The sequence below is a fragment of the Pipra filicauda genome, unplaced genomic scaffold (genome assembly GCF_003945595.2).
Source record: "Pipra filicauda isolate LSUMZ 115617 unplaced genomic scaffold, ASM394559v2 scaffold407_size631318_pilon, whole genome shotgun sequence".
Classification (NCBI taxonomy): domain Eukaryota; kingdom Metazoa; phylum Chordata; class Aves; order Passeriformes; family Pipridae; genus Pipra; species Pipra filicauda.
The window spans coordinates 225,890-508,486 of NW_024104540.1; the positions used below are offsets into that span (position 1 = coordinate 225,890).

General features: G+C 48.4%; 11 protein-coding genes and 3 long non-coding RNA genes across 21 annotated transcripts; 3 read left to right on the plus strand and 11 right to left on the minus strand.

Annotated features, from left to right (window-relative positions):
• Window positions 1-12,179: 12,179 nt before the first annotated feature.
• LOC120324041 lies at window positions 12,180-18,271 on the plus strand. The gene is made up of 3 exons (XR_005565041.1): window positions 12,180-12,489; window positions 13,187-13,938; window positions 16,911-18,271. It is a non-coding gene; the product is annotated as an uncharacterized LOC120324041 (long non-coding RNA).
• Window positions 18,272-24,686: 6,415 nt separating this feature from the next.
• CUNH1orf109 (chromosome unknown C1orf109 homolog) lies at window positions 24,687-26,640 on the minus strand. 2 transcript variants are annotated; one of them, XM_027746900.1, is made up of 4 exons: window positions 26,369-26,640; window positions 26,117-26,296; window positions 25,926-26,044; window positions 24,687-25,548 (listed from the first exon to the last, which is right to left on the minus strand). In XM_027746900.1, the coding sequence occupies exons 1-4, from the start codon at window positions 26,638-26,640 to the stop codon at window positions 25,481-25,483; spliced, it is 639 nt and encodes a 212-aa protein (XP_027602701.1). In that variant the 3' UTR covers window positions 24,687-25,480. The 2 variants fall into 2 exon arrangements, with proteins under 2 accessions (XP_027602701.1, XP_039241302.1); XM_039385368.1 differs by having other exon boundaries at window positions 25,926-26,296; window positions 26,369-26,623.
• A 51-nt stretch (window positions 26,641-26,691) lies between these two features.
• Window positions 26,692-30,365, plus strand: CDCA8 (cell division cycle associated 8). The gene is made up of 10 exons (XM_027746899.2): window positions 26,692-27,067; window positions 27,142-27,270; window positions 27,450-27,490; window positions 27,635-27,710; window positions 28,048-28,187; window positions 28,466-28,539; window positions 28,856-28,954; window positions 29,164-29,290; window positions 29,719-29,805; window positions 30,136-30,365. The coding sequence occupies exons 1-10, from the start codon at window positions 26,986-26,988 to the stop codon at window positions 30,190-30,192; spliced, it is 912 nt and encodes a 303-aa protein (XP_027602700.2). The 5' UTR covers window positions 26,692-26,985; the 3' UTR covers window positions 30,193-30,365.
• A 2,903-nt stretch (window positions 30,366-33,268) lies between these two features.
• LOC114001628 lies at window positions 33,269-36,083 on the minus strand. Its single transcript, XR_003545622.2, has 3 exons — window positions 36,008-36,083; window positions 33,510-33,648; window positions 33,269-33,401 (listed from the first exon to the last, which is right to left on the minus strand). It is a non-coding gene; the product is annotated as an uncharacterized LOC114001628 (long non-coding RNA).
• Window positions 36,084-37,817: 1,734 nt separating this feature from the next.
• EPHA10 (EPH receptor A10) lies at window positions 37,818-62,494 on the minus strand. Of its 2 annotated transcripts, XM_039385356.1 has the most exons (17): window positions 62,374-62,494; window positions 61,264-61,328; window positions 59,388-60,057; window positions 54,243-54,398; window positions 53,147-53,488; window positions 48,531-48,655; window positions 46,988-47,150; window positions 45,779-45,887; window positions 45,633-45,688; window positions 44,760-44,885; window positions 43,433-43,618; window positions 42,689-42,750; window positions 42,398-42,601; window positions 41,511-41,660; window positions 41,117-41,310; window positions 40,868-41,032; window positions 37,818-40,516 (listed from the first exon to the last, which is right to left on the minus strand). In XM_039385356.1, exons 1-17 carry the CDS (start codon window positions 62,492-62,494, stop codon window positions 40,402-40,404), a joined length of 3,009 nt encoding a protein of 1,002 aa, XP_039241290.1. In that variant the 3' UTR covers window positions 37,818-40,401. The 2 variants fall into 2 exon arrangements, with proteins under 2 accessions (XP_039241290.1, XP_039241291.1); XM_039385357.1 differs by lacking the exon at window positions 62,374-62,494 and having other exon boundaries at window positions 40,868-40,972; window positions 61,264-61,322.
• Window positions 62,495-82,863: 20,369 nt separating this feature from the next.
• Window positions 82,864-85,394, minus strand: YRDC (yrdC N6-threonylcarbamoyltransferase domain containing). The gene is made up of 6 exons (XM_027746877.1): window positions 85,277-85,394; window positions 84,925-85,120; window positions 84,617-84,731; window positions 84,180-84,299; window positions 83,862-84,004; window positions 82,864-83,544 (listed from the first exon to the last, which is right to left on the minus strand). The coding sequence occupies exons 1-6, from the start codon at window positions 85,392-85,394 to the stop codon at window positions 83,481-83,483; spliced, it is 756 nt and encodes a 251-aa protein (XP_027602678.1). The 3' UTR covers window positions 82,864-83,480.
• A 950-nt stretch (window positions 85,395-86,344) lies between these two features.
• On the minus strand, window positions 86,345-102,653 carry MTF1 (metal regulatory transcription factor 1). The gene is made up of 11 exons (XM_027746875.2): window positions 102,576-102,653; window positions 101,871-102,335; window positions 97,590-97,828; window positions 96,907-97,038; window positions 96,324-96,397; window positions 95,675-95,808; window positions 95,047-95,124; window positions 94,285-94,387; window positions 93,187-93,737; window positions 92,301-92,367; window positions 86,345-92,204 (listed from the first exon to the last, which is right to left on the minus strand). Exons 2-11 carry the CDS (start codon window positions 102,282-102,284, stop codon window positions 91,810-91,812), a joined length of 2,187 nt encoding a protein of 728 aa, XP_027602676.1. The 5' UTR covers window positions 102,285-102,335; window positions 102,576-102,653; the 3' UTR covers window positions 86,345-91,809.
• A 103-nt stretch (window positions 102,654-102,756) lies between these two features.
• INPP5B (inositol polyphosphate-5-phosphatase B) lies at window positions 102,757-117,082 on the minus strand. Of its 3 annotated transcripts, XM_027746872.2 has the most exons (22): window positions 116,760-117,082; window positions 116,535-116,614; window positions 116,032-116,129; window positions 115,633-115,662; window positions 115,041-115,151; window positions 112,291-112,384; window positions 110,991-111,161; window positions 110,175-110,276; window positions 109,678-109,792; window positions 108,909-109,025; window positions 108,394-108,581; window positions 107,747-107,858; window positions 107,494-107,603; window positions 106,754-106,889; window positions 106,148-106,258; window positions 105,405-105,567; window positions 105,010-105,245; window positions 104,711-104,830; window positions 104,261-104,345; window positions 103,805-103,932; window positions 103,446-103,557; window positions 102,757-103,187 (listed from the first exon to the last, which is right to left on the minus strand). In XM_027746872.2, the coding sequence occupies exons 1-22, from the start codon at window positions 116,814-116,816 to the stop codon at window positions 103,063-103,065; spliced, it is 2,601 nt and encodes an 866-aa protein (XP_027602673.2). In that variant the 5' UTR covers window positions 116,817-117,082; the 3' UTR covers window positions 102,757-103,062. The 3 variants fall into 3 exon arrangements, with proteins under 3 accessions (XP_027602673.2, XP_039241305.1, XP_039241304.1); XM_039385371.1 differs by lacking the exons at window positions 116,032-116,129; window positions 116,535-116,614 and having other exon boundaries at window positions 115,633-115,912; window positions 116,760-117,080; XM_039385370.1 differs by lacking the exons at window positions 116,032-116,129; window positions 116,535-116,614 and having other exon boundaries at window positions 115,041-115,912; window positions 116,760-117,081.
• A 916-nt stretch (window positions 117,083-117,998) lies between these two features.
• On the minus strand, window positions 117,999-123,929 carry LOC114001619. Its single transcript, XM_039385362.1, has 9 exons — window positions 122,378-123,929; window positions 122,067-122,126; window positions 120,864-121,618; window positions 120,523-120,621; window positions 120,180-120,333; window positions 119,851-119,918; window positions 119,150-119,245; window positions 118,862-119,035; window positions 117,999-118,780 (listed from the first exon to the last, which is right to left on the minus strand). Exons 1-9 carry the CDS (start codon window positions 122,418-122,420, stop codon window positions 118,775-118,777), a joined length of 1,455 nt encoding a protein of 484 aa, XP_039241296.1. The 5' UTR covers window positions 122,421-123,929; the 3' UTR covers window positions 117,999-118,774.
• Window positions 123,930-124,027: 98 nt separating this feature from the next.
• Window positions 124,028-130,493, minus strand: SF3A3 (splicing factor 3a subunit 3). Its single transcript, XM_027746892.2, has 17 exons — window positions 130,367-130,493; window positions 130,219-130,266; window positions 130,063-130,115; window positions 129,581-129,686; window positions 129,099-129,171; window positions 128,647-128,738; window positions 128,414-128,496; window positions 127,933-128,071; window positions 127,532-127,600; window positions 127,128-127,195; window positions 126,670-126,777; window positions 126,404-126,473; window positions 125,778-125,942; window positions 125,539-125,649; window positions 125,008-125,098; window positions 124,647-124,702; window positions 124,028-124,316 (listed from the first exon to the last, which is right to left on the minus strand). Exons 1-17 carry the CDS (start codon window positions 130,460-130,462, stop codon window positions 124,239-124,241), a joined length of 1,506 nt encoding a protein of 501 aa, XP_027602693.1. The 5' UTR covers window positions 130,463-130,493; the 3' UTR covers window positions 124,028-124,238.
• Window positions 130,494-132,697: 2,204 nt separating this feature from the next.
• FHL3 (four and a half LIM domains 3) lies at window positions 132,698-156,284 on the minus strand. 4 transcript variants are annotated; one of them, XM_039385364.1, is made up of 7 exons: window positions 156,103-156,284; window positions 145,673-145,879; window positions 136,984-137,165; window positions 136,733-136,907; window positions 135,937-136,106; window positions 135,591-135,777; window positions 132,698-134,624 (listed from the first exon to the last, which is right to left on the minus strand). In XM_039385364.1, exons 2-7 carry the CDS (start codon window positions 145,677-145,679, stop codon window positions 134,473-134,475), a joined length of 873 nt encoding a protein of 290 aa, XP_039241298.1. In that variant the 5' UTR covers window positions 145,680-145,879; window positions 156,103-156,284; the 3' UTR covers window positions 132,698-134,472. The 4 variants fall into 4 exon arrangements, with proteins under 4 accessions (XP_039241298.1, XP_039241297.1, XP_027602688.1 ...); XM_039385363.1 differs by having other exon boundaries at window positions 136,984-137,168; XM_027746887.2 differs by lacking the exon at window positions 145,673-145,879.
• A 289-nt stretch (window positions 156,285-156,573) lies between these two features.
• Window positions 156,574-161,347, plus strand: UTP11 (UTP11 small subunit processome component). Its single transcript, XM_027746895.2, has 8 exons — window positions 156,574-156,825; window positions 156,928-156,989; window positions 157,137-157,239; window positions 157,482-157,595; window positions 158,672-158,765; window positions 159,028-159,158; window positions 160,362-160,472; window positions 161,077-161,347. Exons 1-8 carry the CDS (start codon window positions 156,763-156,765, stop codon window positions 161,158-161,160), a joined length of 762 nt encoding a protein of 253 aa, XP_027602696.1. The 5' UTR covers window positions 156,574-156,762; the 3' UTR covers window positions 161,161-161,347.
• An 11,883-nt stretch (window positions 161,348-173,230) lies between these two features.
• LOC120324044 lies at window positions 173,231-181,500 on the minus strand. Its single transcript, XR_005565043.1, has 3 exons — window positions 181,434-181,500; window positions 174,362-174,417; window positions 173,231-173,286 (listed from the first exon to the last, which is right to left on the minus strand). It is a non-coding gene; the product is annotated as an uncharacterized LOC120324044 (long non-coding RNA).
• Window positions 181,501-185,217: 3,717 nt separating this feature from the next.
• Window positions 185,218-186,745, minus strand: POU3F1 (POU class 3 homeobox 1). The gene has a single exon (XM_027746883.2). It carries the CDS (start codon window positions 186,743-186,745, stop codon window positions 185,630-185,632), a length of 1,116 nt encoding a protein of 371 aa, XP_027602684.1. The 3' UTR covers window positions 185,218-185,629.
• Window positions 186,746-282,597: the final 95,852 nt, after the last annotated feature.

Genomic DNA, 282,597 nt, shown 5'->3' on the forward strand with positions numbered 1-282,597 from the left:
GAGGGTGTGGTGTGGGTGCTCCTGTGCTGGGGGCAGGCAGCCCATCACTGCTGACAGCAGAGCACACGTGGGCAGCAGGACACATATGGGGAGGGACAGGAGTGAGTGCATGTCCCTCCCCTCCTTGAGCAGATTTCTGTCCCTCTGAGGCCAGTGCAGCTGATGCTGCTAAGCTCAGGGTGGGTGTGGGTTCTGTTCGTCATCCAGGCTACTCCATTCCCATGGGCTTGAAGCTTGGCCTCTGCCACAGGAGCTAAGTGGGTGCCCCAGAGAGATTTGTCCTGTTCTAGCTAATGGAAAGCTCAAGGATGTCAGCAGGATGAGCCCTGCAGCCTCAGGTGGCCTTGGGTCAGGTCTGTAAGAGCTGAGCCTGCTGCGATCCTCGCCCCGGCCTCGAGCCTTGAGCAGGAGTGCTGGGACACATGGAAACGTGTTCCCAAGGGCTTCACTGGAAAGATCCATGGGTCACACGGATTAGGGATCACATGGATCACATGGGTAGCAGTGATAGATGCAAATATCCTCCTCCGGAGACTGCTGGGGAGTCAGCTTGTGTTTATTGAAAATGAACTTTCAGAGGTGAAGAGAAGCCTATTGGTGAGGAAAATAGGTTTGTGAGCTCAGAATTTATAGCCTGCCTCCATAAAGCTGTCCAGAATCTGTGGGTCTTTCCTTCAGATATTCATGTTAAAATAATTTTCATTCTGTTAAATGAAAAGTGCTTTAAGTTTGGCAGGGCTGTGCTGCTCATGCTCTCACCACTTCATAAATTATACTTTATAATAACAGCTCAGAATAAAACAAAAAAAAATGGGGGGGGGCAAGGTCTGCACCGAGCTCTCCTTGTCGGCTGTAAATACCTCTTGCCATGATGTCAGTCCTCTGACAGAGGATCTGCCAAAATCACTACCATATGTGGAGCCCGGGGTTGGGCTTTACCTGGACTTTCCACATAGTGAGTAATGTGGCTCGCAGTCCTGGCAGCGCTCACACGGCTCATGGCTGCGCACTCCTCTCTGCTTTCCTGTGAACCAGTTACTAATATTGGACAGCACAATTTCATCAAATCAACTTATTTTTATTCCCCCCTAACTTTCTCATCCTTTAAATAAAAATCACTTCACACTTTCCTGAATGTCTCTGATATGATTTAATTCAAAGCAGGCAGTCACAGGAGCGGGAGGAGGATGAGCGCTTCTCGTTCAGACAGAAACCAGAACCCCATCAGGACGGAGCAAGACGGTCCCATTGCTGGAAGGGCAGTGAAATAAGTGTCAAGAAACAAACTTCTCACTGCAGAAGATACATCCAACTGTTTGAGGCTTTACTGCAGCATTGCAAAATGGGCTCTGTGGCCTGAGACGCCCCGCTCACGCCCTGCAGGCTGCCAGCAGGCCTCCAGAGCAGGCTGCGAGGGCTGGGAACCTCAGTCCTTCCCCCTTCATCTGGTGGCAGAGGCAGTGTCATGTTTGGAATGAGGAGGGGCTGGGCAGATGGTCAAGGATAAACCTGGGACACCACAGCCTTCACTGTTCCCCCATGGCCATCCCGCTCTGTGCCTGCCCCAGCTCCTGCTGGTCCTCCCAGGAACATGGGGAGTTGAGGACCAGTAATACTTTTAATGACCTCTGAAAATTGTTTACCAGCCCTTGAAGAGGCTGAATTAATGGAATCTGCCCAGACATGGCCTGGGTGTGACAGAGCCCAGGGAGGGATCTGCCCCTTGCCCCGCAGAGCAGACGGGGTACAGAGCACGACCCCCCCACTCTCTGCAGGGCTCAAAGAGCTTTCCCTCCCCGCGTGGCTCTGCACCCATGATTCTAATTAGCCTGCTCTGTGAAGTGGTTTGGGGATGCAGCTCATATGAAAGGCACAGTAAAACTGAGCACAGTCGAGTACTGAATAGCAGAAGGACATGTCCACATGTGGCAGCTGTTAGTCACATTGCGGGGCCCTTTGTCTGGGGGGACTCAGCCACACATGCCCGGCGCTGCCGTGAGGAGAGCACAGGGAGCTGAGCAGGCACAAGCAAACAGTGGCCAAAACCTTGAGAGCTGCGTGTGATAAGCCCTCACTAACGTCTCACTGCAGCAAAGTGCTTCCAGTGTGTGTTCAGCTGGAGGCCCCACGAGCTTTAACCTGCATCCCCACAGCCCACGGGAGCTGCTGCCCCTGTGCCCCACGAGCCTTCTGCGGGTGCTCAGGTCAATGACACTCGTGTGGGTGTTGCCCAAATCAGGGCGAGGAGACCCCGGGCTTCTGGAAGGGTGTCAGCTTGTCACCCAGCTGCAGGCTCCATTATCCAGCCCTGGCCCCAGCTTTTGTGTCAGTGGGAGGGAGATCTCTGAGGATTTGGCTCAGAGCAGACAATGATGCCATGAGCGCAGTTTTTCTCAGTGCCAATGAGTCTAACCTAATAAAAGGGGGAAATTTCCACTGACCACAGGGGAGCGGGATGGTTGAGATGGAAAAAAGAGGTGGAAAATTATTTATGACAGTGTAATTGCATTTGAGACAACTTGTATCCAGCCAAGATTCCACAAGAAATTTAGGAAAGAACAACTTTAGGTCAATTTGATTTGTTGTCCTGTGGGGGGGGGAGGAAATTTCCCTTGTGAAAATTGGACTCTGCAACCATATAAGAACCCATAATCAAAATTAATGTGGAAAATAAATTGCTGGCTGGCATCCCTGTCAGCGACGGACATTCACTGTAGCTCCACTGTCCTGAGACAGCAGCACGTCCCAGTGTGCCCAGCCCTGCCAAGCTGGCATCTTCCTCTGGTTCCCTTAAAATCGGGTTTTATTGTCCCCGAGGCTGGAGGGAGGAACAAAAGGATGCCAAAGCTGTGGGCAGGGTGGCAGTGGCTGCGTAACTCCGGCAGGGCGAGGAGGGGCCTGCTCACACCCCGGCCGAGGGCAGGACTCCCTGCTCTGCTCCCAGCCCTCCGGGGGCCGTGCCTCATCCTTGGAGCCCCCTGTACCTACCTGGAGGGCAGTTCTGGTGCAGTGGAGTATCATGCCTTGGCAGATCCTGCCTGGGTCACTCCAGCTCTCCCCGTGGCTTCCTGGAGCTCCCGGGGCTGGCGGCTGATCCCTGGCCAGCACAAGGGCTCAAACCTCGAGTAAATGGTGAGAGTGTGCTGCTCTCTGGCTCCAGCCGAGGTCCTGAGCACCACACCTCCAAGTTTTCCTCCTCCATCAACATAGCCAGAAACCTTCATTTTTTCAAATAAAGGTGAGAGTTTAATGAACTGCAAAAGCCTCTCTGGGCTCATTTACTGGAGTCCAGAAGTTCAAGCTTTCAGAAAACCCACCAATTCCTGCAAAAAGGAGCACCATTGGAATAGCCAGGGCTGTTTGCTCTCTGCAGCAGAAACTTGGTGCTGCAGAGGAGCCATGCATGCTGGCAGGGCAATGTGTGAGCACCAGAGGTGCCACTTCTGCACACAGAGGTTCCGAGGTTTTAACATGGCTCTGTCAGAGAACGTGTTGCTAATTCCAGTGGTTAATTTTATTATGTGTCATTTCCCTCCATTATTTGGTTCAAGAGATGAAGACTAAACGTAGATTTTAAAATTATCCAGATTTCAGATCTTGCCCCTGAGAAAGCTTCAACCTCATCTTTTGTTTTCATTTCTGGATTTTTGCAGGTCTGCAAATGTGTTTGTTTAATAATGCAGCTGCAGGACAGATTAAAAAAGCAAGTATCGCTGGCATTTAATATCTCTAATCCAGCAGTAAGACAAGCCTGCCGACCGTTTGCTTAATGTTCAACAGCCTTTTCTGATTAAGCAAAAGGTTTGAAGTGATTATAGTTTATTTACAACAAAAGTGGACTTAAATGAGAGTTAATTCCTCCCCCTCCTCCCTCATCGGGCTGGGTGCCAGTAACCATGTGTCTGCTCTGCTCCCTCTTTGAGAGCATCCACGGAAGCCACGGCAGATGTTCCCACCAGGCTCTTTGAGAAGGGGTTCTCCTCTGGGAGCCCTCAGGAATGGGAGTGCCCCCGGAGTCCTGGCTCAGCCCTGGCACTAGCTTAGGTGGGAGCCCTGTTCATTTCCCTGCAGAAGGTCCAGCATTTCTTCAGCTGATATTGCATGAGCAATTTTTAATTTCAAGCACCAATATGCTTTATTTTCCTCATTGTTCATCAAACAGGCTTGAAAAAGCAAGAGGCCACTATGGTGAGCAGCGGTGGCAGTCTATGGGGCTTGGCCCCATAATCCAGGGAGACAGCAAGGAGGAAAACAACAGAAAGAAGAGGTGAGAATGCTGGGAAAGAGGAGGCAAAATCCACTCCAAAGTGATGCAAAAGCTAAAGGGATTGAAAAAAAAAATGAAGTGGATTTTGTTTTGTTTTCTGGTCAAAATATTTCCGATGGAAAGTTGCAAATGGGTTTGTTGTTTTTTTCAGAACACATCAGCATTTGCCAGTGTATGAAAACAGAAACTGCAGGGGCAGCATCCAGCAGCTCTTCCCTATGACTAATCTGGGACTTCCTGACACTGTCTGGCTCTGCAGGCTCCCGGCTCCACCCGCTGCCACACCTGCAACAGGTGCGAGGCAGAGCTGGGGCTGTAACAAAGTCCTTGCTTAGAACTTAAAGGCACCTGCTGGGCACAGGGTGCTGGGCACCTGCCATTAATGGTGTCCCTGCTGTGGCACTGTCCCCTCTGGCTCGGGCACTGCGGGACTGGTGCTCAACAGACACAGACCACGCACGCAGCCAGGAACCCCTTCCAAAAGCCGTCTCCTCCCTGTTGGGCAGCTGCATTTTCATGTTGGGAACCTGGAGGGTCTCAGAGTGAGCAAGAGACTGGGGGACAAGAGGGAGAGATGGGGGACATGGGGCTCTCTGATGTCCTGGGGCCAAGAGGCTCTCGTTTTCCCTGATTTGCACAAACATGTCTGAAGACCTTTATGGTCCCCATTGGACACTCATCCTCCCTGCCCACAGACTGCCTATTTGCCACTTCCAGGGCATCGTTTCCCTGTTAATTGGAAGTAATTTTCCTATAAAAATGTAAAATTGCTTCTCCAAACAAGCCGTCAAGCACACGCTGCTCACCAGTGTGGTGAAATGCTGCGAGTGCGGCTCGGCGCTGGCACCGGGGTCATGGGCCGTGGGCAGGGCTCTGCCTCGGGGGGGTTTGGCAGTTCCCACCAGCAGCGGCGGCTCAATGGACACAATGAGGCTGGTGGGCCCCAGGGCCGGCACCAGGCACTGCCCCTGTCCCTACCTACGGGATCAATGCGGGCCCTGGCTCTCACCGGCAGGGAGTGCGAGGAAGAAAGACACAAAAGCTTCAGAGAGTGAATAAACTCAATTAGATCGCTGTAATTGCAACAAGAATTAGTGTGGGGGTCGGGCACATGTGCCGGCACAGAGCAGTAATTAAAAGTGCCATGTTTGCCATGCTGGGGAGGTGGCCTGCTGGGTCCCAGCAGTGCCCTTTGAAAAGCTCCATGATGGAGCTTCGAGCCTGGATAAATACAAATGTCAGTGCCTCGCAGCCTGTGGGGGGACTCTCAATCCACACTCAGTGGGAGAATCCCCTGCTTTACATTCCCATCAGCTGGGCTAATTTCAGAGTCAGGCTTTGATGTGCTTTGGGGAGCCCTGTGTGCTACACACTTTCCCAGCAAGGCGTCCTCTCCCTTTCTCAAATGCTTTATTAATTTTCTCCTGTGGTTTTTTTTATCCTTTCTCTTGGGCCTGCCTGCAACTTCTCTTTTGTGCTCACCCAGCAGGGCTCATAGCGGAGAATTTATATCATTCTGAAATATATATAAAGAAGGGATAAAAGAGGAGATGGAAGAACATGCAGAGACCAGAATGACAATCTGTCTTGGAGCCAGGGTACCCTTCCTCTGGCTACCAGCCCCGTGTGCCCCCAGTGCTGATAACACCAGTTTCCCAGCAGAACCCAGAGCTGCTCCTCCCCATGTCTGCCATCAGCTCAGGGATGAGGATAGCTGATGCCCCGAGGGACAGCAAAGGTGACAGTGGACTGTTAACAACCATGACACTCCACAGCAGTGGGCAGGATGAAGTGGATGCTCAGAGGTCCCTTGGGGCCCAGCCTTTGCCACCTGCCCGCAGCCAGCACAGAGGGCAGCAGTGCCAGCAGTGCCACCAGCATCTGCCCACTGGTCAGCAGTGCCAGCAGTGCCACCAGCATCTGCCCACTGGCAGGGCAGGCTGTGACAGGCAGGTGATGGCACTGCCGTGGCACAGGGTGCTCCTGGTGCTGCCAGACACAGGATCCTCACCACCCCACCCCCTTTCCAAGGCACAATGGCAGCGCTGGATGTGCCCAGCACAGGGTCCTGCCCACACTGCCGTGGTCCCCAGTGGTCCCCTTACCCCTGCTCCATCCCTGGTGCTCACCCGGAGCGATCAGCACCCACTGGGCACTGTGGCTGAGGCCTTGGGAGCATTGCTGCTGGGGTGTGTGGTCTCCCTTCCGTGCTCCTCCATGGAACTCCAGCCTCCTCTGCCCCATCACTCTCCCCTTGCCTGCCCCCACACCCCACCCCGGGCTGCTGCTGGGTGACTGTGACACTGCACACTGCAGTGAGCAGCCCCGGCTGCTCAGCTCCTCCGCAACTGGCATCCAGTTCCCTTCCTGTTTTTTATTATCAACTGAATTTGGCATGGAGGGGATTCTCTCCCCACATCCCATTGGCACAAAAAAGGCTCAAAAACCAGCAAAACCATTGTTTGTGCTCGAAGGGTGGGGACCAGGGTGAAGAGAACAGCATGTTTAGAGCCCAGAGCTAGGAACCATGAGAGCATCTGGAACAGTTAGTGGGACAGGGGTGTTACAATTAAATCAAAATGGGCGATTACAGAACCATTCCCTGGCTCTGACACACACAAGGGCAGTTGCGGCACATGCCTGAGCACAGTTAGAGGGGGTTCCTCTCCTACAGGCCCGGAATAAATGGAGTTTTCAACAGGAAAGGCTGAGGTTGGTGTCACTTCTGTGCATGGGACAGAGGAGCACAGCTGCCCTTTGCCAGGACGTGGTGCAGAGGCACGTGGCTCCAGTGAAAGGAGCCACATTCCTGGGGCCAGAGAGGCCTCGGAGGAGCCGGAACACGGCAGCAGTTCCCACTGGCTGCAGTTCCCACTGGCTGCAGTTCCCACTGGCTGCAGCCGCTGCCACAGCCGGGTCCCCTCACATGGCTGGGAGGCTCCTGCGCCTGCCAAGCTCCCCGGCCCCTCCGAGGGTGCAGGGTGTTCAGCCTTGGCTGTCAGTTTGCAGCTGGAATGGAGACTTCGAGCCAGCTTTCTCTTTTAACAAATCCCCGAAGAGCATTTGTGCCCCATCCCTCCAGTTCCTGCTGTTTGGAGGGAACTGGCAGGGTTGGACAGCGCAGCTTTTGCAGATATACAAGTCCTACAGAAAAAAATCCTACTGTTCAAGGACCTCACCCCCATCCCCCGAAATGTGCTGTTTTCATTAAAGCAGTGAAATCAGATTTCAAAAAACCCAGGCTTTGGACAGTGGCCCTTGATTTGGGCCTGATGAACAAGATCCAGAAGCAAAACAAAGGCTGTTTCCACAATGGTTGAAGGGAAAGGGAACCGGTCCAATTGCAAAACTTGGATCCTGGCACTGAGGGAGTCTTTGTGTGCGAGACCTGTGGCAATGGATGGCAGTGACTTTGGGAAATTCAATACTCGCCTAGCTCATAAACAGAAAACAAGGAAAATAAACTTGGGCAGATGGGAGGAAGCGCAGAGCCAAGCCGTTGATTTCTGCTGGGCTGGAAAGCAGCCTGGCTGTCCCCGGCCGCGGGTCCTGAGCTCCACAGCTACCGAGGCCGTGTCAGGGTGCTCGGGGTCACAGTGGCGGGCACTGGGCACCGAGCTCTGGGCACCGAGCTCTGGGCACCGAGCACTGGGAACTGAGCTCTGGGCTGTGCAGCTGCGGGAGGCAGCAGCCACCCCTCCACCGCGGGCACCGGCTGGGAGGAGAGGCCACGGGGAGCCGGGGCAGGAGGGGCACGGCGCAGAAGCGGCAGGGTGGGAACCCCTGCACCGCCAGACAGGAGCAGGGAGGTGCCGGTGCTGGTGCCCACCGCAGCTCGCCCCGGGGCGCGGTGGAGGCGATGGCGGCAGATTGCCTTGTGTCATTCCTTGTGGAAGCTGGAAACGCTTGGCCGCGGCGGTGACAGGGGTGGGATAACCACTTGAATAGAAAAGAAGATTCTCTGCCAGCCTCCTCCCGGAGCGCACTGGTGCGTGGTGGTGCCGCTGGATCCCTCATGCAAACCCTCTGGTTGTGCAACGTCCCGGGGCAGCTCCTCGTCTCGGCGGTTTCACCTCCTCCTGCCCGGTCCCGGCCCTTGGGCGGAGGAGGGCCGGGATCCGTGCTCAGTGCCCGGGGCTGGAAGTGGAGCCTTTTTGGCTCACACCACTCCCCGGGAACGCCGTGTGGAAGGGGAGCTGCCCCTCGGCGCACGCCAGGTGAGGACGTGATGGCTGAGGATGTGACGGGAGCAGGGAAGGGCTGCGGAGAGATGAGGGCAGCAGTTAAACGTTCAGTGAAAGAAATTACTTTTGAAAAATCTTTTGAGAAACAGAGACGATGACTCCATACAGCCTCAAATCTGCTGCCAGACGATGCCGCCTAGTTCAAAAACCCAAGAGCTAACTGTTCCCTCTTGGCCACAGACAAGAGGAATCGGTATTTAGACCGTTTATGGGCCACAGAAGGTCAGCGGAGATATGAAATCTGTGGATTCATTGAATTCCCTCAGTACCACAACCCCACATTTGCAACTACAGATTCATGGAGCTCAGCATCCCTCCTGCCACTGAGCACTGCCTGTAACCCTGCTGCGTGCACAGCCCTGGAGCTGAGCTGGCTGCCCCACGCCAGGCACTGGCCTTGGGTGCACCCCAGAGGGACAGCATGACACAAGAGCTTCCCCAAAATCTGGTACAGGGATGCTGGATTGTCCCAAGTCACCCAGCTGCCTCCACAGGAGCAGTGTGTGTGTGTAGGAAAACCTGCAGAATCTTTATGATAAATTGTCTTTCTTTTGGCTTGGGAAGAGAAGCATCTTCCTCCCCTCAATTTGTGCAATTATACTTGGTTATTTCATGTTTTAAACTCCTGGCTCATAACAGAAAACAACCAAGAGGGGAGCAACACAGCTGAGCTGTGCACACTGGGACGTGGTGCCAACGCCTGAGACACTGGCCCACCATCACCAAACCAAGGGAGCAGGGTCCAAGCAGTGCTGGCACCACTGTCCCGACCCCAGCCTTCTCCTGTTGGTGTTTGCAGCACTGGGGCCAAGGGGCAGGACCCAGCCAGCCCAGGGCTCTGACTGTCCCTGACATGATGAGAAGCTTTTGCCTGTTCAAACCAGCACAGCCGGCTTAAAGAAATCCAAGCCAGCCACCTACTGCTGCTCCTTGGAAATTCAGAGCAGCATCGTGTCTGACCTTCCTTTCTGACACAGAATCACAGGAGAAATACTAGGGATAAAATACAGTGGATACTTCGTTGGAGAAAAAACCATCATAAATCAGTATGGGAAGTACACTTGAATTTTAGAGGAATATGTCAGATACACTGGCCAGCCATTAAATTTCACAAGGTCAGTTTAAGAACTTCAGGAGATTGCTGGCTTTGCCTGAAACGGAGAAGAAAATTATAAACATATGCAGGGGGCTCCGAGTGAGACACAGGAATCTGGAGGATAATCCTTATCACTATCCAGGATATAACCAAATAGCCACAATAAAGAATTCCATTCACCTGCCTGGAGAATGACTGACCATAACATCTAATGCCAGCCTAATTAAAGACATTTCTTCAGAGCGAGTGGATCAGGAATTTGTCGACTGCCACAGGTTTGCTTCAGCCTTGCCCGGCCCTTCCCCACCCCAGCTGATCTCCTCCCGTGCCACTAGTCTGCAATGTTGCACAGCCCATCCCGCAGCCCAGCAGCCCAGCTCGCTGCCCATCGTGTGCCCGTGCTGAGAGCCCAGGGAGCCACGGTGCCAGGGCACGGGGACACGGGGGCAGCAGTGCCCATCCCTGTGCAGTCAGATCTGGCCTGTGGGGAGAGGGTGTGTGGGGAACAGGGAACATCACTGTGTGGGGCAGCTCTGGGAGGGCAGAGGAGGAGAAGCCATCTGCCAGAGTACGCAGAGGAAGTGAGGAGACAGTCACGGTGCTTTTGGGCATCTCTAGGCATAAAACTGGGCCTTTGGGAAAGCAGAGGGAGGTGAGAACTATGGAGCACAGGACCACACTGACTCCTGGGACACCCTTGTCCTTCAGACGTTCTTACAACACCCTCCTGCTCAGCCTTGGGCTCAGATGATGCTGAATGGCCACTTGGAGCACCAGGACATGGGATGCTCTACCCAGGGAGCACCAGGACGTGGGATGATGTACCAGGGGATCTCCAGGATGGGGGATGATGTACCAGGGGATCTCCAGGATGGGGGATGATGTACCAGGGGATCTCCAGGATGGGGGATGATGTACCAGGGGATCTCCAGGATGGGGGATGATGTACCAGGGGAGCACCAGGATGGGGGATGATGTATCAAGGTAGCTCCAGGACACATGATGATGTACCAGGGGAGCGCCAGGATGCAGCTCTGGAAATGTGCCCAAGAGCCCTGCAGGTCCAAACTCAGTCCTGGGAATAAGGATCTTGATGGAGCAGTGTCATATGGAAGTGAAGCACTGGGAGCTCAGAGAAGTCCCTGTAGACACAGTGGGAAAGCCAAGAGGCACCATCAGCAGGGACTGTGGAGCTGGAAGCCTCTGGATCCAAGGACATTGTTACTATACTTCAGATTATATAAATAACTCGCTGAATAAAACCACATGTGACCACATTCTGTTCTCCATCCCCCTGCTCTGCCGGCAGCGCACAGGCTCTTGCAACACTTGTTTACTGGGGAGACTGTATATAAAGTGAAAATAATTTGCTGGGTCTTATGTTTCCACTTTAATTCTCAGTGTATAAAAAAACCTGTGAATTTGCTAATGGGCTTTGAAAACGTATTTTTAAAGCAAGGGCAGCATGACTCGGTGAGTTGTTACAAAGGATTACAGAAGGAACAAGGTTTGCTAGGAAAATTATTCCCTTGAGAAAATCTGTGACAGTTGAAAGGCCAGAGCCTGCTTCTTTCCAAGAAAATAAACACATTTCTGCATGCAAAATCAAGCTTCATCTCAGGTATGGATTGTTTTCTGGTGTTTATGTGCTTCCCACAGGCTTTGGTGTTCAGTTTGACATGTTTGAAGGCCAAACATACACTCCAGTTCTCTCCCTGAAGGAAGATTCCCTTTGCATCTTTGAAGCACACTTTTGGACAGAGATAAATGGCAATGAGCTTCAGGAGTGTCAGAACCAGATGGTCAATTGACATTCCTTTCTACGTTTCTCTATTTCAACCCCAGAGATGATCTTGCATAAAAAATATTTTTTTTAGCATTAGTTCTGACTTCTCTGGAGCAGGAGAATTTGCAAATGATCTGCTCAGGGGCCACAAACCCTTGGCTCACTCTTTCCTGGTCATTATAACCCACGTGCTTTGGGAGTTTTGTACCCAGGGCCAGTTCAGAGCATTTGATTTGCTGGAGGTTTTTGTTAACAACGTCCTCATCCAGGGGAGCAGCTCCTCTTGTCATTGGAAGTGGGGGAATCAGTGTGAGTCTTGCACTTCTACAGGTAGTGAATTGTTACTCCTTACTCACCTTACCCAGGAGCCTAAACCTCCTGGGGAACAATCCCTGAAATTCTCCACAAACATTTGCCAGTTCTTCCTTCAACAGCCAGGAATACTCTGACAGGTGGGAACGCAATAAGTGGGGATCAGATTTATGATTTTACAATTTAATCTTACAAGGTCTGCTGGGGAAATACCCACATCCTCTTCCATCATTCCTGCAGTCCCTGATTGTCTGTGGGGGCTGAGGGGGCTCTGTCCTTCCCAGTGAGGGGACACGATGCCCACAGCTCTGTGCAGAATTGGGGTTTGGTCATAATAATCCAGCACATCTCCTGCCTCCAGGCAGTTTCACCGTTTCCCCCCTTTCCACAGCCATCTTGGTGTCTCCCCAGCAGTGCGGGGAACACGCTGGATTTTCTGCATCCTGTTAATCAGAACCAGGCACGACTGCTGCCCCTGGGCTGGCGGGAGAGCAGGAGTTAACCCATCCTGCGGGATGAGGCTGTAATTGCCACTAGGCTCCTAAGATGAATGAGCTTTTAAGGACTGCCAACTTCTGAATGGAGGCAGGAGGACCAGCAACAGCACCGACTTAATAACCAGCAGCCAGCGGCAGGAGCACATATGGAGGCAGCGTGGTTCAGCTGGAAATAAACCCCGGAGGTGTCAGGGCAGCGGATAAGGGCTGTGCTGGCAGCGTGGAGGTGGAAAAGATGAAATCTGACTGCTGGGGAAACAACCAAGGCTGCCAGGCTGGACATGCGTGTGAGCCTTGCTTCCCTGCTCCAGCCTGGGGACCGGAGCCCCTGCACGGGGGTGACTCAGAGGCTGCTGGGCTGGGGGGGCGATCCAGGGCTGGGGGGGCAATCCCGGTCTTGGGGGGGCGATCCAGGGCTGGGGGGGCGATCCCGGTCTTGGGGGGGCGATCCAGGGCTGGGGGGGGGGCGATCCTGGGACGGGGGGATGATCCTGGGCTGGGGGGGGCGATCCAGGGCTGGGGGGGCGATCCCGCCGGGGTGGCGATCCTGGGATGGGGGGCGAATCCGGGATGGGGGGGCGATCCTGGATGGGGAATGATCCCGGGGGGGGTGATCGGGCTGGGGAGCGTCCGGCTGGGGCGGCGAATCTCGGGCTGGGGGGCGATCCCGGCTGGGGGGGAGGATCCCGGGTGGGGATGATCCCAGCTGATATCCCGGGCTGGGGGGCGATCTGGCTGGGGGGATGATCCCGGGCTGGGGAGGCGATCCCGGGCTGGGGAGTCGATCTCGGGCTGGGGGGGCGATCCGGGCTGGGGGTGAGCCCGGGCGGGGGAGGCGATCCCGGGCTGGGGAGGCGATCTCGGGCTGGGGGGGCGGAGTCCCCGGGCTGGGGGGATGAGATCCCGGGCTGGGGGGATGATCCCGGGCTGGGGGGGCGATCCCGGGCTGTTGCAAAACAGCTGCCGGCTCTCGGCTCCTGCCAGGATACATCTCTGGCTGGGACTTGGATCCTTTGAACCCAGCTGAGAAGCAGCAGAGAAAACCATCAAATTAGGCACAGGGTTTGACCTCAGAAGACCATGGAGAGGCTGTGTGCCCTGGGACCCCACAGAGCAGCACCTGTGGGGGCTGGGGAGAGACCAAGGGCTGCTCCTGCATGTCATGGGTGGGGTCACCAAGGGGCACCCGCCCTTCCACTGCGCCAGTATCACCACCTCTACACCAGGCCCTGTGGCACAAAGGGGTCCAGGGGACCTGTTGTGGCATTGCCCTGACTCTGAGCAGCTCTTGGAGCTCTTGCACAGCAGCAAACACGTTTAGAACATTGTACCTCACCCTGCAAGCAGCTCCCTGAGCAGAGGCAGCGGGGCTCTTGTGGAGGAGTCACAGCTAAGCTTAAGCATCTGGCTCTGTGCATTCCTATATTGTAATAAAATAAGTCTTCCCACAGATTTCACGTCATCTTTGTCTGGGCATCACTGAACTGTGAAGAGAGGAACTTTTTTGTGGTTTTCCAAGGAACAAAGAGATGATCTGCATCTGGTGAGGTGTCCTGGCAGCCTCCTGCACTCCAAGCCTGTATCTCATGCTAGCCGTGCAGCCCGGTGTCCTGGGACAGCTGCCTGGCACACAGCACCCAAACTGCAGAGCCTGTGATCCCCCAGGCCTGGGGACTGTGAGAGAACCTCACTGCAACCCACAAAGACCAGGAACAGCAGCCCCCAAAGAGAAAGAGGTACCAGGAACACACCTGCAATCTGGATCCCACCTTTTTGGCCCCTGTTCAAATGAACAGGCAACAAAGAACATAAAGCAACTGCTTAAAAACTCACAGTCCCAGTGAAGTCCAGGGAGGACCATTCCCTGTGGCTGACCCAGGCACCCACAGACACAGCCTCAGCACCTCCTGGGGTGGGCACAGGGACAAAAATTGCATTTTCCCTGTAAAGTATGAACCTGCTTGCACAGGTGGCTCAGCAGAGGGAGTGGGCACAGATATCTGTGGGGAATTAACAGAGCAAAACTGAAGCTGGATCGGATCATGCTTTGCATGGAACATGGAGCTGTCTTTGTTCCCCAGGAGCAGCCACGGAACCCTTTGCTCCCACACTCATGTCCCACAGGGTCCTCCCAGCACTGCTGCTGCACCATGACTGCTCTGGTGCTGTTTACTTTTGATCATGGCCTGCTGACAGCTGCCCAAGTGGCCCAGTGGGCTTTCTGGCCACCCAGCATCCTGTGAGGACAAGTGACTCTCTAGCATCAACAAAATTGTGAAGAGAGTCCCCTTCTCCTAAATTGGTCAATGCAGCCTGTAACCCCTCAGCCTGCTGTGTTTATTTGGAGCAGGCATGTTTGAGAGACCCTGAGCTTATTGTGAGTCTCCCACTTAAGCAGAGAAGACACACCCACAGGGCTGTCCAAGGTCAGGGGAACGTTTGGCTGCAGCCACCCCTTGCGGATGATAAATGGCTGATGGGGGAATGCAGTGGGAAATGGGATGGACTTGGCTGTAAATGTGAGCAGAGAAAGTGCATCTGATGGAACCTGAGCATTCAAGGAGGGGAATGCAGCCTCCACTCCCAAGTCTTCTCCTCCCCAGGGGTCCTTGCCCCTGCTCCCTGGTACACTCTTGCCTGTGTCCCCACAGATCAGCACAGGGAGACCCCAGCCATAAATCTTCAGCAGCCATTTTTCAGTGGGACTAGATTACATTTAGGCCATAACTTACCAGTCTGTTTGGGAAAAGGGATTTCATTCCTTTGCTTCTTCTTGTCAGAATGGATTTACTGATCCCAAACATGTTCCTCGCACTTTATTTAGGGCTTATTATGCATTATTTACATTGCTGAGCTGTCACCAGCCTGTCTGCACAGTACAGGCAGGCAGGCAATGCACTTTCCTGCCCTCTTGCTCTCCCTCCAGATGTGGAGCTGGGAGGATAAGGCAGTTAAGAGATCCCTTGTCAGATGCCATTTGCTTTTTGGGGGTTATTCCACTCCATGCAGAGGTCAGGCAGGCTCAGCACAGATGGATATCTTCCCCCAGCTACATTCCCGGGAACAAGGCACCTGGAACAGGCAGTTTTGAGGGAGAGGGTTTGATTTTCTCGTTCAGGGGTGCCAAGGGATGGCTCTTGAGCCCAGAACCTTTGCCTCAGCCTGTACTGGGACAGGAGGTTCTCCAGTGTTGACAGTGCTCACAGGCCACATTTCCTCCCTGGCAGCCCCTGCTGTGCAGTGCTGTGGGATCTGCCTCCCTACCCAGCACCCAGCATGAGGAACAGGCAGAGACCCAGACCCCTCCTCCAGAGCCACTTTCTACCTGAAAGGATCCCATGGCTCCTCCCAGGACTCCAGGAACTGCCCTGCTGATCTCTGGGAGCTCTGAAAGCAAAAGGAACAGTGGGGTTAGATGTCAGATCAGTGATGATCACATGGGAGGGAAAACACAGTTAGGATTTACATTCTGTTCCTTACGAATGCTTTGGCTGATGTACTAAAAGCTGGATGAAGCATAAAAGTGGAATTTATTCAAATTAAATGATTGCAAATGTCATACTGCATTGAGCCAGAAAATTCTCCTACATGCAAAGAGTGGAATTTTCCTGCTTAAAGCATGTGGGTTTTTTACCTGCTACTGCCCGTAGCAGGCCTGTCCTGGACTTCTGATCTCAAAAATAAAGAACAAACAGCACCATCTTGTCGTGGTGCCAGGATGTATCCAGAAAGATTTCAGAAAGGCAATTTTCAATTAAATGGCTGAACACCACGTGAATACCAAAGTTACCTTCAGATGTAACTATAACAGCGGCTGTTACTGTTCTTAGGCTCAGAACCACTCACTCAGGAAAGGAAAGGGGCATCAGGCTGGTGATTAGGGGGTGCTGACCCCAGTGGGCCTCAAAAGGAACAGGTTAAAGAGGGGAGGATCTCCCTCCAAAAGGCAGACTCCTTTGAGGCTTTTTGAGTGAGGACCCCAGATAAGAGACCCCAGAGCCTCAGGACCCATGAGGAGGTGACATGTGTAGGATGTCCTCTGTCCCTGGGCAGAGGTGACAATCCTCATCCCTGCTCCTCCTTGGCCAAGGTCCTCTCCAGCCCCGGGGAACACTCTCAGGAACCAGCTCTTCTTTTGGGGAACTCGTGGAGCAGAGATCAGAGCTCAGCACCCAGAGCAGAGCTTCCCGCTGGGGCTGGGCCCCCCATCCTTACCTGCTTGTTTTAGCCCATGACTGCCTGACTCCAGACAACTGGATTATCTTTCTACCTGCTGTTAAACACACACCAAAGTCCGGCGTGTCCCGGGGCTGCGCGTGCTGGGGGGCCGGGCTGGGGCTCTCACGGACACGGGGGCACCCCCAGCTTTCATCACATGTGCCGGAACACGCAGGGCCTGCTGAAAACAACGGCTTGTAAATGCAAAGCCCCATCTCCAGTTACTGCTCCCCTGCATCAGCCCGTCCCCTGCTCTCCGTGAGATATGTTCCAAATGATAGCATTTGTCTTTAATAAATGGGCACGACATAAACTGGCTCCTATGGGAAACCTGGGGGTTGTAAGTAAAACCTGATGTTTCCATTTCATTATAATGCATTTGCTCAGAGATGAATTCCAATCCATTCCCTGTTTAATATCAGCCGAAGGTGTGCAGTGGGTTTGTATTGCTATTTATGAAACTCATATCGCTGGGTTTAATCTGTTTCAGATTCCCCAGCTGTCTCTGCGTCTGTATCAGCTTGACCTGAAACAAGGATGTTCTTCTGCTGGAGTCACTGATATCACCAACATTCAGGGAGGATAAGGGGCAAAGCTCCTTCCATGGCTACAGAATATCTGACTGTAGATACAAGGTTCTTATCCAAATGTTTCCTTACGATATCTCCTGGGATGCTTCCTTTTAAGGCCAAATTTGTCTGTATTGGTCCCTACTCTAGAAAGGAATTTGAGGTGCAGAACCAGTTCTGATGTCAGAGCAGCATTGCTGCCACACTCCTGCACATGCTGTACACCTGAGGAACACAGCAGGCTGCAGCACTCGGCGTCCTGGGCCTTCTTGTGTGCCCCTTGTACGCCCCTGGCCTTAAACACACTGATCTGTGTGCACAGCTTGGACCTTGACATGCTTCAGCAGAGAAACGCTTCACAGGTCAGTGATTATTTCTCAGCCACTCGACAGACACCCATCACATCACGGAGCACAGAACCCACCCAGAGGATAACAAAACAGCACAGGGAGGAGCATCTGTGCTTGGTTCAAACAGATGGAAACCATGCACTGAGCGATCCCTCGAGTCCAGGGCTTGTGTCTCACCCATCCATCATGTCCTGGTGCTGCATCGCTCAGGCATTTCTGACAAAAGTGATGAGATAATCTCTGCCCTGTGGGAGCTGCTCTGCTGGTATGTCCTGTGACAGGAGAGGGGAAGCAGAGCGCTGCCTCCTCCCCTGCTCATCTTTGCAGAGATCCCTGTTCTGACTCAGCCTCAGTAGGGAATGCAAGTCCCTCAAATAACCTCCAAAGATTTGGAAATCAGGCTCAGGGAGGCACCATCAGTTTGTGTCACTGCTGGAGAGGAAAGGTATTACCTGAAGTTGCACAGAGTCATGAACAACTGGATGAGAAGAAATACATATTGCAGCTGGATTTCTCTGCTCCCCCTTAAAAAACCACCACCACAGAGAGTAAATGACTGAAACCATAGAGCCATTAGCTAAACTCTCCAGCCTCAAAGCTGTCCCACTTGGGAAGGTCTGGACAGGACAGCTGCCTGTGGGGACCCTGCCACACGTTGACTCATGAGTTGGCTGCCTTCATGAACCCTACTGAGAACCTGAGTTTAGTTCGTAGCAAATGTCCTCTGGGGATGGAAAAAATAAAAATTAAAAAAAAAAAAAGAGAGAGACTGACCCATTTGAGTTCCATCTGTTGGGGTTTATAATGTTCTCCTTATAATTGCCAACAGACAATGTGAATTGCAATTAGCTAATTGCTTGCTAACTTTCCGTTCTAATAATAGTCATGTTCCAGTGTTATACAAGCTTGGAGGCTGCTGCTGTTCCCTTGCAACTGGCAATAATAAATAATATCGTATTCCCTCAGCTTTGCCATTTCTTCCAAGTTTCATCCCCATGCAAATTGCTCCAGCATGTCCTAATCCCTGACGAGATGGCAGAGGCATCGACAGCATTTATTTGCAGTTCCCTGCACTGGGAGGGTTCGACACTTGCACGAGGATGTGGCACCAGGAAGCTGTGACTCCCGTGTGCCATTTGTCCCCACTGCAGGGCCAGGAGGTGCCTCTCCTCATGGCAGGGCAGCAGGACCAGGATCTGCACCCCTGGAAATCCAATCCCTCCCATCAGAATGTGCATGGTTACAGCTCTTTGGAAGTTTTGGCTTTTGTTTGGCTTTTCACTTTCCCTCTGCAGAATCAGATGTGGCCCTGGCCCCTGTAGTGACATATTTCATTACCAGTAGCTTCAATAATGTCAGCACAGACCCAAACTGGAGCTTTCAGGAACACACTCTCCAGCAGTAGAACAAGCTGCACAGTGTCACTGCTGCAGTGATAAGGGGGAACTGGACCTTGACAGGGCTCCTGGGGGGCACAGGGGTCCAGTTGGGTGCTGAGGCCTGGCATCCCCAGGATGGGAGCATGGAGAGCTCCCTTCCACATGGGTGAACTTTTCGGCACCCCCTCTGCAGGCTGTCTGACCTCCAGCTCATTACTGCCGTGCAGATGCAGCTAATTGAGGAGCAGAGCAGCAGCCTGATCCAGTGAAGTCAGGGCCAATGAAATGAGCAACATCATTCCCTGGCGCATGAGGAACTACTGAACAAGGAGCTGCCAGCAGCTGACATCTCCAGAGCTTACAGACTAATCTCATTAAACTCAACCAAAAAGCCTTTCAGAGCTGGGGGAGCCACGTCCAGCAAAAGCTGGGCTGGATTATTCACCTCAGGGGTTTTTCCACACGCCTGGTTCCCTGTCACTCCACCCCACGGGCAGGGGAGTGTGGGCCCCAGCTGCAAAGCAGCCCAGGATGGGGGGTATCTGCCCAAACCCCACTGCTCCAGGGCTCAGCCTACAAGGGCTCCTGGCTCCCCATATGGGACTTGCACAGAGGGCAGCAGGGGCTCTTGCTCAGGTTCTTCATGAGCAGAACTTTCTGTCACTGCCTCAGGTGCTCTCCCAGCCCCTGCTCCCGTGGGCTCCTCAGCTCCAAAGCTGCTTCAGGCTGTTTGTCCTTTGGGCACTACAATCCCAACTTTTCTGCCCCTGACTTCTCCCCTCCCCTGCTCCTGTTTTCTGACTCACAGGTAGATATATGAAGTTTAAAAGCACTCTGAGCAAGCCACACTCCATAGCCCTGTCTTTCCACTCTCACAACCTGCTCTCACCCCTCCCCCAGGGCTTGGGCAGAGGTATCAGAACTGTACCATGAAAGGGAATTCTCCTTGGCAAAGCCACACCAAGACCTCTCCCTTGCTTTACTCAGCAACTGGAGATGGCTGTCCCCTCCCCACAGCTCAGGTGCACAGGGCAGGAGGAGGCTGCTCTTGCTCAAACCAAGGAGCAGGACATGAGGAGCTGGAGGAATCCAGCCAAAGGAACAGCTTTGCTCACTTCTGCTTTGGCTTCCTCTGTGAACGTGTTCTCTCAGCGCTGGTTGATGGGTTTCAGACTGAGGGAATGTTGGGAAATTAATGGGAGAATTCTGCGGCACACTGCATGAGGTGCCAAGGACCGGTGGTGATGCACAGCAGCTGGCAGAGCCCTGGTGTGCCCCTCACCTGGGCTGCCCCCACGGGACCTGCACACCCACGGCCACTGGTGCAGCTCCTCTGCTCACGCCAGCACCTGCTGCTCCACACCCACAGTGTGGCACTGGCTGGGCCGTGCCAACGGGACAGGTGGAGGGTTTGTGGCAGAAGCCACTCAGGGCAGGGGACGGGGTGGCAGAAAAGCTGCCAGGGCCTGGCAACTGCCAGCACAGTTTGTCCCCAGGGCTACTGGCACACAGCAGAGGATGGCCATGGCACGGGGAGGGTGAGGTGCCACTTGGACACGCTGTGTCCAGGGGAGTGGCCCTTCTGCTACCCCTGTACGAGTCACTGCCAGGTGCTCTTGGACATAAGGCTGTGAGGTTTGACCAGCTTGAATTCACCTCCCAACCTCAGGAGAGCAGAGCAAAGGTCTCGTTGGGCTCAGTGTGGGGCTCAGGCTGGTCCCCAGCTGACAAGTGGCCATGGACTACACACAAAAATGCTCTAAAGCTGACAGCACCAAATGTTTCTTCTCCACCTAAAACAGTTGTTTGGGATCCAGTTAGGAACAAAACTGCATCTTGTAGGTTTTAATAAAGCTTTTGGCAAACAGTTCAAACACTGTGGGGGGAAGAAGAAGAGAGAGGTTGAATTTATGGGAGCGGGAGGAGATCATTTGCTTTCTTAGGAATTGGAAAAGATTAATAGTGTGCAAAGGCTCTTGGATTCATTCCTCACATAGCAGAATGATTAGGAGACTTACTGGCTTGATGTTCTTCATTCTGCCTTCCCCAGGTGGCTTAGAGACTGTCTGGGCTGCAGAGAAAACGACCAGGGAGAACAGAGAGACATCCCACATCAGCCCCAGGGAGGAGGTGGCTGTGGCATGCTGGGGGATGGAGGAGCATTGAATCACACAGATGGCTTTGCTGGGAAATTAAATGGGTGCTTAATATTTCTTTAAATGCTGATCTGTGGGAAGGCACCAGCACCTGAGAGGTGGTAGGAGCACAGGTCAACAAGGCAGGTTTGTCCTTCCAGCATATACCCACTCTTGGACCCCGGGGTGCCGACAGCACAGAACTGTTCAGTAACAAGAATCTGAACCTGGAGAAGGTCCTGTCTCTCTCCCACCACCGGCATTTTGCAGTGACCTGGTACTGTGTGAGGTGAATCCTGAAGCAAGGAAAAAAGGAAGGAAAAAGACAGGAATTTCCCAAGTTCTACTGAACAGCCCAAAGGTTCTTTCCAACAGCCAAAACCTGATGCAAGCCTCACTGTGCACAGAGTGCAGGGGAAGGATGAAAAGCCACTGGACGCACATGGGGAACCACAGGACCTGACTTCCAGACAAGTCAGAGGCTGTGCTGGAAAGGCAGACTAGACTGGTTCAGGCACTGCTTCAGTCTTACAAATCTCATTTGGCTCTGGGATGACAGACAGCCCGTGTCCCCAGAGACCTGTGCCAACACAGCCTTTAGTGTGGCCCGAGAGGCTGCAGCAGATCCACCCAACAACCAGGACAGGACACACAGGTCACCTGGAGAGTGTGAGCAACAGGAGCCACTGACCGTGCCCCTGCCTGAAGACAGTCATCTCCCCAAGAACAAAGTAAGCTGGAAACTAGATGAGAGGATGGGCAGAGCCACTTGCTTTCCATTGGTGGTCCCAGTGAGAGTAACACTGGATAGATCTCCCAGTTTCTCCATGCTGCTGTATCGGGGACAGTCCAAGCCAACACCCGGACACTTGGCTGGTACAAGCAGAGCATGCAGTGTTTTCAAGACTCCATAGACATCCCTGGAGCTGTCAGCTATGGAAAATAGGCTTCTGTGCTATTTATGGCCATCTGTTGCGCTCCAGTTCAGGAGTGGAAGACTGCAGTGGTGCTTAAAACATTGCACTGGGAGGCGGCAGCAGCTCTCAGGCAGCCACAATCAGTCTGAGTTTTCAAATAATATTAGGAAATATAATGTTTGCTCTGTCAGAGAATGAATGAGGAACTCGAGCAAAACTGCTAAACATGAAAGTTCCTGGACATCTGGAAAAGATTAGTTAAGGAAGGTGCTCGGGACAGGGAGTTCAGGCGAGTTCAGGAGACACCTACTGCAGATCTGTGTCCACAGGAGGAGGGAGGAGGAGCAAAAGGCTGGGGGGAAAAGCAGGAAGGGAGGATTGAAATAAAATCTCTGCAGGATGGGCAGTGAGAACAGGCTCCATCCTGCAGTGACATGCAGCACAGGCAGTCCTAGAGGGTCTGCAGGGGGTGAAGAGGTCAAGGGCCAGACCACGGTGGCAAAGAGCTGGCCAGGTAACAGCTCCTGCCCAAACCTGCAAGGGCAGACACGGGCACTGTGCTGAGCATGTCCCACCTCGGGAAAGCACATCACTGCTTCCTTGCCACGTGTCCCCACCCACCACACATCCATCGATGAGCAGGTTTTGTCCCTCTTGGAGCTAATCGACAGCTCAATAGGGCAAAGGCTGTGACAAAGTCAAGAGCACCAGAGAAACACTCAAGAGAGCTGGGCATGGGGGACAGAGTGACACACCCAGTTAATGGGCCAGGAGAATGTTTGCTTTATTTCGAAGCAGACAAACACTCAGGCAGCCCCTTGGGCCCTGCAAAGTCACAAAGGAGTTCTGTTTCAGGCCAAGATGAAAGTCTCAAAAATGAAAGTCTCACAAAAACCACAGGGGCTTGTGAAACCCATGCTTGGTTTATTAAATGAATCACAAAGCTTTTTATCACATATTTCTGCCTCCGAGTCACTCTACACTTCAGTTCACGTGCCAAATTCTTTGTCTTTTCCCTAACTGTGGACCCTTGTAGTACACTCTGTTTTGGAATCTGTTTGAAATCCATGAGCTTATGCTGAAGCAGAGCTTTGGGGTTTCTTTTGGAAGCCTGGCATTACTCATAGCAGGTCTCCATTTCTGAGCAGAACTGTGCACAGGCCCTGCTGCAGCAGAAGTCAACGCTCACCCTGTGGGAGGAAACAAACCAACAAGATATAAGTCAGGCGCTCCCTATAAATGTTTGTGGGCCTTCGAATTTAGTAACTGAATATGGTTTGTGCTTCCCCTGTAAGCGAAGAATAACTATTTTCCAATGGAGTTAGCAGGAGGTAAAGCTGAAAATCAAAGTGTGAGCTTTGTGTTTCCTGACAATTTTCCTTTAACAAGGTAGTTCCAGCTGCTAACTGCATTTTATTGCATTCCTCAAAGACAGCTCTCTGTGCAAGAACACTTTGAGAGCTCTGCTCCAAAAATAAAGGTACTTGGAGCTATTTTTATGTTAGGTATATTTTACCAGTTGGTCTCAGAGTCCTTGGTGCTGCCCTTACCCAGAGCCTCACTCGGGTATGGCACGGGCTGGAGCCCCCGGCTCTGTGTTTGGTTCCCAGGCAGCTGGAGCAGCGGGTGCTGCTCTCACTCACCTCCTTCCTGTCCCAAACTCAGGAAGGTGCTGAAATCTGGCACCCAGTGACATCCCTGTGCCACAGGTGTCTCACTCAGCCATGCAGGCTTCCAGGCACGGGAGGAAGAAAAGTGGTCTTTCCACCTGCCTGCTGTCAAGTGCAATGCTGAAAGACTGAATGCCCACCCTGACTGTCTTCTTGGGGGAACCCTCCAACCCCCAGAGACTCCCAGGTGAATGCTGACTGAAGGAAGTCCCACACACATGAAAACCCATGCCCTTGTTAGCAATGGGGACCCTGGCAGCCATCCTGACTGAACATCCGGATTGGAACGGAACGAGCCCACAGCTGATCCCAATTAGAGCACTCTGATGAGGAGACTCACTCCCACCCTTCAGAACACTGCAGACAAATGCAGCTGATGACATGGCCCACCAGCCAGGAACAGCACAGAGCAATCAATCACCCCAAAACTTCAATGAGCACCTCTATCATCCCATTTCAGTCAGTCAGAGTCAGGGCACGGCCACTTTCAGTGCAGAAAGCTCCTTCAGCACTTTTAGCAGGGCTGTTGTTAGCCCAAAGACAGACATCGGGGGCCAAACATCTGGGGGAAGAAGAAGGGCCACCACCGAAGTGTGCTGAACACCTTCCAGAATTTAAATCCATCTGTTCTTTGTGCAGATGTCCTGGACAGAGGCTGACAGAAGAGGGGTGCTGAAGGGCTGTGTAGCGTGTGCACACGTAAAGAAAATTCTGCATCCACGCACACTGTGCTACTGGTTTGTGATGATGATACATCAAGGCCTGAGCAAGGATAACACCCCCAACTCACCTGCAGCCATCAGCCTGTGTAAGGAGCACAAGGCTCCACAGCCAAGCGAGCCCCCAACAGGACCTCCAGCCCCCGCCCTGCCAGGAGCAGAGCCCACCTCACACCCACCCTGGGTAAATGTTGGCTCCCTCAGCCACGACACTCAACTCCAGGAGGGGGACTGTGGTTTTCTTTGCAATTAGAACTGGTGCATGAAGCCCCATCCCATGAAGTCCCTGTCCCTGACAGGGGCACTGGCAGCCCGGCCCTGCAGCCAGCAGCCTCCCTACCTCCACACGCCGCTCCTCCCAGCACCCCGATCTCCTCCTGCACCCCTTGCACCCCGATCTGCCCACGAGCCCTGCAGGCCCCTCTCCCCCAGCACGCCCCTCTCCGCAGGTCGCACAGTGCCCTCAGGTGGCCGCAGGGACTCCCCAGGCTGGAGACAGAAACGGGAGCACAAACACGACCACAAGGTGTCCAACGCAATTCTTTATTGCCTTTGCAGGAGAAACTCCTGTTTCTTACCAAATACGTTATTTAGAGAGAAACATCCCACGGCTTCCCGGGAATGAGAGGATCAGTGCTACGGTCAACAAAAGATGTCCCTACAGTGTCAGCAGCTGCTGCCACCAGACAATGAAGTTTTAAGACTGATTTCAGTGGGCCCTGGCAGATGTATCAGAGTAGTGTACTCTGACACCCTTGAAAACTGCCCGTGTCAGAACTCAGGCATCCGTGCACCTCCACAATTACATTTTCAAGCCAGATTTGCTCCCTCCTCCTCCATGCCCAAGTGGGATGAACACAAACATACTGCTCAGAGGCACATGGTGCCCAGTGTTTGTAAGCCCTGATCTGAGAGCTTTTCTTTATTTGTAAGGACAGAACTCAAACATCTTTCTTACATGGCATCAGCCTGAGGGAATCTGTGTTACACTTGTGCATCTGCAGCACCTCATGTCAGTAAGTCTCAGCATTTTTTCCGTGATACAAAACATCTGCCGCAGGAGAACAAAAGGAAAGTTCCACAGCTGGAAGTAACTCCCTTCTATCCTCATGGTTTGTTCAGCTCAGCCTCTTCTTCGGACACCAAGTCCATTTCAACTTGAAAACAGGACAGTCCAAGCATTTCCTGCTGAGGCCAAGAATCAAGTCATTCTGCTTCCAGAAAGCACCAGTAGAGCTCCTTCAATTCCTCGTCCCCTTTGCAGCATTCCAGAACACACCAGGCTGGCAGAAGCTGGTCAGTGTCAGTCCCTGCTGCTCTGTCAGGAGATAGGTGAGCAGAGCAGCTCTTGATGGTTCTCCACAAACAGCGAGACCTTCAGGAGTGTATCTGAGTCAGAGAGAAAACAACAACCTCGTCAGCTTAAGGCATTTTACCTATAGTCTGTACACCCCTAAACCTATGCTGTTTCCAAAGGCAATAAAGAAAAGTGTAAGCAAAACTGACTGAGCAGTGAAATGGATCACTGAGCCCTTGTTACATTGTGAGGATGTTGCTTCCAGCTGTGCCCAGGTGTGATGGTGAGTACTTTCAACTGAAGCTGACCGAGACCTCACAGCAGATCACAAAGATCAACTGAGCAGGACGACCTGCTGCTGCCGAGCCCAGCACAGCCACCACGGCCAGGCCTGTATGCTGTCACCAGGGCAGGGACAAGACCACCGAGCCCCAGGAAAAGACCCTCAGGTCTGTGCACATGGAACTACCTTGAACAATGTCTTCCTTGTGGTGCTCCAAAATCCTCTCCCAGGACTGCAGGAGGGCTTCCATGTCTGCCAGGCTGTCACAGCTGAGGCGCTGCAGGAGCAGTTTGCTGTCCAGGTACCTTCGTGCCCGGTAAGGACAACAACGAGAGAGCACCCCCCCGGCGTTGCCCAGAGCCCCCTCAGCAGGATACAGGTGCCGGTAGTAGCGCTCCACGTCCTGCAGCCCCTCCAGCACGTCGGCCAGCGAGGGGCAGCGCGGCCCGCGCCGCAGGGCCCCCTCCGGCCCCAGCTCGGCCGCCCGCTCCTCGTACACCCGCAGCACGGCGCCCGCGGCGGCGCCCGCGGCGTCCCGCACCTCCCGGAGCTCCGCCCTGCGGGCACAGCGGGGTCAGCCGGGCCCGCGCCCCCCGCCCGCCCCGGCCCCGGCCCCGCCACCCCCTCACCGCCGCCCGCCGAGCTGCTCCAGCAGCGCCTCGGCCGCGCCGCGCTGCTTCCGCCACAGCCGCGCCCGCAGCTCCGGGAAGGCGCCGAGCGGCGCCGCGTCCCACGGCAGCCGCCGCGCCGCCCGCATCTGCGCTGCCAGCGCGCCCAGCGCGCCCAGCAGCGGGGCCCAGGCGGACAGGGCCGCTCGTCCCGCCGCGTCCGCCCGCGCCGCCGCCGCCGCCCAGCCCCGGAGCGCAGCCGCCACCGCCGCCATCGGGGCCACCGCCGCCATCACCCCGCCCGGCACCCGTACCCGTCATCGCTGCGCGCCGCGACACCATTGGCCGCTCGTGAGCCGCGGTTCGTTCGAACGCGCGGTCGCGCCCGCGCCCGAGACTGACGGAGGGAGCGACACCGAGCGAGTGATCGGCTCCGAGACACCGAACACCGAGCGGGGCCTCACCGAGACACCGACAGCGGCACCGGCATCCAGCGAGTGATCGGCACCGAGACACCGAGCGAGTGATCGGCTCTGAGACACCGAACACCGAGCGGGGCCTCACCGAGACACCCAGAGCGGCACCGGCATCGAACGAGCGACCGACCCCGAGGCACCGAGCGAGCGACCGGCCCCGCCATGGCTCCCGCGAGGAAGAAGGGCGACTCGAGCACCCGCAGCAGGAAGCTCGCGGCCTTCCTGAAGGATTTCGACTGCGAGGGTAGGAACGGGAACGGGAACGGGGCCGGGGGGAGGGAACGGTGTCGCCGGGGCTGACGCCGCGTGTCCCCGCAGTGAACCAGCGGCTGGAGCGGCTGCGGGCGGACGGGGAGCGGCTGGTGAAGGAGGTGGAGAAGCTGTACGACATGGAGATCCTGCGCCTGCCGCTGGAGCTGCGCCAGATGAACTGGCTCGAGTACTTCGGTAACTGGGCTGGCGCTCCCTCGGATGACAAACCCCGACGGGAATAAGGGACCAGCTGGGGTCTGCTGTGCGCGGAAATCCGGGAGCTGCTCCTGCTCTCTGAGGGTGAAAACTGGTTTGAGCTGGTTTTTGCACTCTCCTGAACTTGAACTGACTGGTCTGACATATTTTCTTTCTAGATAAAGAAGGAAGTGGAAAGGCACTGGAGGAGGTGGCCATGGTAGGTTTCCAGCAGAAACACACCAATGCAGGGGCTCCTTGGGCTGTAACGAGCTGTTCTGGCTGTAAAATAGTTAGAGGTTTGCTCTACAGAACTCTGTGTTGCCAACAATCCTAATAGTGTCACAACTGTTTTTAATTTTAGGCAGACTTGGAAATAGCAGAAATAGACAAGCGGACAGCAGAAGTTATCAATACTCAGTTTGAAATCGTCAAGAAAGGTCGGTTGGAGCACTGTGAGGCGACTGGGGAGGTGGAAGCATGTCATGGTTCCTTAATGTGAATAATAATTCAGTTCTTGCTCACATCCCTCAATACATTAAAAAAAAGAAAAATAATCCAGCTTTTATCCCTAGTGCCTGCAGTAGGTCTAATTTATTTTATAAAAACATTCAAGATAATTCAAAGTAGTGCTCTGTAACCATTGGGATTGCACTGGAATTTGGACTTTAGAAGCACATTTTTGCCAGAAGTGCTTGTAGTCGTTTGCTGTTTGGCTCTGCTGCTAACTAATAATTTAAAGTTATTATTTACTTAGATAACACTTTCTCTTTCTAGTGGAGAAATCCAAAAGGAGTGTTGAAGCCATCAAGGAGGAAGCAGAGCCTCTGTCACTTCCTCTGCCAAAGAAATCCAGAGTTGACAGCCAGTGTCCTTCAGAGGCAGAGGCTGAGAGTGTGAATCCAAGAACTGCAAAGGTAAATAGCTGTTCTGTGGGATGACTTTATCCCCAGGATATAAATTCCTGACTGAGCTGATGACTAGGGCTGTCCAGGATGCTCTGAGGGAGACTTCAAACAGCTTCCCTGAGAATTCTAACAATAGGGAAAGGTCACGAAGGCTTGAATGGTGTTTGTTCTGGGCTCCTGTGCCGTGAAAAGGAGACTGAGCATTTTGTGTGGAAGTATCTGTTTGTGTGGACTCAGCTGTCCCATGAGAGGGCAGTAGCTGATGTGGTGAGTGGTGTGTCCTTCAGGTGAAGGCGTCCACCAAAAAGCCGCCCGTGTCCAGAAGACCCCGGTCAGCGAGACTGAAGCGCATGAGCAAGAGGTAATGGGGATGTCTCTCTTTCATCTCCAGAAATGCAAACTGAGAGTGTAAATATATCTCTTTCATGGGATGGAGTTTGGTTCAGCAGGGGGTCGGGGAGTTGTGCCATGTTACAGTAAAAAATTGACAATCTGACAATGAATGAAAGATGGACAACTGCCTCTCCTGTGAGGACCAGCTGCCCCCAGCTTTTTAGGTCACTGATGAGTGAGAAACCCTGGGTTTTGTGGTGATTGCCTTGTTTAAGCCTTTGATAAGTGCTTCTACAATTTTTTAAAGGTCATCTTATGAGCAGATGTTTATTTCTATTTAACAGATCAAGCAAAAACAGCTTTATCACTCCAGCTACTGGGAGAATGGGTGATTTCTGTGCTCGGGGAGGTACCTCCATGATCACACCCAGATTTGATTCTAGGTTTGTATTCTGTCAGGTTTCTCTGTTGGTCTGTTAACAGAGAAAATAAATCTCTTTCCCTTCTATCTCTGTTATAATCTGTTATAAGCTGTTTGCTTTATGTCACCTGTTTCCCACACAATCTTTAGTGGCTCTTTGAACATGAAATGAAAGACTTTGACTAGAAGTGCTTTGAGCAAATACTGCTCACTAATAACTTGTTGTTTCAGGGTGTTCAAGACGCCGGGTTTGCGCACGCCCGCGCTCAACGAGCGCGTTTACACCATCTCTGCCAACGGCAGCCCCCTCGCCGACACCGGGGACGCCTTCCTGACCCTGCCCCTGGGTGGAGGGGAGGTAATTCCTGGCATTTCACCTGCAGGGGCTGGAGGGGTGTACAGGCGAGGCTGAAGCTTTGAACCTCTTGGTGCCTCACCAGCTTCAGTTCATCCGCTCGTCTCTTTAGCTGTGCCACTGCAGTTTATCAGAGGATTGATCAAGCTTAAAAAGAACCTTAGGAGACTCTTAGTCAGAAGTGGCAACTGCTTACACTGGTCAGAACAGAATAGAAGGATGTTTTGCTGTGCATTCAAGTAACACTTAAAGTAGCAGTAGTGGCAGTAATGCATTAATGCACTGCAAGGAGGATGTGAGTTGAGCTGTTGGTCAACCTCAATGTAGTTCTCTGCCTGTCTGTGGTCTCCTATTATGCTTAGATGTAATTCTATTTTTTATTTTTTTGCTGCTGCAGCTGACCAAAAGAAAACCTTTGTTTGTTTCCACAGAGCATACGTTTGACAGCAAAGGATTTGACCAAGAAGAATTTTCTTCAGCTGAACCCCAAGGCCCGGGGGCTCATGAAGAAGTTGTCAGTAAGTCTGGGTGTTTTTGGCAGCCATGACCTGAAGTTGTAAGGCAGTGCTGTCACTCTGTCATCAGTCAGGGGACTGCTGAGCTGCAGTAGAGACCTCTGATTCCCTGCCTGGCCTTGTCTTGTATTGTGGCTCATGTCAGAGGTGAAGAAGCAGCACAGAGCAGGGAAGGAGAGGGAGGGGCTTTACATCACGTCTGGCTGAATACACACTGGGGAAAAGAACTGTTGTCAGTGCTCTGGAAAACAGAGTGTTGTCTGTTGGGCCAGAGCTGTGGGTGTTTGGGCTGCACCACTGTCTGAGCACTGACTGATTGCTCTTCCCTTACAGGTTTGTCTCGCCCAGGCTTGCAGTGAGGCAAAGAAACCCGTGGATGGAAGTCACTGAGCGATGCCATCCCTCTGCAAATACGTGTTACATTTAGGACTGCTACCTTCGTTTAGTTCTTCTCATTTGTGTTCCTTTCATTAATTTACAGAATGAAAGCTAAGAGCTAGTTTTTCTATCTATAATATGTACTGTATGTAATGCAATCAAAATAAATTGCATTTTTTTTTTAATTTTTGAAGAAAAATCAGTCTTTATTTCCTTTAAGGCTGAGACCATGACACAGTTCTCTTGGGTTTGCAGACCAGCAAGTGGGCAGAAAGGTTGTTGATTGGCAAGTTAAGAGCAGTCAGAGCAAAGAACTTGGCTTCTCTAGCTCTGTTTAGTATTTTTTTTCTAAAAATTAGCCTGTTTCTTTGTTAGTTGGTGCACTGTCCTTTCCAAAGGTGCCTCTTTGTCCTTGATTTAAGCCTCTTTATAGGGCTATAAACAAGGATGTTGAGACTTTGGAACTTTTGCTGTGTTTGAAAAGTTCTGCTTTTGGCATGATTAAGAAGGGAGATGGGGACAAGCTGCAATCAGAGCTAGCTGAGGCCTTGGTGTGGCTCTTTGGTGCAGTGTGTGGTATAGGAGAAAGCTTGTAGAACAGCATTGATACATGCTTTGGAGATCCAAGATGTTACCGTAATGCAGACCTCAGCTATATACCATGGATTTGGAAATCTATTTAAGAAGTTTTGGCAGGTTCTAAGTCCTAACTGCAGGTGGCAATATAAACCACTCAGCTGCATGTACACCTGCCTTGCTGTCATGGAATTCTGTGAACATATTAATTAAAAGCACCAATTAGTTAAGCTAAATAAAAATTTTCCGCATTTACAGACGTGTAAGTCAAGATTCTGCTTTAAACACGTCTTTACCAGGGAAAAAAATTAAGCTAGATTGCTTAGCCTGCCCAGAGAATTTGCTCACCGAGTTGCAGTTACACTCCTGCATGTCTGGGGAAGAGGGTGCATGAGGGGACAGGGGGTGGGAGGTGTTCAGGCCATGACCGTGTGTGGGCTCTGCTCCCAGTGCCGCTGGAGCAGGGCTGTCCCTCCCAAGGGCTCCCCCAGGGAGCACCTGGAGCTGCAGCCACGGTTCCTGTTGGTAACAGAAACCACACTCCTGCGCTCCACGGCTGTGCCAGGGTCACACAGCCCTGCAGCCATCAGCCCAGAGCAGCTTTCCAGGGAAAACTCAATAGTTATGGGTCAATCTTCCCTATAAAGTACAAGCCCTGCTCATGGTGCACAGTTCAGGGCCACGCTGAGCAGGGCAGCACACGAGCTTCATACACAGTTTGAATTTAACTCCTTTGCTGGGGGGTAGTAACAGGGAATGGCAATAAGGTCTCAGGTGCTGTTGTGACCCCCTCCCTGAGTGGGGCTGGGGTCTGGCTACAGCCCCAGACTAAACACTGCCCTGGGGGAAAGCTCTGAGTCTGGTGCTGTTGGACGTTCCTGAAATAAAAAAAAAAAAAAATTAAAAAAATTGTGAATTTTCTTCCCACTTATCCCTGAAACGGTCTGAGAGCCCTGAGGCAGGATGGAGGGGTCGGTGAGCAATGGCAGCCTGCAGTTCAGGGTCTCTCCCCTCCCACCGTGTGACAGTCAGGGCTGCGGTGGGAGGGGGGCAGGAGCAGGGCTCTGCTTCAGCTGGAAAGCTTATCTCCCACGGAGGGTGACCTTGTGGTCCAGGAGCCTGGGAAGCTGGATCCTGATGGCACTTGATTGATGGGATCTGAGGAGTCGTTCTCCCTCAATGTCAGTCGGCTGCCTCTGCTGACTGCAAATGAAGGCTCGAGAAATGGGACAGTAATCGATGCCAGATGGGAGGTGCAGTTGGAAATGCCCCTGTCTGGAGCGTGCAGCCAGCGGGAGCCTCGGCCAGGACAGTGCTGAGGGCATGGCTCGAGCCCACTGAGATACTCCTGCTTTGTCTTTCTGTCCCCTTTGATTTCACCAGGGCTCAGGATGCAAAGATGTGCCAGCACAGCCCCAGCACTTTGGCTCAGCCTTGCTGTGCCCGGAGAGTGGACAAAGGGATCACAGACAGAAAAGGTCTTTTGGCTTCTGCTTTTCCACCTGTCACCTCCCAGAGCTTTTCAGAGTGGGGGACAGGGCAGCATCTTCCACCTGCCATGCTTGAACGGGCCCGTTCCATCCCGTCCCACGGCTTGAGGAGTGACTGTGGCTCCGCAGGGAGGGACCAGAGCTGCTCACAGGGCTCTGGGTGACAAATCACCGTGACATTGTTGAGGGGAGCACGTGCATGCAGTGATGGGGTTGTAATGAATTAAGTGCTGCTAGAATTGCTGCAGGACTGCTGTAAGGAATGTGCATGTGTTGTGAGGAGTAGGACACAGGTGTGATGGATATTGTCCATCAGCTGTGATAAAAAGCCTATCATCCCAATATATATTTTCAAAAACTAATTTAAGGCTGAAAGAGATTATTAAAAATGAGGAGAGGAAATTGTCTGGGATATATTTTAAGTCCCTTGCTAGGTAAGATGAATTCCAGAAGTCAAAATACTGCCTGTGGGGTGAAAGGAATCAATGCAGGTGTTGTGGTGGCTCATGATAAGAAGACAGGGCAATTCCACTGCCAGGGGAGAGCATCTGGGGAAGGACAGCCCTTGTCTGGAACTGGCGTGCTGGGGACCAGAAGGCTGAGCTGATCCCACGGCACAGGGACCATCCTGCAGCTGTCAGCCCTCCTCAAGAGAGTGGAGCACAGCACATCTCTGCCCTGAGCCCGGGGTCCACCTGGTCCCTTCCCACCTCGGTTCCCTTCCCGAGGCTGTGGCTGCTTTGCAGCTGGGCAGTGGAGACACGAGCTGGTGAAGGATCCTGGGGGTTCCCAGGGGAAGTAGCTTCTGCAAAATGACATTTACGAGCAGCCTTGCCTGGAGATGCTCGGGAGAGAAGCCCCCATACCTGGTGCTGGGTGGGCTCGGGCTCTGTTCCTCTGCATTTTATTCTCTGTCACTAAGAGGACACATGTCCCTGCACCCCAAGTGCTGTGCCAGCGTGGGTCTAAGGAGACAAACATGGCCAGCCTGCAACCTGCCATGCTCTGGACACCCGAAAATCTGAGTTTTGATCTTGGCTATTCCCTCACTCTTTCATTTATCTCTCTGTGCTGTTCTCGATGACAAGATCATTAGAAACCCGGTTGCTGTTGCTGAGCTCTTCCTCCTGAGCCGTGTGTAACCACGGACGATGTCTGCAAGACAAGAGGCTTAATTGTGTTCTGCCAGCATCGAGGGGCTGTCAGCCAGGCAAATTTAAAGCCAGGCTGGATGGGGGTGGGAGATGCACCTCCATTACTCACCAGCCTGGATGAGGTTTAGCTTTATTGTATCCGAAAATAACCAGAGCCTGGGAGGTGCTGATTGAAGCCATTTGAAAACACGACAACACCGGGACGAGAGGTGTCTAATCTGATGAAGCCAGAGTGCATTAGGTAAGAGCTGTGCAAAGCGAGGAAAACACAATTAAAGCATTCCTGAGGACAGCTGTCGACCTGCATCAGGGACAGTGGGGCTGAGACGTGGGCACGTGTCTGATGAAAACAAATAATCTGTTTGAAACACTCCTCAATAACAGAGCCCCAGCCACTGCTGGGCTCAGCCTCGGAGGGTCCCACCAGCCACAAGCTGGTGCAGGCCCATGCCTATGTGGGGTTCCTCAGGCAGGGCTGGTGGCACCTGCCTGTGCAGCACTGGGGGCATGGCAGGGTTTTGTCTTTGCAGGAAAACAGCCCAGGAGCAAGTCAGTGCCTCATTCCCCAGTGATGGAATAAGGAAGCTGCTGGGATGTGCCCGTGCATGGCACATCAGGGCTTTTCCCAGACAAACGCCCTTCCTGAGGCTGCCAGACTGACACCTTTCTCACAGTGTGTTGACCAGGCAGCATCCCTTCCCTCCATGCAGAATTTTGTAAGTTTTTGTCTCTAAATAACCCCTTAGAACCCTTCAGGCTGGTGAGGTGCCGGGGCCAGTGCTCTGGCCAGGGCAGGCAGCAGTCTCCCTGTGTCACCACTGTGGTGTCGGGGAAGTGGAAATGGAGGAAATGCTCCTTTTCCTTCAGTGCTCAGAGTGGCTTGTGCTTTGTGCTCTCTCTTCCCAAATCTGCTGTAGAGGAGCTGCATTAAGGGTCTGGGTTTCCTGTTGCACATTTGGACAGAGACACCTTCCGCTCTCCCTTTAGACTCCTGCTGTTATAAATAGTGATTAAACCCACACACTTCTGTAAATCGCTGGCAAAAGGAACTTGTATCAAATCATGCTTCTTTGGCAAGAGTTTAAATTGACAGTGACAAGCTTATTTCTAGAAGAAGGTTCTATTTTGGGGAGCTTGATTCATTGTGCCACTTGGCAGTTCTGATGCAGTGTGATGTGATACCTGACACATCCTGTTCTCTGCGAGGCAAAGCAGGGATTTATGCATTGCTGTGAGACAGAGCCACCCGGCTCTCATCAGGTGAGACAACACTGTTAGCAATGATTTTAACAGGCTCAGGGCAACTCTTATCCTTTTGGAGGTCCCTGAGCCTGTTTTTCCCTGGGGATGTACAGCATTCCTGATGTACATTCCATTACCCTGAGAACCTCTATTTACAGTCACAAACCACCATTTATCCAACACACAATTGCCATCACCCAGGAGCACCTAAATCTCACAAAAAGCCTTTTAATTGCCTTGTTAATCTCTTTGTCTCCTGGCATTTAATAGAATTCACTTAAAAATATTTCACAGCATAAACCCCCAGGGCTGAGTGCCATCCCTACAGCTGCCTGGAGGGACAGCCCCACCACCTCCATGCCTGGGACACTGGGAGCGTGTGGCTCCACTGTCCTCTCATCCTGGCTGCTGCCCCACTGCTGCCCCATCCCACCTGAGCACTCCGTTTAGCCCCCAGTGAACAGAGATGCCACATTCCCCTGGGAACTTGTCAATGGGGAACAAACTTCATTGTGAAGAAGGGACTTGCAAGAAAAACCTGAATTACCCAGTCCTACCAGAAGTGCCCATTTGCAGGGCACTCTGTAAACAGTTGTGCAACAGTCCTCCTGGCCTGACTGACTTGACAGCCTGGTCTGCCAACAGATCACAGCTCATTAAAATGGCCTTTTAATTACTGACATCCTCAAAGCCAGACACCATCCTGAAAAAAAGGGTTGTGGGGGCAGGTGCCTGGGGAGAACACCCTGTAAGTGCTCTTCATTGTAATAGAAACTCCAGAAACCTCGGAACAACTTCCCATCTCTCCTCTTTTCCCTTTGCCTCTGCTGTTGGGGCTCCAGAGGTGGTAGGAAAAGGGCAGCTCCTGCTTCCCCAGTGATGGCCAAGCCCATGCCACAGCAGTGGCTCTGGGACCAGTACAGACCTGCTGACAAAGCACAGCTCCTCTGCTTTTGTCTGTGCCCCTTCAGGGGTGGCAGCTGCCCAGGAGCGGCCGCTGTGCCGAGCGATAACGGCAGCTCTTTGTTTGATGCTGAAGGTGCTTGTCAGCCTCAGCGAGATAAAAAGGCCAAAGACATTTATAATTGTGCAATTAAATGTCTCCTGTGCCTTCCAGGTGGCTGTTGCTGCTGTGCAGATGTCCCTGCTGTCAGCAGGCAGCCACGAATGGAGAGGCAACTGCAGTCACCCATGGCAAGGCTGGTGGGTGCTGCTGGATTGCACCCAGCCCTGTGCCAGTGTCTCACAGCACCGTGCCAGGGTCACCCAGCCCTGCACCAAGGCTGCCTCAACTGGGATGTGCCACAAACCCCAGCACTTGTCTCACCCCTGGCATCCCTCAACAGCTGGCACAAGTGCACTCACCTTGTCCCTGGTCGAGGTGGGGCACGGCACCGAGGCAGCCTGGGGGGCACTGGGAGCCCATCCTTTGTGAGGCAGGAGGAGCTGAGGGGTCTGGCCTGGGGGGCAGTGGGAGCCCATCCTTTGTGAGGCAGGAGGAGCTGAGGGGTCTGGCCGTGTTGCAGCCTGGGCAGGGCTCTTCAGGCACACCGAGACTGTAGGAGGTGAATACGAGGAGGAAAGAAGGATCTGTCCTGGTAACACTTGAACTGAGAGATCCCTGATTACGATGATAGATGGCACCTGCTTTTCCTGATAATTAGCAGTCATTGGTATTCAAACCTTGCTCTTCCTCCAGAGCCAGGCTCTTTTAACATTCCCTGGGCAGGGGGACACATGCCAGGAAGGCCAGGCTTGTCTGACCCCAGCATGCTGCTGTCAGGGCTGCAGTGGCTCGTCCTGGCCTCACCAGCCATCACAGCAGAGACAGAGCTGTGCAGCCTCGCTGCTGGGAATGTCCAGAAGAGGAGCAGGGAAAATGATGGATTTTGTGTCTGAGGCTGGTGAGTGGGAGTGAGGGGTAAGAGGAGAAGCCCTGGCTCCTCCTTTGCCCTCCCCAAAACATGGAGCCACTGGTGGGGCTGACCAAACACTGTGGCAAATGCTCTCATCAGCACCATGCAATGAAAGTTTTATTTTAAAAAATCCTCCATATGAGCAGCATCTGCCAAGTGCTGAGGCCATCCCTGACTGAGCACTGCTGCACCTTGGGGTTCCCTGGCTGAGCCATAACAGTTCATTGATCCCCACTTGTCACCAGAGCTGCGTCCTCTGGTACAGCGTGGGGATGAGTGGGGTGCACGGGGTGCAAGGCTGGTGCAGGGCTGGCACAGGGGGGTGCCAGGAAGGTCACAGAAGAGACACAAACCCATTGCCACAGCCCACAGGAGGCACAGCTGCCAATAACTGGGTAAAATCTGCCTCTGCTTGGCTGTGACTGAGAATTTGCTGTTCGTCACCCTGCTCCAGAGCTCTAATTATTTCTTTATAGTGCCAGTACAGCCCTGGCCAGGCTCCGAGCTGAGGCTGCCTGAATTAATTGACCAACAGAAGGCAAATAGACTTTGCCCATTCTAAGCACCCATTCAGTCCTTTCCCAGCAGCTGTCACTGCTGTCACTGCACCAACCAGGGCTCCCGTGCCTGTTCCTTGGCATTGAGCAGCCTGGGAAAAAGAAAGAGATGTGAACGAGTGAGAGTCGCATCAAATAATTTCTAAATAACATTGTGCAGAGTTTGCATTTCAGGAGCTGGCCACACACAGTTCTCATTTACTCAATTGAACAATTAATTACATGGTTTGTGCACGGGAACTCTGCAGCATTTTCCCCTTGCTCAGCAGCATCCCCACACTCACACACCAGCTCCTGTATCAGACTGACCATTGCACTTGAACTGACAGCTCCACACTGCAAGCACTTCCATGGTTATCTGGTCCTTGGGATGATGGGAGGGATTCCCACCTGCCCAAACAGCATCTGGCCCCACAGGCCAGGCCATGCACCTTTCTGTCCACACAACACACACCAGCAAAGCAAAGTAGATGTTTTTGTCCCCACTATGAACTGTCAATAGCAAGAAATCACCCCCTCTAGCCACTCTACAGCTGGAGCACAGGCTCCCACCTTGGCATACACATTATTTAACAAAACAACATCACACCTAGCTGCTATTAAAACTGTCCCTTACCTGCCACCTGCCACCCTTGCTAAAGTGGCACTTCCCCCCAGAACACTGAAATGACCCACACAGACAAGCCAGGGCAGGATTAGTGGTTGGTTTTACTCAGGTATTTAGATATCTTTTTATTGCCATCTTCAGTCATGGTTCAATAAATACAAAATTAACAAAAATGTCAATAGATTTTTATTACATTTATTATTGTTGTTATTATTATTATTATTAAATATTCCAAACCAACTGAGATTCCCTGGAGATGTCTGACTATAGTTCAAACATGAGATGCACACAGTGTCTCTTGTGATATTATATTACATTTATCTCAAGCTTATAAAAATATATATTGACTTCTTGAGTGTGTATTTACAGTATTTAACAGGTGGCTAATGAATATAAAAGCATCTGGAATGAACCAACTTGATTCCTGTTTGGTTTCATGTGAGGGGGGTGTTGCAGGTGCTGCTCCCACAGTACTGGGACTCCCCCAGCCCAGGGAGGAGGCAGGAGCCTCGTGCTGTGCTAGAGGCTGGATGGGAAGAGACCAGAATCATTTTGAGGCATTTCCCTTGGTTGAGCAGCTCCAAAACAGCATTGCTAATTAATTTAATTATACCACTTCCCCAAGGAGAGGGTCTGAGAGGATGCAAGTTAATTTTAAAATCATAACAACAATCTATAGTCTAATCTACTCATTTTGTTATTCCACGTTGGTGAGGAGCTCAATTAAAAGTGTTTATTGTTGCAAGAAACTGGGCTAGGAGCATGTTTCCATTGTGGGCTTTCCTTTCCTTTCTTGAAGGAGAGGCTGGGAAAGCCAACGACTCACGTTCCTGCCGAGTTCCAGCCCATCCCAGAACTCCTCTCCTGTGGGACCCCTGCCCACACAGTCATGGCTGTTTCCCACAGGACCCACGGCCCCCAGCCAACCACCAGCCACTGCAGCCCAGGGAAAAGGCCATGACTATAGATAACTGTGCTGAGGTCTATCTCTTTTCAGCTGGGCAGCATCTGTAGGGACAGAGGAGCAGGTCCCAGCAGCTCTGAGCGCAGCCACGGGTGGCATCCACAGCTGGCCCCTCCTTGCATCCCTAACTCTGGAGACAGTGTCTGTCCTGGGGGGTTTGAGGGCACACATCACTGCCTGCTCATGGCCAGATCTGTTGCCCAGACTGAGGCACTATCACCTCATCACCAAGTCCTGCCTGTCCCCAAGCCTCCTGGACAGCAGCTGCACCAGCCTGGAGCCAGCTCCTCCAGCAGCCACTTCCCAGGGTAGCTCCTGCATCCCAACGGACAGGATGAGCAGGGAGAGGGGGAGAAGACCTGGAATCAAACTGGTTCAACCCCCTGCCTAGAGACCTGTAATATACTTTCTCTATAGATAAAATGTAAACATGAAGAACACATAAATTGCACTTGATCCTTAGGATTGGGCATTTCACCAAATGCAGGGCTCAGTTCACTGCTCTTCCTCTTCGGGGTGGAAAACAGTGGGATGGCAAGTGACCAACCTGACTGGACATGGGCCAGACTTAATTTATTTCTGCTAAAACCTCTAACCAAGAGACATTAGGGAGTGTTGTTTGAACTACAGAGGGGGTGGGAAGGAGAGAGCTTGTTTTGCTCACAGTGTGTGCGGGCAGAGCGATCACTGTGCTGGACCCAAGGGCTGCCTCAGGGCCCTTCACTCAATCCTCATTCAGATCCCCATCCTCTGGGAGCAGGCTAACAGGAAGGTCTGACTGGAGCAGATTTCCAGCCTCACTGTGAGCATCTCCCACAGCCTTCATCCCCTTTGTAAATCTTTGCCTTTCAGCATTAATAATTCACTTGCAATACTTACGGATGATAATAAATGCCCTACAAAACTCCGTACAGGGCTGCAAAGACACATCTAATGAACTAACTTCAAGGAAATTGTATTATTAAGGAGATGCTATTTATGTCTTCGTCAGGGATCAGGCTGCAGCCATGGGAGCTGCCAGCGTGCCAGGCAGGCAGCACTGTGCTCACAAAACAAAGTGTGGATGTGCCCTAGACTACCTGATGTGCCCTGGATTGCTTGGATGCAGCACCATTTGCTCTGCTCTTTACCAGAGACACCAACTGAGGTGTCAGACACTCAGTGAAGTAACTCTCAGAGAAGAAGGGACGTGGCTGGAAAAGACTTTCCTTCAGCACAGATGGGGAAAGTCACCTCCCAGGAGCTGGGTGAGAGCTGTGCTCTGCTCTCCAAAAATAAAAGCAGTAAAAGCTCCTTGTGGGGTTGCTGGGATCTGTCAGGTTGTATAAAAGTATCCATGGATTCACCAGCAGAATGCTAGATACAGAAACATCAGCTCTGGATTAAGACAGTGCACAAAAGTCCATCCCACCCTATGAACTCAATTACCACCTAAAACGGCATCACTACAGTTTGACTCATCTTACGAAACAGTGCCAGGGAAAGCCACACCCACCCAGGCACACCACATTATCCCAGGAATCCTGGGCTGCCCTGGCTCAGGGGATGGAAGCCCTGCTCTCTTGCTACATGGAATGACATATTTGGCAGCACCCCGATATTCCCACAGCCCACCTGAGACCACCAGGTTTCACAGACAGGGCTGGCTGGGGCCAGTGGGCATCTCCTCCCCAGGAGTGCCAGGCTGGTGCTCTGCACCTTTGCAGGGCACTGCTTCACACCTGCACCCCTCGGCCGTGCATCCGGATCACCTGGGCCCGGAGGGTCTGGATCCCACTCAGGATGGTCTTCTGGTGCTCCACCAGCGTGATCCCCAGGCTGAGGATGTCTCTGCAAAATGAGCCCCACGTCAGCCAGGACAAACCAGCCCTGACTGCCACGTGCCCCGACACCGACTGCTCCCAGGCAAGGGCAGCACAGATTCCAGACATGCAGGAGTAAGAAATCCCCAACCTTTCGTCCCAGCTGAAGCAATACTGACACTGAGCAGGAATCCCGGGCTCACAGGAGCCTGTAGCACGCCAAGCGTGGGACAGCTCCAACCCCGCCACCCTGTGCTGTGGCACAACAGCTTATCAGTAAATCACACTGGAGTGGGCTCTGCTCTCTGGCAGGGGAAGGAAACACTGATCTCGCTGCGCCCACAACACGAGGTTACAGCCAGGAAACAAGGTCACTTACTGGGCTGTCATCCTGGCCACTGACTCCAGGTAGCAGTAGCCCGCAGCAGTGAAGTTGTCTTTGTACCTGCCCATTTCTATCGTTTCCAGCCACTCGCCTACAGAGCTGAAAGATGGGAAGGCTGAGAAGGTTCGCTCGGAGAAGGGGATGGATGTGCCATGGGACCTGCCAACAGAGCAGGTGATGAGGAGGGAGTGGGGCACGGCACAGCAGTGGGGGGACGGGCAGGCACAGCAAGAGAGTGGTCACCTGGGGCACGTGGAGCTGGGGCACTTCAGGGGCTCCAGACTCTGCACCAACTTGCTGAGGACATTGTGGATGTGGGAGAACTTGGGCCTCTGGCTGCGGTCCTTCTGCCAGCATTGGAGCATCAGCTGGTGGAGGGGTGGCTGGCAGTTCGCTGGGGCGGGCAGGCGGAACCCGTCCTCCACAGCCTTCATCACCTGCAGTGAGGGGGACGTGAGGGGCTGGGGTCAGGTGCTGCAATGCAAATCAAAGGCAAACTCTGGGGCAAACTCTGGGGCAAACCTCCCTCCTCACACCCCGCCCAGGAGCAGCAGCAGCTCCTCTGTGTGCCGCAAAGCCACCACACACCATCAGCAATCACCACACCATCATCTACCGCGCGGCCGCGGGGACTCACGTCCTGGTGGGACATGTCCCAGTAGGGTCTCTCGCCATAGGACATGACTTCCCACATGACGATGCCGAAGCTCCACACGTCGCTGGCCGGGCTGAAGTGGTGATACTGGATGGCCTCGGGGGCTGACCACAGCACCAGGCTCTTCCCACGCTGGACGGGCAGAAGGGCAGGAATGATGCGCTCGCCCAGCGGGACGTGGCCAGTGCTGGCGATTCCCAGGTGGCCATTTATCGGTCAACATGCCCTGCCTGGCACCACAAACCCACGGGCCACGAGCACGTTTAGTACTAAGAGAAAACTTTTCTCTCAATTTGTTTAAAATGACAGTGCAACTGTACACTACACGGGAGTGCAAGTCCTGAAATATTAATGGGAGAGGAGAGTGTCCCCAGGAAGAGCTGATGGCATTTTATACATTAATGTTTAATGAAAACCACCTCAGAGCTGCACAAACACAAGTCCCTTTGCCCTGACTTGTTCTCCTGTAATGAACCATCCCCATGCTGGCATCTGCAGAGCCCTCTGCAGACACACTTGGGGAAGCAGGTGACAGAGACCACTGCTAATTGTAATTAACAGCGGGGAGACCTTGACCCCAAAGCCACACAGCCCTGCTGCAGCACAGTGGGAAAAGCCAGGGCTCCTGCTGGGCTTCCATCCTGTGGCTCTGCAGGAGGCTCCATCCCCACGGCACAGCAGGGCGTGGCTGTGCAGCGGGGCTGTGGCTGGAACAGGCGTGGTGCTGGGCTGCTGCTGTGCAGTTCCCCGCCCAAACACATTGGATTTCTGAGAAAGAAGCTGAAGGTGCAGAGGTCCTGTTCATACCTGAGGAAGGAAATGGGAACTTAGAAAAAGTGTTGACAACTGAATGTGGAAATGCAGCTCACCATGGTGGAGAAGATGGTTTCCATCTTATCTTCTTGTGGCCGTCTGAACCCAGTGATCTTGCACACCAGGCTGCTGCTCACAAGGACCTTGTGTGCAGCCAGGCTTTTGTGCACGTAGCCCATCTCTGCCAGGTACGCCATGCCAGAGGCAATGCCCTGCAGCATGCAGACGAGCTGCGAGCCCGTGAACTGCCCCTCGTGTTTCTTTGAAAGCAGAGGAGGAAAAGCCAAAGGTGAGCAATGGGGACACAGCCAGCAGAGCCTGAGCTGGGCAGACCCCCCAGAACTCACCCTGAGAAAGGAGTCCAGCAGGCCATTCCCCAGGTACTCCATCACTATCATCATGGTGCTCCCTGCACAGACAGACAAGGAGCACAGCGTGAGTGCCACCATCACTCAGGCAGTCTGGACACCACAGGGGTTAGAAATCCAGGTGCCAATCCCTCCATTGCCTTGGAGAAGACAAGGACTTTATCTTGGCCAGGCTGCAAGGAGCAGTGGGTCCGAGGCTTTCCTGTCATTCCCAGCTAGGATCCTACTGAATTCCAGTATCAGAAATTCCTTTCATCGAGACTCTGAACCACATCACAAAGGACAGCACAGCCTAGCGAAAGCAAAAGCACCCAGCTCAGCCAGAATACTTCCTTTCCTAATAAAAAGCCTAGTTAGCACACGTGGTCCAGTTCCTTTGGATTTACATGAATATCCATTTAACTGCTGCATCTGGAGCCTGGTTCAGCACACACACTCATGGGAGAGAGCCAGAGCAGTCAGTCTCATCTGTTTTACTGACAGAATCTCAGTTCAATTTGCTTTTATTAAAAGTCCACGGGTTTGGTTGCTAAGCCAGTCCCACTACTTGCATTTATTAATCTAGCTGGAAGCCTTCTATTAATCATCAAAATGCAAAACCAGCTGATACACGTGGGAACATCTGATCTCCCAGGAGCCAAGTGGACCTCCAGCATCAGGTCACTGCTCCAATGCAGCAGCAGGAGTTCATTCCTGCCCAGGAGCCTCCCGGGACCCCCATACCTCTGGTGATGACCCCCTCCAGGCGGATGACGTTGGAGTGGTCAAACTGGCCCATGGTGCAGGCCTCAGCCAGGAAGGAGTGCTGCTGCTTCTCCGAGCAGCCTGCCCGCAGCGTCTGGATGGCCACGGGCAGCTCCCGCTTGCTGGGCAGCTTCAGGCACCCCCGGCACATCTCCCCGAACTCTCCTGTGCAGCAGAGAGATGGGTTAAACAGGTCCATGGCTGCTCAGCACCTGCCCTTCCCGAGGACCTGCCCTGGATCACCCTCGGCCTTCTCCAGAGCCCCTCGGGTGTTCTCTCCACACTCTGCTCCAGTGCATACTGTGTTTTATCCCACAGGAAGAGGATTAACCCCTTGTCACTGAGCTCATGCTCCAGAGCCTGACTGCTCTGCCTCCCAGCTTGACATGTGCAGGGCCTTCTTTCCAAGGAGCCAAGCATGGCAGGGCCAGAGGGCTCCTGCAGTGCTTGAGGGGGAACATCCCAGTGCAGAGCCACACGCTGCACAACAGGAGCTGTGGAATTCCCAACATAAAAAGCCAATATTGGCTTTACAGCAAAAAGTGTATAGCTATGAATAGCTTTATTGATTTGAAAATCAGGTTCTTGTTGGATCAGCAGTGAGACAAACACACCTCCAAATTCCTTAGATTTAAACGTCTTCCTGACTAATTTATTTCCTGATTTTTCAAACACCAGTTTGATTCTGAAAGGTACAGGGGTTCATCTGAGCTGCTCCATGCCACAGCTCAGAGACAACCTTGTCCCCTCCTCAGTGTCCTCTCCCCTTCAACACTGTCCTTCAGCTGCAGGAAAAGCCCTTCCCTCCTCCCTTTCTCCACCTCTGCTGCTGCTGCAGTTGAATTTCTCTTTAGGAAAAGAAATGACAAAGAATGATCATGTTTCCCACATTCTGGCACACAGTAGCCATTAAGGCTCTAAGGCTTGGCCAGGGGATTTTAATTTGCTTTTAAATTTTAGGCAGTGAAGTTGATGAAAATCAATAAATCATTAGGTTCACATATTTATAAATAGTTTTCATGTTGCTGTCAAACTGCCCAGATGCAGGCAATTGCTGATGCTTTCTGGTCCACATGGCACTCGCTTGGCTGTGCTCAGTATCTCAGGAAAACACCAAAAATGTGGAACCAAGCTCCCAGACAAAATCCTTGCCACCTCCACTTGTAACCTCCACTGCAGGCAGGTGCTCCTGAGACAGGAGCAATGTCACAGCACACCATAGCCCAGAATGCCAGGGGCGAGAGGGGAGTGCTCTGGCTGGGCACAGGCACAGCCCCTGGCATGGCCACCACCCCACAGAACTTGCCTGTCCTGATGATTCTCTCAATTTTTATGCTGGCATTATCCAGCTCCTTGGCAAAGAGGTGCACAGCCTGCATGGGGTCTTCGCAGGTGTCGGGGTCAATGTACGTCCTCCTGGTCGGTATTTTAACTGCAGGAAAGGCAGAAACAGCAGATGAGAAGGGCTCAGCAGAGCTTCCCCCCACCCATCCTGGGAAACACTCCCAGCTTATCCATTTCCAGGGCTCTGGGCAGGACCAACGTGCCACCTTTCTATAAGCAAAGCAAAAGACTTGGCTCTAAGGTTTCTAGGAGGTTTTTTTTGAGATTAAGTGAACCCAACTGCTCTGCTCCACTGTCACAACCCCTGGGTAAAGGAGAGTGGCCCCTTTGCTCTGGTGCAGCTCCCACCCTCCAAAGCCAATTGAAACAGCCAAGGCAGGCTCTGCTACTCCTGAAGTGCTTTGGGGAGCAGAAGAGCATGTGTGCACAGGCATATGCCAGGAATCAAATAAACTCATCAATCCTGACATCTGAATTCCCTCTGACAACTGTTGTCTGTAAAATTATTGCTGCTCAATAATCCAGAGTAGCCCCAGAAAAAAAGGCTGTTTGCTCACGTTTGTAAGAAGCTAACAGAACAACTCCTACACCCCCTGGAAGGCTGCAAATATCCCCATTTCCTCTGGCATGCAGTGATCGCACACGGGAAGGACAGACACTGGCTCATGGAGCTGGCAAGCCCACAGTCCCCAGAGAGCCTTGCTGTGCTTGCCCCTGCTCTGGGATAATGCAGGACAACAACACTTCAAAAGTGAGGACTCAGGGTTGCTTTGGTGGGAGCTGAGTTATTAACAGCAATAAATTCGGGATCCCCACAGTCGCACCAGCCACTTACAGTGGAAGTACAGCTCCTCGTCCCCATCCTGGCTGGCTTTGCTGTACCCACACTGCCTGCAAAGAGAATGAAGATGCATTCCAGCACCTGGGCAGCACCCCTTGCCCCAGCTCAAACCCCTCTGGTCCGTACCCAGCCCCGCTCACCTCCTCCAGACCATCACGCCGATCACGGTGGACACCAGCACCGTCAGCCCTGCAATGGCCACCACCACAATGATGAGGACGGGGTTCTGCTCACTGGAGGCCACTGTCACTGTGGGAGGGAAGCAGAGCCGGTCAGCTACGTGCCCTGGGGCAGGTCTGAGGAGAGGGACCACCCTGGTCACTGCTCCCATGGCCTGCCCACGTCCTCCAGCCAGCAGGGCCGTGGGAGCAGCCACCCGCTTGCTTTTCAGCATCCTCACAACGATTCATGTTCTGGTTCAGCTTTATGAACTCAAGCTGGTGGGATCAGCCCAACATGCTGGGCAGTGCTGCAGGCACAGATGGAGCAATCCAGTGCTGCTGCACTAGCTCCTGGTTTTCTTAATCAGAGCTGAGGAAGATTCCTGTTTATCAGAGGGACATATCAAAATTTATGGCTTACAAATAGTTTTCCTTCATCACACTAGCTCTTCTCTTCCTGCTTTTGCAAACAGGGGTATTAAAAAGCTACATTCTCTATAAAATTTTTATTGGCTTCAATTCATTCTGAAACGTCTTCTGTGTGGCAAATGGAGGCAATTTAAAGCCCTGTTAAGCACAATCTGCACGAGTCGTACTGAGTCAGCCAGCTCAGGCTTGCACTTCCAGCCAAGGTGGGGGATTGTGCTGAAGCCCAACATTCCTCCTCCAGCCGTCTTTTAGTGAAATAAGATGCTTCTGAACCACAGTTATGAATGGGAACTGAAAAGGAAAAGCCCCAGCAGACAACATTGATGCTGACTGCCCTGAACCAGCCAAGCAGAGGACAAGCCAACTGCCTACTGAGCCAGGACAGCAGCAGGGTGGAAGGGAAGGGGGAGCAGTCACATGTTAAGCACATTTTTGGGTAATCTCAGCCAAAGAGCAGAGACTGTCCCAGTCTCCACACCAGAGAGCAGCTGCCCTCGCTGACACTGCACTGAGAAGAGCCAGGACAGGAACCCCCAGGACAGGCAGGGCACCAAACTCATTAAAATCCAGCAGGAAAATGCAAGGACAGCAGGTTCCTGGGCAGTACATGCCCTTAGACCTTAGGAGCAGCAGAACCAGAGGAACAGGTGCTGCTCCATAACACCAGGAGCAGCTGGGGCAGGAGCTCTGAGCGCAGCATCCCCATGGCCCAGCTCAGAGCCCTGACAGGGACAGGGACATGAGCCTTGCTGCACTTACATTCTGCCAGCGTCTCCACTTCAATGCCAGGGTTGTAGTTCCCATAGTCTGGAGAGGAAGATGTTCGGATTTGGAAGATATAGAGGGTACCAGGTTTCAGGTTATTGACCGTCACGGCCGTTGATGTGGTTTTCACAGTTGAGTAACTTTGATCTCTCTGATCCTGTGAAATAATGAGATACCTGAGATGGAGCTGGACTGACAGCTGTGCTGCGGAGCCAGCACAGCACAGCCACATCCTTGCCTCTGGGCCCTGTCAGGAAGCCTGTCTAAGCAGCCAAGCTCCAACAGAAACAATACCTTCACTGGATGTCTCATTAATAGAAATTACATGGGAAGGTCACAGGAAATGGCAGCTAGAGCTGGATGAGGTGCTATGAGAATGGGGGAGGATGGAGTAGTGGAGAGCAGCTGTGTAATCCTGCACAGCTCCTTCCCCCTGCACCAGAGCTCAGCTGTGGAACTGTCCGGCCCCGTCCTGCTCCCCTGCTGCAGTCATTTAGCCCTGGAGTAAATCCACATAGACTGGCAAACACTGAGGAATCACAGCTGGAAGGTGGAGCCCCGAGGAGCACCCCAGGCCAGTCTGGCACAAGCACAGGCAGTGTCCCACCCCCAGGTCCAGCACAGGCAGTGATCGCTCACTGCACCACTCACATCGCTACCAAATGTGTTTTCCATTTGATATACTTTTCCTCTAGAATCTCCACAGTTAAAGCAAAAGCTTTAAAAGCAAAGATTAGGAACTAAGTTGATTTTCATGTCAGCATCAAGAGCCTCATTTCAGTGAACAATTGCTAAACTATAGTTAAATTTCCTGCCCAAGCAGGACGGATCCTCATTTCATACCCCAAGTATTGTGTTGCTGCAGCCCATTTGCACAGGAATTACCGTCTCGGGCTCCAGCATTTGCCCTCCCCCACAGATCCCTCCTCTCAAATCTATCAGATGCTGAAAATCACATTAATATGAATCAGCTCCACGGTAGCTGGTTTCTAAATACAGAACACTGACACGTCACCTGCGCAGTGTGCCTGACGTGCCGTCAGCTCCATAACGAGCCTGAGCACACGCAGATAAGGTAATTTGCAGAACTGTGTCATAGACTGCATTTATTTTGATTTAGAGCCTTGCCCTTGCTCTGCCCACCGGTATTTCTTTTAAAATTCCCAACCCACTGTACCTGTCGAAAAGCAGCAATTTTTAAAATCAAGAGACTGTCACTCCTCCTGTGTGAAGGGCCACTCACAGCTCACTACAGTGGCAGGTTCATGGCCCTCGGTCCTAAACCAGTGCAGAGCACAAGATCCAACACTGTCCCAGAGAGCAGGCTGGGAACACAGAGGCCATCTCCTCAAGGAATTCACTGTGGTGTCACAGTCCTGTCTGGCTGGTGTCACACGGTGGGTGGGTGACTGGGACTGGGATGGGGGGCACACGCAGCACCCGGTACTGTGCTCCTGAAAGCAGACCTGGCTGGCAAGAGAAGGACCCAGAGTCGACCGGGGCACAAGCAGAGCCCGAACCGGTGCCCAGCACGTACCTTCTCGTAGTACTTGACCTCGTACTCGGTGCCGTTGGTGCTGGGGAAGCCTGGCTCCTGCCACGACAAGGAGACGCTCTTCTGCTCTACTTTATCCGTGCGGATGTCGGTGACAGGATTTGGTGCTGGAAAAGTGCAGAGCAAAGGGGCAGTGACTGCAGTGCTGCCTCAGTAAAACCCTCAACAATTTAAACAGCTGCAGAGTGTGCAGCTTCTGCAGTTCTTTCTCTCTGAATCAGGACTGGAATAACTTCAAGTTGGTGACCATCCAATGGGAGAAGATGGTGGTAAAACACAGTAGCTTTGTAATCTGTGAACAGTCAGGAACACTCCAATGGAAAACTGGCAAGAATCCTAACAGCACCCTCTGCTCTCAGTGCTGCAGAGGCATCCGAGCACTGGCTCACATCCTGAGCTCTGAACCCCTGCTAAGGATTTCTGGGAAAGACAAAATGCAATCTTTGATCAGGAGGGCTGATGGGACATACCAAGGCCTCCTCAGCCACTTGGTACTGGATCTGCCCCATGCCAACAAACACCTGAGAGTATGGGAGGGCCACCACCCGCCTGCCCTGCTCTGAGCACAGCCCATGCCCCAGGAGCTGGCTGTGTATTTCTGGTCAGCACGTGCTCCACGCTGCAGCTCCCTCCCTGACACATGTGAACCCATTTAGTTCATCCACTGCAGAATGCACTTGTCAACTACTCCCATTTTAACCAGGTTTGGCTCCAAAACTGTCTCCAGCCTGTGCAGCCTGGTCACAACCCTCAGGCACAGCAAAAGGTGCAGAGGGATGTTGACTGTTTCCAGCTTGTCCCACTTCCCATGAAATCAGGACATTTGCTGGACTGGTCTCTGTCCCACAGAGATGCCTGTGGAGAGGAACAAGTCCCTGGAAAGCAAACTTAAGTATCCGTGAAATTTTGTATTTATTACTTAGCTCATTAATCTTCACTGAAGAAAAAAGCCCTCCTTATGTTTTATTCATGGTGACTTGCTCCTTGATTCCAAGTCCCTTTGGCTTCCAATGAGAGTGTGAGCGAAGCCAAAGGGGCTCCCACGTAGCTCCCAGTGCCCACACATGGCTCCCTCCACTGTGACCCACCCCGTGGCCTGGGACATCATCAGACATAATCCCCCAGTGAATTCACTGGCCCCAGAGTTGGCCCTGAAGGAGACATTGAACTGTCCCTGCATAAGGAACAGGGAGGGAGCTCACCCCCAGCACGAAGCACGGCAGGAAGGTCAGTGATGCTCTGTCTGTGTGCTGGTAAAGGGCCAGCACTGGCAACACCCACCTGTGGTGAAGGTTCCCCCAACTCTTGCCTCAAGTCCAGCTCCTATAAACTAAGCTAAGTGCTCCTTGCTGTGTTACATGATTTTCATCAATAAAATATCACACAACTGCCCTCCTGTACCTCTGAATCCAGCAAATGGACTGGAGAGACCTGAACGTGTGGTCTTGACTGTTAACAAAGTCATCAGGAAAAATCCCACTCGCTCAGGAACAGGCTGTAGAGCAGAGCCCACGGTACATGCCAGAAAAGCAGGCACCAGCCTCAAACAGGTTTAAAAAGCATTAAAGAAAATCACACAGGCTATAAAGCATTTCACACTGTGAAAAAAATGTGTTTCCCATCAATATTTTAAGCTCCCCTAACATTGCCTCTATTCTGAAAAAGCAAACATTAAATTATTCACCACTCTGCCTGATTTTATAAACTCCATTCCCTTGTACGTGGGTTTTCTCCTCTTGATTAAGCAGAGCAGCAGCAGAACAGGCATAAAACTAGATGTAGGACCGTGTCCCTCCCTGGAATGATCCACTGTATCCAAAACCTGCCCTCAGCGAGGGCACCAAATGCCTCTGTGCCCTGCCCTGCTTGTGCCCAACAGAGCCACCTCTCCCCTCCCTCACCAGTTACTGACATCCCAACACAGAACACGCCCTGGGCACCATCCCAGGCAGCTCCCACCTCAGAGTTCTCCATTCCAAACCAGAGAAGCTGCCTCTCAAGTCAGCAGGCAGCTCTTTCAGGGCAAAAACCCCAGGAGTGCAGACCCTCACCCCGGAACCAGCTCATCCCACTGCCCCACTGCCCCCTGGGCACTGCACCAGCCCTGGGCACACGCAGGGAAATCTGCTTCAGAGGATCAAATTCCAGCCAAAATGCCTTCTCCACTCTCAGGAAGAAGGATGCATTCAAGCACTGGCTGCATTATTAATCTGCAGCAGATTTAAAAGCCCTTTAAGGCAGGAGTCGATCCCTGCCAGAAATACAAATGACACGGGCCCAGAGTGCACATTTACATGGCTAATGCAGCTCCACTCCTGCAGGTAAACAGCTCTGCTCACTCCTCAAACACTTTTATTTAGTCCCATGCTGGGGCTAGATTAGAAAAAACACAGTATTAATTTTGCCTCCTGCAGACTAAATTGCATCTCTTCTTTTCCCTGCAAATATGGGGAATGACGGCCAGTTCCCTCTGGTGACTGCTGGAGGGGAGGGGCAGTGCAGATCTGCACTCAGAGCTGGATTAGAGGGGCTAGATAGGGTCCTGTTTCTTGTTTAATTTTTCCTCTGAACCTGCATATCTGCAGCCAGAGCCCCCCTGCTGCTGCAAATGACTTCCAAGATCACGGCATGACAGCCCCCATGGGCTGTTCAGGCATCACTGCTGTTCAGGCATCCCTGGAGTCTCCTTTCTCTTGACCTCTGGCCCCATCGGGCATTTCTGTGGTGGCCTCTAATGCCGAGGGGCTGCAGGGCTGGGACCCCAGGAGATGGCACGCTCTGCAGAGCAGCTCCACACGCCATCCGTGCCAGCCATGGCTGCATGTCCTGCCTGCACAGGGTCCCCTCCTCACAGTGGGGTCTTACAGGCAAACTCAGCTGCACAGCTGCCTCTCCAGGAGTGGACCTTCTCCCACCTTCCCCCCCTCTTTGCCAGTGGGCACAGGTTAACCATCACCATCACTCCTTGCCCAGAGTGCCAAGGCAAGAGGAGCCAGGGCACCGGTGCCTGCAAGACAGGGCAGCCCCAGCCTGGCATTGCCTAGGAGGGGACACCTTCAGCAGCAAAAACTGTCCATGTTCCAAGAAACTTCCCAAGCCTCAGCTGCTCAGGTAATTCCAAGCCACCATCTGCCTCTGGAGACTTGACAGTTCAATGAGACATTGATTTTGAACAGATTACAGGATTAATTATCCACATTCTTTATGTGCATTTCAGTTCCCACAGGAGTACACAGTGTTGAGTAAGAGGCTGAGATTCCCCCTTCCCAAGGGGAAAAGCTGCTCTGAGCAGCCAAGGTACAGGCTGGCATCACCGACTTGCTGCTTTGCTCCCTAAGAGGGCAGGGCATTTGCTGCCCATACCTGACCTCTTGTGTCAATTCGGAGCCCCAGGCAAGGAGACAGCTCCGGAGCACTGGTCCCTCTGCCTGCACCAGACTGGAGGAACCGCTCATTATTAGACCTCCCCCTATTAAGCTCACCCTTCCCCAGCCTGTTCATTGGCTCACTGGCCTGAGCTTGAGAGGCAGAAGATCTTCCGAGAGCAAAATCCATCCTTGAACAGCCAAGATCCTAATGAGAAATGACACTTCTGCCGAGGAGCAGTCTGCAGCACAGCATCCCCCAATGGATCCACGGGGGTTATGGAACAAGGGGAGAGAAAGCAACAACGTGCACAAAAACATTTGATCAAGTGGTGGGAAAATTATTTATAGTAAGATCAAAGTTTAATCTCTTCAGATGAAATTGTTGGCCAATTCCTGCCAAGAGGTATGTGAGGATCGTCTGTCTCCATTAACTGTGGTTTGGCAAAGGGTTTTCATGCAAATTAATAATGTAACTGCAGGGGAATGGACAAGGACACAACAAGCCAGAGCTGACTGTCCTTTGGCACAGCCAACAGCCAAGGAAGCACTGACCCCTCTGGCCAGGGCCCCATCCACAGGCAGCCAGGATCCTGCTTCCCCTCACCTGAGGGAACAGAAATGCCAAATGGGAAACAGAAGGGAATAATTATGACAAGAAATTGTGTCCAGAGACCAGTGCAGGATAAAGAGAGAAAATAAATTTTTTTGTTTCCAAAGGATAGGCAACATTTGAATTATCTGGATTAAGAAGGATTTTTTGTGAATGGGCTGAAAATATTGCTCCATCAAAGGTATTTTTCTGTGATCTGTAAATTCATCTGCAGCTGGATCATGGAGCAGGTTCATCCCTCAGCAGCCCAGGCTGTCACCACACTCACTCCTTGCCTCCCCACAGCACCCGCCATAACCCCCTGAGAGTGCCACGCACCAGTCTTTGTCCACCCCTCTGCCACCACTGAGCACCACGCCTGTGCCACTGGGGAAAACCGAGTGGAATCAGGGCACTGCCACAGCACAGGCCTGTGGAGCCCGAGGACAGTCCCCACACCACCTCCAGACCCCGTGTGCTCCCAGCAGCAAAGCCACCGACCCGTCTTTGGAGCAGACCCACATGTCCCAGAGGTGACGTGCCAGAGCAGAACAGTGCCAGCCACGGCCCCTCGGCGCAGCAGGGGCGAAGCACCGACCCCAGTCCGTGTGTGCCACCCCACACCCTGCCCGTGGCCGTACCTGCGTGGCCGGTGGACACGTTGACCTCGGCGTACTGCGGCCCCGCCAGCGGGCTGACCCCAGAGACGCCGTTGACGGCTGCCACACGGATGGTGTAGTTGACGTGAGGCAGCAGGTTCACCAGGGTGACGGTGCGCTCCACCAGCCCTGTCTGCTGCGGCACGAAGCCCACGCTGCTGCCACACTGCTCACAGCGGCCCCGCAGCGCCGCCGGGCACCGACCACACCACAGGCTGTAGGTCAGGTCGCTGCGGCCACCGGCGTCGGCCGGGGCACTCCACTGCAGCACCAGGGACGACTGCCGCAGGCTGTACACCAGGTTCCTTGGGGCAGAGGGCGGGCCTGGAAACAGAAGAGTGTCTTTGCACAGGTGCCAGGACAAACCTATGGGTCCTCTGGGAGCAGCAGCACAGGCTGGCAGACCATGAGAGCGTGGTCCTGGACAGTCACATCACGGGATGGCACAAGGGGACACGGAGGCACTGGTGTGTGCAGCACAGTGGGACGTGGGACAGAGGATCCCTGCTGGAGTGACGTGTGTGCACCACAAGTCACAGTTCACACTGTGTGTGACAAGCACCCCACTGGACCCAGCACCTCCCCAGGGTTCGGCCCAGGGGCCCAGGAGCGCACCAGTGGTCAGACACTGCCCAGCCACGCCCGGCAGAGCTGGAGGGCTCCTCATTGCTGTGCCAGCAGCTGGACAGCATCCATCACTGAAGCAGCTGGAGTCCAATCCAATTAACTAGAGGCCATTTAATTAAAATCTGTGAACTATAGCGACTAAATGACTGTGCCCCAGTTTTACTGGGGAGTCTGAGAACCTGACCATGCATCTGTCTCATCAGACTGCAGCCTCAGCCTGCGAGCTCCATGGCACAGGGACAGCCCCTCCATCCCCTCCCCACTGCAGCAGCACCCCAGTGCAGACAGGATCCCCAGGGATGTGCTCCCACAGGTGAGGACATAGTGCAGGCGGGGGACAGCCTGGGACAGCCCTGGGCACCCCCCTGGCCCTGTGCTGCAGGACAGACACAGTGCCTGAGCCCAGTTCCCTCGCCACAAGGAGCGGCTGCCCCGGTGAGATGGGACGTACGTGTGCAGGACGCGGATGGTGGGTCTGACGGAGACCTGGAGTAGTTCTTCTGGCACGAACAGAATGTGGAGGCTTCCTCGTGCGTGAAGCTGTGCTCAGGGCATGGGGAGCAGAGAGGGAGATGGAGGGAGACCTTGTAAAATCCTGGAAGACAAGCTGAAAGAGAGAGAGAAGGAGTTATGGGAAGAGCACCACAAGCTGACTGGGAACACACCTGATGACTGCATTTCCCTGTTTCCTGGGACATCTTTTGCTGCTGCTGGCCAGCAGACACCACCCTCCAAGCTTTCCTTGAGCATCTACATGATTCTGGCACAAAGCAAGATGTGCACTGGTTTGACCCAGAAGAGACATTTGGGTAGCTCTGCACTGACTTCCATAGTAAATGTCATTCCCTGCCTAGGGCACTAGACAAACCAGGAAAAACTATCAACCATTAAAATTATTCCCAAAACTTCCAGCTCCCTCTTTAGATTTGAGAAACCAAACCAAAACTAAGATTACATTCATAGAATGGAGACAGAGCTTGCTTCTTCCTTTAGTTAGGCAGCACTGACCACAACACAGGGCAGAAATATCACTGCATCAGGCAGGACAGGAAAATCAATCCTGTTTACAAACATGACAGGATCCAAGCACTTAGCCCAGAGCCCCCATCCCTTGGACGTGCCTGTCACACAATTCTGACATTTCATCATCGGAATTTGAACATTTCCATTTAGAAGCATCTTTCAGACTGTTCCTCCCTGCTTTCTAACAGCCAGATTGTAACTTTACCAAAGTATCTGCCATTAATAATGTCACAAAATGCCCCAGTTTGCACATCCCAGGAACAGGCACCACAACCCTGTGCGAGCACATCCCACAAGGAGTTGTGGGCTTTACTTGCTAATTTTGTTCCTTGGCTGTCCAAAACTTGCCCTTGAGAAGAACAAAGGCACCCAGCACATGTGATGCATCATGTGTGTGTCTCTGTTTCTTTTTTCAGATAAACTCCCACCCTTTTCCACCTCGTCCTACGAGTATTTTTCTTGCTCTGTTTTAGGTGTCCTTGTCATTTTGCAGTGCTCATTTCTGCAGTGGGTACGTGTCAGCTCTCAAGAGATCAGGTCATCAATTTATAGAATGAAATTCTCTTTTCTGTACACTATTTTCTATCCTGTTCCTTGTCCTCTGGTACTACCACAACTAAATTGTTAAACAATAAAATTCAATAATTCATTCTCCCAGAGGCAAAGAGAAGCAGCCATATGGGTCAGACGGATCAATCATCTCTCTCCAGTTCCACCACTGCTGACCACAGAAGCTCCTCAAGGCGTGCCTGATCCACGTCACTGACAGAGAGAGCACGTTCCCCCTTGGATGTAACACTGCCTGCACACACAGTCAAACCAGCAGCAGAACAAGCCACACTGATTTGTGCTGCAGGTTGGCTGATTACCCAACACAAAGCAACCATGGGAAGGGCTCCTCTTACCACCTCATCTGACACGGCTCCTCGGACAGGACTGGATGTCTCTGTGAAGAAACAGCAATGATTCCCAGCCTGTGCCATAGGGACAGCAGGGCCAATTGAGGATGCAGAGCTGGAAAATGCATGATTTCCTACTCCTGTGGCACAGGACAGCTTTCATTTTCCCTTCCCAGCAAAGTCCTGCCAGCAGCAGAAGTGCTGCATGTGCCAGCGTGGATCAATAACGACCGTGGCCTCACTCAAAACACCTATACTGGCATCTATAATTAACACCACAACTTGGTTGTCTTCCAAAATCAATTCATTTCTAGTTTTTGTCATGGAATTGTATCTGACAAAGTTCATCTGCTTTAATGCGTGTTAATTTTCTCTGTTGAAGTAGACATTCATAAAAATGATCTTTAGGAAAGCCACACCTGGAAGAACACGCAGCCAGCACTGGGGGGTGTTGCAGTGAGAACTAGAACAGCACCTGGGGGGCTGAGGTGCCCCAGCAGCCTGACAAGAAGAAAATTAAATACACAGAAATATTTAGTAAGACAGTCTTGAAATATCTAACAGAGTGCATTTGCTGAATCCAGCCAAGACTGACAGAACCTTGTTGCTATTTATGCCGGAATGTTCCTCAAGGACACACTGAAGCAGGCACATCCACTGAGCCAAGTGCAATTTACTGTTGTCTCTCTCAGTTCCCTAATGGATCCACCAAACGGTTCCCAGGGAAGGACTGGCTGACCGGCCTCTCCAGGACACCCCGTACCTGCCGAGCACTTTGGCTCACACAAACCCCTCAGCAAGACACGTCCCCACAGTATTTCAACAGCACATCCAGCATGTCCATCCAGCAGCCAGGTATCCCTAACCTTAACCTGACAGGAATTCTGCAAACTACTTGTGATGCTTATAATTTTTGGAGTAGTTTGCTCTGAAATTGTCATGGAGCAATTTGTGTCTGGCTCTGCTGTGATTTCCACAGCCATAATTATTTCAGACATACTGTGAACCAGTGATGTAAAATACAATCCCAAAGCCTGATAATTACTCCCCAGAGACTGAAGAGAGAGCCCATTTTCCACAGGTGTTCCATGTGCATGGCTGATGGGAAGCAGCACCCACCATCCAGCATTACAGCTGCTGCAGGAGGTGTCACTGATGGGCAAGGCAGATGGGTATTCCAGATTCATTCAGCAGAAAGCTCTCCACCCCTTTGGACTGTCACTTTGCCCAGGTCACAAAGGGGCTCCAGCCATGTTCTGATAGAGCACAACACCCAAGAGGAGAAAGCCAAAATGTAGCTCATGCAGGAAACCAAAGTACAAATTTCCACGGTGATTATTCCTCCAGTGACAGGCACAGATTGGCTCCCACAGCCCCTGCTCGCTGCCCTGATCCCATCCCACGGCCCCTGTGGTGTCCCCAGCTCTGGCCCTGCCAAGGACCAGCTCGGTGCAGCCGTGCCAACCCCGCCAGCACAGGGCCTGGCTGTGGGATGCCCATGGCTGCATCTGCGATGAAAGTAAAACCTGGGGCTTTGTGCAACTTACGGAGCCCCAGGAGGAAAAATAAACTTATTATGCATAATCCTCCAGTATCAGTCAGCAGATAAAATACACTCCAGGAGCACATACAGGTTTGTAAGCTAATGTATAAAAGATGAAACAAATAAAAAGCCCCAAGTGCTGTACATTTGTCAGAGCCCCTTTGGAGCAGTGGTGCAGGACAGGAGAATGGACAGGAAAAAGCTTGGCTTTCCTGCAGCAGGAATTAGCAGGGTCTGAAGGCCTATTTGTTTTTTTTTCATCTCTCCTAATTTCACAGTGAGGGCACAAACATTATCTTGGCCCAGCCCTTTTGGCACTTAAATCAGGGTTACAGGGATGCCAGTTCTGACCGAGTTCAAACGCCTTCCCCAGCTCACCTCCTGCATCCCCAGCTGTGCCACAGCTGCCCTCAGTGCCACAGCCCTGCTGCCACCACAGCCCTGCTGCCACCACAGCCCTGCTGTCACCGCGGCCCTGCTGCCACCACGGCCCTGCTGCCACCACGGCCCTGCTGCCACCACGGCCCTACCATGCCACGGGCACCAGCGGCAGCAAAACCCCCACCACCTCCAGTCCACCACCCAGACCTCTCAGGCCCACAAGAGCTGTGACAGAGACTCTGGCCAAGAAGTTTCACCAGCAGACTTGTACCTGTTGAGCTCTCCAAAGCCACAGGTATGGGACCACAGTGGTGCAACCAGGTGTGCTGTGCCATTACCTTACCCCAAACTCCCACTGTGTCCACCTGCCTCCAGCTCACGGGCTTTTGTCCTCACTGAAGAATTTCCACAGCCCTGGCTGCTTTCATCAGAAAGCTTTTAAAGCTATTCACTTAGCACTATGCTAATGCGGGGCTGCAAAACACACAAAACTTTCAACCCTTAAAAACTATTTTCTGATATTTAACCAGACATCAGACGCTGCTTCACAGAGAGTGACTAATGACCTGCTTTCTGTGAGAGGGGAGAAAAACTTAATTATGTCCATTAAATTACTTCAAATATTTTTCCTCTGAGAATATGAATTATTTAAACTCAACACAGAGAAACCTGAAACATTAGCAAAAGCCTTCTGGGACTCGCTATGTAAATCCCCACTTGAAACAGATGGGGAAAGCATGGCAAGCTGCCACGCAGCCACGGAAGCAATCAACAGCACCGAGATTTCAATTCGATAGCTTTAATAAGGTCTTCTTAAGGAGAAGCCACTGTCCAGAGCTCTGGGAAGAGCATCCCACTGCCTGGAAGGAGGAGGCACCATCAGCACAGTGTAAAACCGAAAAGCCTCGAGTTGTTCCTGAGGGACAGATCCGATTCCGCTGGAAAAGCTCACTCTCCTATCGCACCACTCGCCTCAAATGCAGGAGACCTCTACCTGTCTGGGACTTATTCAGCTGTTTTCTCTCAATCCTTATTGGAGGTGAAAAAGGAGAGGTCCAAGGTATCACTTGGACACAAGGCATGGGCAGCAAAGGGTCTTTTCAGCCGTGTTTTACTGAAGAACTCATCCCCTCTGCCAGGTCCCAGCTGGCAGTAAGGTGCCCAGGGACAGCATTAGCCCTGGAACTCTCTTTCTTCAGAGACTCACACACTCCAAGGAGGAGCACAGCAGCCAGTATCCCACATTCAGGGTTGATCGCACACCTGGCTCTCACCTGCCTTCAAAAGTGAGATGGCAGTAATCACAGACCCTGGTTGGTTAGTGGGACACCCATTAAGGCACATCCATCTTTACAGCTGTCATTAAACGTAACCTTCTGAGCTGCAAAGTCACCACATCATTAAACAGTGTCCAAAGCATGACAACAGCAATCTTAATGTTCCAGACTAATTTTAACATTACGGATAAAGCTGTGGGAAATGCCTGATGGCATCCAGAGCTCTAGCACATCTGCACAGCCAGCACCGTGCTGCAGAGCAGCCCTGGGCAGCGTGTCCCATGTTCCCAACCACCACCCTCCAAATGAAGGTCTGGTGGTTTGCTGGGGAGCTGCCATTGCCTAAAGAAACATATTGCTGACAATAGGCAATTCCACTTGTCCAAGCTGTGCTCAGGCACCTAAGTGGTCTGGCAGCAGTACAGACTGACACAGATAAAAAACTGCCAGAGGACACCAACGGCCACCTTTACCTCTGCATCCCCCGTCCTTCTCCTCAAAGCCGGGGCCGCACGTGCATTTCCCTATGGGGACCAGCCACTCGCCCTCAGTGCTGCAGTGCATCCGGGGGGGATTATCCACGTCCACCTCAGCATGAGCGACACAAGTGCCCTTAACTTCCACCAACGTCGCAAAGGCCGTCTCTGCCACCGTGTCTGGGAACACGGCCAAGTTCTGCACGGTGGTGAGGCATTTCTTGTAATAGACTCGCACAGAGACCAGCGCCACACAGGCGCCCATGTCCTGGAAGCCCAGGTGGAAGCCTCTCTTGCTCAGGTGCCCTATCTCCCTCAGCTCGGTGTTCAGCTTCATCTTGCGCTCGCCCAGGTCCCCCTGTGTGAAACTCTCATCAGCAGCGATGGTGTCGATCTTGGTGTGTTTGCTCTCATGGACGCTCCGGCCCAGGTCGGAGTCAGACTCGACATAGTACAAATTGAAAGTCTCCTTGCAGGTGCTCATCACGCCAGGGATGCTGTTGCAGTCCCGCAGGGTGAACTTGAGCTCGATGAAGATCCTCTGACCGTCGCGCCTGGCGATCCAGCCCGTCTGCAGCCAGTTGTTCTGATTCGGCTCCATGACATTGCACACCTGGTACGTGCGGATCGGTTTGTAGTTCTCATCCACGCCGCTGATCTCTTCCCACTGGGGACAGAATACAAAGGGCTGTAACAGCTCAGGAGCAGAGACACACCAACCTGTATAAATGTCACCACCACAAGCCTCCCCACCACAGGCCATTATGTCGCAGACACCAGAAGTCCTCAGCCTGCCAAACCCACTGGCTGCAGTAACCCAGCTGCTGGACCACCTAACACCTGAGCTTTCTGCAGAGATGCAAACATAAAGACACAACCAGAAAGGCAGCACTGCCAGCAGACCTTGGAAAACAAAGCCTGATTCTGGACAGATCCTCCACTGAGGAGCCAGAGGCCTTCATCTCCCACACGCTCCTTAGATTTTCTGTCCGTGGAAGGGGACATCCAGACAGCATTACTGCACAATGTAATGCTGCATGGGCCACCCAGAGAAGTCCAAGATGTCCAAGAAGATGTGACACTAGTCACACCATCATATGAGGACATCAAACATCTTTGCAAACAGCAGCAGCAGCTTCTCTGCCAGGAGAAGTTTTAGCTGGAACAGGACAAATCCTCTGACCGCAAGTGAAATGGTGTTTCCCCAAAGTTACGAGCAGATTCTGATCAGTGAAATGATGATTCAACCCTCACAGCCTGAATGACGACCTGGCAATTTCCCAAAGCAATTCTTTCTGGGGGTAAATTTATGCAAAATAGCCAAAATGTACCCAAAACAGAGTTTCTTCTGCAGACAAACAGCTGGGCCACACAGATGACTCCAGGATCTATCACTATTCCCTCTGAATGCTTTATTTTCATTCCAGAAAAGCAGCTGTAGACCGACCCCAGCAGCAAAGCCAGGGCCTGATCAAACAAACCCTACATGACACAGAGCTCCTGACAACTCCCCCAGCCACAGCCCTCAGATTCCAAGGGCTGGACTGATCCCCAGACCTCATGCTGGTGTGCAAACCACAACACAAAGCCTTAACTGGCCGGTGTTTATCTGCTTGTTTTAGGAGTGTAAAATCCATTTCGAGGAGGGACTCCACACTAGTTGCACTCAGCCAACACCTCTCTGTTCCCTGGGGTGCCTGGTGACAATTTGCCCATCGCCCCTGGAACGAGGAGACCCTGCAGCTGCCAGTCCCCACCCCAGCTCCGTGTAAGCAAAGTGCTCATACTACAGAACTTCAAATGCTGCTGAGCACCAAGAGGCCAACAGACCCTCTCGGGTGGTGCAGGGGGGCAGTCCCACCATTGTGCTTACCCCGTTTGATGGGTGTGAGGTCCAGCCCAGCTCTGCCTGAGATTCCTTCGAGTCCAGCAGGACAACTGCAGGGAAGATAACATGTTAGCAAACCCACTGACACAGGAAACGCCGATAAAACCCACCCAGTCCAACCGCTGGGAAGCTCAGTGCCATGCTGTGCTGGGTCCCAGGGCACGGGAGCAGCTCCCGCCCCGACTCCACCAGCCGTGTCGTCACCGTGTGAGGACCGTGCGCTGCAGAGCTCCCACCTCGCAGGTAGCTCAGCAGTGCCTTAACGAGTGTTCCATCCCAGGGACGATCCCTCTGACACCGCAGCCAACCCCGCCGCTGTGCCGTGCCTGTAGCGTGCGGATACCGGCACTGAAAGGTACCGGCGGCTGCTTTGAAACAGGGATTTCCCTGGCAGACGACACCCTTTTTCCACAAAACAGCCAATTCTTTCTTTGACAGGAAGAGCTATGTTCCTCAATTCACAGCTTCACGATGCTTCCACGTTGCCAGCCGGCAAACAGCCACAGCCCCGGACCGGCAGGTTGAGCCTCGTCTCGGGCTCAGACACCGGTAACGCGGGGCGCGGCAGCGCATCCCCGGCGGCCGTTTCGCTCGGAGTGCTCCGGGATGCTCCGGGATGCTGTTCCCGGCGCCGGGGCCGGGCGGGTCCGTCCGTGGCGGGGCACCTCCGCGCAGACGGACAGCGGGGCTCGAACCGTGAGCCTGTCACGGCACCGGCAGCGCGGCGCGGGCAGCGGCGCCGCACGAGCCCATTCCTCCCAACGAGCTCGGTGATCGCGGGAACCGGACGCCCCGGGCTGACCCAGCCACTCCGCGGGGACCCGGCCGCCCTCTCCCGCTCCTCCCGCAGGTCCCCGCGCCCCGGACAGCGGCGGCACATCCGCCCCACGACCCGGCCGGCCGGCCCCGGAGCGTCCCCGCCACCGAGCCGAGCCAGCCTCTCCCGGTACCGCAACGCGCAGCCCGACCCGCCGCGGGCGAACAACGTCGGGTCCGAGGCGGCGGCACCGGGCGCGCCGCGCACGGGGGACACGGCGGTGCCGGAGCAGCGGGGACACGGGAGCGCGGGAGCCGCCCTCGGCCCGCCCGGCTCACCCTGCTCGGCGGCGGCGCGGGGCAGCGGCAGGAGCGGCGGGAGCAGGAGCGGCGGGAGCAGGAGCGGCGGGAGCAGGAGCGGCAGCAGCGGGAGCAGCGGCAGCGCCAGCCCCGTCTCCATGGCGCCCCAGCCCCGCGCCCCCCGCGCCGCCGCCGCGCGCGCTCCCCGCCCCGCCCCCGCCCACTGAGCCCGCCCCGGGGGCGGGGCCGCGCCCCCCGCGGCCAATCGGCGGGAAGGGGCGGGGCCGGCCACTCCGGACCGACTGACGGGGGTCCGGGTCCGGGTCCGGGTCCGGGTCCGGGTCCCGCCGGAGGAGCCCCCGGCACCGGCTCCGGGCTCGGTCCTGCCGGGACAGGCGGCACGCCGCGGGCCTGAGCTTTGGGCTGCCTGCAGCTGCTGCCCAGGGCAGGGGCTGCCCGCCCCATGGAAGCCAAAGGACTACTGAGGCAAGGGCAGCCCTCGCTGATGCTGAGACGCTGCGGCCACAATTAGCAGTGCTGTGCCGCCCCCATCGCCCAGATGATGTTTGCTCCCTGCTGGTGGTAGCTCTTTTCTGCAGCACAGGGCCCAGGAGAGCAGCGGAGTAAATCTCATTCCTGCCCTGGCCTGCAAAAGATGCCTGAGAATGTCAGTTTTACGTCGAGCCCTCTATCCTGCCTTTCTGGGTTGAAATTTGGTTCACAGCTTCATCCCGAGGTCCTTCAAGCTCAGCAGCTGCTGTAAAAGCAAAAGTGGCCAGAAACCCTGGGAAAAGGCAGGCCCAGGCAGAGTGGGTCCTGCCGGACCCGTGCCAAGGACAGTGCTGTGGCAGCAGGCGCGGCACCGGGAAGCTGTGGGAGAGCTGCCTGAGCTGGGGTGGTGATTCCTGGCTCACTGCAGCCTAGGTACATGCCACCAGGCCCACGGCCTCCTGCTCTGGAGGAGGAACTTGACAAGGTTTGATTACCACTAATTGTAGGTGTTGCAGGTCCCTGCAAAGTTTAGTCAGGCTGAACACCTGCCAGCTTCCCACCTGATGGTGGATACCGTGACACCAAAGCTTGCTTATGTAGCAACATTTGTTCCTGTGGGATGTTCCTTTGCTGTGATTATGTGCTGTCAAATGTAAAACATTGCAAGTCTAGAATAAAAATACTGAACCTCCATCTGACTCAGCCCAGCCGGGCTGTGGCACCCTGTGCATGGCCCCTGCTCACAGGGGTGGGTGCTCAGACCACAGGCCAAGCCCAGCTGGACACCTGGAGCCAGAGGGTGTTTCCAGCTTTCCCTTCATCTCTCAGCACCTCTGCAGACAGGCACTACCTTTTCTTTCTGTGTTAACCTGGTGACAAAGTCTCTATTCATTTGTCAATGCTTTTCCCATCCTTGAGACCTCAACATGGGCCGGTGCTTTGGGTGCTGCTGCACCAGCCCTTGGAGCCAGATCCGCTCCCGCTGTGCAACTGCAGCCCAGCAGCTCCTGGAAGAGCCCTGATGACTGGGGGCACAGGTTCATATGATCAAAACTCTCTCTCCATCACGTTACAGGGCAGGGAAGCAAAAGACAGGGTTTATTTATAATCTTCCTCAAGTGGAAACCAGAAGAAGTGACCCGTTATTACTGGAGATTTCTCAAGCCACCCAGGAAGAAAAGTGATATTTAGTTGTCGTTAAAGGCTCAGAACTGCATAACAATTTCATGCTATGTTAACTTCTAGGTTTTCTTTCGCATATAAATTTTTAAGGAGTAAAATAGAAAAACCGAAGCACTTGACCTTTAATCACAGTTATTTGTGTGATCAGTCAAGTGTGGGAAAAAGCTAGTTTGTGCTTGAAAGATGCCCTTTAAAGCCAGATTGCTCTAATATGACACACAGCTCTCACAGTGTAATACAAAGGATCTCGCTTGCCCGCCTGCAGGCACGGCAGCTCCTGTTTAGTATTCACACGCTGGGTCTTGCTGCTGGGACAGTGGAAGGTATCAATGTCATGAAGCAAATCGGTCCAAGCCCCTGGGACAGCTCCATTCACTGCCGAGCCCCACAGGCGTGAACACTTTCCTGTCAGTGAGGAGCCAAGCAGGGAAGAGGATTTTGGATGTATATGGACGATTTGATGTTAGATATGTTTCACTAGAAGAAGGGTCTGTCATGCAAATATAGTACATGGCTTTTCCACTTATCTGAAATATTATTCCAAGCGCTTATAAAATCTTTATATTAGAACAGCTTTTTAATCAAGATTAAAAATTAAATTAAATTAAATTTTTTAAAAAAAATTAAAAATTAAAAAAAAATCTTTTAATCAAGATTTTGAAGTATCATATTGTTTTGGGGAAATGATCTCATGAATTTTTCTTTGGCAACACCAGATGACTAAAAGCCATTGCTGGGGTGAAGGAAGCAGAGCAGCCTTTAATGGAGACTATTGGATTTCTTCACTGTCAGGCACAGTGTATGAGCCTCTGAGCCCAAAGATGAGCCAGGGAGCAGGACAGAGGGGTCAGGGAACACAGCACAGGGGTGCTGTCCTGGGATGGCACAGCAGACAGCTCCTCGAGCACCAGCAGCACAACAAGGGGCCAGTTTCTGCAGGCAAAGGAAGAGGAATACCCAGATTGCTTCTCACCTCTGCTGCTCACATCCAGCTCTGGGGCTGCTGCTCTGACCTGCTCCGAGGTGCTGCCAGAGCTACAGGTTGAGCCTGTGGAGACAAGCAGGAAAGCAAAGACACCAGGTCATCCAGGCTCCAGATCGCCAGGGGAACTTGTGCGACGAGCAGGGCCAGCCCAGAAAACGTGTAATTGGCCGAGCTGAGATATTACCTGCTGTAAGTGGAGACAGAAAAGTAGTTTTGTCACCACAGTGAAAATAACCCTCCTGGGGAAAAAAAATCAATACAAACACCAAGGAAAGAGAATCAGAATCCAAGACCATCAATTCCTGAGATAAAGAGTTGAAAGTCTCAGTGGGAGGACAGCCAGATCTGGACTGAAAAACAAAACTTTGCTTCTTTTGCTGACAAATTACTTTTTATGCGAAAGGACAAAGGAGCCGGGAGGATGCGGGTCTTAATGTATGGCTGGAAGAGCAATCCTTGACAAAAGACAGAGCAGGCAGAAACCTCATGGAAGCTTTTGCACTTCTCCTTTCTCTTCCACACATGAAAGGATTTTCCTACAATGGAAAACAAGGGATTTGTGCAATTTCGTACTGTTTTGGGCTTGTCACACAAACATGCTCCAGGACTTTTGTTGCTTCTGCTGTGACAAAGGCAGAGCCAGAGCAGAGGAGGCAACAGCAATACAGCACAAGTGTGTATGGCATTAGGGAATATCCCACTGAGGAAAGTGGCTCAGGTAATCTGGTCCCATTGGCACCTCCCCAGCCCCCACTCCCATCTGATCCCAAGGATCAAACTCCACTTCCCAGGGGCACAACACTCCATCAAAGCCAGTGCCGGCCGATCCCTCTCTTGCCCTCCTACTACCTGGCAGAAATCACAGTGAAAATGAAAGCTAATGTAAAGCTTCCCTATAAATCTCATGTCCAAAGCTGCACAGCTCAGCCTCATGGCTGCAAAGGAAAAACCCTTCTACCTTCTAGGCTGTTTATCTGCCAATACAAAGCAACCAGAGCTGTGCAGTTGTTTTTAATAGCTCAGTCTTTTTGTCAGATGTGTACTCTTTGCTTCAGGATCTCTGCACTATAAATGTTTTGCAGCAGCTCTTTAGCTTTTAAGGTAATCACATAAAAGACCCTTGACTGCATAAAGGCAGCTAATCTGGGTAAATGCCTTTAAGCATCTTTACGTTTCTTGCTAACGGATTTCCAGGCAGCCCACAGAGATCCACGTTCTAGAAAATAATGTAAAGTAGAGTAACTGTCTAATTTTTTTAAATGCCTCACATTCATCATATACTGAGAAAATTCAGAGCTCCAGGCAGCATAAAATCATTACACTTACATAAGTCATACCCATTCTGTCATCATCAGTATGAATCCAGCCTTTGGCTGGGGCACGGATCCACTCGACATTAAGTTCCAACTCGACCAGAGACAAATTACCACACATTGCTAATTAGAACCAGACAGGAGGGATCCAGGCACTGCAATCTGGTGACAGAGCCTGAAGGGCACACTGAGGCATGCACTGATCTGGGGAGTCATGTGTGGAAAAGCATGTGTGGGATCTCCCCCTTTGGATCACGCCCTGGGAGCAGTGGGAGGGCCCGGGGGGTGATGCCATGCTGTGCCTCCCACTACACTGAGCCAGAGGTTACCCAAGGGGAGAGAGAGGGAAGTGGGACCCCTCTGCAGGAGTGGGTCTCCCTGAGTGCCCTGGCCTGGTCACTGCTGACGGGCCGTGACCCGGTGCTGATGTTCACGTGGGCGGCACTGAGTGAGAGGAAACCCTTTGGTGCCAATAGAAAAGTAATTTAGAGCTCCAGAGGAATCCAACCATAATTCAGTGCTAATTAATGTCTAATTACTTTAAGTAAACATATTGAATTTGGGACTGTGTCCTACTTCCCCCATTCAGTCACTTCTGAGCAGCATGGCCAGAAACACTGACCTCCTATGCTCCCATGGCCAGTGAGCACAAGCACCTGGGCAAATTCCACCCCATCCCCAGCAGGACCCAGAGGCTCTGGAGCTGCTCTGCCCCTTCACTGCTGGCAGCCAGCACAGACCTTCATGATGGAGACTTGCACAGCAGAGTCACTGTGCTGGGGGGCCTGAGCAGAGGGAGCCCCAGCTCCCTGGGGAGACAGGTCCCGCCCTGCAAAGATGCTTTGCTGATGGCAGGATGGCAGCACCCTGATCTTTGCACAGACAGGCTTCTTGCCCCTTAGCCTACCCCTCTGCTGTGGCTTCACTTACGCTGCTTGAAAGGCAGAGGTGCAGAGTGAGAGCTCAGGTGTGTGAGCCTCTGAGAGCCGAGGGAGGAATGAGGATGTACCTCAAGTATAATGGTTCAAACAACCACTAAAGTAATTTTGACACCAATTTGAACAAAGGAGTTGTCTTACCTTTGATTTGCTCTCCTTTTTTTCCTGTCTGGTTTCATTAAAACCACTTACAGAGATTTGCAGCAGTTCTGTTTGAAGTGCTGTCATCAGGATTTTCATTTTCAGTGGCATTGGAAATGATCTTACAGCAGGCTGGTTACCTTTCATGAAGGGATCTGCAGTGTGTGGCCATCACTCATGGTTGGAGGCATTTCAGACAGGCCAGATCTGCTGGTCATGTGGCTGCTGAGGTGACCATCTGGCCTTGAGCACCAGGGAAGAAGTTCCAGAGTGGCCACAGCAGAGGCCAGTGGCTGCCCTGGTGCCAGGCTCCCACCACATCCTGAGCTCTTCCCAGGCCTCCTTTGGTGGCTTCAAGCAGTGCTGCACATCTGCAACCCAAACCTTGGTTAATTTGAAGGCTAAGTAAGTGCAAGACTGGTTCATGCTGCTTCTGAGGGGAACATGCCAAAGGGGAACCCCAAAGTGCCAGTGCACCTTGGGCCTGGACTTCCCAGTTTCATGGTGTTTCCCTATTTATTAAGAGCTTTTTTTATGTTTAAGTCTTTGTGCTGATCATCATTTAAAATTACCAAGGTTTCTAACTTTCTTGGCCCCTCAACAATGTAACAGTAAATACCCTTTAGCAACGAAGGCACTGAAGTTGCAGCACTGAGCTGCCGTGGATTTCCATGGAGTGATGCTGTTCTGGCTCCTACTCTGGCAATCAGAGATGCAACTTGCATGGCACACTGATGAGGAAAGACACTTCAGGACACGCTCTGTAACTCAATCACCTCAAGACATTTGCCAATTATCCCCCAGTCATGGGGTGAGGGTGACAGGGAGGTCACACAGAGTGAGTCTTTTCCATTTGTCCATGATAGAAGAGGGGAATACACTTTGCAAATGATAATTAGCAATTTGCTCCAGCTGGGGCTAATTCCTAGATGCATTTTGCGCTCCAGGACTTGGCACTCGGGCAGACTCTAAATAAGGCACCAGCACGGTGTGTCCAGCTCCATTAGAGCTCTCCAGTAATTACAGAGCGCTCGGTGCACAGCAGAGAGTTGGATAGCTTTCCATGCCTGCTGTGCCTCTGCTACCCCACCACCCTGCCAGGGTGGGATGCAGGCCCTGGAGAGGGACCACCTGCCTCTGGCCACACCTCTCATGGGGGTCCCACCAGCTCTGTCCTGATGATGGAGACAGGGACCCTTCTCAGTGGCACCTCTCAGCCCTGCTCCCATCCCGGCTCAGCATTGACCAGAGGTGGAAGGAGGTTGGGGAAAGGGCTGCAGCTCAGGGAAGCAATAAATTCTGCTCCACTCTAAGGTGCACTCGAAGCCCAGGGCAAGATTGCGGTTTAGGTTCACAAAAATCCTGCTTAAATAAACAGAAAAGGAAGAAATCCTGGAGAGAGCATCAAATCTGCATCATAATTAGGGAAAAGAACAACAAATGGCAGAAACAACCTGTTCCCATCTGCAGCTGCTGTTTGTTCCTGCTGCATCCAAACAGCCGTGCACCAAGCCTACCAGGAGCCTTGTCTGGAAATTGTTTCATGCAATAAGAGTGGGAAAAGAGCCTCCTTCTGTGTGTATCGCAGATTCTGCTGTAATGAAGCATCAGAGAGGATTTTATCAATCAGACACTTACTGCTGTCTCCAGCCTGGTACCAGAAGTGGAGTGCTCACCCCTGAAAAGGTCTCCATGAAGAGAGCCCACTCGGGGACAGCAGTTAGGCTCGGGACCTGGGGGTCACCCTGGTGTGGGGCTGGGTCTCTGCCCCTTGCAGTGGTTCAGGTCACCGTCACATCTGACCACCCAGAGCAGGAGGGTGCAGTTCTCAGTGCATGCATTTCAGACATTATTCAATCCCAGACTGACTAATTTATCCATAAGCCTTCCTAATGAGTCTGATAGTGTAGGAATGAGAGAAAGCAGCATTATTATCTGTAAACAGCAGCAGCTGACAGCATGTTTAATCACAGACTGCATAAAGGTGACATCGGTGGAGGACAGGATTAGACAGTTCTCCAATTAGTCACACAGCAAAGGCACGAACATGGAGCCTGAGGGTCACTGAACCCAAACACAAGAGCAGCAAAGATTGGAGCCAGAGGCTATCAGTGAGGGGGAGGCACTTGGAGCTGGGGGCAGGCTGAGCTGGAGCCCTCCCTGACATCCTGAGGGCAGCTGGCATGCGGGGAGAGCCCAGGCACCGCTGCAGAGCCAAAGCCACCACTGGTACCCCAGGTCCTGCACTGCCTCCAGCTCTGCAGGCTGCCTGTGCCTAACAGGATTTTGCAATCCGTGGTGAATGTGCTAATGGGATAGAGAGGTAAGGAGTTCATCCTAGTCACTTTTCTCTGCTTCTTTCCTTTTTATTCTGAGCATCTCTCCCTGTTTTCTCTGGCTCACCTCTTCCTAAGGTCTGCAGATTAAAAGCATTAATTAGAGTCAGAAATTATTACGTGAATCCTATTTATCACAAAGCAAATGGGATCCAGTGGGCTGCAGCCTCGGGAGCCATGGCCATTGGTTTACAAGGAATGCTGTCAAGACCGTGGGGGTTCTCCTCCCCAGCCCCCATTCTGGGGGATGCAGCTTTCAGGACTGGGGAGCGCACAGGAGAGAAGGGAGCACAGCTGCAGGAGCTGCTGCCGATGGGCCACAACTGAGAGGGAGCAATGATGGTGTGAGAAGCACTTTGGTGGGGGCTGGAGGCTCTGCACAAACTGCAGGGAGGTGCTGGGTGTGCGAGGCACCACCAGGCAGCAGGGAAGAGCCCTGGCCCCAAGGTAAGAGGGACTGCAGCATTACTGCTGCCATCTCTGCTTCCACAGCAAGCAAGGGTTAGCACATGCCCTCTCTTCTTCCTAATCCCAAATCTTGGGTTAAACCAGTAGATCCTCTGTGGTGAAATCCAGGTGTTTTGATTTATCTGTGAGAGATCTCATTATCAGCCGCAGCAGCAGACTCTGACCTTTCATGGCAGGGCCCCTTTGAATTTACCTTCTGCCCCGAGGTACAAGAGAAACCACGAGAAATCAATTTTTCTTCCTCCAAGACCCCCTAGTTTTCAAGACCTTTTAAAGGACAGAGAAACCATAACTGGGACATCTGCCTTTAAAAAGGTCCTTCATCATGTTAGATTTTGATTAATCAGCCTCCTATTCTCCCATCAGTTCCACAGTGGAGTGCTGGGGACCTCCTGGCAGCCCCTCTCTGCAGAGGGAGAGAGAGGAAGAGGAACAAGGAGAAGGAGGGGCAGAGGGAAAAGAAGGAGAGGGAGGCTTCCTTGACTGGGGGAGGCTCTAGCCCCTGTGCCAGCCTGCACTCCTGGTCCTTCTCCTGCTCCCGTTAGGGAAATGCAGCACCATGCTGGGTGCAGGAGGCTCTGTGGATGCTGCCAGTTACCAGTTCCTGCTCAGCTGATGCCTTTGGCTGCCCCACAGCTGCCCCTGAGCTTTGAGATGGTTCCTGGGCTTGCAAACCCTGACACTGCCCGACTTGCCCCAGCAGCCACCAGGCCCTTGGCATAAGCATCACCCTCACAGAGGAGCCTTGGGGGGGTAGGTGCTCATCCCAGCCCTGGTCAGCAGGCACAGGGCCCCAGGGAGCATTTCAGGCTCTGAGTGACAGGAGGCAGCCTCCTCTGCCTGCCAGATAACATATATAATTCAGGTGAAATATTCATTTAAGACCATCTGAGCCATGGCAATAATGCAGACATTATGACAATACAGATCAATAAGCCCAGAGAGGATCCTTCACTGAAACACACTGCAATTGTTCAAACCAAGTCTTAATTGTGACAGGAATTGATTTCCCTCTTCTAATATCCCTGACTTTTAATTAAAAAGTAGTTAAGTAGACAATACATTTCCAGGATCATTTAGAGGCAGGAGAACATCAAGGAGCACACACTTAAAATGCAGCAATGGTGCCTTGTTAATACAATGGGACCAACTACAGCCTGGGGAGTTGCTCTGTGCAAGTCAGAGATGCCCGTGGCTGAGCAGGGCACAGGAACACCAGGACCCCCAGGCCAGCACCCACAGCCTGTGCTCCATCCACTCCAGCCTCAGTGGGAACATGGGCACGTCCCCATTTGTTCTCTCCTGCTCCCCAGGGCCCTCCATCCATCTGCATTTCACACCCTCTTGCACACAGGAGTGCCTCTAATAGCTCTGATTATCCAGCAGACTCCAGCACTTTACTTTGCCCTTGGAGGGTGGCACGTGGCAGAGGCTGGCAGGGAGGACAGGCAGGGAGGGCAGGCGGGCAGGACAGGCAGGGAGGGCAGGGGCAGGCAGGGCAGGACTAGGCAGTACAGCTCCCACCACATGAGGGAAGGGCAGTCTCTGCAGCACCAGCTGCCCTGGAGCTCAGGGGGATGGGCACAGCCCCGAAACAGCCTTTCCCCCACCCTCCCTGTGCTCCTTGGGATGGTCCCAGGATGTGCCCGCAGCACAGAAGAGGCTGGGAGGAAGGATTGCTAAAGCCCCTGTGAAGGGAGGGGGTGAGCTTCTCCAGCTTTTTTCTTTTGATTTCCAGGCAGTAGAAGCAGCAGCACAGTGAGAACGTGAGGAGCCAGTTGTGAACCAGACGTTTCTCAACCATCCTCCATTAGAGTAAAATGCACCAAAGCACCTTAATCTTACTGGAGGATGGCCATTAACATCAGAGACTCCATTAAAAGAAGAAATGGGCCTTTTATCTACTAATCAAGAGTCATAAAGGAAAAAACTTGGAAGGCACCCATAAATGCTCATGAGGAGGGAGGGGCTGCACACCCCCTGCTCTGAATCCCCCATGTACAGATCCTCCTCTGTGTCGATGAACCCACCTGCAGTGTGTTGTTCAAAGCCAGTAGTGGTGGAATTTGGAGCAGCAGCTCAAAGAAGGAGAGGTCCAGGTTCTAGAGATTGTGTCTCTGCAAAAAGGGGCTGAAATAGCTTTTGACTGTTCTCACAAACATGTCTGGTATTTACTCTGTGGTGGGTATTTAAGTGGTCAGACACTGCAGCAAATCCTGTTTCCCCAGGACTGATTAGATTAGAGAGCAGAGGTGCTGGAGAGCTTGCTGATATTGCCAGGAAGGGAAAGCAAAGACTGAAGAAGATTCTCAGAAATATCCCCCCCTGCTATTCTCCCTCACAGCCCTTTTTTTGCCAGTCAGAGATGCAGAAGCATCACCCTTGCAAACACAGTGCAATTATTTATATCCCTTGGCTCATCAAGTATAAGCCAAAACTCAAACAGTGAGAAATGGTCTTCTGGCTACTTGAACCCCCCCAACAGCCCCACAACACTGCATCCCTGCCAAAAACCAGTGTCTGCCTGCCCCTAAAACTCCCTTCCTAGAAAGAGCAAATCCAGCAACCAAGCGCTGAACAGCCCCCGAGGGAAGGACAGCGCTGGCTGGCAGGGTCACCAGTCTCAGGAAGGAGTGGGATAGCCCAGACAAATTCCCTGAAGAACCTGTGGGGCTCTAGCACCTTTTCATGCTATTAAGCTTTTAATTCATCCAGCTTTGTTACCTTGGATATTTCGTTCTCTAAATCAAACAGCCCCCAGAATGATAAAACCCTTCATTAACACCACTGTGCTCTTGCCTAAAACAACAGCACATGCTCTCCTGCCTTTTAGTTTGATTTTGCTGTTGCTTGGGACAGGATTAGAGAGAAATAGATCTACTAATTCTTCCAATATCCTTCAGCAAGCATCATCTTGGACCAAAGAGGACACAGAATGCCAGTGCTAGTAATTCTGAAAAAGCTCTTCCCTTCCAGATGGTTGGCGTCCCTTGATGGCACCCCAGGCTTTGACATACCCACCACAGGCCTGGAGCAGCTGCCAGCCAATGCCATACTCAGGTATTTAACCAGCCTGTCTTCTTAACAGGGAATTTTCCTCCCTGTTCAAAGCCTTCACAGGAGTACTGCATGGAGGACACACATGAAGAGACTGACATACAGTTTGTGACTCTTCTTGCTCAGACAGAAATTAGCATTTTGCCTTTGAAGGGACAGAGGCAGTGCCATCTCCTGCTGCAGGGCTTGGGGCCAGCAGAACCCATCCCCACTGTGTCAGGAGCTGGCAGGTCTCTCCCTCCAACACTTCTCCCTGCCACGGCCATGTCCAGGGACAGGACAGAGCGCTCAACATGGAAAGCCCAAAGGCCTTCAAGCTGCCCACAGCTGCCGTCCTTACCCAGCCCTTCCTTGCCCTGTGGCCCTGCTCTCAGCTCGCTGTTTTGGCCAACAGCTTGTCTCACATCTGACTGCAGTGGGTTTGGATCCTGCCCTCCCACTCTCAGGGCAGTCACAGTGCTCTCCTCCGGCCTGCCCAGGTCACCTGCTGAGGAACCTGCGGGACATCTTATTCCACTTTCCATTTACTGATGGTTTTTTGGAGCTGTTCATAATCCAACTAGCTGAAGTGTTGCAGCATCACAGTGGCCTTTCCCAAACAAGCCAGAATTTTCCAGCTGGAAACCTCTGGCTTTGTGTCAAGTTCCAGTTCCCCAGCCAGCAAGTCCCAGTGCCAGTCAGTACGTTCACATCCAGTCATTAAGCTCACATCAGCTGTCAGCCCGTTGTTGCAGCGCCAGAATGGCTGTGGTCAGCAGTGTCACCTCTGCAGGGTTGTCCCATGCCTGCAGAAAGGCTTAGTCTCACCAGACATCCTTAGAAGCAAATGTGGCAGTTGGGTCTGTGACGGCTTCCCATCCATCCCAGGAGGAGCATTGCCTCTGTCTTCACTGGCCACAAGCATAACTAACACGGGCCCGGAGCAGCCAGAGCCCTGCAGCACTGAGAGCAGAGCCGAGGGGAAGCCTGGCCCCTGCACTCCACACAGGGCTGCGGTTTGTGGTTTGTTTTCTCCTGTAACTCTCTGTTCCCAACCCTGTAACTGTTCACTCTCAGAACCTGACCTCAAGCCTTGCTAAATGAATTTCTCCTCCGTGTTACCGTCAGGGCTGTGCGATGCCGGGAACGACGCTCGATCACGGCACTCCAGGGAAGCACAGGGTCTCACAGGGCATGGCCAGCTGCCAGGCTGCGTGGGGCTGGAGGCTCTGCCAGCGGCACAGACCCACAGCTCAAACACTCCTGCCTCCTTGCAGAACAGAACGATGGCAGAAACCTCAAGAAGTTCTGCAGGTTCGGGAAGCAGCACACAGGGATGTCCACGGCTGGAGCCCAGAGCTGTGCAGAGGCCTCAGTAAAGGAGCCAGGCAGAGCCAGGCCAGCAGCTCGTGCTACAGGACGGGTGGCTGCGCCAAGGTGGGCAGGTCAGCGCAGCACAGGCACAGACAAGAGCTGGCTGCCTCCTGCCACAGCACATTGGCCCCACAAAACGTGTCCTCCAGCCCTGGAACCTGCTCACCCACTGGCCACAGCCACAGGAAAATCAGTGTTGATGATGCCACAGGAGACGAGCATGAGCTGAGCATTCAGATCCCGTGCAGACTTCAGAGAACAGTGAAGTAATTGAGTATTGACTGAGATGTCCCAGGCGAGCCCCAGACAAACATTACGTTCTGCTTAACTCAATAATTACCATTTATATTATCCCTTCCCACACTCTATCTTTATTAAGCTGAAAGGTCTGTAATTAGCTACTTGCTTTAAGTGTAAAGTTTTAATTAATTCATATTATGAAGTATAATTGCTTATTAGAGATAACATTGCATGATCTATCACACCGGCATCACTCTGTAATGTTTTAACCAAAATACAAGTTTGTCCCAGTGGGTAAGCAGAAGCCCTACAAATCAGGCACTGGGATGCAAAACTTCCTCTGCAAAGCCAAAGGGAACCAACAAATGGGCAAATGATTCAGTACAACCCCTCCCAGAGCTGTGCCCCCTCTGAGCCTTCTGAGCTGCAGCTCCTGCCGCTGCATCAGCCCCATTGCCCACGGCAGCACCACGCCTGCAGCTGCATTTAACGGCTGAGCTAAGCTTTGATTCCAATTAATTTAGTTGTTAGAAGAGTTTTAGTTTAGTGCTTGAGGTGTTTTTTATGGAGGAGTGTCAGCACAGCACATCAGCTCAGGGCAATTTCAGGTGGGATGAGCTCTCTCACCATATCATGACAACTGCACAGCACTTGCACAACTGCAAAATCCCTACAACATCCCAAACGAACACCAGCCACACAGAGGCTTAGAGAAACACCTTACAAATGGCATGATAAATTACTGACTTTGTGGCATTGGGGCTGAATTAAAATAATAAAGCAAAGTTTTCATCTGCCAAAAGCTGTATCCATGGTGCTGAGGCAGCAGATGGTCTTTCCTGGAGATAAAGGATTTTGAAGCTTTGCCAGTGCAGAGGGAACTGGATGGAGGTTTAACATGTGTATTGTAAGATTTAAGAGGAGAGTACCTGGTGGTGCAGCCTGACTGGGCTGGCACAGCTGAGCCCCCACGTCCCACCCAGGGCCAGGACCCACCGTGACACACAGCCCAGCCCAGGGCCTGCTGGATGGATGGATGAGTGGATGGATGGATGGGTGGATGGACCCAATTAGTTATTTGTTGGGGTCCCTTCGTGCTTCCTCAGGAGGGAAACCCCAACAAATACAGCCTTCCCTTCACTCACACCAACAGCCTCTTCTGGCTCCGTTTTATGAGTCATTAATTCCTAATAAGTAGAAAACTGCCTGATGGGCTTTGGACAGGAATATTTACTGTATCAGAGGCAATCCACAATCTAAATTACCAGCTATAAATCAGGTTTTGAACGTCAATGTATCTTTAATAATGATAAATGAAGAATTTATGGATGCTGCTAAAGTTCATGTCAGGATTTTGATTTATGGGCACACTCAGCTCAGGTGGAGCCATCAGCCCCAGGCCCAGCACCTTGTCACAGATTTGGACACCATCACTTCTCTCGCCTGGACTTCAGTGACTGCCAGCCCTGCTCTCCCTCCTGTGCTGTGGGGCTTGCAGGCTGGCAAGGCAGGGGCTGATCCCCTTCCCTGCCAGCCCCTGGAAGCTGTGCCACAGGAAGCATCAAGCTCTGTGTCACGAGCCAAGGCTGTGACAGCTCCCCAACCAGCCAGAGAAAATGTTAATTGCAAAGCAAGTCATTAGTGGCTACAAAATATGACCAATGCAATTACACTGAGGGTTTTTTCCTCTGTCTGTCCAGAATCTTGGCATGGAACAGTCCTATAATTAGATGACAAAACTGACAGGCAGCTCCAGTGAAACCAGCAGTCCTCACCCTCTGCAGAGACTCCCCAAGTGTTCTGCACCACTAATTACTAATCAAGTTATTTCTCTCGGGATTAAAAAGGCATTCCACAGGTAATTTGCCCATTAGAGCACAGGCCTGGTGCTGGCAAAGAGCCCTGCATCTGTGGGTCTGGGATGGCTCCAGTGCCAGGCTCACAGACACTTCCTGAGGGACCCCATCCCAGCTTGGGACCCACCTGTGTCCCCCTGCGGCTGCTCCACTGCCCAAAACTGCCATAGAAGGGCACTCAGTGCAGCCCATCACCACCCAGCACGTGCTTCTCCAGCACAGCATGGCAAGAGTGTCACAAATGAGTCACTGAAAGAATCCCCAGCAAAGGTGACTCCAGCACAGCCAGGATGTGAATGAGGGCAAGGGACCGGGCAGAGCAGGGAAGCAACAGTGATCCTGAATTGCTCTGCTCCCCAGAGCTGCTTCATCCCAGGTGTGCTCAGCTGCTGCTGGTGCACCCTGGCTCAATGGCACTGTGATGATGTCATCTATCTGCATTTTCTAAGATTGTTTGGAAAAAAGACGGACAAGTCTGTAATTTGTCATTACCGTACCAGCCTGGAGAACAGCTGAACAAACCCCAAATATTAAACAAACAACCAAACAAAACCTGTAATGGCTCCTAACGAGCAGAGACCAATGCTGATGGATGACCTGTAGCAGCACAGAATTATTTGTGAATTGCCACTGATTTCCAAAATCAAAACATAAGTTTTTATTCACAATTGAAGCATTTGTCCCGCTGCTTCCAACAGACCATGAAGCAGGACTGACCCTGCTGACACCTGGCAATCTGCAAACGTAAGAAACCACCTCTGTGTCCCAGCACACAAGAGCCACCGGGGCCTCTGAGGGATCCTGCACGGCCCTGCACACTCAGCAGCCAGAACAGCTCTTCCCACAGCGCTGGTGGAACCTCCTGCTGGTGCTGGCTCTGCTCTGCTTCCAGCAGCTCCAGGTCCGTGTTCCCCTGCATCCCCAGCCTTTTGTCATTATCGAACCCACAACAAACCCATTAAGATGGTAAAGATCGGAATTCCTGTGATCCCAGGCAGACGCCCAGGACTGGCCCGGAGGAGCAGCAGCATTGTGCACAAGACAGCAACAAATTACTGAAGGTCACCTACGATTTATCACTGCTTTGCTTTCCAGACAGTGACACTGTTTCCCCCAGGGAAGCAGCCTCATGAGTGCCAGCACATCTGCTCTGATTGGGCCTCTAACAGGGATGATTTTGCTTATTTTATTGGATTGGAAGCATCCCCAATAAGCATGTTGTCTCCTTGTCTGAGTGATGCCTTTGCCATACGACACTGAATTTACATCCCATCCACTGCACACAACTGCTCTGACAACTGGAAAAGCACCGTATGGGGAGAGGACACAGTCCAGGAACTCAGTCCCAGCAGGGACAAGTCTGCTGTGCTTGTGAATATGCCACAAACAGCTGCAGGTGACAGGCTCTACCAGAGATAAGACTGTGCAGCACTGCACCGTGTTTTCATCTTCAAAGAGGTTTAAGATGTAAAGAAATCAACAGCAGCTTCTCCTGGGCACAGCTTTTGGCTGCGTGGAGGTCTGAGACACGAGGCTGGCACCACAGAGACACTGCTGGAGCCTGTCTGTGAGCAAGAGCTGCTCCGACAAGGAACAATCAGACAAGAGGGCAGAGACACCCCAGAGAGCTGCCCCGAACACGGGCTCTCAAGGGGCTCCTGCCTGAGTGGCAGCTGCCAGCAGGTGATGCTTGTGCCAGTGTAGTCACTGCTGCTGAGATGCCACCTCACAACACAAGAGTGAGGACAGACCCCTCTGAGCCAGTCCTCCCTCTATCAGCACCCCCAAAATGGGCTGGGGTACGTGTGCAGGGGCAGGGTTTCTTCAGGGTTTGAAACACACGGGTTTTCTCTGCAAACAGCCCTCCAGCCCCTGGAGCCAGGGCCCATCAGCCCCAGCAGCCACTCAGCCTGTGTCCCCAGCAGGATGGGGACAACGGCCTGGCCCTGCCACCTGCACCTGGCCAGTCCTCACCCCTGGCTGGCAGCAAGAGGCTGCAGATCCACAGATATCCCTTTCATCTCATCAGAGGCTGCTGGGTTTAATTCCCTGCACTTTGGTATAAAGTCAGGGTCCAATCCGGAAAGCAATTTATGTCTCCCGGAGCAGGCAGTCAGAACATTTCCCATTAAAATGTAAATTTGGCCAAGTTTTCTGGCACCTCTTTTCCTTCCTTAAGGTAAGGAGAATATAAACTTGTATTATTTTTTCCATCAACGATACCTTCCCCTTAGTTTTGTGCTAAGGAAAAAAGCTGCCCGAGATACACTTTCAACAAATTAAATTTGAATTGAGTCTGACAGCACAACAGGGATCAAGATTACAGGGAGATGTGCTGGCCTAATTGGAGTCATTGCCAAGAAGTTACTTGCAGAGTGTTAACCACGGAGGGCACAAGTAGAGCAAACAGTCTCTGCACCAAACCCTCACCTCAGCTGAGCTGCCCAGCACTGCCAGCATTCCCAGCTGGCTGCAGGACCAGCCTGTCCCAACACCAGCAGCACCTTGACAGTGCCCCTCAGGAACATGCTCGGTGCTGAGCTCAGTTTTACTGCAGACCCAGCTATCCACAGGCAGGCACTGCAGAGCTCCACCAGCTGCTCCTCCTGCAGCCCTGGGGCTCCCAGGTCAGCCAGGTATGGTGGGTCCTGCCCTGTCAGTGATCCCTGTCCCAGCTCTGTCACTGCTCCACCACTTGTCTCCCCATAACTGCAGCCACACAGCAGAGGGGAATGCTCAGCTGGTAACAGGCACAGGATTTTGGCCAAACATGCTCAGAATAATGAAGCCAACTGTCCTGCTCGCACTGTAGGTTTTAAAAGGTAATGTTTCATGATTAAAACCCCAAATCCCTGCGGACTTACCATTTCTTTTGCCTTCAGACACCTGGAGGCATGAAAGTGCTCTCTCCAAACTTCAGGAAGCCTGTCAGCTTGGTGTATATGACTATACATCAAGGAGAAAAGCCTGAAAATTCTCCTCTGCTCATGTCAGGCAGGCAGCTCCCACAGGCTTAGGAGCTCCTGGGTCCCCAGAAATCTCATCCAAACAAGCTGTGGCTGATGACAATTTGCATCATGGAATAATGAAGAACTTACACCTGACAAAGCTGCAGCCAGGACACTCCCAGCTGCTGTGGGCAGAGTTAATGGGGAGCATCAACCCAGACCCCAGGGAGAGCAGGCTTATCAATAAAAATTAATAGTTTTATTGCAAGCACTGATCCAGTGCTTTCCCTGTCCCAGGGCCAGGAGTGCTCCCCAGGGCCAGGAGTGCCTTTCCTGCAGGGCAGCTCCTGGAACCCAGCATGTAGCTCAGACTGCAACCAAATGCTCTGTCCTGCAGCAGCAGCAAGGGAATCAGCAGGCTCAGCCAGAAATAATTATGGAGAATCATTTGCTGGTGAAATTAAAAACAAAACAAAACAAGAAAAGAGCATCTAATTTGATTATAGTTATTTAACAATTCCACCGTGAAAATCCCTCGACCTCTGGAGCTCTCCTCCCTGCATGCAGGGGCTGTTCCCGGCTCCAGCAGTGGTGACACCCCTCACACCCCTGTCCCACCTCGGCCTGCACTGCCCAGAGTCCCCTCCCCAGGGACTCCCTGATGCCACCCCCAAGGTGTCAAGACCAGGGAGGGTAAAGCTCAGCCTTTCTGAAAAAGGGAATAAACAGAGAAGATGTGGGTGTACACAGACCACGTTGCCTTTAAACCCCTGAAATATCCCAGTCCAAATAAATATTTTTTTAAGGAACTGGAAAATGGGAAAAAGATAAAGAGCAGCCAGGCAGAATTTCCTCCAGAAAAGGGAGCTGTGAGCAAATCTGACAAATGTGCCTGGGGTGACATGGGAGAGGGGATGCTGTCTGGGGAAGCAGACTCTCCAGATGGCCTCAAGGTCCCTTCTGTCTCTATCATCTACACTTCTACAGACTAATTCCTTAAATCAGCATCCTGTGGAAATTTGCCAGGCATTCTGCCAACTCTGGAGCTGGAAGAAGGGCTGGAGGACAGTGTAAGTGGGTATGCATGCACAGCATGCAGAAGGAAACCGGGTTTTTGCAATAGGTCCCTATAATTTCCAGGGATAAACACAAAGGAGCATTTCCCAACAGCCTCCTTGTGTGACAGCAAAGCCCTGGTGGGGAGTTACAGCAGAGACAGAACCACCCCAGCCAAGAGCTGTCCGAGGATGTGCCTTCCTATGTGGTGTTTCACAGCCCTCTCCTGCCACAGATTCACTCCTGCAGCAAAACCAAGAACTGCAGCTCAGCATCCCTCTCTGGGTACAGACCTGGCCCAGACAGACAAGATCATCTCTCCTGCTGTAACCACAGTGAGTGAAAACCCTCACTCTGAGCTCCCAGCATCTGGCAGGGCAGGCTGGGCTCCATCTGGAAGCATCTCCCCATGCAGTGGACTATCTCCTAGTCAAGGCATTACAAGAAAATAATTCAGGAGGAGATTAACATAAACATTGTTTGAAAGATTTAATCAGCTGCAAATTGCAATGTTGTGCCCAAGTCTGGTTTTTGCTGTATTAGGAAGCAGAATGAGGGCAGTAGCAGTGGCATCACAGATCTCTGTTTGCAGTGATGGAGGAAAACCTGTCCCTGGCTGGGGCTCTTGGACTCCTCAGACAGCAGAATCCCCATGGCTTCAATGGGGTTGGAAAGGGTCTGACACTGAGCAGCTTCACCTCTGGTACCAACCCTGGCCCAGGCACTGGCCTGGTGTTGTTTGTTTGAACCATCAGTCCATGAATTTGAATGGGCTCTGCTAATCAGGTTCTAGAGATGCATTTTTATCTGGAGGGCAAGTGCTAATTAAAATGCAAGCCATGTATCTCCTGCTCTGAGTGCTCATGCCAATGTGATTTCCACAAGGGTAGCAAACACAAGGGTCACCCTGGTCTGTGAATTTGTTTATGAAGGTGTTTATAGTTCCACCTTCCAGATCTCCAAAGCCACCTCCCCACTCCAGCAGAAGCTGTGCCGGATCCCCATGTCCCAGCAGGGGTGTATTTTCACCTGTGTCCCTGCAATCAGCTCGCTGTGTCCTAGTGACTCAGCACCACCATGTGCCCTGTGGCTCCTGGCACCACATCCTCACAGTCACTGGGTGTAGCAGCAGGGTCCCAGGCTGGGAAGTACCAAGAACACCCGAATAAGCAACAAAGCCCAGGTTTGCTCCATGCTGGCACATTCCAGAGGTGCTGACATACCCTGACACTGACACACAAGCCGGTCACTTCAGCTGGTGCCAAGCTGACAGCACAGCATCCTGCAGACAGCAAGAAGCCAGAGGAAAGAGGAAATTTATAGTGCCTGCAGTTCCTGCAAGGGAATGGGGGCACCAGCCCATTCACCCATGCCTGATGTGTAGCTCATCCTCGATGCTGGTGGCACAAATAAAGCTGTCACTTGCAGGGACACTGAACATGAGCAGCAGGGAATGAGCCATGAGCACCAGCTGAGATGCTGACATGTTTGGCCAGTTTTCTGCCCACCAAGGCTGCTCACAAAGGTCACACCAAGTTGTGGCAGAGAGATGCTGCTTCAGGCACCCTGGAGCAGACCCCAGAGCCAGCCCTGTTCAGGCAAGGCTGCTCTGCCTCAGGGCTGTGCCTCATCTGGGGGACCATCACCCCCATCGTGCTGTCAACGCTGCAGGGACAGGCAGGCAGGGCAGAGGATCCTCTGTAGGCAAAAGGAAGTGACCCCTCTTATTCCCCTCAGACCCTACAGCCCACGGAATACCTGATTGGGAAAGGTAAGAGCAGAGATGCAGAGAAGTGGAAGGACCCAGAGACCCCTCAAGCACATGTTCTGCAGACAACGGCACCTCACCCAGCCTGGTGCTTCAGGGATTTTACAGTAGAAGCTCCAGACAGGGAATTAGTGTGAAGAGATGACTTTGGGGTCAGCTCTGTGTGCAGTAGCAGCTCTGTGTCCATCAGCAGCACCCGAGACAGCCGCTCATGAACAACAATGACACAAAACCCCTCCATGGGCCTCAGACACGGAAAAACCATCCCAGATGGGCAGCACTGGGGACCCAGGTGGAGCCATCCCATCCCAGTACAGGATCCCAGCTCCACACCCCACACTGCCTGCTCCTTGCTTCCCAATGACTTTTCAATGACTAATAAATACCAGCACGCACTTTCATCCATTCCCTGTTTACTTCAGCTTAGCACTGTTTCAGGGCAAACTCAAGAGAGGGAATTCCACATTTAAACAAAGGAAGATCATCGTGCCAAGAGTTCATTTCATTCTCTGCATTAGGAAGAACCAGGTTGTTCTGAGCAGCTCCAGGTTACCTGAATATTGTGAATTTTCAGAAGCACTGGAAGTATCATCTCAGTTGTAGCTTTTGATCACATTTAGAACAGAGAAAAGCAACCAGAGAACATCACAGCTGTAACACCCTGAAAGCTCCAAACCCCTCCATTCCACGTTTGCTTTCCTTACAGTGCAGATGCAACAACTACAAACATGGAATGAGTGCTCGGAGGGGGGGGCAGGCAGGGCCTTCCCCACCCCATCAGTCCAACATTCCAATCATTGTATTCACAAGGCCTAATTGGGATAACAGAACAGACATATGGGAATGGTACAGAAGCACAAAGAGCTCAAAAGGACTTTTTAATTATTTTTTTTAAATCTTTTGTTTATTTACCTTGACATAACCCATCGACCTTATTAAACAAGGCCACAAACACCCACTTCTGAGTGCACAGGCACATGGTGCCCAGCTCCATCAGCTCCCAGTCCCAAGGGTTAGGAAGATTCCGGTACCAAGCCATACTTCTGCCTCAGGATTTCAACTGTGGGTGTCAGTGCACTGTGGGGAGAACCAGAACTGTCAAAACAAAAGGTCTGGAGGATTAAACTGCATTTCTGGGGAAGATCAGTGAGACATGGGACTGCACTTAGAATCAAACAGAACATGAACTGCAGAAACTACTAGAGTTTCACACAGAAGCTGTGAGAAAGGGAAATTTGGAGAGCTCTTTAGGATTTCTGAGTGTGCTGGTAATTAAGTTAAACAACATTAACAGGAATGTAGAACTGCTGTGGGAAACAAAGTAAAGCATGACCCACCCTCACTCAAAAGCTTCATTTCATTTGAAGCACAGAAAAAGGCCCAGCAGTGCTCACCAGCCAGGACGGATGATGGAGAACTTCCCTGACACAGATAAGTCAACCACAGTCGACCCCAAGCGACACTCTGAGCTCCAGATGTCTCCTATGGGGCCTCCATCGATGATCAAGGACAACTGAGGCCACAGGTCCTGGAATTCCTGCAAGAGAGCTGTGGGTAACAGTCCTGACAGTGCTTTGTGAGTATCATTTAAAAAAAAAAAATAGCAACAGATCATCCCTTGGTTTATTGCTAAAGCTGAGTTCAACTGTGAGAGAGCCTGGGGCTCTGCCAAAGTGCCCCAGTGACGTCCCTGAGGGGCAGAGGAGCCTCACCGACACGGTCAGGGTGCTGCCCTGGGAGCTGATGTTGGCGCTTGTCAAAGCCAGTGGTCCCGAGCAGGCACGTGCCAGGTCCCTCATGAAGGAGTGGTCTGGAATACGAACACCAACCAGCTGCAGGGAAGGAGACAAGGGTTTTACACACACAGAAACTGGTTTTAATTTCGCACTGCCTAAAGCCCTCTTGGCTTAAAGCTGATGCTCTAGAGAATTGATACTTTTACACCTGCTGAACCAGCAATAGCACAAGACCTAAGTCAGGCCCTAACGCTGAGTTATGCCGTGTCTACATCAGTCCTGGGGAGCGGGACCAGCACAGGGGCCAGCTTCGGGGATGGGTAAGGACAAACAGAACAGGAGTACAAGCAGGTAGAACAAAACCAGCCCACTGCCCCCCAAGCCTCGAGATCCATCCTGTAGCCAAGACCTACTGATGTGAAAGGATTCAAGTCTTTATTCAGTTCTTCTGAACGCTGCAGGACCAGCGTCACCGGCCCTGGGAGCAGGTCCCGCAGCAGCTCGTCCGGCACGTTCACGTGGCAGTACCTGCAGGGCCGGAGGCAGCGGGGTCAGGGCGCGCACGGCAGGGCTGGGGCAGCTCCGGCACGGCCCTTCCCTCCCTTCCACGGCGCTCCGCGGGCAGAGGCGGCCGCTCCCCGCCGGGCTCTCGGGGCAGCCCTACCCTGCGGACGGGGCTCGGCACCGACCGGGGGCTCCGGACCCCGCGGGCCCCGCGCACCTGTAGAGCCGCTCCACGTCCCCGAGGCAGATGGCGAGCGGCTTCGCGCCGTTCCGCCCCTTCAGGCTGTAGATGCTGCGCACGGCGGCCGAGTCCTGGGCCAGGCAGGCCACGCCGTACACCGTGTCCGTGGGCACCGCCACCAGCCCGCCCGCCTGCAGCGCGCCGGCCGCGGCCGCCACCGCCTCCCTCCAGCCTGCGCGACACCGGGGGGTCAGCGGAGCGACCCGGCACCCGCCGCGCGGGGCCTCCGCTCCCCCGGCCCGGCCCGGCCCAGCTCGGCCCGGCCTCCCCCGCCTCCCCCGCTCCCCGCCGGCCCAGCCGCCTCCCTCGGCCGATTCCCCGCGCGCACCGTGCGGGTCGGGCCCGGCCGCGCCGCCGGGCGGCAGCGGCACCAGGCGAGCCCGGCCCAGTCCCGGCCCCGCCGCTCCCTCCGCCGCCCGCGCCAGAGCCCGCGCCGCCCGCGCCATGCGGGCACTTCCGAGCGCGGCGCCGGGAGACAACGCAAGAGCCGGGGCGGGGCGGGCCCGGCGCTCCCATGGCCGCCGGCGGGCAGCGGGAGCCGCGCGCGGGCGGGACAGAGGCGGCGGGAGAGCGGCGGGTGCGGAGGGGACCGGGGTGACGGGGGAGCGCCGGGGGCACCGGGGCAGAGCGGGGGGCCGGGGGTGCCGTGACCGCCGTCCCCCGCCGTGTTCCCCCCGCAGGTTCCGGAGGAGCCGCGGAGGCTGCGGGAGCTGCTGGAGCTGCGGCAGCGGCAGCTGCGGTCCCGCATCGCCGCCTGCGAGGAGCTGACGGCGGCGATGACCGCGCTGCGGGCGGCGCTGGGCCCGGGCCCGGGGGCCGCAGGGCCCTGAAGAGCCCCGGGAGATCGAGGCCTCGCCGAGGGACCGAGGGCTCTGCTCGGCCTGGGGCTCCGGGAGTGCCCGGGCGGTGCCGGGGGAGCCCAGGGACCGGTAAAGGCGGCACCGCCGCAGCCTTGGAGCTCGGTCGGTGTCGCTTTGCTGGTGCCTCATCGCATTAAATGTACGCTTTGAAATAAGGCGGGACGGGCCTGGTCTGTATCGCGCTCGGGACCGGCCGGAGCCCAGCTCGAGAGGCTGCAGAGACACAAACCCTGTGCTGGTCTGTGGCAGCTGTTCGGTCCCTGCCGACAGCGACGTCCTGGAGCCAGAGAAGCACGACCTGAGGCGGAACCGGCTCCGGGGACCAGGCTGGAGGGTGGGGTGGGACCCAACTGCCACCCGCACCCCAGGGCACCGGAGAGGGGGAAGCTGGTGAAGGCCAGTGCTGGGAGAGGGAGGAGGCTGTAAAGGCAAATGATGCCTTTTAGGGTTGGAATTCCACATCTCCCGTGTCTTCCAAAGGGGGCAGGGCAGGATGCTCACACTCATCTCCCACAGAATACTCTCAGGAAAAACTATTATAACACAGTATTTAAATAAGCATTTAATTAGGATTCCATTAGTATTAATATTGCTTTCAATTCCAAAAAGGTTAATTTCCACTTCTTTGCAGATATTTCAAAGTACAATATTAACTTCATACAAAATGAGCAATTAAGCAAACACCATTATTTCACATTCTTCAAAAAATACAAATTCATATTTACTCTTTTTTGGGTTTTGGAGATGCTCTTCCTTTGGAAGTACTGTACCTGTAACTAACATCTTCACATTGCTCAATGTAAGCACGTTTGTTCCCATGTTTCAGAGTTAAATAAATTCCTTTATTACATTACACACATTCTTGAGAAACTGGGGTTTAGTTCAGCCACCTCCAAGGCCCCGGGGTGGAACCAGGCTGGGTTTTGCCAGCACTGGGTCAGGGGAGGCAGAACAAAGCAGGGTCAGCCTGAGCAGTGGGAGGACAAGAGTCACAAACCAGGAACACCAGCAACTGCAACTACAGCACTGCAAACACACCCTCAAGTCTGCTGAAAAAAGTTATGTGAAAAAAAAAAAATCTCAAAATTTTCAGAAAAAGTAGAAACTGCATTTATTTGAGAAAGTGTACACTGCATAATGAACCAAATTTTGGCCAGCTTGCACACCACCACAGCACAGGGTGGGGTTTTCAACTAGTTCCAAGAACACACACACTCAGACTATGTACACTACTACATAAATATCCAGTTTAATTTGCATTTCTCAGTGCAGACACAGAATCCAACTTCTAGAACATGTGATAGAACCCAAGACAAGACACAAAAAAGTTAAAAGTTCAGCCCTGTCCATGAGTATCGACTACAGATAACATTTATAAAAACTTGACATTGCTTCCAAAATATGTTACGGAAAAAGTAGTGTACAATTAAAAACTCTGCAGTCAGAAATTTATAGGGTTTATTAAAGACATGCTCTTCTTTGTCTTACAGTCCAAACTGACTCCAGCAGTTCTGCCCAGCTAGCTTAGATCACTCATGCCAAGAAGTTTTCACCCACAGATCTCAAATCATTTCACAGAGACAACTCCCCTGTCCTCATTTCACAGGCAGGTTCCGTGCCTTGCCCGGTGTCTCCCGGCCAGAAGCAGAGGCGAGAATGTGACACCAGGTCCCGTCTGCTCTGCCCCACTGCCCTGGCTGCCTCAACTCAGGAACCGAGCCAGGGACAGCTGCTCATCCCCAATCACCTGAGGACAACCACCCTCAGCTCAGCCTCCCCCACGCTCCGCACCGACGGGCTGGTCGCTGGCTCTGGCTCCCAGCCCCGGTTATCCTGGAGCAGGAGTGCTGTGAACAGCTCACAGCATTGCTGCAGGTCAAGGACAATGTTGTGGATGGCTGTGGCCATGCCACCCCCAGGAATAAGGCAGTAACAGGACATCAGAAACCATCTTGAAGACAAATTTCAAAGGTGCAACATGCCTGTTTGAGAGCAGCTTGTCACTTGTGTTCCCACGTGGGTGGCAAACCGAGGAGAGGGGAGGGAGGACACACAGTGAGGGACACAGCGTGTCCAACAGGAGTGACAAGCAGCCCCCAGAAAGCGTGAGAGAAAAGGCTGATGAAGCACAGTGCTCTCAGTGGGGTATTTGCATAGATTGGACGTTTACTAACGATGCATAATTTGTCTGGGGCATGGGGGAAGGGCAGCAGGCACCAACCACACCTGTTCTGTCAGACAGACACACACAGACCACATGGGACAAGAATCTTTAGCTACAGGTATTGCACCAAGTTAAGTGCTCATCTTTGCACACCCCTGTTAACTTTTACTCAGAGCAAAAAATAAACTTTGTGAAAGTATATACAAAAGAAATTGCAGCAATTGGGTTAAAGATAAAATAACCTAAAGTGCATTTTAGATACCAGTATGAGGTTCTGCGAACTAGTCTTCCTGGGCACACTCAGCCTTACACAAGTGCCCAACTCGTACTTTGTTCAATGTAATTCAGTACCAGCATTCAATCAGTGCTGATTTTCCATCTCTCCACCACCTACAAGCATGAAAAGCAACTTCTCCAGCTTTCAGATGCACACCAAGTCTGCTCACCCAAGTTCCTGCTTGGCTATCAGAGCTACCAACGCTGGTAACTTGACCCCCTCTACATGTTTAAGCTTCTGCACCCACCTAGAAATTGTGTGTGACCAAGTCAATCCCCACTAGCACAAACCAGCAAAAACCTTTAACACAGGTGACCCAGAGCAGTGCAGTTTTGCTCTCTGACTGACAATTGAAGGGGTTCATGCAGATTTTGCAGAGGTGGGCACGCTGTTCCGGGAGGCCCTGGCTTATTAATGGGACGCGCCCCTTTCTTGGAATCCAACATCTCACCAAATCTGCAAGGGCAGAAACTTTCCCCTTTATTAACCATGTTATTGTGAATATGCTACATGCTGGGGCAGAAAGGGGAAGACATGAAATTTTCTGGCCTTGTGGAATCTCAGGGCTTTGCTGCAGCTGCCCTTGGATCTCCTCCCATCCCAGCACAACACCAACGCCCCGGAGCACAACGTCTGATCACACAGCACTGGGGATAATGCAAATGTGAAAACACCTCAGACACACGCCACACCAACACTCTGGAAAGCAGACCAATGAGAAACAACAAAAGCACACACCTGTACAACACAGCTGGGTGGGTGCACAACCCGTGCACTCACAGAATCACACGCTCCTGCCTCAGTACAATCTCTAACCAGTTCCACCTGAATTACAGCCTGCCTGGTGCACCTAAAAGAGGGCAGTGGCAAACCCAATGCACCAAAGACTCAGCAGGACACAGTGCTTTTCCTGGAACATACCAAAAGAAAACAGTAGCTGTGAAGACAAACAGCAGACACTGACCCCAGACACTGCTGCCCATCTCTGCAGCTCCACATTGAGTTTCCCAGTTCAGAGACTTTGGTAGTTTCTTCTACTCATTTCTGTCACAAAAGAGTTCCTGAAGATGCTCTCTGGTCCAACCAAGAGTGTTTTAGGTGGACTAAGTCACAAAGTAGCAAAAGTAAAAACGCCACCCTGAAGGCTGCAAAGGCTCAGAAGAGGTTGCTAAATCCGCCAGCTGTCACAGTGCAGGCCACATCTGGGACACTTGTCCCCATCAGAGAAAACCCCACAACTCCAGGGGAATCTCCACACTCCCGCATCAGCAGTCTCCCACAGGCACGCTCATCCCATACCCACTCATCCTCGAACACCACTGCTGCACTATGCCAAAGGAGAGGCACGAGGCCACAGTGAGGGGCACCAGAAGGACCCCTACACAGCTTCAGGCGCTCCTCACCCCCCTTCCAAGTGGAGCTCTGTGCACGAGAGCTGGCAGGAGACTCACCCCTGCGAGGAAAGTCCCAGCCATGCAGGCTTGGGACTATTTTTTTTTGTGTTCAAAGCAGTTCTTGGTACCTGCAACCCAACTGCAGCACAAAACGAAGGAGAAAAGCAAAGGGGCCTATGCCTTGCTGCCCTCCAGAGAATGCCATTACAGGAACAAAACACAAAATGCTTTGTTAACCTGTGTTTCACGGATAAAACCCTTGTTGCTGCAGGACCCAGAGTGAGAACCCTGCAGAGCACTGCCACACCTCCAGAGGAAACACCACCAGTGCATCTGGTGCCCCCGAGTTTGTCCCTGCGATTGCCAACACCGAGCTCTGCCCTAGCACAGCCACACGGCGTGTCCTGGCCACGAAGCACTCCTGGCACAGCTGCTCACCCTCACGGGACACGGCTTTACCCTTCTGCACTGGACTGGAAGCAAGTTGTCCAAGAGGGGAAAGTTCCCTTCAGCCCCTTTCCACCCGTGCTGGGGCAGCACATTCCCAAGGGATGTGCTGAAGCCACTGTCCCACCTCAGCGGTGACAGTGGTGTCCTCAGGCTACACAGAGGAGTTAAACACCTGCTGATCACCCGGCAGCACTCACAGGGTTCTCCCACACAGGTACAGAGAGCAGCTCTGATCAAACACAAAGAGTGAAACATCTCTATCCACTACAGTTTGCATTCCTAAGTTGAGTGCAGGGACACTCCCCACTAATTGGCTTACAGTCATTATCTTTGTATCTCACTAACAACAACACTGTAAACTGAATAAAACCTATTTAATATTCTTTCCTTTAACACAAGAAGACTGACAGCCAAAGCCAGAAAGATGGATGAAACACTATAAAATTACATCTTTTAAAATAATGCAGCATAAATAAACCATTTAGAATGAGACTGCATTTATTGCAACATTACAGGCTTTTTGGTGGAAGGGGGGGTTTGGATTTGATTTACCCTGAGTAGGTTAGAATATAGACTCTCAGTTTGATATGAAAAACTACTCTGTTGCGTAACATCTTTTAGTCAAGAAATAGCCCCGTTGCAGAAAAAGCTGGCATTGCAGTAGGCTGGAGACAGTCAGGCAGAAATTATATAGCTCACCAGAAAAAAAGGAAGCATTTATGGACAGCTGGAGGACAGACTCACTGAATTAAAACTTAATTTATGTTGAATCTTTCTGAAAATTTTCCTAGAGTTGTTCTTCACAAAATATGAGAGTAACCAGCAAAGGCACCGTGCTTCTGATTCAACAGTCCTGGGGTTGGGATGATGACTTGTTGCTGAACAGAGCCAAAGAAATCAAAAGAGCAGCAGGCACCAACCTGACCACACCTGGGACTCACTGCACCCTTCGAAGACAGGCACAGAAAACAGACTCTGGAGCCGGAGGCAGCAGCAGCTCTGACTGCACTGCCGTGTGTGACAACAACACACTTGAGTCCTAATGGATTAAATGAACAGATCTAACAGGGGAACAAGGTACTTGTGCCCTGCCAAAATAAACTCCCCTGAAGTTCCTGCAGGCTTTAGTAACAGCATTAGTACAGCAAACCCAGGCACCAGCTCCCCATCAGGGATGTGACAATTGCATTCCAATCACATTGCAGATAAATCCTCTCCCACAGCAATGCCATTTCCTCCCCCAGCAGTCTCCTTCCTGGGCTCCCCTTTAGTGCATGGTTAGTACAGACATGAGAGACAGGAGAAAATTATAGACCCAAGAGGTTGTAACAAAGACCCACTTGCTGCCAGTACCTTAATCCCAAACATAAGTGATGTGCAATTGGAGACAAACTAACCCCCCTTTTCCTTTTTAAAATGTTTTTGCACACGAGTAATCTTCTGTGTTCACATATGACAAGCAAAAGTGACAGACAGTGCAGCCAAAATAGTTCATATATAACTTAGATTTTTCTTTCTTTTTCTTTTTTTTACCTTTTTTTTCTTAGATAGAATCTCGAAGGTGGATGTACCTGGGATGTGACTAAGATGCCACCTGTGAAGCAGAAATAAGCCACAAAACTTCCATCGAGGAAGGAATAAGAATCAATCCTTCAGTTTCTGCTTCTAAGGAGAAGGGTTTTATCCTCCAGGTGCAAAGGAAAATCTGGAACATCTTCACTTAGAGAAGCTGCTATTCAAACCAATTTCTTCCTCACCCTGTAGTAGTGCTTCAATTGGAATTATATTAGATGGGGTTTCAGGGCTTTGGAGGGACAGGAAGTCCGATACATCCATGGCACTTAATGTTTCAGTCTGGGAATCTGAAGGGTTAACTATCTGACTGCTCTGCCCACAGGAAGGAGGAGCGGAGGAGGAAGGAAAGGTCTGAGGCTGCAGCTGGGGTGCTGGCTGCTCCAAAGCTTTTGAATCAGGTGAGGAACATTCCTTCTTAACAGTGGCAGTGGCTTTGTCCTTGGCAGAGTCTCGGCAGGCACACTGGCACTGGCAGGCCTCCTCCTGCTTTATAATAATGACAGGAACGCTGAGACCAATCTGCTGAACAGGGTTTCCTGAAGGTGAAACAAAGACAAAACACAATGGAACTACAGACTTTCACAGCAGGGAGACAAAGCAGCTTTGTTAAATTACCTCAGTGTCATGCTTACCTGTGTTGCCAGCTACTGGTAATGCAGTGGTAAAAAACACCTTTTCTACTACTTTTGGAACTTGTGGCTTTAAGGGGAAAAAAAGAAAAACAAGAAAAATCTGTGAATCGACTCCAATCAAATTTCTATTGATCAAATTCTAAACAGCTATACACATATTCCAAAGAGAACACACAGGAGAACTGGACTAGGTTCTGGCTATCCCAAAGTACTGTTTCAGTGATCCTAAAGTTGGGGAGTAACATCCCCTGCGCTATGTGCTTGCTAACGCAGCTTGTGAGTTTTGACAACTGACTGACTGAATTCTTAAACGCTGCTGTACTTGCAGCCACTTGAGTCCACCTGCACCTGAGAGCCTGAAGTGACACCAGTATTGTCAAAGACAAAACCCTTGAAGTCTCAGCTATCCAGAGTTACTGGAGAACCAGAAACATTCTCTTTTCAAAAAAAAAAAAAATTCATTATCTTTATCAGGGTAAATTAGGCAAAGACAGAGATTACAAAATGCCTAAAGACAACCTTTACAGTCTTTTGCGTTTTTATGTGTCAAAAGTAACTGATCAAGTCTCCCATACATCCTCAGGTTGGGTGTTGCCCTGTCCTGGATAAACCAAGCTGATACCTGCCAGCAGAAGCCCAATACCGGGGGAAAGAAGCAAGAAAGATTTTTCTGCACCCTGGGTTTCTCTGTGCTCTATTTGTTTCTCTGTCTGTTCCAGGGGCTGCACTGGTGACATGTTTCTACACGTTAACATGACAAGCATTATACAACACTGCATCCTGGGGTTTATCTTAGAGTTACAGGTTTGACCTCCTCCCTTTTCAAAAGCAAGGGCTCTAGGAGGGATGGTTCCAGCTGTTCCAAAGCTGTGCTGGATGTACTGACCATTTGTTCTTGGCTTTGTGGGGAACCAGTGGCACCGTTCAGGATCCATTGTAAGTTCTGCTCTCCCATGACAATGCTAGACTGCAGAATGGCGGTGCTCGGAGAAGGAGTAATGGTTATAGTGGGGTTACTGGTCAGAACGGGGTTGGCACCCACAGGCACAGTCTGAACCACAGCTGGCAGGGGCTCAGCGGCACTCGGGGCTGTCGGGGCAGGAGCCCCAGCAACCACTGACAGTCCCTGTACGATGGGCTGCGGCGGCGGCTGGGTGTGCTGCAGGAAGTCTTGGTGACTGGCTGCAAACTGTGTGCTGTGAGGAACAGGCACTTCTGGGGATTGTAAAACAGTTGCAGGATTCCCAAATGCAGGCTGTGAGCTGGGTGCTATGGAGGAGGGAGCAGCAGGTGCTGCTGAGGCTTGCAGTGACTGCGCGGGCTCGGAGAGGCCGAGCTGCAGGACCAGGGGGAGGGACAACGACGCCGCGTCTCCTGCCGGGGGCGGGACCGCAGCAACCGAGTCCGTGTCGCCGTTAAACCCTTCAATCAAGGCAGCTGCCAAGAAAGAAAGAAAAAATACAAATACATCAGTTCTCATAAGGTCTGAATAAACAGCTTTTTCAATGAACTTATCAGCTAATTGATGGATTTTTGCCAAATAATGCATTACCATGTTCCCATCTTCAGACTAGTGCTCAAAAGCAACCCTAGACAGTGAAAGTTGTCAGTATGTGTCAGTTCAAGTGGTACCAGTGAGCCCTACACACGGCCTGACAGCCTCATCAGCTCTCTCTGAGAAGCTTTGTATCAGCCTGGTTGTGAAGCGACGTCAAGAGAGAACCTTGAAAACAGGCTGGTGTGGCAGTTTGAGAGCTCCAATGCCAGCACTGCAGGACAACATGGTGGTCACCTCCCCTGTCACTGAGTGCCACGTAGTCTGTGCACACTGTGCACCCAACACTAACAAATTTCAATACTGAAGTTAAAGTTCTTTTTGCTTCTTAGAGTTACACTAAGCTTCAGTCTGAAATGCTGAATTCAGTACATGCACGCAGAGCTGTCAAAAACTTTTCTCTTACAGCAGTGCAGATACAACTGGTACCTGTCTGCTGAGAGTCATCCTGATTTGCAGTGTGGTCTGGGCTCTGAAACATAGACTCAAAGATGCTTGCTGGTGAGATTGTGCTGAGGTCCTGTCCATGTGTCTGCCAAATAGAACACAAAAGAGGAAGACATCAGACCATGTTATATCTCAGGCCTCCCATAAACTCTGCAAAAACCCCAGTCAAGCAGTGTGTACATGTCAGAAACACTTCTCCAATGAACCAGCCACCTTCAGGTAAGCCAACATATTTTACTTACCTGCTGTAAAACGACATCTAGTTTTTATTACCCATAATCAAATTTACCAACCTAATGAATAAATCTTTACAAAAATAAATTAACTCCTTCAAAAGTAAAATATATTCCTCTGCATCCACACTTAGTTTAACCCTTATTTCTTGTAATACTCGGTCAAAAACAGACATTAATTTGTTCTTGGCTGCTTGCAGAACCTTTTCTGGAGCAGGAAAAGAGTAGCTCAACTTAGATTGCATCCTGGACTATGCGGTTCTAGTCACCCACACTGCTCAAGGAACAGTACATATACAAGAGCTGCACCCTGCTCCCGCAAAATGACGTGCATTTAATTTTCCCCTATGTAAAACTTAAGCCCAGTGAACAGTTATCAAGAAGCAAGAGCATTATTATGGTAAAATCAGATGCAGAGCCTTCAACAACAGGTTGAACTAAGCACTGCACATTCTGGAGGAAAAAAGCAAAACTCAAATGAGGATGAGGCAACTCCAGGACAGTAACTCACTGGATTAGAGTTCTCCCGCAATTCTGAATCTGTTGATATGAGGCTTAAATCACTCAGACAAAGTGAGTGGCTTGTATCCTGTGAAAAAGAAAAAACCAATTTGAATTACATATTAAAAGAATAATGTCAGAAACGTTTTAAATTACTTCTTAGAGTCTATACAACTCCGCCTACATAGAATTCTTTTACCTATATGGGAAACCAGGACTCAGTTCTAAAACCAAAGGAGCAAGATTTCTAAACAAAGGATATTTAGTAGCTCTCAAGAATTCTTAAAATCTCTGTCACATTACTTCCAAAAAGTCATATAACCTAGAATTTTAAATTAACACAGGAACTAATCAGCCTATAGAAAATAAAAAAATTAAACCTTCACAGTTAGTATCTGTTCTGCTTCACACGCTTATCCCACAGTACTGATTCCAACCAAAGCACACACAAGGAGAGCAGGCTGATGGATACAGCTGCCCACGGGCACACATGGCAAAGTGAGTACTTACAATTCCCTTTGAAAACCCCAGTCTTAAATGTTGTAACGTTGGAACAAGCTGCAGATCAAATGATGTCTTCCCCAAGATATGGTTTATATCTACCTAACAGAAAAGCACTAGGCAGAAGTGCTACTGACCTCAGACACGTTGTTATTGGGAAGTGCATTATAGGTATGTCCCTTCTCATGACCTTTCATGTGACTCTTGAGACTGTACTGGGTACTGAAAGTCTTCTCACAACCATTGCTGGGACAGAAGAAGGGTTTCTCCCCTACAGGCAGCATAAAAAACATGTAACAGACTTACAGACATCCTATCAGACACACATTTTTATAGCACCCAGGAGAGCAATCATATTTCACACAAACATGATGTTTAATGCACCTTCATGCATTCAGCATTTCTGGAGGTGAAGGCTTCCATTTCATGATGAGAACTGACACACAACACGTTTGTTATGCATCATTACTGACACATTTGTGAAACACCTTCATTAAACTCAAGACCTGCCAAGCATAAATATAACTGCATAAACTGAATATTTGGATTGGCCTGACGCAGGTGCAGGAGTTTGCACTTGGCCTTCTTAAACTCGTGAGGTTCACATGGGCACACTCCTCCAGCCTGCAAAGGTCCCCCTGGATGCCATCCCCTCCCCTATCCATGTCACCTGAGTCACTCACTTGGTGTCATCCCCATATTATATGTAACTACAAATTCATATTAGTGTTAGTATAAACTGAATGAGCTCAATTAAAGAAAATAAATAAAACCCTTAGGACTTACCAGTATGTGTTCTAACATGTGTTTTGAGGTGGTGGCTTGCAGCAAAAGCCTTCCCACAGCCATCATGCTCACACCTGAATGAGGCATCACAGGAGAGTCAGCATCAGCCTGCTTTGATGCATTAGCTACAACTTTAGATCATGTTTTGCATAGTCCCAGGACTCTGAAAAGCAGGCCCAAAGCTAAGTTGTGTTAGCAACCAAGTACCTCCCAGCAGCTGCTGTGCATGCCACACAGACCAGAGCAGGGTTCTGAGCAGGACTTTAAAATCCAAGTATGAAGTCAGCATTTGGGAGGCCTCCTCAAGGAATACACACACATTGCATCACAGCAGAGAGCAGCAATGTGTTTCAAAAGATGCTCATTGTGGCACACAATATTTTACATTTAAAAAAACACCTTGACTATTCTCATCTTTTAGGACAGTCTCTGCATCCACAGGCAGTTGTGGGAGCTCAAGAACAAACATGCTCCAGTGCCAGCCAGCCACCCTCACTCATGTCTCATGAGAACACCTTTCCATTCAGAGCAGTAACAGCTGCTTTCGGCCCAAAGAAGCCAGAATTGCTACCCAGCAACTCACCGAAATGGCTTTTCTCCTGTGTGTGTTCGAATGTGCTTCCTCAGGTCACTGTGCGTTGTGAAGTATTTGCTGCAGCCTTCTGATTCACAGTTAAATGTTTTCCCTGTGTGAAGCCTTTGATGTGCTTTCAACCTAAAAAACATGCCAAAAAAATCCCTCTTAGGACTGCTAGGATGAGACAGCCCTGGCCTGAGGCAAGCAAGCCATTCCTTCAAATGTACAGGACAGGATCAAAGGCTTAACATATCCTGAGCAGAAGGTAACAAGCTCATGAAAGTGACTGCTATCAGTTCCAAAGTCCTCCAGCAAGTCTGAGAATCCCTTGTGTCCATGCACCATCCTCAGTGCTATTGGAATATAAAGAAGCTAAGCATGCCACCACAGTTCTGCCATCCTACTCTTGGGACAACATTGCCATATTTGAAGCATTTATATTCATACCTGTACCTGGAAGAAGCAAAACAATTGTATTTAGACACAAACACAAAGTAGATGCAACTTGCGGAACAGCAACAGTCACACCGACGAGAGAACTCACCAGAGCCTTCCCACCATACCGTGTGTTGAACACCCTCTCACCTGCACCACTTTGAACACCCTCTCCTCTGTACAGTGTTGAACACCCTCTCACCTGCGCCACGTTGAACACCCTCTCCTCTGTACAGTGTTGAACACCCTCTCACCTGTACAGTGTGTTGAACGCCTTCTCACAGCCCTGCACGTCACACTCGAATGGCTTCTCCTTGGTGTGCACTCGAACGTGGATCTTGAGGCTGTAGGAGGTGAGGAAGGCCTTGCCACAGCCCTCCTGGTTGCACACGAAGGTGTACTCCCCGCGGTGGGTTTTCTGGTGCGTGCGCAGGTTGCCGGCGGTGCTGTAGGTGCGGGGACAGCCCTCAAAGGTGCACTGGTAGCGCTTCACCTGAGGACAAAACGCTGCATTGCTTAATAATTTTTAATCATTTCTCGAACCCAGACAGGGTAGAACTGCAGTCAGACATCAAAGACAACACAACAGATTTTGACCCCAAAGCCCAGGAAAAAAATTTATTGCTGTTTAATTCTCAGATAACAACATTTCTGCTGCACTCTGTGAGGAAGGAGTGGCACACAGGAAAGCAGCTGGCCCTGCAGAACAGGAATCTAACAGAAGGGGAAAAAAGAAAAACAGAATTCAAAAGGTTTCTAGCTCAAAATCTGATAAAATAGTTGGAAAGGACATTCAGGGGCTATCAAACCTGCCCACTACCCCCTGTAGCCCCTGCAATTTCACTCAGGTGTTCCTAGCAGAGCTACTTATTTGTGGAGAATGGAGACAAGGGAAAATGCACTGTCACAACCCTCAAAACCACTGCCTTGTGTGCTGGATTCCCATCAGCACCTTGAATGAGAAACACAGTTTTCACCATCTCTCATGGTCTAACCACCAGTCCATTTATTACTTCAATTTATTCCAAAACCAGACCTCATTGAGTTATGCTCTTCCTTTCTGGGGTCACTGAAACAGTGAGTGCCTGAAGTGTACCAGATCAAACCAGGTGCTTTTCACCCAAAGACTGGTGTCATAGATTTCCCAGCCAGCCATCGAGATTCCCAGGACAGATTTGGTACCTCTCCCCCTTCTGCAACAGGCACAAGGGACCATGTAGAAGCTTCCAGCGTGCAAGTGGTAACACCTAATGAAAGTTCATCCTCTCTTGTGAAGCAGAAGGAATATGTCACCTGATCTGCCTGAATAAATTTATCCTCACCATTGACTATCAGACCAATTTGACTGTTGCAATTCAGAAACCTCAACATCTAAAAGTGATTGAGGAGCCCAAGAAAGGACTTAGCAAGTCGCACTAGGCATAATTTGGGTTCTAGACAACTCTCCAAAAATAAAGAGGAATAGTTTCCCACTTATTTCCAAGTGGTTTTGTAGGGGACAAAACTGCTAGCAGGACCCCTTTAAGAAAACTCTATAAAAGCTGAGCAATCTTTCATGTATCTCAATCTGTGGTCTCTTGTTGCTCCTACAACAGGCTGGTATCCACCTTAACCTTCCCTCAATAAAACCTTCATATTTGGAGAACGTTAAAGCAGGTGGGACATACAAAGGACCATTACACAAGGCACAGAAATACTGTAATGTGCTGCGTTTGGCTGGGGTGGAGTTAATTTTCTTCACAGTATGGGGCATGTTCTGGATTTGTGCTGAACACAGGGCTGATAACACAGAGATGGATTTTTTCTTTTTAGTGCTTCTCATTCTGCCCTGCCAGCAAGGGGCTAGGGGTGCACAGGGAGTGAGGAGGGGACACAGCCGGGACAGCTGACCCCAACTGTTCCAGGAATATCCCAGACCACGTGATGTCATGCTCAGTACATGGAGCTGGGGAAGGAGAGGGAAGGGGGGACATTTTGTGCTCCTGAGTCTCCGTTAGGCATGACAGAGCCCTGCTGTCCTGGGCATGGCTGAGCTCCTGCCTGCCAGGGGAAGTGGGGAATTTATCCCTTTGCGTTTTTATCTGGTCACTCAGCACCTTTAGATGCACCATACAGAGAAGGAAACAACAATTTCATTGTAAAGCAACTGGCCCTTAATTTATAGTTTAAATCAGAAAGAAGTTACCCATAAATGCCCAAGCACTACAGCACAGTTACAAGACAATTAGGAAGTTTGGCTTTGCTGAGTCAGCCACAACACGGGAGCCCAGACCAGTAACACGACAAGGTCAGAAAGCACGTGGTACTGGATGAGGAGGGGTACATTATCCTCCCCAGGGATCACCAGATCCAGTACAATTGCTGTATCAGTACTGATGGAAATGTTCCCTGTTAAAACTTTAAGGCAGCTGGAAATTAACACTTTACAGGACATCGTCCACAGTACTTGCCATGGTACAAAAGGGATCTGACAAAGGCAGGAACTGAAAATCAAGAGAGAGGTCTGTTCAGCTTCCTAGGTGTTTACAGTTAGGTCTAGAAGGAAATGAGGAATATTAGTCACAGATTAAGGGTTTGGTTCCCAGCTGTCAATGCCCATATGTACAGGAAGACAGTTTCATGGCCTGAACTCTGACAAAGGCCTTGCAGTGCTCTGCCTCCCTCAAGGGCCAAACCTTCATTTCACAACCCCCCCCCGAGCACACCACAGGCAGCAGCAACAGCACCACCACATTCTGAGCAAAACAAACCTTTCTGTGAAGCACGTGAAGCATTTAATTCTCTTCTCACAGTAGCACATCAAATAAGCACTTATTATACATCCAAAATCATCAGAGACTGGTTTGAAAGCCTTTCAGGTGCAGCAGCAAGAGCTCCAGGCTGTCTCAGCACCCAGGCACAACAGCAAACAAACAAGGCAGCACAGGTCAAGCCCCGGACAGCAAGACAGGGACCAGGTGCTTCAAGGCCAAAGGCTGCGGCTTTTGGCCAGGGACAGTGAGCTGCTGCCTCTGCCAGGGGCACAGGGGACGCTGAAGAGCCATAATCCAGCATTTACCTCAGAAACAGGAACTTGTGCAATACCCAAAAGTACTAGGGGAACCTGACACCCTTGACCAAAGTCTACATTAACTGCTTAGTTTGCCTTTAACTCCTCCCAAGCTTACAACATTCCCCCTAAATGGCTGATTTTTCTGTGCCGTCATTGAAAAAGAGTTAATGAATTTGAAATACAAAACTGTAATCACATCTGTTCTTAGCAACAGAATTACAGTGAGAGATGTACAATGAAACAAAAATAAGTCAATTTAATTGCACATGCAGCCATTGACCCTGTTTAGCTGCCACCCCCTGCTCTGGGTTCCACAGAGAGGAGAGAAAGTACCGACATGACAGACAGAGAAAGTGAAACACTTGAGCAGCTGCAGCAGCTGCTGCCATGGATAACTGACAAAAGGAGACTCAAATAGGCTTGCTGAATATGCCTCAGTCCACAAGTTCCCCAGCTGCAGAACTGACCCCGGCCAGCCCCATTTCCTCACCACAGTAACAGTGGCTCCAGGCTGATGGGAATCACTCAGTGGGCACAGCCAGGGCTCAGGGGCACAGCCAGGGCTCAGGGGCACAGCCAGGGCTCAGGGGCACAGCCAGGGCTCAGGGGCACAGCCAGGGCTCGGTGCTGCAGCTCTCTCACTCTCAGTGTTGGTTACACAATGCTGCTATCACTGACAGTGGCACAAATATTTGGACACATTGGCCCTTGCCTAACTCAGAAGGGCCAAAAAAGGAGCACAAAGCTGTCCCTATGCTGGTGTCACAGTCAACTCTGCTATGCAAGAACCCCAGGAGAAGCCCTCACCACTGTGTGTGCAGGGAAAACTCATCAGAAAAACAGAATTAAGAGTAAACTCCATTTTAACTGTGTAAGCTGACCCGAACTTTCAAAATACCACAGATGGCAGCTTAAAGCTTCCCTTATTCTCCTCTCTCAGTTTCCCAGTGAGTGACAAAATAAAACTACAAGCAATTTAAAGTTTGGCATCTCAAGTTTGGTACTCCAGCTCCCACCAACGGCCTGGTCCTTAACTGTGACCTGGATGTGCTTCTCTGGAGAACGTGGCCAACCCCAGAGTAACAGAGCTCAGAGTATTTCAGTTACCTCTGAACCCACAAAACAATGACCCAACCAGAAGAAAACCAGAAGATCACTAAAATCACACCACTGACTTGTGTCAGTGCCACACCCTCCTGCCATCCAGTGTCACACGGTGGTGCCTCCTGGCAGGTTCCCAGGTGGAGTCAGAGGGAAAAGGGACAGTCTTGGCAGCTCTGCTGGGACACGGTTCTGCCCAGCACATAGAGCAGATTCAGTGGAGGGCAATTCACTCCACTACACAAAAACCTTGGAGAACAAGCAGAACTCTGCCTGTCCCCAGGCAAACAGCTCTGGAAAAACACCTTTTCAAACCCTTTAGGTCACCAGGTGAAAACCACTGACAAGAAGCACAAATCCCAGATCACACTTAGCTACTCACTTCCTTGAGCTTGGTTTCTGGGCATTCAGATTGCAGAGTGAGGGTTGCTCCTTCGATGTTCCTGGGCATGGGAGTTGACCCAGGATTTATTGTTAGATGAATCTGATCTGGAGAAATAATGTGTTGCACATAACCCTGGGACATTCCTTCATGATCTGCTATTAAGTGAAATCCTTCTTCGTGACCCTCTGGTAAAAAAGGCAAGTGATCACCACACTGTCCTTCATCCTCCTCCTCCTCCAGCACGCTGTGGTCCTGCTCGATGAGCACAGTTGTCCTGTCATAGACCGTCCCGGAGGAGGAGGACACCAGCCCGTTTTTGTCAGCAAACCTCATCATATTGTCATCCTGGGCCAGGTCGTCCTCCTCCACCTCATAGTAGATGACGTTGCCCTCGGGGCTGTTCTCGCCCATGGCTCCGCGCCTCTCTCCGCGCTACCGGGAGCTCCGGCCACAACGGCTCATCTGCAACGCAAGGACGGGCGGGGGGTCAGGCGGCTCCGCCAGCGAGGGCCCGGCTCCGCTCGCGGGCGCAGCCCCGGGGCGGGCAGTGGCGGCGGGGCCGGGTCGGCCTGAGCGCCGCGGGCCCGCCCCAAGCGCGACGCTGCCCCCGCCAGGCCCGGCCGCGCGCAGAGCCGCTCCCGTGCCCCGCCTGAGCCCCTGCGCCCCGGTCGATTCGGTTCCCCTCGGTTCCCCCCCGCTCACCGGGCGCCGGCGGCCGCTCCCTCCCCGCCCCAGCGGCACCATGATCGCGCCGCTCACTTCCGCTTCCGGCCGCGCGCCGCCCACCGGGAGCGCCGCGCCCGCCGCAGGGGCTCATGGGAAGGTGGCGGGCACGGCGCGGCGCCACCTGGGAGCGGGGCGCGAGTCACGGCCCACAACGCGAAACGGCTCCAGAGCGTTTTATTTAAATAGCGAGGGCTTAAAAATCCCAAGGTTTCAAACAAGTTAAATAAAATACAGTGTAAATATCAGCTTTTATATTTTTTGCTTGTCTACATACAGCTTATTTAAAAATTTTATATACTTTACAGCATAATCAGGTGTCAAACAGCCTGACCTGTGCCTTCAAAAGCAACAGATTGTATAAAATACTGTGATATCCAAAAAACAAAAAAAGCAGGTATAATGTACAAAAAATATTTTTACAGTAATTCGATATCTAAAAATCCAGATTGGCTGCATCTGGAATTCACGGTGAATTGTCTTCTCTCTCGAGGAACTGGCGGATGAACTGCTGGGCTTTCCTCTTCTCGGCTATGTCAGGGGTGGGATGTCCGGGGGGAGGGCGCAGTAACAGGCCCCCAAACACACTGGCTGCAGGGCAAAGCCACACAGAGGCACAGTGAGAGCAGCAGGACATCAGTGGCCATCCCACCAACCTCAGGGTACAGCGCCTGGGCTGGGACAAAGCTCACGGCCCCCCACACCTCTGGGTCACTTCCCCGCTTTTCTAGGTTCCTGTTTTTTTCTATGGACTATTCGAAGCTTCAAAGCAGTGTAGACCACAACTGCACTCAGGTGGGAAATGTTCTATCACCTTTCTGAACAGAGAGGTTATTGTGATTGCCTTACCAAGAATATTTACATCCAGGTGGTTTTTCCCCGAATTTTTCAGTAGTTCTCGTAGAAATGCCATCAGATATTCAAATACATTTTTATGGCACACTGGCAGGCTAGAGATAATCTGAGGAGGGAAAAACCCAACATTTATATTGCAGACACAGCAATGGCTTCCAGTTTTACCTACTCCAAACACCCCCCTCTGCAAGTGCCAACAGCTCTTCATAACCCAGAAGCACCAGTTCCAGATCCTTTCTATGACCAGATGACTGAGTTACTGAGAGCAAAACCCTGTGAGTGGTGTGACAGAGGCCAGTTTGCCTCCCCTCCTTCCGGAATCTGAGCCAGTCCCACAGGGAAGCTGGCCATACCTGGCTGCTCAGCCAGTAGCTGCTGGCACTCTCCAGGCAGGTGCTGTAGAACCTGGAGCAGATGACTGGCTCAGGCAGGCTCTCCAGGAACAGCAGCAGGGCTTCTGCCACTGAGTGGTTGCTGCCCACTGATCCAAACATGGTTAAGGAAGAGGCAAGCACAGCAGGATCTAGGCTGGTCCTATTTCTGCTGAAACATGAACCTTTGCTTAGGTCTCCCCAAACTCCTCCTACTGCTCCCAGCTTTGGGTTAATGCCCTGGACTCCACATGGGGAGCTGCTGCTGTTGGACCCTTGTGAAATTCATCAGCATCACAAGGACCCAGAGGAGGCTTTTGGAGCCATAGGAACTGCAGAGCTCAGCTACCCCAGGGGAGAGGCAGCAATTTAAAAACCTCTCTCAGCTTTGACCACTGCAGCACAGTGAGCCTGCCTGGGCATCACCCAAAAGGATACAGAAGGTATCGTGCATTCCCTTGTCCAAACAGTCTCGGATCTGCTCAAACTCGGATCTGAGGCCTGGCTGCTGAAACAGGTCCTCCTGCAAAGACAACCCTTGGTCAGTCCAAGGAAAATAGAAGGGTTTTGGGTAAATAGAGCATCCTTATAATCTGCCTGAAAAACCTCTCCAAACTGGTGGTTATCACACAAGTCTCACCAAGAGCAGCTCTAGTAAGGCTGTGGCACTGCAGTGAGGGCAGTGCAGGAGGACTCTGCTGATGCCTGCACACATAGAGCACAGGCACCAGCACCAAAGAGTGCAACCCAGGGCACCAGGATCACTTATCTCCAAAGGCCTTTGGCCAAACACTCCCAACTCACAGTGATTGCTATTATCAATATCTTCTTCAAAACTCAAAAAACCCAAGCAGCTCATTTTGTGTTTCCAGTACAAACACTGCCAACCTGTTGGGAAGCATTGCGATACAAATGATCCACCATCATCCACAGCTCTTTTGGGATGTCCATAGGCTTTTCAGCTTGAGCGGGATCAGGATCATCACTCTTCTCTAGTGGCATCAGGGTCTGAGGGAAGGCATTGTGGGGAGGGGAGACAAACACACAGCTAGGCAAGTTCTTATTCAGCTCAGTAAAAAGACTTCACAAAGCTTATACCTGAGAATTGAAACTTGTTAATAACAACAAACAGGCCTCAGTTTTAATGGCTCTTGTGGGTTTGGAAAGGAATCTTGTCTTTAACTCACAAGTCTCCGAATGGATTCTGCTGACATGTCCTGGATCGGTTCCCTCATGTAACACAGAGTATGGATGGGAGACCCAAAGCAACTTGGCAAATAATTGCCTGTTACAGACAGAAAATAATCCTTCCCCCTGTTAAGATGTAAGACCAAGATATCTTCAAGTTTTTCCTCTCCAGAGTTTAAGCAAGTAGCCGTTGATTTATTAACAAACACTTCCAGCTCAACTGTGATCTCAGCATCTGATGATAAAAAGATGATAAAAAACCCAGACTCAGTTACAACCGGTATTAAACCAACAGCCTGTCAACAGGCACAGCACTCTCAGAAGAGCAGAGAGAACTAAGCCAGAAGTGGACAATATCAACTCATTAACATGAGGGGAACAAAGAGGAGCTCACCTGAAAGCAGGAAGCCCTTACTGGGATTAGCAATCAGCCACTCCTTGCAGTAGGTTTCCTCATCTGGTTTGCTGATGAATTCGAACTGGCAGGGCACTTGGCCATTGTGGATTGTAAACCTCTCTACCTGCAGCTGCATGTATTTCACATCCTCAAAATGGATCTAGAAACAAACGTCAGTCAACATCATCAGCCATTTCACCTTGCCAAGCCCCAGCAGCAATTCTTGTCCCATGGTTTAATCATTAAGCAGCAAGACACCCAGATTAACCCTTTGCTCCCACATCCCATCTCTTCCAGGACTCCAGAGGATCACCAAATGCTCCCCTCAAATATGAAATCGAGAGTGAGATAGCTGTAGCCTCAAATGTATCCTGGGCTCATCTTTATAGTCCCCAACACACAAAGCAAATGCTGGTCTTTGACCTTCTCCACATCCTTCAGATTCTACATTTTATGTTTCAAAGAACAAGTCAGAGCAAGGGTCACAAACTACCCTTTTACTTTTTCTCTCTCCACCTCAGGAGTAACACACCCTGCCTTTCAGCCTTGGGCTGTGATCAGAATTTACCAGCATCTAAACAGGAACAAAGATTCCTAGGGCTTGTAAACAGAGAGAAGCTGGAAGTCAAAATATTCTAGGTTTTGGAACCAGACCCCAGGCTCTAGAATCCATCTTCTGCTGCTGGGGTCTGGGGTTGCTCAGTTCCTTCAGGGAGTGCTGGCACGTGGCCATGCCCCACCTCTCTGCGGGACAGCGTCACCGAGGGAATGTTGGCGTTCTCCAGCTTATCCAGGGAGCGGACTATTTCCTCAAAGGCTTTTCGATAGAGCTCCTCATTCACAACCTTCACCTGAAAAGGACATACACCGCACCAGCTGGCATCTGCTGTGCCTCTGCAGGACAGCTGGGACACAGCTGGAAACATGGGAAGTGGTTTGATTCTAGCAGCACACTAGAGTATAAAACCCACGTAACCGGCAGAGCCACTTGGAGCAGTAATGCCCCAAGATCTTCTCAGGATCCAACAGTAAAGGACCTTGCCATAACTAACAAGAGCCACTCAGTATCAGATCAGCCTTTTTCTAAGTCTCAGAAAAGAAAAGGTTTGACAACACACTACTGTGTTCTCAAAGAACACTGACAGATATTCAGGCATTGTCCTGCTTAACTTGAGTATCAGTTACACAGCCCTTGCTCACTATGACCAACAATCCCACCTCTGTATCTGATCCAGCCCACCTTTCAAGCCATTGTTCTCTGGGAGTTCCATAAAAGCAGGAGAGGGAAATCAGCAGGAGAACCTCCCTCCCCACACAGAGGACAAGGTCAGCAGTTATTTCCTTACCCCAATATCGAACACGGAGCTGACTGGCTTGTGGTCACTGAGCTTCAGGGCCATGTGGCTGCGATAGCTCAGCTGGGCAACGTTCTGCCCTTTCCAGAGGATGCGATCACACCACGCTGGAACACGACACTTCTCACTGAAACAGAGGGGAAGATCACAGTTTCCAGGCACAGTTCAGGTGCAGTAACACTGCTCTCCTAGAGACTCAGGGTTTCCTGCCATGGCCTGGAGCTCATTCTCTATCAAAGTGGTATTTTTAACAGTTTCTTTGAGTAGATATAAAAACTGATTGTCTACTATGAGGTATCTCTAGCTCATGCTTTACTTCCTCCTTCTTCAAAAGTGCAAAATACAGTTAACATACAAAGCAATACTCAGATATTTTTGACCATAAGAGCCATGAAAAATAAGAATTCAGGCTCTATGTTTAAAGTTTGCATTTATTTTTTTCACTGACTGCTGCACAGATTTCATTTCTGCACTTGCAGCTGAAGTTCCTGGTTTGGTAGCAGCAGGTGAGCTGCTCTGTGAACTGTGGTTCACATTATGGGAACTGTGGTTCTCACATGCGTTTAGAGAACAGCACAAACACTCCAAGTCAACCCTGGCTGGTCTCACCTGAGCAGGTACAGCAGAGATAAGCAAATAAGAGATCCTGCAATTTTTTTTAGCCTTGTTTTTAATTCCTTCAGAGGTAACACCAGCCATTGGTGGCATCACATCTGAGGCGATCACTGTACCTTGTGTCCCAGTCATCACAGCCAGCATCATACTTGTATGTTGGCTGGAAAGAGATCTCTCCCTCTGTGAAGCCTTCAAAGGCTGCATTTGCCTTCATTTGCCTCTTCAGCTATGAAAGAAGAAAAGACAAAAAGTTTCATTTTAGGAAAGCTTAAGCACAATTCCCACATGTGCTAAAAGGGAGGCCAAGGAGTCGTGCAGTTTGTACTGAGCACCCTCAGCACCGTGTGCAGGCAGGTGAGACATCAGTACCTGGTCATACTGGCAAAGCTCTGGAAATGCTTTCTCCTCTATGAGCTGCTTCACTTGTGCCACATCCAGTTCCTCCAGCCGATAGTTGAGGTCCCCCAGCCACAGGATCACACTGAGAGAGAACATATCCCAGAATGTGCAGAGAGACCTGAGGCTCCCCTGGAGCCCGGCCATGGGTGGCAGCTCCATGGGCTCTCCCCACCACAACCCCCTGGGTGCTGCAGCTGCTCTCACCAGAGACAACAAGAGTGAGCAACAAGAGAAACTACAGCTGCTCTCACCAGAGACAACAAGAGTGAGCAACAAGAGAAACTACATTTTCTACCTTTGCCATTTTTAATTACTGTTCTGCGTGTTTGTCACTACCCCTTAATAACTGGTGCTGTTACCATTCCACAGTTGGGGAAATCAATGCTGATTACTGCCCCATTCCCACTCCATGCTTGAGAATAAAACAAGGCCTGGGAGAGCATAAGGCAACAAGCAGCCTGTCAGAACCATGAGGGTGAGCACTCTCCAAACCAGGTAAAGCATTTCTGGCCCTTCCAGCTGACATTCAGGTCACTGGGGACCCCTCCTCAACCCCAGCACGTTAACGTGCTCCCTTGCCACGTGCCACGATTCCCAAAGCCAGATGGGAAGCATACTCGTGTTTGCCAATAGTGAGAGGGGGCAGATTTGGGTCTGACTGGCAAAACTGCATTCGAGAGCAGATGTCTTTGAAGTCCTGGTTCCTCCGCTCATATTCCTCCGTGTGAGCTGCGAGGTGAGAATTCACAATGCACACGCTGGTGTTATGGAACTTAAACCTGATGGCAACACCACCTTTGTTACCCTGAAAGACAAAGACACTGGTCAGAAGCTTCTACACCGCAGATGAATCCACAAATGAGTTACGGGCAGTGCACAAGCCAGAAGACTTTGAGACAGGCTGTTTAATTCCAGAGGAAGGAAAAGGCTGAAAATGCCAATCAGTGATTACTGCTTTGAGCACTGGCAAGCACATGGCAATTCCCTCTCACAGTGCCCTGAGCTGGCACAGGGATAGGGTTATCTGCTTCTAAAGGCAGCCACAGCCTTTAGCTGGAGGTACAACCATGGCATCCAAGGAGAGGGGCTCTTCCAAATCTCACCCCCTCTTGTGCACAGTTGCCTTTCTTACCATCCTCCCCATGATTCCAGTTCCCACAGTCTCAATTTCCACCTCAGAGATGTTCAAAGCAAGGTCTGCCTTCACGTACAAGAGGAGCATAATTCCCACCAGCCGCACAAGCTTCACCTGAAAAACAGACCCTAGTCCATTAAATGCTGGAATGGAAGAGGTTTGCTGAGAGAAGGCACATTGCTCCCCATCCGTAACATGGGTCACCAAGAAGAGAGTTCCAGGTTCATTCAATGCACCAGCTGGGCTCACAGGACACAGCCCCCCAGCAGCACAGCCCAGGAAGGGGTCAGGGAGCAATATCCCAGTACAGGAAGTTAAAGCCCAAAGCAGGAGTCTCAGCACAAGGATAAGCACATGAAAGGAGCTTCCCTTCAACAACAGAGATAAGAGAGGAAGCAGATCTAAGGAGCAGGAGCCAAAACAAGCAGTATTCCTCCCAAAATACCTTCACAACTCATTCCACCATGCATTGTGGAGACAGACATGGAAGAAACTACGGAATTCCCTGTTCTCCTCCCCCAAGACAGCAGGAGCTGCCTTTCTGTGGGGAAGCCTGGCTCTGGTCTGTGTCCTGCCCCTGCCTCAGCACCTGCACAGCAACACTACCTATGGCACCTGCACAGCAACACTACCTATGGCACCTGCAGAGCCTGCAGACCATGAGCCCCTGGAAGACACAGCCATTGAGAATGAGAGAAAGCAAAGGGAAAAGAGGCCTAAGTGGAAAATGAGTCCACACTCAAACCTCCCCAAAAGCCACATTTACCTTTGCATATTTGGCATCTGGGTGAAGACTATCAGTTACAGCTTTAAACCATTCTTCTTCCTTCGGTGTGTCATTGAAAAAGAAGGCTTCTTTAGTCAGATCAAGCTCCTGGAAACTGTGTTAGAGGAAGGAACTCATGGATGCATGCACTTGTTTATAACTCTCCAGCTCTTTCCTCTGGGAAAGAACTAAATCAATTTACACTCAATTTATAACTGAAAACTCCAATTCAGTTATGCTGATTGTAGAGGTATGTTAAATGTAAAGCTTAATTACTGTCATATTACATCAAATAGCACTAAGGACTTTGTAACACTGAGAGGCCAAACCCTACCAGACCAACGGCCCTTTCTGGCTGTGCACACACCCGCCCTGGAGCTGTGCAATGCACCACAGCAGTGCCAACATCCCTGTGGTGTCCTGGCAGAACTCCTCTCTGTGACAGATCCACCAGCACAGCCCAGGTTTGGGACAATGGGCCAGGGAGAGACACTCACCCCACGCAGTAAATGTCTGGAGGCTCAGCATCACAGCTCAGCCAGGGCTGGAGGCTCTCCGTGGGCGACTGACCATTCACGTTGTATGTCCCGACAAAAACCCTGCAAAGACAGTGACTGAATCCCAGAGCCACAAACTGCAGAGCACAGGAAATACCACTGCTATCAGCCAAGTACTTATGGGTACCTAGAACTAACACATTTCCAGGGGAAATTAAGAAAATGTGACAAAGTTTAAATCCCTAAAATGATTTAACAACAGCAGCATCTTTACAGACATGTTTTATAGAAGGACACACATTGTATACACAGATACACAGTATTAAAGAAAAAAACAAAAATAAGACTGGAGCTGTGCAGTAGCAGTTTGAAATGATAAATTCACAGAATGAGATGCATAAAACAATTTCAAACACAGTAATGTTTTGGTCCTATTTATATATTTTATGCAAGATCTTTCTTATGAGCTTATTGGAACAATTACATGGATAAGTAGTGGACAGAAGTGGAGAGGGAGAAGGCTGAAGTGCACAGAGCTGATGCATTTCCAGACACTGTCTGAAATAAGCACAGAAAAAAGTGATTTCAAGAAGGCCATTTTCTCCACAAGAACCATGAGGCAAGCCTTGACAAAGACATGAATGAAATTCTGCTCTGCTAATGCATAAATGAGGAAAGAAAACTATTCTGGAAGGTATGGATCATACTTTTGTACAGTTTCCTGTTTGCGGGGACACAGGATGAAATAACGGACATGAGTTATTCTGACAGACTTACAACCCACAAAAATAAATTCTTCTCAGGAATGATCATCACCTGTAGTTCTGGATGTGCGTGTAGGAATCCTCCATTTGTGCAAGCTGAGATTTAACAATAGTATCTCTTAGTCCAAACTTTGGTTCTGATATGATCGAGGCCTTGTTCGAAGCCATGAGGTGGGAAGGCCGGACTTGTTCAGTTCTCACTTCAGGCTTGAGTTTATTTTGCCTGTAAATGAAAGCAAAACTGCAGATGAAGCCCAGGCTATCCACACACCTTAACTAACTTATTTCTGCCACCGAAACCTTGATTCACATTTTTCTGTCTGTTCACTAAAGACAGATAATATTTGAGATAAGCCGAGAAGACTGAAATGAGCATTTCTTAGCAAGGTTCAGATCTCGAGAGGAAACCAGTTAGTTTAACTAACTGAAATAACAAATGGTTTTCACTATTCTGGTTCAGCCTGTCAATGCAGAGCAGGCCTTACTCACACTTGGATATTGATACAAAAACTGTACACTTTCCCTGCTTATTGTAGCAGGGAGATGGAAATCTCATTTCCTGGTGCCTCTGCTCAGCCCTTCTGACCTCAGCTGGAGAATGAAGAACTGTGTTTGTTTAAAAAGCCTTCTGTGGAAAACTTCCAGCTCTGCCCAGAGTGGGTGGGGGTAGAGGTGGTTTGACTTTGTGTCTCCTGGCTCTGAAACTCCTTTTGCAACAATAATGCCACAGCTTGGGAGTTCCCACCAGCAAGTGGCCAGCATAAATTTAAGGTCAGAACCTGCACACCAGTGCCAAGGACAGCACACAGACAGACTCTGAAGGATATGCAGCAGGGTCCACAAAGTCCTGGGAACTGGAAAATGAAACTGTAACTAAGAGTGTATCTATGAGACACAGTGGCCCTAAGCCAAAGTTCTCTGAATTCAAAACAAGCAATGCTAGCAGGTCCTGTCCCACTCAACAGCCAAAGTATGCCCAAGTAGGGGACTAGCAGGGCTCTCTCTGGGGGACTGGGATGAAATTTCCACTAACGTTTTGACAGCATGCTTATGCTGAACTTTTTTCTCTCTTAAATCTGCAGATTCTCATCTCAAAAAGTTGCCAACTTCCACTCTAGACCCCCCTCTGTGCACTGACCCACCACAGCTGATGGAACTGGTAATGCAGCTACACAATTGCAATGTGGGGGTGCAGAGCTCACCCGCTGGCCCTACACAGAGACCCTCGGAGGAGGAAGGCACGGCTAAACTGGCACAGAAATGTGGCCTCCACCATCACTCCTCACTCGACCTTGCACAAAGAGCTGATGTGCACAGCTCCCTTCAGCTGCACACCACGCAAGACCTCCTACCTGGGAGAGCTTCTGTCAGTGGTGGTGTGGCTGCAGCTCTCACTGAATGCAGCCTTTTTTCCATTCTGTTTGATACCTTCAGAGCCAACCACTTCTGGAAAAAAAAACCCACAAAGTTTCACTTTAAACACAAAGTGTTCTTCAGTTTATCAACACGATTATACAAACACTGGCAAAAATCTGTGGGCAGAACATAATTTAGATTTGTGTGGAAAAACAAAGAACCCTGCAGTTTCTCCTTCAGTTATCTGAGAGTTTTAGCTTACTTTGACCCAACTGTTCTGTGATGATGCAGTTTCCCTTGCAGAGGAAGAACTCACAGAAGCCACAGAGAGCAGCAGAACTGCTGCCTGCTATGGGAGTGCTTGCTGCTGGCTCTCCCTTACACAGCTAAGCCAAAGCAGAACTTAGCAGCACAAAATCCAGGGCTTTACCCTGGGAATCTGAAAAATGTATGTTAATAACAGATTTTTCCTTTCTGAAGCAAGACAGAAAGTACAAAGCAAGGAATAAAAAGGGGAAACAAACAAACAAACAAACAAACATCACAGTACCCTTTAAAGGGTTTCTACCTGTCTGCAAATACCCAGCAAGGCACAGGCATCCCCCCCTTGAGGCTGGGCAGTACAGTCACCCCACGGACCCACTGAACCTCAGCAGAAACATCTGCCTTAATGCAAACTGCACTCTCCTAAAACAGTAACAGGGCTGCTACCACACAAATCTAACTCACCACAGGTGTGACATGAACCACATCACACTACCTTAGCAAAATCTGACCAGTCTTTCAGCTTTTTGTTTCAGTTACAACATTCTGCTCCTACAAGTGACAAAATAACAAAGATGATTCTAGGGGTGAGTCTCTGCATTTAAGATGCACAAACAGCAATCTTAAGATCATGCTCCTTAGCACACAAATCTAATGGTGATGTAGAAATCGTTAAGATTGTCAGATTCTAGGCATTCAGCTGAGCTTCTCCTTCAAAGCACAACCCAGAAAAATTTAAGATGTTATTGCTGTCATAGAACATTCTGCAGGACAAAAGCGCAAACCAGAAATAGAACTTGCAGTACTTCACCCAGGCTCTCAGGACATAAACCAGCTAGCAAGAGGTGGCCAAGTTCTCAGCCTGAAAAACCTCTCCTGCCCAAGAACCCTCTGAGAATAGACTGTGTAAGAGGATTTATCAGAGCTTGATGCAGAAGAGCACATGACTCAAGCCTCGCTGCAGATCACACAGCCCAAGTCACGCAGCATTGACCAGGAGCACACGGAGATGCCCTGGGGAGTGTGGGCCTGGGGAGCTGGGACACAGCGTTTTCTCCATGAGCCTTGAGCTCTCAGTCAGTGCTCCTTGAACCTCTGCAAGCTCTCCCCATAACGACCATGCAACATCCCTTGAGAGTGACAGGAACCAACCTGAACTTTCAACTCAGTGGACAATGGTTACTTTTGTGCCAGGAACAGAGCAGAATCCCAGGCCTTATTACCCACATGGGATGATGCCACAGCAGCATGCAGAAGGCATTAGTGCAGAATGGAAAGACGTGTGAGCCTGCTGCTGACACAGCTGCTACGTGATCCAAAGATCACAGTCACATATGACACCTTCCATTGTAACCTCATGGGTGGAAATCAGCTTTAGGTAGGATTCTCCTAAGAAAGAGATTAGCCTTGGAAAAGGGCTATTTCCTTTAAATAAATGTGTATCTAGCCACAGATCGCTGTAGCCAGAGGTATCTTCAGAGGGTAGCACTCTGAAGTGGAATAATGACCTTGTTCAATAACTGAACTGAGCACAGAAATGCAGAGCTATGTGCAGAGGTTACAGCAGGTCTCGGACAGGATTTGCAGTTAAATGAGATTTAAGCAGTAATAAAGGCGTTCCTGTTAAGAATGTGCAGTGACATTATAGTATACTGCTTTACAGCAAGAAAACGTATCATATCTCCTGGATAAGGCAGGATCCATGCTTAGTGTCCAAAGGGGAGAATTAAATTAGTCTTCATGCAGCGAGAGGTGCCCAGCCTAAACGAAGCAGCATGCAGCAGACACGGCAACACTCAGGTTTTGAATCCCACACTGACTTCCAGGAATTGCTTTAGCTCGGAATCTTCTCACACGTGCACTCTGCAAAGCGGGAAAGGGCCCCGGGCGCGGCGGGGCCGGCGCGGCCCGTCCCCACCGGCGGAGCCGAGCCGGGCACAGGGACCGGGTCGCGAATCCGCCGGAGCCTCGGCGGCGGCTCCGCGCCCGCGGCGGAACTGACCCGCCCCGGGGGCAGCGGGAGCCGAGCCTGGCGCTGCCCCTCCGCCTCCCGCCCCCGGCCCCGTCCCGCCGCCCCGGACAGACGCCGGCGGGGCAGCGCGGCCCCCCCGCCCGCCCCGGCGGGTCCCCGCGCTCACCTCGGCGGGGCCGCCCGCCCGCGGACATCGCCGCAGCTCGGCGCCACCGGCCCTTAGCTCGGCCCCGGCCCGGCCCCAGCGCCCGCCCCGGCCCGCCCCGGCCCGCCCCCGGGAGCCCGTTCGGCTCGGCACAGAGCACCCGCCTCTGCCCGCAAAAAAACACCGACCGTCGCTGCCGAGCCGTCCGACGGCGGGGAATCGTCACGGGGAAGGGGTGAGCGCTGAGCGAGGTTCAGCACAGAGAGGCCAACGCTGCTCTCGCACACGCAGAAGAGACGAGCAAACGCAACATTCCTGCCCCGCCGGACCCTCCCCCGTCCCAGCCGCACCCGCAGAGCTCGTACCTGGGCTGCACCTGCTGAGCTCCTGCAGGAACGTGCGCGTGTGGGAGCCGAAGGGCAGCCGCACGGTCAGCCGGTCCTCTGCTGAGCTCATCTGGACAGTCACGTCAGAGCCTGAGGACATCAGGAGAAAGAGCTCCTGTGGGTCGTGCTGCCAAGCCTTCAGAAACCGAGCGTTTCTCCACTCTACACTGGTGGATGCACACGTGCATGCAGCCTTCGGCAACATCTCCCCATGATGCCTTAACATGTTCCTTTCCAACATTTTACATGAGAATGCCATTTAAAAATATAAAGACGACCATTTATAATAATTTTTATTCTGCTCGTTCAGTGACAATAATTAATCTTCCAGCAGCAGTTTAAAAGCGTTTGGAAAAATCATTCCCTTGGTTGAATGGGGCTGACAATGCTTGTTAGCACTAAGTAACCGTGGCCAACAGCACGGCAAGTGCCCCAAGAGGAGCAGGACATGAATCCCCACCCTGGCAAGCCCCCCCAGGACAAGAGCCCCCAGTCCTGCCTCACTGTTTGCAGCTGGCACAGGGCCCAGAGTGCCTGTAACACAGGCACTAAAAACAAGCACAGAACTCACCAATGATGTGACGGTCACTGTCAAGTACAACTGCAAAAGTAAAACAAAGTTCAGTTGAAAGCTAAGTAACAGATTTGCAGATTGTGCTGATACTTTGAGGTCAGGGAGCTCAGCAAGTTCCTCCAGCCCCAAACACTCCTGGCAGGAACAGAGCCAGCAGAGCAAACCTGCCAGGCAGGGGCCGTGGCTGGGGCCCGGTGGGACACGGGTGCTCTGAACCTTGAACAGCCCTGCCAGCAATGCCACGTGACACAGGGCAAGTGTCACCAGGGATTACAAACTAAAGAAGAAATGTGAAGGCAGAATAGATTCCAAACTTAAGGAAGTAGAACAACAAAGTATGGACTCCAAACCCCTCCATCCTCTTCTTTGGAGGTGGCCACCACAGTGTGTCAGTACCTTCTTCCACTGCAAACCCATCTGTGATGGGGATTACTCTCTCCAGCCAGACATCCTCAGCTGTGATGGCCATCCGACGGTGAGTGTACACGTAGATCCTGCAAGCACGGAGCCAACATGGAGGCAAAGACTCCTCAGTTCTGGCGTGTCTGCAGGCACTCACAGACCCCATCCCACCAGCAGCACCTGCTAGCGTAGCCTCATGCAAACCCCAAAGTAACTTCTCAACCATGTACCACCCGCCTGCTCACCCCATCACTTAAATAACGTGTTCACATTACTGGCAGAGCAGAGCAGAGCAGCTCGTCGGCCTGGGGTTTCTTACTGACCACCCGTAACATCAAGGCCTCATGCCTTCAAACCGCTGCCCTACGGGACCGCCCCCGGGTGGAAAGCCCTTGGGATGGGAGGGGGTTCTCAGGCGGCTCCCGAGGCTCGTGAGGGACCGCAGAGCTCCCGCGTCTCTCGGATGTTCTCCCCGCCCGCCCCGCTCCGGTACCCACGCGTGCTGCCCGCGGTGCTCCACCAGGCCCAGCAGCCGGCTCTCCGCGCTCTCCCCCGCAGACAGGAGGCCCTGCACCGCCTGCGACCGCGGGTCAAGGAACGGCAGGACAGCGGCAGGGAGCGGGGACAGCGCCAGAGGGCGGCGGCGACAAACCGGAGGGAGCAGGGAGAGGGGCCCCCCCGCCCCGCACGGCTCCGCGCCACCGGGGCCCGTCAAAGGATACGATCCGGCATGTCTCGCCCCCCGCCAGGCTCTCCTGGATGGCGACCGACTGGTCCATCTCCGTCCCGGCAGCGGACGGCGCTCCCCGGGGCCGGGACTCGGCGGCTCCCGCGGCGGCGGCTGCGCGCTCAGTGCAGCTGTCGCGACACGGTGCGACACGACACGGTGCGACACGACGCGACACGGCGCCCCCGGACGCCCCCCCAGCCGAGCCGGGGCCGCTCCGTTATCGCTCCGCGCTGGGACCGGCCGCGGGCGGGGCTCGGAGCCGCCGGAAATAACGGGGCGGGGGGGTCGCGGCCGGGCCGGACGGCGGCCGAGCGGACGGGCGCGGGGGATGCGAACGGCGGGAGAGGCACGGCCTGCGGCTGCCCCTCCCGGCAGGACGGGGAGAGGGAGAGGAGGAAGCTCTGGGATTGGCAGACGTGGAAAAAGTTAATTTCCAAGGAAAATCCCGAGATGCCCTTTTTTAAGTAGCAGCTTGAATTATTTTTTGTTGAATTTCAAGACAACCCAGCACAGGAGCCAACTTCTAAGCTGCCGGGTTATTATGCAAATAAATTAGTACAGAGTGTGGGAGCAGATGCTGTAAAATGTCGCCAGTCTTTTGTACTGTAAAGACAGAGCTTGGCCGAAATCAGCCCCTTGCACAGATATAGGGGATGTAGGTCCAGAGACAGAAAATCCGAGTGGTCTTTATCAGTGACAGCTCTGCAGCTGTCCATAATGGACAAGAGAACAGTCTCACATAGCTGCTGTAAACACCAAACCTTCCAAGAAACAGGGTGCTGGGGGATGTTTTTGAGATAGAAGAACCCTAGTTTTCAGACTGTTTTCACTTGCCATGGGTACACTGACACTGTGGCCTGAAGCAAACTAAAACCACGCCCTGTGGTTTTGCCACACCAGAAGAGGAGCTGTAACGTAGGAAGGGCCAGCTGTGGTACCGTGAGGCGTTTTCCATCCAGCCCCACATCCGCTTCGGCCGCTGCTCGGGCGGCAGCACCGCGTCAGGGCTGGCAGTGACCGTCAGGGCTGGCAGTGACTGTCGGGGCTGGCAGTGACCGTCAGGGCTGGCAGTGACTGTCGGGGCTGGCAGTGACCGTCAGGGCTGGCAGTGCAGAGCCTTCCTGCTGGGAGAGCACACAAGGCTCCCGAGGGCCCAAACTGCCCAGCCCAGCCCTCCTGCCCTCCCACAGGTCACACCATGCTCAGCCACACTCAAAACACCAGCACAGACCAGAGGGCTGATACACAGACTTTAATATTTTGCAATCTTTTCTCTAAGGACCCAGCAGCAGCAGAGGAGAGCGGTTGCAGGGGACAGCGCCATGCACGTGTGCACAACTGGCAGCACCTTGACTCCAGGGAATTCTGCCCAACCAGCTCTGCATCAGCTCTGTGTGCTGGAAGAACAGGCTGGGGAAGCACTGGGGGTGTTCATGTCACAGGCTCACATCTGGGCTCTGCCTTTAGCAACAGAGAACCACAGATGTGAAACAGGATCATCTAAAACATGAGACACTTTTAGAGTAATCCCATTTTCCTGCCTAGGACTTGGAGACAAAACATGGAGTTACCATTTTACCCACCCATGCAAGAGGCATTTCATTGCCAGAGCAGTTCAGAATTAAACTGCTCAGAACTAAACAGGTCACAGGGGGTCCAGGGAGGCTGCACCACAAGCAGGTCAATGACTAGAGGAGCCCCTGTGCCTTCAGTCAAGGCAGAATTTTCTGATTTTTAAGGAGGCCTAACACCTCGTTCCTGGTCCCTCATTCCAGCAGCACGGAGGCACACACTGCACAGCTCTCAAAATCCACAATTAGTTTGCAGGTCTCTCAGGCCTACAGGATTTGGGTGGGGCAGGGCAGAATCCCTCCTGTAGCTTTCTGAGGGATGTGACAGAGAGTGTTTGATAGTGGCCTTGGCTGAAGTCAGAGAGCAACAGGATCCTACCGAGCACTGTGGAGCTCTGCTGCAGGAGGGCAGGCTGTGGAGCATCCCGACGGCTGCCTACCCCTGGAGGGAAGTGAAAGCCCTGTAATTCAGAAGAAGGACCACACCACATGCCATGACCTTCAAGAGTGGGGCCAGTGTCACCTGCCCAGCGCTATTGACATGAATTTTGCCATCCAGTTTCAGACAGCTGGCTTTCGGGGTGGCTGGGCAGCATTCCTGGTAACAGGTAGCCTTCATCCCACTGGCACAGACTGGTCTGGCAGCCTTGCACGCTTTGCTACATCCTGCCATGTAATTCAAGCCCGTCCTCTTCATCTGGAAGGAAGAAAGACACATTAGCCTAGGGGTCATGTCAAGCCTTTGGTACTCGCATTACAGGAACACAATGGCAGATTTGGGGCTGTCCTGCTCTGCAGCCCCAGGCCTTACCTCACAGAAGTCCTGCCCCAAGATGCATCTAGCAACGGTCTTCCAGCCTTTGAAACACCCATCCCCGTGACAGGAGAATGCTGTGCACACTTTCCCCTACAACAAAGGACCAGGGGAGACACCATATATCCATCAGACTCTCACTGCATTTCAGTCAGCCCTTTGCTCCTGAGGGCTCCTCTCCCACCCCCCTCTGTTCTTCATTATTTGTGCTGTATCAGGCATTTTAGATCCAGAGAAAAAAGACTATCAGTGGCCCATCTGAAACCAAAGGAAACTACTGAAACACTAGCAGAGCAAACATGTTTCAAGCCTCCTTTTCCTTCCTCTTAACAGGGCTCTGCAAAGATAAGCACTTTCCCCTCCACTAGACTCAGGAAAGGGCTGCAGAGTTCGGTGGGTCCTGTGCTCTCCCTGCAGCTACAGGAAGGCTCAGCCATGCAATCAAGTCAAACTGCCTGAGCTGATGCAAGTGCTGGGCTGGGGATAAGGCCCGATGGACAGGGCTCCTTAACGACTCTTTACTTCCAATGCCCATTTACGATTTGTTCCCCTTCCAGAGGCAGATTTTGACCTCATAAAGCAGATGTAGGAGGGACCTTTCCCTGTTTCCTGCTCAGGTGGGAGCTCAGCTGTCCCAGCAGCCACAGCCCCCAGAGAGCCCCAGGAGCTGCAGCAGCCTCTGCCCAGGTAGTACCTACGTTTTGGGGGGGAGGTCGGTGGGTGGTGTTGGTGGTCCTGGGTGGAGCAGTGGTGGGTGGCAGGTCACCTGCAGACACACAAAGAGCCCTGTGAGGCTGCACCCAGCACACAGCCCACACAGGGCCCTCCACAGCAACACAGGGACAGATTCCCCAGTGCAGCTCATGCTGCGGCCAGAGCTGGTGGGACCACCCTGTCCCTCACCCAGCTCCAAGGACAGAGCGAGCCCCAGGGCAGAAGAGACACAGCGATGTAGCCACAGCCCCTCTGCAATGGGCTCTGCCCACCCTTGCCCCTCCTGTGCCGCAGAGCAAAGCTCGGCTGTTACCGTAGGTGCTGGCGTTGAGCTGCAGGCACAGTGGGGTGGCACAGCACTCCAGGGCACATTGCTGCCTGCTCTCGCTGCCGTTGGTCCTGCACAGCCCCACACCACACCTGCTGCTGCACCCGGCTGTGTAGTTTGTGCTGGAGAAACGATAAAGCTGCAACAGCAGAGTCAAAGGATGAAATGAGTGTGAAGAGGTGCCATTACAAAGGAGCAGAAATAACTGACAGACTGCCAGAGAAAGAAGGGAAACAGGAGATGGACACAGACTTAAAAGAGCACTGTAGATTGCTGAGATAAAGAAAGGGAGAGGTTTCCCTATTGCAGCCCCCCTGCATCGCCATACCTCACAGTAAGTCTCATTATGGCAGGTGACTGTTCTGTTGGAATGGGCTTCATCCTGGTAACACCTCTCCCCGGAGCACTGAAAGCTCTGGCAGGTGAGCTGGAGGGAGAACATGCCAGGGTGTCACCATGTAGCAAAGCCTCCTTGCACAGCACCACGGGGCTGTCCCCAGCCACAGCCTCACTGTCCGGAGGGGCCACCCCCATCTGCCCATAGTGCTCCCCTTCCTCCCCAGGAGATGCTCCCGTGGCACTCTGGCTGTCACGACAGACCAGCTGGGCAAGAGACACTGTAAGGCTGCAATGGCCCAGAAATGCCCCTCTTTCCAGTACTTTCCTTACCACTGTCTCTTGTGCACCATTCACAGAGGTGTTGGTGGCCACTGAGGCATTGCCAGTGGAAGCCACCGAGGTGTTGCTGACAGTGGCCACCACTGAGGCATTCTTGGTGGCCAGCTCTGAGGCATTCTTGGTGGCAGCCACCACTGCTCTGGCATTCTTGGTCGCAGCCACCACTGCAGCATTCTTGGTGGCCACTGCTCTGGCATTCTTGGTGGTGGCCACCACTGTGGCATCCTTGGTGGCAGCCACCACTGCAGCATTCTTGGTGGCCACTGCTCTGGCATCCTTGGTGGCGGCCACCACTGCGGCACCCTTGGTGGTGGCCACCACTGCGGCATCCTTGGTGGTAGCCACCACTGCGGCACCCTTGGTGGTAGCCACCACTGCAGCACCCTTGGTGGTGGCCACCACTGTGGCATCCTTGGTGGTGGCCACCACTGCAGCACCCTTGGTGGTGTTCTTGACAGCTGTGGTCACCACTGAGGCGTTCTTGGTGGCCACCTCTGAGGCATTCTTGGTGGTAGCCACCACTACAGCATTCTTGGTGACCATTGCTCTGGCATTTTTGGTGGCCACCAATACGGCACCCTTGGTGGTGGCCACCACTGTGGCATCCTTGGTGGTGGCCACCAGTACGGCATCCTTGGTGGTGTTCTTTACAGCTGTAGTCACCACTGAGGCGTTCTTGGTGGCCGCAGCAACCCACAAGGCATTCTTGGCAGCCACCACGGTGCTGTTGGCAACTGTGTCGTGCTCTGAAAGACACAAAGTTCCCCTTTGGTGAAGGAAACAGGGAAAAACACCCTCAGCAAGCCCAGTGTCCTGTCCTGAGCCACAGCATGGACCTGTGGGAAGCATCTGTCCAGCTGTGGTTGGGAGGTGGATGGCAGTCAGTGACAGGATGTCCCAAACAGAGGCTGTTTGCAGCTACCGACCAGGCAGCTCAAGAACCAGGTCAGAGCCAGCAGCCCCCTGCAACAGCACTATGGACAGATGTTACAATAGCCTCTCTCCCCCTTCCAGCCATGCTGCCTGGGAAGAACAGGCTTTTCCAGGGGCAAAACCTCAAGGAAAGGTTCCTCAGTGCAGCTCTGTCCTACAGAACACAGCTTGGAGGTGAGAGGCACAAAGTCCCCATTGCACCACACTGCCTTTGCCCCACTTCCCACAGGCCCACAGATTTCCCTTGAGTACAGAGCTCACCTGCTGGGGCAAGAGAGTCCTGGAGACGGATGTGCAGAGCCAAGATGCAGAGCAGCAGGCCTGGAATGGAGTGGGGATGGCTGAGACTACCACATCTGCTGCCCGCTCTACAGCCCAAAGAGCCTCCCCAGCAGCAAGGCAGCCTTGAAACAGGTGAGCAGGGATACTCCCCACTCTCCCAGAGCCCCAGGGGGCCAGTGGCCACCCCTTGTCCCAGGGAGGCCTCTGGCACAGCCCCAACAGCTGGGGCAAGGACAGACCCAGGATGGGGGATGGACACACTCTCGGTGCTGCACCAGAGCCCCTGTTACCTTGAACGGGCGAGACGAGCCATCGGCGACCGGCCATCGTCATCCACCGCGGCTGCACCCAGACCTGGCAGGAGGACACGGTCAGAGCTGCCCCCCGGGGTGCGGGGCAGACACCCCAGCACAGCTCTGGGCTCCACCTCTAGGGCTCAGCCCCAGTCGCTCCCTCCTGAGAGACTCCCCAAACTCACTGAGGCCGCTGCCGGGGAACGGGAGCCCCGGGGAGCTGCGTGTGCTGTTGGTGTGGCAACAACCCTCCCTGGGCCTCGCAGGCAGCACAGACCTGCAGGCAGCTGCGGGAGCAGGGTGCAGGCTGACACAGTGACACCTGCTACCACACAACAGTTTGCTGATGCTGCTTCAAGTGAAGATGTGGCCTGGCTCTCCATTCTACTTTCTCTACTTTCATTCCAAATCTTTACCTGTTTCTCTAAGGAAACAGCAGATTTGAATCCAAACAGGCTCCAAAGCCAAGTTCTCCGAGAACTGTAACACTTCCCTCCTGTTTTATGATCTAGGCTGAGTCACCATTCCCCCAGGACCTGGAGTGGCCAAAGCTTGTGCAGAGACCTCCAAGGCCATTCCCTCAAAGTGACGAGGAAGACAATGCCAGCTGGTGCCTCTCACCTTCCAAACGAGGGCAGCCACCACTCAGACCAGCTGTGGACACCCCTACTGAGCCCAGCGCCACTCCAGCCTAGCACCAGGGCAGGCAAGGAACCAACAAGGAACCCACCTGACACGGCCTCATCCCAGAACAACCTTCCCCCGGGGAAGGAGAAGAGCCCACGGCACTGACTCACCTGTCTGCCTGTTCCTGCACCTGCAGCTGCTGCCAGCACTGGAGAACCTCTGAGCAGGTGCTGTGGCACTGGCCCCGCAGCCCAGCCCCACCCCTGCCAGCCACCACCCGGGGGAAGTGTCCCCTGTGGCTCCACAGCAGCAGAGACGCAAATGGCCCTGCACAGCAACAGAGAAAGGGCTTATAAGGCTGGAGATGTCACATGAGCCACCACTGCACCAGAGGGGCTGGGCAGCACAAGGACTGCCACTGTCACATGTGACACGTGTGGCCTCTGCACGATGGACCTGCAATTCCCGAGGCAGCACGAATCTGTGGGGTATGTACAGGCATCTCCAAGCATGGCACTGGGAGCCAAGGGTGCTGAAGTCACAGCAGTCACCTCTAAATGCATCATCTGTTCCCATCTCCATCCTCCTGCACCACAGAAGGATCTGCACAAGAACCTACCTGGCCCTTCAAGCCAGCAGCAGCGTCAGAGAAACCACCATGCACTGTCCCCATAGCCCAAGCTGACCCAGCTCACTTGGTGATTCCCTGAAAAAACACAGTGGCTAAAGCTCCCCAGGGAGACAGACCCAAGGTAAAAGCAGCCCTTAAGCCAGGTGAGTTTGTTTTGCAAAGGAGCCCAAAGAAAACCACACGCTCACAGCCAGATCTAGAACACCTGTTGGCACACAGTGTCCAAGTCCACGTGCTTCACAGAGTCAACCCTCACCATAAACATTTCCATCAGAGTGAGAGTGAAAGAAAGAATTGTTTCTGACAGCTCTAACTGTGTAAAAAGCATTTTAAACACGTAATAAAACCTCTTCCTTCCACCATACGAAAGGAGACAAGTCTCTCGGCACTTCCTAAATTAAAATGAGTTTATTTTCAAGGTATTTTTGAATATAAAACAATCTCACAAGTCTGCTTTTCACAAGGGGCTTACTAGAAAGTGATTCTATAAAGTATCATTTTAATCTATATTCATGCACATACAAAATCCAGAAACAGGAAGTCAGAGCTGCTGCCACATCCACTCACTGCACAGGTGTGGGATCCTTCACCTGGGCACAGCTACAGCAGCCCCTGGCGCTTCAGGTCTTCATAGGTCTTTTTATTCACGACGTTCCCGCTGGAATCTTCATATTCCTCCTGGAACGGAACCAACAGTTTAGAGACACTGGGTACAGCCTTTGAATTGTAGCTCCAGCAGAAGCCACTACACATGAGCACCCTGCCAGAACCTCCGTGCAGAAAGACAGGCAACAGATCTGCCAGCAGGTCCTGGCAGAAAGAGCTCATCCAGAGCTGGAGTCATTACAGGCTGTATTTCCCACTGTTGCCCTGCACACTGTTGAAAAATGGCTTGGGACAGAAGCTTAGGAAAAGGCACCAGTGTAAGCAAGGACAGTGCTCCCACACGGGAATGGGAGGGTCCCACAGACACGGGACTGGAGGCACTGAACAGCTCTCACTGCTCACCTCTGTATCGGGCTGCCACCTCTCTGAAGCCTTCTGCTGTTTCAGCTTTGCCCACACTGCAAACGCAAAGTCAAACAGGATCTGATGCCATTTCCCTCGAGGTACTTGTTTTTAATCCAGTAAAATACACACATGAGCTTTTTTCCCCCCCTTCTTCTGAAACACTTCAGCAGTCCAGGAATGTACCTAACATCCATTACAAAGTTATAACTCTTGTGTGGTTACAGAAAGGCACAGAACTGCAGCAAACAAGGCTTTAAAGTGATAGTTCAGGATAGGACACGAGACCAATGTCCAAACCCACCCCTTCAGAAAAGGTGGTGTTCTCTCACATGTTCCCTGTTCTGCCATCACTACTTACATGAGACTGCATCCTCAATCTGTGTGACGTTGGCAAAGTGTGCCGTGTTGGGAATGCCCAGGCACCGCATCCCATGGGCATGTCGCCACTCCTGGGGGGGGGGGGAAGAGATGAGAGGTCAGCATGAGAGGGAATGACACGTCCTTCACAACACCAAAGATCACAAAGACATTAACATCTGAACAGGGTGTAACAAATACTACCAAAGTACAAATCTACCAGTCCTAAAAGCTTCTATAGAAGTATTTTTTTCCTGTACTGTAGACAGTGACACGACAGCAGCCATCAACAGGCACCCTGCACCCATCAGACCTGGGCACTCGAAACGGTGTTCAAATGAGCAGGGACTGTTCAGCATCAGCACAAGAGATCTCGGTGTGCCCTACACAACCTATGGATCCCACTGCACGGCCCTGACCCCCTGTCAGAAGGGGCAGAATTGCTAGCTGGGGACCCCAGGGACTCCCAAGTGACTCATTACAAGGACTGCATGAACCCAGCAGGGCTGTTCCTGCAGCGAACGTCACTTACTGCAAAGTGCCGCTGGAACGCCTTGGGCCCTCGGTAGGTGTAGTTACCACAGATCTCACAGTTGTAGTTGATGTTTAAACCATGGAGTTTATACAACCAGTATGGGATGGGCTGCAAGCGAGGAGACAAGAGGATGAGGATACACAAGGATCAGGACACGTGGCAAAGCAGCTCAAACAAGGGAGCAGCGTGGAGTCAGTGACCCCTCCCACTTCTCCAGGCCTGACGGTCTCGGTTACCTTGCCATCCCAACCAAGAGGCAGATTTTTAGGGTTATAAATGATTTCATTTTCTTCATCTTCACTCTCACTCTCACTGATCTGCTCTTCCTCCTCCTCCTCCCTCTCCTCCCCGGTCCGCGCCTGCTTACGCTGCACGTTCTCATGGGTGAGGTGTCTCTGTTCCTGGAGAAGAGAAGGCATTGTCCACACACTGTGACAGCAACAAAGTCGGGGCAAACTCCTGCAGTGAGAAACTTTCTCAATGTACAGAGGGAGGGAATGGAAGACCAGTATGAAACACAGAACTCCCACCTTACTCAGCCAAACAACTTCTGTTTTTAGTACCCTGACATTTCCTACTTGCCAAAAACAAAAACCTTGTACCACTGTTTGCACTTCTGAGGTGACAGGTAGCAGCAGCAGCAGCCACTCTGCTGAAAACAATCCCCTCACACCAAAGGCAGGCAGCAAGGCAGAACAAGTAAAGGTTTGCAATACCGTGTGACTTAGGCACAAAATAGATGTGATGCACCACACTGATGTGGTGCTGTCTTTGAAAGCACTGGGTAAAGATGTGGATGACCTTCCAGTCACTATTTGACAGCTCTGAAATAAAAAGCTCAAAGAAAAAATAAAATCCTTACCCCAAGAACTTCTACATACTCATAAATCTGAGCTTCCAGGAACGCCAGATCTTTATTTCTTTCAGTGTCTCTAGAAATAAATAGAGTAACTTTATGCAATTCACAAGTTCAGCTCTGATATCTTCCATTTGGTTCAGCACTATTTGGTTCGACATGAAAAGCTTCTAATCTCTCTGTAACAACTACACAAGAGTGGCCACTATAGAAGACCCCTCATCCAAGAGGAGAGGACACCACCAGCCTCAGAATGATCTCTAAGAACTCACCTTTTGCTTCCTTTTGTCTTTGGATTCTTAGCAAACAAGGAAGGATCAAGTGCTTCCAAGGATTTGCCTTTAGTGCTAAAAAGCCTCTGAGCACGCTCCTCCAGAGTCCTAGAGAGAAGCAGGGAGGAGATCAGTCCAGACAACAGTTTTACATTTCCCAAGAACTATTTGAATTCATGCAACAAAATTCTAAACGTAGCTTTTATGAAATCACAAGATTCCTATTATCTTTGCCTTCCTTCCTCAAGCCAAAGTCTTCTGTATCAGAGACTCCAGTATAGGACCTGGTCAGAGCAGCAGATCCCAGAACCCGCTGCTTGGTTCTTAATGTTTTACCTTTCAAACATCACTAAGGTAATTCTAGTACACCAGAGATGACCAAACAAGTATCCCAGAAAGGAATGTGAGACAGGAAGACCTCAAAAACTTAAAGGAACTCTACAAAGACTGCACCTTACCCGCCACACTTCAGCCCCAGGGCCAGCAAAGCTGATTTTAACCTGTCCAGTCCCAAGGAGGCCAATTCCTGTTCAATTAAATAAACCACTGTAAGAGATGATCTGTTCAACACATAAAATATGGATATAGCCCATTTTAGCTCATTAAAGAAGAAAAAAGCCTGATGAAAAGGACTGTCAAGGGTGCACCCCTCCTCACTGGAAAATGAGGAATGTGACAAATCTAACCAGGTCTTTCAAGCTACATCCCCCAACTGGAGAAGTTAAATCATCAGTATCATTGGAGTTTTACCCAGAAAGCACAGAGCCAGGGAGGAAAGCACTACAATTATGCAAAGAAACCAAATGACTGAGCTTCCACCTGCTCCAAATGTGGTAGTAAGTGCAGAACACTGGAAACGCACCTCCCAGGAGGAGAAGGCTGAGAGGTCCAGGTGGGCGCCGGCGTGGGTGAGGGCACTGCTGGTCTCTTTCTACCAAGAAAACCACATGCAAGAGCTGCATGACATCCCACAAGGCTTCAGGCCACAGAACATTTTAACCTCAAGAAAAACAGTTCATTTCACAGAGAAAAATCCCCTCACTAAACTGAAAATGGAACAGTAGTAAAGATGCAACATACGCCAACCTGAAAGGTTCATTTCAAACCAGTTGTGCTGGGTTTCAAATTCAGGTCAGTACCACCCTGCAGCCTGGTGACACAGAGCTGCAACTGGGTCAGGGTCACCCCACCAATGACTTTACACAAATGACTCACAGGAACCCCTGAAAACCACAGAACATCTCCCAGGCTCAGGCTGCTCACCGGCCAGCCCGGGAACGTGCCATTCTCCCACTTTTTCTCAAACTCCGTCTGAATTTTCCCAAAAAGTTCATTCTGGTCCAGTAACGGTTTCACTCGATCTGTGTAATCCTGCAGGTACTCCAGGAGCATTTCAAGGTACCTGGCAGGGGAAGCACAAGCACAGGTAATTCACTGTCACCCTCTACCCACATCTTTGGACTAGTCACTACCCTCTAGCGCTGCAGAGGGAGGTGACCGAGGTCAGGACAGTTTTCCACACAGGATTTCTGGGCACAGCAGTTAGGAGGGTACAGGCAGGCCCTTCCTCAGAGCAGAATGAGGCTCTCCACATCTCTGCTGCACTGTGTCTTTGCCTGGGGCTCAGACACACAGTTGAGCTCAGGGACCCGATTTACGGGAGTTAATCATAATCTCAGCAGCTGAACACTTCAGAAGCAAATTCTCACCAACTGCCATGAAGGAAGCAGGCAAACAGGCTCACCTTTTATATTCAGCATTTTTTCTCTCCTTAGGAATATCAAAGAGTTGGTCGAATGTGGATAAGTAAGTGATATAATCCAATTTCTAAGAAAAAAAACCCGAGTCAGAGTTCATACACACCCAAATTAACATCCAGGTCCCAGAACAGAGCATCCCCAGTCTGTGCAGGGCCTGGGGATCCCTAGACCCTGCCACACCAAGCACTGGAGGTGCCCAGACAAAGCAGGCACTCACCTCTGACGATTTCAGGTTAATGTACTTGAGATAACAATCATGCAGATCCAAGTATCGTCCGTACCCTTCCTCATCCGTGAACTCCACCAGATCTGTAGGAAAGATCATTAAGAACTTTATTATGAGCTTAATATTTCCTACTTATTATGCAACTGCTTTAGAACTGGAAAAGGATTAGCTGTGAACTCGTTTATGCTTAAGGAAGGCATTACAATGCCCTGGACATTCATTGATCAGCCCCAATTGCTGCTCTGTGCAAGCACCAGAATGTTCCTCAGGAGCAACAGCACCACTGGGGAACACTCCAGGGACTGCAGTTCAGAAGAACTGCAATGAGAGAAGAACAATTTTCAGGAGTCGTTTCATAAAAGGGAGGTGGGGCCCCGAAATGTGCAAAACAGATCAAACAACCCATTAGATAATATCAGAGCTCGAGCAAACTACACACTTACTCTGAGCTTCTTCACTCGGGTTGTCTCTGGCCTTCAGCAGCTCCTCAAATTCCACTGACATGGGAACACAGATCTGCAGGGGCAGACACAAGTCACACAGTGATTTACTTCAGCTCCTGTCCCAGAACAACTAGTATAAAACCACAGGAGGTGGCAAACAATGAAACTGCGAACACAAAGGGAACCCAAAGCACTTCTTCAGCTGTCCTGCACAAAGGTGTGTCTTTATCTAGCATGAGAAAAGTGAGCCCCAACCCCAGGCCAGCTGCAGGATGCTCCCAAGCAGGGAACACTGTGAGTGACCAGCACTGCTCCCCCTCACACGCTACCTGGTCCTGAGCAGCTTTGCTCAGGTGACAGCTGGGTGTTCCCAGGACCTGTGTGTTAAGGCGATTAAACTGGAGAAAACGAAAGGTCTGTTTCCTGCAGAGATGAGGCCCAACAGACCCCAGTTCACCCGTTGCTATGGAGGAGGTAATTACCTCATTTGGGTGCTTCCGGTGAAATTCCTTAATTTGCTTCAGTCTGTTGTAAAACTCCGCAAATTCATTTGGCCCAGAAATGGCACTGAGCTCTTCCTTCCGCAGGCTACGAGTTCAGAGACAGGGGCAGGGAAAACGAGGTGACACTGACACAGCCTTGCTCCAGGGCTGTGCTGCAGTGTCTGACTGCAAATCTCCGACTCCCGTGGGACTTCCCAGCCCACCCAGCTCAGAGGCTTAGGGCCATGTTCCCCTGCCCTGTTGCAGCCCCTGACAGACCCCCGGGGCAGCCACAGCCTCCCCACGACACAAAACGCGGGAGTAACAAACCGTCCCGTGGGCACTCGGAGTCTGCCCTGCGTTGAGTCCCCGGATCCCGATTCCTGCGTTACTCCTTAGGTGTTTACACGGACTTAAAGGACGCCCAATTTCCTCACCGGCAGGACACGCTCAGGCACACGAGGGCCCCCGGGCACACTCACCCGTCCTTGTCGTCGTACAGGTCCCGCAGGTTGCCGCTCACCTCCATGTACCTCTGCGGGACAAAGGGAAAGCCCCGAGCGCCGCAGGGCCCGTTACCTGGGCGGACTCCGCAAGGCGCCGGGGGCCCGGCCCGCCCCCGCTCCCGTTGCACTCACGTCCTGCATGGCCCGGGTCCGGTGGTCCGAGTTGATCTGGTCGCGGAGCTGCGGGCAGAGAGGGGCGGTGAGCGGGGGAGAAGCGGGCGGTGAGCGCGGCCCCGGGCGGCCACCGCCCCCCTCCCCGCGGGGCCTCCCCCGGGCGCACCGTGGACTTCTTAGTGAGCATCTCCTTCACCATGACGTCCATGAGCCGCTCCCGCTCCTCGTGGTAGCGCCGCTGCTGCTCCAGGATCGTCTCCATCGCGCCGCCGCCCCGCGCCGCCGCCGCCGGAAGGCCCTCGCGCGGCCCGTGTGTGCCCGCCGGAAGGCTCCGGCCCCGCGCGCGCCCCGCGCGAAGGTTCCGGCCGCGGCGCCCCGCGCGAAGGTTCCGGCCGCGGCGCCCCCCGGTGCCCCGTCAGGCCGCAGGCTCGCCGCGGGACCGCACGCTTTGCCCACGCTTTGCCCACACTTTGCCAAATGCAAAGCTGTAATTAAATTTTAACTCGCCAATAAATTATTAATATTTTTCTGCCATGGGCGACAAATTACTTTAAGCCAAAATAACAACAACAAAATTTGTCTTAATTAATGGCAGACAAAGATGATCCTTCACTGAGAAGATGATGTTGCAGTAAGAATACCGTCTTTAATTACCCCCTTTCACTACAAGCTGCCCCAAAGTAGATCACTGCTTCCTCATGAATGCCTGTCTAAAAATAAAAAACAGAGATAAGATTCTGAAAGTAGTGTTCTTCCATTTCCCTTTGCATGAAACTTCATCCCTGGAAAGGGAAGGAGTTGAAATCCAGTAATGTCCCATCCAGCCACATGACCTCCTTATTTTGGGCTGCTGGCATCGGGAGGGTCAAGGTGGGACAACCCCCGTGTGGCCTTCCTCCTCCTCCTCCTCCCCCTACTAATGGCAGCACATCTGGGAGGAAGTGGGAGAGGGTTGGTCCAGGAGGTGCCATTCCATCCTGGGACAACCGCAGGGGCTGGGAGCTGGAATACATGGAATCACAGAATATCCCAAGCTGGAAGGGACCCACAAGGATCATCAAAGTCCAACTCTTGGCCCTGCACAGGACCCCCAGGTGGTGGCTTGGACCTGGTTCTGCCCACAGGGGCTGACCCGCAATGGTGGTGCAGGAGAGCACAGCTCGGGCACATTTGGTGAATGCCGGGGCCTCTTTCTGCACCCCCAGTGCCGCCCTGCACCCTCAGTACTGCCCTGTGCCCCAAGTGCTGCCCCCGCACCCCCAGCAGCTCCTGCACTCCTCCCTCCCCAGCACAGCAGCCCCAGCCCAACCCCCCTCGCACTGCTCCTTGTGTTTCATAAAATTTCCACGACTGTTTCAGACCTGCACTCGGGAGTCTCGGGGGATGTTTGTGCATGACATCACCCTCCCCCTCCTGTAAATCAGGCACTGGGCTGTGCACAGCCATGACCCATTCATGACAGGGATAAAATCCAGATGTTCCAGCGCTGTGCGCAGCTGGGTCATTTCCTTTTTTGGCTAAAAACGTGAGGCTCTGGAGGCTGACTGAAAGAGGAGCCCGGGGGCCCTTTGTACAGAAACCTTTTGTGGTTAATCCCTGGAAAGGGCGCTGCAGGAACCCCGGGCTGTGCTGCTGCCGCTGGAGGGCTCAGCCGGGAACCTCGGGCTGGGGCTGCTCAGTCACCCTCCGAGGCCCCGCAGCAGCACCAGAGCCCAGCGTGGGTCACAGGGCAGGAACAGCAACAAAAACCCTGCTTGAAAAACTCCATCAGCTGCCAGAGCAGGAGCCTCTAAGGCAGCCAGGAATGTGCCAGTGCCACAGGCCCACGCGGAGCCCCGCGGGCCGTGCCCGTCCTGTCCCCGCGCAGGGGGCCCGAGCGGGGCGCTGGGGAACAGGGCAGGCGAGCTCAGGGGAAGCCGTGGCAGCTGTTAGTAAATGTACAGGAATCTGTGGAAAATAGTTTCACATGTTAGGGAATAAATGGCTCCTGGGCTGATAAATGCAAGTAACAAGCACACAGTGTTTCAGGGAGGGCTGCCAGGAAGGACCACGGACACCCTGCTGAAGGCTCCAGCGACGTTCCCGGGCTGTGCCCACCACAGGGCAGGGAGGCTCCTCTGCACGACGTGACACGGGCGGTATTGAAGGGATCCAGCCCGGGGGCACTGAGGCATCAAGCAGTGCCCAAGTCCTGCTAGGGCCTGTCCTGCAGAACTGCCTGCCTGAACAGACAGCAGGCACAGACAGACAGGCAGCCCCAGCCCCAGGAACCCACTGCAGCCCCACGGCGGGAGGAGGGAGCTGCTGTTCTCCGCCATAACCACAGGACTCCTACAGCTGATGCTGGGCTGAGGTTTGGGAAGAGAGGCACGAGCACTGCAGAGGTTCGCTGTCCCCAGGATGGGACTTGGGGCAAGACAAGGCTGAGCAGAGCCCAGCACCAACTCAGACAGTGCTCTGCCCTGTGCCTGCTGTTTGAGAGACAGAGGAGAGCAAGTGTCACTAAAACAGTTTATTGTATAAAGCTGTAGGAAATACAAAGGAGGTTGAGATTTAAGGCAATTCCTTCTGGAGACAGCTCCAAGCTCCTCAGAATAGCAAACACACAAACTCCAATTTACTGGCATTAAAGCTTCCAAGGGTTCAACAAGGATCTGAATACAAAGTTAATAACACTTCAACATGCATAACATTTTCTGTTGCTAAGTGAAGCCTGGGTGGGGGGCTAGCCCCTTCATCCTGTAGTTGGGTACAAAATGACAGATATTCATGACAAATGAGTACAAAAGGGAAAAACCCCACAAGAACAGGCTTTCAGAAAAGCACATGGCTGATAAGCAGGAAAGCAGGGTCAGTGTAAGTGCCCCAGCAAGACAGAAGCAGAAGGATGTAGAGACAAGGCAGGCATGGGCATCCTACTGCAGAAGGGCCTGAGCGGGGCCCAGGGCCAGCTCAGTCATTGGGCAAGGATGGCTCAAGACATCCTATTTTGCACAGTTAGGGCCAGCACAGGGACCTGGGCTATGCAAAGCCCCCCCTCAGGTGCTACCTTTGCTTTGCTTCTCATTTGGGACACAGTGAGTGTGGCCGGGGGCAGCCTCCACTCCCTGCCCCCCCCTGCAGGGGGACACAGGCAGCCCTGGCAGGAGCAGGTTGTGGGCACTCCACTGCCCCCTCGGCTGCCCTCCATGCTGCAGCCCTGTGCTCCCACAGACCCTCCCTCCTAGCACTCCCAGCAGCTCCCAAGAACAGCCACAGCCTGTGGGCAACACTCCTCTCCCTGAATTAACAAAGGTCTCTGGTGTTCCCAGTGCCACAGGCAGCTGGGCTCCGTACACCAGTGCCCATGCCATGAATCCCCATGAGAAGGACAGAGCGGGAATAAAGCCCTCAGTGCTCTCAGCCTTCAGCACACCCTTCTCAGGGGCTCAGTCAAGCGTGTCTCAGGGGAGCAGCATCAGGCCAACAGCCCCAGCTCCAGCTCAGCCACTGCAGCCATGGGAGGTCATGGCACAGGTGGATGGGAAAGGGGCAGGGAGGTGAGGGTGGGCCGAACACCCTGTACCTATGAGCAACTCGAGCTCCTCATTCACGGCTGAGAGAGCACCTCTACAGAGACGCTGAGCAAAGGGTCTTGCCTGCAAACGGTGAGGTGCTATAGAATTCCACAGGTGGATCCCATCTGGCAGGACAAACATGCTCTTCTCCTGGCAACACTCCAGCCTGGCATGCCCAGTCCTCCCAAACGGAGCAGAGGACCATTCATGCCCAGGTCAGCCATGCATATGGTGGTGGTGGTTACAGCCCTAAACCAGCACAGCTGAGCTGCACGGCCCTGCAGCCACTGCCTCATGTCACACAGAGTGAGAGAACCACGTGGGGAAAAGAGGGAAGTCAGCACCGTGCTGGGGGGCAAAGACATGCTGCCAGCGTGCAGATCCAGCAGCCCAGTGCGGAAGCTGCCCTTTGCTCAGCTGGGGCCCTGGGCTCAGCTCGTGCCTGGTCAGACTGGAAGCAAAAAGAAAGAGTAAATAATGGGGGGTCTTGAAGCTCCTTTTTCAATTTTATTTAGCTTTGACTCTGCACAGAGCCATAGCACAGCGTACTCTAGCCTTCAGGGAGGGGGCACAGGAGCCCCGTGAACACACCGCGGTTCGGGGCCAAGCCCCAATCTCCTGTGCCTTGTGCCTGGCCCCTGAAATGCTGCTGGGGGATCTGGCACAGAGGCCCTGAAGAACAGAGGAAGCCCTGCCCCGCGGTGTCCTTGGAGACTCATAGGTCACTGCTGCAGTCGCGGCACAGGATCTCATCTTTGTCAGGGATGAAGCCCTTCCCCACCAGCGAGGTGCTGCAGCGGGCACAGTTGAAGCAGTTGTGGTGCCAGTGACGGTCCTCAAAGGAGACATATTTGCCGCCACCAAAGCCTGCAGGAGGGACAAAGAGAGCAGTGTCAGAGCCCCTGGGGAAACTGGGCCAAGCTTTTCCCACAGACCGAGCCCTGGCCTGTTCATCTCTGGGTCAGGTCTTCACACACAGTGCTGGTGATGGCACCCAAACAACCCCCAGGACCAAATACATTTGAAATGCAAATCTCCACTCGTGGTGTGGGGAAGAACACCAAAACCATTTCATAGCAGACTTTACAGGGTTGAGACATTTGGACCAGAATCACCCGGGAGGAGCAGGGAGTGGATCTGCACCACCGCAGTGGACACAGGACAATGCTATTGGAAAGCTGGGAGGAGTCCTCCTGCCACCAGCCCAGGCCCAGGCTCCTGCAGAGGCTCCGCAGGAGCTTCCCTCCTCTGCTGGCAGTGGCTGGACTGGTGGGCTGTGACCCTCTTCTGCCCAGGACTGCAACAAACTGATAAGGACCAGAGGGGAAGTGGATGCTTGGGACCTGCCTGCAGCCAGAATCATCCTCTGAGTCACCAGCTGATTCATGGCTTCTCCTGCCTTCCCAGCAGCAACAGACTGGGAGTTACAAGGGGGAAGGTCAAGTGGGGAAGGGCAGGAATGAGGCCAGACTCTCTTAAGGGGTTCTGCAGGAGAGGATCCTCTACTTCCCCTGCCTTAGGCAGGTATAGCAGGTCTAGACTCCCCTGCACCAGGTGCTGCTCCAGCTATGGCTGGAAGTCCCTGGCTTTCCTGATCTGTGAGCAATCTTTCCACAGGACATGGCAACCAATATCAAACAAGGCAAGCTAGAGACGAGACAGTGCTTTGAGGGGTCACTTTGGGAGCCTTTACCTGTGGGCAGAGGGAATTGCTCCAATGGGACACAGCTCACCACTTTGAAAGATGCAGACGAAGGGAAACAAGTGGCCCCAGGAGCACTGCAACAAAGAGCTCCCCCCTCATGGGGTTCCTCAGAGAGCTGCTCTGCTCACCTGTGATGGGCTTTGCGCAGGCACTGCACTTCTTGGCATAGAGGTTCCCAAAGCACTTGATGCAGTACGGGTTGTCGTCCTGGGAGGTGAATTGCTGCCCAGCCAAGGGGGTCTTGCAGCCTGTGCAGACAAAGCACTCCTTGTGCCAGGGCTCGTCCCGGTAGGTCACTCCTCCCTTGGTCAGGGTCTGCAGGAAAGAGTGCATGCTGGTGACACACAGGCACAGAGAAACAGCCCAACTAGGGTGCTGGCACCTGAACCCTCCTCTGGTGGGGCTCAGGCAGGAGTGGGGAGTTCCCTGTCCCTGGATCAGAACTGGGGCTCCGGGCTGTCAGGCTATACGTACCTTTTTGCAACGAGTGCAACGAGGAGCGAACTTGCTCTCGTAACAGGGCACACAGTAATAATCCTTCTTGTCTGGGATGAAGGACCGTGACCCAATGGGCTGCTGGCAGCTGCTGCATATGAAGCAATGCTCGTGCCAGGTCTGTCCGTTGTACTCCAGCTTACGCGACCCTGCAGAGAGAGCCCTGCAGTGACAGAAGGAGCAGCACGCACACACGCGGGGGACACGGAGGGCTGGGCAGGATGAAAGGTGGTCCAGGACACCTGGCTCTGTGCCTGCCCTCACCATGGCAGTTCAGAACCACGGGCAGCTGGAGAGGGGGGCCCTGGGCCCACACCCCAGCCACAAGGGAGGGCTGTGGGAACACCCGCACCTGCACACAGGCCATGGCAGAAATGCCTGATGTAACCCACATTTGAAGATGGTGCCAGAATGGCCAAGCAAAGACACGTGCCTTTGCTTCAGGCCATCTCCAGAGATGCTCATGCACTTTCAGTCATTCCTTCTTGTCAGCACACAGCAGAAAATGCCCAGGAAACCCTTAGTTATCTCCTCCCCCGTTCACTTTCCCATGAAAAAGGGTAGCAGAGAGATGGGACTGCTGTGGCGATTGCAGCTTTGAATCCTGCTGTCTTGCTGGACAATCAAAGGGCCCAGCCCTCTGTGTGCAGTAACAGGAAGGCAGGAGAGCAGAGATTTAGCTCTCTTCCTTGCTGCTCTTGTGCTGGACCTGCAGCCCCAGCCAACACCAAGGGACCAGGAAGGGACTGCAGCGCTCGAGTTTGCCCACTCCTACCTGGCATGACAGTCTTCTCGCAGGCAATGCATTTGGAGGAGAACTCGCTGCAGTAGCAGTCGTTGCACAGCAGCTCCTCGCCCTGGCAGGTGAAGGGCTCGTCAGCCAGGGAGCGGTCGCAGCGGAAGCATCGGAAGCAGTGCTCGTGGTAATGGCGATCCTCGTAGTACAGCTCCTGGGAGCACAGCGGGGTCAGGAGGGGACCAATAGCCCTGGGAACCGATCTGCTTGGCTGGGGGCCCTGTACTCACCCTGCAGTCGTGGCCAATCAGCTCTTTGCACTCATCGCAGGTGTTGGCAAAGTGGGCGTCATAGCATGGGATGCAGTACGGGCCATTGTCCATCTGGATGTACTTGCGTCCATACAAGGACTCCTTGCAGTTGTCACAATCAAAGCACTCTGTCATGGTGCCGGTCTGAGGGCCTCCTTCACCTGCTGAGATCAGGGCAGGTGTGGGTCAGTATCAGCTTACACTGCCTGAGATGTCCCTGTGCCACCCTGCCACCTCCAGAGGGCAAGGACCGCGAGTCCCTGCACTGAGCCAACAGCCACCGTCAGGAAAGGGCACAGACTTGCACTGTGCTCCGGCTCTGGGGCTGCATAAACTTCCCAAAGAGCTGCAGACATCAGGGCCTGCAATGAGCCTTGTCTCAGGTTTATACTTCACAGCTGAAGTACTTCAGCACCGCTCAGAAAACCTGGACGTGTCAGCACACAGCTGAGCTCCTCACTGTTATCCTGGGAAGCAAAGTGTAAATAAGGACCAAAAGGGAGAAATTTTTTGCATTAAAAGTTTTGAAAGGCATCAAAACCAAGATCATGCACATGCCATGTGGGTGCATGTCTACTGCCACGTCAGAGAGCCAGGCACTCTGAGGGAGATCTGTCTGCCCAGCTGCCCTTCAGAAAGCCACGCTCAGTCCCCAGCAATGGCTCATGCCAGGATTCCTCCCAGTGGCTGCAAGCTCTCCCTGAGGAGCTGCCAGCGGCTCAAATCCTGGAACTTCTCCAGAGCTTTAAAGCAGCTGCTCCGCAGGGAAGCAGGAATCAGGCACCCCACACTGTGCCTGGCTATAGAGCCTCATCCCAGCAAACCAACTCCAGCTACAAACACTCCCCAGGCAGAAGCTGTCAGGGCAGGTGCATGTTCCACAAGCAATAGAGCTGTTGGGGCTTTGCATGCAAGAGACCAGACATCTCTCCCTGCCCCTTGTCTCCCTCACAGACAACAGGTTTGTGGAACTGTTTTGCTTTCTTTGGAACACTAACTCCAGAACAACAGTACCTTCCTCCTGTTTAACCTGGTTATTCCTAAATATGGAGTTTTCCACTTGCAAAATCACAGCCTTCTTTAACCCAGGTTGCTGTCAAGTGTAGACAAGCCTATGGAATTACATCTGAGCCATCAGCTGCAGAGCACCCCACACTGCAGTGTTCTTCATGAACCCACCCACTTCAGAAAGAGCAATTATGGCTCCATCTGCAGATCAGCATTTAAGGGGCAGGGAGCTCCCTGTCAGCCCCCGTTCCCCCTCCCCACAGCCTCCCTGGCCATAGGCTGGGAGGCAGCCTCCAGGGCAGGAGCCGATCCAGACAACTCTGACTCACAGCCCTGAGCTCCCTAGGGCTATTCTTGGTCAAGCCACACAGCTCCCAGCTGTTGTCAATCCTGGTATGTGCCGATAGGATTGCCGGAGAATAAATCCAGTGTTCCCACATGGCTACGTGACCAACTGAGGGGGAACAAAGTCCCTTTTCAGACACTGGTTCCCAGCTGCCGCCCGGACACTGCCCACTCAGTGCCCTCCAGCGTGGCCGGCACACGTGGCTGTGGGGCCAGCTCTGCAGAGGGTCCCTGTGAGCAGCATGGGCTGAGGCCACCAAGCCTCCCCAGAGCCCCGACTGGCAGCCCCACGTGCTGCCTGCAGAACAAGGCAATGGCCAGTCTATTACTGGAGGCGAGGCAGGCACATGGTGGTTTGCACAGCAAAGCCAGACGGGTGGTAGGGTGCTGAACTGGACCTGCTGCCCCAGCTCTGCTCCCAGCCTGGGCTGGCTCCCCTACTGTCCCTTCCCTCTGGGGCACCCCAGGAGGTGCTCCCCTAACCAGGCAGCAGCTCCCGTGCCCCCCCCACAGCTCCTGGCCGCTTCTCACCCACTGCTGCCTCCTCTCCCATTCCACTTGCCTTCGCTCCCTGAAGCAACCTGGGACCTTTCTCTCTGGCAAAGAACGAAATGAAATTCCCAACCCTCCTCCTCCTCCTCCCAGTCCTGGTGAAGGAAACTTTCCAAGGTGTGTCTTTAATAAAAGGGCCACTCCTGCCCCAGGAGCTGTGGCACCGCCAGTGCAGGCGGCTTCCATGTTTGCTCAATGGGCTGTGCTTTAGCTCTGTGGTCCTGTCATACGGGCTCAGAGGACATCAGAAAACACAATGGAAGGAAAAGCAACCTGAATGGAGAAGGCTGGGGTTTTCCCAGTGACAGGGACTCAGCTTTCTGAGCATTGCTGCCCTGACCCTGACACTGTCAGAAGAGGAAGAAAACATAAACCCTCTGAGAACGAAGAGGACCCTAAAGCAGTAGATTGGGCTTGCCTCCACTCTGAGTAGTTTCTCCACAAAGTCTCCGTATGCCTGCTGCATGCTAGGAACTGAGTGCTGCTCCCCAGGCTGCCCCAGGAGAGGGCTGGGCTGGCAGATGCCCAGGCTGCAGCAAAGCCAGGCCTAGCAGCCTCATGTGGCCAAGGCTGTGGTGAGCACATATGGGAGCAGACTTTGCACTGCCTTTTCCACAGAACAAGAACAGGCCCAGGAAGTTTGCTCAGGGTTATTTGTATTAGATAAGCTGTTTGCTCCCTTTGTTCTGGCCTCACATGCGGTGCTGGGCAGGGGTGTCAAAGCCCTGGGCAGAGCCAAAGCAAATGCAACATCTTTGCCCCTGTGGATGCAGCACTGCGAGACTCAGCGCACTGGGAAGAGGGCACAAAAGAAATGAAGGAAAAGAAATAGTACAAAAGCCCGCAATTCTTACTGTGATTGTAACAAGGAACCTGGAAGTTGCTTCCAGGAAAGACGTGGAGTTTTAAAATGCATTAAAAACCCCTTTAACAGAGGCTCAGATGTGGAAGGTACAATACAGCTTGTCTCTGTAGTGCTAATGAACATGTGCTCATCCTGCACCACCCTGTAAACATCAGCTGTACGCTGGGCTGATGTCAGGAACGCCTTTGAATGCTAACCAAGGTGCTGCCCTAAAATGATGAGCTTGCAGTTGCAAATAGTGTTTGGCCATTGCCAGATGGCTGTGGTCCTGGGGGATGAGGTCTGCTGAAGCAGGTCCCTTGTACACAGGGATGGTGGAACTGCATGTGGGGTATTCCTCAGCTGTCTTGCTGGCTGTTGGAGGGCAAAAATAAACACAGATATATGCCAGCCAGCTGCCTACTCTTACTCTCTGACAGATATAGTTGTGCTCATGGAGCAAAGAAAGTTCAGTTCCTCTCCTGTGCCCATGAACAAAAACAGCTTTGGGAACAAGAGCTCCACTCACAAACAACATTCAAAGTGCTCCAGGATGCAAATCTGATCAGTCTGAAGCAGAGCTCAGAATAGCCTCATGTATGGGAAAGGTCAGCGATTTGTCAAGGACGCACATCAAAGTCCACTTTCTAATTAGAGAGTGACATGCACCCAAATGACACCCCAGTCCATAGCCCATGGCTGAGGCTTAGCAAGAGCCCCAGGAGATCATTACATTAATTTTAGTGCTGGTAAACCGGGGATTTGTTTTGCAAAGGAGGCAGTACAGACAGTCCAGGGCCCAGCCTTCTGCTCCACGCAATCACTGAAGAGTTTACCTGGCCTTTTCAGATGGTTCCTGATACAACCAACTCCTTCAGTGCAGAGTCATGAGTGTGTGGTGAATCTCTACCCTCGTGTAACTTCACACCAGTTTGTTGTTTGTTGTCAGGTCGCAACCAGCTGCTCCACAGAGTCACCCTAGAGCAACCCATTAGGCTATTCCTAGGGAAACACTTAATCTTTCCAAGACACAGGAATAAACCTGCTTTTGACTGTCTGTCAAGTCCCTGCCTATTCTCACCTCCCTGGGGCTGCCTGAGCACAGCTACAAGCAGTTGCAGTTCACACCTAAACAGACAAGCTGAGGAAAAAGCACAGCCTTGCTGGGGCAGGCGAGTGTTCCCCATGTAAGGATGAAACCGTTCAGGGACACGGCTTTGGAAGACAGTCCTCAAAGCGCTCCAAGGTCAGCAGAGGAGAAGAACACTTTTTATTCCTGTTGCCTTTCCAGAACCTTTATGGGTCCTGGAATCTGCATGAAATTGTTTCTGCCTGCTGCCGACCCTAAAAGGGAAACCAGCTGCTTGTTCTGAGGAACAGCTCCAGCCCCTCCATTACACTGGGAGCGTTTTCATTCTGTGTTTCCTGACACCTCTTCTGCGCAGGGTCACTGCATGTTCTGGCACTCTTGGGGGCTGGGGGGCCAGCTCTCTAGGGTGCTGTGGGTGTTTCGCTGTACCTCCTCATGCTGCTGCCTGTCTGTACCCTGTTGCTCTGCTCCCAAACCCACCAGCACTGCTCCATACCTGGTGCAGGTGGGTGCTGTTAGAGGAGAGCTGGAGGCAGCTGGGCAGAGCTGCCCAGTGTTCCTTCAGGGTGACCCAGCCTGCACAGGGCACCCTCGGGAGCTGTGTTGCATCAAGTCTTCACCCGCCTGCTCCAAGCACCACTGAGTCACTTCCTGCCCTCAGCTCTCGCCTCCGAGCTGCCTTCCAGCCTCAGCCTCCCCCGGGACAGCTCTGAAATCTCAAGTATGAAGGGGGGCTCTGGCGTGGTGAGGAGCAGAGTCCTTGCAGGGACCATAAGCACAGCCACAGGCCTCACATGGCAGCTTCCCCATCAGCAGAACAACCAGAGGATGCTGCAGGTCATTTCTCAAACACACAGGGAAAATTTGGTTCTTAAAGTCAGCCTCGAAGGCAGGAGATAAATGAACCAGATGAGTTCTGGTCACAGCCTCCTCCTGCACCACTGGGGTGTTGAGTTTACAGATGTGCATACACCAAGCTCTGCTGAGCAAGCTGCACCACAGGCACTTCCCCAAGCACGGGCAGGACACCCTCCTGCCCAGAGCAGTCACAGGCTGTTCTGGGCTCTGCAATGGATTGAGCAAAACAGCTGGCACTGCTGTAAGGAAACACCATGCATTTGAAATGAAATAAGTGCTGTCAGAGGCACCCTTGCTCAGCTAAGTAGGCAGCTTCCTGAAAATGCCCACAATTTTGGAAGAAGTAGCAGAATCTGTTAAAGCAGCTGATAAACCACAAGACCTGAATTGTTGCATGATTTTAATATAGTCTTAGAATGACAAAACAAGAGTTTCCCATTGTTCAGATCTCTGAGGTGCCCCATCCAAAGAGCAAAACCACATCACACAGATTCCTCCTGACAGCTCTGCATACAGATAAAGGGTAAGTGCCAAAAGCACACCTGTCCCACAAATGTCTGATTTTACCCTCAAACCAAGGAAGTCTCCCCTGCTGCCAGCCCCCAGCCAGCCTGGAGGTGCCTGCAGGAAGCCCTGCCCTGTTTGCATAGCTGTGACACAGACACCACACCTGGGCCAAGGTGAGCAATGGCAAACGGCCGTGGTGGCCTGGCCACTGCCAGGCTGGACTCCTGAGGTCCTGGCAGCACAGGCAGAGGCCCAAGAGACAATTCAGCCCTGGCTCTGGACTTACTTTCTTTAGAGAAAGTTAATTCTGCCAGGGTCAGAAAAAGAAGCTGAAGAGTCCCTACTACAAAACCATAAAATTAAAAACCCTGCCCAGGAAGAAAGGAGGGAATGATTTAAGAGTTAAAAATTTACTACTAAACATCTGCAAGGGTTAATAAACTATTTCAGGTTCTGAACAAAATCCTGGCCCTTCAGAGGTGCAGCTAACAGCAGCAGAGCTATCTGGGGACACTCAGAGCAGGCAGCCTGTGTCATTCTGCTGACATTAAACTGGAATGTTTGCTCAAGAAATCAGCTGTTAATCTTATTCAAAATGAGTACAAAGTAAGCAAATTCTGTGCACTCAACAGGAAGTCAGGAACTGAAACCATTTGGGCAGTTTGGACCCATCACATTCAAACACACCATTAACTGATGGAGAAAGCCCAAGAGCAGAGGAGCAAGACAGGAACACATCAGAAACTTCTCCCCAGCCCAGTGTGACTGATCACACGAGCTTCAGCGTGATCAGAGGAGCAAGAGCTGCAGTCCAGGGAGAGGGCTGCTCTTGTTAGTTCTTAAAAAGGAGCAAGGAACAGGTGTGCAACTGTGCTCAATAAGCATGTTGTGAGCATTTATAATCTAGCACTGAAAGTTTAATTTTGGACTGAATTGGTTTATGTCCATATAACCCACAGCCATATAATGCCTCACTGCTTATCCAAGTGCGCAAACCCAGTGCTCTGGCAATAGTAATTCAAAATCTCTTTGCCCCATGAAATAAAGGTCATACTCAGTACACCAGAATTCAAACATGAAAGCGTGACAGGAAATGACTAACTGCACACTGAGGCCAATGTACCTTCATCTTGGATCTGCTCAGCACACAAGAATTTTGCAATTCAAACAGACATCACAGCCTATATGCAGAAAAAATAATCTGACTGCTCTAGTTGCCAGTTCTTGGGGCCTGTGCATCTCAGTGCAGATATCACTGCAAAATAATGTAATTCCACTCTATTTCTCTCACAACTCAAGCCTTACGCTGCAGTTTGCACTTTTCCTTCCCCTAGAGGCAGCTGCTTTTTAAACTGAGGATGAAGCCATTCTTATTTCTGAGGTGATAGATACATAATTTAAGTTTGCGTTTACAAAGCTTTTGTAGTTCTGAATAAAAGGTACTTATGAGATTATACCTCTGTTTTGCCCACAAAAGCAATCAAGGGGCTGCCTCAAGCAGTGGATGCAGTCCCAGTGAGCATGTTTTGTGCTCACATGCTGAAAACCAACCTGCATGGTCTGAGCCCAGTCCCTTATTCCCTGTCTCCCCAGCAAGCCTGAAAGCTCTTTTGCTTATTAAGGCTCTGCTCAGCTTCAGCTTTTTTTTTCAATAAACAAAGCAACTTTGACTTCCAGTAGCAGGAAAAGACACATAACCCAGACATGCTTTATTTAATGCATGCCTATTACTTAAAGGGCAAAGTGGATGTTTTCACCAAATTTGGTCAAAATATTCCCTTTTCCGATTTGATTCTTTTTCTCCCAAACACGAGCATTTGCAGTTGGGTTTCCTGCATATAAGCAGATCTACTGATGGAGAGAGGTAACGTGCATTGAAGCCCTGGCAGTTTTGTGCCTTTCGAGGCTCTCAGAAATCAGCAGAGGGAAGAGAAAGCCAGGAAGGTGACAGGAGACTCTGCAGTGACACTCGTGCACACACTCTCTCCCACAGTCCGATCACTAACTGTGGGCCTCTCCACCTGCGCTGGCTCTTTGCCCAAGGAATAAGGACAATCTCCCTATAAAGTGCTTTTTACAGCTGCCCGTGTCCCTTGCAAGCAGAAGCAATGCCAGCCCCACAGCCCGCAGCCTGTGAGCAGCTTCTAAATTTGGGGAAGGGCTGAATCCTGGCAAAGACAAACTGTCTCATGTTACCACCCCGGGAACGGCTTGAAGGTGCTCTGAAACAAAAACTAGGATCATTTGTTGCCCGGGAGATGCTGTGTGTGCCAGCTGCAATCCTCACGAAACAAGACAGCCCTCTCTCAAGGGCAGCACAGCCGAGCCCTCGCCAGGACAGGAAATTGCAGAACGGGGACAGATGGGACGGTTGAGAAGGGAACCTCTTCTTCTAACCACTGCCTTGCCAGCACTGAAGGGAACAAGTTTCCTTCTGTGGCTGAAGACTTCTCTGCCAGGTGATCAGGTCAGCAAGGTGTCATTTACTTTCACAATACAGGGCTGGTTATCTTCAAACCAGTCACACTGGCACCTTTCAAAATTACTCTTAAGTACTGCACAATTTAAATAATAGATGCCATCAACTGCAATTGTCACATATTTCACATAAAATCTCTAAGAAATAACTCCTTGCAAGTACTAAAAAGAAATCTGCAAGACGCAACACGTGCTGCTGTTTGTGTTGTGCAGAGACAGTCTTTGGTGGCACCCATGAAAGGGAAAACTGTGCCACATCCAAAAGATCACGTGGAAACAGCTATTTTAAGAGGCACAAATGCTCACAAAATGTATGAATGCCTTTATATCACGCAGCTACACATGGAGTTTCCAACATTCATGCCCCTGCCCCCTGGACATGTCTGTCTTGGAACTAGAGCTGCTGCTGACACACATGGAAAACACACGGACTGTGCTTAAAAACTCAGAGAGGAAAAACTGTTCCTTTACAGAAAAAAAAGCCCCACCTGAACAGAAGTAACAATATCAGAGAGCCCCGATCCAGGTCTGTGGCTCCTTTACAGAGCATCATTCTCTCATTCCAATCTGAGATTTCCAAGGAAACCTACATGAAACACATCTCTCACAGGTTGAAAAGGAACCGAATGGCCAGAATTTTCACTAATGGAGGCTCCTTTCTTGGCGACTTTCAGGTAAAGACCACGAAGAGCTTCTGTCTCAGCCCCTAAAGCAGCAGATATGAAGCAATGCAGGGAAGTTGCTCCACTCGGTTCAGTGACAGGAGCAGCAGCAACCTGCACTCTGACTCGAGGGAAAGACTGCCCAAAGCTGTGTGCTCAGGCAGCCGGAGGATCAGGGGCTTCACTGCAAGGAAACATCACCAATGCCCCCCAGACTCTCCCTCTGTTCTCTAACTGATCATAACAAACCCTCTCCATTTATACAGTGTCTTTGTCCCAAACTGGCAAATCCCCTGAGACAAAAGATCAGAGCAGTTGTGTTACCTTGCATTGCTGAAGGCAATGGAGCAGCCTTCTGCCAGGGGGGCTCCCCCAGTCCTCCACCCCACCGTCAGATACAGCAGGTGCCACCAGCCAGAGACTCTCACGAGTAAATCAACATTTCACTAGCAGAAGACTCAAGTGCTTGTCCAGGAACAAAAGCAGTCACGTCATAGACTGAGGGTGACATCAGCACAGGGATTGCATTTCCTACAGGGGTTTAAATGTCATTACTTGTGACTGGAAATCGGACACTTGCAATACAAATTACTTTAAATTTTCATAAGAGACATAAGAATTCCAATTCCAATTTTGTGTAGACACATTTCACTTCCAAATCCTTTCTATTGCTCAATGTCATGATGACAGAAATCAAAAGAAGAGAACATTCCTAACAGAAAGTGAAAAGCTTATGAACTTACTAAATCAGGTGCTAACGAGGTGAGCAGCAGAACTCTGGATTTCCAGGGGAAAGGGTCAGCGTGACTCAAACAGGGTGATCTACTTGGGGCCCAGTTATTCAAGATCTCTGCATTGCCCTCTTCCATTCTTACTCAAAGTTGTGCTCTGTGTCTTCTAAAATTAAAACTCAAAGCTGTCACGGACCTGAAAGCTTATTTTATCAATGCAAGAGTGTTTAGTTTCCACAGAGCTGACATCCTGCCCCTCTCATCAGATTGTGGCTTCCTCAGTTCCCTAACAGCTGTCACCAGCAAAAACATTATTTACCCTCATAATACCTGCAGAGCAGGGAGTAATGTTATCTCTCTCCTGGGATTTGCACCTCAGAGGGTTCTGGCACAAGGCAAGGCCTGCAGAACTAAAAATGGAACCAAGATCCAAGTCCCATCTTTCTTCTCCTTCCAAGATGCAGCATATATCCTTGTCAGTGGAACCTGTGACCCCAACTAACGCGTGTTACAGACGTGTGTCTGGAGACTGCATAACCCAAACTCTGGGAGAAGCAGGGAAGAAGGGAGGAAGAGAAGGAAGCTGGGGACATGGTCTTTAAGGTCCCTCCCAACTCTCTAACAGACAGATACAGTGCTGTGCTGTTACAAAGTACAGCTAATCCAGACTCCGGATCTCTTGACCCACACCATGCCTTTGGTAGCTGCTCCTGCTATTTAAACTTGGGGCTTTAGCAGTGAGCAGGCTGAGCTGGCAGGTGGAATTGGAGTAGGGCAGCATCAGAGTTACATACCAGTTCAAAATGGGTTAGTTTTTAAGAAAGGAAAAAGCCACGTTTTCCTTAAATGAGGGTAGTGAGGTGATGTCAAAAGCCTGGCAGAGGTCAGCAGTTTAGGCTGGCACCTGGGCTCACAATGCTGACAAAAGCAGTCCTTGCACTCAGGGACAGCTCAGGACCCACATTTTTTGCTGCTGTTCTTTTTTTGTCATCTTCTCATCTTGAGCAATATCCAGGAATGGTGCCATCAGGTGTGGATCTCAGAGAGGAATCTTTGTTTTGAACCATGCTGAAGGTTAGGCCTTTCAGATACACATCTTACATGATTCAATTTCTTTTGTTTCATTAGAAGAACCTTAAAAAGATATTTTTCACAAGCAGCACCAAATAAACACGGTGGTTGTGTACAACCTACAGCTGCACAGACCACAACAGAAATTATGTCTGACATATGTGAGGGAAATCTTGTGGGCTTGGACCATTCAAGAAATAAGGCTGCTTTACAGCTACAGGAACAACACATGACCAGAATGGGCTCTAACCTGGTAATATACAGTCTGAAAATCAAATGTTAATTGTTTTTACAATTTGCATTTTATATTAAAAAATCTCCCAAAGACCTCAGGATGCAGAGCTCAGCCTGGAAAGGATTTTTATGGTTACACTGTAAATCCACTGAAAGCAGGGACCTAGAACGGAACCAGTCCATTACAGCTCAAACCCCAGTTCTGGGTTCTGCCTCAAGCAGCTGGGATTATTTCTCCAGTTCAGCAAATTCCTGTTACTGAAACCCACTCTGATATTTAAATAAACTTGGAGAAGATGCTGAGTAGTCACTCTGCTTTACAGATAACAAGATCGGAATTGTGTTATTTGATGGATTTCTAAGAGAACACTTGAAATTTGGGCAAACAAATTCAAAATATCAAGGTCATATTTACATTCCAGGGTAATAATTAAATACTTAATATCTTGTGGTTCCAGTATTCTAGGTTTTTCTATGCACTAAAATATTTAGTCATGTGAAAACCATCTGTAGCAGCTGGAAGACATTTATTTGGCCCACCAAGACTAATTAGTTTAAAAATACATCAATAAAGTGTTCCTTTTATTTCCAAAAAGCTAGCACTGCTGCTCTCAGGTCTGTTAGGGTGCTGGTGAATAATGCTTATGCAATGTTCTCAACAGGAGGTATCAGATGCCAGTTTCACAAATGCACACAAATATCTGTTAATTAAAACAAGGCTTGTACTTCGGTTAATGCTCTTCTGGACTAACCCAGGTCATTATTCACAGCATTATGAACACTTCAATCTGTCTTTAGTCTTTCTCCTAGACTCCCAAATCCACAACTCTGAAAACTGCAAACTGCTTTTAAAAATCACTGATGAAAAGAAATTTCTGTTCAGAACTGGGGTTCAGGTACTTGTGTTTAAGAATTACAGGGCATAAGTCTCCAAGCATGCCTTTTCTCTCCAAGAAGTTCCTGCATAATCTTCATACAGCTTTTTAAAGCCAAGTAAACAAGAGGCAGAGATGAGACTGTAAAAAGGGTTGAATTTGGCTTAGTATCCACAGGAATCACTTCTCTGGCCAACAGTTTGCAAAGGGTTATTTCTTGGCTCATCATTTTTCTTTTGCTGGAAGATGCTGAGGTTTTAGCAGTTTCTGCAGAGTATGCAACAGCATTCAGCATTTGCTCAGCTAATGAGTTAAGTCATTGCAGCTCTCCGATGGCTTGAAGATTATGGGTGTAGGAAAAGGGAATGCTCAGAGAGGAACTCTGAGCAGTCACCACCAAACTGCGGTTAAAACAGACACCAATGACTCTATTCGGCTCCCAAACCTCAGACAGTTTCCATTTTCTCAATAACAAAGCATTTTTGTGGAATGAGGTAACAGCCTCCATCTGCCAGGTCTAAGTCTCCACTAAGATTTCTCAAGAGCATGGCTGACAAGCGCTGGCCAGCAGAGACGGGACGGCACGAGAGGCAGGAGAGTCCCTTCTGCCTGGGCAACACAGGGACAAACTGCAACAGGACAGATGTGGAGAGGAGCCTCTGTGGCACCAGTGCACAAACTCTCCTGGGAGTTTTCAAGCAGCCTTCAGTGAGCTCCAGCCAGTGCACAGCTGTAGAGTGCAAAAGGCCAAGAAAAGAGTTGAGACTTTTCATTAGGGCTGGCCAGGGACAGGCAGAAGGGAGCAGAAGACAAATGGGTGTCACAGGTTCAGCAGCTCATGTGAGTGCGTCAAGAGCACAGAGCGTGTGATTGAGAAGCGAAAACAGGTCTGTAAGCACACGCTGCAAGATGCACAGTACAAAGGGGCATGCAGATGTCCTGCTCCTCAAGGACAGCACAGCCCATGGGACTGGCCACTCAAGCTGGGATACACCCTTCCACACCTGAAATGCTCAACATCTGAGGCAGAGCAGTTACAGCCCCAGAATGGAGCCTGGGAGGGGGTTTTGTTTCGTTCTTGCCTTGTTTCTGAATTTGGCAGCCTGTATCTTGGCCTCTCAGTTCCAGGGATGCTGAGCACCAAGCCATTCTTTTGATTTCTGGCAAAGCCAGCTCAATTCCTCCGAAAGCAGACCTTCATTTAGATACAGATGAAGATTCCAGCTCCTGTCAGGACCCCCTCACCCGACTCTCGCCTTCCTCTACAAGCAGCTGCTCGTCACTCGGCTCCAGGTTCAAACCCCCCCTACATCCGGTTCTTCCATCTAAAGCAAAGGCAATTTTCCAGTTGTTTTTCTGATGGCCTTTGCATTCCTGTAGCACTTCCTCATGACGTTCAGAAAACACTAATACTGACCTCCTTGGGTAATACCCAGCTGGGTGCCCAGCTGGACACCTGGTGAGTGGCACCTTCCTTCCCACCCAAGACAAAGCACTTCCCAAGCCCATTTTCTTCCTATGAGGAATACTGCTGTCAAATCTCAAAAATCCACGCTGCTAATACTAGCCTCCTGCAAGGTCAGCCAAAGAGGACTTCCATCAGGGATGAGCTTTGCTGGAGAAGGCTCCCTGGGGATTATCAGAATAGTACAGTCAAGCCCAGATGGCCACAATGTGCCAAGCACATTTCCTGCAAACATGGTGGCGAGGCAAAGGCCTCTGCAAATCAAAGTCCACGCTGATTTCTGCCATCTGCTAAACACTGAGGACCAGGCTGAGGCCTTTGGGAAAGGTCAGGATAGTCTTACAGGTTCTGAAGATATTGCTTTTGTTCTCACTGCTTGCTTCTCAATTCCTTCGTTAGAAGATACTAATCTCTTTGTAAGGCAGTTACTTGGAGCCAAGAGTTTAGATATTATTGCAAAACATATGCTTAAGAGAGACTGGAAATTATGTTGGCAGTGTTACAGAGGGGAGCAAAGCACAGCTTTGGGTCAAAACAAACCAAAAAAAAATCTAAACTAGTAAGCAATTCCCATGCGATAGTTTAGAAGAGCCAGCAAAAGCTTCTTCTAGAAAGAAAACAATACTGTGAGAACGAAGCTAACGAGAGCTGGCGCTTGGAAAAATAAAATGGCTAGTAATGAGCTAGAGTATTGCCAACAGCACATATCCAAGGGAATCTTTCTGGGAAATGGACCCAAGCCATCACGCTGGAAAGCCCTGAGGGACTAGGGACCTTGAGGCTAAAAGCTGGCAAATTGCTTCATCAGTTAAGGTTGTTCCCAATGTTTTCTACTGTGTAAAAATAATTTGTTTTAGCCTACAGGTCTCTACAGAGCAACGGGTAAATTCAGGCTGCTTCCTCTGCGTTCATTCTCAGTCCAGCTCCTCAGTCCCAGGAGTGTCCTGAGAGCACAAGACAATGAATATGTGCTCTAACTTGGCAAAGAAAACCCCCGCATTGGCAGGGGATGTCAAGGTGCTGTCTAATGACTTTCCTTCTCTTCCAACTCCTTCTCTGATTCACATTGCCATCTTCTTTGCAACTGACCTAAATAACATGTTCGGGCAGCACTGGAAGTGTTTCTGTCTCATACTTCAATAGCAGCAAGATCTCTGCATCTGGAAAGGGATTTCTCAGGGAAGTCACACCACAGGTGGATTAGCAGTGTTCTTGAGAAAGGAACAGAAGCACCCCGTCTTGTCTCATCTCATCAGTGAGACTTCCTGGCTGCAGGAGAACAAAGGTTGCCCAGGAGCAGGGAAAACACATGCTGTGTCTGTGCCCAAGTCCCAGCAGATCTGAACAATGTGGGCAGAGTATGCGGTTACCTCATTTCCAGGTGTGCTGTCAGCATGAGCCATGACTGGCTTGGGATGAAAGAGGAAAAGCTGTTCCTAGATCTGGACTTGTCTGCATCGTTTATTGCCCAGCAGCCATTAATCCTTTAATGCCATGTCACACTCTCAGCCCTCAGTTCCTCTCTAACCTTTTGGTCACCACTGGCCATTCCACTGCAGAAGGGGCTGAAGGACAGGGTGCAGGACTGCACTGTCCCTCCAGAGCCAAAGGCCCCAGGAAAGGGAAAGCAAAGAAAGCCACTGCAGAAGGACTACAGTGGGTCAGCCCTCTCCAGACACACAGTAGTTATGTGTGCTGGCAACATACAGGCACTTAAAGCAGTTTTATTCCCAAATAATTAAGAGACTTCTCCAGCTATTCACTGCAGCACCTTTTGTAACACAAGTGTCCAACAGCACTGCATCACAGGAATACAGCGGCAATCCAACCCCTGTCACTCCACAGTGGCCGCACACACAGAAAGATTTTTGATCCTCTCCCAATCCCTTTACCATAAACTGAGGCACTCCCAAGAGCCATGCAGATATCTCAGCTCCTTCCACCCCCCCAGCAGACTGTTGATCTCAGTGTTACCTTACAGCAATAGCCCTCACAGGTGATGTACTGAATAAGTGAAAAAGTCAATTGGAAACACATTTATTGCCAACAAGGAAATGGACTGTAGGGAAACAGAGGAGAGTATTCTGAAGCTGCATGGACTGCCACAGCACTTTCAGCTTTCGGGTGAGGAAGTACCTTGCAAGGCAGGCACTAGATCTTCAGCAGCCTAACAGATGCCTTTCTTATTCCAAGGATACACATAAATACAGTTCCCCTACTGCAATAGAAAGGAAGTGATACCTGATCCATACCACCTCTTTTTCAGGTAATTGAGCTTCAAAACTGAAGCAGAAAAGCTGCCAGCAAAACTTGCACATCTTTGTGCTACAGTTAGTCCATAACTAGTCTGCATCTGTTATCTCTACAGTTTTTATTAGCTCATGTTTACTTTGGCTGCACATCCAAGCAGGGTGAGAGAGAAAAATCTTGGACTCTCAACAATGGCCAAGCAGTTTAATCTGCCACTGGGGACAATGACTTGACTCCTATTGGCGTGTAGCGCTGGCAGGGTCAAGTGTAACATGTGCTGAAGGAAGCACTAGGGAAGTAGATCTGTGACTGTTCCAACAACACTGAGCATTTCCTTGAGCTATTCAGAGGTTCCTTTTCCCCTTTTGTATAGAGAAAACAGCTCCAGCTGTCCAGTCACCTGCGCTGGCTTCTCCACTCACTGGATTAATGACACTGGTGGCTGCCAAGAGCTCCAGGTTAGATACAGCACATTCCTCACAGCTCAGACATTCAAAGCTAAGTTAGGAAGCAGTCAAGATCATGTTCTTGGCATCAGCACCAGGTTGGTGCTGGAAGATAATTTATATTCCTGAACAGAACTGGCACTGGGCAGGTTGGGCATAAACATCAACAAACCCTTGTTCGGGCAATTACACCAATCAGAGGGGTCCAGAGTTAACAGTTATCCATGCTGCTGATTTAATAATATTTTTTTTGTATTTGAGAAGTTCAAAATACTTCACATTAAAGAACTCTGCAGCTTGCAAGCCTGGGACAATCTACAGTAATATATTCAGAGGCAAGTAAAAAATGAAATGAGTTAATGTTAACAGTCAGATGACCACAGGCCAAATCAAGCCAGACTGCACTTAGAAGAACATAAATTTCAGCATTTCTATTCCATTGCTATTTTGATTCTGTGTCAAGACATTTCTAAATAACTCCTGATTTTAGCCCCGATACGATATGTCTTCTGATTCCTCCCAGAGTAATATTATCCTCTTCATGGGCCCCTGGGAGTAAGGGCAGAATCATTTTTTGTAACTGTTCTCCATTTAGCAACTACCAACAGACACAACGTGGTCACTCAGCAGAGGCAGTTCTGGGGTGAAATACAGGAAGGTAAAGCCATATGGCATTCTTCAATTTCCCCTTTCCTTTCACAATCAGACCCTTGATATTTTCTTCAACAGGAAAACTGACACTCCCCCCTCCCTGTAAATTGCTGACAATTGTATTTTACACCTGGCCAAAACCAGAACAAAATGGAAGGAAGAGATGAAACAAAGACCAAGGACTTTTCTCAGCAACTACATCTCCACAGAATGGAGCATTTTCCTTACCACCACTTCTGAGTGGACAGAGTTCAGTAACCACAGCCCAGCCTTCGTGGGAAGTGCCCCCTCCTCGCTGGCAAGTGACTGCCGGACAGTGCCTGTGGCAGCTGCTTCCAGAGAGCAGCCAGAGCCATGGGACCCACAAAACCAGCACGGCCTGTGCAGCTGGGCCCCTCTGCCTGCAACTGCCCAGCCTGCACACTCACTTCAAAAGTGACCCTAAACTCTTGGTAGTAATCTGAAGATTAAATACTACTGGTAAAGCTTCTCTGCCCCCTAACAACTAGTCTCCCTTTCCTATAAACAGCTGATATCTGGGGTTAGAGCTGTCCACCCCTTGTTTGTTTTTTGTTTTTATGGAGTAAAACATTTAAATTGATTTTGATGACATCACAGAAGCAAAACACTGTCGAGTTCTGAATTTTTCTAGTTTGGCCACAGAAATGACACCTATTTCAGCAGAAGTTGCCCAAGTCCCCTGAGGAATGAGGTGTAGCCGCTTGCACTCTGAGCAAAACTGCAAACAAGCACCTTCCTGCCAGAGCACCCGGGCACTCTGAGAACAGCCCATGCCAACCAGGGCTACTGAATACTGAACACTGGAGGAGAAACAGTTTCTTACTTGAGCAATTACAAAGAATGATGAAGCTGTTTGTCCAGTTAAGAGGTTTGGTTTTTATCGAGACCAGCCAGCCCACAGTTTTCTGTAAACCCTTCTTTATCACACAAAAGGTGAAGTAGAGCAACAAGGTTTAACTCCTGTCTCTGTCCTGAGGCTACTACTGCAACTGGGGCTCTTCAAACACGGTCTCATGCAACCTGCGGGCAGCAAAAATCCCACAGATATCAACCAGGATCCCGGTGAGCCACTAACAAAGTCTTGTGCATCAGTGCGGCAGTTATCATAGAAGTCCTTTCTCAGGGAAGGTGGGGGGGAATCACTTTGAGCACTGAGAGTAATCAATTTGTTCCATCTTCCTGCTGGCATTTCAAACACTAGCCGGCCATGTAACAGCACCAGCTCAGCCACAATTAGTAACACAGGAGAAAGCATCCGACCTCACCCGGCAAGCAACAGAGCAAGTCCTGGCTGTGAACGGAATCCAGTGCTTCCAAAGTCAGTGCACTGGGAATTTTGGTCACCTGCCTGCAGAGAAGTTTTTTCTGGCTCCATCAGTGAAGGGTTCACCTCAGTCTTAAAGCTGCTAGGTCCAAAACCAGAAAAGAAGACCACTGAGCTCATAACACTGGGAAAATGATTGACCAGCAAAGGCTGCACCGTGGCACAGTTCACAGGGCTTCCTGCTAGGGAATTCTGGCTATTTCCGAACTCCGCCCTGCCTCCGCTGTGTCCCACCACTCCCTACGAACAGGTTTAAGGAGTCCTTATTCCAAAATATACCTTTTGCTGTACAGCATCCGCTATAATTAGTGACCACAACTAACCATATTGCCTATATTTTTGTCTCCTGTGCTATACCACCATTCTTAAAAGTGTACAAAATTACAGACCCACCTGGGTAAGAATGAAACTACAGCTGACAACTCTGTGCCTCTAAAGAAGTGGACAGCAAGAAAAGCAAGAGAACCATATGGTCTGCATACTAGGAAAAGGAAAAAGGATGGCACAAAAATAAGACAGAAGTATTGGACTTCCCCTTTCCTGCTTTCCTGCCTATCAAGAAGTTAAACCACAAACTGGCAAAAGACATTAGGGAAATGTGGCAGCTTCAACACCTGGGCAGCTAGGAGAGCCACAGATTTCTAATGCTTGGTAGAGGAGTCAGAAAAGCAAAAGGATTTTCCCTGCACTCTTCCCTAGAGGCCTGTGCTGCCAGCAGGATGCTGCATCCACCAGAGCTTTGCCCTTCCCTCTGCTCCTAGAATAGGTTTTCCACTTTGGAAAGATTTCTTTATGGTTTTCAAAACTGAGAAACAGTGAACGTAGCAAATTCAGATTTAAGTACAGAGACCTCAGTATCAAATCCTGCCCTGTGAAGATAAGTATGTGCCATCCAACCCAGCACGTGCCATCCATTTGTGAGTCTGTGGAGAGAAATTCCTACCACCACGCTTCACCCAGGCTAACTGGAACATGTATCCAACATCTCCAAGAGTTCTCATGAAGGAGTCAAAGTGATTAATGTAACTACAGGTTTAGAACTGGAAATGGATAAAGAGAACGTTAAAAACGTTACCTGTAAGAAAACACAATCTGAAACACAACTGTGTTGAGCAAAAAAAAAAATAAATTTCCAAAGATCCTAAGCTATTTTTTAATGCGAGACCCAAACTGTGACTTCCGAGTCTTTGTCTAACACACACACACAGACACACACACACACACACAAAGCAGTCTTTTCCCATAGCTACCCTGGGATTCTCTGGAAAAACAGCAACCACTAGGGATATGTTGAAAATTTTCCTGTGCTACGTTTGAGCATTTGGTTATAATTTACTCCCGGGTCTGTTGGTTGGGTAAAGTCTCAGCGCTCTCTTCACAGAACACACCTCAAGCTCTCAACTTCAATCTGGGAAAGGGGCATGGCCCGAAGACTTTGGGTTTTCCCTTTTGGAAGTCGGTGTGAGCGGGGCAGCCCGGAGCGGAGCTCTCCGTGCCGGTACCACCACCATTCCCGGGGGATGCCGCGACCCCAGGGCGGCACGGGGGACACGGCGATTTTCCTTCAGCCCCCCGGAGCAGCCCCGCCCGACCCCCCCGGGCCTGTGGGGCCACAGCGGGCGGCGGATCCCACTCCCGGCCCCAGCCCTGGCCCCAGCCCTGGCCCCGGCCCTGGCCCCGGCCCACCTGGTGGCTGTCCCGCGGTCCCGCTCCGTGCGCCCCGGCGATGGGCAGGCTAAGCTGGGCTCGGCTGGCCTCGACTCAGCGCTGCCGCCCAGCCCCGAGGGCGGAGCCCGGCCCGGGGCGGGGCCGGGAGCGGCCCAACCGGTGCCCGCTCCGCACAGCGCTGGGGCGGCGGGAGGCGACGCCTTGCTACGACCGGGGGCGAGCGGAGCGGTCCCGCCCGCCCGGCAGCGGGATGAGCCCCGTCCTGAGGCGCCTCCCGTGGGCAGGACCGGGAGCTCCGAGGGAGGGCAGCGCCCGCTCCCGCCGCTGCCGACGGGACGGGCCGGGCCCTGGGGAGCTCTGAGGAGCCCTGGGGGGCTCTGGGGAGCTCTGGGGAGCTCTGGGGGGCTCTGGGGAGCTCTGGGGGGCTCTTGGGGTCTCTGGGGAGCTCTGGGGAGCGGCGGGACCCTCCCGCGCGGGGTCCCCGCGGGGCCGCGCTCTGGGCCGCGCGCGCGCTCCCGCCGTCGCCACGGCGACAGCGCCGCCTGGCGGGGCTGCGCGCGCCGCCTCCGGCCCCTGAGCCCAGGCCCCGCCCGTTCCGGCGCGCGCGGCCCGCGTGTCCCCGCGCGGCCCTGAGAGCGGGAGCGACCCCCGCGCCGGGCCCTCGGAGCCGCCGAAGCCATGTCGGCCGCCTTCAGGAAAGCCGCCAAGGCGCGGCAGCGTCCGCACCGCGAGCGGGCCCAGGTCAGTGCGCCGGGCCGGGCTGGGCCGGGTCCCGTGCGCGCCGCCCGCGCTCTCGGCCCCCTCACGCTCCCCGGCCCCCCTCACGCTCCCCTCTTTCCGTAGCCCGCCGCTCGGACGAAGCTGGGCTTGCTGGAGAAGAAAAAGGACTACCGGCTCCGCGCGCAGTGAGTGCGGCCGCTCCGGGCCCCCAGCCGTTCCCTGCGCTGTCTCCGAGCTCGGACCATCGCTGGGAAGGACTCAGCCCCTCACCGGGGCTGTGAACACCGAGAAACTGCTGAACAACTCCTGATTGCTGTTTTTTTTCTCCCTAGTGACTACCACAAGAAGCAGAATGCTCTCAGAGCGCTGCAGAAGAAAGCTCTGGACAAGAACCCTGATGAGTTCTACTTCAAAATGATACGTGCAGAGCTCAAAGTGAGAAGCTCCACTGCCTTCAATGCTCTGTTGCTCTAAGTAACATTTTCCCCTCTATCTTGTTTTGATTTTAATTTATGAATTAGGAGGTAAATTAGCAAAATTGGTTTGGTGCCTGTGGAAGGCTTTGAAGAAAATGAGGGGCAAAGGACAAAGAAGTTCTTCTGCTGTTGTTATCAGGCCTCAGTAGTGCACTCCGGGTGGATGGGCTGTCGGTAAGTGCTGTATGTATCTGGTTGTAGGATGGAGTCCATGTAATAAAGCAGCCAAAGGATGAAGTGACCCCGGAGCAGGTGAAGTTGATGAGGACGCAGGATATTAAATACATAGAAATGAAAAGAGTGGCAGAAGCCAAGGTAATACCTCACTTTTTGGTGTTTTCTAGTTTCCTCAGAATTGTTTTTTACAGCATTGTTCTTGTCGTTGTTGCTGGTTATTGCATTTGTTTAGTGAAATCTGATTTGTACAATACTGGAAAGGACAATGGAAATGTCAGTGAAGTGCTAGATACAGAATCTAAAGGTGTGATGAATATCAAAAATGACACCTGCATTATTATAAAATATGATCATTTTTATGTAAATTTCAGACATTAAACATGTACCCCTGCTTTACATGTTCGTAAGGAAATCATAGAATTGCTGAGGTTGAAAAAGCCCTTTCAGATCATCAGGTCCAACTGTTCACCCAGCACTGCCGTGGTCACCACTAGCCTGTGTCCCCAGGTGCCACAGCCACATGATTTTTGAACCCTTCCAGGGATGGTGATTCCACCATTTTCCTGGACAGCCTGTTACACTGCTTGACCACCGTTTCTGAGTAGAAATTTTCCCTGAAAATACCCAACCTGAACCTCCCTGGCACAGCTTGAGGCCGTTTACTCTTGTCCTGTCACTTGTTACCTGAGAGAAGTGACTGACCTCCACCTGGCCCCACCCTTCTGCCAGGAAATTATAGAGAGTGAGAGGCTCTCCCAGTTAAGGAGAATAATCTCAGGTGGGTTGTTGGAATATGGTAGGCGGGCAATCCACGGAAATACGGTCCTCTTCTGAAAGCCTTGTGTACTCTGATGTTGATGTACAAATCAGAATCAACTTGTCACTGCAGATAAAAAATCAAAGCAAGCCAGCTTTTGACTTGCCTTCATGCTTTTTCTGGTGGTTACATGGCAATCGTTCCCTTTTGCCATATAGAATGCTCCATTTTGCAGTTGGATGTGTGAATTTTGGCTGGGTAACAGCAGGAATCGCTGTGACCCTCTGCCTGCAAAGGTCGTGAAGACATGTCATAAATATAGATCAGATGTGTTTTTAAAGATGAAAAAGGAAGGAGAAGTTCAGGTGTGTGTAGCCTCGAGGAACAGACAGAAATGTCCTCGGGGGAGACGTGATTTTACTCGCTCCGAATTTGGCCAAACTTGGGCTTTCCGCAGAAAATCGAGCGGCTGAAGGCAGAGCTCCACCTGCTGGACGCGGCGGGAAGCGCCCCGGCCCGGCACCTCTTCTTCGTGGACACTGAGCGCGAAGGTGAGGCTTGAACGGGGCTGACAGAGAACTAGTTCTGTCACGTGTTATTGTGTGCTGTCATAAAAAGAGACTTTCTTTTCCCCCAGGAGTAAGAATTCAGGTGCTCTAGAAATCCCTTTTGGTTAGTAGCTGAGATGTCAGTTCTGCAGGAGTCATTTTGCTGGGGCTCCTGTAGCTGACTGTAGCGATATGTATGGAAGTTTTGCTGAGCAAAGGAGTCCATGGGAGTATATTCTTAATTTTTTTTTCCTTTTATTTATAGTTCAGGAGTTTGATATTGCCACTCAGCTGGACACCGTTCCTGAACTCGTAGACAGAGTGTACAACCGACCGACCATTGCAACGCTGCAGAGAGAGACACTAAAGGGAGCTACTGATCCTGCCCACCTAAAGGTACTGCCACTTACAGAGCTCTTCTTGTTTTACATCTCATATAAAAAGTACTACAGAGGATTCATTGCACTGTTGTGGAGGAGAACAAAATTGTTCTGTTGTCTTAAACTTTTATTGGTGATACAAGGCAGTAGTGGATGTCACTTAATCACCAAGTGCCTGGAGGCTGCAGTCAGATCTGGACTGACGAGGAGAACTCTTTCAGCGCATTCTAGTCCACGGTGGGTTATATATCACAGGTTGTGATGTACAGGCCGGAACAGAATGGTGTGGGTCTGATGAGGCAGTTTTAAGTGTCATTTTTTTTCAGCATCCACTGTTGAGTCTTCCATCATACCATCACAAAACCCTTGTACACCTGAATAGGTATTTGAAGAAGCTTATTCCAACACAGATATTTCTGTTGCTGGGTTTCTGATCTTACGGTATTTTTCAGTTTGGTTCGGAGCCCAAAGTGACTTGAGATTAGTCTGCCCCCTCTCCTTCTTAAAGCCATTTAAGCTATAGTCTCACTTCCTCCTTTTCCTAATTTGAATTGTTTCATGACTTTTTCAGCATTAATTGCTTATGCAATCAGCTTTGCTACTGTATCACAGTATCAGAGCAGTTTTGTCCTGGAAGTAGCTACACAGCTTTAAGGCTGTAGATACTGTTCAGTTAGTTCAGATCTATTGGACAGTCTCTGAGCATAAGTTGGTGTAAGGTAAAAATAGTTGTCTTAAAATTGCCAACTGGTAAATTTGTAACCTGTTTTTTCTGACTCAGATGTCAGATAACAAACACCCTGTGGTCCCTTTCCTCCTGCCAGCTGTTTCAGTTTGGCTTGTAACTAAAGCAGTTGGACAAGTCATAGACTGACAAGTTTTCTCTTCTAAATGTCTGAGTCATATTTTAAGCATGTTGGGATCTGTTCTCCTGAATTTAATTACTTAAATCACACCTGCAGTAATATGATTTCTGTGCTGGGAAAGCCATCCACTCTCGTTAGGCAAACGTGACCCAACAAGTTGCATTTTGAGGGGCCTCAGCAGTCTCTAAGCACTTCAGGAATTGGTCTCTGGTCTGACCTTATTTTTTTCCCCCTCCTGTGGATAAAGTGGTTTTAATTAGGAAGTTTAATGTTCTCATGTGCTCAACATTGAAATTCAGAAGATTTAGACCATCTCTGTCTTAAAACAGTTTTGTTTTTTTTTTTTCCTGCAGAAATTAGCCCAGCAGAGGAAGAACCAGTATGACCTCCTGAGGCAGCGCATCGAGAGAGAGAAGGCCATGTTTGTCATCACACAGAAAATCCAGACACGGAAAGATCTCCTGGTGAGGGATTTGGTTCTGATTCTGCAAATCTGTTCTGTTAAGGTCATTGGGGCTGGTATTGTATACGTTGTTGTGTATATATATATATATGTGCGTTGTATATGTTTCTTCATTCTGGTTTTATAGTGACACTTCCAGAGAACTCCTAAAGATAAGTAATCCTCTTTTAGTATGGAAAAAGCAAGGAGATGAACCATTCCAGTAAATTATATCTGCTACTCCAAGTCTCACCTTGTGAGCAAGGACAAAAACTCAACTGTGAAATTGTGCTCACAAGTAATTTCTCAAGCACTAAATGAATACTTTCAGGAGTCAGAGGCAAGGAACCATTTCCGTAGGTTACAAGAAACTCTTAAAAATCCAAATGACCACAGAAATTACTTGTCTCAGTCAGAAACTCCTTTTCACTGGTGCTTTTGAGCAAACCAGACTGTGCCTGACAGCCTAAAGGGGAAAAGAGCAGATGAAATTATAATTCCCTCCTAAACAGTTCAAAGTGACCATTTTTCACTAATGGTCAGACCCAGACAGGGACTGATTTATATGAGATTGGGTGGGGTGTTTTTCTTCTTGCATGCCAGCAAATATTTGTTCTTTTTTCCAGGACAAAACTCATAAAGTAAAGGTGAAAAAAGAAACAACAACTGGTCCAGCTATTTACAAATTCAAGTTTCAGCGGAAGCGTTAGCCATTCCATTGAATAATTGTTACAGTCTTTGCTCAGAAAGGAGGAGGCTTCTCCCTTGCAGGAGGGCTGGTGCCAGCCTGCTTTTCCCTGCAGCCCAGCAGTTTGTTCAAACATTACTGTGGGCCTGTGGTAGCCATAATGTGTTATATCTAACTGATTAATAAATCAGTTCTCTTGGTATTTATGATGGTGATCCACGAGAGGTGTCTGAGTGTCCTGGCAAGATGCGCCATAAACAATCTGTGACCAGTCAAGGTTGGAGTGGAGCACAGGGGAGGTGGGTTGGGATTGGGAAGGCGCTTTGTGATTGTCAGCATCAGCTCTGGGGGTGACCAGGACCTGTCCAAAACCATGAGAGCTCAGATCAGCTTTTTCAGCTGTCTTTTCATGCGAGTTAAAGGTGAATCACCCTCTAGTCACTCCCCCAATGTTCCCCAATCCCCCTCGTTCTCCCATTACTCCATTGTGTGCAGAAGTCAGGCAGTTCCTGTGCTGTGCATCCAGAGTTGCCTCAGTTCAAAAAAATGCCAAAATTCTGTGTGGGGAGAGACAGTGCAGCAGCCAAGTGTGGGACAAGGGTTTGCCCCCTGCGTTTTCTTTGTGCCAGCTGGCTGGAGTGCCAGGGATGGGGGGGGATGTGCAGACACATCCTGAGTGTCCTGGAGTGGCCCAGGCATGGCCAGAGAGCCTCGGCATGAGCATTCCTTTTTCTGCCTCTCTCCGCTGTCATTGCCAGCAAGAAGCACGTGGTCTGGAAGGGGGTAAGAAGAAAAAGATGCACTTCTTAGGTCCTTCCCACATCGGAGCTTTCCCAGCTTCTCAGCGATGAAATGTGATGTTTTTACGTGCTTGAATGCAGCTTCAGACAGTCCTGCTATTGCAAAGATTTCCAAGTTGGCAACAACCGTGGGGTGAATTTTCCCAGGGAAGCATCCTGGGGCTCTGCAGAACCTAGAGCATGCAGGTTCTGTAACGGCTGTAAACCGCCGGCTGATCGGGGAGGGAAAACAAATACCCGCAGGGGAGAACGGTTCACCTCCTTCCTCTCGGGAACACACGAAGGGCCGAACGCCGCGGAGCTTTTCCCGGGAAAAGCGAAAAGCGCCGGGAACGGCGGGAGGCGCTGGTCGGGCTCGGCCAGCAGGGGGCGCCAACGCCCCGCGGCGGGACCCGCGGGCTCGGTCTGAGGGGAGCGGGGCCGGGCCCGCCGGGCCCCCCGACCCTCCGCGGGGCTTCGGCACCTTTTAGTCCTTCTAAAGCGCACCTCAGGGTCCCCGCCGCACCGGCTGCTGTCTGTGAAGGGAAATGTCTTTGAGACTGAGATTTAAACGGATAAATACTTGATCATTGTCCTTGAGTAATTTTACCTGCATCCAGAGCGTTACTGGAAAGGATGGGAGAGAAAAAAGCAATTCCTCTGGGAGACTCTGAAGGAATCACTGTGGCAGGGATCGAAAAGCAACAGCCTGGCCAGGCCCAGGGTTTGCCTGATGCGAAAAGTGCTTTATGAGCCTCTGCCCCACTCAGAGCGAGTGCTGGGATGGGTGCAAGTTGCCCAGTCCCTGGAAGAGAGGCGTCTCTCCCCATAAGGAGTGAGGTTCTGTGGGATGCAGTGGGCAGCTGTGAGGCTTTGAGCAGTCACTGGTTAAGGGCCACACTGCTCATCCTGGGGGTAGTGGTGTCCACTGAGCTCACAACAGGACACGCAGCCTTGTGTTCACTGTATGGGCCCTTGGGAGCAAAAATGGTGCCTGCTCCAAGTTACTTTTCCCTGGGAAGCCACGAATGTCTTAACACAGGGAAACCAGAGCACTGTTATGTCTGTGGTGTCACACTGAGCAGGCTTCTTGCTGGACCCTGACTGCCAAAGCATGGGTACAAATCCCATGGGCTGTGGAGCAGTTTATCACCTTGTGGCCACAACAGACTGAAAGGAGGTGCCTGCTCTCATGCACAAACATGTTTTACCTACTCCTGCCTGCAATGGTGAAAGATTTGGTGGGTGCTGATCTCTGAACTTCTGCCTTAGCAGACAGGGCTGATTCACACCTGTTGCCTTGCAGAGCTCCCAATGGCATCCAGGAAAAAAATACACCTTCTCAAAGACCTTGCTCTTGGTTTGACTCCCAAAGCCTTTAGCTTGGTTTCCTCATCCTAAACCACTGAAATGTTTCTGCAAGGGTCTGGAAAGAGCCAATACCTTATAACTGAACCAAACACCCAGCCCACTTGGCCACAGTGCAGGATTTGAAGCGAGACATCAATGGGATCTGCCATCCTCTAGCTGGGCCCTCATGGGGATGGCCCGAGAAACTGCCTACAGCTATTTTTTGTTTGTGTTGATTATAGCATCAAAGGCTGAACCAACAGGTTCTCTAGCAAGGAGATTCCTTGCAGCTTGAAAGATACAGATATCATACAGATATCAAAATACCCCACAGATTCACAGCTCAGGTTTCAGGTGACTCAGAATGATATTGTGCTGTATAATAATGTCATGTAATTCCTTGTTCAAACTGAAGAACTCAATTGATAATGACTGTCTATAAAAGTTAATAGCAGACTATATTAAAACGCTTGCAGGATTATCTCTAGGCAGCTGCAACGATATATTTTACTAGCAGGAGAACCATCACCAGCCCTTAGGCTTCTCAGGTGGTTTCCTGTAGGCCTCATGTTCTGAGCCTGAACCAGGCTAGAGAGCACAGTGGGATCCCTGGGGCACAGCAACAGAAGCTGACGTGCCTAGGGAGGCTCAGAAGCCCCCCTGGACAGCCACTGCAGGGTCTGCATCAATGGCCATGCGCTGTGGCAGCCAGAAGGACTCCCGGAGTCTCTGGAGGCCCCCACGCCCTGTTCTTTCAGCAGAGGAGGCTCTGATCCCACCCATCCCACCACTCACAGGTGCTGCATTGCGTGTTATCTTCCACTCACCACGAGCCCAGCGGCTCCCACTCGCCCTCCGGATGCTGCTGTTCTGGGGTCACCAGGGGGGTGGTGGTGTCCAGCTGCAGGACTGGCTGCCTGGGCCCTGCTGTCACTAGGACCCTACAGTCAGGTTCAGCTGAGGTGTCTTGCCCAAGGGCACCAAGGAGAAAAGGGTGGTGGAGTTCCTCCACTTAAGCCTTAGCAGCTTCACAGCAGGGAGTTGAAAGAGCAGGATGTAAATCAGGAATGACTAATTGCTGCTCAGCATGGCTGCCCTAAACCTCTCTGTTCCATGGGCTCCTTGGCCACCTGGACTTTTCCCCACCCAGTGAGGAGCAGCGTGGGAGCTGTAAACGTCTGAAGCCTGGGCAGAGGGTACTGTCCCCATTCCTGCTGCCAGATGCTTGGACACAGCCATTCAGTTCCCTTCAAACAGAATGTTCCTGCCCAAATTCCGTTACAGAAGGTTTCAAATAAATAAATATCTGCTGCTGCCTCTGTTGGCAGATGCCAGGCATCAAGAGTGGACTCAATGCTGGGCAAGGTGAAAGAAACAAATATTTGTTTTGTTGTCTCACAGTTCTATACCTGAAGCCGTTAGCGCCTTGAGAGAACCCAGGTGAGCAGCAGTGCTTCGAGCAGGCAGGAGCCCATTACTTAGAGAAACATATTCCCAGGATGTCCCTGGCTTGGCAGACCTAGAGACTGCAATAGTGAGATAGTGCATATAGATCATCATTTACCAAAGCACAAGCCCTGATGCACCTTTCTAGGGAAGCACTAATTTATTATGCATTGTCATTAGCTGCAGCAGGGCCTTCATTAGAGCTAGAGTTAAGGTCTGTTTTGGCTGCCTCATCAGCATCAGTGAACTGCGTCCCTGCGAGGTTTGATACAATTTAATTAACCTAATTAAAAGCTCTGATTGCAGAGATGATTGGGGTAGAGCCAGCAGCAACTGCATATTTATAACGAGCTGGAAGGTGTGGGACTGGAGCCAAATGATATGCATCTCTAATGAGCTGGTGCTATTGAAGTGTGGATTTGGAACACTAACATTTATTTTTGGCAACAATGGCCAGTTTATCTTCATGATAGAAACGATCATGGATTGATTGGATGTAGCAGGGAGCTCAGCACTGTGCTCCCTGGGCTTCTCCAGACCAGTGGCAGCCTCACACAAGAACCCGCAGCCCACCTACTCCCCACCAATGCCCCCCTGCAGGCAGACACAGCCCTCCCCAGCTCAGGCCATTGCACCTCTCACACAGAGCCCTGCAAGGGGCACAGCACACACAGTGTGCACGAGCCACACACACACCCTGGCAGTCCTGGATAAGCCCTGGAAGATGCCAGCAGGTTTCCCTTCCCCAGCCACCACCTCCTCCAGCTCTCTCATTCCACTTCCACCCTTGCCCAGCCCTCCTGCCTCACAGCCAGGCTGGGCTCCTGGTACAGAGAACCCACCTCCATTACTCCTCCAGGCATCAAACACTCCATGCCCTGATCTCCTGCTGAGCACCAGGCACCAGTGCCCAGATAACGTGAAGCAGCCCAGAGCAGAGATCTGTCTGTGCCCCAGCACTGGGGCTTTGGGGCTGCTGCTGCCTGGGCTTGTGAGCAGCAGCACCTGCCCACAGCCTACCCACTGCAGTCAGAACCTCCTCCTCTCCTGTTTAGGAACAGAGAGGTCGTCAGCCCCTCACAGCCCTGCGCTCTGCAGGGGTGCTGTGGCAAAACAGGAGGGTTCCTGGCAGTCCAGGTCAGGGAATCCCCATTTCTGTGCTGCAGCAGCTGCCATCTCAGTAGTGCCCCTTCTCCCTCCATATTTAAAGGCTACAGGGTGCTGTGGGTAGCTGGGGCAGTGGGATGTCCCAGGCATCCTCAGCAGCCAAGGAACAGCAGCAAGTCTGCCACGTCACTTGGAAAATTTGATCCATGTTAATTATGCTGAAAAAAGCTCTTCTGATAACGAGTATGAAATGGAACCGTAGATAATACTCATCTCTGAGTGCCATTAATCTTTAAAACTGGAACAATAAGTGAAAACACTGCAGGGCATATGAAGCAAGGTGTGATTCACATCTGCTCCTCCATGGCTGCTGCCTGATTTATTGGCACAAGGCAACTTTCCTGCACTGTTTCAACAGAGCTGCATTACATAACACCATGGGCTGCTTTGCTTTGCTTGCCTTTCCAATCCAAGTATCTCCTCAGAGTTTTTAATGATCTTCTATCCTTTCCTGGGACAGCTTGGGAGCAGAGGAGTTGAGTCCCCTAAAGCCATGGCTCTCTCCCATGTCTTGGTCTCTCCAGAGATGACTCTTTCTGCTTGGCCGTGATACCTGCCGTGGCAGCAGGGACGCAGTTCCCCAGCCTGGGTGCACTGGTGGAGCAAGGCAGGAGGGGCTCCCAGGGCCCAGGCTGCTCTGTGCCCCATGGACAGGGGAATGGGGCTCCCTTTTCATCCCTGCTGGGGCAGGTGCTTGGTGGTGCCCCGCTCAGAAGAACCTGGGGTACGTGTCCTCTCCCTGCACTGCACAGATACTCTCTCTCTAAGCTGGAGCTCTCCAGGCCCTCTGCCACTCAGACATGCACCTCTATCTCACCTTTGATGCCTTTCATTTTCAAATAGCTCTCTCTGGGATTTACTTTCTTTTATTTAAATTGTGGATTTGCTAAAATGACCTTTTAGCTGACTCTGAGGAGAGGTGGGCAGGTGCTTCCCACTGCAGTCCCAGGAAGACTGCTGACCCTGTGGCTTTGAACAAGTTCAAAGCATCGCTTGCCTTTTGACCGTATCCCTCAATAGTGCCTTTGCATGGATTTTTCTCCCACACTCCTGAAAAGACATCATCAGAGACATTTCCCCTCATGGGCTCTTTAATATTTACAATGACTTTGTGAATAGATAATATATTCCACCTTTATTTTAGACTTTTAAAAGCACATGCTCCTTGTGCAGTCGGAGGAAGCAGTGGCCGGCTGTCTTGGAGGGCTGGGAGGACAAACAGATCTGAGGGGGATGCAGATTGCTCTGAACTGTGTCTGTGCCTGCAGCTCCTGGCAGCATCCTGGGGCAGCCGCAGACCTGGGGTGGCCCAGCCGAGTCCCTTGTCTCCTGCTGCAAAAGTCCTTAAAACCCTCCTCCCGGTACTGACTCACCCCGAAGCTGATCATCTTGTTAGCTGGAAGACAATCCAAATGCAAAACAAAATGCTTCTAAAAACTGCCCCACAGATTGCCAAGTGTCTTATAAAGCCTGGCCATGGGCTTAACTATATCAAAATCATATGGATGCTTTTTGTCAAAATTGTTCTAAACCAGGAAGGCAGCAAGCAGCTTACAACCCAGAAGTGTCATAGATGTACTCATGAATGCTTGTCCATGATTTTGTTTATTCCAGGCTGTAAGTCCAGGAGGGACTGTCAGATCCTGTGTTCTGATCGCCTGCATGCTGCCATCCACTGCACTTCACTCAGAGAGCCAAGGCCAAGTTCAGCAGCTCTAGCTGGGTTTTGGCATGTCAGTCCTGGGGAGGCTGAGCCACAGCAGCCTCAGCAAGGAGGCTCCCCCCCGCCCAGGGCCTCCTGATGGCAGAGAAGTGCTGAGGGGAAAGATTTCTGGGTATTCCCGAGAGACAAACTGTGACCCCTGGGGCAGAGGAAGTCAAGACCTCTGTGGTCATTGGCATTTTCACTTGGACATAAACTTCTTCCTTGCCTCAAACCTGGAGAACATATAAACTACAGACACGTGTGAATAAAGCAGAGCCAGAAATGTCAATGGAGGTTTCAGGGCACCTGTGCCTCACTCTGTGTTGGGTGAGAGGCCCCTGGGCAAGGTGCAACCTCCTGCCACAACAAAACATATCAGGCCAAATGTTCTTTAGGGCAACAATCCTTCTTCACCTTCAGACATGACAGGACTGGTGCTGATGCTGAGGCTCAGGGACTGTCCTCAGGGTGAGGCCAGGCGGGGGGTTGGCTGGCCTGAGGTAGCTGCTGAGGTGGGCCAGCCATGGTAAGGCTGATGAGGCACACAGCTGTGCAGATGGGCACATTTTTTCAGTCCGTATTGCCCTAACAAACAAATGTCCAGGATGCAGACAATAATGTTTTTATGAGACTCTAAATTCTAAACTCAAACGCTCTTTGTAGTGGACTAATAGCCAACACGTGGCCCTCCGTCTCATGTTGAACTTTTGTGGTCCTACAGGGGTAGAAAAGGCCCTGGTAAGCATTTACACTGGGCACTTTGTTCTCACAGATTTGTAGAGCAAAGAGAATAATGTATTGAGACTCTCATCCCGTGCCAGTTTGGCTTCATTTGTCCTTCTGAACTTGCCCTGAGAGATAATGTTTCCTTCTAATCTGCTGCCGTCCACCTACAGCAGGGACCTAGTGAATAATTCTCCCAAACAAGCCTTTATTCTTAAAACTCTGCCTGGCCCTAACCCTTTCTCCCCCTTACAGAGTAATTGTTGTGTTCATTACATGCTAATAGCCTGCACTGTGTTCCAGCCCACACTGGCTGTGGCCACACAAATGGGGCTCAGGCTGTGCTGCTTTCAGATAATGCTGCTCTTTTGGTGTTATTTGAAGGAATGTGCCAGGCCTCTGAGCACCAGGCATGCTCGCTCCCAGCCCGCCCGCCTCAGAGCAGAGCCGGCTTCGCAAAAACCAGCACATCCTCCGAGGAGTGAGGCTTTTCTTTCCACACATGATAATAAATGACTGTTATCCTCCTATGGGAAGAAGACACACGGAAGAGGAAACAAGACTCTGCTTAATGAGACAAATATTTTCTATTCTTTTCTGTTCAGGTGCTTATGTCACCCTTTCACAATGATATTTTCATAAGCCTTTGTAAGCTCTACAAATTGCCCTTTATATCTGCAGGAGAAGGGAAGCTCCAGGGGATGAGCAATGTACACACTGAATGCACAAGAAACCCATTATCTAGCATGCTCCTGAAAATCACTCTAGGGATATCTGGAATGGGTGTCCCTCTGAAAATACCCAAGGGAGAGATATTAGTAATATTAGCACTGCCTTCATGGTGTCTTTCAATGGGACAAAGCTAAACTGAGGTCAGACCCTGTGGTCAGGCACTGACAGGCAGCTTTGTTCCTTTGTTCCTAACCCTGCTCCTGAGCTTAGGAAATGGCCAAGGGTCACGCTCTGATACCTCCCAGAAGGCTGCAGAGAGGAAAACCTTCAGTTTGTGCTGGCCTAAACCTTGGAGTTGGCTGACACAGTGTTCTTGTGCAAAGGAAAGGCTGTAGCAACTGTTACTTACTGCCAAGTGATGGGTTCATTCCAACTGACACCTGCATTGCATGTGGGTGTCACAGGGTCTGTGCCAGTACTCAGGTGTGGGACACGGAGCAGGGTGAGCACCTGCAGGTGTGTGTGAGCACATACGTGTGCATGCAAGTGTGTTTAGGAGCATGCATGCGCGGGTATGTGTGCTGAATGCAATCTGTGTGGGCTGGTCCCAAACTAGTCCATGCATGGCAAGGGGGTTTCTCTCCAGGAAATGTAAGAAAAAACCCCTCATATGCAGATTCACACATGAGCGTGTATATGCAAAACCAGGCAAGTATGTGCTGTACATATTCACCCCTAGTGGGGGGACAAACCCCTTACAGCTCAAAACAGTAGAAAGCCCAAAAAGGCACTGAGAGAGGCTCAGCTTCCCTGGCTTGTGCTCAGGGCTATGTGCCACAGCCCCTGCACAGCCAGTCTCTGCCCCCAGCTTTTCCTCCCCCATCCCCACAGCTCAGACCCTGCCCTGTTCCCAGGACTCCTGAGCTCACAGCTGCCCAGCCAGAGTGCAGTACTCTCGCGTAGGACAGCGTGTTCTGAGAGAGCAGGAGCTCAGAAAACCTGAGCAGGAACGGCAGTGTATCATGAGCCTGGGCTCCTGCCAAATTCCTCTGCACCCACTGCCTCTATTAAATGCATCAATCATTTCTTGGCAATCCAACCCCCGGAGAAGAGTTGAGAGGCAACTTCAGACAGTTCAGCTGCTTTCATTAAAAGGTGAAAAATACATGCTGAGCAGGATCTGGGAGTGGGGCTGAGCTCTGCGCAGAGAGCAGGGCTGCCGAACCCTCTCTGCTGGGGAACGAAAAGCGGCAGCAAACCACAGACCTTCCCATGGCAACAGGCTTTGTCAGCCTGTGAAATGCCCCCAGTGGCTACTGTTCAAGGACAGTCATAGACCCTCATGTGTGGGTCTCGATCTTGTTGGGTGCCTGGGAAAGGAAAGGGAGAGCGCCAAGGGGCAGGGGATGTGGCAGTGCCCCTGCACGGCCATCCTGGTGCAGGTGGGTAGGGACTGGGGTGATCATCTGGCACAGCTGGGACAGCAGCCACTTGGCAGAAGGTGCTGCCTGCAGCCCAGCCACCAGCTACTGCCAGTCAGCACAGGGGTGGAGGGGAACCGGCACCTTTCTCTGGAGCTGAATGCTGGGGACAGGCCACGGTGTTTGGCTCCCCAGCCTGGACCAGCTGCAGTGGCTGTGGTGCTGGGCAGGAGGTGCCCTCAGTGTGGGCTGCCACGGCAGGGCCAGCAGTGCTGCCACTGGGGAGCAGCGGGGCTCTTGGGAACAGAACAGGAAAGTCCAGGTGACTCAAATATTCCTGGCACAGGGCACAGCTGGTGCCAGCTGAGCACAGTGAGAGAGGGAGACAAATGGGCAGAGGACCCGCTGGAGGAGATTAGGCAGAGAACCGTGGAACTCAAGAGTGGGGACGAGGGGCCTGGGAATGCTGTCAAAAGTGGTCAGGGGGGGTCACTGGAGGAAGACCAGGAGGGGGCCAGGCCACCAGGTGATGGTGGATCCAGGGATGTGAGATCAGGAGCCACACTGTGCACGGACACCGGTGTCCTGAAAAGCTTACCCTTTGCCAGGAACTGCTCTGCTTGGGCCACTGTGTCTGGTTGGCCATGTCCCTGGGGCTCCTGAGAGCCACTGCCTGTCCGCACCGCTCCCACACAGGCAGCTCTGGTCTCCTTGCCTGCTGCTCCACTCCTTCCCTTTGCTTTTGCCTTTGTCTCCTCACATAATTGCTTTGACCTTCATTCCAGGGGCTCACTGATGGATGCTGGTGCCCATGGCCTGAAATATGGCTTTTCTTCCCCAGGTAGTGGCTTGCACCAGCTCCTGAAGGACTGTTCTGCTCCAAGTTAAACAGATGGGCCAAAACCTCTTGGGCTCCTCATGCCTCAGTTCAGGGCAGGATGCGACCTGCTCCTACCCCTTGGAGCTGTGCTTAGGGGAAAAGCTGTGACCACATTATGGTGCCCAGGCCATCCTGGCAGGCTTTGCCAGTCCCTGGAGCAGCCCTGCCCTCCTGCCCAGGCTCCACCAGCCATGCCTGCTCCAGCAGGGCCCACCTCCGCTGCCTCCTCTGCATTGGAGAGAAGGGGGCTGTGGATTGGTCTGGGGGATCATTCCCCCATGATTAGCAGAAGGGCCGGTGGCAGGTGGAGCGTGCCGTGCCCTCCATGCCCTCCATGCCCTCTCAATGGGGCTTTCTCCCTGGGTTTCTCTACATCCAGGTGTCAGCAGCCAGGGGAGACCACTAGTTCTCTGAGCTGGTGACAGAGAGGTGTGAACAGCAGTGATTCCCCCAGGAGTCCCAGCACCCTTGTCTCCCCTCACAGAAGGCCTTGCCTCGTGGTGCCAGGGCCCAGCAGGGGCCCTCTCCCATCTCTCTGGCCCTTCTCTGCTCGGTGCTCTGCCTCAGCCAAGTGCTGAGCCGAAGGCAGCCTGGGGCGAGCACAGCCTGGGAACGGTCCTCTCTCCTGTCCTGCTGGGTGTTTTGGGAGGGAAGGGATGCAGTGCCCGGGGCAGCAGGGTGGGTGCAGCAGGAAGTCGGGCTTGCCGAGCTGGGTGTGTAGCATGTGGGGATGCTTGTCTGGGCTCCCAAAGCATTTTCCAAACGCTTTAATTATAGTGATTTATATGGCAAAAGTGTGGGGGCGAGAGCTTGGGAAAGGCATTAGCAGGTTTGTTCTGAGGGCTCTAATCAGAGGTAGGCAATGGGAGAGGGAGGGTAGAGCACTGGGGCTGTACCTTGAACTGTAGCGTCAGGACAGGTTTGAAGGATGCAAAACCTCCCAGCTGTGCCAGGGATGTGCTGAGGGCATCCCTGAGGCCTTAGTGGGTTATGTGCTCCTCCAGGAACAACCCCGGCATCAGGAGTACCACCAGACATCCTGTGCCTGTCCCCTGTGCCGCTCCCGAGCCCAGGTCTGTGGCACCAGGGCATCCTGCCCCCCCGCCTGCCGGGCTCAGCCCAGCTGAGAGCAGCGAGGCTGCAGCCAGTCCCACACACAGCCCCAAGACTGCCTGTGCATCACCCATGGCAGCAGAGCACGAGGCCACAGGTGAACACGGCGCATGAACATCTTTACTACAGTCACCAGAGAATGATCAACAATTCAACAGCTACTCAGTGTTCTTGCTGGTGTTATCTTGAAAATTAATAACCTCAGCTGTTCTTGTTTTGTAAAACACTGTTCTCAAATCCCCCCCATGTCACACACATGCACGCTCACACACACGCAGAGTTTCCTGCAGTCCCAGCAGACAAAGAGCTCCTGGTCTCTGCACAGAGACAGCAGCTCCCTGAGCCTGGGAGCCCAGCGATCGGGGGAACACTACAGGGCAGCTGCGCTCGCTCTGCAACCTCAGCTCCCTCCAAGACTGGCTTGCTCCGAGGAGACTGTCACTCCTACAGAGTCCTAATTGCACTGGGGAAAGCGAGAGAAACATCGGGCCGCTGCCATGGCTGGTGGCACCAGCCTGGCCCCAGGCACAGCGTGGGGCTGCCAAGATGAGCCATGGTGATCAGTGGTGTGGGGATGCAGCGCTGGCTCTGACCCCTCTGAGCCACCACATGCTGCCCTGGCAGCATGGCCGCAGCACATGTCACCCCTGCTGCAATCCTACTTTTTGGTCTGTTTTCTGATAAATAACCTTTTCCTGTCCTTTTTGACAGTGATGTTTATTGATGTCTGAAATCCCTCACAGCCAGGTCTGGCCTCAGAGAGCCGAGGTGCCCCGTGCATCCTGTGGCCATGGAGCAGGGGGAGAGCGGCAGAGACAGCTCTGCTTCTCTAAGATGCCCACAGCCTCCCTGAAACGCTTGCTCCCAGATGTGTCAGGGTGGGAACATGGCACTGAGGACAGAGTGAAAACAGTGCTTTAAATAACAGTCCCTCGGCCTCCCAGGGTGGCTGCTCCTGCCAGAGCCAGCAGTGCTGGGCAGCCCCACCTTGGCTCTTGGGAGCCCCAGTGGCAGAGGGTTCACCAGGGGCTTGCACCCCAACTTCCATCCAGGGGACACAAACCCTTCTGCCCTACCTGGGGAGAATTTGCTGATTAAGGGATAAGCAATCACTGCTCTACCTATAGGCTCACGTTATTACTTAATTGAATCCAATTGATTGAGAAGCTAAAAGCGGCCCTGGCTTAGAGCACTGCAGATGGTGCCTGGGAGCGGGGCAGCACGTTGAACCTTAAAAGCGTTGGCATCAAGGGCAGACACAGGCTTGCTTTCCTAAACTGTCTCACAGATTGTTATGATGACTGGGAACCAGCAGCAGGGCAGTTCCAGGGGATGTTATTTATCATACTTCAAGTCTGCACAACCAACCTCTTATTCTTGCCCCTCTGCCCTCAGTGGGCAGACTCTGCTCCCACAGAGATTTCAGGGGAAGGAAGTGTGTATCTGCAGGGTGATGTGGGGGCAGCCTGGCTCTTAAGTGGTCTAACCACGAGCCCACACTGCTGGGAACGGAGCCAGAAGACCTGCTACCCAAACACAAGCTTCTGTGTATGAGCAGCTGCATCCAAGGCTGCTTGTGAACCTGCATCCCCTAAGCAGTGCTGGAGATGGGAAGATCCAGGAGCAAGCCTGTCACAGCTGTCCCCTATGAAGGAAAGGGTGCAGGCACTGAGAGCCCTTAAGGCACAAGAAAAGGACAGGGAGGGAAGCAATGGGCACCTGCACCTTTCCCAGTGCTCCAGCTCAGAGCAGGCAGGGGAGCCAGTGCTTCCTCAGCAGCCAGCTGAAAAGCCCCTGGATGCAGATGGCACACAACACTGACTGAGGTTGCTGGGGCATCTCCACACCAAATAACAGCATGAGCCCACAAACTGCTTTTCTGCTGTGGTGCTGACCATGGGACATCACAGGAGTTGGAGTACTCTGTTTACAATGCCACCACCCAGACACAGTCAGCCTTAGCTCACCTTGTGCTGGTCTTTCGGATTTAGTCGCATTTTCCAGGCGTTCAGCACTGGCATCCCTGCAAAAGGCAGTGCATACTTTATTAACTATGCTACTTTCTTGTCCACTAATTAAAATCAAATTATATCTGATGCACACTGCATACTTTGCAGTGAAAGCAACCTGCTTTCCCAAACTGCTCTCTGAAGCAATTTATTTAGCTGAGCTGAAAAGAGTGCAGCCCTGCAAAGACCTCAGGGGTGCTAAGGACCCAGCTGGCTGGAACCTCTCCTGGGCTCAATTTTTTGGTGTTATTCCAGGCTGGGGCTAGGGTCCCTCAGGGCTGAGGGGAAGAGCATGGGAAAAGTGTTCCAAGGGAATTGAGCCCAGCTGACAGCACACAATGCGGCTCATGGGAAGGTGAGCAGCAGCAGTCACCCTTGCCCTGGGCTCCATTTTGGGTCCATCTGTCTCCTCTGCCATGAGCCTGGGCACCAGCACATGACACCGGCATGTTTGGCTGCCTGGGTACCAGGAAAGGACGAGTTTCCTTGGCGTGTGGTTCAGCCCCATGCAGATCCAGCCCCTGTGTGAGAGCACAGTGTGATGGGCATGCACAGCACAGACCCAGAGCAGCCCCCTCGCTGGAGGGTCTTGCCCTCTATGCAGGAGACACCCATGAATGCCTCAGCCCCTGTAGCTCGGCAGGGCTGGGACAATCCTGTCCCTCTGCCTGGCAGGCACTGGCAGGTCCTTTTGCCCACATGCACTAAAATGCAGGTACAGGTCCCCAGAAAACAGCACGAGGCTCAGCATGGAGCAAGTCACAGTAAAGGGCCTCAGGAGAGAGGGGCCAGCCCCTGCCCAGTGTCCTCTCAATGAAGCCATTATGCTGGGATTTTTTTCCTTAGAGAAAGGGTAGAATTTCTGCAAAAAGACAAGACTTCCCCTGTGGCCCTTGTGCTGGTGTTGGCAGAAGCCATGTTTGGAGTAATACATCATCAATGGAAGGTATCTAATGATGTATTGCCCTAATATATCACCATAGCAACGGTGCTCTAATGATGTATTATTCTAATGTGTTACCCAAGTGCCCATTCCTCTGGATGATGTATGGTTGGGATGGCTGTGCTCTGCCAAGCCCAAATGCAGCAAAGCTCTCCTGACTGCCAAGCACCTCTTGAAGCAGTGCCTGCCACTGCATGGGACTCCCCAGCCGCTTGCACCCGCCTTTGGGGGCATTCTCAGGCAGAGGTGTTACCTTGGCGCCCAAGAGTGGGGGAGCTCCTGAACTTGGTGAACATCATGGTTCTCTGGCAACACACACCTGGGCAACTATCACCACTGTCCCTTTCCTTCCCTCCCCACAGCCGAGGTACAGTGTCTCACTTGTGGAGCTCTGAAACACAGTTTGAAAAGCATTCCTTCCCTGGCATTTGGAAAGTCCAGAAGGGGAAGTGACAGGCTTGTTTGTGCATTTCTCCAGCCCCTTCCAAGGTATTGAGGCCACACAGCACCCTGTGCTTGCTCATTAACAATGAAAATACCAGCTGGAATTCTCCTGCCGCCTGTGACAGGGACAGCATTGTTTCCAATTCACACTATCTTTTTGACCATTCAAATGCCATTAATTCAGTCGCCCCAATGCGTAGGACAGTTATCTGAAATGTTTTCCCAAACAGCTTAGTGTCTATAGAGCAACAATTCATGGAATTGCTTGGGGACATCTGTGCAAAGCAACGCTCAGTAAAGAGCTGTGGTCGGCTGAATGCTCCCTGTGTGGACCCCAGATTCCAGAGAGGAGCAGGGAAGCTGGCAGACAGAAAGACTGAATGAATGGCAGGAGAAATCATTTCATCTATGCAAATCCATGCCAAGCTCTCAGTGCAGCTGCTGTCAGTGGGGAGCTCTGCCCCTCTGGACTGACATGAAAGAAGATTTTATTGTACACTGAGATGCTCCCTCTGCCAGACCAGCAGCCGCTGATGTCCCCTGTGGCCACCACCAGCGTCCGGGTGAATCTTTCGTAGCAAGAGCAGGGCCCAGTGAGGGTTCTGAGGGACAGCACTCACCGTCCCTCTGCTCTGAGATTCCCAGGTCTTAGGCCCCCTAGAGAGTGGAAGCAAACTACCAGCCTAAAGCTAATGGCTTATTCCATTGATGAAGGAGCAGCAGCACTGCCTGTATCAATACGAGCCTTGGCACAGGCTGCCCAGGGCAGAGATGGAGTCCTCATCCCTGGAGACCATGGGGGCAATGACAGCTGGAGTTCTGCTGGCTCATGCTTCTCCCACAGCAGCCCAGTTGCCAGGGTCAGCAGATTTGCCTGGGGAACCACCTATTTCCAGGCCTCCATGAAGTACCCAGAGCTGAGGGGACAAGGTGCTTCAGAGACCCAAAATAGTGACGCTCCAGAGTGGGGGCCCCCTGGAACAGACCAGAGCCCCAGTCTTGACCAGAACTTAAGGAGACATCGAGCCTGCCCAGTCTCCCCAGGGCTGTGTCAGACTGTCCCTCAGCTGTGGCCATATGCTGCAGCTGCAGGTGTGGGTGGTGAGGGATGCAGAGGACTCCCCTCTCTGGGCTGCCTTTGCAATGCTCCCGTGCTGCACCTGGAGAGATTCCAATCATCTCTAAACATTTCAGGGGAGCAGCAGTGACAAATTACAGGATGGGCAGCAGAAAAAAAAAGTGAAACAGAGTGACCAGAGGAGGAATGATTGTATTATCAATAATGTTTCCAATAGCTGATGGATGAGGACACCCAAATGATTTTTAAGGTTTCGGTAGAAACCCTCCAAATGGCAGCACAAAAGCAAAGTGTGTATTAATCCAGGATCTCCTGAGAAAATCCTCCGGGGATGTGCACAGCCATACCGGGCGTAGGCCGAGTATGTGCTCAGCATCACTCAGCCCAGTCACCAGCAGACGAGACGGGACCTTTCCCTTGTTCCCGCAGACACAGCAGTGATCCTGAGAGCACTCCAAGAGGGGTAAACAGACAGACACACTGCTCAATGGGACTCCTCCAAAATGCTGAGGTTTTCCCCATACTTCCCTCCCCAGGGCTCAGTGAGAATATTTCCTTAACAGCTCTGGAAACAAACAGCTTTTTGAAAGCTTCCCCAAAAGCCCTCTGCTTTCACCAAAATGAGGAGTAGGGAACATCAAGAAAAAGATTACCTCCCAATTCTTTGGGGAACTGCATTTGCAGAAGAAGCATCCTAAAGATAAATAAAGATTCCCCTGAAAAGGCAGGCACAGCCCTTGCCCTGCGCACAGTAGGATGTACAACTGATGGCTCTGTGATGCCATATGTCCAGCACAGCCTTGGAAATGCCGCCGTGCTGGAAACACACCAGACAACATCGTCGTGTGTCGAAAACTGGCAAATCTCCAGACTGGGGTTTCAAGGGATAATTTGTAGATTGAATGTTAATGAATATTATTGCTGTTGTCTCAAAAGGCTGTGCTGACTTCACTCTGTTGCCCATTGTACATCTTGATTTTTATGGGTTTTTTACCCCTATAACAACCAGAATGGGTAATTCCAGCACAGCTGATGAGTCAGGAAGCCAGTTGAAGGCATATTGGAAAAGGTGATCATTTCTGTGCCTGTGTCACTCCTTCCCCAATCCCTGCTGCTTCAAACACTGGCTGAGACAGGTTCGTTGTTTCACCTCAGTCCTGTCTGTCCTTCTGCAAACTCATCCAGTGTCAGTGGCACTGCCCCAGCCAGGGTACTCAGAGCTCAGGAGCAGGCATCAATTTAATAGCATAAATCCTCTCTTATCTCCATGAGGAAAGAGACATGGAGGGGAAATACTGTCATTTGTACCGCCCCGCGCTGCCCTCAGAGCTGTGATGCAGCTTTGCCCTTGGGAATCCTTTTGTGTGAAACACCAGTTCTGGGAGCAGCAGCTCACCTGAGCACACCTTCAGAGGGTGCCCCAGCAGCCCAGCCCAGCCCAGCCCTGGTGGTGCCCCCCCCCAGCCCCAGGGAGACCCTGCCCTCCCCATAGGCAGGCTGTCCCCAGGGGCCATTCGCGATGCGCCGCAGCCCACCATGATTTATGTGGCACTTGTACAATTGATGCACTTTGTGCCTGGGGACAGTTAAATGGTAGCTCTGTCATTAGTTTAAGCAGAGGTTAAAGGTGATCAATAACAAGGGTTTCATGCCCAATTGATCACCCCTTGCTATTTATTTCTGCCTTTTGCTTTCCATTCCATAGTGCTTTTAGAAATACTAATTAAAGACATAACAAGTGTTCCACTAGGCAGAATATCAAACACTCCAGGTATCGATTCAATCCTCTCCCTCTTAATGACACTGACCTGCTCCTGTCCCCAACACCTGCAAGGCTGGGCTAGCCTGTGAGGTTGCTCCTCAAGCCAGAGTTGGGGAAGGAGAGAGCCCTCCTGGCAGCAGAGCCAGCCCCCACCCCAGGCAGAAGGTGGAGAACTGCACGGTGTTCTGGGACAGGCAGCTTTTAGCTGTCAGATCAAAGTCACTCCCTGAGCCCAACTGCTTGTCTCATCCTGTGACCCTACAGCACGGGCCTGGACTCATCAAGGGGAGCACCGTGGGGGGATGGCAAGGGACGCAAGAGTGAGGTTAGGTTTGGCAGCAGTTTTCATCCCTTTGCTCCCAAATGCTCTGACACCTGAGCCCATACCAAGGGATATCACGTGGAAAAGACGTGATGAAAACTGTCCCGAACCCTGAGTGTTCATGAGCTCCTGGCACTCCCAGCTCTGCAGAGGACACAAAGGTATAAGGGACATGGACCTTGGACCCGAAGAGGAGAAATTCAGAGTTGCACCCTGACCCCCACATGGCGGGGATGAAGGCAGGGGACAATATCCAGCCATCTCAGCACATCAGTGCTCCTCCAGACAGCTCTGCCAGATCTGCACCACAGGCCATGTCGGTAAAAATAACCCCGTGCTGCTGCGAGGCTGCCGGGAGCCGCAGGGACGGCTCGGCTGCGCTCGGCGAGATCCACGGCTCCCAGAGAGAGCTCCGGCAGTGGGTGATGCCTTCCACAGCACTTATCCTCAACACACAGAGCAGCCTGTGCTGCTCTTCACATCCCTGGGCAGCAGAGTCAGGAGCACTTTTCCCAGACCAGGAACATACCCATACACAGAGCAGTGAGAGGGGGGAGCAGGGGAGCAGCTCTCAGTTCCTGCAGCACAGCTCTGCCTGCACCACACCACCGAGCCCAGCACAAGGGAATGCTCCTTCCACCAGAGACATTGAGAAATCCCTCTGCATTCCTCACTGTGTGCACAAGCTGAGGTCCCTCAGCAATCCATATAAATTAACCCTTGCAACTTAAGGAAAGATTTATGACATCACTTCAAGAGAAGTAAAAACACTGGGGGAAAAAATCCAAAACATTTCTCATAGACTTCAAGAAAATGAACAGGGGACCTGGGAGTAAAATCCAGAAGCTCCAACAGCATTTTAGAGGAATGTCTCCATTGTAGCACATCTGATAATTGCCCTCATGTACTGTACCTCCCTCACTGCCCACTCTTCTGTTGATTTATTTTGTCTGTCACCAAGTTAGCTTCAAACGCGACTGAAAAAAACTTCTCCAATTTAAAAAGAACCCTGAAACATAAAGATGTGATGTAAATATCTGATGTAATGGCCTGACTCTTTAGAACCAGTCCTGCAAATGTGTAAATTAGTTTCCCAGCATTTTGTCTGGCTACAAATTTATGATTCAGTATAATCTCAAAGTTGCACAGCCTTTAGTGTGAGTGAGAGGTACTACTACACAGTGAGCTCCTGGTAATGAAAAACACAAGACAAATTTCCACAGAATTGAAAATCCCAAACAAACCCAACAAACGACAGTGAAATGAAAAGATGCCTATTTGTCCATTGGCTCTCTAATACCTTCTACTGATCCCCCAGTGCAGAGCAGGCATTTCCATGGAGGACCTGGCAACTCCTGTACATATATGTGACATTTGCAAGAAGATTTTTGTGCACTTGTTCATTCATTTACTTTGAAGGACGCAGCTGTTTGGAGTGCAGCTCCTCAGAGAGAGCCGAGCGGCTTCAGTGAGCCATCCCCCTTCCTTAAACACGCTGACAGAAGAGCCAGCTTGGACACATTCTGGAGGAAATACTGTTCTGTGGCTGCAGTGACTGCTGAGCATTTTGGCCCTAGAGAATCTGGCAGAGCGATAAAAAGCAGATTGCCCCTGCGGAGAGAAGCCAATGTCCAGGAGGAAACAGGGCCTGGGTGCTGGTGGTGCTGCACAGACACCTTGATCAGGTAGAATGCTCCAGAAGAAAGGTGGGAAAGAGGAAAATAAAGAAATGTTTTTAAAGTTTGGCATGAACAGCATTCTTCTTTGCAGCAAGTACTCTCAGCAGTGTATGAGCCAGGGTACCCATGTAACCAGAACACCTTTGCAAGGCTTACAAGAAATAACACTTGATCTGCCCAACACCAAAAATAATGTGATATCAAGGAACGTGAAATATTCACGAGGTCGGATTTAACATGCACATTAGATCTTGTGTATAGCATCATAGGCTTTAACACTGCTGCCTCTGCAACCTTGTAATCCCCATGCACGGCATGGACACTGGGTCTTGTTAGTTCAAACTGAAAACAGGGGAACTTCCAGGGGCAGAGCTTCCTTGAAGAACACGGGAGAACACTAAGGCAGTGCAGTTGGCCATATCTCTAGTGCTGTGCCCATGCAAGAGCTGTGTGTGCACACATGCACACCTACACTCACAACAAATCACAAATGGGAGCGAAGCTGAACACCCATAAATCAGCTCAGCAATGCACAGTGGGGGTTCACATCAGAGACTTTAACAGGTTACTTCTCTGTGCGTTTCCTCTGTAGGCACATGCACGTAAAACAGGGATGATGCTGCTCAGAGCTGACATCTTGCCGGTGTACACCTGAAGAAAATCTGTTCTTTGGAGCTTCCCACTTCAGGAAAGTATGTTGGGCCAGGTCTCCCAGAGCAGCAATATCAATCTTAGTGAGACCAGAGACTGTCATCTATGGGTATTTAATAGCATTTTAAAACCAGAACACCTCCCACCTCACCTCAGCTTGCTCCTGCCCCTGCCTGGGGCTGGTCTGCTCCCAGCGGACACGGGGCAGGAGCCCACGGGAGCCACGCGCCCGTCCTCAGCACACACAAGCACCAGCTCCGAGTCACCAGCCAGGACGTGCTCATTTCAAACAACTCAACTGTAAGAAAAATACAAGGCAGCTAAGGAGGAGCACTTCCAGAGTTGTGGACTTCTGCCCTGGGGCAGGATCCAAACCTGCTTCCAGTACCTGTGAAATGGCAGCTCTGAGCTGTCTTGTGGCTGATCCAGCTCCAAGGGACCAATGGTAGAATCGGCATAAAAGTAAAATATATGAAACAACATTAGCACAGAATTAAAAGATTTGCTTAACCAGACAGCGCTGAAATCTCTCCTTCTGGGAGACAGAGCATGCAGGGGTGGGAAGAATTGGGAACAAGAGTCCATGGTGTTAATACCGATGCTCCGAATTTTCACGTAAAGAGATCACAGCATTTCAGCTGCTGCTTTAGCTCATTAGGGGACAGTCACATCATGGCACTGTGATGGGATCAGGCTCCGGCTGGGAAGCAGGCAGAAGAGACCAAATTCAGTGGAAAGTGTAAGATGAACACGGCATCACTAATTACGAGTGACTGTGCCTCATCAGGCAAACTGCTGTGCTGTAGTCACTTCAGCAGTTATACAGCAAGCACTCCTCGCTCTTGCAAGTGGCAGCAATAATAGTCTAAGAGAAGAAATCTGGAAAGAAGTTGGATACTGGAACACCACAATCTTTTCCTAAGCACGTAAGAAAGCTGAGCAGCAACCGTCCACATTTTTAAAAATAAAAGGGAAAAAGTGGTACCCTGCTGAATATTGTCTGCTATACAGAAAACAGCAGTGTCTTAAAATTGTTGATAACCAATTTATAAGATGACAGTATTTGGGAAGCACAGCTGCCCTCCCGCACACCTGGAGCACACGGGCAGGCTCTCTGCCCAGGCAAGGGTAGCACAACACGGCTTATGCCCTTCTGTGAGCCCAGAAGGGCTAAGCCCACATCAGGGATGCGTTTGCCTGGTACCAACTGCCCCACCTGGCCAGAGACCTTTTGCTCATCACCTCAGCTCTCTTCACCAGCCTGAGATGTGGACTCCGGGTCAGCAGCCAGGCACCAGCTCCTCTGGACTGTGGGCAAGGCAAGCAGGTCACCCCAGCCCCTGCTGACGGAGCACCTGCCCCGAGCGCGATGGGTAAAGCTCAGTGCCACCAAGGGACTAAGCACAACCTGAATGCAAGAGCAAGAGCTGCTCTGAAGAGCATCTGCTGGGGCCAGGCACTGCTCAGCAGCAGAGTGCTCCTGGATTAGTGCAAGGATTTCCCATCAGCACAGACCTAAACCCCTCTCACAATGGCAATGTGCTTAACTCCTGTTCCTTATCTACACTTCCTATTTTCTATATTTACTATTCACTTTGTTTGAGCATTGTTAAGTAAGCATTTGTACATCTGCTTTTCTTTAATGTACCAACACCACGGTCCTACCTTCCCTGTGCTTTAGTACTGAAATAGTAGTATAAGCTCACGCTTTCACCTTAGTGAGAAACAACCAGCGGGGGAAAAAAAAGTCTCCCTCCAGTAATTGCTATTTAATCCCTGACCAGGAAAACTAACAAGTTATTCTAAGAGAGGCAAACCTTTGGGGCATTTGATTTTTAGAACAGCTGAGCACTGCGGCACTGCAAAAATGAGATATACAGAGTATTTTATTTTTGCTGCTCAACAGCACGAAAGAGCTAATGCAGTGGGGCTGCCAGTGCCTTATACAATCTGACACACCGAACAACCCAAGGGTGCTCGTCCTCCCCAGCACTCACAGCACATCTCATCCATTAGGAGAACACAATGTGAAAACTGACCCTTCCCTTCTGAGTATCGATATAAATCCTGTTTGCCATTCAGGTTAGTTCAGAATGAAGAGGCTACTGAAATGACTCCTAGTATAGAAAAGCAGCACAATTCACCATTCAATGCAAACAAGAGTTTGTTTTCTTTAAGAAACAAGCAAACAAAAAAACCCTCTGTTGTTAATTTATGATTTTGTTTCTTCCCTTAAAGCCTGGCTGTCACACAGAAATTCTTAAGCAAAGGCTGCAGTTACAGCATGACCAAACACTAGACACAATAGTACATGTGTGGGGAACACACAAGAGAACAACTAAAGACAGATTTTCAGAGTTGGAAATTAATTTAAATGTCATCATGATACATTGTCTCAAACCCTTGAATCATCCTCCTCCTTTACCTTTTTACTGGAATGTATCATCTAAGCTACTACATCTGCTCAGCTATTTGGAAATTAGTAAATATTCAGTAAAAACAGCAAAACTTTTTGAATTCAGGATCTCTACAACAGCCCCAAAATTCTGTGCTCCTCTATAAAAACCAGTCTCATTACAAAAAAGGAAGCTAAGTCTGTAACAAAAGCTAACAAAACACACACTACACACTGAATCCTCTAAGAGATTTCTTATTATGCTCTGCATGCCACGAGAAGTTATTAATATCCTAACCTGCAGCATTTGCTAGCTTGTTTGTACCATAAAGTGAAACATTTCTTTACAGAGTACTTGATGACATAACTGCTCAAAGTGACTTTATTTTAAAATCTCAAAAATCAGTTTACTGTAATTTTGAATGAGAATTTGATAGTCCTATATTAGCTGATGTAGAATACCTACATTTTAAGAGACATTGAGAATGCAGTAAGTTATAACATTATCAGTGGCAAATGCATCATTGCTTAGACAAGTAGTATTCACCTCTCACCCAAGGCACAAAATGCAACAAAATCAAACCACACTGAAGACAAGAATTTTTAAGTATAAATTTTTAAGTGTAAGTTACATTTGAGATGTTATAAATTTTTATATCTATTAAAAAAGTATACACGAATTGCTATTCAGGATGCACTGCTTTTGCTAGAAAATCCCTTTTAAAGCTACTGTTTTCACAGCACATATTTTGTACTGATTTAAGTGGGGGAACTATCAAGTGCCAGGTGTCTGAGAACACTGGAAAATCCTCTGCCAACTAAAAGAAAGAATTAGGTCCTTTACTACCAGATTTCGATGAAGTATTTCATCAGTGCAAGAGCTCTGTATGGGCCCATATTTCAAAAGTTCTCCCAACAGACAAAACGCCGCAGGAATCCAGGAACCTGCAAAGGCAAACACAATCCCCACATGCGACTTTTCTTGATGCTGCAAGAGAAGGTTTAAAGTAGAGATGCAGGATCATTCTTCCAGGAACTCAGAACGTAAAAACTAAATTTTCAGCCTTTCTTGGCATAACGGCAAAATATTCGGGCATGAAACCACGAAAGGGAAAGTTGGTGACATCAGACAACCGGAGAGTGTGGTTTGAGTGGAATCTACCTTAGCAACACCGGTGTGCATGTATTACCTCTGCGACACGCAGGAGGAAAGTTACGTGCGGGCTCTTTTCTGCTCAAACTGCGGAGAGTTCCCTTCGGATCACTAAAACACCGCGGAAGGTGCGCGGACAGTGCAGGGCACGAGCGCATCCCCGCAGGGCAGCGGCTCCGCAAAGCGCGTTACCGGGCGGGCAAACCCCGCCGAGCGCCGCTGGTGCGAACCGGGGCACCGGGGACACCGGGGGCCTCGGGAACGGGGCTCCGCGGGCGGCACGGGGGGCTCGGCGGGGCCCCGCGAAGGCAACGCCACCGGCCCCGGCCCCGACGGCCGCCCCGCTCCCGGCCGGGCGCGCAGCCTGCAAAGACGACACGAGACCGGTTCCTGGGTAAATGGTTTATGTAAGTAATAAAATATTTACTATAACATAAATAGAAACGTACCCTCGCAGTCTACATTGGTTTTGCAATAGAGATACAAACAAAAACCGAAACCCAAGGGGATGGGACCGGACCGAACCCACCAACGGGAGGGTGCGAGCTCCGCGCACGGTTAGAAATAAATAGAGACGGGCCGGGAAATGGTGTCGAAGCGTCCCCCCGGCCGCGCGAGGAGGGGAATAAATTAGAGATCGCAAACCTTTGGCTACTGCTGCGGCGGCCGCGGCGGCTCCGGCGGGAGAATAAATAGAGCGCGGGGCGCGGACCGGGCGGCCGGGCCAGTCTGAGAATAAATTAAAGCGCGTCCTCCGCCGCCCGCCGAGCCGCCGTCGGGGCCGCGGGGGCCCGGGCAGTCACTGCACGGCGCCGGGCAGCGCGTGGTGTAGCGGCGACGTGTCCGCCTGTGCGTAAACGTCCTCCATCGGGGGGTGCGGGACCCCGGCCGGCGTCATCCGCTTCTCCTTCTGCCGCCGGTTGCAGAACCAGACCCGCACCACCTCTTTCTCCAGCTGGAGGGAGTCCGCCAGGGAGGTGATCTCGTGCGCCGAGGGCTTGGGGCACTTGAGGAAGTGGTTCTCCAGGGCGCCCTTGACGCCCACCTCGATGGACGTCCGCTTCTTGCGCTTCCGACCCTGCGCCGCGATCTTGTCCAGGTTGGTGGGGCTGCCCGTGCTGGAGTCCGTCTCCTCCAGCCACTTGTTGAGCAGCGGCTTCAGCTTGCACATGTTCTTGAAGCTCAACTGCAGCGCCTCGAACCGGCAGATCGTGGTCTGCGAGAAGACGTTCCCGTACAGGGTGCCCAGCGCCAGCCCCACGTCGGCCTGCGTGAAGCCCAGCTTGATCCGCCGCTGCTTGAACTGCTTGGCGAACTGCTCCAGGTCGTCGGAGCTGGGCGCGTCCTCGTCCGACGGCTCGGGCGGACCCAGCGGCGGCGGCGATGCCGCCAGTTCGTGCCCGCCCGCCTCCTCGGCGCCCAGCGGGTCGCGCAGCCCGTGGTGCAGCGCGGGAGCCGGCGGGCCCAGCATCCCGTTGAGGCCCGCGTAGGGCTGCGCGTAGAGCAGCGGCTGCCCCGACGGCGGGGACATGGGCGGCAGGTGGTGCGCGCCGCCCTGCGCCCACCCGCCCGCCGCGCCGCCCGCCGCCGGCTGCGGCACCAGATGCGGGCGGTGGTGGAAGGCGGCGGCGGACAGCTCTTCGCGGGGCCCTGGCGGGCCGCCCTTGGCGTGCTCGGCGGGCGGGAGGTGCGCGCCCCCGCCGCCCCCGCCGCTGCCCCAGTCCGTGCCGGCGCTGGGCAGCCACTGGTGGTGCGCCAGCCCGACGGCGTGCCCGGCGGCGGGGGCCAGCCCCTGCAGGTACTCGTGGTGCATCATCTTCTGCACCTCGCGGTACGTGGTGCCCTGGTGCAGGCGGTCGCTGTCGGGGTGCATGAGCGCGGCGGAGCGCGGCAGGTACTGCGCGGCGGCGGCCATAGCGAGTGCGCCCGCCGGCTTTACCGCCGCGCTTTAGAGCCGCGCGCCGGGGCGCGGGGCCGCCGCGCGCCGGCCCCGCCCCCGCCGCCCCATTGGCCCACCTGCCGCCGCGGGTGGCCCGCGCCGCGTCGCCATTGGGCGCCGCCCCGCGCTCCGCGCCGCCATTGGCCGGCGGCATCGGCCGGCGGGGGCGCTCGGCGGGGCAGCCCCGCGGCGCAGCGGCCGCCGATTGGCTGAGGGCGGTTCATTCATGCCGAGCGGCCGCGTGGGCCGCGCGCGAACGCCTCGCCCGGGGGGGGATCGCGGGACCCTCGGCCCGGGGGGCTCCGGGTGGTGCGGGGAGGGGGGGACGTGGCCCTTCCGCAGCCGATGTGCGGGGCGGCCGCTGGCGCTTAGCCACTCGGCGCAGTAGTAATCAAGAACAACTTGGGACATTAAAAGCCCTGATTGAGCCTTCTGGTAAACTTAGACCCTGGGAATGTGGGAGCTCCTTCAAACGCTTCTTAGGATAGAGCACTAAGGGCCAAGAAATGAGGGTTTGAGACTGTTTGGGCATCACGGGAATGTGGGTCTTGGATGCTGCCTCAGAGGCAAGTCTCTGAGCCGGTTTGGGAGTTGGCATAGGATAAAGGGTGGAGGAATTAATGGGAAAAGACAATGACAACAAGCAACAGACGTGTCTGGCAGTGCTGGGAGAGAGGCAAGGGATGCCTTAATTAAGCCAGCTCCAGACTTCGTCTGGGTCTTGAAGCCCAAAGTGAATCAGGGTGGGCACCAGGAACATTAATCACTTCTAAAAATTAATCTTCCTCTCTGTGCTCCATTTGTAAAATGGGAGCAGAGACAGTGACCTTTGCCAAGGGCTTGGGTGAACAATGAACCATCAGATCAATATGTGTACGAGTCTAACATGTCAATGTTAGATGCCCTCCGCTCTCACCGCCTGGGCAGGGTGGCTCAGCAGCGTTAAGGACAGTAACAGGAGCCTCCTGAAAGGTTTTTTGTGAGAAGGTGTGCCACATCCCTTCCCTCCATGTTGGAGGCACTTTGTCCTTTCGGTGCGCCAAAGGACTAGTTTGGACTTGGGACACTCCAGCCCTACACTCTGGGACCATGGGGAGAGCAGACAGAAGAGCCAGTGTTGGCTTCTGGGCTTGGGGGGACCAAGCTGGATGCTGCAACACCCCACACTAGCTTGTGTGCAGCACAGGGCCTACCTCTGCCTGCACTACCCTCCTGGTGCTGGTGCAGCCACGGCCCTATGGGCTGTGGTGCCCCTGGTGCTGTGGGGCGAAGGCACTGCCTACACCCACCCTGTGATCACTGATTTGGTGCACACCGACCCCTCTCCTGGTTCACCCAGCTCCTGGAGCGGCTGGTCGGGTGGGATCACGCAGGGCTGGAAAACTCTGTCTCCTCCTCCAGGCTTGCGGTGGGTGGGTGGCAACACCCAGCCCAGCAGGAACCACTCCTGCCCTTCAGCAGCCAAGGACCAAACCGGATCAGCTGCAGGAGCAGTGCCGGTCCACGGCGAAGGCTTGGCATCCCATCAGGGGCCTGGGGAGCTGCTGGGCCTTGTGTGGCTGAATCACGGAAAGACCAGCCACAAGAGCCATATACCTTGCTGCTGGCAGGCTGGACTTTGTGCTGGACTTTGCACTGTCCTTGGGGACAAGTTTAGGATTGAACATGTGCATTTTTGGCTGTGGAATGATGTGTAATTGGTTCCTTTCACTGAACCCAGTGTCTCTTTTCAGGTATACAGCCCTAGAAAGAGGGTGGACTTTGCAGGAGAGGTGGGTTCCATAGATCATGGAGCATGTTTCATTAGGAGAATAATGTTATCTTTATTTTTTTCCTGAGCAATCCTTAGCACACACTGCATGTGTTTGTAATGAATATAACCCTTTCAGATGATTCAGTGACATGCTGTAAAATATCATACTTGGTTAAGCATTTTCTGTATATTTTTTCCGACCTAGAGTCATTCATGTCAACTCTCCATGATGCAGTGCTATAATATTCAAATATTTGGTAGCCAATTGCTTTTGATATTTATATCCATTTTAAGGGAGACACAATGAATAAATGTGTCCAGCTCGAACTTTATGCAAAATACGCTATGTGTAAATCAGTAAATCATTAATAGAATGAATAATTTGCAAAGACTGAAGACTGGATTGTGTTTCAAGCTTTCATCTGTTTTATGTATTTTAGAAGTCGCCAATGGAGAAAACACATTGTGTGTGATAACTGAAGTCCCCATCACAGACCATGTACACAGTAGTGTGGTTTATACTTGATCAAATGATCTTTGTAAACCAAGGCATTTTGTATAGATTGTGCTCTGGGCTTGTTCTGCTTAATAAAAGTAGAATTTAAAGACTGGGAACAGCAAACAGCAGAGGAAGATAGACATTCCTATTTAACACCTTCCTCAGCAACTCCCAACTCCAGAAGTGAGAGCTGGGTGGCAAAGTTCTCTCTTTTATTAAACAACGTGAAGGAGGTAAAAGCAAAGGAGGGGGCTGACACTAAGTGAAGAGGACAGGAAGGATTAAGATGCCCGTATAAGCACTAACTTCACAAGCTGGACATGCATATTTGTGTTCCTGGTGTCCCTGTCTCCACTGAGGTCTGGAACTGAAGAGTTGTGCAGCTTGAAACACCCTGCCAGGATTACAGTATATTGAAAGTGTCTTTCCTTTTTTTTATTATATGTATTCTTATTTTTACATAGCTTTTTCAGAGCTGTGTCATCCAGCAAATCCCTGTGGGAGGGCATCCCGGTTTCCTAGCAAAAGCTGGTTCCTTCATTATGCCTTACCGGGGATATTGGCATGCAGTCCATTCCCTCTTCAAGGAATAAACAACCCCATGGGCAATGTTCAATATGATTCATTCTCTTTGTGACTGTGACAGCATCAAAACCTGCCTAATGCAGCTGGATCTGAGGCTGGCAGGAGGACTGGAATAAGGAGGAGGCTTGGCATGGGGGGAGTGGAGCCTGAGCCGCTGTGAGGGGGCTGCTGGCAATGCAGTGCTGTGCTGCTGCTGTTCCCTGAGCAGGGAACAGGGAACAGGAGTTGCTGTTCCTTGGGGATGGTCTGTGACTCTGGACTGTGCCATGTCAGGACATCCAGTCACGGAGAAACTGCATCACATCTGGGTCTCCTCCACTGAGTGAACCGGCTCCTGCTCGTGTCCAGGCCTGTCCCAGACACCAGCTGAAACAACTGGGTCAAACATTGGATCAGGAGGTCTGCACCGTTTCTGCAGCAAGGAAAGACACCAGCATTACCTGTCAGCTGAAAGGAGGCCAAGAATCAATTCTTCTCAGAGTAGACTCTGCCTGTAAGTGTGAAACTGCCCTGAGGAGAGGCAGCGCTTTCCAGAATTTTTAGCATTTTGTCTAAATGTCCTTCATCTAGGACTAGAGCAGAGATAATAAATTTTTACAACTTTTTGGATGGCTATACCTTTTGGCAAAATCTTATTTTTGCTTTGCTCATCTAAACTTGCAGAATTCTTAATTTAGTGAGTGACAGTTAACAAGTTAGTGACTGGGACAGCAGTGAATTTAACCATAAAACTAGAGAAGAGAACTAGAGAATGAATCATGGAGAACAGTTAATACAGATGTGCAAGGTATGCTAACTATGATTAGCTTTAGTCATATACAGTCCTGTAATTACTTGAAAATTGTGCAGAAATATCCTCTCACAAGACCAAAATGAATCAAAAAATGCTGTTCTGATCTTTTATTGAATCAATGAAATTTAGATTAGGCAGTTACTAAATTCCTGTTTACACAACAGACCTTAATGGCTCCAAAGGAAGCCCTCAAATGTATTTGACAAATAATCCCTATTTATGAAAGCCCCATAATATGCATTTACATAATCCCCACTTTAAAAAGCTATATCAGCTCTAAAGTTCTTCAGCTCAGAGATACGCCCCAGGGGATTAACAGTACCAAACAAAACAAAGGGAAGTAAAATGTACACACACATCCACCAACACGCACTACAGCCTTCAGGATTAACACACGCAGGAGGAAGCAGGGATAACCCACCAGCTCCCCTCACCCTCCTCCACCTCCAGCAGGGTTTGTGCATGTGCACAGGCATGAACACATGCACATGCCCATCTCTACAAGTGGCTCCACATGATTCTGAGCACGTGCGTGGTACCGCGGGGTCTCTCTGCATCGTGTCCCTCCCAGCTCTCCTGGCCTTTTTTCACAAGTGCAATATTGGTTCATCCTGTATGTCCAGTAAGTACCATAATGAAACAAGCAGTCTGTACTCATGTTTTGAGGTGTGCGTAGCAGCTTTAGTAAGCAGCTGAACTGACACAGAACCGGTGGACTGTGCATTTTATTCATACTCAAGATGACTGGACAGTTGCTGATATTCTCATGTGATGGATGCGGCATTTTGCTGTCGAAGTACGACATGGTATGGATCTGCAACAAGCATGTTAATGTTGCTGAAGGGTTTGAATTAAAAAAAGCTGTTCTTCACTGTGGAAAACAAGCTATCTCTGAAAAGCTGATTATCCTGAAGTGCAAATTTTGGATACTGATTTCTTACCTTCTTTAATTTTACCCTGTCTTTGCAGCTACCCCTTGTTTAGGAACAAAAGGGTTGGACTTGATGATCTCAGAGGTCTTTTCCAAACTGTTTGATTCTATGATTCTATGATTCCATGAAAATGCTACAGGTCTTGTCTCATGAAGCCCCAGTTTTACAATTCTAGTGGTTGGGTAAAATATATTGGATTCAAAGTAAGAAAGGGAAAATACTGAAGAATTCATTTCCAGCCTCAGAGAAATGCCTTTGCTGCCTGTACATTCTGAATTCTCTGTATGTGTCTTTTGCTTCAAACTTTTTGATTAGCATTTCTAATATAAATGAGAACACAAAAGCACAGAAATGGAGTTTACCCTCAGTGAATGGCAGCATTGAAGTTCTGTGGAGATTCGTGTGCACAAAGCTCGTGCTATCCCAAAGGTTCCGTGTTGCCGTCCAGCTGCGGGGGCGCTGCAGGCGCTGCGCAGAAATGGGATTTCTCTGGATTGCCGGGGTCGGGCAGGGTCCGGTGTCCCCTTCTCCCTCTGCCAGGGGTGGCTGAGGCAATCCCTGCCCGCCTCCCTCCAAAAAGCTTTGGACTCCTCAGCCTAGGGAACTCTCTTCTCTCTTTGCAGAAGAACTCTTCACCTTAAACCCAGACTCATTCCCCGAGTGAGGTCAGGGATAAAACAGGAGGGCTCAGCCCTGGACTGTGCAGCTGCCCGAGGCATTGAGCATTTCTTCCCAAAATAACACAGAAGATCAGGAATTTCATTCTGTGTGTTCCCAGCTCAGTTCCACCTTAATGATGAAACTTTTGGGTTAAGGTTTCCATTTAATGAGGATCTTTACATTTTTCATAAAACAACCACATGAATAAATACTCAGTTTAGAACTGATAAGACCTGGGGGTGAGTTTGGCTGGGGTTCAGCAAGAAATATTATGCATTTGGCAGATAAAGGTTTCTGTGGCTGTGGTGTCACTTGATCTTGTCAATGTAATATCAATTCGAACGTGGAGAAGGAAACAGCCGTTATTTTACTGGAGTGCAGTAATGGGATCTCAAGAATCATCACACCCACAGCTGGTCAGACTCAGGAACTCTCCTGTGCTTGTCCCTCCCAGTCTCTGCTGGGGAGCAGTGACTGCAGCCAGCAGAGCAATCTGCAGAGAGCAGATTTCTGCTGAGAAAGGGGAATTGTACAAAGAATAGTTAATTTTTACATTTTTACATTTCCCAATCATATTTGGTGTAGGACATGTGTGATCCTTTATTCACCCCACTGCACACTGATTACTCTAATGATGCACAGTTACAGAGCTGGTCTTTCCATATTGACAGGCCATGCTTCCCAGGTTGGCTTCCCAAACTGGGATGTTTTGAGAAATGTACAGATATAGAAGAATAGGGAGAAATTTTCTTTGTGGCAAGGCTGAGGTGCAAGGGTTGGGAGATGAAGGGATGAATTCCTGTAATTTTGTTGTTACTACAAATTATACTTTGTTTAAACTCTCCACCTCAGGCTTCGATCTGCTATACTAGTGCTAATCCATATATTTATGCTTTGCTAGTATGGATTCAAAGTGGCATAATTCAGCTCAATATCGAAACCAAGTCCTTCCTATCTTCTGCCTGCACTGTCACTGTGTCATAATTCTTACACTTTTGGTGACATGTCATCAGTCCTTTTGTGTTAACTGAGGCACAGGGCGAGTTCAGAAGGCAGGAAAAAATCCATTTTAATGAAATTCACTTCTCAGGTGATTATGTGCTTCTGGAGAACAGAAATCAGGCACCAGCTTTCAGACTACTCTGCTTCTCCCTGCCTGTGCTCCAGCACACCGAGTACCCCACGTGCCTGGCTCTTCTCCCACTGGGAACAGGGACCCGGAACTCAGCTGCAGAGAGGTGATGCTGCTGATCCCTTTCTCTGGAGAGAAAGGGAAGTGGTGAGCAACTGGTGTAGAGGATTATGCCTGGGACAGCATCTCACTAAGCATGTGCTGCTTTGTAATGATGATGCCACCAAAAATTTTCATTTCTTCATCTCTTTTTGAGCCAAGCTCGATGATGAAAATATCAAACCTGGTCAGTTCCGAGGCTCGTCTTTGACCAACTCACCCAGTAACTTCTCCTTGTGTGTTGCTTCCCAGCAATCTTTGGGTTTCTGCCCTCCCTTTGGCAATTTCCTTAATAATTTAAATAGTTCTATTAACCTGTACTTCCTTCAGTCCCATAAAGAGCACTTATGAGGGGTCCGCACCATTGAAATCCCATAGCGCAGATGGATGTGTAAGGTCGTACCTGTCAGACGACGTTTTCTTGTGCCAACAAACAGCATTGAACTGAGTGGGAAGAGCAGATGCTGTAAGGGACAAACCTTTCCAGACATGGACCAGCTGAACCAATTCATGCTACTGCTGTTGGGACAGGAGGAGCTGAGGATGAGGAGCCTGTTTGGTGCTTTGGCAGGATGTTCCATCTGTGAGTCACAGCTCTACTGGAGCCGTACCAGCCTCTTGGCCAGACAAGCTTTGCCTTCATTAACTCTTTCCTGCAGGAGATGCAGAAGCCAATTAATTACAACTCTAGCTTTTTTTTCCATTAAACTCCTCTAAGCTTCAGGGGAAGAGCCTTAAGACTCTACTCTGATCCTGTTGCCACTGACGCCTGTAAAAAGCTCTCCACAGACTTGGATGGGAAGAGACATTAATTCCATGTCTGCTTTCAGCCTGGAGCATGGCGACACTCAGTGCCACTGCCAGGAGGGCTGTGCCTCCAAACACAGCCCATCTTCCCCATCAGTGCCTGCCTTAGGGAGAGAATGTCAGCAGAGAATGATTTCTGATGGTCCCAGAAACAACGGACCCAGTGGCCATACTCTGTAGTTACTATCAAAACCTCGCTCCCCTGTTCTGATCTCAAACTTTCATTCTGCTGCTCCCTGTAAAGACAGACCCTGAGCCATTCACCTTTCAAGCTGAATGGACTTTCGTTAATTGAATTTTCAAAGAGAGATAATCACATCTGAAATGACAGTTTTTCTTCTAGAAGAGAAATCTTCACAAGCAGAGACTGTCACAGCTCCACAAGGCTGGCAAGTGGGCAAATCTCAGAAAAGAACTGTTCCTCAATCTCCTTTACATAAACTACTTGTGTTTCAAGGAAGTCAGAGGACTGAATGCAGGTTGTCTGTGTCCCACTAGACTGCACAGTTGACAAGGCAGGAGTGGGTCCTGCTTTGTTATAAGAACAAGTTAAATGCCAACACCTGGTGTAACACTAAAGACATGTCTTTGCCTGGATTCCGAGGTCACAATTCCCCGTACTCTGCACAAGCGGCAGTTTTTTATTCACAGGCAGATTGCTGGCGTATTTGGTGTGGAATATGTACAAGGTGATAAAAGAAGTGATATTATTTATACAGCATATGAAAATGCAACTGGTCTTCTGGATTTAGGATAGCAGAGTTCAAAGTCAAATTTCGCTTTGTTGCCATGTGTTGCAAGTATCTCATTGGCGAGGGCCCAGCACTTCTCAGACTGGTTACAGGACTGTTTCATCTGAGCTCTGATCTGTGCCACAACTTGTATTTCTTGTATTTTGTTTAACTGCACTGTAGGCCATCAAACTCCCACTGCAGTCAACAGGCCCTCAGGATCTGGTCTTTCTCTCCAATCATGGTGCAATGATGTGTCATCTCTTCACTCCGACTACTGTTCTGAACACTTTCTTTCCCAGTCCCACTTTTTTGGGGTCAATATTTCTTACAACCTTATCAACAAAATTTTTTACAGCAACACAGAAGACTTGCTTTCCATCAGTGCTGGTGATAGCAACACAGGCTTCCCAGTGGGAATGATGCTCCCCTTGCTTTTCAGACACCTATATATCCCAAGAATCATTGGTTCAGGGGCTCTGCCTGTTTGTGAGAACCCAGTGAGCACCTTCCTGCAAGCCTGCCCTGTTCACAACTGCACCCTCACTGTCAGCTAGATTGGACTATGGGCAGGTTTAGGCACCTGTCACAATTCTTATGTGGGTGAGGCAAGGCTCACAGAATGGTAACACAGAGCCATCAGCTGCCTCAGACAAAACAGCTGTTTGTTCCTGTGTCAGCATTGTGGGTGGATGGTGCACTGATGACATTTATAGGAAAATTTCCTTTCCATACGAGGCAGTGAAACAGACTTTTGCTAGAATGTGTTCTTTTCACAAGTAATTTTTTTCTTTCAAATTCCTATCCTGAGATCCTAAAGTTATGTATAGTAATAAGGCAGAACATCAAAAACTGCCCCGGTGTGGAAGCTTGTATATCCCCTCTGCTTGCATTGCTTCAAGAGCTGCAACTGCTTTCCTCCACGCTAGGTACTATTTTCATTAGATACCCGACCTCTGGTTCTGATTAAATAACTTGTATAATTAGATTGAGACATCTGCTCATCCCTGGGGGAAGAAATCCCTTTCAGCACTGGACTAAGCCTGATTTGGTTAATTACCTTAGCAGTACTGTATTAATACATAGTTTCTTGATGGCAAGAAGCTGTGGTATTAGGTTTATTCCTCCTTGCTTTCACAATACTATAGTAAGACAGTTTAAGGATTAAGAATCAGGCAGTGAGCCCAATATTTCCCTCCTCTCTTCACTTATGTCAACACTCTCCCCTTATTTTATACATTAAAATATTCTCTGTTTTACTTGCCTGTGAATACAGTTTCCAGGTTCTTTGTTGTAGATGTAAGGATAATCTATTCCCAGTGACTGCTAGAAGCAGTGCACCCTGGGGTACTTGTGAGTAATTAAAGTTCTCAGAGCTCTTTAGCAATGTGAATTTCTATCAACAAATGATTACTATTGGGCACTGCTGTTTTCCAGTTCACCCTCCAGAAGCAGAGCAGCCCATATGTAGATGGCCAAGTGGAACATGGGGAGAGCAAGGTGGGAGTGCACTTGGGTTTGCAGACACCATCCTTTTCCTCTGGTGTCTGCAGGCAACTGCACTGCAAAGCAACTTCAGGAAACTGCAGGAAACCCAGATTCTGTCCTTTGGTCAAGCTTGACCAAAAGTGAACAAACCTACGTATACTGGAAAAGAAGCAGCTGAGATTTGCATCCAAGCTTGGAATAAACAATTCTCAGAAGAGGCAGGAGCTCTAGGACAGAGGATGTCCTTGAGGTGCACAGCCAGTGCTGCTGACAGTGGCCTGTGGGCAGAGGCTCCTGCCAAGGCACCCACCAAAGCTCACCCACCACACTGAGCACCCCAAAGTGCCACTGGCTCTGAGCTGATTATTTAAACAGGCTGCCCAAAAGTGTTTCTGGCAATGGTGAGAACTGAAGCAGGAGCAAAAGGAACATTATGCAATAGAACATTTTTCTATCAACAGATGGAAATACCTAATAAGATGTAAATCATCTATTTGATAACCGAGCCATCACAAAAATAGAGATTCAGGCTTCCTAGGGAAACTTCGATTTTCAGAACCATGTATTTACTATTTATATGACTTGTCAGCCTATCTAAAGGCTCATCCTTCTTAGAATGCTCTATGGGTAACCAGAAGGCACTTTCAGAAAGAATTGTCTGGACACTTTTCAAAGCAAAAATATATTCAGTGCAGAATTTAATTGTAACACTAAATCTGTGAGTTTCAGAAAAAGGTGATGGAAATCATGGAGGAGGAGAGGCACAGGAACATAACATCAAATGCCCATAGGAGATGAGAGCAAAGATACCCTGTCCAGCAGCAGAGGCACAGGGAGGACTGTCAGGACAGCACAAAGCTCGCACCGATGCCTCTACAGAACACTTTCCCAGGGCCTGACAGCTTGCAGAGAGATATCTCCCATGACAGAAGTGAGGTTTGTTATTCAATAGCCTCTAGCTTATTTTTCCCCTTTTACAACTTTGTCCAGGTTCTTTTTTTTTTTCTTTTTAATGTAAACCTTCAGCATGCACAACATTCTGCAGCAAAGATTTCTGCAGATAAATGGCACATTGTCCAAAGAGCCACCTTCTTCTGTCTGAAGAACTAGAGCCAGTGAACAAGTTACCTCTGGGTGACTTCATGCTATTCATGATTCCAGAGACTGCTCACATTTTGTCCCACAGTCACATTTTCCCACACTGAGGAATCACAGTCCATGGAGCTGTGCCTCCTATAGATGCTGTGTCTCCTACTGATCTGATTTATCAGATCAGTCTTGATTCACATTTCTGAATATTTTCCAGGTACATAAATTCTTCATCACCTAGAAGAGAAAAAAAATTGAATAATTTAACTGGACTTCTGTGGCCTGTGTTCACAAGACTACCGGGCCACCCAAAGCAGCAGTCAGGAAGGAAGTGCCTTCCAAGAGCTGAGACTGCTGTGGGGCAAATAAATTCTGTTTGGAAAGATTTAAAGGCAGCAAAACTGAGGAACAGTTTGGGTTTTGTTAAGATATAAACTAGCCCTTTGCTGGGCAAATGGTGTCAATAAGCTTTCTCACATTCTTCTGAACAACCAAGTGGGGAGATGAGCAGGCACTGCAAAGGAGGCAGAAGCAGCAGAAGTGTTTCTTGCAGCACCCCTCAGCACAGAGTCCAAGGGATGGCTTCCTGGCACACTAGTTCCAGTTTCAGGTAAGGAACATTTTGCCTCCACTCTTTTTTTTTAGGTCAGAAGGTGAGTACAGGTTGGGCTTTGTCCTGGGTACTTTTCATTCCTTGTAACTTTCACATGGAAGCATGAAATATAGCCGGATACATTTCAAACAAGGCAATGGATTACCTCCACCGACGTGCTGGCCCAAGGTGTCCATTATTTATAGACCTCATTTTCTTGGAGTAGATTTGCATAGCTGAGCTCCCCGTGGCTGACAGGCTGTGAGCAGCTGTGAGGCTCTGCAGTCAGCCTGGTTATGGGAGCAGGAGAACCCGGCAGCCAGGGATCACTTCACGTTACATTGCACCAGGACCGACCCAACCTGTCCACAGACTGCAGAAGTGTCTGCAAAAAAAGGGCAGAGGAAAATTTTGCCAGAAGACCAAGACTGCTGTGTTCTGGAGGGGATATTTCATGATTCCTCACATCACTTTGGCATTATGAGTGCTTAGCAAGTACAGAGTGGCAACATCCAGATCAGCCAATGCTGTGCATCCATGGCATGTTTGGGGGATGCAGGCCCTGTCAGGGCCTGGCCGAACTCTCATGCACACATTGTCACTAGCAGGAACTTTCAGCTTGAGAGAAAGCAAACTGCTTTGTCAGATGCTACACAAACAGTCCTACATCTGGCTGGGAACAGATGCTGCCAGGTGTCAGCTGGGTGGATTGCTGCTGTTTTCATCAAATGAATTAAAGTATTGATCTGCCAGGAGCTGGAGTTTGTGTTTTGGAGTTTGTCATTTCCTTCACTGGTGGCGGCTTAAAACCAGTCCTCTGTGGATGAGGCTTACCAGTGCACATTGCAGGAGAAGGCTCAGCCCTGGAGTCAGGGAGTCACCACTGTAAGAGAAAAGGGACAGCACAATGTACTTTTTTCCTGGGGAAAAAAGTGTCACAGGAGCCATACAAAGAAGGTAGCTCATGAGAAGGGGTTGGTGGCTCATGGTGCCTCCAGAGAGCTTCTGCAGGGAGAATGCTGAGTTAAGAGGAGACACTGGTGGGAGGGAAGGGACGGACTGGCACAAGCCCTGCTGCACTGCTATGCTCTGGCATCCCTGCTCCTGAGCAGGTTGTACCATGGTGGTGGGACTCCACTCCTTCAGCTGCCCTGGCCAGGTCTCCCCTGCTCCCCACCAGCTGCTGCCATTCCTCCACGGACCCACAGCTGTGGGTGGCACAGGAGTGAGCCCCATCACCAGGGAGAGCCTGAGCAACGTTAGATCCAATTGCACAAAGCTGGATCATGTATCACAAAACCAGCTTTGCTTAGTTAATCCTCTGATTTTAAGGCCTTACTGAGACTGAAAGACTATTAAGAGATTTGTGCTGGCAGTATCTCCCAGCACAGGAATCACCTCCCCTGCTGTGCACCTCACATTTCCTGGCCATGGCCCAAGCCCTTTCCCAGTACAGGTCAGCCCTTAGATCTTCCACTTAAATTCTATCAACTTTCTCCTTGCTGAGTCTCCATCTGGAAGAGGAACACTTACACACAGGCAGAGGCCACAGGGGGAGCCAGTCCCAGTCCAGCTTCCCAGACATCGGCTGCAGCCAGGCACCCACAGGGACATCCTATCTGGGGTAGGCTGCTGCTCCCTTGTGTGCCACTGTGGGGGCAGAGGGTCTCTCATCACAGCTTCAGGAATTGCAGCCCAATATGCTTTGTTTTTCCCTGTATTTTTCCTCTCGATCCTTGAATCTCACTGTTGGAAGTTCCCTTCCCCACCTCTCATATGCCTGTCTCCCATATGGGCACTGGTGTTGCCTTGTGCTCAGTCTGGCAGAAGCCTTGCAACACATCCTTGGTGTTCCCTGTTTCCCTTCTTCAACATCCCCAGCCCAGCTTGGATGGGGTGCTGTGTGCTGAGTGTGCAGACCTGAAACGCTTGCTCTTGCCTTTGACTGCTCATGTGCCTGCCTGTTTTCCCCAGCACCTGCCTCCTCATGTCCAGATTCAAACTCCAGATAATGTAGCCCTGCTAGCCTCCTGGGCAGGGCTGTGTATGCTGGGAGAAATGCTAACCTTGAAAATTGGGTGTGAGTCTGTGGGATTCCTCAGATGCCTTCTGCCACTGGGATTGTGTGGAAGATGCTGAAGTCTGGCCTTCAGTTCCAGATATCTCAAGTTCATGTCAGAAATTATGCCTAAGTAACTACCTGGCAGGCCACTGTCCTAGATATGGTAAACCAAGACACAAGAAATTACGTTTTCTCCTGTGGTTGGGCACCTTCTTTGTTGCAGCAGGTAGAAGCTCTCCAAGGAGACATTTTTAAGGAGCTCTGATCATTGCTCCACTTCACAGATTCTCCAGGGACTGGGGGCCCTGCTGAGCCCCTGGCACCCCTGGCAGGAAGAGCCACCCAGCAGAGACCATCCTCAGCACAGACTGGTGCTGGGCTCAGATGCCGCTGAGTAGGATCTGGACACACTTGGCTGTGGTGAACTAATCCTGAGGCACACAGAAAAAGCAGATCCCAGCCCTCTCCCTGGTGCTGGCAAACTGTTACCCCGTGGCTCTGGCCCCAGGATGGTGTCTGAGGCCAGGCTGTAAGTGGAACAGAGAGGTGCAGCCTCCTGGATTTCCTCTCTTGGTTATGCTGCAGCTGCAGATGTGGAAGTCTTGGACTGCACCCAGCCTATGCACTCCTGAGCCTCACCACCCAGTTTGCTTATTGGGCACAAAGGCTTGGTGCTGCACAACTCCAGCAGAGCAGGGCATGTGGCAGGTGGCGTCTGGGACATGAAACTTTCAGTCCTTCAGACACTGCTGCCAGATCCACTCAGCACAGGCCAGCAGCCCCCCTGCCAGGGGAACCAGGTAAGCCAGGTGATGCTCACTCCAGGTCTCAGGGCACACCTGTGCACAGTGCAAGAGACCCACCACAGACTACGAGCTGAGCCAGCTGAAAAGGAGGTTTATTACAGCACCTTGAAAGAGGATGAAAAACTCAGGGGAGGGCTTGTAAAGTGCCAGAGGCCTTCAAATGAAAAGATCTTAAACCAAGACCTGATTCTAAAGCACCAAACTCTTTGTCTGGCTCTAATGCCACTTCCCGTCCCTGCTACAGGGCTGAGAAGTGTCACAGATCTGGTGCCTTTTGTTGATGTGACTTGAGCAGTGCACATACCAAGAAGAAGAGCACAGGATGGGGATGAAGCTCTGGCAGGATTCCCAGCACAGGGAACACTCCAGCACAAGTTTTGGAAGGTTTGCAATGAGCACATAAAACAACTTTGCTCCTTGTGAGAATGACCAGGAAAGGGAGAAACAAGAGATTGCAAACGCTGGTATCAATTCCACATGACACAGTGGAGTAAACAGTGTGAAACACCTGGGAATAAGGTCTCACATCTACTGTGTAACAGAGGTTTATTAGAATAGGTTGTGCCATGCAAGTCCAAAAGACTCCTTCACTTGAGACACTGACTTTGCACAACAGAATTCATTTTTATTGCAAAAAAACAGTTGATATAATGCTGTATAATGAGCTTAAAGCAGGTAACTGAGCAAAGAAGTCCCAGAGACAGATGGGGGGGGGGGGGCAGGTAGGCAGGGTCCAGGCTCACAGTGGCAGTGCCATGCCACTAGTGGGGGGCAAAGTGACCCCACAGAGGATCTAGTTCACAGACACATTCCTCCTGGGGGGCAGAGATGGACGGCAGGATTTTGTGAGCCTCTAACTGCAAGAGATCAGTGGCCATGACAGGCTGAGGATCTGCTGGGATCATATGAGCTGACTTGTTCCTGCTTTTTAAAATAGTATGAGAATTGTGAAGCTGTAAGACAGGAATGTGGGCAGAGACCTGATGGAACCCTGTTGCTCAGCTGAGCAAAGCCCTGTTAATAACCTGAAACCCCTGAGGGAGGGAGGGAAGGCCGGTTCCGGTTTTGCTTAACCAGGGTCTCCTGCCATTACAACATTATAATATCAAAGAACTTTGTGCTGAGAACTAGGTACAACAGCAAGTGCAGACCCAAAAGGACAAACCTGAAGATCTCAGTGGCTTTTGCTGCAGGAGGGTAGAATTTAAGCTACAGTTTGGAGAAACAAAGACTTGGGGGACAGGATCCGTCCCCAGTTACCTTGCAGTTAACGTGAATGTGCAGCAGGATGAGGAGAGAGAGGGGCAGGAGACACGACACCACCATAAGCACTGACCTGGAGCTAGGGAAGGGGAAGTTTAGGCTAGATATAAGGAAAAAAAAAAAAGCTATCAAAAATGACTGGCATAAGAGACTCTTATGGGAGACGGCTAAAAACAGAGTCATGGGAAATATTTGGAAGTCAGATGCAGTTTTAGCAGGCAAGTTGCCAAGAAAGACTGCAGCAAAGAGCCTGGCTCAGAGGCTCTGCCAGGACCCAGTGGTCCATCCCAGCCCTCCCTAGTTAGTGTCCAAACAGCCCTGGGGACTCAGTGCCTCGACCGGGAAAATGAGGGGGCTCCGCTCACGTAATCAAGGCATCATTTTCGGCAAGAATTTTTTGGACATTTAACATACTAATATTTAAAAAAGAGCAGAGATGTGTTCTTTAGAAAACATTCTAGATGGGTGACTGTCTTTTTCCAGGAAAAAATGCATTTGCAGCAAGCACCAGGTGCTGTTGTATTTTAATCTAAGCTAAGTGACTCCTGTTCCAGCTCCAGTACTGATTACTCTCCATAAATCATGCTCTGTCTCACATTCCCTCAATCATACAAGACATCCCTCCATGAACACATCCAGTTAGACTTCCACTCAATTGATCATGATCACTCAGACTTCAACTCAGCTGATCCCAAACAGCCAGCCTTCAGCTGTATTATTCTCCACTGATCACAAATGTTTATAATGTCTATTTCCAGTAACCTCAAACTTCAAACAGAAGGTAGTTCCTGGATAGGATGGATGAAATAATGTAGAAAAACAAATTGTATGACCTAAACCCCAAGTAACAAAATATGTGTTGAAATAGAAATGTTAATAAAGAACCTTCTGCACAACTAGGAGTCATCCCACTAATACTTTGAATGTTTTTCAATGAACTGTCTGGCCTATCTCTCCTGAGACTGAATAACTTCAAACAGCTGAGAATTAGAGCTTGGCTGCACTTGTTATGGATGGAGCCAGACAACAAAAACAAGTAAACCAAATGACAACAAAAACTTCAACAAAAATCTAATTCTAGTTGTGGACTAATGATTTGGGCTGAGAATGTGCATTTACCAAACTGTCCCTTTGTATTGTAATGAGTCAAGTCCAATTTCCTATCATCAAACTTGTAGATGGCAGCCAAGAAAAATGTTTAATTGACTGTTTAGTTGAACTATAACACTGAATTTGTAAGTTTGCTGATTGTGGATTGTCTCACTGTCCAGATTTCTCCCCCTAGTTTGAGGTCTTACTTCTGCATTTCAGGAATTAAGCAAGAGGCACATCTGGCAAACAGGTTATTTAGGAGACTATACAGAAATAAATGAAGGAATTTGGACCTGGCCTAAAATCTCTGAGTCCAGAGCCTCTTGTTCCTGACAGGATTTATGGAAGCAGTGCTTCCATATTTATTTAACAGTGAGAAAATAGTAGTTTGTTCAAAAATATGGAGGTTCTAATAATCTCTAGGTTACACTTACAGTTGTGGTAAGCCCTACTGTGAAGCATTGTCTCCCATGGGAGATGACCTGGTGGTCCCAGCCACAGCAGCCTGATAAAAATTCCCACTAGCAATAAACATCTTATCTTTCCACCTGACCTTGTACTTAGTTACCTCCTAAAAGAACTGTCTAAGGTCAGGAGCAGAATTCCTGCTTTGGACTCACAACTCAACCTTTGAGTTTCGGGAGTGGGTCTGTCCACAGCTGAGGAGAGTCTTCTGTTCCTTCCCACCAAAAACTTGTTTATTGTAGCCTCAGATGAATCTTTCCTACAACTGTGGTTAACCTCTTCCTATAGTTAGGCTCCTTATGATTCACCTATGCTAAATATTTTGCAATTAAACTCCCCCATAGAGCAAACCAAGCCTTTATTACATCTGCAGAAGGCCTCTTTGTCTGGCTGAACCGGGTCTTCTACTTTTGTTCCCATGACTTTTTCCTAACAAGTTTGCAAGCCCTTTTCCTTGGACTGCTGCTGGGACCATAAGCTTTCATGAGGCGATTTTAAAGTACAGACAGAAAAGGTGGCGGTGCTGGCAGTGGAGGGGTGGGGGTGTCTTTCAGTCTACATCATATAGGCCTCTATTCTTTGAGGCTGATAATTTGTTCTTTGGTGAAAAACAACAGTTTGATGAGACGGTTGACTCATAAATTCCCCTCTAGCAAATGAACCCCCAAAAGAAAGCAAGGGCTGGGATGTTGCTAAAATCACAAACATAAGAGAGTAGTGAAAAAAGGACATCCATTACAATGAAAAAAATCTGTGCTATACAAACAGCTCCAAAAGCAAATGCAGGAAAACAAGGTCTAAAATGTTACATCACAGTGACAGACACTTCTGAGTTAAAAAACAGTATTGGCAATATGTCATTATTGCTGAAATCTATTAGGAAAATGTTTTATGTTCTGAAAGACTACTCACAGTTCAGTGACAGTCCCTCAGGATTTCTATATGAGGGTTTAAAAGCTTTTAGATAAATTCAGGGGGAGAAAAGAATGGTTTAGTTCCAAATCTAAGCCAAAGTTTGCTGTGTAGTTAAAAAGAGTAAATGAACTTGTGGATGTGACTCCTCTGTTTCCTTCTCACAGAGTGTCTTCTACACTTGAACGACAGAGCACAGAACTTGAACACGAAAGCTTCATGTTTTATTAATGGTGTCCAATTCATTTCCTGTTTTCGTGCTGATAACCTGCTGAGGGAGAGGAAGGGAACTCAGGTGGCAAGACCTCAGATCCATTTTTTTTATACCCATGAACAGTTCACAAGTGGGGTATTTCACTAGCAAAATCTCTTTTTTGCATGTATTACTGCATTCTCTGGGAAGCTTCACTGGGACTTCTGGCACACATCTCTGAAAGGCCAAATGTTTCCAAGGCAAGTTCCCTTTTATGTGATGGCTTTTAGTTTTTGATTCAATCAGTACTCAGTAGTTATTTTCTCTACTGTCCTTTCCACTGGTCTAACCTCATAACACACCAAGTTACTACCCTGGCAGAAATCTCGTAGTCAAACAAAATTCACATTAGCAATACCATCCACTGTTTGTAGAAATGCCAGTTTATCCCTCATGAAAGATAAACCAGTGCAGTGTTCAGCCAAGTAGATGTTCCCAGAGATTTTTAAACTAAAATAATGTTACTGGTCCTGCAAAATGAAGACATCAGTGTTCCAGAAAGAATACCCATTTTCCTATTCCTCAAGCTGGTAATACAACAAAGGCCTGGGTCTTCTGAAACACTCCTGTAGCTAACATAACTTCAAAGAAAAAAAAATTGACATTCCCCAGTGATTTTGTACTGGCCAGAGATGCCCCAGTCTGTCTCAGTGCCTCCCATTCCCTTAGAGCAGCAAAAGATTTAACAGCAATGACTTTGCCTTCAGGTGCTTCTTCCTATAAAAGTCATTGGCCACTTTCCCAAGGACAAGAGAGCCCTTCTCTGCACAGCCTGTGAGCAGCCAGTGTGGCCATGCTCCATGGCAGGGGTGGGGTTGCACCACTGAGCTCTTGGGGTTTCTTTTAGGACATTTTTCTTTGAAAGATAACCAGAACTGCAATGAGATTGTAACCTCCTGCATTGGCAGGCAGACGTGGTGCCTGGAGGTGCAAGTGCAAGTGTGTGGTCTTGGGTGTGGAGAAGAAAGGAGAAGGGTGGTGACCTGAATGTTGGAATGGAGTTCAGAGTAGGATTTTATTATTATTTTTTTTTGTTTTGCCTTTCCCTCCATTGGGAACCCCAAGGATGAAAAAGCAGGAGTTCCCTGTCCCCGCAGTGGTGGAATGAAAGCATATCAGTGATATGTCATCTAATTTTAGGCCTTCTTCTGAAACCATGAGGACTAGAAATAGTATTATTTTTATCAATGAGAATGGAGATTCTCAGGTAAGTGAGGACCTGTGGAGCTGGGACATGCAGGACTATCCAAATGCTGCCATAGCAGTTTTAAAATATGAAAACTGGCAACCTCACTTTCCTGCTATAAACATTGAGCTTGGATCCAATATACACAGACCTGCATGTTCTGCTCGAGACTCAGTGCTCAACTTCTTTGTGCCTCAGTTGTTTAGACCTGGACTAACAGGGCTGGAAGAGAGACAGGACTGAGGTACTCTTGAACTATAGACAATATTATTTTACATATCTTCAGTGACAAAGATTCCACATGTTTTCTATTTAGTAATTCTTACTGTTCACTTCCAGATGCTTATCAGCTGGAAAAAGTCTCCCAGATTTCACTGAGAGCCTCACTACTGTTCAGTGGAGTGTAAGAATTACTGCGTGCCTTTAAATGACCCTCATGCTTGGACACCTTAGTATGGATTTTTTTTTCCAAAATCTAAACGAAAGGTTAGATTGCATTTTCAAGCCATGAAAGTAAAGTGTGAGGAAGTACAAAGTGTTAAAGGAGTTGCCATTGCTGAAGCTCTGAGTGGGCACAAAGATAAGAAACCACATTTCATTCCCAACACTAAGATATCTGCTGCAAATAACACTTTGGGAGTTGTTGGCTCAGCCAGCCCAGCTGGCATTGCTGACAGACAGTTTTGTTCTCTTTTTGAAGTTTTGATCCCTTCCCCACAGAGGTGTATGGCACCATATTTAACTACACAGCAGACCTGCAGCGATTGACTCCCCACACATGTTGCCTGGGTATTTGCTCATCCTTTGCTTTAACACCAGAAAACGGTGAAGTCCTGTGTGGAGGCAGCACATATAATAATAATCAGTGCAAGAAGTTTTTTTGAAAATTAATCAGTTAGAAATCATTGTCCTTTATTTATGGGCATCTGTCACTTTGAACACTGGTTATTCTCATGTTGGGCTGTAAAAGGAGGGATATTTGCAACTGAAAAGTGAAGAGCTACCAACTATCCAGGCATCACCAGGCTCTGCAGACAAGTATTGTCATAGGGTGGCATGTTATGTAAGAACTCCTTAAATGCAAGTTATTCTACGTTCTTGGCAGCAGACCACATGAAATTTCCCTTTAGATGTTGATGGGATTTAAAAAAAAATATATATGAAAATCACCTTATCATTTACAATGCAAATCTTGCAATGAAAGTTAGTAAATTAAACTACAGATTCACCTAAATTAAGCTGGCATTCTATTCTGGTGCTTCAAACTCTGAAAACATTGCTGGCTGACAAAACAAGTCCTGGAATGATTAGCAAAAACCCTCCTTCAGAGGCAGTAGACGAGCAATCCCTTTGAACCTTCACAGCACATCATAAACGCTCAGCAGAGTTACAGTGTGGCAGTCCCAGTGCTATCAATTATTTACCCTTTTTCTGTTTACCTTCAGGCTGCAAGTAATTATTTTTAAATATTAATTTAGTTGTGTCATGTACAGTTTGTGGTTTAGCCCTGAGATCTGAGATATAGAAAAGCAAACTGCATCTCAAATCACATTTAGCTGGTGACGCATTGATAGCCAGATCCCCACTCCAGCTACTCAGCAGCTACACTCAACTTCTCCCATCATTAGAAACAGAACTTTCTTCATTGCAAGAAAGTGAAGGCAATTTTCTTAATAGGAAAAGACACTTTTTTGTAGCCTAAAAGTCTCAAAAATTGAAAAAACTAAATAGGAGGATATTATTTTATTTTAAAAAGTTTGAGTTTTTTCTGATGAATATTTTTTTTCTCCTCTTTCTGTTTCCCTCAGAATTTTTCCCAAAGTGTTTTTTTTTCTTTATTCTCAGCTAATTTAGCCTAAAAAAGACAAAAAGATCCTAGGAGACAAGGCTTGCCTTCCTGCATTGTGAAGGCACCACTTCTTAGAACCTGAAAAGAGAGGATGGCTCTTGTCAGTGCCACATGAATGCCTCTCCACAAGGGACTGGTTCTGTCTTTTTAATACTAGAAAAACAAATACTCATTTTGATATCTCTGCATGAAGGCAGAGATGTGTGCCCACAGATGTGTGCCCATGCAGTACCAGGTTCAGAGCAAACTGCTGGCTGCACTGATGACAGCAAGACATTTTTAAATTTTAGACTAGTTTGGTGTTCATTTTTATTGCACTGTTGCACTTCAAGCTTTTTCTTAGCACAAGTTCTTGAAAAAAACCTTGATTTTAGCTGTTTCTGAGACAGAATCAAGGAGAAATGGAATGCTGACAATCAAACTTGTGTAACTTCATTGGTATTGCTGATGTTCTGGTGGCACTTGTCGGTCCCAGCATCCATTTCCCATCCTTGGAATTGTGCTTGGCTCTGCAAAATTCTATTAACGCCAGAAGCAGCTCCTGACAAAGAACATGCAGTCACAATTTTGGACTGAGATGCTGCACTAGAAAACAAATATGAGAAAAACTATCAAGTGTAACACCATTCCAGTGAAGGAATGTTTGTAAAATGATCTAGTGAATATCATTGTTTCATGAAGAGAAAAACCACTTCTGTTGAAACAGAAGTATCACAAAAGTAGTCATAAAACCTGCAGCAAAATTGTGAAAATGGGATCAGAAATTCAGCGTTAGCCATTGAAGCAACTATGCTTGAAACCGTTAGAAGATCAGCTCTTCAGACACAAGTGGTAAACAGTGTGAGCTTGTCTAAACCTGTTTTTTATTTTGCATGTCTGTAGATACCTCCGCAACAACAGGACAGAGTGGGCCTCCTGAACATTATTAAAGTTATTGAACTTCTATATGATCTGTGGATATTGTGGCAGTGTTTGCAAATATCTCTGAGCTGGGGAAATAACCTTAATTTTGTTAGCTTGGCTCCCATTTACCTCAGTAACAACAGTGACCAATATGCTGACTGGACAGACGCCAAGTTTCTCTTAATCTTGGTCAGGACATTTAAATCACATCATTTAACAAAGTCATTTGTCCAAGCTGAAGAACAAATTTGTCTGTTAAGGGTAATGATGGTGAGTCCACTTTTCTCACCAGGCGCTGCACTTGTGCACCCTGTTCCTGAAGCAAGTAGGCAGAAAGCCACAGACCCCAAAAGTGAATCAGTTCTTTCAAAAGCGTGAGCTGAACCTGAAGCACCATGGACCAGGTCTGGAAACAGCAAAGAAGTCTGAAACACCACTCCTGTGTCATTTCTGAGTGTAACATGCCATCCTACATTGCTTGCAGGGTAAGTGCAGCAATCAGACACCCTGGTTTCAGGTAGAAAGCAGCCTGTTATCAATACAAGTTCTGCAGGAGCTAGACAAGACCCAAACACCACTAGCATTCAAATGCAGACTTTATCCCAGCTCTTGTTCTTGACACTTTTCACAGAAGTGAATCTCACAATTAGTGACGTCACTGTGAAGCAAATGGGAATATCTGTGATACCTCATAAATTTCAGGTGTTGACCTGTTATTTTTTGACACAATTGTCTAGAGGCAATTCAAGCATATGTAAGTAGAAAATCTTTTGTGTCTGAGAGCCCCTCAATCCCTTTGTGTTTCAAGGGACATGGACACCCTTAAAGCTACTCTGGCTTTAAGGGTTGAGAAGGAGGAGGAAGGCTGAGGAGGGGAACTGCTTCGCAGCGTCGGCCCCGTGCGGGGCGGGGCGTGGCAGGGCGTGGCAGGGTAGGGCAGGGCAGGGCGTGGCAGGGCAGGGCAGGGCAGGGCAGGGCAGGGCAGAGCTGCTCCCGGCGCTGTCTGCGGTGCTGAAGGGCCACCCCGACCCCCGCCGCTCTCCCAGGGCACAGGAGCGCTCTGAGCCGTTTGGGAAGTTGGGGCGGGCAGCAGCCCTCGTGTTATCTCGGTGAAAGGGAACCTACCAGGAGTTAGGGAAGAGCAAAGGCGGTTTGATTTTCTGCTCAAGATGAATTCTGATTCCCACAGATGGTTTTCAGGGACAATCAGGGCAGCCAAGAAAACAGTGACATGCAGAAATGGCTGATAAAATTGCAATGAAACGTCTGTTGACATTGATTTTGAGCCTGCGGGCAGAGATGAATGATTGAAACACTAGGCTTGTTAAAGCCAGAATGCTTTTGATTTCTCTTCTCTGTGCTGAACAAGATTTAGCTGGAGGGAAGTTAACAATCAGCTAATTGACATTGAATTAAGCATGAAATGCAGTATAACTACTTTTCTTCTGAAGTACTCTTCAGCAATGTTTTAACAAGGCTTTTAATTATTGATTATTGCTTATAACACACAGTAGATCTTTTATTTGTTTTAAAATATCATGTCCTTCAAAGGTATCAGCTCAAGTACTCTCTGTAGGTTCATGTCTCTGGTAATGGAAACCAAACAAATAATCAAAGAAAACCTGTAACTTCTTCCTCTGGCAAAGCATCATAGCATTACACATTGTGGGGCCCTTCTAACTCAGAATATTCTGTGATAAGAGTTATCCGGGTCAGGTTAAGAAGTAAATATTCTAAAACGATTTTAGGATGTCCACTGTATCCTTCTGCAAAGGGCAAATTGAGGGAGAACTATGGTGCATTTACAGCCAGCTCACTGAATTGCTCATTGGCTTTGGGATAAGCTGTGGCTCAGCCTTGGCAGGCAGCTCAGCACCACACAGCCCACTTCCCCACAGCGAGACGGGGAGACAATCAGAAGAGTAAAAGTGTGGAAACTCATATGTTGAGATAAAGACAGTTTAAGAGGTAAAGCAAAAGCTGTGTGTGCAAACAAAACAAACCAAGGAATTCACTCCTGACTTCCCATGGGTGAGGCAGGTGTTTGTGATCCCCAGGACAGCAGGGCTCTGGCACACCCAACAGTGACCTGAGAACACAAGCACCATTGCCCTGAATGTCCCCCTTTCTTCCTTCTTCCCCATATGATGTCATATGCTGTGGAATATCTCTTTGGTCAGCTGGGGTCATCTGTGTCCCCCCTCAGCTTCTTATCCACCCTCACCCCCATCCTCCTCATGGGGAAGGAGCAGTCAGAGAGGCAGAAAAGGCCTTGCTGCTGTGTAAGCAATGTTTGGCAATAACTAAAACATCAGTGTGTCATCAGCACTATTTTCATCTCAGTGCAAAAGGCAGCACCATATGAGCTACTGTGAAGAAAATTAACTCTATCCCCACAAAACTGGTACAGATCGGTAATAACATTTGAAGAACTGCCACATGCATGAGCAAAAAAGGAAATGCTTGTTTGCTGCACTGACAGCAGTGGGCACAATCATCACCAATGCAGCTGCATATGCTGCATGTCAGCTACAGCAGGGTTGCTGCTCAGCACACACTGGGGAGGTGGCAAAATCTATGGTGCTAATGGCTGTGGAGAGTGTGAGAGTACAGGGTTTCTCAGAAAATTACACTGCATCAGTATAATTAAAATGCATCAGTAATCAGAAAATTAAAATGCATCAGTACAATTACCAGGAAAGTATTGGTAAAAACCAAACACAAGAGAAGATAGATTTTTGTGTGTTTAGAACCTTACTATTGCAGCACTAGACATCACTCCTTAAGGTAACAGCTTTCTCACCTGTGAGATGTTCTCATTTCCTTACAGCAGCACAGAGGCTTGGGGAAGCCAGCATCTTCTGAAAGATCTCTACCCTGTCAGCAACTTTAAGACAGTGGTCCTTCTATCTCTGATCCTCTTGGGTTTGTTTGTCCAAAAATCCTCCCTTGACCATGAGAAATTATCGTAATCAAATGTTCATAACTGTAGGAACGTGCTACCACCATCAACACCAAAACTTTTTGTAGAATGGAAGCCCCAGGAGCTTTCATGTTGACAGCAAGGCAGGTGAGGAGAGGATTGCAGCCAGCAGGGCTGAGCCAGATGGGGCATTGTGGGATCAATCTGTTACATCGAGCACAGAAAGGCAAGTGTGCACACAACAGTAGGGAAAAAAGCTTGTGGGAATTTCTCTCCCAATTCACTATAAATGGGACAAAGAAAATCATTCCAGTGGTTCACAACACATCTAGCACATTACACTGCCTTCAACTCTCCAAGGGGCAGTCTGAAACACTGTGTTCCCTTTCTATTCTCCAGTGCTGCAGAGCTTTCCTTCTACCCTCATCAATAGCCAGGAAATAAGTTTTAGGTTTGTTTTTGTCTGGTTTGGGGTTTTTTGTTTGTTGTTTTGGTTTGGTTTGATTTGGTGGGGGTTTTTTTGTTTTGTTTTTTTCTTTGTTTTTATTTTCGTGTTTTCTTTTAAATCAAACCTAAGTTGTAGAGCACAATTTATCAAGCAAGCAACACTGCCTAGAGGGAGTGGAGTGCTGAAAAAGGGAGAGAGACAGTATTACTTCAAGCTTTCAGTTCACACACAGCATTCCCATTCAGCAGGTGTAGACATCAAAATAAATAGCCTTCTGGCAATCTTCCAGATGGCCTAAAACTCCAGGCATATTCAGCCTGATTACCTTAGATTTTTTTCAGGCTTGCTGTCTCTGCATTTACTTGTTCTACATCCCTTGCCAGCTACAGAGAAACAGCTGTGTCTGGCCTAGGGTGTGAACATCTGGTTCAGATTGTCATATCCAGCTGTGAGTCTTCTGCAACACAACTCCATTACCTAACTAGTATAGACAAGTGCAAAATAACGAACACTGGAGGAAACATTTTTAAACTACTCATTCACAGGAAAGGGGGACTAAATAAGTTGTGGCTTCTCAAAATCGCGTCCAAGTATAAATGACGAGAACAGGGAGAATATCGGGTGGTACTCTAAAGTGCAGCAGACAAAAACAGTTATGTACTGAAAGGACAGGGTGACTATTATTTCCTTGTCAAATGACTGTTTTAATCTTTAATCTGCTTCAGCCTATTTTGCTGGATGTCATCTGGGTGTATATCTTAATTTGCAGTAATTGCTACTAGTAACCACCAGTGACATGCTGCCTTTCTGAATCCTGAGACTGGATTCAGTCACTTTAATACAAAAGCAAACCCTTAGGAAGCATACGAATGGCAAGAAGAGCTGGAGGATTGAGTTCATCTCCCACAGGCAACAGCCAGCCTGGGAGAGTCAGGCAGGATGGGCAGGTGAGAAGTACTTCAACTGCCTGTGCTAAGTAGCTGCTGCTGCTGCTGTGCCATAAGGGACAGCCACGGGCCCTGCACAGGAGGATGTTCTACAGAAAGAGGGACACGGATTTCACACATGTGGGTGCTACAGGCATTAAAGGTGCTCACTGGAATCATCAGTCTGGGCCAGACAGTGCTCAGCTGTTCCCCAGTGAGGACAGGTATGGATTTGGAAGGAAGAAGAGGAAAGAAGAGACAAAGAATATTAATACTTTCCTGCATACCTTTGGCTCAATGAAGGGAAAGCCAGTTTTCTAATCCACTCAGCTCATGGGTATACTTCATGGCACACACAGCCTGCACAGCCACAGGAGAACTGAGAAAACTTCCTTAGGACATTATAAAACTGGAAGAAATGAATGTTTACCAAAGCAGCCCTGTAAGGAAGGTGGAGCAGGACTCTTGTGTTTCACATATCAATATAACTGCTAAGCACATATCAATATAACTGCTAAAGCCTCAATCTGTGCAACTCCATTAAGAGAGCTTAATTTTATGCTACACCTCCATTTTAACTACTGATCCTGGTAACAACTACCACAGCCTGTCTCTGCCCAGGGCATACCCATGGTATTGGGATAACCTGTGTTGCATGTTCTCTGAAAGCCGATCCCTTGAGTTATGCTGTTATCCCTCCACTCTCTCTCCAGGTGAGCACACACTGCCCTGTACATTATGGTGATGTTGGCCCCAGCATTCCCGTGCAAGCTGTAGATTTGCAGTATGCTCAGACAGAGCTGGAGGCAGTGCTACTCTTACCTGTCCTTCCAGCTGTAGCACTATTCTCTCCTGGGGGAAAATTACAGGTTCTTCTCAAAGAGGATTAGTTCTCATCTCCCATACATTTCTTGGCTACTCATCCAGGCTGCTGGTCTCATGAGGAAAGTGTTCCTAACACAACACTTCTCAGCGTTAGGCTTGGCTGGTGGAACTATGGGTTCCACAAATTCCTCCATCCCCCATTCTCTGATTCTGGATGCATTTACTTGTCAAGACCAGGGAGTGTAATTAAAGGGAACAGGTCCCAGGATGCCTCTCCCACTTCTGGCAGCTGACAGAAGGTGTGAGCTCAGCATGGCTGAATTCCACATCTCAGTCACACCCTTTGGAAACTCTGCAGTACATCCATCATACCAATAGATCACAGTGCCAGCCATGGTGACCACCTACAATACTGGGTTATGGAGCTGAGAAAAACAGCAGTCCTATTTTATACTCCTTGAAGAAGAGTCTCCCTCGCTTGCAAGCACTGGCACTTCCAACTCTCTCTGCCTATTAGCAGTAACACACTGATGATCTGTGCATTAGTCTTCCCCTCTCATTCTTCCATGTGTTTTCTTCTGGATGAGTGGGTTGGCTCTTTGTGTTTCTGAGAGGAGTTCTCAGGCCATCCTGAGATGGTCTCCTTCACTAATCATTCCTGATGGCCCAACAGGTTCCCATTGTACTATTACTCTCAAGATTAATATGAGAATAGTTATATACAACATAGAAAAAAGGACCCCAGATGGATCTGAGAGCAATATGTGTTTCAGTAGGCTAAAATGTTGTGAGTTGCTTTTGCTTTCATAGGTTTTCTGCCAACTGGGAATTTTCCCTGAAGGAAGTTTCAAAAACCTTCTCAGCCTCTAGGAAACTATTTGTTTGGCACAGTTAACTTAGGAGCTCTTAAAATTTTGTCAAACACATCAAACCAAATGGCCCCCAGCCAAAGATCTTGCGTAGCAAGTTTCAACCCACACAAACTTCTAACGCTAGCTTGTGAACCCCTGGAAACACAGGCTTACAAAGGACACTGCAAACAGAGGAGGACCCTCTAAGGCTTTGATCTTCCATAAAAAAATTAACAGGAATAGTTTCCTTTATTTTAGCAAATCTGGTGGGTTGGTTGTGTGGTACCTGTTTATTCATTTGTTTCAAATTTAACTGTAAGTCTTTGGGGCTAAGTCTGACAGTCCAGGTTATAAAGCCCCTTATGAAGTAGGAATCTGTCCCACCTGGAAGCTGCTTTAATATGGTCCATCATAACCAGCTGCAAGGCCTGGCTGTCTGTCCTTTTCTCCCCCCAGGCTTTACAAAGTGGTAAGCAATCTTTCTGCATACACCTTTCTAGAACTCTACCTTGTGTAACAACAATCACGTACACTGTTCTCAACAGCCTCTTGTAGGAAGCTCTGAATAGAGGATGTCCAGTGCCAATGGGAAGAAGGCTGACTTCCAAAGCATGCTGCTGCAGAATGAATTCTTGCACACCTGGCCTCTGTACCACGACATATCAACACAAATGACTACTGTGATCAAACCTGATAAAATTAATTTCTATAGATGCTACATATAATCCAAGATGGATGTTCGCTTTTTCAATTATGCAAAAAAAAAAGAAGTAAATGATTAATTACTCAAGACACAGGTGTGTCTTTATGGAGACTGGTGCCCTGGACACTTGCAGCTTTCTTCGTCATATTTACAAAGCAGTGTGAGCTCAGGTAACTTGAAGGACAAAGATCATGCAGAGACACAGAGCACTACGTCATGGCTTCTCCAATGTTCACGTGTGTCTTTTTTAACTATACCTAATAAAGCTCAAATGACAATAGGTGACATACTGTATGTGTTTTATCTCATTATTAATTAAGCATATTTATCTCTTAAATCAGATGTGACTTGCACCACAACATCAGTAATTAAATTAAATATTGATGTGTGATGGTTGTGTGCCGAGGCCGTATGGGTAAGTGGAATTGCCATATCTAATTAACATCTTGCAGAAGTAGCCCCATTAGGTTTGTTAGTTAAATCTCAAAATGGTAATAGTAACAAAAGTGTAACTACCACTTAATGACACTAATTAATAGGAGCCTCATCAAATTTGATGAATATCTTCATCCTGTTTTGAGGGCTATTGACTAGACTTTTGTTGTATTATTGTGAAGTCATAAACTATTTAGAACTGGTAACTCTGCTATGCTTTACCTTCAAGACTGTGTGGCAAGGCTGCTTATTTGCTCCTTTGAAGAAACATACAGTAGCATCATGAAGCTAAAGATCAGCAAAGCCCCTGAGCAGACCCTTCCTGCCAGTATTTCAGCAAGCACTTGGCCTTCCCTCTTCTCACGAGTACACTGCTTGTGTGTGAGAGAGGCTGTGACTGTCTAGAGAACCCACTTGCCCCCTCTCAAACATGCAAAGTTGGGTGGTGCCCTGGGTTTTGAAGTGTTACCTTCTGTCTCATTAAATAGAGCAATTTCTCCTTGGAGAAGACTACAAGGATTTATTTTGTTTTTATTTAACACTCATTAAATTCCAGTGCCTTATAAGCAGTTCAGTGATGCTACCACAATTCTGATTACCATTCTACTGCATGCTGAACTGAGAATACAAAATTACTTCACTTGGGATTAGATACAGGTTTCAGCCAGGATTTCGGGATGAAGTCCAACTATATCACTACTTGCAAAACATAATTCAAATAGTAATTGTTACATAGTCTGGGTAAGTTACATCAGTTGAATTGATTAATACTCATGTTCATTTAACTACTACAGATGCTATTCTCAGCTGTAACTGAAAAAAGAAATGCATTATGAGATTGTTCCCCAATTTGTGCTTTAGAAACTGTTTTGAAGCCAGCCATCCTTCCCAAGATTCAGAGAAAATAATTTTCCAATAACAAGACTCCTTCTGCTACTCTTAAAAATGAAAATGACAATAAAGGGCATCATGTCTGACTAAGTGTCTCAGGGCTTCTGCAATTCCATCTTGAGGTTCTGGCAGTAAGAAGAGAGTTGAACACCAATTTTCTTCCCTTCTTTCTGATCACAGCTGATCTTGTCTGGGTTAGAGAATTTTATTGTTCTCTATAATGAAAGATTACAGAGATATTTCTTATTCCATTATCACCATGCCTGTCTGCCCTTTTTACTGCTGTTTCTTCCACAAGTGTCTTCCTCTCCTATTTTATTTACCTTCCCACCTGTGCACAGAGCAAGTTACTGTAAAATGCTGTAAAAATTTGATTAGGAAACAGTTGGATATTTTGACTTACACATGATGGTCCAACAGCACAGAACTGAGCTGAATCACAGTCAAAACAAACTGTTTGCTAAGCGGAAAAGCAACAATGAAGCAACATGCACCTCTGTGCAGACTGATCATTTAAAAATTAACAAATATTACTGCTAATGGAAAGAGTCATCATTTGTCTTGAGCTTTATATCTTCAATTAATTTCTAGGATCATCTGGTTAAGCAACCCATGAGATGACCATTTGTCTATGCAAGAAGCTGGTTAAAACATCTGTGTCTTCTGGGAGCCCAGGCTCAGTTGAGCCATAGGTCCCATGGACAGAGTTTTACAATGTATGGCTCTTCCAAACACAGGTCTTCAACACCACCACCACTACAGGACACTTCAACATAAACCATCAGTCAGCAGCAACCAGCTTTTGCTCAGTATCCCGGACCTTTACTTCCATGACCCCACCTGTGCTGCATACTTGTGGTTTCATCTGGCCACCCTGCCTGATAGAGTGTGCCAGGCACTCTAGACAGAAAACCAGGCTGCTTCAGCCCTTAAAAATAGCATGATTGCATAGAAAAGGCTTTTTGGTCCTTCCTGGAGTCTAGTTGGCAAGAAGAGACTGAAGGGAAATAGAAAATACGAGGCTGCATTTTGGCAGATACTGCTCTCCAGGCAGCACAGCATCCAGCCAGTGGGGAAAGACTTCTTTTGGTCAGGCACAAATGTTACCTGGGCCTGTTTAGCAGGTATAAGCAAGCTTAGAAGTTCTCTATATGCAGATACTAAATGCAAATGTTACCTGTGACAAGTGGAAACATATTGCATGTTATAGTGAAGTAGTAGAACAAGTTCTCTTATTTTTTCTACAGAGCAGATTCATACCTGCTTATGGGATGAATCTCCCAAAGCACTTTGGGATGCAATTTTGGAAGCTCTTTTCCTAGCACACTAAGGGCCAAATGAATTATCCTTTGTGCTAACCAATGAGGCTGCCTGTCAGATTCACTGATATTCCAGGAAGCTTCCTGCCAAGAATCTCATTTTATGATTGATTTTGGCCCAGTGAGGCAGAATTTCCCTTTGCTCCAGGCTGCCACCCATCTCTCTGGTCCTGCACTACCCTGGCTCACACTTGGCTTCTCATGGCCATGGCCAGATGCTCAAACGAACAGCATCACACACACTCAAACGACTGTTCCACCCATTATAGTGATTCATGATGTGGAATGCAGGTATCTTGTAATGCCACTGGTCACAGTTGATCGTATTACTCCTGGAGAGGGCACAAAAACAATCTAAACAGGAGGAGACGTTGAAGAACAAGCCTGGCCCGTGAAGGAGAGTTTACAGCAGAGAGGAGTGGAACGGCAGAATGATAAATGACTTTTAGTAAAACAACTTCCATTTCTGACTAGCTCAGGACCCTGAGTTACTGGCAGACAGCCTGCTCCCTAAAGATGTCAGCAGCAGCCCCTGCCAGTGCTCCCCTGGCCCTCCATTGTCCAGCCCTGTTCCCAGGCCCACTCGCCCATTCCAGTAACGCTGAGCTCCTGTTTTCCCTCTCCAAGCCAAATGAACGTTGATAGCAGTGGAACCATCCAGATTTCATGCTTTTAAATAACACATGCTGTATTCAATGAATTTCAAAGACACGCTAAACCCAAATTACTGCTATCCATGGATCTTGAGAAGCTTTTATAAATGGCTGCATTACAGTGTAGTACAAAGCAGTGATTTCCATAATGCTTGTCTAATGTATAGAGCATTTTACATAGAACAGGCCCTGTTTCATCTTGAAATGCTTTTTAATTAATTCAATTCATTAATACTGCTTGTCATGGCTAAACTCTTGAGACTTAACAAAAACTTTACTTGAGCAGTTGTCAACACATTTCATTTAAACATATGTTTTTGAATGCTTTCTGGTAACATCACTATTCTTCATATGTAGAGTGCAGTACTTAAACGTATTAAACAGAAGAAGGGGGCCAACAAAAACCTTTCTATTGACAATGCTGCATTTGGAGATGAGAGATGGGTGGGCCAATCTAGGCATCATTCTTTTCACAACCCTTAGATTAACCAAAGTGAAACCTCTTCCACAGTGTATGTAGGGCATATGAACATATCCTGTTCATAGAATCCCATAATGGTTTGGATTGGTAAGGACCTTAAAGACAATCCAGTTCCACCCCCCAATTCCCACCTTCTACTAGACCAGGTTGCTTGCAACCTGGCCTTGAACACCTCCAGGGATGGGGCATCCACAACTTCTCTGGGAAACCTAATCCAGTGTCTAGTGAAAGATATTCCTGCCCATGGCAGTGGAGTTTGACTAGATGATCTTCAAAGGTCTCTTCCAGCACAAACCATTCTATGATTCTTTAAAGAATATTAGAGCATTACTATTCTGGAGGAAATTAAGGAAGGCTCTTTATGGACTCCCATTTGTATCAATCTATAATTGCAGATTTTATTTGGACTGATCCAGGGATGTGTTCATCACTAGGAAGAGAAGTGTTCCCTTTGTAATCCTACAACAAACTCATCTGCTTTCAAGCACTGCTTCCATTTCAAAATAGATCTCCCTTTCCTTTTATCCCCTCTGAGACCACAGTTACACAGCTGCTAACACAGCACAAGGAGGAAAGTGCTGTTTCCCCAGTGCCACCAAAGTCTTTTAATGCTTGCAACAAATTCCATTGAAGCAAACCATTGGAGACAGGGTGACAGCCATACATTAATATTCAAGAGTTCAGAACATTTGACCTTTAAACTGCATACCTGGACAGAATGATGCCTTACGGTCTGCATGTCATTAACCAGAGCATGGTGCTGACCCACAGATCCAGGAATAATCTGCTCTACCTAAGGAAGAGGGAGCAGGATCACATTGGACAATATGTCCTGGAGTATAGACAATACCTCCTTCAGACAGATCGAACCTGCCCTAGAACTCCTCCCAACACTCCATGTCTTTGTTTGCTCTGCATGGAAACTGGATAAGGAACAAGACTGGAAAACTGGGGTCTTCTCTTGATGTATGAATTACAGTAAATACCTTTATTTTAAACAATGGGAAAAAATATTTTACTGGATTTTTTTTTTAAGGCCAAATTCTGTCCAAGGAGAGAATTGTTAAATGTCTCAATAATATAAAATGTTGAAAATGCTTTCTATAACATTTCCACTGATTATTTGGTGTGTTCTTCCATATCCCAGGCCTCGCTGTCTATCTGTATTTTAAGCCACCTTTCTGGCTATGGTCTCTAATGCTTTTTAATGCTGTCTCCTGTGTGTGTTTTGTGTAGTGGAATACTTTACAAATCAAAATGTTACTGGGGAATAAGCCTATGATCTCCTGTGTAACATTTCCTGGCTCTACTGCACACACATCTATTGTTCAAGATTGAATTGGTCCCAAGAAGCAACAGAGCATGTGAAAGCTGCTATGAATTTTGCAAAGTGGCTTCAGGGCAGTAAAGCACATCAGAAGAATAAGGTGCAAAATCTGAAAGTCCAAATTTAGGAATGTCGGTCAATATTGAAGATCAAAAATAAATAAATGCCCTTGGTTATAGCTTTTGTACTTTTATCTTGTGACATTCCTAATAGAGTTGAAAGGAGAGTGCATAGCCAGGCTACAAAATAAAACTAATTATTAAATAGGTTTATATGTTTATATGCTAGCCTTTACTTAATACTACACGTGATTGATTTTGTTAGCCCTTTCCTTCCCCCCCCCCGAGTTCTTGCATTCCTCACCTATTCAGTGTTTTTTACCTCTCTTACAGGGTACCTTCTATTTAGTCCTCAGGGAACTGCAGGATTTTGGAAGGGGTAATGCATTTCTATGGAGCTAGCTCAGTTGAAGTCACTCATATTCAACTTTGTGCAGCATTTTTTCATGCAGATATCAAAACAAAACTGCAAAACCCAGCACATTCCACTGAATGAAGACTGAGAGAACATGCCTTTACCACAGCTAATCGATGCAAATTTCCCTCAAAAATCCCAATAGAGATTTCAAAAACTCCCACACAGGTGCTTCCCCAGATACTGTTCTGGTCACCAGGGTCCTCTGGCCAACTGGTGTTTGGCCAACGTGCCGAGGGACGAACACACCGTTGTTCCTGACATTGCTTCCCTTTGTTCAAATGGGATCCTGGGCACACTCCCAGAAGCAATAGGATCCTTTTCTACATATGGCTGCTTTGGTTTTTTTTCTTTTTCCAAAGCCACAGTGTACTATGAGACTAAACTGAAGGTTTGATTAAGGTGAATTAATTGTATACATATAATAATAATAATAATAATTATGTATTTAAAAACTTATAGAGAAAATATTATACTTCAGTATTTCTGTTTCACTGAAACCATTTTGTGTGGGAAAAATCACCTGGGTCATCCCAATTTACTTAAAGATCTGTGCAAAATAGTAACATGTGGAACCAAAAGGTAATAAAAAATTCTTTATTTAAAATTCCCTGAAATTAATTGGAGTTTCCATGTTTACTGAGAGACAGAATTCCTCAAGGACACTGTTCAGAGAATTACAGTGATAAAACAGATAGGAATTATAGAGAGAAGCATATGTGTGGGGAAAAAAAGAATCTTTTATGTGTAACTAAGCACAAGAAATGGTAAAAAATAAAAACCAGTAACAAGAAACTATTTCCAAATTTGTTATGTATGCATACAGCATATAGCCTAATGCAAAGTAATATGTTGCAGTTATTTAATATCTTTCTTCAAAGGTTTTGTTAATACATCAATGACTGAACATCTAAAGGGGAAAAAATATTTCTCTTTATAGTTTTAGATAATTGTCCCTGAAAAAAACCCAAACCTTTAATTACAACTCAGATGAAGAAAGCTTGATTTGTGTGCTGTGCCCAAATGCTGAGGAGTCGGATGTAAAATATTTGTAATATTTAGGGAACCCTGAGTTTTACATAAAAGTAAACAGCATTGCCTGAAGGCACAATTTCCAGCAACACAATAAAATGTGCAGTGAATTTATGGCGGCCATCCATTAGCTCTTACCAAGGCAACGTCGCCCATATCTGTCGTCCATCATTATAATAGAGGGTTAATGCACCGAATTTACATAAAAAAGTCATATTGTCTGCATGAATTATTTACACTCTCAGCTGTTTTTACAGCTTGGTTTCAAGCTGGATTCTGGGAGAGATTCTGCCAGTAAATTACTCTGTGGAGACCTGACTGTATAACTACAAACAGAGCCTGCAAAGAAAAGAAAAGAAAAGGGGAATGCACAAGCCAGTGGTTGTAATGGGAGAACAAGCTGAGGCTTTTCTTTTACATGCACAGGAAGAAAAGGAGGGCAGGGAAGTTCACCTGAGAAGTTCTGTACATACAGCTAAGCATTAGCATCTTCCTGTCTCACAGCTGTACACATCAATGTGATCCTGTTGTAGGTATGTTTAATTCCCAGGCACACAGTCACAGAGCCGCACACTCTGCCTTTGCACAATGATATGCTGATGAAAAAAATCACGCCTCACACCACATCCTCCCTCCTCCCCACCCCAATCTATCTGTGCACCAACACCAATGGGCACAACTGGGTATGGGCTGCCCCAGGACATGGGAACATCAGCCCTGTCCTGCTACAAGGATGACAACGAGACCTGCATGTTATATTCACAGAATGACATGTGGAAATTGTTCTGGATAAGAAATGACATCCAGTAAGTTCAGGACCATGATTATTTGATGACAGACACGGAATGTCACCTGAACCTATTACAGTTACATGGTCAGGGAGGGTTTATTATTATTATGAAATCCATTTTCTTCTTGAAAAAACTGAATTTCAAATGTTATTTTGGGATTTATTTGAACTAGTTTGTTTCCAACTCATTCTATGGTTGATCAAAAGTGGGATGATCCAATCCAGGTTTACTAAGAACTTCCACAATCTTTACCTGGCTGCTTGCTCTGCTATTCCATAATAATTGAGCACCATAGCTACCATGGCAACCGACATTACCTGATACAAGTGATATTAACCACAATTCTTCTGTCTCCTCTACAGTGTGTCACAAATTTGTTACGAGTCTGACTTAAGATCCTGCTGTTCCAGATCAGGAAACACCAAACTCATGCATGGCAGAGTCCATGACCCTGTTGAGTGACACCTCTGCCCAGTCCCCAGTGCCTGCCATGGCCCAGAGGAGTATCCTGCTGTCCTGTCACACTGATCCCATATCTACAAGAGCCATTTTCCCCTGAGGATGTTCAGAGGCAGGTTTTGCAGCCCAGTCATACTCTGAGAAAGCTCTGTGCAACAACAGCATGTGACATCACCAAATTACAAATAGACTGGACCAGTATTGGTAGTTCTTCCTCCTGATTGTTTACACCCTTTAAATATTTGCAGACTTATGCACCATGCTGCAGGTAAACCCAGATATACATATTTATCTCACTTAATCTTCCCTCATAAATCAATCTTTCCAGTCAATCTCTCCACTCACTAATTATTTTTGTTAGTCTTCTCTGAACTCTCTCCAATGTGTCAATCAATATCTTATTGGTAATGAAGTGCTCTGTAAGGGGCACAGTATTCTAGAGGCAGCTGTATACAGTGCAACGATGTAACCAATATGGATTTTCAGTCTTCACAGGAAGGATGATGTCATGGTAAGGGCACAAGACCAGGGTTTTGGAGACCTGGGCTCATGTTCTTACTATGAGAGACTCTTTATGTGACCTTGGTCAAGTCATTTAGTCTGTTCTTTAGTTAAGTATCTATAAATGCTGTGTTGTTTGGGATACACTCACAGTGAAATATGATGGTATGTGCAGCCAGATAAGGGTCTGGCTATGTAGACAGGAAACACTAATACCCAACCAAATAGCAGTTTTCTGGTGTAGTTCATTTGCTTTTGCTATGGAAGTACATCCAGCTGCTCCTTGGTACAGTGCTGTTAAACACCACCAGACAGCAGTGGCTCGCCAGTCATTGTACCTGGGACTTTTAGCATTTGCCATATTGTGACCACATCCTTCCGTTTTACTTTAGCCAATCTCATTTATTGCATACTCATTCAAACATCAGGACCAGCTTCAGTTGCATTTTCCAAAAAAAAAAAAAAAAAAAAAAAAAAAAAAAAAAAAAAAAAAAAAAAAAAAAAAAAAAAAAGAGTAGTTTGAAATGCCAGAACTTCCATTTCCTAACGGCTGAGTTGTAGATTTCCTTTACTGGGCTCAGTGGGATGCAAAGAACAACTATCAGTACAGTCCTGTACCCAATCCTGGGTCCACAGAGGGCTCAAGGCACAGTATTGTGCAGCCCCTGTGTGCAGAAGGACCTCATGTCCCACATCTGTCACCTTGCCCAGGTGACTTGCCCAGCAGAAGCACAGAAGCTGACCTGGCTTGATCAATCAGGTCTTACTCCAATACAAAAGCAGCACTGGACTCTCTGAAATGGTTCACCCTGTTCCTTTTCCATAAAATGTATAAACACTGCATACCATTAAAGATATATAGGGATATGTAATTAATGCATGATTAAAACCTGCCTAACTAAATTGTTTTAAGCTTTTCTTTTATGAATCTTATGTTCTTTTTCTTTCTTTTTTAGAGGAGAAGGCTAGGAATATCAAAATAACTGAAGAAAGCAAAGAAGTCTGAGGATTGCAGTTATGATTCATCAAGCTCCCAGAAATGCATTATAATGTACTATAGGCTGTAAGACTAAAAATTATTCCCCACTGAAATGGTATTCACACAGCTTTTGCTGTACTGAGGCGTACATTGTAATATAATCATAATAACTAAAGTAAGTTTCCCTTGGGGATTATACCTCTGTGTGATTTAATCCTTAAATTTGTTTTGCTTTCATCCCCAGGAGAAGAGAGATTTCAGTTATAAAGTATTCTTCCTAGAAATATCAGACACTGCACATGCATTTGTAATCTGCACTTATATTTACAAAGCCCAGGCCAGGGGAGAAGCAGAACTGGGAGCATAAATGTTGCGATTTTGTTTGAAGAAACATGGTTTTTTTTTCAAAAAACGAAGGGCACAGCAGGGGATGAGTCCTGCTCATCCTGGAAAGTTCCCCAGAGGACTCTCCCTTCATTTGACAGAGGAAATGATTTGCTTTCAAGAGAAGGCTGTCACTCAGAGTGTCTGAAAAGGACAGATCAGAGAGAAAGGATTTTGCATGATAACTACTAAAGTGTGGAATGAAGTGGAAACTTGCTGTAAAAACTTCTTGAATTTCTGTGTAATAATGGGTCAGTTAATGTTTTAAAAGACAGTGTGTGGACACTTCAGAGGTTAGGTCACAGTGATTTTCTTATCACAGAGTGTGAGAAGAAAAGCAGTTAGCAGCATATTTATAATGCAAGTCAAACTATGATCTATCTATTCCATTGTTAAGACTGTTGTTAAACACAGCAGTCCTTTACTGAGTGATTTTACCAAATAACAGTGATTTTGTCAACACACTAGTCATTATTCATGCTTTTCTTCTGTACTCAAGTTTGTTCCCAACACATTTTCATAATACTAAGTGGCATGTACATCCTTCACCTGGGATAGAGTGTGTTCACCTTAAAAAAAAAAATTAGCTCACAAGCCAGTTGCACTTCAGCGCTCTTGAAGCACAGATGAATTAGATCACAAATCAAGGCTTACCTACCAACAGTAGGTAATAGTTTCCTTCACCTATAGGAAACTATAAGGAAAGTCTGCATTATGTTACAGCTTTATCACCTTTTGGGAAAATTACTAAAATAATTTTCTTCACGTGACAGTGCAGGGAAACTGCTCCAAATACTAATTTGAGAAATACAATTCTTAATTAGCCACTTTCAGTGGACAGTAAACCACTACACTCCTTTTTCAAACATCTACTAAAGAACAAAACAGTGTAGTCATCTAGTGGAAATAATGAATGCCCTGCCATTTGAGCAATTTAAAAATAGCCTGGGAAAAAAAAAAAAAGAGACAGAAAGACCCAGTTTGAATCATAAATATACTATTAAAGATGAATTACACGTGCAGCTGGTATGCATAGCTCCATCCAGGCATCAGCTGCAGCTGACATGTTACACATCCCAGGCAGCAGAGACAGCTTTTCACACACATGAACAGCTTGTCTCAGATGATGCCCGTGGAAGGGGTAGCAGCAATGCTCACAAGATAAATGTCCCCTTGATTTTTAAAGGCTCATTTGTTTATACTACACCTTCAAAATCAATAGTCAACTGCCAAGATATTCCCAGTTCTACTGGAGACAATGCAGAAGCAAAACCATTTTCATGATCTGTGAAGTCAGGACATAAAGGTACTTCCCTTGCCATTTTTTCCCTTTTAATTTGGCTGCCAAGTATCAGAAGAAAGGGCAAGCTCGAGGGCTCTGCCATTGGTTTCACCACTCTCAAAAGCAGCCCCAGCTCTTCAGGTTGGATGCCAAAGCTGTGCCAGGAGCTTGTGAAGCCCTGAAAGAAAGAGGTCACAGCAGGAAAATAGTTCCTAGCTGGTTTCTCCAAGGCAGTTAATCAGATGGTATTTGTAGGAACTTCAAACCAAGCATGTGCTTTTACTTCCTCATTGTGATGAGGTTACAGTTAAGCAAGATCTAATGGGAGGAGACCTTCTGACATGAAAATCACCTGGCAGAAAGTCAGTTGTGCACAAAGATGCATGGACTTCTCAGGCCCCCATCCAATGTGGGGGTGCAATGTGTTGCAGGGGAGCAGGTATCAGTCCAGCAGTCACAAATTCCTGAAGGGCTACTGCAGAGCTGAAAAGCTCAGACAGACATTGCTAAAGCTTTATGGGACTTACTTCTCCAGGGAGGCAAAGCAAAGGACAAATGCCTTCTCATTAGAGTGTTTTAAGGCAGCTTCTTGCACAGATAGTTCACCAGCACCTACTGGCTTTACAGCAATGCATTTGTATAATTGCATGCATTGTCCTGTCCTGGTTTTAAGTGTGAAATGTGTCTGGGAGCACATTGCCCAAGGTCTGGGGTCTAATATCATCGCTAAAAGCTCTACAGTATTGTCTTTTCACATATTTGTCTGGTCTGTCTTAGAATTTACTGCTCAGAGAATGTCATTTTGTGATACTGTCTTGGGTTACATATGTTTAATAACATGGATATAATGTCACACCAAGACAGCCCTTGGCAGTCTGCAAAAAATAACCCGAGATGAGATGATACTGAGCCACAGCTGCGTAGTACCAGTCAGTATGGCAAGTAGCCCAAAACCATCAACCTGTCATGGCAATGCTCTTGGTGGCTGAATGATAAGAACCTTCCCCAATTCACCGTTGCTGCTGCTGTTGTTTGTGGCCAAGTGACAGTGAAGCTTCCAGCCCATGCTCAAGGACTGTCCCTCTGCCCTGACCATCAGCGTGCCCACTTGCCAAAGGCCCTGCCGTAGCCTGTAGCATTCACAGGGCACACACATGTCTGGGGCAGAATTCCTGTCTGTGCACACCGAGGAAGAATGTCACACTGCAGCCTCACGGTCTGAAGCACCAGAGTAAGACTGTCAATAAGCAGCTACCACACTACTTACTCCAAACCATTTCTCTTCAGAATGTAGGAATTTTCAAAAAACCTCAAGTGAAACATTTGAGCAAACATTGCTAATCAATTTTAATCTGAAAGATGCTACAGAAATGTTAAATGTGAGTCACAACTTCAAAGCAGAAATTTAGAAAGCTTTTAAGTAAGTTGTGATGTAGCCTTATGGTGATTTGAAGAGAAAGTTTCCTTCACACTTCTAGCATGTTTGGAATTCTTTAAGTTCAAATCAATTTTGCCAGCACTGTGCCCGACCTGGTCTCTCTTTGTGACAAGGGTTCTGAGGCCCAACAAATACTTCAATGGAGAACTAAATCCCAGGTTTGGTTACAGCCATAGCTTTGAGGAAATTACTCTCTTTCTGTAATAGGTTCTGGGGTTATTCTGAGGTGATACACAGTATGAAGTTACTACACTGTAGCTGTGTTATTTATAGCACAGCTCTATTGATCCCATAAAGCTTTCTTAAAGTATAGGGTAATGTGAATTAATAGCTTTTACCTGGTGCTAGGGGGCATGTAGACACGCTATAAATTAGACAGTCCCTGCCCCAAAGTGCTCACAAACCAGATTAGAACAAGATGCAGCAGGTGGAGGAGACGGACTCATGGGGAGGGAGGAGGAGGAAGTGGAAAGGCAGCAGCATTACACATGAAGAGAACTCTCTGCTCAGCAACAGCCAGGCACTGCCAGCTGGCAGGGAACTGCAGGCATCAAAGACGAGTCTACATAGGGCCTTAACGAAGGTTAAGGAAGTGACTGTTTTAAGGGAGTTTCCCTTATGTATGTATAAGAAATAGCCTGTGGGTAAAGCACGTGGTGCTTGTGGGTGAAGCAGACTAGTAGGCAGCTCCGTCCTCCCAGGGGCTGGGTGCTACTGCTGATCTACTGGGTCAAGAAAACTGGCCTGTGCAGTGTGCCTGACTGTCTTCCATTCACTCAGATGCCCCTCTCCATCTCTGAATTTCTCTTCAGAAGATAGTGAAATAGTCTTTAGAGGTGCTAATGATGTCATTATAAAAACACACAAAAGACATCTCAACATTTCAAAATAAATTCAAGCCAAGTGCACTGCCAACATGCCACACTCCGTGGTTCCTCTTTGAAATAAATGGCTTTATGCACTTCAAAGAGGGCTTTGTTTCACTTGTTTAGCACAGGATGCAAATACCTTGTCAGACAGAGCAAGAGAGAAAATGCATTTTGCACATGGGGAGCAGAAATACCCAACCAGACACACAAATGAGAATGAGCTCAGGTGTGGGAGGCACGGCAGGTAGGGGAAACATTAGATTTCTTCTATCTAGTTTATTCAATTTTTAATTAAAATTATTTGCAAAATCAAATCTCCTTGCTACAAGGGCAGTAGAGAGATTTTCTGAAAGAGCTTTCTTTGCACATATAAAGCCAGAGTAGGAGAACTGAACACAGAAATGCGAGCATGGCCATGGCGAGTCTTCCATCTCACTATGTAACAGCTCAGACATTTTCATTCTTCTAGAAAAAAACTAACACTTTTTTAACAGCTCACACAACTGACACATGGGAGAGGATCTTCTGATATTCCCTAGGTAAAAGATCACAGATGCTCTTTACCCCTCCAAGTGTTAGTCCAGGAGAGGTAACATTTGGAGGGCAGCATCTGCGCTGAGCCTGGGATGAGCTGTTCTGACAGAGAACCCTTGTCCACGCTGCTGAGTGTGCAAGCACTGCTCAGGCCCCTTACAGCAACTCTCAGGCAGAAATACATCTCCCATCTCTGGGCCCTCCCTCTCAGTGAGGTGGATCACCTCAAATCTGTGCCAGAGAGGAGATTATTTTATCTGGCAGAAATGAAGCATTACCTCAGAGCCCTACAATGAGCTTACTCAGTGTTTCTGAAAAGTCGACCGCTCAGTTTGCTCATTAGCAAATGTGCTTCGCCCCTCACCAGGAACTACCCCCTGAGCCAGGGCCTCAGCCTTGACCACACAGAACTGCAAACCCACATTAGCTGGATGCTAACCAGAGCAGGGAGAGGGAATGGGAGGACACAATACACTGCAGGCTGCTCTTCCCTGGGCTGTCCTTTGGGCTCCAAAGGGGCTGGGAGGGAAACAAAAAAAAAAAAATTCACATTCTTACTTCTCCCAGATACTAAGAAGTTGTCTTCCTTGAAAAAGATCTTTCTATTCTGCCTGTTGACCTGCTTCAGCAGAGCTTGTCCAAGTTGGAAATTACAACAGAATCATACAGTAGTGTGATAATATGGGAATTTTTAGGGGAACAGCATGGTAGAGGCCCTTGAGAAGGAGATGAGGCTTTTGAATAGCAGCTGATAAACCTAATGCAGGGAAGAAAGAAAAATTTGTGCACATTTGAGCTGGATATCCACTGACACAAAAAAAAAATCAGAGGTTGGCTTTTCCCTTCGCCAATTCTGCAGAGCAGGCAAGAGAGACCGTGAAAGACACTTCACAACTGGAAGAAGTTACACCATCCTGAAATCCATTCACTCCTGATCTGGCATCTCTTTCCAACCATCTACTTTTGTCAGGGGTCCCTTCACCAAAAGGCAGATATCTGAAAATGTTATTAACCTTCCTGAGCAAAGCAGAAGAGCTTGCAGGATTCTGAAAATTTTAATCTGGGGCTGTCTGAAGAGAGACTGGAAGGGGGTTGAGGCCTTTCATCTTAAATTTAATAAGGTAGTGGCTAGGGTTGGCACTGCCTATCCTCTCTACTCTCCAGGCATTTCACTCCACACCTACAATTTACTGGAGTCTTTCCACAGGCTTTGTCTTTCCCAGGCACACAGGTGGTATAACTGAGAGGACAAAGAAAAAGAGCGTGGTATTGTTTTGGAAACACTCCCAGTCCAAACACCAGTTTCATTCCCCAGCTGCCCTCCCCATGATGTAATGGCCACTGCATATGCACTGCAACTGTGTCCAGAGCCTCTCAGAGCACCACACCTGGGCTGTGCTCACCTCACATGCACTCAGGCTCAGGAATGTTCTAACAGCAACGACTTCCCTCCACCTGCTCAAACTTGGCACCCCTGTTTCCTCTAACCCAAAACAGGACAGGGAAACTCTCATGTATTCCTTCCCAGACATTATCTGGCTCAGCAAAGTGATGACAGAACTGACTAAAGCTCCATTATGAAATATGGAAACATTTCAAACCTCCTGCTCCATCTTTAATGTGTGCATTATAGCTGCTGCAAGTACTCTGTTTATCATAATAGAGTCCTTTATTTATTGGTTCATCCAAAAATAAAATTATGAAAATGGATTTAAAAAGAAAAATATGTTTAATGTGTCTGTCTCTGCAGTCCTCTCCTCTGTGCTGGAAAGAAGGGCTGCAATTCAAGCACACTGTGGGAAGCTCAATAGCTGCACTTCAGTGCAGCTGCCAGAAAGAATATACTCAAGAATGGAACCAAACCTTAACATTTCACCGTATTTCTTCCAGCCAAAAGCTTTCTGTACATAATCCTGTGTGGCAGGTAAATGCTGCAAGTCAAGTTCCTGACTTACAGAGATCTCACAGAAACTTCCACTTCCTATTCACAGAGTCCATACAGTGTAAGCTCAAACGACAACCCAAAGATGAACGGGAGCTAAACCCTACTGGGACAAAGTATCACTTGGCAGTTGATCTGAATGAAACACAGCTTTTCTTTGTTGCTTCTTTATATAAACTTTTCAGTCCCTGTAATGGATGCTGAAAGGTGCATCAGGTGCCAGCCTGACAACTCAGGACCCACAGTTGTCTCTTTGCCCACAGAGCAAGTAGCTTCTATGAACTATTTCTCAAAATTCATACCCTTACTTGCAATTTTAGACACTGTTGACTTGCAGTTGTTCTGTAACACATTCAATCAGCTTAAAGGGGTACGGCTGAGACCTCAGTTTATTTATAAAGTAAAAGCAGATGTGAATTTGGCATAAGAATAGTAAAAGGTTGATGCTGCTGCTCATTTTCTCAAAGCCATGTCAGAAGGGTTTATACAGCTGCCTCGAGACTCCCTCATTTTCTATTTCCTTGTATCAATAAGCCAAGGCCTGGCCTAGAAAGTCAGAGGTTTTCTCAAACAGAAGGGAGCACAGGTCCCCAACTGCAGCCTCCATGTCAGGAGGCTGAGGCCAGGTGCAGGCTTGTCAAGTGGATGCTACTGCAGAAATTGGTAACTTATGAATATTTTTGGCTCCCTGATCTGTATTTCTTGAATAAATAAGGTTGTGGCTTGTGTCAGTGGGGGAAAAAAAAGGGAAAGTTTCTGCTGTATATTCTGAAAGATACCATGACCTTGAGGACAATTTATTTCAAGAGGAAAAGCACAGTAAGACTTCTCACAGAGTGCTCAGAGAAGCAGCCTCTGCTCATTCCCCAAATGTATTCAGAACAGAGGCAAACACCTCTTACTGCAATTCAAGGCTGCCTGAGTTTTCACCTGTAGATGCGCAGATAAACTTATATCATCGGCTTCCAGGTTTCTGTGGGCTGGTATGTCAGCAACAGCTACAGTGATTTAGTGCAGCAGCTCCAAATGGATTAAATCAGAGTAATCTGAATTTTACCCAGGCTTGTCATATAAATCTCAGAAACTACTGTCTTGCATAAAAACTTCCTCTTGATACTCCTGAGGAGTCATGACATAAACCAAAAATTTGGTCGAAAATGAGAAACAAAGATTTCTAGCATGGGAAACAGAGACAGCACAAACAGCACATCAGACTGAAAAAATCTTACTTGCATTATGGGAGCAACTTCCTGTATTTTATTAAATACATTTCCCCCATTTTTTATATATTATTATGCATCTTAAAGAGTATTTTTTAAATGAAGTCAGTTTTCATTTGATTTCCATTCAAATGGAATATTCTTCAAATGTTCCACTCTTCAAAAAGAATGTTACTGTATACTAAGGTCCGGAATATTTTAGTAAGTACAATACCACTAGAATGTTCCCTGTGTGCACAATCAAATATCTTTTCTGCTTAAGAACCTCTTCTAAGAGTGGAATGGCAAAAAGAAATTTCCTACTGACTTCACTGATGTCAGATTTTGGATTCTATCTTGAGTGATAGAAATGATCTGTGATTTTATGGTCCTCAAAGTTTAACCATATCTTGAATATATTTCAGCAGTGCCTGTGTAAAGATATTTGAAGCAACCCAGTAAAAAGACTGTTGTTGTTTCTTCAAAAACAAATTAAAATTACTCCTAACGATAATGTATCTGATACATGCACTTTTCTTCATTTGTGTTGGATTAAGATAGAGAGACACATCTACCTACAAGCTGTTCTATATTTCTAATGGTGTTATGACACCCTCTGTGGACTATATTTACTCCCTGGTCCACAAGTAAAGTTGCCATTTGCCTCACATGAGTCACATGTCATCAATCCTGATCCCAGTCCTCTGTAAGTTACTAGACATCAAAGGCTTTCAGGTTCAAATGCTTCCTGAAAAGGCATTTTAGCTTCACTTTTGCAAGTATTGAACATGGAATAAAGACTTTTTTCACGTAAAAATTCCTGCTCAAAAAGGATTGTAAAAATTGTGTAAATGTACATCAAACACATCTAAGAAAACCTTTTTTTTTTACATGTATTCGTGACTTTTTCTCCCAACAGTATTTACTCAACTTTCATTTTTTTTGTGACAAATCTCAAAAACAATTGTTTTGCTTAGCTAATTTTACAATTCATTCACTCTTGTACTCACACCAGGCCACTGCTGCAGCAGCTGCCTTTCAGGAATGCATGAGAGTGTTCTAGGATTCATTTCCTCTGACTTTCCCAGCAGGAACAACCAGGGAGAAGCTGCTCACAGCAGCCCTGTGCTGCCTTCCCTCCCAAGAGGCTGAGCAGCGACTGATCCTCAGGAACGCAGGGGAGGCAGCGACCACCTCGCCCTGACCCTCTGCATGGACTGGGGAGAGCACAGGGAGCAGCAGGTCCTACAACAGGGATAGAAATGACCCACTCCACAAAGCCAGTCCATAGGAAGTGCTCTCCATATGCAAAACTGGGATGCAGGGGTGCAGTTTAGCTCCTTTGCCTTAGCAGGAGACAGGGGACAAAGCTTGACTAGCACACTCTACCACACACATGCAGACTGGGTCCACTTACCTACCACTGTAGTCCAGGGTTTTGTTCTGAGTCCTATCACACATCCCAAAAGGGCTAGGAAGACTTAATAACAGCTCACAGCACAGCTTAGCTGGTCTCAGGACAAAGAGTTAAAGCTGCTAAATGCAGTTGTTTTTATTTCAGTGAGACCAACTGGGAGAAGAAACTCAGGTGCAGACATGAGTTAATTCCACGGTGAAGGCAAGTCCTCAGTAAAGTGATGACCAGGTGTAGGTGTTTCTCTTATGTCACCTCTTCCAGAAGGCTATTCAAAGGCCCCCTGCACCTAGACTGATTTCAGGTCAGCAACACAGTAAGCACACAACATCAGGTATTCGCCTATAGTGCACATACACTGGAATAATCATGCAATCTCTTTTCTTTGGTTTTAGAGGCAGATATGATGGTACCTAGAGGAGATACTAATCTGTTTACCTAACAATCACAAATACCTTATAAAATATGTCTGAAATTAATCCATTGTAAAAGTAAGAAGGGAAAACATAAATATTCTCATTAATTCATATGTACACACACCAAACTTTACATAACATATGGAGTAGTTGGAAAGATGCCTGCAGATGTAATTGCATTTCTGTGTGAAGAGCATTTACACTCTCTTGTCTCTGCTTTCTCCATTCATTTTGGTAATTACATGGAGAGAAGCAGCTAACACACTTATAATTAAAACAAGTAGTGAAGGATTTTTAGTTGTTTTGATACAAGAGAATTGACATAGTAAGCAAGCAGAGTGAGCAGGAGCAGATTACTACAGTCATATAAAACAGTGCAGCCCCAAGAAGAGCCTGTGCTAGAGTGCCCACAGGGTGCTCATGAGGACATGGATGTGTGCAGGCAATGGCAATCAAAGTCCAAACCATGCACACTCTCCACATTCAGTGTTTGCTAAAGATATTTGATCACAAGACCTCGAACTGTGTTTTGCTGCAGGAAACCTCTTGTTTCTGTCCATTAAATTCAGGGTTGAAAACAGTTGCTTTGCACAATCTACATTGCTTCATCTTTTATCCATTTCATTTGGCATTTTATTGGCAAAGGCTGTAACAGTTATTTCAGTTTGGTGGGTGGAGTTGCTATGAAAACTCCAGATCTTTTAATTTAGATGATGAATATTCATGACTCAAGCAATCTGTAGCAGGAAGAATTTGTTGCCCTTTCTTTCCCTTCCCTACTAACCAAGTAGTAGCTGTGCAGTGTTATATTTGATGTGCAAATAATATTTTCACACAATCACAGAATATTCTGAATTTTCCTTCATTTTAAAATGAAAACTGGACTATGTCTATGCTGAAGCTGGAAGGTCCTTGTATTGAACTAAAGTATGGTGTGCTTGCAGCCCAAGTATGAATAATTCAAAGAACTAGTCTGATGGCAGAAAGTGGGAACAGTAATTGAGTAGTTAAATCTTTCCCTGGGAGCTTTTGCCTCAATGTAGACCAGAAATCAGCTTTTATAAATGTGCTTTCTGGGGCAATTTACAAAAAAGAAAAAAAAAACAACAACAAAAAACAACTCAAGATTGTACCTCTAGGCTTTTTCTACGGCCATCTGAGCAGCTTTGCAGGTTCCTGCAAACTAAACAGGCAGGGAAATCCCATTAACCCTCAGTATTCTTTCAGCAAGAACAGAAGCATTCATTTCAGAAGAGACATACTTGACCAACACATGACCGAGACCATGGTGAGGCATTAAGATTTGGTTTTATTTCTCATTATCCTACTCTGATTTGATTGGTAAGAAATGAAACTCAATTCCCCAAGTTGCACCTGTTTTATCCATGACTGTAATTGCTGAGCAATCTCTCCCTGTTTCTATCTTGACCCACAAGCTCTTCATTATATTTTCTTTCCCCTGCCCAGCTGAGGAGTGGAGAGATGGAGAGGCTTTGATGGGCACCTGGCACAATCCACAATGAACATACTTGGCAATATTAAAAAATATTAAAAAAACCCCCAAAAATTGAAAAAAAAAAAAAAAAGAATGAGACAGAGAAAATGCGCAAAAAGTGAAGAGCTGTGATTACTTCTGGTGCAGTGAAAACAAGAGCCCCACAGCTCCAGCGTGATGCACAGCACTGCCTGCTCTGCATACATGCAGCCCTACACGTAGGGACTGGCATCAATGTTTCCCAGAGCTCACTTGTTCCACATGTCAGCCGCCAGCTCTCAGCAGATTCCCTGATAGCACCATGGAAAACAGGGCCTGAATGCCATGGCCCTCCCGGATCCCAGCACAGCTGAGTACCCTCCCTGCCTGGAGTGGCCCCTGGCCGAGGGGCCATCTCTGTTCAACACCGTCCTGTCAACCATAGTCAGCTCCCACACCCCCTGGGGGCAAGTGCCCACTACCCAGCCACTGCTGGCCACAGGCTCGCTGGGCCAGGGCAGGAGGTGGGAGGGGGAGCGGTCCAAGGGCAGTGATGTGGCCATAAGCAGGAAAGGAATCATCCTCAGTGGGGGCTGAGCCTCCTGGGGTGGGCAGAGCTGCCCAGCACCAGCCCTCAGCTGCGGACTCAGTGTGGTGAACCCTCCGGGGACGAGGGTGCGGGCACCTCGAGAGCCAAGCCCAGCCCTGCAGCTTCCAACAGCCACCCAGGCCATCGGTGCACCAGCTCCCGCTGCAGTGACGAGGCATGGGGGTCCCAGGCCCCCACCCTCACAGGACTTACAAACATCTGCTTTATTATGACAATGTAGTTGCTATTGAAAGAGAAGTAATGCAAGAGTAGAGGACAGAGAAGAGCTCTGCCCAAGGCAGCATGAAAATAAGCAATAGCAGGTCTCTCTGATGAGTTTCTCTAGCGTGCCCTCCCCCTCCCAGGAGACACATCAAAGGCAGACAGGGAGATCAGTCCGCAGCAGCGAGCCTGCTGGAGCCCGCTTGCTCAGCACAGCAGAATTAATTAAGAGGGCGGGAGGGAGAGCCAATACAAGTCTGCTTCTGTCAGGGAGCACGGCACTGACAAACGGAAAATGCTAATTCAGGAGTTTTCCGTTTCTTTCACACCTGCCAAAGAGAGAAAGAGGAGCATGATTCAGATTTGAAACAGATTGGATTTGGATACCCCTGAGATGTTGCATGATGCCACATCTACCACCACTTCCTGGAAGCCTACAAAAACTAGCTCAAAAGAACCTCAGCCCCTGTGATACAAGGTTTAAGGAAAGCATTCCATCATGTTGGTTACTGCTGTTACAGAGAACAAAGCAAAGGTGAGGCCTCACACACAACACGGGAAGCCACAAACAGGGACCTCTTACCCTGCCATCATCGAGCATCTCACTAGAACAAGATAAGCACAACCAACAAACAATTCAGGAGAAATTAATTCAATTGTAGTTGACATACTAAGCACTAAGACATTAATACAGCTTTTCTATGTACTGAAGACTACAGGGTTGAAAATGTGAGACCCACACTAGCAGGAAGAAAAAAAATATCAAATGAAAAACTCTTAAAAGGCAGGATTTCCAGGCATTCAGGAGCTGTAGTAGGGAGTCCCTGGAAATGCTCATAAATTAATTAGATTAAAGATGTAAAGCTATCACTCCAGGGGTATTGTTGCTCCACTGTTTTTTCTTGCTCATAATTCAAACAGAAGATGCAGCATCTGAGCCCAATTTGGGACTAATAATTTCCAAATAAAAGATAAATATGTCAAGGTTTCATAAATAGAAAGGAGAGCATGACACTATAAATAATCTTTAATATCTGTTTTATTGTAAAGTTTATCTGGTCGAGCTCCTGCCCTTTACAGAATGCTCCCATTCCTATTATGCATTCGGGTGCATTAAAAATTCCATGGAAAAGGGACTTGTTTTGTGCAAGAAGAACTCCTGACCCACAGCTATGGAGTCCTCTGCAGCCCTGAGGCACAGGTCCCCTGAGTCAATTGCCTGTGAACATTTACCAAACAGCCATTGTGCTACGTCTACTCTGAGAATTTTTTTTGGACTGTGCAAGAGGTGCATTAATCTATGTGTATTCCCTTCTTTTTTTCCTGATCACAGATATTCCAATCATAGTCCTCAAAACTACACCATACAGTTAGTCTGAAGAGCTCCCACGATAGTTGCTAAACTCCCATCCAAGGATGTGTGAGAACAGTATCCCAACAGCTGGCAGCCCTTGATGACCAGGCACAAAGAGACATTGCCCAAGAAACCGGTTCACTACTGCAACTCTTTCTAGAGGCAGGTGAATGACTATCAGGCTCCCATCTGCCCAATACTTAAGCAAAGTAATGCCTGTTTCATCTAGAGTGTAAAAGGTGCTTTGTTCAAGTCAAATAGAATCACATATCAGCAACATACATTAAAAACTGATAACACATAAATATCCACTGCATTTAATATTATCAACTAATTAGGTTTTGGTTTGCCATGAATAAAGGTGAGCTTTAAAAATCCAAGCTCACATGATTAGCACTAAGTAAGACATCCTTGCTCATCCTGAACATAGGCTAAAAGCATAGGTGACTGAAACAAGTCATCAGGCTGGAAGCCAAATTTATTTCATGCACTGAATTTGTGAAGAAAATTCTAATGAACCCATCTTGGCAAGCTAAAGCAGTGCTGCTCTGGCCAGAGGTCTCCAGCTCACTCTGAGGTAGATGTGGAAGCATTAACTTCCTGAAGGGTCACTCAATGCATGCAGCATGTATTCCTGCTAAAGCTGGCATTGCAAAAAATGTCAACTGCTATGAAAATTTTGCAGTACTGATGCAAAAGAAAAAAAAAATTACTTGCCACCCTTATTGTATTTATAGTGAAGAAAGTGCTTATTAAACACATGTACCTGTTCCACTAAGGCAGAGGAATTTTTCTCTGAGCCTGAAACACTGCATGTACCGACCTCTCATTCCCTGTGAGAGAGCTGATGTTAAATGGGGTCAGAGCTACACTGCTCTGGGGAGAAGAAAGGCTCACTTTGAAGACAGGCTGGTTACCCTGTTTTTCTTCCTACACCACAGCTTTCAAATTGCAGCTAGAACTAAAAGGGAGTTGTTCCCACAAGCTCTCCAGCCCAATGTCTCCACCCGAGAGGCTTGAGTAAATAGCAGAAGCTCTGGATATGAATCAGATGGAAAAGATTCAGCCTTCTCTGCTAGGTCTGAGTTCAAAGGCACCCATGGCTGAACAGCAAAATCAAGATCACTATCTGCATGTGAGGGCAGGATGGAGCATTCACTACCAATGAACTGCTCACCCTTATATGCTCAGATGTAGTGTAGATGTAAGTAGCATCCAGCTGAAGAAGTCCATGTATTGTACATAACACTGAGAGAGGTGGGGAAGTGTGATCGTTTTGGGAGACCTTCTTTCCTCTATTTCCTGTTTGTTCTTCAACTGCTTCCAGCTGAAATCTTGCACCTGACCTCTCAGTATCAGTGTTCAGCCCCACAGCCAGAGGAAGACCACAGATGCCACAGAACACAGAGCAGAGAGCTCAGCCTCTGATCCGTAACAGATCTCCTCCCCCTTGTACATGCCAAGACCCAGAGCAGCTTCTCATCAGGAACAGCGTGTGTGATCCATTCCCCACGCGCACGCATTAGACCCGAGTTCTGTCACACGATATTCTGCTCCAACACACAGGTCACACCTATGCAGTCACTGTCCCCCGAGCAGGTACCTCCCATGCTGCAAACACAGCTTGCTGCATTACACCTGTGGAAAGCAAGTTGTGCCATGATGAGCTTATATATAAGTGGACACAAGACAGAGACGAGGAGGATGCAGGGGGAAGGATGTGCCCATAAACACTGGAGCAGCTCAGTGTCAGCGCTTGAGAACACAGGTGCCTCTGAAGACCTACTGCTCCGCGACAAATCTGGTCACCTGTGACAGCTATGCAGGCCACGGCATTCATGTCTGTGTTCCCTTGTATACAAAGGCACAATCCTGATTCCTCACCAGCACAGGTACCCCACTTGGGAGCTGATGCTGGAATACAGCCGGAGCCCACAGCTAGGGTGTGCCTATACCTCCCTCTGTGAAGTTGTCTGGTTTATTATCTGTAGAACAGCACACCTGGGAAGATGAGCCAAATATGTATTAGATATAATCAGATACTTTCTGTCTTCAGGTGCCACCCATGTGCACACCTTCCCTACAAGCTGTGGAGTGAACCTGCTAACGAGTCTATTAATAACGAGCAGTATAAGTAGGTGAACTGGATGAACTTGTGTGAAAGCAAAACCCCAGAGGTAGATCAGTTGCTCTGTTCAAAGAAAACAGATAACTATCCCAGGCTTCAGGCAACTCTCCCTCTTTCCCACCTCCTCCCTTGGGACATCTCCAGGCATGTCCAGGTTGGTGCAGCCTGGCAAACAGACATTTAATCAGTGATTTATACATTTTAAAAAAGGATCACAAAGCCACCAATGACCCTGGGAAATGTCGAGTGCCAGAACTTCCTCCGAGGACTCTCCTTTGTATTCATCCTCACTGTGCATGACACTGTTGGTACACAAAAGCAAGATTGTTTTTTCCTCAGGGGGTTGTGTCCCCTGCTGTCTGAAGTCCCAAGCTACCTGCAGGATCACTGCCAGCTGCCTGGGAAATCCCACGGCCAGGACTGGCTCAGCTGGGCACAGAGCAGCAATGCCTCTGACACACGGAGCCTACTCAAGGCAGAGCTTGTCACTGACCAAAGAGAACACCACCAGATCCCACTGCCAAGCGCCCACAGATCCCTGGGGCCCTTTCCCTCCTGATGCAATGTCTGAGTTTTCTGTCAGTGCAGCGAAGAGCGAGGGACAGACTCTGGAATGTGGGATTGTTAGTCAGTTACTGCTCCATCAGCTGGCAGGCTGAACAATGGAGATGGGAGGCTCTTGGACTCACATTTCTGTACCCTTGACAATAATAAAAATCTGCTACTTTGGGAGTTATGCTTATCAAGGGGCCATAGGCTCAGCGACAGAGTGATGAGTAGGGCACTTCCACAGAGGCAGAGAGAGATGGCTTAGGACCACATGGACTGAGGAAGGACAGTCTCCTCAGCAAGATTTTGGGTACCTTGAGCTACTGGTATGCTGAAATGCATACTTTTCTCCTGCCTCTCCTCCCCTCTTCAGATCTAAGGGCAGAAGAGAGAGGCACAAGCAGGGCTGCCTGAAGAAAATCTGGCACTGTGTCTCACATGAAACAGTCCAATTTGCTGTTTTGGGGGTTGTAAAATAATTCTGAGGTGTCATACACTTGTATTTGCAGTAGCATCTCTGGAAGAAAAAAACCCTCCTACATTCTAATTTACTTACTTTTTAGTACGCAGATGGATTCGGGCCAAAAAGGATCTCCCAGCAAATCCAGTTGGGGTCTCAGAGAGAGTTTTTTATTTTGTATAGTTCTCTACACAAAATAAAACAGTGTCCATTTCAGATTAATAGCCGTATGGCAGTCTTTCAGTTTCTGGAGTTTTCTGCCTGTCATTGTGGGTAAAAAATTCAACAGCTTTTAAAATAGTTTCAAGTGAGATTTTGCAGTCAACAGCAAGGATTTTTGAAAGCATCTGTGCAAGGTAAAGGTTCATTTCTCACTGCCATTCAGCAGGGCTTCAGGTGCTCTGCCTCTTAGATTGCTTTCCAGCACCATTCCAAAGTCACAGATAAGAAGCAATGCAAATCTCAAAACAATGCAATAAATATTATTGCTGTTTATTACATAAATTGGGAGCAACCAGAAAGAAAAGCATAAAATTCATAGAAACGTAGATTAAAATAAGTTCCTTTGCTTTGGGAACTTTCAGAGAACAAAGAAAATGAATGTAAAATCAAAGGTGTAATTCCTCTGGGAAAAAAGGAAAGGTTAAGAAACCATGCAGAATATTTCTATACTATTGAGTGCATCAGGAAAGGAAGGCAGGAGGGACCAGCATAAAGACATGTAGAGGGATCCCTTAATACTGCAGTAAAGCAAACTGTAATTGGATTTCTCCCTTGGCAGGCAGTCCCTACCCTTAACTAACAGCAGTTTCACCTGGGGGAATGTTTGTGTTGCTGCAGTGAGGATGCTAAGCTCTCGCATGTGGAGGTGTCAGTAAGGGACTGACCAACCTCGATTCCCACAATCCCCTTTATGGCACAGCTGGCACAGCACTCACACTGCTTTCTCCACCTATGCTAAGCTCATCAAATCTCTCTTTTCAGTACAGTGCTTAACGTTCCGCTCTTACATCAGGAAATGATAACTTCAGGGTCCATTGGTAGTGTTTTCCTGATCGCAGTATTACACCACAGCTCTGTCCTCTTACACTAAATGGTGCCATGGTGCTGTCCTACGGCACGTTTGTCTCTCACACTGTCCCAAAAAGGGTTCAGAAAACATAATTCTTTGTTTCTGTGCACCAAAAAGAATTGGAAGGCATGTGTGATTCTTCCTTTGCATGAGGATATGATTCACCGATGGCATCTTTATATAAACACATCATGTACTCCATCTAAAGGTGCTGTGTGCTCCAAAAGAGCCAAATATATTAGCATTCTTCAACCATAACTTTTGAAGTCAGCATTTGACTATTTTTGCATTTCTTCCAGGTTGTAGTTAGACAACTCCTAATTCTATGGGGAAAGCAAAGACTATAAAATGCCAGAGCTCCACTCTGCTGAAATAACATTAGTGAAATATCAAGTCCTTTATGATGTCATGAGGGATTCCTTAATGTGACTATAGCCTCCTAATGACATCATAAAAAACAAGTGCAACATCAGAAAACAGCCAAGGGTCATCAATCAGCCCATCCTCTCTCCTACTCACCAGGGGCAGCAGCCCAACTTGCTCCTATCTGCTTTTTATGAGCAGTGCTGTCTGCTGAATAGCACACAGAGAAGAAACTAATAATCATACAAATATCAGGGAGAGCGGTCAATCATCACCTGAAATGTTCAGTACACCTGAGGGAAATTCGGGTGCTGCTGCCTGAAGAGTCTGCAAGTTTAGCATGTAGAAGAGACAACATTACTGCCTTAGAGGTGACCTGGCATCTGGGCAACATGCAACACAAGTTGGTAATTCAGACATTTTTAAAATGAGACTGGAAAAGGAATTATTTGTTTGCTCTCTTCATCCTCTAGCTGTAAGTAAAAGTTTTTTCCACGTTGCCCAGATACCCATCTGCATGTCCCATAGTACAATGACCACACTGAAAGACTTTGCATCCTCCAGCTGAAATGGGTGATGGTCCCAATGAGACACAGCAACTGCCAAATCCTCTGGCAAGAAAGGAAACAGCCTCCTCCACTTTTGAAAGCACAGTGCCTCAGAGTTATAGCCTCATTATACTCTCTCAGGAACACTTGGAAGTTTTCCAGGGTTGGGGACAATATGAGGAGTTTCCCCAGACTCTCAGAAAAAAACCATGTAATATCACATAATGTGGTCTCTGGATGTTTCATGATCAGTCTTGGAGGGTGTTTAAAATCGAGCTTCTGCCAGCAGAGCACTGACCAAAGAAGGGGTTTTTTTCCAGATAAGAAGGGGAAGGATCTGGTTCCTTAGCTTGTTCCTCACAATTTATACAAATGTTTATGCAGTGAACTCCCAAGTGGGCAGGCTGTCGTCATGGTGCTTCACAGAGGGCTGCAGAAATTCCCCACCTTTGGAGGTATTGGGAAGGGGAATTTATCACAGTTCTAAAATTAACTGAACCTGGAGATTGTCTCTTGGCTTAACAGTGAGAGTGTCCTTGAGCTCTCTGTGACTCTGAACCCTTTCAAGGGCATGTGGGCTAGAGCCATCACCAGTTTCATGTTTCACCTGCTTCCCTCTCTAAGCAGCTGCAGGGGAAAGTCTGTTTTCACAGATGATTTCTGATATGAAAATTGTGTTTTGACTTTAGTTCAGGGTTCCAGTGTCTCTAACCAGCCTATGGAGAAGCACACAGCACCCTTCTCCCCTCCTTTCCATACCCTTCAATTGATGCAGAAATGATCTTAGCGTCAAACAACAGGGTAACAGCTCAAAACAGGGTCACTCTGGGGGCCAAGTGAATTAAATCAATAGTAATGAAAATTGCCTACTTGCCAGGTGAGGGAGCAGCAGCCTCGCTGCCTTTTCCTGGGGTTTAGAAGTCTCCATTGCTCTGAGAGGCTTGTATCATCTTCCTTGCTCCTTGCAGTGCTCTACTGGCTATCATTTGATGAGTGCCTGTCCTTCTCAATTCCCCATCCTCAATGAGTGCTGGGCCACTCACTTCTGTGTACCTATTATCTACACCACCCTCCCCTTTGATTTGTCTACTTCTCAACATGAGGTAAAACCAATTTGTGTATTTTTTAAACACTGTTGAGGAGGTTGGAGGGAGCAAGCCTCTGACAAGGGCGTGCAGAATGGGACAGTGGCAATGGCAGGGGCTTGGCTGGTGCATGTTCACACCCTCATCAGCATGACTATTCCTGAGAATAGCAGTTCAAGTCCAAATCTTGCTGACAGCATCCACCCTGAAGGCAGCTGCTGGGACATGCAGCCATGCCCTGCTCAGGATGTCCTGTGTGGCATTTTGTGCAGTGGGCAGTAGGCCACACCGTCTGTGTCCCTGTTCTCAGTCCAAGCCAATCCTCTGGTCAGAAGGTCCCCAGCATGTCTCTCAGGAGAAAGTGATCTCAGTGGAGCCACTGACCATGGGCTGACCACTGATTATCCAAGCCCAAGGGACCAGCTGATCCCCAGCTATACATCTTGTCACTTATTTTTTCATGCCTTGCCATTAGCATTCTCTTAGTTTTAATCTTGTAGGACCAAGGCAACTGCCATCCCGTGAAGCCTGATAAGGTCAAATACTTCCAGATCTGCTGCTGCACAGATTGTCTTCCCCAGGGTTTCTTTCTATTTCTCTTTCTTTTGATCCAAACAGCAGTCCTGTGCTGAATGGTGCTCTCAGACAGTTCATTAATTTAAGGACACCAGAGCTCAAGCACATCATTTACAAGTCAGCATGAAGTACAGGGGAAAGGAGGAGACAGTGCTGCTGGCATTTTCAATAAACAAGACATTCAATAATTTTAATCTTATTCCCAGATTATATAATCCCACTCTTGAAAGAGCGTTATTTGAGCAGACTGTCACATTAAATAGACACATTTGCTGCATATGTTAATTGCAGTGGAAAGCTGTTAAGCAAATAAGCTTGTTTCATCAAAATGTTATTCTTTTAGCAGGTCTGTTCCTTTCATGGATCTCCAATTCACAAGCCATGCTCTTCTGGAATGCACATTTCAGTTCAAGGCAAAGAAATGTGTTCACTGAACTGATCAATTTTTTTATCACGTTGACTTTTGTTTAAATTTTAAGGCATGCTGTGCCACAGAAGTATATTCAGGTTTATTTCTACAGCAAGGTATCAATGGAAAGATTTGAATCTATATGTAGAGAAGGACTAACAATGTATTTTCTTAACAGATATTAGCATTAATAAATCCTGGAGTGTATTGCCTGACACACCACGCTCTAGTACTAGCCATTTACTAAGTTTTTTTATCACGTACTTCAGGTAAAAAGCAACTGTGTACAATCTAAGCACTGATCATATTTGTTAATACTATATCTTATGCAATAAAATCCCCTTAGCTGCACGTTATTTTTGAATAAAATCTAGGGGTTTGAGCACATATTTCTGATTCAAGGAAAAGAGGAATAAATATTACATGCTGGTATCATGGTGCTTCTAAACTCATACGTTTTAATTTCTTTAGACAAGTGAAGGAGGCTGAAAAGGAGAAGCCTATGCAAATTGGAATACACACAGTCTTCTGACAATCACTGAGTCTGCATCTTTCCTCTGTGAAATCAGTAACAGCCAGTTCATTTCACATATAAGGTACGAGCATCAGTGCTGGAAATAGAGAGCAGATTGGAAATGGACTGGTACTAAAGTGGTCAATACTCTCTCTTCCTTCAGAGAGGTAAAGAATATCAGCTTTCCACATACAAACTGGAACACTAATTAACATGTCTGAGTCAAGAGCCATTCTGGGGGAGCTGGGGGCAATTTTCAAGTGGAAAAGAAAGTTCTTCTAATGATTCCAAGGTTGCTGCACACAGATGTTCCAGAAAAAGGGATGGACGAATTTGTGATGCTAGGTTGCTTCTTGATCAAGGGGTAGCTTCCTCATGAACCAAGCTAGTTATCAACTTATATCCAAAGGAGATGTGTTCATTAATATAATTTTATAATTTAACTGATGCAAATACATGTGGAACTAATATATGATCTCTTTAGAATCTCTACTGGTCCAATAGTATACTGTCTTCTCCATGCACTGTGCCTTGGAACTCCAAAGCAGAGTGTGAGGCACTCTAGTTCAGCTCAAAAAGGATCTGCTGTACTTCAGGGAGGCCTGGGTACTAAGCTCCATGATTTATCAGGTTTGGTAAGATTTGTGGGGATGGCTCCCTGGCTACCCTGCTCTCAGCCAGTAACTTGATACCTGGAGCTTTTTCATTGCAATATTCATCTTCTTGCTCAGATAATGTATTTATTAAACATTGGAAAGGACTTGCTATAACTTCACAAGTAGAAGGAAACCAGAAGAATCTTCACACTAATCAATTATCTAGAATGTCACTGACAATACTACAGTTTACCAGAGTTCACAAGACAAAGAGATATCTGAAAAAGCCAAAAGGACATGAACAAGGGATAATGCATCTCCAGATGAGGAAAAAACCCACAATGCTAAAATGTGGAAGAGTATCTGAATATGAACTCCTGGTGAGAAATACAGTTTTATTTATAGGACTAATATGTTGCAAAACCTTCTGTATTCTTCAGAGCTTGTTTCCAGAGCAGCATGTGAAGCTGGGGATCATTAAAAGTTTGTGCCAACACTGGAGCATCTCCTGTTGAGGCACAAAATATAAATTGGTCTGCGACAGTAGGAGAGGCAGCAGGGAGTGAAACACACACTGCTGGGTGTTTGAGACTCACAGTCCTGCAGCCCTCATCTGGTCTTGACGTGTACCATCTTTTTAAAGTTTTTTTTGATATGACTTCTCATTAGGTTAAGCTGTTATTTGTGTTCAGAATCAAAGGAGAAAAATTGAATGACAAGAACACAAAATATTTTATGTTCTTGTGCATATGTAGGACTGCGGTGGATGCCAAGCCCTTGCCTGCACCAGCTGAGCAGGCTGCACTGGGAATATCCTCCAAGATGCTACCTGCACAAGCCCTGTCAGCTGCTTCTGCTCTACCTACAAGTAAAAGACACAATCCTCCACTACACCAGAGATCAGGAAGACACAGCTGTATGTGGTTAGACAGGATTTAAGGTCTACAAATATATGTTAGATAAGTTTGTATTTTGGGGATTTTTTTTTCTCTCTGCTGCCACAAAAGGTTATTGTTGACAGCTGTATATGAGAAATTATACTGTTTGTAAGGACACCACATGAAATTGCATTACAGCCATGATGGCAATAAAAGCAACTGTTTTTTTTGATGGAACCTATTATGCACGGATTCAAGTCATGTCAAAAAATACTGGCAGTCTTAGATTTTCCTATTGCTGGAACTGGTAGAAATCTAGCCAAACTAAAGAAACCAACGTGACAAGTGATCCTGAAGGTCTGTTCTGAGGAAGAGTTGCATGTTCCTTGTAATGCCTATTCATGTGCCTCAAACCTTTAGTTCAGTTTCTATGGTAGGTGAAAAAATGGGATATGTGATTAGTGCTGCCTTCCTTAATTTTTATTGTCAGATCCTCATGTGACAGAATAGATAACACTCCCTATGTCTCAGTTGGGAATGTCTTATTCTTGGGAGAACTTCCCTTAGAAAGAGGTGTGTATTGTGGCTTGAGAGAGATTCTACCTGGGTGAGCAGTTTTGTTTCCTGTTCACAAACCGTTCTCTGTGCTCTTGAGTAAGTCACTTATCATCAGGTGGTTCACTTTATCAAACTCTCAGTTTGGACAAACAGGGCACCTACTTGACTTCACCTCAAGGCACTACTGTAGTAAATATTAATAGCAATTAATAGTACTTAACACACAAGGCTAACTGTGGCCTGTCTCTGGCTGTTAGGAACACGAGTGTTGCAAATTTGCCCACAGAAACTATAGTTGTGTAAAACTGTCATAATCACCACACACATTTTATCGAAGACGCAGTTATGAAGCAGCAACCCCATCACTATTCCAGACTTGTAACTGTTGTCCTAGCTTTGCAAGCTGATTTATCTTCATGCACTTTGTTCTGTATGTTTAAAAAATGGCAAACACTGGTATAAAAGCTAATGGGAATGTCTCTGGCAACATACTGGTTTATATCTAACAAAAACCTCTGAATTCAGGACAAATATAAAGTAAAAATTTTTAAGGGGGATATTAATAATTTGTACATGTAAGTAAAGGCTAAAGACATTTGCCTTTTATTGGTGTCAGTAATCAGTATTCACTATATGCAGAGGGCAAAACCCTTATAAGCCTTTATTTGATTATTAGTGCATCGAGATAGGATATGGGCATCTTATTCAAAGGAGTATATAAAATTGTTGATACTGTCTGCCCTTTTCTCCCTATAAACATTTGTCAATTCACTCCCCGTCTGGTGCTCTGTGTATACACATGCCCAGGCTAATGTTAGCTGAGGTTGCAATACAGCTATGTTAAATAATTTTATCTGATTTGTTGGATGATGGTATTTCTAATGGAAAACAACATGGTAATTTCAGAATGTTACTGATTAGATGAAAATGATATTGCATCAAAGTTACTTCCTTAATTTATTCTGAAAAAAACAAGAAGGATTTCTCTATTAGGATGCTTAATTAAAATCTATCTCTCTCCACACAAAATCTTTACTTTGGGTCCTGCATGTGATGTCTGAAAAGAACAAAGGCTGATTAGCATCTTTTACACTCTGCTTTTCTTTTTGTCACTTAGACATTCATTGCAGCAATTCCAGCCAGGTTTGGAAGGACTGAGAGAAAGGGTGAACCTGGCACCTTTCACAAGAAGGAAGGACCTCTTCAACTAGCACAGCCTGATCTTTCCCCTATTCTCTAAGTTCAGAACTCTTAGGGTTTTGATTCTCTTAGTACTGAATCTATAAAAATCTTATTTCTATTAGCTCTTTTATTGTTACCCACATAGTCATATGCTGAAATCACACCCATGCTTAACATACAAAACGGGAGAGCATCTACTGAGGAATGCAAAGGATATTTAGCAAAAACTTTGTCATCTTGTGCTGGTACAAACAACTTTTTGGTTGTTTTATTTTTTTGACAGTAAAACCGTTAGAAATGATGCTATGACTAGAAATCTAGACAGCATTTCATGTTCAAGGAGTCTGAATTTTAGTACTCCTCCTATTGCCTCTTTTATGCAAACTATTAACTGTAATTCAAGCCCAAAATATTAAAAGCAGTATAAAGATTTAAGGATTCTTTCATACCAATTAGAAATAATTTCTAGCTGTACTTCAATGAATAGGCTTTTTACCTTTTGTTACAGTGGGAAATCACTTTTCCCCTGTAGCACAGGACATCTGCATAGATTTGTTTCCCATTATCCTTAACGGCATCAGCAAATACAGAGTTCATACATTTCTGTTAAATATATCTGCAGTTGTTGGAATACCAGCTTCTAAGAGAATTACAAGTTTAACAATTCAGTTAACCCAAACTTACAATTTGATTAACAGACCAGTAGAATATTAAAAAATGATGTCACCTTATCATTCACACTGCACTTGAAAGCATAAAGGAAGATCCTCTGACTTGGTTCACAAGCAACCTAGAAATATCATGACTGCAATCTCTAATGTGCTGCAAAACACTAACATCTGAAAGGTCAATCTGTGCTTTCAAGAAAGTTTGTTTGTAGTGTTTTTAAGCTCTATTTTCACTCCCTTCCTGAATGTGTAACTGATTGTGCATACACAGAAAATACAACTCCGCACTGACAAAAAAGGCTTAATTATTTATTTTCAAACTTTTAATTGCCTGTGGAAGACTAATGAAGAGCAATATCAAATACTGACCATGACATTATTTCATTGCAGGTCACTGTCAAACATGAAGGTTAACCTAAAATGGAGAATTACATGATATTTTCCCCCTGCTGTTATTTCTCTACACTTTCTCCCTGAACTGTGTAGTCAAGTCAGACTGTGTGGGCTGTGACCTCTTAGTTCTCTGCAGGCCACAAGATCATGACATTATGAAAATTGTTTCTCTTTTTTCCTCCACTGTGAATCATATTCTTGGATTAGCTAAAAAGACATTTTAAAAAGAGTTATCATCAGTTTTGGAAAAAACAATTCAATTATCAGATCAGGACAGAACAGGTAATTTGTCTATCACCAGCTTGCCTGTATATATTGTAGTTCTGCAATGACCAAAACGATGTATTCTGGATTAGTGCATCTCCTCCTCCTCGTCCTCATCCTCTCTCTTCTTTCTAAATACCAGTGGCAATCTCAAAAAATAAATAAATCTCAAGAGCTACACATAATTTTTGCAGTTCTCAAGTTGTCTGGTATTTTAAGCAATAAAATAATGTTTTGCATCCAACAAATCTCGAGCGAAAAATTCCCAAGTCTCTCCGTTACTGTTAACGCAGCTATGGTAAGAGGATTCGCCCCTAAAGCTCTGACTATATTCTGAAGGGAAAACTGATATTATCAAGCACAGTTTCCATCTTTAATAGCTTTTTGTTTACTAGCTCTTTCCTCTCCTTTCTTTTTTCAGCTCCACTTAAGTGACCATCTATAATCACAGAAATTTATTTTGCATTCAGCCTTTATATTGATCCCTGGCCCCTTTGGGCTGCTTCTTGCACCTCTGTACGTGGTGCTCCAGAATACATTACAAAAGCAATTTTGGCCAACTGCTCTCACAAGAGTGGGCCCTTGTCAGGACATCGTGTTGATCTGGCTAAGGAAGGGAAGGGCACTCTGTGTTCCCCCTGTGCCTGATGCTAAACACCACCCCAAAGAAATCACTTCCAAGTGCTTGATTTTGACTATTGTAACAAAACTATTTTTGTTGGGGTTTTTGCCTTACAAACTTATAAAGATCTCCTTTGGAAGATTAAAAAACAAAGTCTGAAAGAATTAAATTGAATAGAACTGCTCTCAGATGATCTGGCAAGGGCTCTTCCAACTCAAATCTAATTTGCTGTGGCATCACCAGTGAACACGCAGAGCACAGTTCTCATGCACACTACACACCCTCACAGTCTGTACAGTTGCACCAGCAATTGTAAGCACCTACCTACAAATAACGTAAGTTTTGCTTGTGCAAAACTTCAAGGCAATTAGGCCCATCCATTCTCCTTAAGTGCATATAGCAGACACCAACTGAATTTAGTGTGCTCTCTACTACACACTGATTAGCAGCCTGGTGACCACTTCAGCACCAGCACAACTGTTTTGTGTTTGCTTTAATACTGCAGCATCCCACTTTTAAATGCATGCATTGTTATTTTTGCAGTTGAAATCAAGAAATCAGCTTAAAGCAAGCAGCTGGCATGACAGAAAAGAGGGCTGAAATACCCAGAGATGTACCCAGTCAAGTGACTTCAGAACTGTGGCACCAGTTAACAAAGTGTTAAACTTAGTGGTAGACATTTGGTTTTGTGTTTTTTCCCCCCTCTTTTTGTTTCACAGGGCAACATTTTTCTGTTGCAGAAATGGTTTTCTTTTAGCCACCACCATTGTATGCAGCAGGTCAGTCTCAGTCTGGTTGACAAAATATTTCATAATTTCTAAGGATTTTTTTGGTGGTTTTTTCCTCCCCACACATTTATGTGGCTTTAATGCCACTACTTCCACCTGCAAGAATCCAGGTACCTGCCTCATATTCCTCAGTGCTGTGAAAACAAACTGTACTGAAGACAGGCTCCTGTCAAAAGATGGATTGTAAAACATAATGCAGACGGGTTGAAACAGAGACAGTGTAGTTATACCTGTCACAATAACTTCCAATAAATATTGCAGAATAAATGGAAATCGTTGATAATAATTTTGTGTCATTATTTGGGGAACTATGCTAGATGGATCTTTTTTTGTCCCCCCAACCATTTTGAGCTGAAAATGCACTTAATAATATGATGGGATGTAGGATTAGAGAGTGTTACAATGTGATTGGGTGTAGAATCCTCACAGTTTTGTTTCTGGTTTCAGTGTTAAGATATTTTGTTTGGTTTTATTTTGGTTTTTTTTTTTCCCTTTCTCTAGTCCTGGCATCAAATCTCACCATTTCTGGGCCAAATGGATAATACAGCTGCATAGGACTCCTGAGAGGACTCTCAAGTGTCTCCTGTGCTGTTAAACCTCCACATTGTCTCACCCTAGTAGCAGCAGAGCTATGCATGCAGCAACAGGACTGAGAATGCTGCCTCTGACATCTTCAGCAGGAGCTGGTAAAGTCAAGGAAGGATTATTCCAGCAGGATAGGCAAGCCTGGTTCTCTTCTCCAATATTATAAACAATTGGTGAAAGTACATTAGGAGTTTTGCATTACTTTTATAAAACTGTCTTTGAGAGGACTTTGAAGCTGAGAAGTGCCATTGGCAAGAATATGAGATTCTGAGATGCAGGGGATGATGGTTTGGTTAACACACAACAAAAGTAAATGGGGATTGCCTATAAACAAGGACCAGAACTGCCGTACTCAGAATGCTCCTCTAGTACTTCCAACATTGCTCAGACTCCCTGCGGGCTTTCATTTGGCATTTGTAAACAAGAGAGCAGAAAGGCAAAGTGGCCTTCAGGTACCAGCAAGAGAATTCCAAGGCAGAGACATAAATATTTGTTCTGGGACAACTCCTCAGAGCTCCATGTTTCTTTCGATAACAACAAGGGATTTTTTTCTTATTGATTGCTTTTCGCAACTGAGCTTACCAAATAGAAGTTCCCTCAAATGATTCTTCCAACTAATCTGATAGAAAACTAACCTTGTTATATTTATTGACAGAACACTGAAATAAGTATTATAGGTCTAGAGGGAATGTTTCAGGTAATTGATTATTTTTTTAAGGAAATAAGAAAATGCACTGTATTCCCCTTGGCATATTATGCTGGGAATAATCTGGTAAAAAAAAGCTTACCTTATACAAACAGAAACAACCTCTTCAAGTAAGAGGTTTGGGGCCAAGGAGGAGAAGGGTACAGTAGAAAAGTGCTGAGGGAAAGAAGCTATTAAAAAATTATGTATAGGTCTGAAGAAAAACATTTGAAGCTGAGCAGAATTTTGCTCATTTCTGCTAAATATGGCAATTGGTATGAAAAAGCTTTTCACAAATAAGGCAACACTCAGATGCTTAGATGAGACTGTCTCACTTTAGCAGCATGAATTCATGAACCACCACACACAAATAGCCAAATGGCCTCTTTTGCAAGACTTATAGGCAACACACATATACTCAAATAACTTCCTAGAGCAGGTTCTCTGACTTCCCAAAGACAATAATTTGAAATAATATGAAATGATAAATGCAAATGTATTGCAGTGCAGTGCCATAAAGTTCCCCAAAACATTGTCACTTTCATTATCCAAACAGCTTGATGTTTCACTGTGAGGACCTAAAAAGGCACTATTTTTTAGAGGTTTTAAAACCTGAAATGAGACCTTGGAACAGAAACAAACAGACAAAAACCTCAACCCAAACAACCAAAGGACATTATAGTTACAGTCTATACCACAAGTGAAAGCACACTGCAGAAATGCTACAAGCTGCATCTCAATTTTACTTACCTTGAGGGTCCTTCACCAAGTCAAAAGCATTGCTGAAATTGTGAGGAAGCTTTCTGTTGATTAGAAGACCAATGCCTGATTTGACCAGAGAGAGAATCTGATTACACTCCTCCCACAGCACCAAGCATGAACCACCTGTGTTCATAGCTTCCAGCTAAAGAGCACTGCTACTGAAAGTAACTTATTCCTTGCCAGGGGTTATATCCAGTGTCTTTTCTGTGGACATTATGTACAGAGACTTTGCATGCTACTGAAAAAAAAAAAACGTGAAACCTTCTGGATAGTATTTGTTCATGAAGAGCTACAGAATTCTTTCCAGCTCTGTTCTCTGTTAGAGCTTGAGTTCCTTATTGAGCATGCAGACTCAGAATTCCTGCCATAAAGAATTGCTTTGTACAAGTTTTGCAGCAATAACGATTTCTTCCCAGCATACTGTGTTTTGACCAACCTTGGGGAGTATTTATGAATTCACACTATGACTGTTATATGTAGACTGACCTAATGCTTTTGGTGCAATTTTTCCTACTGTCATTGTACAACTATTCAAAAGAATAAACACCTTTGGAAAAAAGGAAAACAAAAAGCACATTTTATTGGCAAAGCTTGCCATCATTTAGTTCCTGGTTACCCACTAACTGTCCCCCCACTGGAGCTGCGAACAATGTTTCTCCAGGGCTCTTTTAATGGTCCCAGTGAAAATGTTTTGGAAACAAATACGAGCAGAGTTTCTTCCTGCTGTTAGCTCCCTACGTGTGTACACACACGGACAGGGGAATACCCTATATCTCTCAAATATTTCCATTTAAGACAGCACAGTCTCTTTGCACTGCGCTATTTGCACTCATGAATGTGGAGGGCTGGTATAGGAAGAAACAGAATTGTACAGTCACTGCTTCCAAAACCTCTTCTTGATCCTTAAGTAAAGGATTGTGGTCCTTGTCCTGACCAGTGTGCAAACTTGCTTCATATATTGACTTGAGTATATACTGACTATCAGTGCACAGCAGTATAAAGTTTCCTTTGTAAAACCAGATATCATTCAGGATCCATGCATGACCTTTTAACATCTAGATTTACTGGAAAATATATATAGAATCGTTCCAGTTGGACAGGACCTACAACGATAACAGTCCAACTGTTCTCCAGTCTGATAACAAAGTAAAAGCGAAGTGGCAGAATCAACAGACGCTTCGGGCTTGCACGCTGCCACCTCGTGGTAATTCTCACCCACGTTCTAGAAATACACGAGCCCCGAACACTAAACATGAATGTAAAAAGGCAAAAATATTTCCTGGCATCCTCTCCTAGAACCACCAACAAGCCAAAATAAGCATGAAAGTTACACAAAGCCTAGTGCTGCTTTCTACTTTAAAGGAACTGCTCTGGTTGCATCTTGTCTCTTCGACGCAGCAACAGCAGCCAATGATGACATCCTAGTGATATTTTAGAATGGACCTCTTAAAATCTGTGAGAAATTAAATACAGGGACTAAAACAAATGAAGTAGACCGAAGAATTGTTAAAAGGGGCTCTGTCCTAGTACTGGTGTCCGTAGTCATAACAGCAAAATCAGGAAAGGTGTAAGAGTGACCAAGCCAAACACGCAAATGCCTCACCACTAAGTGTGTGACAGAAATTCACAGCACACACGCAAGATAGACCCAATAACCACCTAAACACTGCTTCCCCAGTCATCTTCTGACCTCCAGGGCAACACCTCTCCTTCAGAAACTCGTCCATTCAATTTTACAAACACATTGACTCTGAATTGAGGTAAGAGAGACCAAAGGGATAGGTCCCATTTGGTGTGAGTTGGTACAATTCCATGGACTCCACTGGAGATACACAGCTCTGCAGCAGGCAGCAAACTGGATCAGTGTGTTCCATGAAAAGAATTTGCACTTTGTTGCCTGGATGTTGATCTTTCTTTAACATACAATGTCAGTTTAGGTATGTATTTACCCAAGTTTTTCCATGCTGTCTTGCTCCTCTGTATCTCAAAGATAATTCACAAGAGTTGCTCAAATGATAAAAAAGACAGCTATTGACATTTTTAAATATTTTTAAAATGTAGCAGTAAGGACAAGCCAAATAGGTTTTTGCAATACTTTTTCTAATAGTAGTTTTTAGGTCATGTGAATTTCTATTTGCACACAGACTTAATCACATTGCTGCACATTTTGCTTTCTAGAACTCAGGGTAATTGGCACCACAAGGCAACCCTTTACAATGTAATACCTTGTGCTGGGCCACCATACTGCAAGACCACAGAGTTGATAACTCACCTACCAGGAGCTGACAGACTACACTGAAAATTGGAGGGGAAAAAAAAAAAGAAGGAAGGAAAGAAAGAGCGGGAGGGAGACAGAGAAATACATTTTTAAAGATAACCTGGAGGCAAATATAATATTTATACTTATTTATCCTCACAGCACAATCATAAGCCCCAAAACATGTCTAATGAGGTGGAATTGCAAAATGGCCATGAGTCCTACTTACTTGGCTTCTCAGTGGTCTCTTTGCAGTCACATGGATCTATATTTTTCAACTATGTGACTGCTGCAGGCAAAACTCCTATAAGTAAGAGTGAGAGTCACAGCAAGTCCTTAACTCTCAGTGGTATTCATCCACAAAAATGCCAACCTAGGAAAAATGAGAAGACAGACTAAAAAAATTGCAGGGGCAATTAAACACTGCAGACAAATGTACTTAACACTTGCTTCATATTTGCAGGGTATCCTCTGCTCAAATGAACTTTCATTCACAGCTTGCTTCAACTCTTTGACTTGTCTCAACTCTTCAAGCCTTCCTAAAGAATGAGAAATATGAAAGAAATCACAGAATCATGAAGGTTGGAAAATACTTCCAAGATCATCAAGTCCAACCTTTGACCAATCTCCACCTTGTCACCCAGAGCAGAGCACTGAGTTCCTTGAACACCTCCAGGGATGGGGATTCTACCACCTCCTGGGCAGCCCCTTCCAATGCCTGACCACTCTTTCAGTGACAAAATTCTTCCTGATTCCAATCTGAACCTCCTCTGGTGCAGTTTGAGAGCATTTCCTCTTGTCCTGTCGCTCGTTCCTTGGGAGCAGAGCCCAATCCCCCCCTGGCTCCACCCTTCTATCAGGCAGTTGTAGAGAGCAAGAAGGTCTGCCTTGAGCCTCCTTTTCTCCAGGCTGAGCCCTCCCAGCTCCCTCAGCCTCTCCTGGGGCTCCAGACTCTTCCCCAGCTCCGTTCCCTTCTCTGGACACATTCCAGCCCCTCAATGTCTCTTGTGCTGTGAAGGGCCCAGAACCAGACACAGCATTCAAGTGGCCTCACCCAAGCCCAGCACAGAGGGACAGTCACTGCCCTAGGCCTGCTGCCACACAATTTTTGATTCGAGCCAGGTGCCATTGGCCTTCTTGGCCACCTGGGCACACGCTGGCTCATGTTCAGCACTGTCAACCATGGTTTCCAGAAGATCACTCCAGATTCCTAATGTGCTGAAAATATTTCCTTTTGTCTGAGTGTCCTGATCCATAATCATAGAATAGAGGGGGTTGGAAGGGACCTTTAAAGTTCGTCAAGTCCAACCCCCTCTGCAATGAGTAGGGTCCTCTTGAAATGGATCATGTTGCTCAGAGCCCCAGCCTGATTTCTGCCAACCCATCCAATTTGGCCTTGAATGTTTTCAGGGATGGAAACAGTCTTACCTATTGTTAAATGCGTTTCAGACATGTTTTAAGCTTGGCAATTCAGATACCCCATGCATAGGTACCACCCAGCTGATCACGGGATGGCTACAAATGTGTATTTCCAAAACAAACTTTCAAATGAGAAAGCAGAGTCAAAAAAAAAGGGAGAGCAACTTTCAGGATACTGTAATATGACCATAGTAATAAATCATTTACACTCCCAAACCCCTACACTTTGCAGGCTGAAATTAGAAACATGAGGGAAAAAATTAAACCCACAGCTAGAGAAGTTACTGACAGTTTTAGCTGTGACTGTTTGAGTATCGTCAGAAGTGACTATCAAGTCTGATCCTGCCATGACATCTGAGAAGTCCCAAGAGACAACAGTTCTGACAAACTGTCAGAGCCATGAACACTCTCAATTCTAGCTGTGGTACCCCAGGTGCTAAGCACCAGTGCATGCAACAGCAGCACTGATCTCCATCTCTGCACTAAAGGGTTTATGTGACTTATTTTCCTCATTGCATTGCAATCTTTGTTGCAGGTTCAAGTATATTAAAAAAAGAGATTAATACCTACTAAAGGCTGTAGAAGACAGCATGAAGCTACTTTTTAAACTATTATATGAATGATCCATTCACATTTACTTGGAATAGACAGCTTGAGATGATAGAAATAGATCCCCAAGAGGTATCATGTCATAATGCTGCACACTGAAAAGTTCCATGCTAATCTCCATTCATGCTGGGGTCACAATTAGATTTTGCAATGAGTAAGCTTAATATCTTTTAAACTTTCTCTGACATTGCAGATTTCTCTCTCTTTCCCACCCAATTTATCAGTGTTTTTTAAAAGACAGGAAGAATAATTTTATCCTTTCTCTTTGGAAAGCAACAGAAACATCCTCCTTCTCTTTGACCACCATGTTTTGAATATTTATGTAAGTAAACAATAAAGATAACAGAGAACTTACATCATTTGGATACAGAGCTGATTTGGCATTGGCTTGAATTCCTGTGAGGTACAAGATGACATGCTGTGTAATGTAAGAGCCTGGAACTGGGTGCTGTTTTATAATGTTTATAATTAAAGAAATACTTAAGCATTTCATGGGATATGTCAAATCAGCCTTTTACATTTATTTTTGATCTCCAGTAGAAAACAGAGTACTACAAGTCTGGAGCCAAGAATTAAGCTTAATCTGCCTGATTCATTCACTGTGTCTTTCACTTCTAAGACATAATTTCAAATCTAGCCCAGAGCAAACTGACAGAAAATCTTTGTGATCTGAGTCATGGGAAAGGTCACAGTTAAAGAATTTCCTAAGCTTTAGTCTGATTTGAACCACAGTAGCCCATCATGTGGAATAAGTAACAGTCACAACACCTACAGTCATGAAATCTCTCACTACCCGTGCTCTTCCTATGCAATGTAATGACACTGACTGGGTCCCTAAAAATCTTCTAATGAAGAAAAACCATGCAGTTTCCCTGCAGACAGAGGCCTGCCTGTTTCCAGATGCCTTCCCTGCTGCCCATGAGGACGGACGGCTTGGCAGGGTGGGATCCTGCTGGGTTTGGGAGGCCCTCGTGTACGTAACTTGTGACATTGCCACCTGTGTCAGGGGAGCTGACCTTTTCAAGCCAGAAGGGCTGGCAACTGTGACACAGGTTCCGTCTCCTCAGTGCACAGTCAGTGACAGTCACTTGACCCTCCTTAGCAGCGAGCGAACGCCCCGTCCGCAGGCAGAGAACACCACCAAGCTTGTCTGCCTTATGGATTCCTCCCCTGCACACACAGAGCCATCCATCTTTGTCTGCGTGCCTCACAAACAGTCAGATTTATATACCTGGGGGGGCTGTAAGGAGCTTATTTATTATTTGTTTTCATTTAATGATCTCTGTCATTCTCCCCTAGGAATCCCCACATGCACTATGCAAATCCTATGAAGCCCCTGGCAACAGTGCAAATGCCGTGAGCAGCAATAGCTGGTACATCAGCACTTCGAGAGCAACTCACCTCCTGAACTGAGTCCTTCTCTGCACTGCCCCCAGCCACCTTCATTTGCTGATGGTGTCATTCCCCTCCCTGACAGTCTTCTCTAGGATCCAGAGAGGGCTTGCTCCAGGTTTCTCTACCCCTCACCAGTAGTTCCCAAATGGTAGTCTCTGACCGCCCGCCCGTCTCCACAGAATGCTGAGAGCTCACAAGGTCACACCAGGAAAAGAGCAACAAATCACACATTTCTAGCAACTATCTTTAATTTAGGCAATAACTTTGGCTGGATGATATGGGCTATGTATGATCAAATATCTGAGGCAAGATGGGCAAGATGAAGCAAGAAGTGGTCAACAAATCACAATTAACCCCTTTGACAAAAGAGCATCCACAATATGGAGAAAAGTGTGAGAACTGACAAAAATTCATTCTAACCACAGCATTGCAGAAACTTAGGGGCAGTGGATTGACCCTGGGACTTGGAAATGTGTGTTTCTTTGCAATGACTTCTATAACTTTTGCCAGTACACTTACCCTTTCTAAATCACATTTACGTATGCGTAATAAAAATCATGAGTCACTGTTAAAATGAGGGAGGTCTGAATTACAAACAAAACCATGATCACAGTAAGAATCACTGCTCTTGTTAGGGAAAAAATTTGATGCTTCTCATAACCCCTTGTCACAAGATTCATACTGTCCAGAGTATGACAGCCTTGCTAACAAGTCAATGCATTATTTTGAAAATATATATTTAATTTCAACTTATCCTTCATTATGCTTATGCCTGTCTCCTTTTAGCTCTCTGCATTGCTGCTTTGCTATTCTAGTCCACATGATCTACACTTTGATTAATTAATTTATTCTGATTATTTAACTCCTTTTTAATTTTTCCATATTCTTCTTCCTTGATTTTTCTTCGTTTATCTCCCTGTCAGTCTTTTCTTTGCATCTCCTTCTATCTGCTCTCAAGAAATGTTTTTTATTTTCATCTCTACTTCTTCCATTTATGAACTTCATGTATGGAAAAATATACACTAATACCTCCAGGGAAAATAATCCACAATACAGACTCTCAGCGAGGGAGAGCAGATCCAAAGAAGCTGCAGTGCTGCAAGAGATCTAGCAGAGACAGCAAACTGAAGATTAGATATGGTTTTGCAAGATGATACAGCTACAAAAATGGCTAATGAAATCTTGTCATCATATGCAGAGGCATCACCTTGTGTTACAGACCAGAGAAATTTAAATCCAGCCTTGTAGGGATTTCTTATTAGCTCACAGGGAATACTGCATTAGGGTGCATGTGATGTGCTGCCTTAGCAATGTGCAGTCTACAGAAATACCTGGAGAGACAGATATTGCCAATATTCACTGCAGAACTGACAACAACCTCGCAGAAATCCAAACAGGATCAACAGAAAAACAAGAAGCTGAAAGGACGATTGCAAAAAAAGATGGAAAATTGTTGAATAGCACTCAGCTTGGTCAGGAAGGTGTTACAGAGCTCACAAAAAATGGCAGATATAGAACATATCTGATTATCAAGGAGGAAGAAATGCTTTTTCACAGCATGCACAAAAAAATAAAGTGAAAACAGGATAAATTAGGTTAAGCTTAATGAAAAACTTGAGGCTTTGGAAGAGTCAGGTGAGAGGCTTGTAAGAGCCATCACTTGGGACTTCAATGGTAAGAAAGAGATTTTATTTTTTTTTAATTGTCCCCCAACCATGTGCTGAGGTATTACACTTCGAGTGTTTCTATTAGAAACAGTAACTTTTCATTTAACCTACACCCAGATATTAGAACCTCCTTCTAAAATATATCAGTCAACAAGCGCCTCATTTCAGTGACCTTCTTCCAGATTCACTCACAGAAATTAACACTGGATAAAAACATGGATATTCCCTCCCTTCAGCTGCAATGTTGTTTGAGATGCACATTCAACCTTGGAGCATAATGAGCTTTAGCTGCTACTTGACCATGCTGTAAATCAGTGTTAATAAAAAGATACTATAAATAATTAACAGTAATAATGTTGTTGGGCCAAGGCCTTTTATCAGACAGTTGAAGAAACATTAATGAACCATGATATATTTCACTAAGGTTAACTTGAAGCTAAAAATGCTACCCTAGTACATGGAATAATAAGCATGAGAATGACCACCAGACAGTTTGCTAATATATAGCAACAATATTCTTACTTGATAAACTACAACTTCAGAAAAGGTTGGTTCATAGGAGCAAGCTTTAAAAAATATTGGAAGCATTCATTTAAGTTGATTCATGCTGATATGCATTTATATATTTTTTTCTATTCTTTCTTTCTTTACCCAGGAAAATGATTTTTCTTCCACAGCATTGGAAATGTCTCCTCAAATTGTCACATGAAGTTAGAATTGCTCCTGAGCCAAATGATCCTGCATGTAACTGCAAACATCATCTCCCTCAGGTAACTCCAGGAATGTGGCTTTCTCTTTTTAAGTGTTCAGAGATGAGCTTTGCCCCTGAAGCTGAACACAAAGCCAGTGTTGAGCATATGCTGTCCTACCCATATGCACATGTAGCTTGATATTAACATGATCCATACCCACAGTGATAACACTACACAAAAACCTCTGAGTCTAAATATAGAAGCGATGCTGGAACAAGATCTGCGCATCTCCCTCTGCATGTAGCTTTAGTAAGAGACCCCTCTCCCCAGCTGTGGAAGCAATACTGGCAATGAACTGGATTCAGTGGTGCTATTAACCCCCTACTATGAAAATGCAATATGAAAACATTCTTAAGTGTTTTGAAAAAAACACACTGAGCTAATAATTTTTAAAAAATGAAATATAAGAAGTAAAATTTTATAAATGTGAAAAGCCAATGCTCCAATAGCATTGGTAGTTCATTTGCATTTCTCATCTGTAATATTGACTACTCAAGCTTTATCTCATTAAACGAGCAGTCTGATGCCTTTCAGTTCATGTTAATTTATTGACGAAAGTATACAAGACAGGCTTGGTAGTCAGAACAAGAAGCCATGGTTACCTGGGCTGCCCTGTGAAAACATTGAATACTGGACTTTTCTAAAAAATCCCCCAAAAACAGAACACCAAAAAAAAAAACATTTCAAGTGCTGAAAAAAAATAATTTCTTCATAATACAATCGCAGAGGAGGAGGAGGAGTAAGAGCAATCAGGTTTCCAACACGGACATTAATCACAAATGCCATCTCTAATTGATTTGGCATGAGTGGACCAGTGCAGTTCAGCAACACTGCTCCAGTTCTTGGCATTTAATGGCCCTGTATTCATGCCCTAGTCCTGCACATGAGGACTTGGGGCCAACCTAAAAGGTCATAAATTCTTACTGCATTTCAGGAGGGGCTTTACTCACCTCTTCACACTACAGCCTATTTGCTTTAATAAGTTAAACACCTGCTATAATGCAGGTATGGCTGTCCAGTGTCCAAGAATAGGTAAAATGTGATTTAATGAAGTTTATCTGCTGGGCATTTTCAAAGCAAAGGATTTCTGCTAAGCTTTTCACAGCAGCTGCGAAAGGGAAGCTTTTGGATTACTTCTCCCTCACATTCTTTCCACAGTAAGACTCCAAGTGCAGAACAGAAAGCATTATTGTTGCAACATCTGCAAACAGCTTCCAAAGCATCCTCCAGAAACAAGGTCTTTTTTTCCCCATTATCCTGCCAGTAAACCAACAGAAAAGCCCACATAGAGCAAGCAGGAGGAAGAGCTCATGGCAGAACAGTCGTCCACACTCAGGTGTACCTGGGTTCATCCTGACAACTTGGCACCACTTCATATGAACATTGACTAGGGACAGCAGCTCCTGTTCAGGAGTGGAGGCAAATCTTCCCCCACCTTTCATTCTTGTTCATACATTCCCATCAATATTATTTGTTCCAAATTAGTCCACAGCTAAAGAACAACTTAACAAAGGAACAACACACCAAGTATCAGATTTTGCACTTCCTAATCCTTATTCTGATTCCCATTATGTGCAATAAGAGTGTATACATTCCCTATTTGATGTAAACATAATTCGCCTACAGTTTGCACAAAGGAGAGATAGAAGATTCAGATTTCATTCCAGATTTTGCTACACTATTGGGCAAAGTACTGTATGTCTCAAAGAGTCCACCCTACAACAGGACTCTAAACTAGCAACTGTAAAAGTTGAAGTTGTGAAGTGTTTTGAGATCCCTGAATGACCAATGCTAGGGGGGAAAAAAGCGCACCACTGCATGGTAAAAAAAGACAGCCATATGGACACAGGAATGTCATTTTTATAACTGAGAAAAAACAAGAAAAGAGAATTCTGTTACTTCTCTTGAATGTTTACAAGATGTTTGTTTCCAGAGTTTATGTGGGAAGGTCACAGCTACCCCAACAGGCTTGCCTTTCCCTGAACTAAGTTTTCGAAAGTAGGTGGGTTCAAAGATCACTTTTTAAATTCAGGTGGGGAATATTTCCAAGTTCATCTTCTGAACCTATGAAACACCCTTAAAGTCACTTTCCTGGTACTCAAAACCTTTGTTAAGTCTGCCCTCTTGTAATTACTGGGCAGCCACTGCCTCAGGATAAATCTAATAGAATTTTTGGCATTGTCATATTAAAATTTACCTATCAACTCACTGCAGAGCTTTAGCTCTCCCTAAATACGTACTTGGAAGAGAATTTATGACTGTGAATCGCATTTTGCAAAATGATTAAAGTTACCAAACATCCATAAAAAGTTGCAGTTGCAGATACAATTTTTTTGAAAGTCTGCTTAATTTATGAGAGGTGGAAGGTTTATTGTCATTTAGAGTCCACAGTGATGCAGCAATTTAGCATTTTGCTGAAGCTGTACACAGCTGCTGCCTCATTTATGAATTTTACATGTTTTTAAATTGCCAGGTTTGTAACTGGGGGCATCTGCATGCTGGGAAGGGTGGAGGAAAACAGACTCTCCTTTTTGTTCTCTGCCCTACTGTTAAAATGTGGAGCAGGTCATGTTCCTCCTAACAAGGCTTTGAATCCTGCAGTGAGCTTCAACACTTACTCTAAAGACAACATGCCTCTCTCTTGTCCTGTCACCAGGCATCACAAGAGGAGCCTGGCCCCATCTTCTTCACATCCTCCCCGTAGATACTCATACATTAATAAGATGCCCCCCAGCATCTGCATCTTAACAAAGTCTCTGCAATGTCATCAGGGGAAAGGTAAAAGTCTCACTGTTCACTTGTGCCTACTGCCTGGTGTGAACTGGCTACCCTGTAAAACATCAGGCAACGAGCACATCTTCACACATTTAGACATGTACACATCAAAAGCTAAGCTCTTCCAGTCCCAGCTTTGGACTCTGCATGCAGGTCAGTTCCTTCCCCACTGTGAGGCAAATTCACCCTGACTCTTCAACAAACATGGACAGAGACCTGGAGAGTTTCAATGAAATAGCAATTAAAGCTGCCAATGCTGTGTTAAAAAAAACAATGACAATTGAAATTGAGTCAGTGTAAACACTGAACATGGAAAATGGACAAATATCTGTTTGGAAAATATTTTTTCATTATCTATTGCTTTAGAAGGTTTATTTCCATTTGCAAACTGAGCCATGGGAGTGGACACAAAACGTCTAGAGCACCATCCACATCCTTCCAGCTGCTCTTCATACAGTTTGCAGCTTGTTAACAATTGAGGTTCTGACAAGCATCAGCACTGCCATATCCTCATCAGAACCAAACACTGAGATTTCCAAGGTCACACTAGTGCAATGCACAGCTCTCCATGCTAAGAGGTGTGCAATGGAGTACAGAGATGCCTCAACTATTTGCCTATCCTGCTGTCATCAATAATTCCTTTATTTTGTGTTAGTTCATTTTTTCATTTTACCAAGATAGAAATTTAGACTTATCTCTGTAAAAAAATCCAGTGTCTCCCCTTTGAGCCTTATAATTTTCCAGCTTAACTGAATTTTACATTGTGTTTATGATGTAATTTAAAAAATCCTGACAAAAACAAACCAAAAAAGAAAAAAAAAGCAAACCACAAAACTAAACAAAAACCCAATCAAACAACTAAATAAAAAGAAACCTCAAAAAGTTCTTTTCATTACTTCTGAATTTCTTTTGCAACAGGCAGTCTTTTATCTATGGAGAAGGCTGAAGTTCCTGTCAATTGTAATAAAATCCAAATGCTTCTTAATAGTTGGAGTGAAGTCAAAAGGAGCCACAACAATTAGGAATTACAGATTAGCAGCAGTAATCATGGACTAATTGAAACAATAACCTATTAACTGGTGTTCTGGCAGCCCTTGCAGACACAGGAAGCTATAAGTAACCAAAGCCGGCATTACTACGCATATAGACTTGGCCTTAGAGAGATCCTTCCATTGCCAGGAAGAGACCTCATACTTCCCCTTTCTGGGAGAAACTAAATGCCAGCGATTAGCATTTTGTATAAGTTTCACAATCAGGGGAACATTTCATGTGAAATAACTACAAATTAGCTATGCAAAAAAACCCCACAAAACCGCTTTGCTCTACAGCTGTAACAAACATAGAGATGTAAATTCTTGCTCTGTAAACAAATTACTTTGTTGTCCAAGTTTGTTTCCAGATAGGTAGATATCGTATCATTAAGATATGGCACGTTTAAGTAATTAAATTAATATTAACAGAGTGAGCATGAACATGTCAGCTTCAGCAAAGCAGCTACAGGGAGTGCTTGCAAAGGTCACCCCTTCCGAGGATGCCCAACAGTGTCAGTGCTTTCCAGTTTCCAGACAGGGTGATTTATTCTGTGAGGGACACAGGTGCCATTGTGGAGTGTCCCCTGCAATGCAGGAAACACTTCTGTCACTCAACAGAAACCAAGCATCTGCCTGTCTTTCATTCTCCACAAAAGGACAAGGCAGATGTTTGATGAATACATATGGCCAGTGCCCCAAGCTGTGTCATCAGTCCATACCCAAAGAATTCACTGCACCTGTGTGAAATATGGGACCTGATCACTAATGCAGCTGATAGTAAAAAAAGAAGAAAGACCTTGCAGAATTTAATCCTTCAAAAATAAACAAGCCTTAGAAACCAAAACCAGGGGAAATTGCTAACATTTACCTCAATAACTCTAGAAAGGGACTGAGCAGTAGCACGAGCTGTCCTGCAGACTATCTGTGTCAGAGCTGACAGTCTTGCAGCCTAAATCTCTAGACTAGAGCAGCATATGATGCAAATGTTGTACATCATAAAAATCAATGGTTCTTTTGCTAAGTGGTCAATATTTATTTAACTTTAGCATTGTTTAATTCAATGCATCAATTAAAGATAGTGTAATGTCTATTTGGTCCCAAGCTACTGTTTCTGTTTGTCGTTACCTCATCCGTTTGATATCACTCATGTCTTTAAATCTCTGCTCTTTTGTCCCCTTGCATAACTCAAGGACAGGAGTAATTGACATGAAACTTTTAAAAATTAATTTCACCGCATATGCCACTAACAGAGAGTGCAAGTCCTCAGAATCATTTATAACCTCATGGTGATTGGCCCTGACAAAACAATACCTTAAAAACTCACGAAAGTAAATTATGGTCCAGGCAAATGGCTGGATCCGAGCTGAGCCCAAGTCTTGGAGCCCAGCCAGGCAAAAACAAAGTAATGTGCTTTTGATATTAATAACAGAGATGATATTGATCCACAAGCCAGTGTCACTTCTATGCTCAGGCAAGGAGATTGCTTCAGGCATTTAGCCCACTGAAAGCCACTTTCCATGTAGGCCATTTAATTCTGGGAGTCTTTAATTACATGTAATGGAACCCAGTTAAAGGGCTAGGTACCTATTTACTCATCTTGGATATGGGCTGTGATTCAGGAAGCTGTCAAAAAGGTATATAACTCAATTCTTAGATTTCAAAATGCACCCATCGTTTTGTATGTTTATTTTATCTGTTTATTTCTTTGGCTCAGAGCCTGCTGGGAATTTGTAGGTACATGGATTCAAATTATAGGATGATATTTTTCCACACATTAAAAGCAACAGCTTAGGAGAGTCAACATTTCATACTAAAACCCAGGATGCACTAGGAAAGACACAGTACATACCTAGAGCTTGAAAATACCCTTTGTCCCTTGTCCTTTTGCACACACCTGAAAATGCACTTATTATGCTCAAAGAAAAGTAATCAGATTTACATAAATAAATGACTTGCCTTAAATCTACTAGAAGACGTTGCCCCTTAAAATTTTTTCCCCAGAGAAGGATACTGAGGAGTGCCAGGGATTGCTCATATTCTTGCTATATCCTTATCTGCTCAAAGTTCAGAATTTTCTATTGCTGAGGTAAGGGGAATGGAGCACATATGGGACTGCATCAAGGGAAAACCTGGATAACCAGTGATAAAGGAGGGCTGCTGCAAAACTGTGTGTCCAATTGGATATCTACTTCGAGCTCCAAGTTCAAAAGTAGCAACGATTTATGCGTTAAATATATGACAATGTTTCACAAAAGCAGGGGCAAGACAAAGCAAAGTGGGCAGTCGGCAACGTCTGACAGTTTGTCTGTTGGGGTGATTCTACACGAGAAGCTTTCAGGTCTTCTTCCAGTATGGATGATAAGTTCAGCTCTTGAGGATGGGGAGAATAAGAGTCCACAATCTGTCACTTAAAAGACTGAAAGTTTATGCCATGTGGTGCTGGCATATTATTATCATTCTGTATCTTCCTGAGGTCAGAGATAAGAAGGCAGAAACAACCAAGATTACCAAGAAATTACTAATTGTTTCTGTTGGTCTAATTCAGACATTTGGGAGGCTGCAAGAAAGGGAGTTTGCTGATTTGTCTGGAGGGCACCCCTGTTGCCTTTCTCAAATGGATATATTAGTACAAAATGAGCAAAACACCAAAAGACAAAATGTGTCAGAAAACAGTAAAGAACAAAGCCACTCTACTGCAAATGCTGCCAGCCAAGCATCTGCACATATACTGTCTGCAGTCAACATTCATTCAATTTAATAAGAGCAGCTGGGAAGGAGAAAGGGAAAAAAGATTTGGTGCTAAGCCAGCATATATTTTTTCCCTCTGTAATTTGTAATGTTTCTCTCTTAAATTCTGAAAATAAACAAGACTGGCCATTTGCCTACTTTGGGTAGAGGTGTTTGTGAGCCCTCTTACATTCTCTCATGTTTTTTACTGGAAACCTCTCAAACGAAAGAGTTAACTCACTTTCTATATTAAATATTTACATAAAAATGTTCAGGAAGGTGTGTGTAAATTATAAATAATGTAAAGCAGGACTGGTCTTGGTTAGAGCTAAGAGACCCAAATTGTATCATCATAATACATTATTCACATATAATGCGTCTATTCTCCTCCATTAGTGTTACTAGAAAAAGCCCCTGAGTGCTTAACTTGAATTTGGAAGAGGGTAATAAATGTGAGATAAACAAATAGCAGTGGGGATGCATCTGTAGTTAAACAAGTGTAAATTTGAGCTCAGCCTAATTCCTCCAAACTACACGTAGGACAAACATGATGCTCTCCAGAAACAAGACATCAGTTACAAACTGAAAAAAAAAAAAAAAAAAAAAAAAAAAAAAAAGACACAATAAATCCAAATTATTTCATGTCGTTTCCCCTCCATCTGCCTCCACCTTCATCCCCCCATGCTCCCGCCCCCCTCCCCCCCCCCAAAAAAGGCTTTTTGGCAATCCAAACCCTGGGTTCCTCTGGTCAGTCTGTGAGCCGAACTGCAGCAGAGAGGGAAACAGTTCCAGACAAAAAAGAAGAGACAAGAACAAAGAGAAGGTGATCCCACAGCTGAGCATGTGGAGGGAGAGCAGACAGTCCCTGGCAGGACACATCCTGACATGGTTCTAGCCTCCTGCAAACTCAGGAAAGCCACTCCTTCTCCTGTCCCATGCTTCCTCTTCAACTAAAGAGTTCCTCCTCCCTAGGCCCAGAAAAATATCATCAGCTGCTGATTACTGAGAGCTTGAAAAGTGATTTATTAATTTCTCACTTGCTCTCAGCTGTGGAACATAACTGCACTCAGCATCAGTCACTAACTCCTTGGGCTGGTTTTGCCAGGTGTTTCCTGGGGCCTCAAGCCTGTTTCTTTTTCACATGGGTTTGTATGACTGCAATGTACAGAATGGTTTCAGTAGTTCTTGGGGCAATTTTTTACTTTTTTTAGTATTTTCTTGGAAGTGAAGAGTTTCCTGAGCCTGGAAAGTGTTTAGATGTCTTCAGGTGAAAGTGTTATGGTAACCATACAGAATATCCTCATTACTAATGTTCATTGCATTCAGTCCAAAAGGGCCTGGAACACTGCACTGGGATGCACAGACATGAAGTCAGTATTAGAGCTCAGGTGCCTTTTAGAAAGACTTCATAAACATTATTCGCTGAAATGAGAAAGTCAACCACTATGTGAATAGTGTTACTGCTGTTCTGCAAGCCTTTTTAAACTATTTATTCCTGCTAACTATGGATGTTCAAGTTTAAGAAGCAAGCACTTCTCCCAAGTGCAACTCAATTATAGTTTGAATGACTTTTGTTTGGCAAGGAATTTTGCTCTGAGGACGAGACTTACGGCAGCAGCACAGTACTTTTGCTTCCTTCCTTCAGAGCTCGGAGACCTTTGCTAAAATCATAAAATTTATTGTTAGTGCAAGGGGAACAAGAGTAAAATAGTTGTCTGGTCAGTGGCATATCCTGAATAAATAACATTTCCAGCACAAGGGAATTTTCACTGTCTGAAGAGTGAGTTGGGGAAACATATTTAATAAAGAATCTTTAGTGGGAATTTTTCATAGCATTTACAGGTTGCATTGTAAGCAATTATTAGGTCTTGTGCTGAAAAACTGCACAGTGATGAACACGCAGTTGACAAACAGGGATTTCCCCAGACATCAGAAGAGTAGAAAATTCAGTAAATTAGAAAGAAAAAAAAGAAGATCTGTGGCTGAATGCAGCTCTTAGCTGCATGTCGACTCTATTCAGTGTCTCATAGCATGAGCTCTGAGGATAGAAAATAGAAAGTAGATGATGAATGTCTTGTAGGTATGACAGGAGAGGTAAGGTGGGGGGTCTCAATGCTTAGGCTTGCAGCATCTCCACACCTTTCTAAAAACTGTCATATCGAAAAGGTTTATATGTCACAGAAAATCCTGAGAGCCAAGAATTGTCTTTAGAAATCCTCAACAAAGTTTAAAGCGTTGATGCCACCTGAACAAAAGAGCAATAGAGATAATAATGATAAAAAAGCTAATAAAACTTCCCAAAGAGCTACTGCAGAACTACATGAAGAACTCAGCCTCACCATTTTTTTTGGTGTTACAAATAGTTTTGCTAGATACTTTTAAGCTGTGTGTTCCTCAGCTGAAGGGAGTCAGACACAAAAACCTTGGTAAAATGCCCAGTACCATGGAACCCAAACTGCAAGTGGGCAATGTGTGTTAATTTAAATATTAGGAAACAACTTTATAATATCCTAGAATATACACCCTGCAAAGCCTACAGATAAACACCCCTGAATCACCAGAGAAAGTGGGCTTCAATTACAGAACATTTTTTCCCCTAGTAAGGTATTATCCTCCTCTGTTCATTAACATCCAATTAGCTCCTGAGCCCTTTCCCTACTGCTGAGGGTTGCTTTTCAACAAACAAAACAGTGCTACAAAACAAAACAACAAAGAACCCTGACCCCAAACAAAACCCTCAATGTAATTAATTAATATAGAGACAGCTTCATAGAAAAGCTGAAAGCACAGGCACAGCAATAGAGAAATCCCCATGTAAGTACTGAGATTCCTGAGAGCTGCTGCCCACCCAGCACACGGGGATGGGGACAGCGACTATCGCACAGATTTACTTGGCAGTACAAAGATTTGGCAGATCCACTGTTACAGCTTCTTTTTCTACTCCAGAGGATTTCCCTGGCATTCATGTGCTGATTGAAAAATATGCAAGAAATTCATGTGCCAACTGGGGACTGCGTGTCTGGGTGTAGCTGTGAAATGTTACCAAAATCTCATTTACTAATAGAGTTTAAATAGTCATTTAACAAATTAGGCAGTATTTTTTTCCATAATTGCATTTTCACAATACATTATTTGCTGTTTTCGTCAATCTTTATAATGAGATCTTGGTCTCTCCCTTACTAGAGAATTTCATAAACAAATAACAGGAATTACTTATAAACAGCCTTATTTAATAAGATGTAAGGATCGCTATAAAACCACTCTAGTTCTATTATCCCACTAAAATTTGCCAAACTATTCACCAAAGATAATTACATTAAGTGAATTTATAAAGTTGCATAAAATAAAAAGGTGATGAAGAAACAGAGACATCTGAGGTTCTCATATTTAAAGAGAATTTCTCCTGGAAAAGACTAGGTTAATTCCATAAAAATGTTTACTTTTGTTTATGTTCTCTAAAAACACTCCTCATTAGCAAATATGCTTTTTTTGTCCGTATTTCCAGAAACAATTCACTAGAAATAGAACTGTTTGTTTTAAGCCCAAACACTCCCTCACAATATTTGCATCCCAGGCTCCCACTGGGGCAGGATACAATATTCAGATACTGAATGTTGACTAAAAAGAAATGGCAAAATAGCTGACTTGTTTTCCTGGCTTCTGAAAGTGCTGTTTAAAGAACAGCCTGAAATGTGAAAAATTATGTGATTTTCACAAGTACCTCATTGCAAACAGATGAGGGTGTTAACTACTGGTACAAAGAAAGAACACTTTTTCCAAAATTTCCAAAGGAATAATATTACTTGTGGGTATATTTATATGCTTATTTAATGTGATAGTATCCCTTTAAGTAAACTTGTCACAGAAGATTTATTTCCCCCCCTATTGTCTAAGAGTACAGCACGAGGAACACAAAAGGTCCAGTGCCCAGGACACAAACCCTGGAGGCTTCAGCTCACAAAGGGGCTGACAAGGAGAGCCTGGGTGACAGTGAGTGAAGTGTTCACCAGATTCTTTTGTTACAAAAAGCAGAAATATAAACAACATTTGAGTCAAAGAAATTATGAATGATGTTAGCATCAAAACCACTGATACTGCAGTGTTCAAGCACTGGAAAAGGTAGTGCATATCAACTATTTAATTATTTCCATATACTTTATCCTATATCTAAAATCAATGGGTCGATTTGATGCCACTTTCATGGACACCTATTTCACAATTTTCTTTTTTTTTTTAATAATTTTTCATCATTCTGTTCTGTTTAATGAATACATGGATTATGAATATTAGGTGAATAGTCCTTGCAACTGAACACAAAGGGGAAATGATGCAGACAGCATTATGGTCTTGCTTCCTCTCCTTGCATTAGGGTGGAAATGATATGCAGCAGGGATTATGCTTTGTTTAAAGCTGTGCTTCTGCCTCTAAAAGAATATATTATACAAATCTTCTAATGTTGTTGAAATTCCCCAAAACTTGATTGTGTCAGACATAATGTGGCAATGAGGTTCTTATCCCTACCTTATGCTGAATAAATATCTAATATCAGAGAGTATAACCTTGGAAAAGTATACACCAGGGAATATCCCTTCCGTCAATAATTCATTGTGCTGGTGGTGGGAAGGTGCATTCAGTGAGCCCCTGACACTACAGAGAATACATTAATGCCCACACAGCCCCAGCCTGAGAAGCAGGGAGGGGGAAGGGGAGAGCACAAGGGAACCGACTTTCCTTCAGGCCCATTAAAAAAAACCCACCTTGGAATTATTCAAAGTAGCACACTGTCTACAAAAAGCAAAGCAAACAGACCTCCTCCTCCTCACCAAGTCCGTCATCAGAATTATTTGAGGGAGAGAGCACGTGAAATACTAATTTTTACACATGTACGTGCTACAGAGATTTGTGTTCCATTTTCCAGCTGTAAGACATGCAGGGCGAGCTTCCCTAATCCAGCGTGGACAGAACGACACTGCCGGGAATCTGGAGGAATGTGCTGACGAATGAGGCCCCCAGAAGTCCACATATTAATTCTACTAATGTTAATCCAAAAATCAATACATTTGGGTTTAGTGATGCTTCTATAGGCAAAAATACATGTGTTGGTCAAATGAGCTCAGAATAAATATGATCATTTTCTGATAGCCTGTATCAGCCTTAAAGATGATTGCAATTTCAGTTAAAGACAAAATGGTAGTAGATTTCAATACAGTTTGGGATCTTTTGCATTACTGTTTGCTCTTTCACTGTTATGGTTTTAATGATTTAGGAACCAGAAGAATAACTAAGAAACCCAACAGTCATTATCTCAAATAATGAGACTTTTTAATGCAAAATCAATACTTGCTGTAATGAAAATAGATTCCTTAGCTCCTGCAGGGTGGTATGTACAATTCTTTCTCACTGTTAAATAGAATGTGATTGCTTATTTTCACCAACATGATGAACATTTTTATTCAGGAATAAAAATAAAATGTCAGAATTTATTTACTGTTATTAAGCACATGTATTTAACCATCATGTGACTGAAGCTGAGCAAACTGGGAATAATTTTCTATGAACTTTCAGAGACTTGAGGAAGAAATGCAAAATTTCCAGGAAGTAACGAAAAAGCTCACTCTGGGAAAAAATGGTCTGATTGCATTTCAGCTTCTGTTCAGATGGTTGACTAAACCCTTAATTTGTTATGTCAAATGAACCAAATTGAAATATCTTAAGCAGGCTTAACAAAATAAAATAAAACACTTCTTGCATACCAACAGATCAAAACTGCTTTCAATGCTGAGGAAATTATTATTATTATTATTATTATTATTATTCAGAGTCAATGTATTTATAGTCATTTTTTATCTCTGAACGTTAGGAAAAACACTCGTATTAATACTTCAGGGCCATATTCTATTAAGGGTCCAGATGATCTAAAAGAATGCATGGAAACTCAGAGGTTCAAATGCCTCATTTGGAAACAGTGTATTTCTCTCTAGTTCTGTTTGGCTTGGTTTTCATGCAGTGCCTAAAAGGTGTAAAAAATGAGAACATGAAAAAGAAGAAAATGAGCAGCAAAGCTGCCAATACCCTTTAAAATGCTTTCTTTGGTTCTTCTTTGAGTAACAGGCAAAGAACAAGTTCTCACTAGAATAGAACTGCAATCGCAGCAGATGTGCAGGTGAATCTGCAAGCACTTACAGCAAGAAGTCCGGGGTCTGTGAAGGGTTTATGAGCTCAATTTGCACCACTTATTCTGGTATTGCTATCTTGAATAACACTTTGTTGGCAACTGCAAGGGTGCTTTTTCGCAAAATGATGGTGACTGAATGTCTCATTCAGTCATGTATGCAAAGGAAGAATTTCTTGCAGTGATAGAAATGTTTAGGAAAACTATCATCTGTCCTGACTTGGATGCCCAGGCAGGTGTTGGGATCCTTGAGCACAGGCAGCAAACACAGTCCCAGCAGGACAAACTGGAGCAGGTTGTATCCCATTGGCCTTTGTTCTTGGATACTATTATGTTCCACACTTTAACCTGCTCTTGAGGCACAGCACTGCTTGAAACCGTGGCAGTCTTGTCTTTGGGAGTTGTAACTGAACAAACTCTTAGAGATAATCGGTGTGAAAACTCTGCAAATCTTACTGTTCAATAACAACAAAACATGACTAAAATATGCACATTTATTCCATACCGTTGGCTGAGGCTTCATCCATATGCAGAACACTTCTGGATTTGTGGACACTTCTGGAGCAATAGCACTTATGAGCCAGTTTAGCCTCAGTTCCAAACCAGTCACTTAATGGTGAAGACTCAATAACTAGAATTATACAAAGAGTTTCCCCAAGAACTTTTTTTTCCTTTCGCGATTTGATAAAGCTGTTTCATTCCTTTTTACTAATGACACATTTTCATGAATGTTAGAGAAATGGAACTTGGTGTGGATGACTTATTAATGAAAAACAAATTGCCATCCATGCAGAGGCATCTGTGGAAATAAACATAAGAGTTCCATGAGCAAGAAATTCTTACTGGGAACTATTTGGGGTTTATTTAGTAAAATACAACAATAATTTTATGTTAGATAGGAATTTCAGTCAGAAATAAACTTTACAGGTCAAACTTGATGTTTTGTTCTCAAGGCTGATAAAAAAAATTAGAAAAATATTTTCAAGGAACAGTGTTACTTAGGTATGACTTTGAGTAAATCATTATCTGCTCATAAATATGATGCAGACAGAAGTCTAAATTCTTTGAGTAGATTACTCACTGTGATATATTTTTTCATTTTCAAAGTAAGTATGATTGATATTAAATAGAGAACAGTATTTTTGCCTACAGCAGCAGAATTCAGATCATTAAAATACTAGACAAATAACCAACAAATGCAGTTATGCAGGAACTTTCTCTAATTCACACACTCTTTGCAACAAAACATGCAGGGCCTCACATTATGGAATCTGTACACATTTGCATAAGTTGTTCCATTGCAGTGCATGTTCGTATACATCTTTCTGAAACAGCTTTCATGATTCAAAAGTATTTTATTTACAGCATACATGCTACCAGTGTTGCACTACATCTGCTTTAATTATTTAATATCTCTATGCCATATAGCAGATTTGTTAATTAATGACATATATGGAAGAAGAGAGTCACAGACTTATGCAATGTTTCAGAATACTCACAAAAACATTCCTAAGGAGCCATCTGGTTCCTGACTAAATACCTAAAATACCTTAAGAGAAAGAATTTCTTAGAAAATAGGAACAATACTTCAGGATAAGGCTACTTTCAATTAAGGGGTTTTCCTAATATCATTCAGCTTTGTTGTTGAAATCACACACTTCAGTAAAAATGGGACAAACCAAGAGTCATATTTGCAATACAAATTCTGGTATGTGAATATATTCACTTCAGATGTAATAGCGAGGCAGTTTCCAACAGAACTTGGAACAAACGTATAAGAAAAACTAAGCCTTTCTTGAAACCTTTAGTGTAGTGGAAGAGCTTTTCTTCTCTTCTTTCTGTCTTTCCAGCATTTAGGAGTTTGAAAATCCATCCTGCATCTTTTCCAATACGCAGGTGTATTTGCTGCCAGCTCAGCTGAAGGCCCAATCAGCATACATAAACCTTGCCCCTGAGCAGTCTCTACTGGTTTATACAGAGATTAGGATTGCTTTGAATTACACATGCAATCAGAACATTTCATAGAGCAAATTGTGGTCATTTTGACAACTATACAGCAAGCTTAATTTCAGGCCCAAGTATACATGATATTCAGAAATACAATGAGGTAATTTAACATTTTAAAAAGGGAGTATAGAGTATAAATTAGTAGAAAAATCATGACACTCACAAACTTGTTCTAAAGATGTATTGTTCCTTTTTCTTCTGAAAAAGAAAAAAACCAACCCCCCCAAAAACCAAAAATCAACAAAAAAACCCACAACAAAAACCCTACCAGTTTCTGTTAATGATAAATTAACCACTAAAGAAGAATTTCATTGATGGACAATTCATACTAGAAATCTATTTTAAACTTGGAAAAGAAAGGCAGGGAAAAGAGGGAAGAAAAGAAGAAGGAAGAGAATTATCAACATTATTTTCAGCACAAATCCAAAATATAGCCCCATACTGGCTTCTTCCAGCACACAAAGATGCTGGATCAGTATGAGATCAAAGCCAGAGAAGAATATGTAAGATAGGACATACTGGTTCCCAGGACTTCCCATGCCCTTTAGCAAGGATAAGGCTGCTCTCAACTGCACAGCTCTCACACGAGAAGCATCAGTGGGTTTTCATTACTTTCTGCTACAGTCTGTCATCCAATCCACTATCTCCTTTCCATTAAAGATTTGAGTTAAAAAGTGTAAAACCTAAACTTATTTTGTAAATGTTGTTATTTGGAAATACAGAGAATCTTTCACATTTTGATTGATAGCAACATCATCATCTTAGTCTGATTTATCACTCATCATTTTACACTCTTGCCAAAAAGGGTTAAAAGTCGTCCGTTTCCAAACATTTATTAGCTGACCTTTTCATAGCTAATTTTACTGCCCTGACAGATTTTTAGGTTTCTGTATTCCTTAAAATGCACCATGATAGTAGCTGGAATCTTCGAATTTCTTCAAACTATGTTTTCCCAGTTATTTATTTAAGAGCTGTGTAGATAAGCTCTCCATTCTCACCTAAATCAGTGAGAGGAGAGGAAATGGCCTTTTCAGTGTGTCTCTGCTTTTTAAAGCAGATAGAAATAATAAGGTTGACAAAGGAAAAAGGAAAATTAGGCATTATGAGGGTAATAACTTAGAAAGTGTCAGATTCAGAATAATTGAATTCAATGACATTTAATGCTACAGAAAACAATAGCAGCAGCCCAGTCGCCCATCTGATTCATGTCTAGTTCATGTTTAACAAAACAAGGCTAAGGGTCATGCAGTCATGAGTCCCATAAATAACCCGTTAATGGGATTTCCAAACAAGCTGTCCTCAAAATGGTTTTTTGTCTCACAGAAAGAATATTAAAATGCAAATGGATTCGGGCTGTGTCCTCATAAACAACCATGTTCATTTAACCTCTGACCTCAGCGTTTAACTGCCCATTCCAGCAATTTGTACAGTATTAGCCACAGCATGCCACTCCAAAGTGCTAACTTTAAGAAGAGAGGACTAAATGAATGGGTTACTATCTGTGATGCTCAGTTAACCACGTCAAACTGACTTTATGGGCATAAAAATATTTTAAAACTTCCCTTCAGTTAGTTGACATTTTTTGCTAAGGAGAAAAAATGTGCCAAGGAAGGTACTTTGAACCATTATTGATTGCACAATGCTGTGTCCCAGCTCCAGGGAAGATCAGCTGGAGCATTTTGGCAGTGCCTGCTCAGCTCTCACCTGCCCTCACCTGCCTGCTCCCTTGGCCAGCACCCAGGACCACTTGGGGAAGCACTTTGTATCCTGCAGTGCTATGTCCAGATTTTTTCAACCCCTTTCTGCAGCAGGATATTCCAGGTATTCCCTGCAGCATCGTCAGTCACATTTTTAGAAGAACGTGGCTCTTTTTCTTACAAGATTGAAATAAACCCACCTGCCTGACATGAACAATGAATAAATCATTCTTTGTTTAAATTCAACCACGCCTCTCCTACCTGATACTCCTCACAGGTGTCAAGGGGCGACCTTCAAATGGTCTATGGGAACTTGTCTGACCACAGAGAATGTCAAATTAAAACAGCGGTAAACAAAATATCTGGTAATTGTTCCCAGTTAAAAGTATTGTGAAAATCACAGTAAATACCCACTCAAACCGAATTCAAGTATGAAGGTTGTTCTTAACAACTTGGTTTTAAAGGAAGAAAATTAATCTTCTTTGAAAGCTCATGACTTCTGAGAAGGGTCAGGGTAGGAGCCCCTTTGCAGTGAACTATATGTCACAGAGGGAAAGGAGTAGTTGAGATGTCAGAGTACTCTAACCTGACAGGCTATCTGCATTTTCTCATCCCAAAACCACTATTCCAAAATACTCACAGCACTTCAGAATTTATTAGAAATTTGTAACTTCTAGAGAAAACTGCCACAGTTGAGACTGGATGAAAGTTTGCTGCACAGCTTGGTGATGAGGAAACAATCTGAGCTAACAGTTTTTAGAAAGGAATGATTATTTTCATGGGTGCTAACTCTGGACCACGTCCAATGGTACTCTCAGTTGATTATTCATGTAGACTAGTTTTTCATGTCAGTTTTGGATTTAGACTTTTTCTCAATAAGTAAATTTCTTCCTGTAAACAGCTCCTCTGGGACACAGTTTCAGGTACATTGCAGGTCACTGATTGGTCTTATTTTGCTTGCATTGATTGGCAGTAAAGTCTCTGAATACCCAGAGTTTCAGTTGTCAACACTTTCCTGGAATGCATCCACTTCCTTGTCCAAGAAAACTCTTAAGTGATGACTTCTCTCCTAGAAGAGGTGGTAACAGGTCTTTATATCTCATCTTTTATCAACTTGCAATTTTCTTTTTCCATATTAAAGTCTGAAGGAAAATAGAGGAAAGGCCTTGGACTGCTCAGTGACTCTCCCAGCATGGTGCGTATTAAAGATTTATGTTTAGTTCGCTGCACCACTGGCTTCCAGAGAACCATTCCTTAAAAGTTAAATCTAAGGCCAGAAAAGTTAGAACTGGAAACTTTTTTTTCTGTAACGGGCTGAAAGCCGAGTCATTAATGCTGCGATCGGTCTAATCCAGAGCATTTGTTGCTGCTAATTATTACGGACAAGACTCTTTATTGAACCACATCCTTTTATCAACATTAGGATGCATGAGCCGAGGCTGTTGTTTTAAACGCACTCATTAACCACACAAATCAGCCCTGTTGACAGAGCGCTTTTGAATTAAGCATCAGACTGTAGTCATTGGACAAGGAGCAATTTATAATGCCATTAGCAACACTTGCGAAGGTTACAGGCATCAAAAATTGTTCAGCCGTAATTATTCTTAATGGATACAAGGAATAAACTGACGCAGGACAGCTTTTTCATTAGCTTTCAATCAAGCCTGATGGCTTTGAGAAATGTACAGTAAATGCATTTTGGGGAGAAATAATGATGTTGCAGCACCTTTCACTGGAAAATGCTCTCAGTTCAGAACTTAACTTTTAATAACCTTAATTTGATATAATTAAGAAATATGATTTGCTTTGAAGATTTTGCAATGAATTGTTCTGGCTGCTGTTTAACCCTTTTTCAAGTATTCATCCCAAACATGATAAAAAATAAAAATAAAAATCTTCAGATGCTTAGATTCTCATGGAAATCATTAGACTTTCAATTTCCTAAAGCCAGAGTAACTAGGACGGAGTTTTAAAGTAAACTCGGGGCGCTTAGAGAATGATGGGAATTTTACAAAGTTTATCTACCCCCCAAAAAGCACCAGTACATACACAAATTTCTCCATAAAATTCAGTTGCAGATTCATAAGCAGGTGATCCTGCACATTCTTACAGGTAAAATGGTGAAAAAAATACTAAAAACCCCAAACAAACAAACAAAAACACACACCAAAAAAACCCCAACAAACCAAACAAAAACAAAAAAACCCACAAAAAAAAACCCCAAAAAACTGAGCTTTAAACTGAGTTTGATACAGTTAAAATCACATTACCCTATTTCTAAAAAGCAAAAACCTTCATGAATTGGTCCTCACTTCATATCCCTTCACAGCTGATATTGACAGACCATGTCTCTCAAGAATATCTCCTTTGTGCAACAAGGGTCTTTCCAGACAAATTGAAGATTTTGGCCCAATGGACTATTAGTCACATCTGACTCAAGCCTAAAACCAATCAAAAGCTCTTCTAGTCTTTAGCAATGCATATGTTTTAGCTCTATATTTCCATATTGTTACAGTATAAGAGATCTCTTCACTATTCTTTCCTTATACTTCCACAGATCAAAGAAAACAGATGATTAAGAAAGTTAGTCTAAGAGAAGGCAAGAATGTGACTTACTGCCCTTAGTCATTCTGTGCTTGTGAGATTGCGGGTCAGGACAGAAATGCAGCAGCACCTTTGCTACTTAAGCAGTCAAACTGTAGCAGTAGCATTGCTTTGCTGGCATGTAATTCACACAGAGCAACAGAAAAAAAGATGCTTTTAAAATATGGTGTGCACAGAGTTACTGGGAGTAGAGAATGTCTGACAAAAAGCTGATGAGAGGAAATAACCCAATTCCAATTCTACTTCAGTTTCAGTCAGGAGGTTCAAAAAAACAGAAAGTAAACAAGATATCTAAAGTTGTATTTTGAAAAATATAAATATTCCCAAGAAATCTTATGATTTTTTTTTATCTAGTGCATAACATTAAAGCCAATTTTAGTCCAGAAAAATTACCATTGCAATTACCCTTACAATGCTGTGTACTAGCAGTGGAGCCTAAAAAACAAATACAAAAACTATATCTATCTGCGTCTGTTAAAAACTCCTACTTTACTAAAGGTTAACAGTTATTCAGGGGAAGCTCTGACTTCTACTTCTGTGCTTCTTACTGTTATTTTACTCATAAAAGTATAATTTTGAGTCACTACATTGTTCTAATACAAATGGGCACTGGAGGATAGAAGTAACACTCATGTTCAGGGATCTGCAGAATGAGGAAGAAGAAAAAAGCAGAACATAGATCCACACTGAAGAAGAAGAAATTGCTCAAAATCTAATAAAATGTGTTTTGCTTGGTTTATAGAGGTCATGTGTACGATGGCATCAACCCCCCAACCTCGGGTTCAGAGCACTCTGAGGGGACAAGTCCATCCCTCCTTCGATCTTCCCCTTTCCCATGTTGGTATTAACCCACTGACTTCAAATCCCTATCTTCTTTTCCCTAGACGTCAAAATCTAAGAAGCTTTATGCTTAACCCAGTGAGTCTTTTTTTTGATGCCACACACATGCTGCCACTGATTACTTCCCAAAGAATTCTTTCTGTAAAGACAGATGAATTTCTAAGAGCAACACTGAAATTAGACTGAAACCTTACTGCATTTATTGTTAAAAGAGCAGCAGTGATCTTAATTTTGTTCTCTATTTTTAGAAAAATCCATCTCACTTTTTAATGACTGATCTTGAAATTATTTCTCAAGGGCACTACTGCAGTTTGTTTCTGTTGCCCTCTTTCTTATATCAGACTCTGTGCAGAAAAATTCCAATCACATTCCCAAATACTATAATTCTGACACTTAGCAACATGGTTTTGGCAGCTGTCCCTCAGCTAAAAAACCATTAATGCTTAATGGCATTAAATCACGGTAGAGGGAGCAAAATTCTCCAATTTTGTAACATATACACATGTATACCGACACACATATATTATCAAAAGGAAGTTTTGATAAATGAAGCATTAACTCTACAACCCTCCCTTTGCATTTAGATTGCAGATTGATGACAGTTTGGAATGAACCTGAATATACACAGATTTCAAAACAAACAAAACAAAAATAACATAGCTGCCCCACAAAGCTACAGCAAAGAGCATGACAACTTTGGTCAAACATCATGCTTCTACTCCATTGGAATAAAATCTACACAATCAAGGACTACTTCTTGCAGCTTCAGTAGGTCCCTGCAAAAATGCATTCACATGAATCATAGAATGGTTTTAGTTGGAAGGGACCTTAAATCTCATCCACTTCCACCCCCTGCCATGGGCAGGGACACCTTCCACTAGCCCAGATTGCTCCAAGCCCTGTCCAACCTGGCCTTGGACACTTCCAGGGATGGGGCAGCCACAGCTTCTCTGGGCAACCCGTGCCAGGGCCCCACCACCCTCATAGGGAAGAATTTCCTCCTAATATGCAAAATTACTCTCTCAGTTTGAAGCCATTTCCCTTTGTCCTGTTACTACATGCTCTTGTAAATAATCTCCATCTTTGTTGTAGGCTCCTTTCAGGG

Bases quoted from the DNA above. Each gene is read 5' to 3' on its own strand.
- CUNH1orf109 (XM_039385368.1), bottom strand. From the start codon at position 26,622: ATGGCGGCGGTGGCGGCTGCGCTCCGGGGCTGGGCGGCGGCGGCGGCG. The intron at 26,297-26,368 runs GTGAGGGGGTGG...CTGTGCCCGCAG, and splicing joins GAGCAGCTCGGCGGGCGGCG to GGCGGAGCTCCGGGAGGTGC. The intron at 25,549-25,925 runs GTAGTTCCATGT...TCTCTGACTCAG, and splicing joins CAAGGAAGACATTGTTCAAG to ATACACTCCTGAAGGTCTCG.
- CDCA8 (XM_027746899.2), top strand. From the start codon at position 26,986: ATGGCTCCCGCGAGGAAGAAGGGCGACTCGAGCACCCGCAGCAGGAAG. The intron at 27,711-28,047 runs GTCGGTTGGAGC...TTCTCTTTCTAG, and splicing joins GTTTGAAATCGTCAAGAAAG to TGGAGAAATCCAAAAGGAGT. The intron at 29,806-30,135 runs GTAAGTCTGGGT...CTTCCCTTACAG, and splicing joins GGCTCATGAAGAAGTTGTCA to GTTTGTCTCGCCCAGGCTTG.
- EPHA10 (XM_039385356.1), bottom strand. From the start codon at position 62,494: ATGGAGACGGGGCTGGCGCTGCCGCTGCTCCCGCTGCTGCCGCTCCTG. The intron at 60,058-61,263 runs GTAAGCACAATG...TTCTGTCCCCAG, and splicing joins CCTCACACCCATCAAACGGG to TGGGAAGAGATCAGCGGCGT. The intron at 42,751-43,432 runs GTATGGGGGTCC...CTGTCTGTGCAG, and splicing joins GGAGGGGGTCATCACCAGAG to GGAGCACCATGATGATAGTG.
- YRDC (XM_027746877.1), bottom strand. From the start codon at position 85,394: ATGGCGCGGGCGGCGCGGGCTCTGGCGCGGGCGGCGGAGGGAGCGGCG. The intron at 84,300-84,616 runs GTAGGTCTTGGC...CCTTCCCTGCAG, and splicing joins ACTTGAATCCTTTCACATCA to CTGGTTGGTGTTCGTATTCC. The intron at 84,005-84,179 runs GTGAGGCTCCTC...GCTCTCTTGCAG, and splicing joins GCAGCACCCTGACCGTGTCG to GAATTCCAGGACCTGTGGCC.
- MTF1 (XM_027746875.2), bottom strand. From the start codon at position 102,284: ATGGGCGAGAACAGCCCCGAGGGCAACGTCATCTACTATGAGGTGGAG. The intron at 94,388-95,046 runs GTGAGTTACTGT...TCTATTTGGCAG, and splicing joins TGCGGGAGAACTCTAATCCA to ACACATGGACAGGACCTCAG. The intron at 93,738-94,284 runs GTACCAGTTGTA...CTTTCTTGGCAG, and splicing joins GGATGACTCTCAGCAGACAG to CTGCCTTGATTGAAGGGTTT.
- INPP5B (XM_027746872.2), bottom strand. From the start codon at position 116,816: ATGGACCAGTCGGTCGCCATCCAGGAGAGCCTGGCGGGGGGCGAGACA. The intron at 109,793-110,174 runs GTGAGTGTCTCT...CCTCTAACACAG, and splicing joins CCAGACATTTACTGCGTGGG to TTTCCAGGAGCTTGATCTGA. The intron at 108,582-108,908 runs GTAAGAAAGGCA...TTTGTCTTTCAG, and splicing joins CTGGAATCATGGGGAGGATG to GGTAACAAAGGTGGTGTTGC.
- LOC114001619 (XM_039385362.1), bottom strand. From the start codon at position 122,420: ATGACGATGGCCGGTCGCCGATGGCTCGTCTCGCCCGTTCAAG. The intron at 120,334-120,522 runs GTATGGCGATGC...CTGCTGTTGCAG, and splicing joins ATAATGAGACTTACTGTGAG to CTTTATCGTTTCTCCAGCAC. The intron at 119,246-119,850 runs GTAGGTACTACC...CCTTTGTTGTAG, and splicing joins ACCGACCTCCCCCCCAAAAC to GGGAAAGTGTGCACAGCATT.
- SF3A3 (XM_027746892.2), bottom strand. From the start codon at position 130,462: ATGGAGACGATCCTGGAGCAGCAGCGGCGCTACCACGAGGAGCGGGAG. The intron at 129,172-129,580 runs GTAATTACCTCC...CTGCCCCTGCAG, and splicing joins ACCGGAAGCACCCAAATGAG to ATCTGTGTTCCCATGTCAGT. The intron at 125,943-126,403 runs GTAAGGATTTTA...TCTCTTCTCCAG, and splicing joins AGTATGTAGAAGTTCTTGGG to GAACAGAGACACCTCACCCA.
- FHL3 (XM_039385363.1), bottom strand. The intron at 136,107-136,732 runs GTAGGAGTGGGC...CTCTCTCTGCAG, and splicing joins CGAGAAGACTGTCATGCCAG to GGTCGCGTAAGCTGGAGTAC. The intron at 135,778-135,936 runs GTACGTATAGCC...TCTTTCCTGCAG, and splicing joins GTTGCACTCGTTGCAAAAAG to ACCCTGACCAAGGGAGGAGT.
- UTP11 (XM_027746895.2), top strand. From the start codon at position 156,763: ATGTCGGCCGCCTTCAGGAAAGCCGCCAAGGCGCGGCAGCGTCCGCAC. The intron at 156,826-156,927 runs GTCAGTGCGCCG...CTCTTTCCGTAG, and splicing joins CGCACCGCGAGCGGGCCCAG to CCCGCCGCTCGGACGAAGCT. The intron at 159,159-160,361 runs GTACTGCCACTT...TTTTTCCTGCAG, and splicing joins CTGATCCTGCCCACCTAAAG to AAATTAGCCCAGCAGAGGAA.
- POU3F1 (XM_027746883.2), bottom strand. From the start codon at position 186,745: ATGGCCGCCGCCGCGCAGTACCTGCCGCGCTCCGCCGCGCTCATGCAC.